This window comes from Populus trichocarpa, chromosome 14 (genome assembly GCF_000002775.5).
Source record: "Populus trichocarpa isolate Nisqually-1 chromosome 14, P.trichocarpa_v4.1, whole genome shotgun sequence".
Lineage (NCBI taxonomy): Eukaryota > Viridiplantae > Streptophyta > Magnoliopsida > Malpighiales > Salicaceae > Populus > Populus trichocarpa.
This window is the reverse complement of record NC_037298.2, coordinates 8844544-9078987: the sequence shown is the minus strand read 5'-3', so window position 1 is coordinate 9078987 and position 234444 is coordinate 8844544. Positions and strand designations below refer to the sequence as shown.

General features: G+C 33.2%; 26 protein-coding genes, 2 long non-coding RNA genes, 2 other non-coding genes and 1 pseudogene across 45 annotated transcripts; 15 read left to right on the top strand and 16 right to left on the bottom strand.

Moving 5' to 3' along the window:
* Positions 1-3705: 3705 nt before the first annotated feature.
* On the top strand, positions 3706-11384 carry LOC7457968 (protease Do-like 2, chloroplastic). The gene is made up of 21 exons (XM_024585744.2): positions 3706-4020; positions 4299-4487; positions 4576-4626; positions 5389-5462; positions 5662-5725; positions 6151-6195; positions 6706-6813; positions 7168-7245; positions 7361-7427; positions 7649-7707; positions 7912-8011; positions 8608-8687; positions 8837-8893; positions 9378-9481; positions 9647-9734; positions 9842-9927; positions 10037-10061; positions 10155-10226; positions 10443-10493; positions 10580-10640; positions 10721-11384. Exons 1-21 carry the CDS (start codon positions 3859-3861, stop codon positions 10963-10965), a joined length of 1866 nt encoding a protein of 621 aa, XP_024441512.1. The 5' UTR covers positions 3706-3858; the 3' UTR covers positions 10966-11384.
* Positions 11385-14465: 3081 nt separating this feature from the next.
* Positions 14466-18655, bottom strand: LOC7491326 (protein NETWORKED 3C). Of its 3 annotated transcripts, none has more exons than XM_024584549.2 (3): positions 18349-18655; positions 17642-17753; positions 14466-15724 (listed from the first exon to the last, which is right to left on the bottom strand). In XM_024584549.2, the coding sequence occupies exons 2-3, from the start codon at positions 17730-17732 to the stop codon at positions 14676-14678; spliced, it is 1140 nt and encodes a 379-aa protein (XP_024440317.2). In that variant the 5' UTR covers positions 17733-17753; positions 18349-18655; the 3' UTR covers positions 14466-14675. The 3 variants fall into 3 exon arrangements, with proteins under 3 accessions (XP_024440317.2, XP_002320367.4, XP_024440316.2); XM_002320331.4 differs by having other exon boundaries at positions 17642-17750; XM_024584548.2 differs by having other exon boundaries at positions 17642-17772; positions 18349-18651.
* Positions 18656-26095: 7440 nt separating this feature from the next.
* On the bottom strand, positions 26096-32098 carry LOC7457967 (sodium/hydrogen exchanger 1). Of its 4 annotated transcripts, none has more exons than XM_024585773.2 (15): positions 31797-32098; positions 31432-31612; positions 31201-31319; positions 31022-31119; positions 30439-30498; positions 30075-30121; positions 29798-29992; positions 29275-29321; positions 28959-29025; positions 28738-28838; positions 28503-28604; positions 28153-28291; positions 28012-28074; positions 27449-27532; positions 26096-26720 (listed from the first exon to the last, which is right to left on the bottom strand). In XM_024585773.2, the coding sequence occupies exons 2-15, from the start codon at positions 31582-31584 to the stop codon at positions 26409-26411; spliced, it is 1587 nt and encodes a 528-aa protein (XP_024441541.1). In that variant the 5' UTR covers positions 31585-31612; positions 31797-32098; the 3' UTR covers positions 26096-26408. The 4 variants fall into 4 exon arrangements, with proteins under 4 accessions (XP_024441541.1, XP_024441543.1, XP_024441542.1 ...); XM_024585775.2 differs by having other exon boundaries at positions 31432-31606; XM_024585774.2 differs by lacking the exon at positions 31797-32098 and adding an exon at positions 31760-31776.
* A 6361-nt stretch (positions 32099-38459) lies between these two features.
* LOC7491325 (protein TRANSPORT INHIBITOR RESPONSE 1) lies at positions 38460-41301 on the top strand. Of its 2 annotated transcripts, XR_002977591.2 has the most exons (4): positions 38460-39034; positions 39359-39851; positions 40169-41041; positions 41110-41301. XR_002977591.2 is itself a non-coding variant. In XM_002320999.4 (3 exons), the coding sequence occupies exons 1-3, from the start codon at positions 38571-38573 to the stop codon at positions 40964-40966; spliced, it is 1755 nt and encodes a 584-aa protein (XP_002321035.2). In that variant the 5' UTR covers positions 38460-38570; the 3' UTR covers positions 40967-41301. The 2 variants fall into 2 exon arrangements, 1 of the variants encoding a protein (XP_002321035.2); XM_002320999.4 differs by having other exon boundaries at positions 40169-41301.
* Positions 41302-44505: 3204 nt separating this feature from the next.
* LOC7491324 (stress response protein NST1) lies at positions 44506-46013 on the bottom strand. 2 transcript variants are annotated; one of them, XM_002320329.4, is made up of 3 exons: positions 45710-46013; positions 45365-45459; positions 44506-44987 (listed from the first exon to the last, which is right to left on the bottom strand). In XM_002320329.4, the coding sequence occupies exons 1-3, from the start codon at positions 45891-45893 to the stop codon at positions 44688-44690; spliced, it is 579 nt and encodes a 192-aa protein (XP_002320365.1). In that variant the 5' UTR covers positions 45894-46013; the 3' UTR covers positions 44506-44687. The 2 variants fall into 2 exon arrangements, with proteins under 2 accessions (XP_002320365.1, XP_006375465.1); XM_006375403.3 differs by having other exon boundaries at positions 45350-45459; positions 45710-46011.
* Positions 46014-50615: 4602 nt separating this feature from the next.
* On the bottom strand, positions 50616-58222 carry LOC7491323 (zinc finger protein CONSTANS-LIKE 13-like). 3 transcript variants are annotated; one of them, XM_024584951.2, is made up of 4 exons: positions 57556-58222; positions 51572-51831; positions 51104-51199; positions 50616-50862 (listed from the first exon to the last, which is right to left on the bottom strand). In XM_024584951.2, exons 1-3 carry the CDS (start codon positions 58150-58152, stop codon positions 51109-51111), a joined length of 948 nt encoding a protein of 315 aa, XP_024440719.1. In that variant the 5' UTR covers positions 58153-58222; the 3' UTR covers positions 50616-50862; positions 51104-51108. The 3 variants fall into 3 exon arrangements, with proteins under 3 accessions (XP_024440719.1, XP_024440718.1, XP_024440717.1); XM_024584950.2 differs by having other exon boundaries at positions 50616-50859; XM_024584949.2 differs by having other exon boundaries at positions 50616-51199.
* Positions 58223-62026: 3804 nt separating this feature from the next.
* Positions 62027-67003, bottom strand: LOC7491321 (E3 ubiquitin-protein ligase MIEL1). 2 transcript variants are annotated; one of them, XR_002977501.2, is made up of 13 exons: positions 66716-67003; positions 66534-66621; positions 66387-66443; positions 66268-66300; positions 65629-65706; positions 65483-65526; positions 65307-65347; positions 64247-64329; positions 64078-64169; positions 63910-63979; positions 63647-63821; positions 63175-63213; positions 62273-62382 (listed from the first exon to the last, which is right to left on the bottom strand). XR_002977501.2 is itself a non-coding variant. In XM_024584269.2 (12 exons), the coding sequence occupies exons 1-12, from the start codon at positions 66796-66798 to the stop codon at positions 62263-62265; spliced, it is 828 nt and encodes a 275-aa protein (XP_024440037.2). In that variant the 5' UTR covers positions 66799-66991; the 3' UTR covers positions 62027-62262. The 2 variants fall into 2 exon arrangements, 1 of the variants encoding a protein (XP_024440037.2); XM_024584269.2 differs by lacking the exon at positions 63647-63821 and having other exon boundaries at positions 62027-62382; positions 66716-66991.
* A 3972-nt stretch (positions 67004-70975) lies between these two features.
* LOC7491320 (monothiol glutaredoxin-S9) lies at positions 70976-71689 on the bottom strand. Its single transcript, XM_002320325.4, has one exon. The coding sequence runs from the start codon at positions 71457-71459 to the stop codon at positions 71154-71156; it is 306 nt and encodes a 101-aa protein (XP_002320361.1). The 5' UTR covers positions 71460-71689; the 3' UTR covers positions 70976-71153.
* Positions 71690-77624: 5935 nt separating this feature from the next.
* On the top strand, positions 77625-78197 carry LOC112324012 (uncharacterized). Its single transcript, XR_002977553.2, has 2 exons — positions 77625-77710; positions 77841-78197. It is a non-coding gene; the product is annotated as an uncharacterized LOC112324012 (long non-coding RNA).
* Positions 78198-79376: 1179 nt separating this feature from the next.
* On the bottom strand, positions 79377-80147 carry LOC7457966 (glutaredoxin-C11). The gene has a single exon (XM_002320324.3). The coding sequence runs from the start codon at positions 79886-79888 to the stop codon at positions 79580-79582; it is 309 nt and encodes a 102-aa protein (XP_002320360.1). The 5' UTR covers positions 79889-80147; the 3' UTR covers positions 79377-79579.
* Positions 80148-83984: 3837 nt separating this feature from the next.
* LOC7457965 (OVARIAN TUMOR DOMAIN-containing deubiquitinating enzyme 5) lies at positions 83985-86118 on the top strand. Its single transcript, XM_002320998.4, has 3 exons — positions 83985-84174; positions 84489-84602; positions 85049-86118. The coding sequence occupies exons 2-3, from the start codon at positions 84499-84501 to the stop codon at positions 85923-85925; spliced, it is 981 nt and encodes a 326-aa protein (XP_002321034.1). The 5' UTR covers positions 83985-84174; positions 84489-84498; the 3' UTR covers positions 85926-86118.
* A 5510-nt stretch (positions 86119-91628) lies between these two features.
* Positions 91629-92185, top strand: LOC7457964 (monothiol glutaredoxin-S6). The gene has a single exon (XM_002320997.2). The coding sequence runs from the start codon at positions 91709-91711 to the stop codon at positions 92018-92020; it is 312 nt and encodes a 103-aa protein (XP_002321033.1). The 5' UTR covers positions 91629-91708; the 3' UTR covers positions 92021-92185.
* A 5684-nt stretch (positions 92186-97869) lies between these two features.
* On the top strand, positions 97870-98558 carry LOC7457963 (monothiol glutaredoxin-S6). Its single transcript, XM_002320996.3, has one exon. It carries the CDS (start codon positions 97999-98001, stop codon positions 98305-98307), a length of 309 nt encoding a protein of 102 aa, XP_002321032.1. The 5' UTR covers positions 97870-97998; the 3' UTR covers positions 98308-98558.
* A 7166-nt stretch (positions 98559-105724) lies between these two features.
* Positions 105725-107682, top strand: LOC127904283 (uncharacterized). Its single transcript, XM_052447027.1, has 3 exons — positions 105725-105970; positions 106080-106503; positions 107624-107682. Exons 1-3 carry the CDS (start codon positions 105725-105727, stop codon positions 107680-107682), a joined length of 729 nt encoding a protein of 242 aa, XP_052302987.1.
* Positions 107683-110467: 2785 nt separating this feature from the next.
* LOC7457962 (monothiol glutaredoxin-S6) lies at positions 110468-111025 on the top strand. Its single transcript, XM_002320995.4, has one exon. It carries the CDS (start codon positions 110537-110539, stop codon positions 110843-110845), a length of 309 nt encoding a protein of 102 aa, XP_002321031.1. The 5' UTR covers positions 110468-110536; the 3' UTR covers positions 110846-111025.
* A 5703-nt stretch (positions 111026-116728) lies between these two features.
* LOC7491319 (monothiol glutaredoxin-S6) lies at positions 116729-117550 on the top strand. Its single transcript, XM_002320994.3, has one exon. The coding sequence runs from the start codon at positions 117013-117015 to the stop codon at positions 117319-117321; it is 309 nt and encodes a 102-aa protein (XP_002321030.1). The 5' UTR covers positions 116729-117012; the 3' UTR covers positions 117322-117550.
* A 2812-nt stretch (positions 117551-120362) lies between these two features.
* Positions 120363-121302, bottom strand: LOC7491318 (uncharacterized). Its single transcript, XM_002320323.4, has 2 exons — positions 121093-121302; positions 120363-120950 (listed from the first exon to the last, which is right to left on the bottom strand). Exons 1-2 carry the CDS (start codon positions 121146-121148, stop codon positions 120758-120760), a joined length of 249 nt encoding a protein of 82 aa, XP_002320359.4. The 5' UTR covers positions 121149-121302; the 3' UTR covers positions 120363-120757.
* A 3297-nt stretch (positions 121303-124599) lies between these two features.
* LOC7457961 (BTB/POZ domain-containing protein At1g03010) lies at positions 124600-129545 on the bottom strand. Of its 4 annotated transcripts, XM_024584327.2 has the most exons (5): positions 128603-129542; positions 127119-127895; positions 126968-127034; positions 125505-126704; positions 124600-125362 (listed from the first exon to the last, which is right to left on the bottom strand). In XM_024584327.2, the coding sequence occupies exons 2-5, from the start codon at positions 127181-127183 to the stop codon at positions 124823-124825; spliced, it is 1872 nt and encodes a 623-aa protein (XP_024440095.1). In that variant the 5' UTR covers positions 127184-127895; positions 128603-129542; the 3' UTR covers positions 124600-124822. The 4 variants fall into 4 exon arrangements, with proteins under 4 accessions (XP_024440095.1, XP_024440094.1, XP_002320358.1 ...); XM_024584326.2 differs by lacking the exon at positions 127119-127895 and having other exon boundaries at positions 126968-127064; positions 128603-129545; XM_002320322.4 differs by lacking the exon at positions 127119-127895 and having other exon boundaries at positions 128603-129544.
* Positions 129546-135615: 6070 nt separating this feature from the next.
* On the bottom strand, positions 135616-136784 carry LOC112324009 (uncharacterized). Of its 2 annotated transcripts, XR_008057325.1 has the most exons (3): positions 136710-136784; positions 136404-136605; positions 135616-136325 (listed from the first exon to the last, which is right to left on the bottom strand). It is a non-coding gene; the product is annotated as an uncharacterized LOC112324009 (long non-coding RNA). The 2 variants fall into 2 exon arrangements; XR_008057324.1 differs by having other exon boundaries at positions 136404-136756.
* A 1776-nt stretch (positions 136785-138560) lies between these two features.
* Positions 138561-143415, top strand: LOC7457960 (peptide chain release factor APG3, chloroplastic). The gene is made up of 15 exons (XM_002320993.4): positions 138561-138975; positions 139058-139114; positions 139205-139285; positions 139389-139446; positions 139544-139647; positions 139989-140040; positions 140499-140548; positions 140962-141027; positions 141120-141284; positions 141566-141638; positions 141773-141905; positions 142246-142303; positions 142464-142511; positions 142861-142944; positions 143089-143415. Exons 1-15 carry the CDS (start codon positions 138826-138828, stop codon positions 143158-143160), a joined length of 1251 nt encoding a protein of 416 aa, XP_002321029.2. The 5' UTR covers positions 138561-138825; the 3' UTR covers positions 143161-143415.
* A 2518-nt stretch (positions 143416-145933) lies between these two features.
* On the top strand, positions 145934-147522 carry LOC7491317 (transcription termination factor MTERF8, chloroplastic). Its single transcript, XM_002320991.4, has one exon. The coding sequence runs from the start codon at positions 146087-146089 to the stop codon at positions 147287-147289; it is 1203 nt and encodes a 400-aa protein (XP_002321027.4). The 5' UTR covers positions 145934-146086; the 3' UTR covers positions 147290-147522.
* Positions 147523-148008: 486 nt separating this feature from the next.
* Positions 148009-148638, bottom strand: LOC7457958 (probable arabinosyltransferase ARAD2; the record flags this gene model as incomplete). The annotated part of the gene is made up of 1 exon (XM_052446746.1): positions 148009-148638. A coding segment is annotated over one exon (495 nt), but the record flags the coding sequence as incomplete, so codon positions are not given.
* A 5226-nt stretch (positions 148639-153864) lies between these two features.
* On the top strand, positions 153865-161703 carry LOC7457957 (peroxisome biogenesis protein 6). The gene is made up of 16 exons (XM_024585277.2): positions 153865-154272; positions 154404-155051; positions 155155-155398; positions 155550-155691; positions 156082-156265; positions 156525-156713; positions 157123-157407; positions 157953-158024; positions 158837-158923; positions 159020-159142; positions 159275-159385; positions 159471-159509; positions 159620-159741; positions 159824-159968; positions 160149-160229; positions 161014-161703. Exons 1-16 carry the CDS (start codon positions 154000-154002, stop codon positions 161101-161103), a joined length of 2835 nt encoding a protein of 944 aa, XP_024441045.2. The 5' UTR covers positions 153865-153999; the 3' UTR covers positions 161104-161703.
* A 10067-nt stretch (positions 161704-171770) lies between these two features.
* LOC7457955 (cysteine-tryptophan domain-containing zinc finger protein 7) lies at positions 171771-181532 on the top strand. The gene is made up of 12 exons (XM_002320988.4): positions 171771-172380; positions 173244-173316; positions 173423-173553; positions 173685-174068; positions 174174-175504; positions 175640-176058; positions 176144-177957; positions 178035-178186; positions 178876-179036; positions 179802-179962; positions 180344-181204; positions 181329-181532. The coding sequence occupies exons 1-11, from the start codon at positions 172204-172206 to the stop codon at positions 180536-180538; spliced, it is 4998 nt and encodes a 1665-aa protein (XP_002321024.4). The 5' UTR covers positions 171771-172203; the 3' UTR covers positions 180539-181204; positions 181329-181532.
* Positions 181533-186393: 4861 nt separating this feature from the next.
* On the top strand, positions 186394-195563 carry LOC7491316 (homeobox protein LUMINIDEPENDENS). Of its 2 annotated transcripts, none has more exons than XM_052446909.1 (13): positions 186394-186723; positions 186815-186838; positions 186995-187125; positions 187452-188101; positions 188184-188277; positions 188361-188454; positions 189000-189126; positions 189205-189256; positions 189340-189383; positions 189479-189567; positions 191441-191860; positions 193276-193817; positions 194430-195563. In XM_052446909.1, exons 1-13 carry the CDS (start codon positions 186558-186560, stop codon positions 195351-195353), a joined length of 3357 nt encoding a protein of 1118 aa, XP_052302869.1. In that variant the 5' UTR covers positions 186394-186557; the 3' UTR covers positions 195354-195563. The 2 variants fall into 2 exon arrangements, with proteins under 2 accessions (XP_052302869.1, XP_024440704.2); XM_024584936.2 differs by having other exon boundaries at positions 186395-186719; positions 186811-186838.
* A 2132-nt stretch (positions 195564-197695) lies between these two features.
* On the bottom strand, positions 197696-197771 carry LOC112324207 (small nucleolar RNA Z155). Its single transcript, XR_002977955.1, has one exon. It is a non-coding gene; the product is annotated as a small nucleolar RNA Z155 (small nucleolar RNA).
* Positions 197772-197856: 85 nt separating this feature from the next.
* Positions 197857-197939, bottom strand: LOC112324203 (small nucleolar RNA R41). Its single transcript, XR_002977951.1, has one exon. It is a non-coding gene; the product is annotated as a small nucleolar RNA R41 (small nucleolar RNA).
* Positions 197940-198277: 338 nt separating this feature from the next.
* LOC7457954 (zinc finger protein BALDIBIS-like) lies at positions 198278-201837 on the bottom strand (annotated as a pseudogene).
* A 9005-nt stretch (positions 201838-210842) lies between these two features.
* LOC7491315 (nuclear transcription factor Y subunit B-5) lies at positions 210843-211723 on the top strand. Its single transcript, XM_002320986.4, has one exon. It carries the CDS (start codon positions 210922-210924, stop codon positions 211450-211452), a length of 531 nt encoding a protein of 176 aa, XP_002321022.2. The 5' UTR covers positions 210843-210921; the 3' UTR covers positions 211453-211723.
* Positions 211724-214640: 2917 nt separating this feature from the next.
* LOC7491314 (potassium transporter 5) lies at positions 214641-219812 on the bottom strand. The gene is made up of 8 exons (XM_002320319.4): positions 219651-219812; positions 219227-219452; positions 218168-218416; positions 217930-217980; positions 216568-216828; positions 216295-216462; positions 215960-216214; positions 214641-215847 (listed from the first exon to the last, which is right to left on the bottom strand). The coding sequence occupies exons 1-8, from the start codon at positions 219810-219812 to the stop codon at positions 214895-214897; spliced, it is 2325 nt and encodes a 774-aa protein (XP_002320355.1). The 3' UTR covers positions 214641-214894.
* Positions 219813-227470: 7658 nt separating this feature from the next.
* On the bottom strand, positions 227471-231403 carry LOC7457953 (wee1-like protein kinase). The gene is made up of 10 exons (XM_024584858.2): positions 231027-231403; positions 230763-230823; positions 230600-230666; positions 230166-230420; positions 229955-230022; positions 229753-229862; positions 229633-229673; positions 229389-229537; positions 228871-229224; positions 227471-228015 (listed from the first exon to the last, which is right to left on the bottom strand). Exons 1-10 carry the CDS (start codon positions 231290-231292, stop codon positions 227929-227931), a joined length of 1458 nt encoding a protein of 485 aa, XP_024440626.1. The 5' UTR covers positions 231293-231403; the 3' UTR covers positions 227471-227928.
* Positions 231404-234444: the final 3041 nt, after the last annotated feature.

Below are 234444 nucleotides of genomic sequence, written 5' to 3'. Positions count from 1 at the left end.
TACCCTTGTAGAGAGTTTTTTTAGTATACATTCATTTATTTCGTTGATTTTTAAAATAAATATATATTTTAAAAGTATAGTTGTTAGAATCCTGAGAGGCTTATTGATATCATTATTTTACACTAAAAATAACTAACAATAAAGTTTTAGGGATAGAGGATCTATCATTGACAACAACAACTTGTTATTTTTTATGCTTCCGAGTTTCATTAACAATCAAGTACCACAAATTTTTTTTGTTTTAGTTTATATGTATAGGATAATATGAGATCATTTCTTGTTTTTTTTAGAAGCTAAATTTTTCTTTATAAATTTTTGGTTATTTTTTATAAAAAGATCTAAATGTCTTCGACTCAGGAAATGGTTGTTCCAACCAATATTGCTGTGACAACTACTACTTTGATAGGGAGGATTCTACTATCATCTACTTTGATGCATGATAAAAAAAACCTGAAAAGTTTGTTGATTTGAACTTTAAAAGTTGACAACAAAAAATATTGTTCTATTTAACCACCTTGAACTTTACAAAGTTCTTGAACAACTTTGCAGAGCTTGGGATCTTGTCCTTATAGAGAGCTTTTAAGTATACATTCAATTTGTTTGTTGACTTTTTAAAGTAAATGAATATTTTAAATATATAATTTTTGAAATCATGAGAGTCTTGGTGACATCATTTATTTACATAAAAAGAAAAAAAATAAAATTTTAAATACAAATAATCTATCATTTATAGTAACTTATTATTTTTTGTGCTTTCAAGTTTCACCAACAAGCACCACAACTTTTGTGGTTTTATATATATATATATATATATATATATATATATATATATATATATATGCACGATAGTATGTATGCTATGTTTCTAATTTAAATATAATATCTATTTACATGACTAGAATGCATGCTAAGTTTTATGTATATAAGTTTGCAAGTTTCACTTATTTCCAAACTTCTGCATAATATATATAGAGCCCGTTTGAAAACATGGGTCAACCCGTGTTTCTAAAAAATTCAATTTTTTTAGCTAAAAATTAATTTTTTTATATGTTTTGAATAGTTTTAATGTGCTGATTTTAAAAATAATTTTTAAAAAATAAAAAAATATATCATCTTAATATATTTTGGCATGAAAAGCATTTTGAAAAGCAACCGCAACCACACTCCAAACAGACCCAATCCTTTGTTTAAATTTAGCTTAGAAACAACAATTTCAACTTTAACAATCTATAACATTTCTTATGTCCATCAAGAAAAATCCAGAGCAAGAAAGTTAGACAGACACCTCCTCTGTCTTAAGTTTTGTGTTGACTCACTCTCATGTTCATGTAGTAGTTTCAAGAGAAAAATTGAATACCATGTGTAACATAAAGAGATATTTGAGTCGTGCCTACGAGCATCTCCAAGGCAAGATTCTATTTTGAAATGTCAAAATGTTAATATAGCATTTTGAATAATATAAACATGTCTTTTTTTTCCAATTAAAAAAAAATCGTCTAAAGAGTCATTTGAATTCGAGAGGGAGAAGAAAGTGCTTTACTTTTCTTTGAAGAGTTTTTTTTTTTTTTTTTTTTACATGGCTGTATTTAATTCATATTTTTTTTTTAATGGCCTTGCTTTGCTGGTCTTGGCTTTCTCGAGGAACATGGAGGAGTTGCTTTCATGGAAGAAAGGAGATATTTTAACTATTCTCTTACCGTTCCCGTTGGAGCTACTAATTGAGATGAAGGATAGTTTTTTTTTTTTTTTTTTGGCTTTGACTTCTGTTTACCTGCTTCATAAAAAGGACAGTTTCTATAAAATATCTGTATTTTTTTTAATAAAAAAATCATTTAAACTACCCTTACCCTAATTAAATTTTTTATAATGTTTTTTATTTTTTCTATAAAAAAACATTAAAATTATCTTGAAGTATTCTAAATAATTTTTTTATTTTTTTAAAAAAAATTAAACTATTCTAATTATTTTTTTTATTTTTTATAAAAAATATTTAAACTACCCTTTAAGTATCATAAATAATATTTTTTTTATAAATGTTTTCTATTTTTTATATAAAAAAATTAAACTATCCTTGAGGTATCCTAAACAGAAATTCTAATTAATTTTTTTTATAACTTTTTTTCATAAAAAAAAACATTTAAACTATTCTTGAAGTAACTTAAATAAAAATCTTAGTTAATTTTTTATAAGCTTTTAGGTCTAGCGGTCAAGCCAGATCCAAGAGAATTGGGTATGGGGGTAATGCCAAACCAAACAGCTTTTCAAATAAAAAATAAAACAGACAATGCCTCCATAGTCCTCCAAACATCTACAATGTAGTTCACAGTGCAAACACTCTATGTATATAGTATCAAAAGACAACGCTTTATAGTCATCTGAACATCTATAGTGTGATTTACAATGCAAACACTCTAGTACACAATACTAGCACAATGATTTTCCAATATTTTTAGGTATTATAAATTATTTTTTAAAGTATAGTATAATACATTTTTAGGTATTATAAATTATTTTTTAATTGATTAGAAAAATATTGTTACTTAGCAAACAAAAATAAAAAAAATACGAATATTTTATAGAGACTGTCCTTTTTATTTTATACATTTTTTATTTATTTTATCTTAGAGATTAGTTATAATCACTGACAACATAATTTTTATTTTTATAAATGCATCATGCAAACACAATTTATTTATATAAAATATAAGAGGAAAAAAATTATTTACAGATTATAATAATTTATTTGAAGCATTATAAAATTAAAATGAAATAATTTTAAAAATAATTATTGTTTTAAAAAGAAGTTAAACTATACAGTTTAATAAATAAAGAGAGAATGTATTAATCAATATTTAAATCAAAAAATTAAATGAAAAAAAAAAGAGGCCAAGCCACTACTAACAGTTCAGGTTCACGTGTCTGGCCACCCATCAAAAAGCCCAAGTCCGTACGGTAGGGTTTTTTTTTTTGGAAGGAGTCCAATTTTTTCTAAACACGCCACGATTTCTTACCGGAAACTTTTTCAAATTTTTGTCTGAGTTTTTGGTTTTCAACAACTTATTTTTAAATTATTTTCATCTAAAACCACGTAACCATAAAAAAATTAATAAATTTATTTTTAATCACAACACATTTTATAATTACTCCAAAAAAATTAATAAATATTTTTTTAATTATTTTTTATCAGAACTTGTTTTTTCAAATTGATAGACAAAATTAAATTTTTTTTTTATATAAATTATGTTTGAAAATAGATAATGATTGCTTTTTAAAGTGTTTTTTATTTTTAAAAATATTAAAATAATATTTTTTATTTTTGATATTAGTACATCAAAACTATCAAAAAATATTAAAAAATTTAATTTAAAATAAAATAAATTTAAATTTTAATAAAAAGTAAATTAAAACTCACTCCAATGTTTTGGGAGTAAAACATAAAACACAATAATCGATGATAGATACAATGTTCTTATGAAATATGTTCATCTCTTATATCTCAGGAATGGCAAGTTGTTTCTCCTTATTTTTAGCTTCTTTAAATAAACCCTTATTTTATGTTATTTCACATTTTCAGGCTAATCTTTAGGAAATGGAAAATATTTTAATTTTTAACCTGCGCGAACTAGCCTCACAAAACGACAGCGCTTAACCCATGTAGACGTAGATAGTTCACTTCGACTATTAAAAAAAAAGGAGCAACCCGATTGGTTAAAAATGAAGGCGCCAAAACCAGTGACCTAATCCAATCCAGGTTTCCTTAGCGAAGCAGACATAAAGGACTGAGATAAGAAAACTTACTCGCTGAGTGTGGACTGAGCTGAGAGAGACTCACTCACTCAGCTGCTACATCATTCAAGCATGGCCATGGCAGTCGCCAACTGCTGCTTCTCTGTTGTTACCTCCACCGTTAAATTCCGTTGCTGTGTTCCTTCCCAACCATATCTCGCCACGTCGCAACATTCCGTTGCTTCCGTCAATTGTAAAGCCGTCGTCAATCGCAGCAGACGCCCTGGAGAACATGTAAAACCCTAATCTCTCTCTCTCTCTCCTCTCTTTTCTTATTTTTCGTTAGACAAATAAATGCACATTCAGTGCTGGATTAGAGTTATAATCGACTGTCATTTTGGTAAAAAAAACTCTAGGGATTCTAATTAGCTGAACAAATTCAGCTTTCTAGGTCATAATTAAGAACTAATCTCTGCTTTAACGCAGTGGAATTGCATTTTTGAAAAAAAAAAAGTTCAAAACTATCTGTTTAACTAATTACTTGGTGGGAATCTTGGTTCGGTTGTGTTTAGAAAGAAGGTGTATCGCAGAAGAAGTCTCCGGGGAAATCGAAGGACAAGAGGTCCTCTTTACATGATGAGGATGATGATGGAATCAGTGGTAAAAGGAATGCAGGGAAATCCCAATCAATGGCTTTTAAGTCATTTGGGGCTCAAAGAAAAGATAAGAAAGAATTTAAGTTTGATATGAAGGAACAACAGGTGTGATCCCGGGCACTCATTTTTCTTATGTGTTGCTTTTGTTGTTTTAGTAATTTAGACAAGTTTTATAATTTGCCTCTTAATTCAGTTTGAGCCACAGAATCTTAAAGATGCAGCATTTTTAGATGCAGTTGTCAAGGTAATAATTCTTTTACATCTTCTCTACTGCCTTGCAATTTTAGGTTCTGTCAATCTGATTGATGATGATGGAATGGTAGGAACTGTTCTTTCCTGTCATTTCAGCATTCAATTTATGGTTTAGGTCCCGTGATTGCTAATCTAGTCTTTGAACATGTTACGTTCTTCTAGACATGGTTATATTATAGACACTTACAGGTCATCTAATTGTTAAGCTCTATGTTAATCATTATTAGCGACCCTCAGGATCTTACCTTATATACATTACTAGGTGACTAACTAGACATGGGACAATCCAATTAACACAACTATCTTTCAGTCCATGGATGTCCTACATATATAGAGTCTATCCGAGTCTTGTTCAAAGAGCTAGATGATGCTCCAAGGATGTAAGAGATATTTCTCTCAGCTACTCTGAGAACTACTTGAAGGAGAAATTCCTTCTACCTTTATAGATGTCGATGTATTCATAACCAAGTAACCATGCATCAAGGGTGCATGTGATTTTCTTTCATCTTTCTATGCTTTGGGAGCCAGTGGTCTGGGAGCAGCAATTATAGCTGTCCAAATTGATATGTGAAGCTAAGTTTTATGTCACCATTAAACAGTATTCTCAGCTGTTGTCACTCAATAATATGCCTGTCTTTTTTTATTCCCTGAGGATGAATCCTAACTTTAAAGGATTTTCAGAATTGACCCATTTTCTCGTGCAAGTGCTTGCACTTTGCTAGTAAAATGTCTTTTTTTTGTTTTTTTTGTCTAGGTTTACTGCACCCATACAGAGCCTGATTATTCCCTTCCTTGGCAAAAACAAAGGCAATACACAAGCACAGGAAGGTGAGTTCTCTGAAGTATTTACCTTCTAGGTCTTCCATAAATTTCTTTCAGGGTAATAAGAAATCCTTGGCTGCAGCTGGCTCTGTTAAGATATATATCTGATTGTTATTTCATTTCTGGTTTACTGTACATGCTCTTTATCCAATCGAATTTGTCTCGCAAACTGATTTCTTCATTACTTTGCATGTTTCTTATGCAGTGCTTTTATGATTGGCAATGGAAAACTTTTGACAAATGCTCATTGTGTTGAATACTATACACAGGTTTTGTCAGCCTATGCTTTCAATCTTAGTTTGGATTTTATCAATTTCCTTTTACCATAAGTGATTAAACCACAAGAAAAGACCACAAAAGACCAGAACATCTAAGTAGCAATGTTTAGGGTCAGAATACTAGCAACTCAAAAATACTGAGTCACCAATCAACAGCCTTTGAGAACTCTGCAGTCCATCTATTGAGGACCTTGGTTTGCCATTTGATGGACATGCTAGAAAGTGCATGATGCATAGGGCCTGGACATGGTGATAAATCTGGAATACCAGCTTGGAATTCCCATAAGAGCACCCTGCCATTGGTAGAGACTTGCTCAGTACACCCAAAGAATCATTTGCATATTCTTCGGTTTGAGACATGATATGTAGGTAAAGATTGTCCAATTAACTTTTTAAAATGCCTTTTCTTATTGCAGGTCAAAGTGAAGAGAAGGGGAGATGATACCAAATACGTAGCTAAGGTACTTCTGTACCCTTTGGAACTTGCAAGATATTTAATGATCTTAATAGCTCAATATCTATATTTTTTCTTTTTCTCCATATCATTTGAAGTTCCAAACCATAAATGAAAGAGAAAGGATGTTTTAGATGCACTTTGGGAGTAAATATATGTCTTGAGAAAATTGGATGAAAATACCAATATTAATGAGTTTAGTGGATTTGTTTGAAGTTATTCTTTTTGGAAAAACAAAAAAGCCTCTTTTATAAAAAGCAGGGTGCAGAGATATTGGTGTCTCTATGAGTCCCAGTACTTTCTCATTAGCAGTTCCACCTGCCATCCTTGGAAACAAATAATATGACTGTTTCAACTTGTCATTACTTTCTGGATATTCTCATGCTTCAGTTGACATGGTATTCGCCACTAAACAAAGGAAATGAACCAATGCAATTGCAGACTGCACTGGTTAATCTCGCTTGTGAACACGCTAGGATTTTGCAACTTACTGTTCTCTTAGTGATTTTATACACAGGTACTGGCCAGAGGAGTTGATTGCGACATTGCTTTGCTTTCAGTAGAAAGTGAGGAATTTTGGGAAGGAGCAGAACCACTCAAGTTTGGACACTTACCACGTCTTCAGGTTAAATTACCCTTTCACTTAGGGTCATAGTGCCCTCGCCCCTTGTGTTTTTTTAGGTCTATGAACCTTTTGTTCTAGCATTTGCAACAGCCCTGAATTATCACACACTTGTTTAAACCTGCATCAAATGTTTCTGGGCTCATGAGAATAAACCTTTGGGGTTTACCATGGCAATGTTTTTGTAGTGATATTTATAGTTTATTTAATTTACAGTGTACACCGAGGTCATGTAGTTTTCCTATCAAAGTGCAGACTGATGCCCTAATCCTAATTTACAAGTTTCAGATCCTTTTGTACAGTGCTATGTACTTCTTTCTGAGAAAATCATTTTTCTGCTGCATTTTAAATGGGCAGGACGCAGTAACAGTTGTAGGATATCCCCTTGGAGGAGACACCATTTCAGTGACAAAGGGGGTTGTGTCTCGTATCGAGGTTTGAATTGTTAATCTATTTCTGGCATGCCAATGATTGTCTGTTTGATGTTCTTCCTTGACCACCATGTATAAACAAATTTTCTGTATCGTGTTATCAAACATATTATCATCAGGTTACATCGTATGCTCATGGATCATCTGATTTGTTGGGTATTCAAATTGACGCAGCAATAAATCCTGGTTAGTGTGTATATGCATATGCTTGTTTATTTGTTTATCCATTCTGTATGTTAAAACTTCTTCAGGTTATGTATTTGCATTTTGGAGATTGCATATATTTGGGTTCATCACTTTTACAATCCCCTCTGTATCGATGCATGTGTGTTTGCCCCTGTCTTTTATTTATTTCAAGGTTTTATCCCATCTCTGTGATAGCTACTGCTTATACTAGCTAATTATAGGTAACAGCGGTGGTCCTGCATTCAATGACCAGGGGGAGTGCATTGGAGTAGCATTTCAGGTAGGTTCTTTGGCATGATGCTATGCACCAGTTTTCAATTTGTCTACAATTACTTGTCCATATGACTAGATAAAAGAATGAGTGTTCCCCAAGCAGTTTCTTCTTGATGTTATTAACATATTTTGCTGTTGATTTAGCAAAACAACTCACTCCTATTTGCAGCATCTCTTTCCCTGTGACATTTTCATGAGACATTTCTTTTAGGTATACAGGTCTGAAGAGGTTGAGAATATTGGATATGTGATTCCAACAACAGTAGTATCTCATTTTCTAAAGGACTTTGAGAGGAATGAGAAATACACTGGTGAGATACTTTTGTACATTGTTTATATGGTGTATTCTGTGCACTCTTTATGTCGTGCTCTGGCATTGAAAGTCAATTTGTAGAATTTGATGTTGACAAGCAGTGCATGCTTGCCAATTTTAAGGACCAAGCTTCCTCTAAAAACTTCATGTTCTTATTTTGACCAATATCATATAAAACTACTTGTTATCTAGTTTCTGCAAAAGTCATAATGATTTCTTGCTCTCTTGGCTCTTCAATACCCCCTTTAACCAGCTAGTTTTGCATGACTATAATCGTACTTTTGTTCTTTAATAGGTCCCTTCAGGCTATTCTCTAGTATAGACATTCTTATTTCTCATCTGTTATTGTTATGAAGGTTGCTGAAAGTTTATATACATATATATCGATGCCTTAGAATGTTTGAATGCCTTTTGAATCTATTCGGTGTCATATATCACATCACTTCTTGCTTCTTTCTAGATTAACAATTGTTTTACTTTCCTTTTCTCTTACTGGCACCTGATTGAATTTTGCAATGCAAACCTAGCATGTATCTTGATCATGCAGTTGATTTGGGATTGTCCCAATAAAACTCCTTTTACATTGACTTCTAGGCTTTCCTTCACTTGGTGTGATGCTGCAAAAGTTGGAGAATCCGGCATTACGTGCATGCTTAAAAGTACAGTCTAATGAGGTATGCCTCTTTGTCAAATACATATTTTACAAATTTCGTTTTGCTTCTAAGTGGTATATGCAATAAAAGTTATCTTTATCATTCCTCAACATCATTGCAACTTCGTGCAATCTGCTAAGCAGTTCCCTTATAAGGTCTGGTTTGTGCAGGGTGTGTTGGTACGGAGAGTTGAACCAACCGCTGATGCAAATAGAGTCTTAAAGGAGGTACAGTGGCCATTTATAGCTTCAAAAGCGTGCTCTACTTGAATTGCACAGTCTATTCTTGCTAAAATGTTACCGGGAAGGAAACCTTGGATTTTATTGTTATTGTGCTTCTCAATATGTACATCCAAACAAATCTATAAATAAATATCCATCCTGCATTTTTTAGTGTGCTAACTGCAATAGGATAAAGGAATACTGAATCAAAGAAAATGTAATAGCAATACATTGTTTTTCATAAAAAAGGTTCCTAATTATACCACACAAAAAAGCTACTCTAAACAGGGAAATTTTATTTTTTCACAAGATTTGGTCCTTGTGTGTGAATTGGTAATCCTTCTCATTTTCTTGCATGGGTTAGTGGCATGATTTGATCTATGAATAAGACTAAAAGCTTGAACAAGCGATCTCTTCTTGAAATGGATTTTTCTTACTACCTCTAATTGTTCTTTCTGTTGAGAATTTTGATTGTAGTTGTTCTTTTCAGGGGGACGTGATTGTGAGCTTTGACGATGTTCATGTGGGGTGTGAAGGAACAGTGCCATTTCGATCAAATGAGCGCATTGCATTCCGTTATCTTATTAGTCAAAAGTAAAGGGCGTAATTCTAGTTATTGTTTCTTTATTTCAGGCTTGGAATTTTCTTTCAGTCTCTTCATAACCTTGTTCCCGCCTTTTCTTCTTTGAACATCCATATAATCAATGTTCTTTGGGCTTCATACTTTTCCATTATATAATGAATAATGTTTTTATACAGATTCGCAGGCGATGAAGCAGAGCTTGGCATAATTAGAGCTGGGTCATTCATGAAAGTTCAAGTAGTTCTTAATCCTAGAGTGCATTTGGTATGCCATTAGAATCCTGGCTCTGTACATTATATTCGAGTTATTGTATCAGATTAATTTCAGATTTAGATGTCAACAAATTTGGATTCATATCTTCTTGCTTCAAGGTTCCATATCATGTTGATGGGGGTCAGCCTTCGTATTTAATAATTGCTGGTTTGGTGTTTACTCCCCTTTCAGAACCACTGATAGAGTATGTTATACTTCCAGGCACTCAGTAATGTAATAACCTGTTCGTTTATAATAGTATTCTTTCTGTAAGTAATATGCTAATGCGTGAGATTTTGCTCCCTTGTTGGCAGGGAGGAATGCGAGGGCTCTATAGGGGTTAGTCCTGTGACAGACTGCTTCAACACTTTTTAACATTGTGTCCAATACACTTTTTTGGATTTTAATTTTATTGGTTTTATCTTCTCCTAGCTGAAACTACTAGCCAAGTCACGTTATTCTCTGGCAAGGTTCAAAGGGGAGCAGATTGTTATCCTATCACAGGTAAGTTTTATACTTCTCATCAATTGAAATCCTTTCAGCAACTTTATGTGATGTTACTATCTTGTGTGCTTTAATTACAGTGACAAGTTTTCTGCACGTGTTAAATCTTTGTTTTTCTGATGGAGGATCATATCTCATTGCCTAGATTCTTTGTTATATTGAACAATTTAACATCCTGGTATGTCGCTGCCTTGAACATTTTCTTTCTACTGACAGGTCTTAGCAAATGAAGTCAACTTTGGATACGAGGATATGAGCAATCAGCAGGCAAGTTATCTATAACCACTAACAACTTTTAGTCGCATCTGCTTGCCAATTTATTTGCATATACTAAGAACAATAAACACTTGCAGGTTTTGAAGTTCAATGGAACTCAAATAAAAAACATTCATCACCTAGCACACCTTGTCGATTGTAAGTGGCACTGCCCCTTATCTGTTTTCTGTTTCCCGTTCCTTTTCACCTCTGTTCTCATGGTTTTGTGGTTTGATCAGCATGCAAGAACAGATATTTAGTTTTTGAGTTTGAAGACAATTACCTTGTTGTGCTGGAGAGGGAAGCAGCGAGTGCTTGTTCATCCCACATTCTCAAAGATTATGGAATTCCATCTGAACGATCTTCTGATCTATCAGAGCCATATGTGGATTCATTAGAAGACAACCAGGCAGTAGATCAGGATTTTGGCAACAGCACGGTTACAAATCTGGAAGTTGGCTTTGATGGACTCCTCTGGACATAATACCAAGTGTCGGGAGATCATTCTGAGCTTTATCATGACAATCAACAGTTGGAGAGTATGGTTATAACCTCAACTCAATGCCACCAAATTGATAAATGCCATGCTTCTGCCCATTTTCAAGGCCATTACACGAGCTCCCTTTTTTTCTGGTACGGAATTACCCGATCATGGTCTCTCTCTCTTTCTTTTCAATTTTTGCATCATTTTTGTTTGGTTGCCTGGGCTTTTACGGATAGATTTTAACCATTCTGCATGTTAATTATAACAATTAGGCAGAGCGTAATTTTTTACTGTGGGGCTCACCGTCTCTCGTCAGCCTTGAAATTATTTGTTGTAATGATTTGAAATAATAATGTACAACTAAATTATTTATGAATCCATTTGATTCGGAATAAAACATATCTAGGTTGCTTTTCGCATCACTCAAAATTTCAACATATTTTGTGGCACTGCCTATTTAGGAAGAGAAGGTTTGGGAAATTGTCTGTTCTGGGCATGGTTTGATAGGCCTTGGATTGACAAAACCAGTATGTCTCCAATCTCCATTGCTCTGAAAATAGTAAATTTATAGAGAATAGCTTATTTAAAAAATGAAAAGGACGAGTAATATGTTCATGGCTACTCAAGCAGCTAAACCTTCCACGCACCTTCAAAACCACCCTTTTCGAACAAAGTTAATTATGCAATTGCAAACGATACACCTCCCGTCTATACAATCTCACAGGAGGGACTGGATCATATTTCATGATTTGACATTATATTATAATTATAGTTATAACAAGATTTGGGGAAAAGGAACAAGAATGAACAGTTGGTGTTTTTTTTTCCAAATTTTTCTACTCGATTGGATCCTTGCTAAATTAACAAATGATTTCTTATTATTTGTTATAGGAAAACACAATTTAAAGATATATAATCAAAGTGTAAAAGAAGGTAAATTGACATGTCCAACCTAAAATTAGCACAACAAAATTCTTTTTGATCTCCCTATTTTCACTTTCCTTCTATTACCCTCTTAGTTTTTGGAAGTTGCATTTTGATCCAAAACTTTGTTTTCATTTTTCTTAGTTTTTGGTTTGAAAAGGGAGAGAAAAACTCACTGGATTTGAGTGTTTTCTGGTCTTCATCTTGCCTAAATGAGTAGATGTTTGATTTTTGTCATTCTTCAGGGAGGGGGGGTTACCTACAATAATGGAGGAAGATCCGTGTGTGTGTGTGTGTAGGAGGTGAGATTGAGCCCTGATCTCCCTGGTTTTTATCTTGCCCCTTGATCAAGTAACCAAGAAATCACAATACATCTTAAACAGTATTTTCATGACACCTAGGCTCTCCCTGGTTTTTATCTTGCCCCTTGATCAAGTAACCAAGAAATCACAATACATCTTAAACAGTATTTTCATGACACCTAGGCTCTCCCGGAACCAATGGTGTAAGAAAAAGATAGAATTTTATTTCTTGTCGCCAAATGGTCCGTGGTCCAGGTCCCAGCAGACGCCGTAGCTTGAAAATGTGATGATCCAAATTATAACCCACTCTGAAATTACGGTTGCTGCAAATTGAGAGCATAAACTTTAAAATAGTCCAAAAATCATTATGGTGCGGTGATCTGTCAATTTTAATATTGGCCTGTGGCATCATCTGCCACTTTCCTCGGCCTGGCCACCATCGCCTTCCCATATTTTGCTATGCTATTGCTGGCCCTTAAATAAACCACAGCTATTTTTTCTTTCAAATTTACTAAAACTAAACTTGATGTCCGTGATTCGTTTGCTGGAGGTTGAATTATTTTATTTATTTTAATATAAAATGATATTTAGATCTCAAATGAGATTAAAACAAATATAAAATATCAGTTATGATAAACTTGTAACTATACTAATTAGAGTTAAACCAACTCAAGATATCTCACTAAATCCAAGACATAAATCATATGATTAGAATAACCTGATAAAAAAATAAAAAGAATTATGAAATTTTTTTATTATTTCTAATGATATTTTGATCATTTCGTTATACAATTAAAATAAAAAAAAACATATTTATCTCTAATCAATTTAAAAATAATAAATCAACAATGTAAAAATTGAAAGTTAGGTTTAAATTTTTCGCATGGTAAAACAAAGTGATTATTACATTGATACAATAAAGAAAGTCAATATAGATCTAGAGCCAAGGTAATTTTTCAAGAACAATTAGGTTTCGTTATTTTACAACGAATTATTATTTTACGTGTAATATATTTCTTCATTTTCATTGAAGTTAATGGTGTGGGAAATGGATGTTAAAGGAGAATAATTAATTTTGAGTTTGGGATTAGAAAGACACGCAACACAAGTAAATAATCTAAGAGGACTCTTCAATAAAATAAAATGCCTGCCTGTAAACGATTTGCATTTAGTTCCTTTTTGTGGAAGGTCGTTCTAGTCATTGGATATGGACATACAGTGTTGATTACGGCAAGCCCAGTTCAAGGGAAAACAAATCTCTTAGAACTGAGTAGCAGAATTTCAGGAATTCCTCACGAGTTGACTCTAAAAATCTCTTGTGAGTTGAAAAGAATTTCTCAGACCAGAAAGGGATAAAAGACACCCACCTTTCATGTGATCCAGTTAATTCTTGCACATGAACCTTTGTCCCTTAGCAAAAATGCAGAGCTGTAATGTCAAATGGGGTCCCAATAGCCTTTTGACACCTAGCACACAGTCCCCACCTCACCAGATAGCTTTTGAGCCTTAACCATGGGTGACCCTCCTCACATTCTCCTATAACAACACCTTTTCTCCCTTTGCCCTCCATTCTCTTCTTTAGACACATTTATTGAAGCTAATAATAGGTGTATTCATTTCACAATCATTCAATGGCTTCCTTTTGCTCAACATTCCTGGCAATGTCCACTGTCTTTATGGCCTTTTTTTCATCACCAGCTTTGGCATCTCAAATACACGCACGAATCTCTACTATATCAGCAGCACCTGCGTTTTTGCCCGTTGCTCCCTTATCCTCTCCCCCAACTTTATCGCCAGATATCGAACCTTTGCTCCCAACTCCTGGAGCTGGAGCACCTTCTCCAACTGAGTCATCCCTACCAACCATTCCTTCGAGCCGAAGCCCTCCAAATCCAGGTGACATACTAGCTCCTGGGCCTGCAAGATTTTCAATTTCACCATCCGGGTCTTTGCCAGCCTCTTCTTCAGTCTCTACAACTTCATCAGGACCTTTAAATTTAGCTTTTTTTCTTGGTTTGCTGGTGTTATGCTCAATGCAGCTTTCTGGTGTGTGAGGTTCTCTTGGTGGCAGCTCAATTATTGTTGGTAGTGGTTCCACTTTCTGTTTTTATGTTTGGACGTTTCTTCTTTTTTATATGCTAGTGTGTATATTATATGCTTTGTCGAGGTGAGTGAAAGTGTATGGCAATGGCATTAATGTTGTTAGGCTGCATGTTCTATTTTTCCATTTACTTAATATCCTTTTCACCTTATAAAGCTAAAGATTAAGGATGATTTGATTGAATAACATTACGATGACTTTCCTAAAAATTGTGAAACAGTATACAATAAAATAAGATTAGAGCAATGCCATAATGAACATAACACTACAGTAATTTTCCTAGGTTGACTTCGAGGGTAATTATGCACCTGATATTACAACCTATTCTAGATAGATATAAACTGTGTTTACAAACTACGCTAGTTACCGTCGAAAATCCACATCTAGAGAGCTAGGACACTACTCTGAGACTTTGAAGATCCATTAAAAAGCTTCCCACGAAATACATCCTTCAGCTTCTCGAAGGTGAAATGGCTTCTGTTTTGGTTAGCTACGCACTTCCTCAGCTTCACATTCTCTAGCTTCAACACTTCAACTGCGAAACTGAGCTGTCTTATTACTTCCCTCTTCTCTTCATCTTTCTGCAAAAGATGCTCCTTGTAAATCCTGTTCTCTTCTCCGAGAACTTCTATTTCTTCCCTCATCCTCACCACTTCAACATCGTAGAAAACACTAGAAAATTCAACTTCTTTGATTCCTTCATTGACTTGAGTTTCTTTCTTTTCTTCCCTCTTCTCTTCAAGTTTCTGCAAAGGATGATCCTTATTAACTGTCCTCTCTCGCCTAAGCCTTTCTATTTCTTCCCTCAACTTCATCATTTCAGCATCGTACACAACCCTTGAAATTTCAGCTTCTCTTATTCCTTCTTGGACTTGAATTTCTTTCCTTTGTTCTCTCCCCTCTGCGTCTTTCTGCAAAAGATAGTCCCTGTAAATCCTCTTCTCTTCCTCGAGCCTTTCTATTTCTTCCTTCAACTTCGTCACTTCAGCATTGTACCTGATGCAAACTTCAACATGTTTCATTCCATCATCAACAAGGGTTTCTTCCTTTCCTTCAGGAGTCTCAATTTCTTCCAATTCTTCAACAACTTGAATTTCATCTTGTTCAGGGTCATCTACTTCAGACCCAGCAGAGTCCTCAGAGTCACAGGTCTCGGAGTGGCTATCATAGGTTTGATCTGTCTTCACGCTCATTAACTTCTCCGGTCGGTGCTTGGTTGAAAATGGTGACCCAAATGTTGCCAGGAGGCGGTTTCCAGAGTCAGACTTAAGTTGATCATATCGCTCGGCTAACAAGCGATGTGCCCTATAAAAATCTTCAACCATGCTAATTAGCTCTGGCCGTTTCTTGTAATACATCCCTGCACGTTGAGCAAAAGAATCTGCATCTGCTTCTATCAGTTTCAGCATTGACTTTGTCTTCCTGTCTAGCTCTGCCAAAGCAGATAAGAGATCTTTAATACCATAAATTTACCATCTCATCAGAAGTACAAATTAAGACACTATTAATTAAGGCAATATCTAGTAAATTAATAAATCTCAAACACTGGAAAATTGTAAAAGATCTAATCCCGGGATACTCAAAGGCAAAATGCCTAATCCTAGGTATTTATTAACACAAAATGTTGCGTTGCAAGAGATCTAGAACTTGGAAAGAGTAGGGCCCTGAGCAGTCACCAACCAACTTATCACAGAGAATTGCAACTAGCAATTACTTTAACTAGCTAGTTAAGCTCAACTCGATGTAGTGCCATTAAAATCTCAGGTGGGTTTATAAGTAAAGAAAAAGAAAAGGGGGCATTGATGAGTTTATGACGGGGGCCTATGCAGGAAAAGGAAAAGAGAGTCTATGGCCCTACCTACTTTCCAAAAAAATTTAAGAATCTGCGATTTGTGCTTCATAAAGGTCGCTTTACTTCAACTAATAATCAACTGATAATCATTTTTTGAACCTTAAAAATGATGAGCATACTTCTCAAAGCCATTCCCTCAAAATAAACAAAGATAATGACTGTAGTTGGTGGACTTTCAGGCTACGTCCTCTGTATTGAGGGCCATATACCATAATTGATACACCCAAGCAGTCTCACTCGGAGACAATTACAAACCCTTAAAACCATCACATCCTGGTTCCTGGACTGTAGACCATTTCTCAAAATCAGTGCCATGAAGATAACACATGATCCATATTAACTCAAAGTTACTCCATATCTATCATAATTCGTTCCCAATACCCATTTTATCCCATCTATCCTCTCAGTTTTTTAATGGCCGAGGACCCCTCCAATGTCTACCCCTTTTTTTGCTTTGAATTGTGTTGAATAGTCATAACATTATCGATCAATACTCAGCTAGCAAGTGCAATCTTGGAGATATGAAAATAAAATCTAAAAATTCCCGCTTCCACTATGTTCACGGGTGAGGAAAAGGGTCCAAAGCAAATGAACTATCAAGCAAATCAGTAATTCTAAAACTTATAGTATCTCTGATAACTTTTTTTTTCGGTAGTCCACTCTTTCATACTATCTTAAACCTACAACTAAATACAAACTTTGGCTACCAAAACATGGACCTGATAAATTAGAACTAACCCTTTAATATATGGGTTCAGTTGTCTCGGTGCTCCTTTCAAATAACACAAAAGAAGAGAGAAGAAATTCCGAGGGTTAAGTAATTGGACCCACCCTCCCTCTAACCCCACATGGCGGTCCACACAGAGCAACCTTTATTGTCAATATAAATTGCCCCTACAACCCTAACTCTAACTAGTATTATGACAATTAATTTATTTTTTTTTTGATTTACGTGGGGTGTCCGGGTCAGCTTACGCGCACCACGACTATTCCCCACGGCCCACTGGACATCCTGCAAGCTCAGGAGCAGGTAAGGCACCGCGGGGGTGACAGGCGTGCACATAGAGGGTCGAACCCGGAACGGGGACAGAACAAGTCACACGATTGACCACAGCAGCTAGACCCTCAAGTGCTATGACAATTAATTCTTGATTCTTTCACCATGAAGTTCTAGAATCCATAGTTTGACCCGCTCAAATGCAACACTTTCATTGTACTGATCCTTTTATTATTTTTTTCAACCTAGGAATTGTCATATCAGAAAAATGCGTAATTTCATCCATTGAAGTAATCTACCTCGATAAGGTATCAAAATTTGTATACTAATCCATTCACCTTGTAGTCAATACTATTAAGAGAATAAAAAAGCAATTACTGTAACTTTGACATCACACACACATACAAGAAAACAGTTACTACTATATAATCTAGAAAAAAAAAAAGGAAAGAAAACGCAAAAATAAATGAACAGATGGGAGGCTAACAGGGGGGTTTTACCAGCAAGAGTAGATTGTAGCCATGGAGAGCCACTTGAGGTATGGTGAATGTCAAACCACCACCAGTGTGATGTTTCCTTGTTCATCATCATCTCTACCTTCTTCTTCACCTACTATTAAATTAATACCCCACTATAAAAATAAAAATCAGTAATTTTGATCCCAGCAGGAAAATTGAACCTAAACAATACTTACATTAGTTAATTGGATGGTGAGGGAGGGGGCTACTTTAGTCATTTCAAACGGTGAAAACAAAGAAGGATGTTTCAAAATTTAAACGCCAAATAAAAGTTGCCAAAAATTCAAAACCATTACACAGATACGATACACGCACAGCACAGCACAGCACACCGCAAATCTGCGCCAGCACATCAGACTAGGCTATATGTTAAGGCCAAACAAAATAACACATGTCCCTTCCTGCCTTCCCAGGTGAGGTCAGGTGGGGGCGTAAATAGAAGATCAAACAGAAGCCGAACAATTATTTTCTTTGTTCTTTCTTGAAATCGGAGCAACATACTACTCATGCTAAATCAATCTATAACAATAAAAAGAAAATAGAGTATGATAAGTTAAGCACTGAAGAAGCACAAACTTCCCATGGTGAAGAATGGTGGAGATCATGTGGTGATAGTGTCCAGCCAATGCTCACAGAAACAAGCAAAGTTATGTGATATAGATACAGTCAGAGGATGATAAGAAAAATACCGAGATGAGAGAATCCGTACGCGAACTCGATCGTCTCTCTCTCGTCGTCTATGCTGCACCCCCAAACCTTCCCTCTCTGCAGTAGTAGTAGCAGTGTCTAACACTAGATGAGACAGAGTTGTTGTTTAAATTAAATGCTTTTCTCCTCCAGTTATTTATTTATTTTTTAATAAATCTTATTTGTCTCCTTGTAGTATTCTCCGGGTATATATAATAATAATAATATATCAGGTTTTGAGGCAATGGCAACTGGCACCCGTAGAGGGAGGGAATTCAGGAGTGAAAGTACGAAACTAGGCAAGCCAACCACACGCAATCTCTCCTTGCTGGCTCATAAATCAAGGCCTAAACGGGGATTTCAATGCTTTGAATTTGGACCTTATTTGTACATAGTTACATACATGACCGTGGACCGGTGCGGACTGTAGAGTGCATAAACACCCCTAGTGGGGGCCGCATGTGTGAGTAACGGTCGAAATCTTTCTTTCTTTTTTCGCAAGATGGAAAGCCCAACTTGGTAGCTTCATAAATTAGTCCTAATCTGAGTTCACCTTTTATATATTAGTACTAATTTATGAGATTGCCTATGTGTTTTGTTTAAAATGTAGATACAACTTGTTTGATAAAGAAAAAAAATATATTTTACTATATATGGATCCCACATGTTTCTGCATATGAGATGCAAGAAAAAGAAAAGCAGCAAAATGCTGCTTCTTACACACTGTTCACGCTAATTAATTAGCATGAACAGTGTAGCATACACTGTTCACATGGTGTTTCGGCCGGACCGGTTCCAATTCAAAACTCAAAATGCATTGAACCAGGTCTGACCCAGTAAAATAAAAAATAAAAATTATTTTTTATTATTTAATTGTGTTTTATTCGAAAAACTAGTGTTTAACATTATTCAATGACACTACATAAATTAGACAGAAATCGTTTGATGATGTAGCATTTGCAGAATTTGATCGCAATCCCAATTTTGTTCCTGATTATATTTTACCTGATGTTGTTGCACGCTTAAAAAACCAAAAAAACTGAAGTCCTTGTCGGAAGTATTTCATACGTGATGGAATTATAAATAGTTTAATGGAACAATAAAAATTATTTTATATAAAGTATTATTTATTTCATGATGTAATAACAATAGTTAAATCTACAATATTTAAATTAAAAACCATCAATATTAATATATATTTTTTAAAATTATTTTATAACCTCAATTTCAAAAGCATTATTAACCAAACATATTAAACTACTTTTTATTCAACCTCAATTTCAACCACAGTTTTAACCAAACATACATAAATACCAAATCAACCTCAACTAAAAGTATTTTTTATAAAATATTTTTTTCAAATCACAACCACAACAGCTACCTTTGTTATCTCGCCTTCACTCTGCATCTGGTCGGATAATTTTTTTTTAAAAAAAAATATTATTCCAACACAAGAGTACCTATCTCTTAAAAAATATTTTCAAATGGTAAAAAGAAAAAATAATAAATAAGTAAAAAAAATTATCAAACTGTATTAACCCATTAAACTCGTGACCCAGGTCATTTGACCAAAAGTAACAATTTTTTAAAAACAAATCTCGAAACTCAATCCTTAACAAACCAAATATTGAAAGGTAAAATTAAAAAAATAAAATCTAACATATGAAATGATAAAAAAAAAATAGCAATTGTAAGGAAAAAAAGTAAGACCTAAGCCTACTCGGATAAACCCGTCAAATCTACGGGTTAAGTTATGAGACCAGGATAACTCGATAAAAAAAAATAGAGAAAATCACGAAACCAAATTTTTAAAAAAACTAATGTTGAATTATGAGATGACAGAAAAAAATAAACCCAAAAAAAAAAAGATGACGACCCCTGTTGGCTTATAAAACACATGCCCCAAGCCATTTGATTAGAAAAACCAAATATAAAAAAACCACGAAGGTCAAATCTCAACAAATCAAGTATTGAATGATGAAATTTAAAAAAAAATCAATAACACAAAATAATCCTAAAGAAAAAAAAAAGCAACTAAAAGGAAAAGTGGGGGGAGGGGGGGAGCTTAACTGAGTTAACCCACCAAATCCATGAGTCATGTCATGAGATATGGATAACCCTATAAAAAAGAAAATGAAGAAAACCATGAAGCTTTTTTTAAAAAAAAATCAATGTTGAGTAATGAAATTGAAAAAGAAAATAAATCCATAAAAAAAAAAAACCCCGTGTATGCTCATAAAACTTATGACCCAAACCATTTGATTAGAAACATCAAACCTGTAAAAACCATGAAGCTCAAATCTCAAAAAAATCAAATGTCAAATGATGAAATTAAAAAAACATTAAATCACAAAAAAAAATTATAAACATAAAATAATTATCAAATTTGAAGAAAAAAATTGAGAAAGTGGAGTTTTATCGATTGAAGCGCTAAATTGAAAAGAAAAATAAACTTTACAAAAGAATTAAAAAAAGAAACCACCCAAAAAGTGAGGACCAGATTTAAAAAAAAATAACAAACTAATTATTTTGATTAAATAATAGAATTGAAAACAATTGAAAGTTTATAAAAGAGATAAGATATAAAGAATGAGGATTGATACTCAAATATTTTCAATAAAGCGGATCACTTTAAAGTTTTAATTGTCAGACATGAATTTTAAAGGAGGAAAGAGATAAAAAAAAAAGAGAAAACAAAAGAAAATAGCTTCGGTTGGAATCCGTCCAAAAACACCAAACATGCGTCACTGATAGAAAAAGAGGACACTGTGGGGAATCTAATGACACAGAAGAACATAATTTTTCACAACTGAAGGATGTCATACGAATCATCAAAGTGTGGCGGAACCCTTCAACACGCAATAATGTGCATGGCACATACTTGATAGTTTTGAAAAATTAATAATTTCTAATTGATGCAAGAATACCAATTTAACTTTCTACTAATTTGGTTATAACGTAAAAGCCAACATGAAAATCTAGAGATGCTCCCAAAGCAGGCTTAAGTTAAATTTCATTTCAAGGGTGAGTTAGTAATTTTATTGTGCTAAAAAAATAAAATCTCAAAAAAAAACCCTAGCAACCAATTATCTGATTTTTGCTTTAAAAGGAAAAGGTATTTTAGTGTTATAGAAAAGTAAAAATACCTTTGTAACCCCATTGAAAATGAAAATGATAAATGAATCACATGGAAAAAATCACTTTACCCCTGAGCTTAGTCTTTTAGGATGATTTGGTGAAGGAAAACCATCAATTTATTATTACAATCCAGAGCTATAATATTTTTCTCACACCTTATATATTTTGTTAATATATATATATTGGTAAAATAGCATGCATCAAGAAAATCTTGGCAAAATAATATACATTTTAAAGTTATGTTTGGGAACCATGACTTTGATTTATAAAACATTATACTTTAACCCCAAACAACACCCTCACATCGAACCATAACATTAAACATTTATTTTAAATCCTCGAACCCCTAACCTCTAATCCTTAACCATAAACATTAATCCTAAAACATCAAACCTCTAATCCCTAACCCTAATCACCAATTTTAAATCCAAATCATCAACTCTTAACCCTAAATCCAAATCCCTGACCCTAAATCATAAACCAATTATACAAATTGTTATTAATCCATTAAACTTTTATCAATCTAGCAAATAAAAATAATAAACTCCCAAACCATAAGAACACAAAAATAACAATTACTCACACTAACAATAATCTTATATATAGTGGTGCAAATGTCAACATACAAATACATAAATGTGGAAGTATATATTAAAAAAGAAGAGACCTCAAGTTGTGTCATATATCTTTTCGACGCAAAGGATGTAAAAGAGAATTAAACAAGTAGTTTGGGCAAGTTAGTTTTTTTTTTTTAAATCACAAAAATAACATTAATGTTTTTTTATAGTGATGTAATGTTTTAATGTTCTTTTTGTTCATTTATTATAACAAAAACTATTTTCTAGAAAAATATTAAAAAAGCATCATTGACTATTTGATTGAAAGAGTAAAGTCGAAGGATAACTTATTTTATTTTGATTTGATCGAATTGATATTGAAATTACTTAATGACCCTAGTAGTTTAATTAGTTGTCCCTTTGAGATTTTTAGTTTAGTTTGTTAATTACTTCATTGTGATTTAATTTGATGATGTTTTTCGTCATTTACTACATCAAACTAGATTTGTTGCTTCACGGGACAATGAAAATATGTAAAAGTCCAAATATTTTTTTCCTTTAATTTGATTATCATAACAACAAAAATTAACTTGCATAACAGTAATTGGTATTGGTAATAACGTAACATAACAATGTTCCATTTGAAGACCTGTAAATGCATGATTTGAAAATCTAACCAACTTATTGTCTTCATTCACATGTTCACCTATAATTTTTTTTATTTTAAATTCTACTAATCCAAAATAAATTTAAGCATTCATAATATGATCAACAATATTAAAAACTCAACTTGACAAATCCAAAATAATTATAAAATTTTAATAAAATACAAGAAATAAAAAATACAAATTCATCATTAAAAAATAACATAATATATTTATATTATTTATGTATATCCTACCTTATCTATGTTTTCTACCACAAGTGGATGGGTTGGCTTCATCAATAGCACAACTTTCATGTGTTTAAGTGACCTCATCCTTTTAGATGGTATTCTATAGACGTAATATCTCTCCAAACATGTCAAGTGCATTGCAGCAAATGTCGAACCACTGAGATGAATGATAATGAGCACAATCATCATCTTCGAGACTACAAAGATCAGTGTTGGCTTCTCAACTCTATTGCTCTTTAAAATAAGGTGTCTATATAACCTATTACAATATCAACAATGCAATTTTATTAACCATATTTTAACATAAAAAACAATTAAACCTCAAATTTAATTACAAAAAAACTTTGGTGACACATACTTGACTAGTTTGTTGTCTATCCAACTTGCTGCAATAAAATGACAAAACTTGAGTTGGATTATTTCTAAATAACGTGTTTCTACGCCACCTAACATTAAAAACTCATAAACTTATTAACAAGTTTGATAAAATTATTTTTAGTTTGGTGTGATTATTAATAACTACATGTTATTTTATTAAGATTAATAAGAGTTGTAGTTCCACCCTATAAATCTGAATATACATGTCACATTTGCACTCAAATCAAAGACACTATAAGTGAAGATGCTTCCAATACCATAGTTGTATAAAAAACATGCAAATGATTAGTAACCTTTTTAAACATTTTTATTATACAAAAATTATTGTTTAATTGATTAACATGTAAAAGCAGCAAACATCCTTCGATTTATTTTACTTTTTTCATGCTTGTATTACATAGATTCATGTTTAAACATGCAAGAACGTGTTGGACCCCTAATTATACAAGGGAATGGCGTCAAAGTCTTCTACTAGTGGTAGATAAAACAATGGCACACAAGTTTTACTAAAATTCATAAAAAGCATGTTGCCAAACATATACAGGATGTATGCTTGAGCATATTTGTGCAACATCTCATTATTAAATGAAATTCATAAATATATAATTGCATCAATTCTTTTGCTCTAACATTCTTGCGCAGGTTCTTGTCATCAACCCTTTTCCAATAGGACAAAGACAGCTTGCTCAAGCCAATTCAACTACAAGAAGTCCCCCTTAAACATGTTAAGAGCGTGTTTGGTATTGTGGTAGCTTTTGTGGTTGCGGTTTGAAAAAAGTAGTTTAATAAAAAGTACTTTTTGTGAGGTTGTTTCAAAAAAAATTGGTGTTTGGTTAAAACTGTGGTTGAAGTTGTGGTTTTAAAAAAAACAGTTTCTTGTGTTTGGTTAAAAAACTGTGGTTGAAATTGTGGTAGAAAAAAAAACAGTTTTGTGTTTGGTAAAACTGTGGTTCCAAAAACACTTTTCAAAAAAATTGATTTTTTTTAATAAGCGCCAATTTTGTAAATGCATTTTACTGTATTGTGAATTTTTTTAATTGAAAAATGTAAAGATTTTATTTAAATTTAATAAAATAAATATAAAAATCTAAGAAGTGATAAGTTGAGAAAAATTTGTTAATGGTAATTAAATATTAAAATAAAAAAATTAATATCTTTCATAAAAACAAAATACAATAAGCATCAAAAAATATTTGACCTGACTTTTTTTTTAATTCATATGTTTTTTGTTGTTTTTTTTATCTTAGAGGTTATTTTTTAATCAAATATAAAAGAAAAAAAATAAAGATAAATTACAATAACTTCTTTGGTACATTATAAAACAAAAAACAAATATAAGAATAATTGCTATTTAAAAAAAATAGACAATCGTAGAATAAAATAAAAATTAAACCCCATATTAATAACAAGGCGACAAAAAATTATAAGTTATAGGGGTAGAATAAACCTTACAAAAAAAAAACAGATTGGGAGCTTTTCTCTTTCCTAAGCTGCTGAGGTTTGGAAATGGATAGGCTGTGAGAGTTGAAACATAAAAACCAAGGACAGGAGGTGGGACCGTTGGGAAAGCAAGGGAAAGCAAGGGGAAAGTGTTGGTGATGAGAGAGAGGGCAAAACGCATAAAAAGCAATTAGTAATTGCTTTTCAAAAACTGAAGTCCAACCTTAGTTTTGTACTGGGACACACATAAATAAAAAACGTGGTTGGTGTTAACCAAACACTATATTGCATATTTTCATTTCAACCGCGACCGCTGCAGCATATCCAAACAGCCACTAAGAGGGATTGTCCTAATATGTGTTCGTATAACTCAAACTTATTCGGAAACCCCCCTAATAATTGTTCATCCTTCAATTAGCAAGCTAAGAAGAACAATTACATTTTGCAATGTATGATTTATTTTACCAATTCAAAGATGGAACGTGTAAACTTCACACCTCTATCGCTTAATTAGTGCATAAAAAAAATCATGATCCAACTTGATATGTTACAGGCAAGTAATATAATAGAAACTCGCCTACATGACGAACAACTTTATATGGTTGTCTAAATTCATGAACTCATGTATTTTATAATACATCTTACTGTTTTCTTGTAAAACAAGTAAACATATTCAATATATTATTTATAAGGTGATATTGTGAATATAATTATCATGTTATTGGCAATTTCATGTAATATAAAAACAAGCTTACAATTTGCCTCCATATGCCCTTTGATCTAAGCATATACTTCCATTGTAGAATAGAAAATATTCAAAATCATACATAATTGCATGAATCCAAACCTAAATTATAGTAATTCAAACAAAATATTCAATTATAACAAATAATTCTAAAATTCAATGCAAACCGTAAATTATTTAATTTCAACCTAAATGATGTTATTTGTATTATCAATTGCATGCGGTCATACCTAATTGCATCAATTCAAACATAAATTAATAAGATTCTTAATTATGACAATTAATTCTAAAATTCAATGCAAACCATAATTTATATAATCACATCATGAGTTGCATGAAATCATACCTAATTCATATCAATTTAAATAAAGTTGAATTTACACAAGGTTGAATTAAAATTGATTCGATGGTTCACTTGTATGGTATAAATCTTAACAAGTGGACTTGAATTTGTGAAAGTTCTTTTCATTTTTGTTTTTTGTTATTATTTATAATGCCCAATGTAAAGGTAAAATAATCAAATTAAAAAATCACACTCTTGGTACTGTGATCCGCTCTTATCCAGAATTCGTCCATTTCAATGGCTATAGAATTAATTCCAGAGCAAATCTTGCAAACATACATATATATGGAATTGAATCCAATTGTTTTGAAATCCAAGGATTACAAAGAGCAGTGGATGATAGCTACTCTCATTATATACACGCTTATGATATCGTACATGCATATTTTACAATCACGCCCACTCATCATTGTGAAGTAAAGCCTTGTGTGCAAACTGCAAAGTAAAGAGTCAACTGTTTTCTCTTCTTCATCTACATAAAGATGAACCAACCGCAATTTATACATTTCTATATCCAAGATCTATGATTTATATACCCTTCTTCATCTACAAGTAAGTAGTTTCCATCAATGAATAATCCTTTCGGGCGGTGAGTCATGGACATGTGCTGTAAATCCCCTTCCACCAAATACAGGACGCATAAAGGAATCATCAAATTTCCGCCACAAGTGATGGACAGTATGACTTGGTGTGGTCAGGAGCATGCGTAGACTCACTGGACGGGGAATATGATCACCATTCATGTCAGATTCTGAATCTTGTCCATTGGCAAGAAGAGGAAGATTGAGAAGCTTTAGATTTGTCAAATCTGAAGGCAACATTGTGTGTTTCCTTGGCAACAAGAAGCTTATAAGAGGCTTGGTCAATAATCCAAATACCTGAAATGGCCAATTAACTTCAAATTACAAAATGAATCACAGGGAAGAATTGTTTCGCATGAATCAAATCTGTGCAGCACAATGTTGACTGGATCTATGGTATAACTGCAGTTTTTTAATGAGGGAAACTGACAACTTGATCTGGCTTTGTGTGTTAGACAGGGACCTGGCTTCCGTTAAGCTTTAAGCCTTTAACTAGAAGTGTATTAGGAGTGTCCTGCCTAGGCAGCAGTAACTGAACAGTTTGATATCTACTAGGGAGTGGCATCATGCATGTGCAGAAAATCTGATACCCAAAAATGATTGAGTGAGTAATTTATCTATGGAACACAAAGTAGAAGTTCTCAATGATGGAGATATTCCAATTTAAGAGTGGAGTGGGTGGATTCTATGGCATTACCCTCTCATGTGTTCAAATCTCTTACTAAAGACAAAGAAAGGTAAACCATGTATATGCAATCAATTGAAAACATGCAAACAGCCAGGTAAAAAGTGATTCCATATCTCCACAGGTAAATTCCCAGCATGTAAAGGATCATTTCTTATCTTAGCAATCAAATGCTACAGGGAGCTATAAATAATGGACGAAGGGCCCAGTAAATTGTATTGCCAAAGACCAGCCGGGCATTGTTGAAAATCCATATAAATAGGATGAATATAGCTAGAGAGGATAAAGTTCAAAAAAAGATATATGAACTTTTTTAACATAGAGGTATGAGGTCTCTTACCACAGTACTAAAGAGAACGACAGTTATGGTGCTGGTGATCATGATAGCATTTTCTTGTAGTTGTGTATGCCCTGACCTAGTGAACTGCAAACACACAATAATACCAAATAGATTATAGGGAAACACCATCCAAACTAATAATGTCCCTCTCTGCATAACTTAACTATGTTATTACAGTAATGGAATGCAAAAGCATCCCCGCATAAGGAAGAGCAGGCAATCACTGCAGCATGCCAGTTAGATTATCTTACCACGTGATTAAGAAATTCAGTTAGCAAACAAATTAGTGGAGCAAGAGAAAACTCTCAGCTGCTTTTGTTTTTCCCATTTAGTGACCATTTGTGTACGCAGTAATGCTGCGTATCAAACTGCATTTGGCTTGAAAAGGCATCAAGCCAAACACTTTGAACAGCGTAGACAAACGTAGCCTAAAAATATCAGCATTTCACTCACTCTAGAAGGAAAAAATCAGTTTGTTTGTGCATCTTCTGGACAAGTCATCTTATAACTACCTTTCTGGAATTATGAACATTCTAAACTCATAAATCTCGCCTTAAATTTACCTGATTATAAGCAAGTGCCATAGATACAGCTCCTCGCATAAGCCCAGCCCACCATATTACAATCTGTTTTGAGTAAAATCAACAACTCAGTAAACTGCAGGGATTAAGAAACTGGCAATAACAAGATGAAAAATTACCTACCTGCTGCTTGAACCCAATTTTATCACTCTGGGACTTCTTTGTCAAATTGGATATGAAGGATAGCGGAAATATGGAAGCTGCTCTTCCAACCAGAACTAGCCCAAGAAGAATTGAACTCACACCAATTGACTTCCCAGGACTGAAAAATCAGTGCAAAATCAGAAACAAACAAAGCACATGCTATTTGCATGAGCAAATTGAAATCTCAAATGATGAACATAAGACAAATCTTATCCAAATAATAATAATAATAATTGAAGTTTTTTAAAACAAAGGGAGGCAAAATGGGTAAAGCATGAAGATAAGAAAGAGACTCAAGGAACTATCCATAAGTAGACTTTTGAAATTACCTCTTGCTCACAATTTTCCACTTCTCAATGTCCAAGGCATCCATACCAACATATAGGAAGATGAAAATTTCTGAGATAAACGACATTGTTGCAAAAGCATGTCTGCAGTAACAAGTAGCAATAAGAATTTGATAGAGTAACAGGACAACTATGAGTGGCGTCCAAGAAGAATATAATGAAACGAATCAGGATGGATTTCAATGTCCAGGGGAATTCTTTACAAAATTAAACATACTTGGTAGTGACTCTTGAACTTTCAGACACATTATGCCAGGTGTAGTGTGACATCAAGATACCGCAAAAGAAGACGGTGAGAATACCACTTAAATTGAACAACTGGACAACAAATAAGTTGCCAACACCTTCATTAGAACTTAAAATTGTATACAATTAATGTTAAGAATGATGTTTTCAACAAACTAGAAAAGGATTTCCATAGCTTAATAGGAATCTTACTTCAGCCATAATATATGAAAGATACGCCATAAGAATCATCAGAGCAACTTCACGATCAGTAGAGTGCCTGAAATGTCAGATAATTAGGTAATTTATTTTCATAGGACAAAATGGAATATCCTTCTTTGATAATAGTCCTATCACATGTTCCATACGGGAAGACATGAGATTCAACAGTTAAGGGAGGACAAAAGAATGAGATTCCCTGTTAGATTCTGGAGAGAATCCAGTAGGGCCAAGGCCTTGTGATAAAATTGTGGAAGACTGCAATTAAACAGCAAATCAAGAAAAAGTATAATCACTAGCCTCTAAATACCTGCCAAAGTACAACTTCTTTATGATATAAGCACTTATTAATCCAACCTGAGAGTTTAAGAAACACAAGTGTTGGAAGATATTAGAGTTTTACAAGCATGCCAGCATATGCTTCCCATGTGATTCAAGATGTATAAAAAAACAGTAAAAATGTTGTGAGGATAGCTTCAAATGAGACATTATTATTTATTGGAAAAAAAAATATATATGCTCTCTGAAGATACTCCATCCTAGGGATTAAGCAAGCGGGCTTTATCAACTGCTTAGCAGATTTTCAAATTATGAACCCCTACCTTCTTATAGTGCTGATATGATTATCCTCAGGTAAGCTAATGGTGACCAGAAACATACGAGAAAAAGTAAAACCTGAAGTGGCATGCTTCATCAGTAGAGAATTTTTGCCAGCAAATTTGATGAAATAAAGCAAATTATCATCCCCAAAATAAACAGAAATGAGGAAATACAGATAAAACGACATTAAAAATCCATTCAAACATAAGCATGTGTGAGGGAGAGAGGCTCACTGCTATCCCTAGCGCCGTGCTTGCGCCAAACAAATAGAAGAAATTGCCAAGCAAGTGTATGGCACTGCTCGAGGTGATGTGTGAGAGGTCAAACCGCAGGATTGCATTGAAAAGCACAATGGACGTGGCATCATTTACCACTCCTTCCCCAAAGACTAGACTGTACAGTAAAGGTGTCTCTTCTTGATCGAGCACCTACCGCGTCAGATACAAAACTCAGCAAAGAATGTTCATCGAATTTTGATAAAATTTCGAGAAAAAAAGGGGGTATTTATACCTGCAAGGTGCAAACAGAATCCGTGGCTGAAAAGATTGCTCCCAAGCCTAAAAAGAGGGGGGTGAAAGTAATCTTAAGAAAAGTATAGCAGAAGATATTAATCTATACTCTACTAAGCAACATAGGATGGAAGTGCATTAAGTTTTCATGCTTAAGAGAACCTTTCACATAGGGATAGTAGTGAATCAAGACAACAAATTATGATCTAGAAAACACTCTTGAGACATAAATGCTGCATGTAAATGTAATTCTACAACTTAAAATAGGATGAAGTTTTTTGTTTGCTCCTCCTTCAGTGAATTCATCATAAAAGAACATCTATGTCAGGAGAAAAAATAAACAATCAAGTTAAGAGAGCTAATACCTAGATAATCCACCGTGTCCAAGAAACCAATATCCAATTTCTTGAATAACTGCGCTGTACCTGAATCAACAGTCCAGAAGTTATAACCAAAATAAACCACAAACATCCTCTGAATTAGTAGCAAACAGCCTAAGGATGAAGTGATTAACAACCACCACTACTTGATTTCAGGCAAAGAAATATCTAAATTTTTTGTTAAAGTTTGATCACACAATGAAAATTAATGAATTGATCAACTACATATCCTTCACCTACACATAATGCCTCCTATTGCAATACAAGCAGCAATGATTCCAATTAAGCAAGTAACTCATAATTACACTCCAACGAACTAACATTCGGCCCAAAATTACTTGGAAACAATTTTAAAAAATAAAAGATTGTTGAATAATACAGCCGCTGGATACTGATAGAATAAAGCAGCTGAGCAACCATTGTACTTGCTCATGTGAAGCTAAGCAAGTTAGTTAACCAAGCTATTTCAAAGTTGAAACAATGTAACATGGATATTCTCAGATGCTATAAACTTTAATTTATCAAGAATTTCGTAAAAAAATAATAGGATGTTTGAAAAATAAAATACCTAGTGATATGATGATAAAGGAAATTAAAGTTCCGACAGCGCCAAACAGCATAATTGTCATAAAGTTTCGGAAAAACTGCTTCTTTTTCACCTGAAAACTGGTACATGCATCAAACCATCCACTTGTCAGCTCACCAAAAAAGAGAGAGAGATAAATTGAATGAATATCAAGCACTTACCCAGCATTGAAAATGATGGGTGGGAGAAGATATATAAAGAAAAGTTGTTCATCAAACAACAAAATGTGTGAGCTTCTTCCTTGAGTAGTTAGCAAGATCAAAGTGCCAGTACAGAGACCCTGTAAACCCCAGATAACAAAATAGATCAGTCAAATTACGACCAGCTAACTAACTATGTGATAGAGAGAGAGAGAGAGCACGAAAGAGATGTGGGGGGGGGGGGGGACTGACTATGGCAAGGGCAGTAATGGACTCGTTAATCCATCGATGCTTCTCGAGAAGATGACCAATCAGAATGCAAGCACAAAGGAGTGCCACAAACAAGGTAATTGAATGGATTGGGGCTTGATCAGGTTCCGATACCATCCTCAAACCGAAATTCATCGTATCAGAATTGGACCCAACCCTATAACTATACAAGGAAAACAAAAACAAAAACCGTCAAACAAACTGAAATCAATCAAATTCAAGGTGATCGATCACGCAATTAATACACAGAGTAATTAGGGTTCCAAATTACTTCTACAAAAGAAATTAATAAAAAAAATGAAGTGAGAACCTAGAAAGACTCCTTCTCTAATCTTTTTAGTTTTTACCTTGCAGTTGCAGCCTTGAGATTCTCTTCAGATAAAAAGGAAAAGGAAAGCGTTTGGAATATATATATTTGGTTCGAAGAAAGAGGGAGAGAAAACTTAAAAGCCAAGCTAGAGAATATGTTGTCCTTTCAGAAAGAAAGCCAGGTGTGAGGAGTAGAATGGAGACGACGTCAACGTGTGTGGGCGTGTGTTCGCCTGGGGAGAACGATTTTAAGTATATATTCCCCCACTTCTGCTGCTGCTGCATCTGACTAAACGAGAGATAACCCGGATTTATTTGATTTTGACTTGGAGAGACAGTTTGGCCGTTTGGGGGATGGAGGGAATCTTAATGCAAGCAAAAACCGCGAAACTGCTTCCCTTCCTTTATTTATTTATTTATTTATTCCTTTATTCATATCACGTGATTTCGAGGGTTCCACACAGGATATCACGTGATTTCAAGGGTGCCGGAATGTCTTGTTTTTTAAAAGTATTTTTTAAAAATAATATATTAAAAAAAATTATTTTCAACATTAATAAATTAAAATGATAAAAAAATATTAAAAAATAATTTTAAATAAAAAAATAAACTTTTGTGAAACTTTTTTTTGTAACTTGCCCCTAAACAGCGTCCTCATGTTTGGCAGTGTGGTAGCGGTTACTTTTTAAATAACTTTTCGTGTCGAAATGCATGCAAATGATATTTTTTTATTTTTTAAAAATTATTTTTGACATCAGCACATCAAAACGATCTAAAACATACAAATCATATTAAATTTTAGCAAAAAAAAAATTAAATTCCATAAGGTTTAATTATGGAGTCATATTGATCCCTTTTCTCTCATATAATGTAATATTAAAGTTAACAAACTTCAAATTGAAACCTCAAATTTCATTGCCAATTTTCATTAAAGTTAACAAACTTTGATGGAAATTCAACCAAGCTTCCATGTGTTCTTTTGAAACTGATAATTTTGAATTTAATAGAGATTTCTAACAAGTGGAAAGGAGAGAGATTGACAGAAGCCAGGATATCAAGGACTTAATTGCTCTTATTAGAACCACAGGGTTCAATTTAATTGAATCATTGAACATCGGAGACCTCGACCGGCTCCACTGCAGAAAAACCTGCGCCCGACCTTACTGGATTGTTCTTTTGGGTCGGGTGCCTGTTAATATCCAAAGGGCAGTGCAAGGAAGTTGGATAGGCTGCAGTCCGGGAGGCCAGCCTGTTAAGAAACTAAACGAAGGACATGTTAAGCCCGGTAAACTAAAAAATAAGGGAGTTTTACTGTATATCTTCTTACAAATTATTATTTATTTAAATAATACCTTTCTTTTCTTTTTTATTTTCTTCTTTAATTTTTGTTATCAATGTTTTTTTTCAATAGTGTTTTTTTTTCTTTGTTTTCCCGCAGCAACGTGGATAATAATCTAGTTAGAAAACTATAAGGCTAAGAAATTCTCAAAATAATATTCAAGTGAATTTAATGAATGTTTATAGACACAAAATATTTTGAAGGATCGTTTTCTTTTATTTATTTTATTTTCTTACTTAACCTATATATCATTGCACAGATATTTGGATTTTTTTACAATGTATTTGGTTTTGTTATTTTTCTTTTTATTGTTTATTTGGTTTTGTTGTTCGTCGGATTGGGAGTGCCCATAGATGGATCATGAATGGTTAGTTTGAGAGGAATGCATAGCGCGTATAGCGATAAACTAGTTGTGGACCCGTGTTATATTGTTAATTTATTTTTTTTATATAAAAAATAATATTTAGATGCCGTAAATATATTTCAAAGCATGAAGAAAAATCATCAACTTGGGTTGTAAACTCGATTCGGTAAATAAATTGGTTTCTGTTTTAAGTAGATGATAGAAAAAATATACAATGATAATAGATGGATTAATTTTAATATATATATAATCATGATAACCTGAGAAAAAAAATAGTTTTTTTCAAAATGAAAAAAACAATGTAGTTTAATTCACATTCTATTAAATACTAAAAAAAAAATGAGGTGGAAAAAAAAAACAACCCTATTAAACTCGGGTTAGCATGACAAACATGTAATTCGTGTAATAAAAATCAAGCTAAACTGTGTTAACCCATCAAATCCGCATTTCAGGTCATGAAATTAGGACAACCCGGAAAAAAAATCTCAAAGCCCTTTTTTTTAAAAAAAAAAAATACATTGTCAAGTGATGAAAACTTGAGAAAATACATAAAAAAATCAAAAAATAATATTAACCCGAGTAAACTTTTCAATCTCATGACTCAAGTCATTAGACTGAAAGTACCCTCCATCTATAAAAAAACAAAATGCCTAATTTTCTACTAATCAAATATTGAATGAAAATTTTTTTAAAAAAATCAATCATACAAAAAAATTCAAAACAAAATGATAGTAATTAAAGTAATGAGAATCAAAATAAAAATAAAAAATAATTTTGATTTTTCATGGAAGGCTAAGATTGAAAAGAAAGATTAAATTAACAAAACGACCTAGGAAAAAAAAGCAATAAAAAAACAAGGATAAAAATTGAAATAAAAATAAATTTTTGAATGAATGGTAAAATTGAAAAGAATAATCAATTAAAAAAACACAATCAAAAGAATGAATGTCATATTGAAAACAATAATATATAAAAAATTAGGATCGAATGATGTAATTAAAAATAAATATAAATTTTATAAAATGATCAATGATAAAAAATCAAAATTTTATGAAATTAAAAACTCAAAACATCATTGACAACTCCAAAATTATGCAAGGGTTAGCGTGATTTTCAACAGGATGAGAGAGAAAAGTGGAGGGAGAATAAAAAAAATCATTTATGGTGAACCATGTCACCTTAATTACACATGTCACCTCGCAAAAAATAGGATATCGTGGAGCATCTAGTGAGACGATGAAATATAGTTTTTGACAGGCAAAAACCATCATACGTGGCACCATAAAAGCGAAGGTGCCTCTGACATATGTGTTAATTATTTTTTATTTTTTTAATAGTTTTTTATATTTATTAAAATATCAAAGTTTCCTATATCCCACTTGATCATAATGAAAAAATCAAAGTGAAATGAAAAATGTGTCCCAAGCTAGATAATAATGTATGTTGATCATTTTACCGTGCTTTTAAAATGAGAAAAGACCTTTTTACTCCCAAGCTAGATAATAATGACTAATTGACCATGTGTAAAGACTAAACTACCCCCAGCTGCTAGTTTAGAGATTTTTTGCGGGAAAAGCACAACTATCATTACATTTTCCAATGAACAATAATCTTGGGTGAATGGTGTTTTTTTAAGGAGTTTTAGCTTCTTTTAAACATTAATGAAACACGGTTCTCTTGTATAATTTGTTAATTACTCAGTAGGTGTTTGTTTATGCGTTATAATCTACTATTCAAGGTGTTTTTTAAATTATTTTTCATCTAAAAAACATTAAATGATAGTTTTTTAGGTGGTTTTGGATTGTTTGATGTGTTGGTGTAAAAAATAAAATACATGAGAAAAATTATTTTGATATATTTTTAATTGAAAAACATCATGTATTAAAAATAACAAACACACACTTGACTAACCTTCTAAACCTATTTACATGGTTTTTTTTTTATCGTTCTTTCTTTTTTTGTTTCCTTTTTTATAAAAATATTGGAAAGGGGGGTGTTAGAGTAAAAACGAATAATATAAGGGTTAGTTGGGACAATAATAAAAAAATACGAGAACTAACTGAAACAAATAGAATTTTAGATGAAATTTATATTTTTTTTCTAAACTAACACAATAAAAAAATAATATTTTTCAAGCTAGCACAGTATGGAAATTTTTACTATGCAATGCCAACATCTCATTATTTCCCTTCTCTTTTTTTTTTCACGCTCTGATTATTGTGTCAGCCTATTTTTTTTCCTTATTCTCTCACCTGGCCCCTCAAATTTTATATTAAGTTAAACTTAGTTCTATTATTATGATTATTTCATCAATTAAACTTGATTTTATTTAAGTTGGGCAAACAAATAATTTTTTTTAAAATTTAGTTATTTTATTTAAAAAAGAAAACAAATAAAATGATCATAATAATAAAACTAAGGTTAACTAAATATAAAATTGATGGACGAAATGAAACAATGGGCTAGGAAAAAAAGAGAGAGATAAATCTTTGTGCCCATGTGAGTTGTGCATGTAAAACTCGAGCATCTCAAGTTGCATTCAAATTATGTTAATCTGTAAATAATTTTTTTAAAATAAATGTGTTAATTCAGAGAAAAAAAACCGTTGTGTTATGGAAAAACACTCAATTTTTACCACGTGTAAACTTCTCAGGAGAGTAACAAGAAGTCAACGTGACGACAACGCTTTCACGGTAGGCCATGGGTAAACCGTTCAGTTTTTTTACCACAGCAGCTTGGCCTCGAAGCTGATTCAGAGAGCACTGCCACCACATAGTACCATCTGTCATCATATGCATTGAAAGTGAAAGATTCATTAATAATGCATCTGAGATAACGTGTTCGAAATGATTTCTCCTTTTATATATATATATATATTTTTTTTTTCATTCTTCAGTTAATTGCAAGGAAAAAATTATTACACCACACGAATTTTTTCTTCTTTCTTTTTACATTTTCTCCGGTGAAAGTGACAGCCAGAAACCGAGGAAAAAAAAAAAAAGAGGCACCACTGGTACATGGTTATCTTGTAAGCTGTTTATTTTGTGTTTGTAAATGTGATTGATTATATTTTTAAAGTGTATTTGATTTGAAAAATTATTAAATTGATATTTTTAATGATTTTTTTTATAGTTTTAATATGTTAATATCATAAATAAATAAATAAATTATTTTCATAGATTTTTAAACAAAAAATATTTCTGAAAAGATATACTGTAAGAGTAGTTAAATTTGTGCTTTTTTTTTTCATACACCATTCCAAATATTTATTTAAATAAAACAAAATTAGGGTCTTCATGGGTCGTTAGTAACTATAATTGAATTGAATTGAATTTATGATATTTTATAAATTTAATTTATTAAAAAAAAATTAAACTTTAGTGGATTGAATATATTGAATTGAGTTAAATTTTTTATGGATATTATAGATATTCATGGTTAAAGCATATAAATTCTTTTATTTATCGAACAATTAAAATAAAAAAACTTTCAAAAGCATATAATTATATGTTTTTAATTATAATTGATATTGCAATGTGTTTCACCGTATCTCAAACATATAGTTAGCAATAATCATAAAAATATGATATATTCAAATATGAGATAAAAAAAAATGATATATATAAAAAAAATGAAGAGAGAAGAAATATTTACATGAATATTAGAATTACTCATTATCTAAATAAATTATATGGGTTAAATAATTTTTAAAAATCTCAACTCATATCCAACCTATAATATTTATTTATTTAACTTTTTATTCACTATTATTTATAATATTTATCTTAATCAAGTTTAACGAATCAAACAAATCATGCAATATCAAATAATGCAAATATTAATCTTGAGAGGTAGCTCAACTGGTTAGATATTGAGTTTGCTTCCTAATAATCATGAGTTTGAATTTTTTGATAGCTATTGAAAACTTACATAGTTATTAATTTTAAAATTCATAAAATTAATCGAAATATATATAAGTGATGGAATTCTTATATTAATAATAATAAAAAAAACAAATATTACATCGTTATCGTTATGCAAACGAGCCCAGTACTCTTTTTTACTAGAAGCAGTCCGTACACTCTGGAAAGGGGGTTGCATTTGGTAGTGTTGGATTGACAGTTGACTATTGTAATCTCAACTCATGTGCCCATGGAAACAAGGTTGTCGGTTTCACGCGGGCTTACTTAAATTTTTATTTTTTTAGTTTGATTATTTATTATTAAGTTGTTTTATCTCAACTCATGTGCCCATGGAAACAAGGTTGTCGGTTTCACGCGGGCTTACTTAAATTTTTATTTTTTTAGTTTGATTATTTATTATTAAGTTGTTTTATAGTTTTATTTATTTCACTTTTATTTGAGATTCTTTTTATATTCTATTCATATAAATAATCATTCAATTAAATAAATAATATAATTTAAAAAACATAGTTATTGAATACAACTTAATATATAATCTATATTGTGAAATTAAATATCTTAATCTTAGTTATTTTTTAATTAAATATCAATTTAAGTAACTAGATTTATGGTGAATCATGATTAATATTTTTATATATTAAAAAATTTATATATTTTTTTTAATTAAAAGAAATAACTCAATATAAAACAAGTGTACAAAACTAATTATTCATGTTTCTCCACATCATTCTCTTCTCACAGTAAATTAAAAGAGTTGAGGTAACCGTTTTCGTCGTGCCCAACCTTACATACGAGGGACTGTTTAAAATTATAATAAAAATTATTTTTTTATTTAAAAATATATTAAATAATATATGTATTTTTTAAAATAATTTTTAATATCAATATATCAAAAAATTTAAAAACACATGAAAAAAATTAAACTAAAGAATTTAAAAAAATATTAAAAACATAGTTAGACTGGATGCCAAGTGGGACATTAAGATCGCCGCCCTTTTCTTTCTACCACCGCTCATCCAACGGCCAACCTTAACTACTCTTCACGTGTCTTAATCTCACTCGACATCCTCCTTGTTTTACCATAGTTAGTTAAAATCTAATATCATCATCCAGTCACTCTTAAAAAAAATCCAAAACTCACTCACTCTGCAAATCTCACTCGGCAGCGTTTGCTTAGGCTTTGATAATGTTGAGAAAGGCGAATTCGTTCCCGGAGGAAGTGCTACAGCATGTGTTGTCTTTTATCACAAACGACAAAGACAGGAACGCCGTATCGCTGGTGTGTAAGTCGTGGTACGAGATAGAGAGGTGGTGTAGGAAGAGGATATTTGTAGGTAACTGTTATGCGGTGAGGCCGGAGATGGTTATAAGGAGGTTTCCGGAGCTCAGATCGGTGGAGCTCAAAGGAAAGCCGCACTTTGCGGACTTTAGTTTGGTGCCTGACGGTTGGGGAGGTTGTGTTTACCCTTGGATCGCGGCGTTGGCTACTGCGTATCCGTGGTTGGAAGAGATTAGTTTGGAGAGGATGGTGGTTTCAGATGAGAGTTTGAAGGTGATTGCTAAGAGTTTTAAGAATTTTAAGGTTTTGGTGCTTTCGTCTTGTGAGGGTTTCTCTACTGATGGACTTGCTGCCGTTGCGGCCAATTGCAGGTTTCTTACTTGCTGCATTCTCTCTATTTATTTCATTTGCCCCTCTTTGAGCTGTCTGAACTCAAACCCAGTTTTAATTTGTTAAAGTGATTTTGATGATTTTTTTTTAATTTATGATTATTGGCACAAAACATAATTACATGATTAAGAAAGCAACTTTATTAAGGATGCCATCATTTTCAATGATAAGGACAGTGATGAAGTTCTAATTTTGTACCAAATTATGGTTTTATCAGTTTTCTTTCTCTCACACCGTGGTTGAACTTGTTTAAACTTCTATTATCGTAGTTTTTATTATTAGTAATTTAGTAAACTTGTTTGCAGGAATCTGAGGGGGCTGGATTTGCGAGAGAGTGAGGTGGATGATCCAAGTGGGCAGTGGTTGAGCCGCTTTCCTGACTCGTTTACATCACTCGCGTCTCTTAATATTTCCTGCTTGGGGGCTGAGGTTAGTTTCTCAGCTCTGGAGCGCCTGGTAGGCCGGTGTCCTGATCTGAAGACTCTTCGGCTCAACCATGCTGTGCCCCTTGACAAGCTTGCCAATCTTCTTCGCGGTGCACCACAACTGGTTGAATTGGGCACAGGTGCTTACTCAGCCGAGTTGCAGCCTGATGTATTCTCAAACCTGGCAGGAGCTTTTTCTGGGTGTAAAGAACTGAGGAGCCTATCTGGGTTTTGGAATGTTTTTCCAGGTTACCTTCCAGCAGTTTATCCTGTTTGTTCTGGCTTAACATCACTCAACTTGAGGTATGCTAATATACAAGGCGCTGATCTCATTAAGCTTGTCAGTCAATGCCCAAGTTTGCAGCGCTTATGGGTTAGTTTTACCTTGGAATTTTAAGTTCTATCATAATTTTTATTTCTGAATACCTCTTCCCTTGTACACTTGGCAGGAGGCACAATTTCTAGAAAAGCTAGAGTTTATTGTGAGAGCTAGATGTTTGCTAGCTCATTTGTCAATTTTTGCTTTCAATTTTTTATATGGGTGCCACTTTAATTGCTGTTGCAGAACCATGTATGGATGTTGCTTTGCATCTATGTGACTCAAGTTTCGGTTTCCTCTTTTTATTCCAAAAAAATAGAAACAAAATCCTGCTGTTTTTGTTCTTAAGCTAATAATGGGCATGAATGCAGGTGCTGGATTACATTGAAGACATTGGACTCGAAGCTCTTGCAGCATGTTGCAAGGACCTGACAGAGTTGAGGGTGTTTCCATCTGACCCATATGGTGCGGAACCAAATGTATCCTTGACAGAAAGGGGCCTTGTCTCTGTCTCTGAAGGCTGTCCCAAGCTTCATTCAGTTCTGTACTTTTGCCGTCAAATGACTAATGCTGCCCTAGTTACAATAGCAAAGAACCGTCCAAGTATGACTTGCTTTCGTCTTTGTATTATTGAACCACGGGCTCCTGATTATCAAACACTCCAGCCTCTGGATTTGGGTTTTGGAGCCATTGTTGAAAACTACAAGGATCTCCGGCGTCTTTCCCTCTCAGGTCTATTGACTGATCGCGTGTTTGAGTACATTGGAACTTATGCCAAGAAGTTAGAGATGCTATCTGTGGCATTTGCTGGGGATAGTGATCTGGGACTCCACCATGTGTTGTCTGGGTGCGAAAAGCTTTGCAAACTAGAGATAAGGGATTGTCCCTTTGGTGACAAAGCTCTTTTGGCCAATGCTGCAAAGCTGGAGACAATGCGATCCCTTTGGATGTCTTCTTGCTCTGTGAGTTTCAGAGCATGTAAGCTGCTGGGTCAGAAGATGCCTAGACTCAATGTTGAAGTTATTGATGAGAGGGGACCTCCAGATTTGAGGCCGGAAAGCTGCCCTGTTGAGAAGCTTTATATATACAGAACCATTGCGGGGCCTAGGTTTGACATGCCTGGATTTGTTTGGACAATGGATGAAGATTCTGTGTCAAGGTTTTCTTGAAATGTCTCTTATTTGATCGAGCTGCCTCTTCTTTCAAGGATCGATACCCTTGCCTGTAGTGAATGAACACAGCAGGTACATGCACTATATGCTATACTAATTGTTTCGCATTCTTCATTTTATCTAGCTTCATAAAATTGCAGGCCCTGATTGGATGGGATCAAGGTTTGAAGGTATACTGAGGCTCAAGAGCTCTTTTGCCATCCATTTATAATTGGCTGAGCTATTGGATGCTGCTTAAAGATTAATAAAGAGATGTTGTTGTAGTATGACGTGTCAATCAAACTTGTTAAACTTGGATAGTGAATCGTGTATCCTATTTGCAGACTTTTGCATCTGGCAGCGGATAAAAAAACTGGAAATAAAAAATTCAATCTAAAAAAGACGGGGAAAATATCTTGGGTTAACTAGCGATCGGGTCCTATTGGATATAATATATATTTTTTATAAAAAATATATTTTTCATTTTCATCTAAACACGCCAATGAGGTTTTTTTTTTTTTGTAAATGACACCTGGAGTTTCTTTTAATATTCTCACATGCAATGTTGATGCATTCAACTTTTCTTACACCTAGAGTTTTTAAGCCAACCTTGTCCTCAACTGTTAAATTGACAAAGCCAGTTTTTGCTTTAAATTCTATCAAATCTACTCCCGCGCCTTATTATGGTTGCCTCAGGAGTATGTTTGGGAATAGATATATATATATATATATATATATATATATATATATATATATATATATATATATATATATATATATATTTTTAATGTGTTGATTTTAAAAATATTTTTTATAAAATAAAAAAATTATTTTAATGTATTTTTAAATAAAAAACACTTTAGATCCTCCCTTAACAAATATAAAGTTTGAACATATCAAGTGATTTAAAATTATTTAATATTATTATTAAATCTTATGTCAACTTTGAAACATCTTAATTCTATTCCCATCTTAATTATACTCCTTGTGTGGTCTATGTTTTAAACTTGTGTAACTCATGTTTTAAATTAAATAATTTGAGAGTTGTTTTAATATGATTTACTAGATTTGACAAAAAATAATTTATATTTTTGGTGCAAAAAGTCTCGAGTATGAATGAGAAAAAAAGATGAAGTTGACATAAATAAAACATCGCGATCCAATGTTTTGTTTAGTCTAAGTTTAAAATTAAACTATGTGAGAGTTATTTTGATATGAATCAATCAACTTGGTCAATTTAAGAACAACTCGACTGACTGGTAATTAAAAAACTTGAGGACAAAACTTAGGATGGTCCCGTGTAAGAATAATAAGGCTAAAAAATATTGGTGAAATAATATAATTTTTTTAAAATAAAATAATATATTTTATATGTTTTGATTGAAAAATATGATATTTATAACTTTTCTTGTTATTTAGAACAATAACATTTAAAAAAATTATCAAATAAGTTGTAAACTAGAAAAGAGAAGAGAGAGAGAAAAAAAATAATAGAAATACATTGAATTTTAATTACGACACCACCGGTATTATCGAAAAGATCTCGATAAAATAAATCCAACAAAATCAATAAAATATCACACAACGATAACCCGAGTAGGTCACACAACGGTTATCTAAGTGGGTCATACTTGTTGTCAAAAGTAAGTGAGTTACTTTGCCATCTTTAAACGACAAACGTGACATACTCAGGTTATTGTTAATAGCTTTCCTTGTTGTCCTTGAATTATTCATATCAAGATTTTTTTGATTGTAGTGTTGATGTCATAATTGAAGTTTTGATATGTCCCAAGTTCTTTTTTTTTTTTATTTCTCTTTTCTTTTCTAATATGTAATCCATTTCATAATTTTTTTAATTGTCAATGTTATAAATAACAAGTTATGAAAGGCGTATTTTTTAACCATGACATATAAATTGTATTATTTCATTAGTTTTTTTTTTTAAACGTGTTATTCTTCTAATATTTTTTTAAAATTCATGTTAATTTTAAAAAATCAAATAACAAGGCAAGTGAAAGGAAAGAAATCATCTATATCTGTGCAACCAGCGCAATTAAAAAAATAAGCCCCCCATCCAACACTTTTATTGGTTGCTGATGGCCACACGTTCAATATATTTATGATTATCATCTTGTATTATATCCTCTGTTGCTATGATTATGGCTGATTTTGACTATTTCACCTCATGAAATACACTATCTAGTATGCTGTTTGTAAACCCCCGATTTTAAAAAAATAAAAATAAATTACAAGGAAAATTATTTTGATTGAAGATGAACATTTCCGACATATTAACTTAAATGAGATAAAATAATAAATTGGTATGTGTGTAAATTTTTAATTGGGTAAAATAATTATTTAAAAATATTTTTTTTATAAATCGAGATAATAATAATAATAATAGAGTGATATTTTAAATAAAATAATTTATGATTTTATACTAAAAAACATTAATCACTGAAGAGAGCTTGTTTTTAATAAATTACTTTGAAAATTTTGATAATTTAAGTAAAACAAATAGTATGCATGTTCAGATTTTATCGTAAAATTATCTATTATCTAGTTTTATAACACGGACATAACTCTCAATTTATCTGTTAAATTTTGTTGAAAGTTTGCAAGAAATATTTTGATATATTATTTTATTTTGGTTGAAGTTTCAGATTAATTGAAGTTTAAGAAATCCTTTCAAGAATGTCAATAATAAAATAAAAATATAAAATACATAAAATTTATTTTTAATATTAATATATTAAAATTATTTTAAAACAAAAAAAAAATCAAAGTAAAGAAAATAATTTTTTTTTTCAAAAACAGTTTTTTAAAGTGAAAAAAACGTGTTTATGTTTAGCTTGAAACCGACGCTGGGGGTCGTTACGGTTTGAATTACTGGACCCCAAAGTCCAATGGCCATCGAGCTTCGAATTTTCTAGAGATATCTATCCTTCAAAAAAGCCAGCCTCTGTGAACATTTTCCACGACGACTTGACTTTGATTGGAAATTAAACGAACCCCGATCCATACTTCTCAATTCTATGCTATAAAAATCAAAGAAAAGGAAAAGCCAATATATCCTTCTTGCATCTGCGTTTCTTTTCTATCTGGGAAGAGAAGAGAGGATTCAGGACCGTGTCCCAACTGTCGAACATGGGGAAAGTTGTTTGCTCTGAATTTCATGCAGATCATGGCGTTGGTCTCGATTTCATGGGACTTGTCATGGCACTGGTCATAGCTCTTGCCCTCATGGCCATTTGTACTCCACCTCCTCGGCGAGCTTTGGTGCTGTATCGCGTTGCTTGAAACGGTTCTCCTCTTTGCAACTCCGGCCAGGTTCCTCGTAGTCTGAACATGTGTGCGAGTTTGTCATCTGCTTTCGCGGGTAGGGCTGAAGAATTTGGTTCTATGTACCTGGTTAATCATGTAGTACTGTTTTTCTTTGCTCAAAAGACTTCGTAATTGTTTATTTCTAGTGCCAGTAAATGCCTAAATATACTTCCATATTGTAGTTCATGCTATTGCTATGAAGGTTGTGATAATACCACGATGAATCATTGGAATTTTGAGTAAACAGAGTACTTTGCCTTGTGATTCGATTAGAATAAAGTTAATTTCCTGCTATCATCTCATCTCAAGCAATATCACTAAATACTCCGAAACTTCACCAGTTGTTTAGTCAAGGGAGCAAGCATGGTGCAAGTGGCCAAGGCAAAACTAGAAGACATGTCAGCTCATCTCTACACTAGAGATTTTTGTCAGTTGAATTTCCATTGGAACCTTGAACTAACTGCAAGAGATGCTCAATCCTGTACTTCATAACAGGCTGACCATGACGGGTCTTCTTGAACATCTTCTCCCTCGCAGCTTTTCTACGGGACTCAGACCTTTCTCTTTCTTCCTTCTTTGCTTTTAGAATTGCCTCTCTTTCGATCCTTGCCTTCTCTTCCTCTTCACGCCGTTTCTCATACAATTCTTTCAAGCTATTCTTGCTCCTCTTATTCTTATTCATCATCTTGCTACCTTCCCGATTTTCATTCTCAGCCTGTAAAAGCAATTGAAACTGTAAATGACTCGTTCGAATTTGACTTTCATGTCAATCTTGAAAGCAATTATACACCAAAAACTTCACTGAAAATTTTCAATTTCTAGAACCCATTCGCGCTGCATTTCTAATCAACAAGACATAAATTCTCACTAAATCACACTAAAACAAATGGAACTTACAGTGAAAATCTCAATTTCCAATCTAGGACACGAGCCCAGATTGAAGCTCTATAATCATCTAATAATAAGAAGAACACGATGAAATACTTTGCAATGATGGTATTTATTAAAACAAACAAGATATTTTCCGCGAAGCAAGAAAAAAAGAAAAGATTCAGGTCCAAAGAAACGATCTCACACCTCTGATGGTCTTACATCTGAATGGAGCTCATTCGGCTGATGTTGTTGCTTCAACTTTTTCTTAAACTTGCTCACGTACTTGGCATTCTTATAAAACTCCCTTTGCTTCTCTGATGCGAAACAGAGAAAAAGAGGTCAAAAAAGAAAAAAAAAGCAGATCGTCTCACATTTCATAACAAAATTGAAAATATCGAACTACCCCAAGTATACGTTCAACATCTTCTAAACGTCTTATTTAAGAACAAAAAATGTCAGAAAAAAAGCACACCCACTAAAGTTGGGAGCCTGATCAACCATTTTCAACAAGCATTAAACAAAACCCAACCATTTAATTTAGAAAAAAACGATAACTATACATACTTATAAGGGCAGGATTGGAGAAGGAGGAGGAAGTGTTGGACTTGGCATTAACGAACGCTTCAAGAGAAAGACCGGCGGCTCCTCCTAATCTCTTCATGTTTTTCTTCCTTTTGTTCACCATTGATTTTGGGCCATTGGTTTTCTCCCTATCGTCTTCTCTATTGCTGGGATTTTTCTTCTTCATTCTTCAATGATTTTTCAGAAACCCTAATTTTGCTCTTCCGCTTTTGTCACCTCGTCGTTCTAAATTGACTTTCTGACTCTGGCTCAACGCTTTCGGCAGAAGCGTTGCCGTTTAATAGGATTCGGTTTCGGTCGATGCTGTTTAAATTAGGGTAAATTTCAAATTTCTCCATAAAGTTTATGAGGTATTGCAATAAGACCTCAATACTTTGTCCTTTCTTAATACCCCCTCCAAGTTTGAATTATTTTCTATTTTCCCTTTACAAACTATTCTTGTCTCAATTAACCCCTAGATATTTTTAAAAAGGTCTCTATCAAACACTCTCACACACGCACAATCATGTTCCAATTTAAAAAAAATGGCCTCAAGATATATCTAAGAGCTATCCATATACCACATAAAATCCAAGAATTAGTATAACCACCGTCCTAAAGATAAAAAAAAAAAACGTTTTTTTTCTTCTACAAATTTATTGCACCAGCAACCAATGATTCTGTTAGAATTACAATTACAATTTGGACAAAAATATAATTTAATGTTTTTATTATTTTTTATATTAATCTTCACTTCGATGATTCAATAAGAGCAATCATGAGGTGCGGAAACTTGGAATGAACTGTTTAGAATCTCCCCAAACTAATTTTCTTAGAGTGTGTTGGGTATTGCGGTAGCTGTTGTGGTTGTGGTTTAAAAAAAGTTGTTTTATAAAAAGTACTTTTAGTTGTGGTTGATTTGAAAAAATAGGTGTTTGGTTAAAACTGTGGTTGAAATTGAGGTTGAAGAAAAAGTAGTGTAATGTGTTTGGTTAAAAATGCTTTTGAAATTGAGATTATAAAATAATTTTAAAAAATATATATTAATATTGATGGTTTTAAATTTAAATATTGTAAAATTAATTACTCCTATTATATCATGAAATAAATAATACTTTATATAAAATATTTTTTATTATTCCATTAAACTATTTATAATTCCATTACATACAAAATTCATCCGATAAAAACTACAGTTTGCATAATTATTTGAGCGTGTAATAAAATTAGATAAAATATTATCAGGTATAAAATTGATATTACAGTGCGAGTGAATTTAATTCACTCTATACTAGTTTTTCAAGAAAAAAATATTGTTCACATCACAGTACGAGTGTAACTAGTTTTTTGTTTTAAAAAAAAAACTGTTAAAAAATTTAACACACTAAAAAAAAAAAAAAAAAATTGTTCATGTAATTGCACTGTTCACTGAACAGTGCAATTGCATGAACAGTAACGAAAAAGCATGAATTCTCTGCTTCTTAACAATTGAGTTACAGCCGCAAATAAAATGGTGGGACCCATGTTTTTTCACAGTTTACAATTCGTAACCAAACGGATAATTACTGTGTTTTTTAAGAAACGCGAACGTGAACGCGTAGACAAACGACGTTATGTTGAAAACTTGTGGTTTGATTTTAGCTTCAATTTAAAAGCATTATTTAATTAGTTTTTATTTTGAAAATACAATTGGAAAGAGAGAATATTATTTATGATGTTCTAAAAACTCAACTAGTATATAAATAAGGCTCCCAAATTGGATAATCGATTAATCAATTGATTCTAGCAATCTCATTCATTTTTTCCAGTCAAGGTAATTGATAGTCTATACTTGGTGCTTGGTAGACCAAAGTGGTTTGTGCTAGTATCTGCAAAAAATTCCTTTTAGTAGAGGTGATGACTATCCGATGCTTAAATAAATATTTTTTTAGAGAGAGAAAATATAAGAATATTCTAGAGAGAGATGCTCTAAAATTATATATGCAGTAGGGAATGAAGATTGTGATCCTTTGTTTTTAAGATCATATGGTGTATTTATAAACCATAAGTCTTGTCTTTTTGTGAAGAGAATGATATGAAATGTAATCCTACCATGATAAAATTTAATAAGAGATAAATATACCTTACATCTATATTAATGTTTGATGAGAATATCGTGTTATCCCGATCATATTTCTATGATTACGAGATTGACAAGTTAACGTGGGCTGACTCATTTTTTTTTTAGCTTTTTTAATTATATTTCTTTTTTCATTCCTTCAATATTGAATTATTTGATGATTGAGTTTCATGATTTTATTAAGTTTGCTTTCAAACACGGTTATCCCGGTATCATGACTGGATTAGAGATTTTGCGTCTTGACTTGGGTGGGCTCGAATCGACTTTTTTCAACATTTTTCTAATTATATTTTTTTTCTTAATTTTTGTCCTTTAACATTTTATTTGATAAAGATTAAGCTTCATACTCGTTTTCTTTTTCTTTTTATGAAGTTATCACACTTCATTTGATTTATTAGGAATTGGTCATTAGAATATTTTTTTTGTTTTCTTTTCTATGCGATTATCCTAGTCTTATACCCATGGTCGTAGAGTTTGTGATCTAACCCGGTTTAACCATGGGTCCTTTCTTTGTTGCTTTTAAATTTTTTTCTCTAGTTTTCCCTTCAATATTAGGTTATTTAGTAATCTATATAGGATCAGATCACGTTATTTTTAGTTATTTTTTGTTAATTTATTTATTATTGTTGTATTTTTTATTTATGTTATTTATATCAAATCAATAGTCATTTAACCTGCGCAATCCAACTTGAACCAATCAGACTGCTTGGAAAGTTGAAAGAAATTTTGGAAATAAAAATTTTGTTCAAAATTTTGTCCATTTTGCTAATGTTGCTTCTTTGTAAGAACACAAATGACTTTTTAAGAACATTTTCTTTTCCAAGTCCAAAACAACTACTAAATGGCCCATCAAAGAGTTTAACAAAAAAAACCTAAAAGCCATGAGAGCGTACCGTAAACCTTAAATATATTGCACTGTTCATTCGAATATTGTAATGATACTTTTGTTTTTGTAAAAAAAAACTAATAAAGCTTGTATTTAGGGAGTTAAATTGTTGTTTCCAGAAGATCCATCAGAGATCACAAGATTGACTTGGAACAAATTAGTACACAACACTTTTTTTTAGCCTGGTGAAATGAATTTGGTGCTCTTAAAAGCAAAATAAATATATCTTTCATCCAGAAGGGTTTTTTGTCTTTTTAATATTTTTTCACAATTAAATTACGTTTATACACTTAAAAAAAAAAACACTGAACTTGCACAAAGAGGCTTATTCATATTTTTATTTTTTTGAACAATTAAGTGACTGAATTGCCTTAAAATATAAAAATCTAAGGCTTGTTTCAAGGACGTTTTAGTCTTTTCATCATTTTAGAAATAATTTTAAGATTCACTTAGGGGCTTTTTTGTATTTTTTTAAAGTTCAATATTATTTTTTTAAAAAAAAATTGTTGGGGGCACGCATCGACGTATGACAACCCCCGTGCCCTTCAGGCAGCCCGTGAGGGGTCGTTTGATTACCAAAATCCACCATCTGCGATGGTGTTTGGAGCAACGCGTCATCTTCTTTGTGGTGGTGGGGTTTGCGTATATGATGGAGGTGCAGTTGGGTTTCGATGATCTTTATTGATTGTTTTTTCAATATCACACCTCGTCATTTTATTTTTTTAATCTAATTTTAGTTCTTATTCTTTTAATTGCTATTTTCTTATCATTTTCTTGATTGATTTATTTATTTTTCAAATTTTATCCCTCAATATTTTATTTCATTTAATTTTTTTTATCCAATTTTGATCCTCATTATTTTAATTACTATTTTTTTATCATTATTTTATTTTAATTTATTTTTCAATTTATTCCCAAATTATTTTCTTTCATTTAGTTTTTATATCATTTCTGGTTTGATTGCTATTTTTCTTTATGATTGAAAATTTTACTTCTTGATTTTTTGCGTGTCTGCCTATCTATAGGGTAATTTCAGTCTGATAACCTTGCTCCAATTTAAGTTTGGTTTTTTAGGTCCCTTATTAAAAATTATTTTGTTTTGAATTAATCATTTAATATTGGTTTATTGGGGCTTGAGGTTCGTTATTTGTTTCACTTTTTTTTTTTACAGGGTTATCTCGATCTCATATCTCAGATAGTGAATTAGTCAAATTAACCCAGATAGACTCAGATTTTTTTTTTCTCGATGTTTTTTTTTTTATGAAATTAATTTTTGTTTATTTCATCTTTTCGCATCAAATTATTGGCACTTGAGCTTTGTGATTTTTTTTTGCTTTTCTTTCTGTGGGGTTATCCCGAGTGCGGGTTAGTCCAATGAACTAGTGTTAACTCAATATTTTTTTCAGCGTTTTTTTTATTTAACTTCAGTCTTTTTTGCCAGGTTATTTTTTTTTAAATCTAGTTTTTTTTTTATCCCTATCTCATATCATGAGTGACAAGTTAATAGAGTTAACTCGGGTTGACACGAGTTTTTTTTTATCCCTATCTCATATCATGGGTGACAAGTTAATAGAGTTAATCCGGGTTGACACGAGTTTTTTTCTTTGTTACTTTAAAATAAAAGGATTTTATTTTTAGTTTCATTCTTTGATATTAGATTATTGGGCCTTGAAAATTATGATTTCTTTTTAATTTTTTTTGTGAATTATCTCGATCTTATATCTCAAGTCTTGTGTTAATCAAATTAACATAGGTTAATTAGGGTTATTATTATCTAGATATCCCTTTTATATTAAAAAAAATCTAACCTGACCTATCTAGTAAAACCTAAAAGTGAAGTTAAGCCGATCAAAAAAAGAGCAAAGAACAGCTTGATGAGCCTCAAGGCTGACCGAAAAATAAAGAGAAAAAAACCTATTTTATATTACATTTTGCTGAATATATACAAGAGTCATTTTAAGTTTGAGGCAGCAATAAACAGAGTGAAACATTACACTAGATAGAGAACTGATATTTTGTATAATATACCCTAACATAAGAAACAATGACACACATTGCGGTATATGCTATAACTCAGCAATCTATCCTAGAAAAATATCCAGTAATTCTTGTGATGTTCCGTCTCCTGAGCTACACCTGATACCTGACCTGCTGGTTCACAATAAAGAAGTCATGGCGGGTAAATGTATAGCCACCATCAAAACATCAGTCGTGCTAATTTGCTCTGCTTTAACCAGATGTTGCAAGTAGCATGCTCTGAGACAGACATGTGAACTTGATATTTTCTGAGTGATATTGTGTAGCCAGCCGATGCGTACAGAGATTACTTTGACAAACAATTTCAAAACTTTTCCAGAAATTGTCAACAGTAACAGCCAAAACAACTGCTTACCACTTTCAATGATCCAGCTTAGCGAAACGCCCCTTGATTCTTGTTCTGCTATCTGCCCGAACCTTGCGGGATTCGTACCTGATACGTTTATCGTACCTGTTGTTTTTTCACAAGAAGAATGCTGGTTTAAGATTCCCAGAAGAACGACGTCTAAGACCACAACTCGTGCTAATGAATCATCCTTGCTAAGATTATGCAACTTACATAAGTTTATTCAGACCAGAAAAAAGGAGTTCATTTTGAATCTTAATTTCTCAGTCATGTCAATGCTCTGAGAACATGCTAATGTCAATTTATTTTCTTGGCGTCACATAGATTTTAGAAAATTTCACACAAAAACCAAAGCTGAATAGTGTGCAAATTAACTAGAAATGTCGACCTTGGAATGCGCATGTTCAAGTCCTTTTCTATTTGAAAACAGGGATTTGAAAACTCATGCTACTGAAGGCAAACAGGGGGTGCAAATACCTCCTTGTTTGCTTCTTCTCCTTGTATCGTGAAATAGCAGAATCTCTCTCCTGGCTGCTTAATTCATGTGTCCCATCATTTGGGAGAACTGGTAATGTTCCAATTGTAGAAGGTTGTGGCTCTGCTTCATGGCCATCATTTATGTGACTTGCACTGTCACTGATGTTGAACTCTTTTTCAGGAACTGCGCGACTTTCCTCAAAGTTGCTTCCTGGTAATGTCGAAGGAAAAGAAACTTGATTTGCAGCTTCACCATTTTCCTGAATGAAGGAAAGATAAATTAGTCTGCTTTTATTACACTAAAAGAACATGTGAAAGAACATGTGACATTGATAATTACAGGAGCTAAATTTGTGCGGAAAACCAAAGCATAAAAAAAAAAAAAAAACACTAAAAATAAGGTGAGGAAGAGTGTAAAATATAAAAAATTCAAGTTAAAAACTCTTCATTCATACTTCTTTTTATAGTAAATTCTGAAAGTTATAAGATTGAAGAATTAATTAGAACTAATTTCCACCATTATTAATTTTTAATTAGCCAATATAAATCAAGAATTAAATCTAGAAAAACTAAGAATTTTTTGAGTAGAAAAACCATGGGTTTTTTTAAACTAATTTCTCATTCACCTGTAATTTGTTTAATTATAGCAAATTTCCAACAATCCCTCACATGAATGGAAATTAACTCACCAGTTTAAAAACAACTTAAAGATTTGTTGAAAAATATTGATTTAGTAGATTACTACATCAGAATAGGTACTTTTTTACTTTGAACATTTCTTAGTAAAATATTATCAGATTTATTCGGCTAAATAATAAATGTGATGTCTTAAGCTATTTAGTCTTTTATGTAAACTAAAACAATATTACTCACATAATTATCTACCTAGAGATTTTCTTTGGTTTTTATTGTTATGTTCATTTTAGCCCTAAACAACTCTTAGATTCATGAGTGTTTTAGAGAATTCAGTTTTTATTGAAATTCACAAATAAACAATCACATTTTTCACTTATATGCATGATCTTTTATTAAGAGTATTTTGCTATACTTGACCCAGTGTACAAAAATATAAAAATCATTAAAAGCTCAGCTCACCGTTTATCACACTATAACTAACACTTATTTCATTATAAAAATAAGCATGAAATAATAATTTTCTAGTGCTATTGAGAATGTTATATGGCTTAGTTTTTCATTTGAACCTAAATCTTGAAATCTTCAATCAACTAGGTATGGTTAACATCATTACACTCTTTCATCTTTTATAGACTTTAAGTCCATTTCTCTTGATGAAATTATACATAAGCTCTCTCGAAAAATCTTTGGTTAGAGGATCCACAATATTTTTCTTTGATAGTCAATTGAAATAATTTCTTTTGAAAGCATGTGTTTAACGATATTATGTCTACGACATCTATGTCTAAACTTTCAATTATATATACTATTTTGTGCCTTTTTAATTATAGATTGATTATTGTAATGGATACAAATAGTTGGCACTGATTTTGGCCAACATAGAATATCCTTTAAAGAATTTTGAATCCATTCAACCTTCATTTTAGCTTTATCAATAACAATAAACTCTGATTCCATCATGGACCTAGCGATACACGTTTGTTTGGGGAATTTCCACAACACAGTTGCTCCACCAAGTGTGAAGACATTGACTTGTAGATTTTGAATCCTTAGGGTCAAATATTCAATTGACATCACTATACCCTTCTAGTATTACTGAGTAACCTGTATGGTATATCCCATAATCCAAGATGTACCTCAAATACTTAAGTACCCTTTTTATTTTATTTAAATGATTTATACTTGTATTACTTGTAAATCTACTCATTTTACTAATTGAATAAGCAATATTACGTCATGTGTAATTCATAACATACATTAAACTTCTATTTTTTCAAGAATATTTTAATTGGTTTATTCTCTTACCTCTATTCCTGGACAAATGTACACTTATATCAATTGATGAACAAAAAATTTTATTTGACTTGTATACAAGAAATTTACATGCACTACTATTGTATGCATATTCGATAAATACACAATCCACAATCTTAGATCATAAATTAACATTTTTAGGATAAAATATTACTAGATTTGTAAGACACCCTCACAGTTTGATGTATTTGTTGGAAAGCCTTATACCTTTTCACAATTTATATAGTGCCTTTTCTAACATTTGATGGGGATACCTTGTTAAGTATATAATTAACTGTTAGAATTGCCTCCCCCCACAAGCTTTAAGGTGCTCTTAAACTTGTCAACATGTTATTCATTATTTATTTTAATGTTCAGTTCTTACGTTTCATAATGTCATTTTGTTGTGGTGAATAAAAAGTGGTAGTTTAATGGAAAAAAACTATTTTGGAAACAGAATTCACCAAATAGTACTTCATATTCTCCACCTCTATAACATCTTATTACCTTTATTTTTTTGTTAGATTAATTTTCAACTTCATTCTTGTAATGTTTAGCATTTCAAGAGTTTTATTTATACTACTACTTTTTATCTATAAGTATAACAATACCTTATTGAATTATCTATAAAAATAAAATAATATTTTTCTCTACCTCTGGTTTCCAAAAAATTTAATTTATAAATATCTTAGTGGATCAAGTATAGAGGTTCACTACTTCTTTTAAGTGTTTGAAAATAAATTTTTTAAAATTTTGATTCTACATAAATTTCACACTTATGATTTTTTTTAAATCATACTTTGTAATGATTCCTCGATTATTGATATTTGTATAAAATTATAATTCACATGACCTAACATGTTATGCCATACATCAAAAGACTCAAACAAATAAGAAGAAAACATATTTTTATTTTTGTTATGATAATTAGTTATAATGATTATTACATTTATTTTAAAAATATCATCTCACAAATACGTATTTCATATAAACATATTACTTAAATTTATCACTCTAAAATACCATTTTAAAATTATTTTTTCTCAACAATGATCTAAACACTAAGTTCTTTCTAATGTTAGCATCATACAATACATTGTTGAAGATAAGAAGCTTTTCGAAGGTTATCAACCTTTTCAATACTTAGTATCTTAGAGGTTGATGAGTTCATCATGTATAGGTTTTCTATATCCACTTCATTGTAACTGGAAAACATCTTCTCAATGCATGTATAACTTGTAGCATCAGTGTCAACCCACTACTACTCAGGATTGTTGATAATGTTGACTTCGAAAACAACACAAGACAAGTTCATTATAAAACTTTATTAGTGAAATGATGAACCTCGGTGACATTGACTTGAATAATTTTTTTCATAAGGTTTTCTTGCTTACCTTTATTTCTGCAATATTTGGCTAGATGCCCAGTCTTATTGCAGATAAAACACTTGTCATTGAACTTCTTGAAAACTCTTTTACCATTCACAACCAACTTTTTTTTTTTTTGCGAGACTTTACCTCTTGTTCCATAAAATTTTCTTTTGCGACACCAAAATAGTTGATTCTCCTTTCAGATAATTTATTGTCATTTTTCTATTCTCAACCTCAAAATGAGATCTTCAATTATTATCTCATTACAATTATGATTAAGATAATTCTTAAAGTCTTTTCAAGATGATGATAATTTTTCAATGATTACAGTCACATGAAAGGACTCACTTAGAAATAAACTTTCAGCGTATATATCATGCAAGTTGAGTTGAAACTCTTGAACTTGACTCATTACGATCCTTAAATCAATCATCTTTAAATCTAAAAAATTATTGGTTATGAATTTCTTCATATCAACATCTTTAACTTTGTATTTTTTTTTATCTAAAATTTCTCACAATGCTTTTGCTCTCTTGATTGAACTATACACATAATATAATGTATTGTCCAACCTATTCAAGATGTAGTTCTAGTACATAAAATCAATATGATTCCATGCCCAATTGCCATATAATGGAGTTAGATTCATTTTCTGATGATTTTATCACTTTCTCAGTTAAGAACTTAATCAAGTTCAAAATGGTAAGATAGAATATTATCTTTTGTTGTCACTTATTAAAGTTCAATCCATTAACTTTTCAGGTTTTTTACTATGCACCACAAAAGATGATGACAAAATCCTCACTAAACACTTGCCGAAGCAACAATGGTTGGAATAACTAAAATTTAAGTAGAAGACATAATATAATATAAGAAAACACAATAGCCAATCATATTTATAAGTAAATATTTCAGCTTCACAATAAACAAGAAATAAAATAAAAACTTGTAATAAAACAACTTTTTAAATAAAAATATTTAAATCATACAAGATAAAACCAACAACCATTTCACTTATGAAATGTATCGTATATAAAAATAATATTATGTGAATAATACTTTAACTAAAAAAGTTCTAAAAAAAATTAAAGAGGTCACAAATTGTTATGCTGAAAACTTAATATTCTTAGACGAAATTTTTTAGACCATATCTATTCACCACACTAACTTTTTGTATATATGAATAATGATATTTACATGAACAAAACCGATCAGATAATTTTGATGTCAATCTTATATAGTAAAAGCAAGATAACATAAACTATTATAAATAAAATAATAATTCACTTAATGAAAAATATAAATCAATAAGATTTATGATATGCATAATATCATCCAAATAACATGAAAAACAATTTTAGAAGATAAGCTATAACTTCAAAATAGAGATATATATAACAATCTTCTAAAATAAAACAAAAAAAATCATAACATACCAAAATGTTATAGATTAGAATATATGGAAATAAAATTAAATCTATATATGAGAATATAACCACTTAAAAGCAAATTAAATAATAAATTAAATTTTAAAGATGTTAAAAACCTCTTTTATAATTAATCTATATTATTATTTTCATTATTAATTTTTTTTTTCATAAGACAAACTAAACAAAGTCTAATATAAAAGATTTAAACCTTGAGATTATAAATCAAAGTTATATATATATATAGAGAGAGAGAGAGAGAAAGAGAGAGAGAGAGAGAGATAACCTGCTGTGGATTTGAAAAGAAAACCAAAACATAAAAAGAAAAAAAAACACACTAAAAATATAAGGAAAACTGTAAAATCTAAAAAAATTCAAATTACAAATTCTTTAAGATTCAAAGTTAAAAGTTTAAAAAATTAATAAGAATTAGTTTTTATAATTATAAATATGTAATTAATCACAATAAATAAAAAAATAGATATAAAATAATCAAAAATATATTTAGTAGAAAAATAAAATAAAATAAAATAAATTTCTCTTTCATTTATAATTTATTTAATTAAAATAAATTTTTATAAGATAAATGACTGCATTTCCATACGAGTCAGGCTTCAATGTCACTGGTTCAAGAAGCTGACAAAGTATCTCGTTCTTGTGCTGCCTACAAGCAGCTTTACGATTCTGATTCAAGAATAACATCCTGAACCAAGTCAAAACCACAGGAGTCCATCCACAAAAATTGACTAGTATTTAGCACCTAAGGCCTTTGATTTTCAAAACAGAAAATTTTTACATAAAAGATTTAATTTTTAGAAAACTAAAATCTATCGGCAATGGCTAATCGAGCTTGTAGTTTAATTTTTCCCACAACCATTCTGACTAATTTTCAGCCAGAGAAAAAAAGTATACAGTGATGAGGAAATCAAACAAAGGTTCAAGAAATCCCAATCAAATTCATGCAAATATCAACAAAGGAAACTAAAGAGGAACCACAATCAGTCAACTAATTGAAAAACAAAAACATACAGCTAGGTTTGGTTGGTAATCCGGAATTTTTTTCGTTTTGTTTTTCGAAGTAATTTTTTGTAACTAAATGGCTTTGTTAAATACTTCGATCGAGACTTTTCACTACAGCAATGAGCAGAATTGGAACCTTCATAGTACTGACTATAAAAATCATCTGAACCTAACAACAAACCGCTGGAACTAATTTAAGCTTTACAGTCATTATTAAGAAGCAAAAATGGATACTTGCCTTAGGCAAAGGAGGTACTCCTAAAGCCTGGAGATTTGGGCCCGAATCACTGGACATAATGAAATCATCAATGCTAACAGCAGTGCTATCCCAAACGAACAAATCCGAATAGCCATCATCAAGTCCAGACCCCATAAACCCATCCGTTTCTTCACTAAAAAGCATAGACTGCTTAAGACCCATATCTTCAAACCCCAAAATTTCCATCAATTCATTCCCTGAAGGACACCCAGTAAAACCCTCAATCGGCCTACGATTGTGTGTTGAAGGAAACGAAGAAAGATTGTGTCTTTCCAAGTCACAGTTTTGGCAAAAAACAGAGTGCTCTGTTTCACAGAAGATTGAGACAGGGGATGTGTGACAAACATCACAGAGGAGTGAGCGAGTGTGCTTGGAGAAGAGCTGGTTTGTTGAGTGAACTTCATGGTCACAAGAGAGACAAAGCTTAGCTGAGTCAGCTCTGCAATACAGGAGAGCTGTGGTGTCATTACAGTAATCACAAAGTCTTTTTTGCTGTGGTTTGGGGTTCATGATGGTTGTTGTTTGCTGTTTTGGTTCTTGCTGCTGATGATGTTGGGGTTCAAGAGATTCTGTCATTTTATATATATATATATTCTTAAACCACTTACTGTGTACTATAATATTTATTGAGTGGTGATCAATAAGACAATATGTGTTCGTTGGAGGGATATATATAGAATGAGCCAGAAAAGGATGAGAAAGCTGATCTTTCTTGCTGTTCAAGAACAACTATCTTGAATATTGATTGTCCTTTTTGTTTGATTTTTCTAACAATCAATTTCAATGATTTGACATGATCCATCTTTTCATCTTTTGTTTCTCCATTGCCAAGTTCTTGTTTGAATATAGTTTTATTTTTCAAATTTAGCAGTTCAAATGTAAATAAACAATAATTACTGTTACCAAATTAACTTTTATTGAAGATTATCTCTTTCTTATTACACTAGATTTGTGTTCAGTGATTCGCAGCGGGTTGGTAAAAATTTGAAGTAAAAAAATGTTAAAATAAATTTTTGATCTGATTTACATGAGTTACCTGATCAATTAATAGTTTAAATTAAAAATATAGCATTAATATAAAAAACTAATAACAAAAAAGAAATAAAAGACCCAACATGAACCAATTTAAAATATAAAAAACTTATTGTTGAAGGTGAAACATAAAAAAAAAAAAGTTAAAAAAACTCAATTAAACTAAATTAAATCATAAACTTCATAACAATAAATATAAGATTAGGATAATTCCAAAGAAAAAAGTGGATAACATGAAAATCTAAATGGAAAGAAATAAAAGTTGGGGGAATAAATAGTCATCGATATCAAACCATCATGAATCTTGAAATAAGCGTTGCTTCTTCAGATTAAAGGTGCCGAGACATTTTAAGCATTGCCTTGTAACGTAATATTTGGTTACTAGAAAGCCTCACATGTGCTAACCAAACGACGCAGGGGCCGCCCACACGTTGACGCGTGCCTTGAATTTGCCAACATATTTTTTATAAATATATTTAATGTATGTTAATTACAAAAAAAAATCCCATGAACAACCTTTAAATCTAGAATAAAACTAATGTAAAATGATAAAAAAAAATGCCAATTCAATTGAAAGTTTTTTTTAGTAAGAGATAATATCGTCGAATCACTATTTTAGTGAATAGTAATATATGTCTTGTATCAGAATAGTTTCTCTTTCAATTTTTTTTATTTATTATTTTTTCCCTAATCTAGAGTTATTAAATTTAAGTATACTTCACCCAAAAATCCCACGACATCAAACAAAAAAGAAAAAGAGAAAAGATCTGGGAGTTAAAATCTAATCTTTATGACTTTCATGGTTTAATGGTTGCAGTGGAAATATCAAGACATAAATATTATAAGATTTCTTAATTTGTATAAAGGGTATTTCAGCAGCGTAAAAAACGAGGACAATGTAGAATGAAGTGTGTATTCTAGTCATGTACTAGTAGTCAGCAGTCGATATCTGATTTATCTCGGCTCTTCAGGGCTTCATGATTTTAAATTCACAAGAAGAAGAAGAAGAAGAAGAAGAAGAGTTGATACATGAATTGTACTTATAATAAAAAACATTGTCCAGCTAACAAGGGCTTCATTGACTTTTTACTTTTTCAAAACAGTTAAAAGACCAACATACCCTTGAAAGAAAGAGAAAACACTAAAACACTAAAACATGCTACCAGGGTTTTTTCGTTTTTTTCTAATGGTTTTTTCATGATTCTCAGTTTGCATGAGAGTTAAATCAGTCTTTTAATAAATAATATAAAAAAAGAAAAAAAAATAAGCTTGTGTGTGCTATGCACGTAATAGTGAGTGGACGTTGCAACACCTTTCATGCGACGCGTGCGATTATGTCCGGCAATCAAATTTGAACAACCATCATGTATCCTAAAAAAGCTTTCTATATATATATATATATATATATATATATATATATATATATATATATATATATATATATATTTTTTTTTATCATTGTGGAATTTGCTTTATTATTTTTTTGAGTTTTTTTTATAATCACGGTTTTATGAATCGAATTACTAATTTTAAATATTAACTCCGTTTAAGTTTGATTTTTTTTTAAGATTTTTTTTAACATATTGATTTTTTTTCAATTTTTTCATTCGACATCGAGTTATTGGGCTTTAAGCTTATTAACTTGTTTTGTCTTTTTTTTGGGTTATCCTGATCTTATATTTTAAGTAGTAGGTTAGTCAGGTTAATTCATATTTTTTTCTCAAATTTTTTTTTACATTGATTTTTTTCTCTTTAATCTTTTGACATTAAATCATTAGTCTTGAGTTTTATGATTTTTTTATGAGGTTATCCTGTAATTAGGTTATTTAAGTGTTTTTTTATTAATTTAATTTTTTTTCTATGTTGTTTTTAATTTTTTTATGATTTTATTTTGCGTGTAGTAGATTAGTCAAATTAACTCAAATTATTTTTTTTATTTAATATTTTTTTAATTTTTTTTTTTAAAATTTCATACATTAAAATTAGATTACGAAACCAAGATTCAAATTATCTTGAATTGGTTTCCGTTATCAAGCACAGCTGGCGGTGTAAAGCGTACGACCTCGCTAGTCATATAAAAAAAAACTTGCAAGATCACTTTTAAGAAAAAAAAAAAATCTAAAAGGCGAGGACTCCCACGATTACTGAAGAGCACAAAAATCTAAAAGGCGAGGCCCCACACTTCCTGACGACCACAAAAAAATCTGAAGTTCAAATAGTTGAAAAACACACCTGGCTTTGACCCGTCCCTTGCCTTCGCTTCATCATGCTAAATTGCTAATATTCCACGGGGATCAATACGAGCCACCCTTAAGTTTTTTAAATAAAATTAAAGTTAATTGATTTCTCTTTTAAAATCCCGTTTATTTACTGAAAAATAATTTTTTTTAAAAATAAATTCTAGAAAAACAAATTATTTTTTGATATTTAGTAGGATAATAAAAAATAAATTAGAATACACTTTCCAGTGTTTGGTTATGTCATAGAAAATGAGTTGAATAATAACTTATTAATGTTTTATTTTTTTTAAGTTTATTAAAATAATAAAGAACAAATCTTACAAATTAAAAATTTGAATAATAATAAAATTGAAAAAAAATATAATTTCATAAATTATTTTAAATAAAATAAATAATAATCAAAATAATAGAGATCAAATTTAACAAATAAAAAAATTAAAAGATGAAGAAATTAAAATAATAATAATTACTATTTCATAAATTATTTCAAATAACAATGATAAAAATAATAAGAGAAAAGCAAATAACAATTATAAAAATGAGGATCAAAGTTAATATAAAAATCAAATTCTAAAGGATGAAATTGAAAAAAAATATTCAAAACAAAATATATATAGCAATCAAAAGTTTGAGAACCAAATTTGATATAATCAACAAATAATATGACATTTCTAAATTTTTCATAACTTCCAGAAAGTGTTTTCCACCCAAAATAAAAGAAAAATATTTTCCTGAAAACCAAGCTAAATTTTCCTTTGACTGAAAAGTATTTTCCGTTGATCAACTTTCCTAACAATAAACAAACACATAAAAATAATTTTCAAAAAACTACTTTCTGTCAAACAGACAAAATATAAATACATCCTTTTATACACTCTGCTCTCATACTTGTTCTTATTTTCTTTTATATGCCCTTTTATCACTTTTTGGATAAAAATGCCTTCCAAACCATAAAAAAAAGTTTAAAAACTGATAAAATATTTTAAAGATATGAGGAAAATTATAAAAAAAATAGAAACTAACTTGTAAAATCTAAATAAAAAAAAACCATGTCCACAAAGTCTTGTAATGAAAATGTCTATACAATAAAGTAAATTCTGCAAGACACATTTTTAAAAGTTTACCTATATCTAAAGGATAGATGAATCGAATAACTCAAAAGATTATCCATGGATGAATTGGCTGAAACGAAGGAAAATCTATCGATTAAAAGATTAAGGAAACACAGATTTTTTACAGGCAATTCATGTTCTTCCACCAAATCACCTGGACTGAAATTAATTGGATCAAAGGAACAATCCATGCCATTAAAATTTGCTGATGGAAAGAACATTAGCTAGAATGAGAAAAATAAACAAGGTCGGCGTCACAAGTTTGTTGCCGATATCTTTTGCTGATTGACAAACACTTCATTTTAGCAACCGGTTCCTGCAATCCTTCGGGTATTATACGAGGCGCACTGTTTGCACTTGTGCCCAACAACGTGAAATGCGACTTTGCTAGTGCTGTTGCAGTCATTGCAGAGGATGGAGACCTGTATAAACACCCAAGCGAATGAGAGAAAATCCCGCATCAAGGAATTTTCTTTCTGCACCAAGAACGGGACATGCATCCATGTTTATTTGTGGGCATCTGGGTGTGTGGACGGACAGTCAGATGTAAATGTAATTATGATGAATGTTTACATGTCCTACCCAAATTCCCAAACCCAGGAAAATTAGATGGGTTGCGCAGCCTACCAGCATTGTCCATGAATGAGCAAGCGTTCCAGCTTTCTCAGATATGCATATGACGAGGCTCCCTAAAATGCATTGATTAAAACACCCATTATTGACACAGTATTTACCATGAATTTTCACTGAATTTCAAAAACCTAGTCCAAGTCATATGAGTTTCAAAGCACCAATATGATGGACCAAATGAAGCTTCAAGAAACAGCTTTAGGGAAACATCAGTGAAGTGGGTAACCCATCCTCCAACATGAAGAATGCTACTTTTCGAAAGGCCTTATAATGCACATATCCTTTTCTTTTGTCAGTTAATATCAATAAAGAAGGAATTGTTCAAAATAAAGCATGTACACAGAGTTAAAAACAGACAACCAGCTCTTCAGAACGAAACTGAAGGTGGCCCCAAACCACCCCTCTATTATTCACTCTTTTTTTTATCTTTTAGACATCAAAGGACAGTCTACTTTAAAGAACTTTTGGTGACAGTTAGTATCAAGTCCGTTTAGTAGCTCTGGATACTTTGAATAATTGAAGGGTGGTCATTGCAGATTTGAAATAATCAAATTGAAACTGGAAAAAAAGGACAAAGAGACTACCTCATACTGGTATTGCTCGGGCATTTGAACAGCCTCAATCTATCAAAAGAAACTTCCCCAATTATTGCAGAATACTACTTTATAGAAATTACGCAGAAAAAGTTATAACTTATAGTTACTATAATTATCATCGAAGTTAAAGGCTTAAAGCGACCATTCAATAATCAAGCAAAGATCTACATAAAAAAAAAACCTCTACACAACAGACACAGCTACATGCTAGAAAAAAAAAAAAAATTACTGCTCCCATGTAGCAATATATATGTACACAAGGCAACAGCCAAGCTTTGTGATTCCAATCCAAACTACACCCAATAGAAATAGAAGCATCACTCCAAACCAGGCAAAGAGAGGGAGTAAATGGGAGGAGACGGAAGCTAGGTTTATTTGAAACAGTGGTGGGCAAAAGGTATCATAAAGTCTACGGTGAGGGCCAGAATCAAGTCAATCAATCTAATCTTGTCTATTCTACCTTTGACATTACAAGAGCTTGCTATGCTGTCCATTATCCATTCAATATCATTACTTGGCTGCATGAGATCAACTCATATACAAGTTCATATGACCTATGGTGCAGTCAATTAGCCATTGCTGTGTAGCAACCTTCTTTCCACCACACTAATATATCCAGGGTGCTGGAAAACAACCTTTTCTTCCAAGGCATGGCATGAAAGCATGAACTATAGCTCAAATTTTTGCAGCAATTCTGACAATTAAAGGGGGGAAATGTCATACCTCCTCATCTAGCATTTTCCAATAATGTGAGGTGTCGATCACTGTCTTGGAGCAGATTGGACAACGATACCTGGTAATCAAATTAAAAATGTTGTATACAAAACGTAATCATTTGACTTGTTAAAATCAATTGAAAACAAATACGTAGATAACATCTATGAAGTTTACTGCTGTTGTTTAGCCATTTCACGAAAGCAGTCCATGTGCATGGTATGTCCACACTTCATAACCGTTGCTTGTTTAACTGAGTCAAAAAGATACTGTTGGCACATTACAACACTGTCAGAACATAAAAATTCCTTTTCATTCCTGTACATTTGTGTGAGTCAACACAAACCTCGTAACAGACAGGACAGTAATTTTTCATGGAGTTCTCAACACATGAGTGATTATCACGCATATCAATTGCATAGCAAGATCCTGCACACTTCAAATCATTAGGGAAGATAAAGCAATGTCCAATTGGTCTGCAAACTAATAGCATCCACAAGATAATCAACAGGCAGCTAGAAAATTGCATGCAGAACCCAAGGGCAGAATAATGGATAAACTATTTCCCTTAAGATTGGCCACTGGCTCTGTAACTTTTAGAGCTAGTGTTAATACACTAAAGAGACAAAACGCGTATTCAGGTTGCTCCATCTAGACTTTTTCTATGTTATGACAAATCTTGAGTTTATAACTTCATACATTATCTAATGCTAGCTGCTCACCCAAGTGCCCTTTTATTTTCTCAACAGGTGATTTCAAGAATCTCCCAACAGACAAATCCGTAGCTTTTTAACTTAATTTATAATTTCTTCCTTTTCAGCTCCCAATTGCCTACCTAGAGAGCTTCAGTTTATATATTGCATTCTGGTTTTAAGTCCCATTGAGAGCTTGAGAGTTTTACTCAAATCTGCCAACATGGCTAACTTATGAAAGTGCAATGTGATTTTCTTTCTTGTATGGTATATTTAACCAGAATCTTATGCCCGGAATAAATAACCAAATTATCATAAGTAGTAGTGCCTAATAAAATTATCTCAGGGTTCACCGTTGACTTACTATCAAATCTAATTAATAAATGATAATATTCAAAATTAAAGTCATAGGCAGTTTGGGAACGCGGTGCAAACCTCGTTCAATCAAAATTTTAATTTTTTTTTTGCTAAAAATAATTTTTTTTGTATGGTTTGGATCGTTTTGATATGCTGATCTCAAAAATAATTTTTAAAAAATAAAAAAAATCAGTTTGATGCATTTCGGTACAAAAAACACTTTGAAAAACAACCACAACTATACTTTCAAACGGGAAAAACCCATCACAACCTGCAGCAAGCTACATGCATCAAAAAAACAAAGTGAAAAGACAAGTGACTGAATCACAAGAGTCAGAAAAGCAGTGAGTTACAAACCACATTTCTCACAGTGAAAAAAATTTTCACGGCCACCGAGTCTGAAAACAACAATTCAGGTAACAGTAAGCATAAACACAAATTATGACAGCAGGAACAACAAGAAGGAAAGATATCGCCCCTAAGAAACGAAGCTAGCTATGGATTAAATGTTTAATGAAAGTCTCTTAACTAACCTACAAATCCCACAACTATCACAATGGAACTGCTGTTTGCTTGTCTGCAAAAAATTAACACCACCACAATTAAACCAGAGCAATCCTAATATTAACTCGTCATACTGTCAGTCATCTCAATAAATTATAACTCAATATTCACTTACATCATCGTCATAGAATTTGCAAATATCACAAAAATATTCACCCATCTTGACACCACACTTATTGCAAACCTGAGCAACCTGAAAAAGAAAAAAAAAAATTTAAGATTAAGGTTATGAATATTTTTCGTTTTAAAAATATTTTTAAAAATTTTAATTTTTTTTAATTTAATTTAATATTTTTTTTAGTGTTTTCATATTATTTTAATACGTTAATATAAAAAATGATTTTTAAAAAATAAAAATGTATTATTTTGATACTTTTTCAATGAAAAATACTTTAAAAAACAAACACAACCATATTTCTAAACCAATCTTATAAAAAACTTATAAAAGACATTTAAAAAGCATTTAAAAATTAAAATCACTTTAAAAAAACATTTGATAGGGTGTGTTTGGCTTGAAAGAATCTTATAAAAAACTTATAAAAGACATTTAAAAAGCATTTAAAAATTAAAATCACTTTAAAAAAACATTTGATCGGGTGTGTTTGGCTTGAAAATATAGTGGCTTTTTGTCAAAGATACAATACCTTTTAACACAAACCACACCTCTAAAAATTATAAAAACATTCTTTTTACTCGAAAAAATCACAAGCTACCTCCCATTCAAACCCCCTCAAACCCACTGGGTTATCCATACCTCTTGCTCTGTGTTGCAAACTGAACAAATAACCTGTAACACCAATTGTTCAATGAAATCAAAATAAATCCATAAGAAGGAAAAAAAAAAAAGAAGATAAATTAAGAAATTGAGCATACTTGTTTAATATCGGTCCTGACTATTTCATGACGATCCTTGGGATTGCTCAGCGAGCTCTAAGACACACACAGAAAGAAAGAAAAAATCCCTAAACTGAAAAAATAAAAAGAAATAATAGAAGCAGATAAAGGGAGAGAGTTGGTTACGGTAGCTTCATTATGGCAGTGGCGGCAAGAAAAGATATGGTTGCAACATGGAGCTCGGATTTTGCATCTTCTCCGGTAGTGCTCGCATCTATTATTATCACAGCACCAAAAGAGAATAAGAAAAGAAGAAAAAGAGAAATATAACGATGGGGTGCGAGAGAAGAGAGCGAAAGGTTACAGACCCATATAGGTGTTCCAATTTTGCGGTGTCTTGTAGCTGCTCTGTGCTTCTATGAGACTGAGAAGCAGGGTTTTGCTCTTCCATAGCGGTTGCGGTTGTTTTCTCCAGAAGAAGCACCTGATTTTCTTTTATTGTTTATAAATATACAGTGTCAATCCCTCGTTTCTCCGTTTGTTTTTCCTTTAAAACTGCGTTTAAGACTTTAAGTGCATTTAGTTTAAAAAATATTAAATTAATATTTTTTTAATAGTTTTGAATGGATATAATTTCATTGCGACGAACAAGAAATAAAACAAGCTCTATTTTCTAACAGCTTTTCAAGGAATTCTCATCATCGAAAACACTAAATAGAATGGGCAAATCACTATAGTGCATACATACACGTGGCTCTGTTTATTGCCTCCGTTTTCCTTCTTTTTTTTTGTTGCTATTTTACGACTAAATTGATAGCTGATATAAATATATTTATTAAGAAATGAAAAGATTAAAAGTGAAAGGATGAAAGTAAAAAAAGACAGATAATGGATGGTGCTTCAAAAACCAGGGTTAAAAGTTAATTTTGATCCTTCTACTTTTTAAATGATCAATGCCTAGTCCCTTAATATTTCAAAAATTCAATTTGGATACACAATTTTATCTTTCTTATATTTTTAGTTTCTAATTTATAAGAAGAGTGAGAATGACTGAATTCTAGTTATAAAAAGAAACAAATATCAATTGATATCAATTCCAACAATGAAAAAGGTTGGTTCTAGTATTAACGAGTTTTTTTCAATTAGGGAAATTTCTCCTATGTATTCTTTGTTCTTTCCGTCTCATGAGATGATAGATATGAGTTTGAATTTTTTTTTATTTTTAGCTTATTTGAGGTTATATATAAGTTTATCAAGGTATATATATTGTTTCTAAATGTTTTGGATTAAAAATAATGAATTGAAAATCAAGATTTTTGACAACAACAATCTATGGTTTGACTTTCTAGGGACACTCTTGTTATTAAAAAGACAATGCATCGCTTGTGATAGTTTTTTTTTTATATATATAAAAAGTCACCTTCCCTTTAATATATAAAAAATAAATAAATTAAAGAGGCATGGTGTGAGAGTTAGATCTTTTTTTAAAAGGGTCAAGCGCATAGGCCCGTGCACACTCCCGACATTTTTTTTCTTTTTCCTTTATGTTTTCCCTACGTTTTACACTTTATTTCATTGACTAAAAAGTAATTTGAGATTCTTTTTATTGGGCATCATTGAAATTCCATTTTTTTTAATGACATCATAACTTCTTTATATATATATATATATATATATATATATATATATATATATATATTTATTTATTTATTTATTAGCAAGCATTTTTTTTACACCTCTTCATGATTACTTTTTTTTTATGTAAAAAAAAGCTCGCTAATCCATGATTATCTTTTATCTTTTCTTAGACTTTATTAAGTTGCTATATATTTTTTATATTATTTGATTATATATCGTTTGAACTTTTTTTTTCCAAGAAATGTTATGCCATTATTTTTTTTTATAACATTAGCATGTGTTTTGCTTTTTATATTATTTTTTTTAGTTTAACGTGGATGTCTGGGTCAGCTTGCGCGCACCTCGACTAATCCCACGAGCCCTGAAATTAACAACCATGTAAGCCTCCAGTGGCCATCATATAAGCAACTACATGACTCGAACCTGAGACCATAGAGGAAGTAAACATCTTGATCTCAAATTCTTACCACTGAACCACCACCTAGATGATTTGCTTTTTATATTATTAGTTGTAATATTGATATATTTTTTATTTTTAAATAAAAAGCAATTTGCTCACACTGAAAAAAGTTCCCGATGCTTTAAAAATACACCTTTTTTTCTCCAAAATAAAATCCAACCCGCATTGTAGTGTAGGCCAACTAGCAGACATGCACTAGACAATAAGCTTGAAATGTTCCTTATAAAACAAAATCCAAGCCTGAAAGGCTTATAAACATAGACAGGGGGCATTACATATCAACTCCGCAACCTCAATTCAGGTAGAAAACTCACATGCCACCGGAAACCGCCATCAATTTGCTCTCTGGTGGCCACACATTGCCTTTTCTCAAGGGCTTTTAAACCTCTTAATGGACTAAAAAAGGAAACAATTAGAGATCAAATTACGTGGGTTATTATCTTAAGGTAAGATTGATGATTAAAAAATATTAGATGAAAGTACTTCTAAGAAATATGAGTATAAAAAAAGGAAGGAAGAAAACACGAACAAAAAAATTAAATTAGTCATCAAAATAAACAAGACGACGGTAATAATATTTTGGTGGAATCAAATACCTTGAACAAAAATCCATGGTTTTATATATGGATTCGATAGATAGAATATTTTATTGTTATTTACTCTAATATGTTAACAGTGAATATTTTACTGATGGATTCATGAACAAAAGCTGATCGTCGGAAAAAACCTCGTAGAATTACAAGATCGATGCATGAAAAGAGAAGCGCTCTCTTTGCAGTTTGCAAGATTCTGTATCTCCACTTTTGAGATTGAGATCCTTCTATCTGGTGGCCCTTCAATACTTTCAAACTTTGAGTGTGGCCAATTGGCACATGAACTATCATCTACCTCCTCTGATACTGAGACTTTCTTGGGCGACTGATCATGAGCTAACAATTAGCTGGTTATTATGAAGAGAAATTGACACATCATGACCGAAAGTAAGTGACTGTCTAATCAATAATTCAAGCTGTCCAAATCTCTCATCTTGTTTAATTTCTCATGGCTGCGTATGCTTATTATACACTGCTTGATGCCTTCTTGTCACGTGCATATCAATGAAGTACCCTCTTTTTATGATGACCATTGACTTCATCATGAGCTGAGATGAATACAAGCTTGTTCTCTAGTAAAATATATACACTCAGCAAAGAAGATTATCTAGAAATAATTTTCTTCCTCTATATAAAGAGAGAGACATAACATATTCCTTTAGATACATGCAACAGTTCTTGACGTTTTTCTTCCCATGCAACAGTTCTAACAGGAATTCTTCTCAGTTTTTTCTGTCACCTGTGATTGAGAAAATAAGAGATGCATCCACATACTAATACTATTGTGGAAACTTGGATAAGAAAAATCGGTTCAAATTCCATGTAAATCGCGACATAAAAGCGAAACTGTGTTTATTAATCTTGCTGCAAAAAATCCATTAAAATGGCGAAAATTGTGTTTAATCCTTCTGCAAAAATTCCTGTTAATGATAGAATTTAATCTCTACTGTTTTGGCTGATGTAGCAGCACATAATTAGTGGTCAGAAAAGCGAGGTTCTACCGAAACTCAGATTGTTTCATACTCTTTTGGAAATGTAATTTCATTTGCAATTAATCTGTGGCAGCATTTAAATAAAGGAAGAGAAAATGACTTCTTCGAAAAACTGTAGTAAAATCTGACCGGAATAAAGATGAAGACATGGTTCTCGGCATAATATTTTCCATCTACGACCAAATTAGTTGGGGAGAAGGATTTTTGGCAATGAGAAAAGTAAATAAGAATGATGCGATGTGTAGCGCGCTTGTGTCATGGAATAAACTCTAATCTTGCTTCCATTTTTCTGCAAGACAAAGGGATATATACCATCACCGCCGGAAAAAGATCTAAAGGCAAGGAATGCAATACCTTTCTTTATCTAAGATAAAGCAGAAGAATCGATGGCAGCACAAACAAGAAAGAATTTTCCTTCTTAGACTTTTTGCGTGTGGAGGAAAGCAATAGGCAGTTTAAAAGTTAGAGATGTCTAACTTGACTAGCTTCAACTTTCTCCCTCACCTCCATTCCATTGATGCCCTACCCACAACCAAAAATCATAGAAAAGAAATTAAAAAAGTTATTTATGCGCAGTTATATATTTCTGCTGTTTTTCCTCCTCAGTTGGTGTCTCCGATTCTGATATTTGAATGGATGCCCTTGGAACATATACATGACAGACATATGCAAATGTAAATATGGTTGATCAAAATGTTAATGGTGCTCAAGATTGCAGGATTGTAGATTTGAGGAGGCACTTAATTTTAATTTAATTTGTTTTCCTCTGAGAATTTATAATATGAAAGGCATATATGATGATCTGAATGATTTTATGGAATATGCTTTTCTGGAACTGATTTAAAGTTATTTTTCTTATCTTCAAATGTGAGAGAAAAGGGATATGGTCAAATATTCAGAGATTGTGCGATGCTGGAATTCTGCATTGATCAAATAGAGCAACGATTATACAAAGCTAACTCCATTGACATAAGGGAACATATTGCACACAAGCTAATCAAAGCTACGAAGCACTTAACACAAACAACGTCTACATAGACTACTAAGCATACAGCGCACTAGCTATACTACTAAATCGAGCCAATTTTTATTCTTCCAACTTGATACTGAAGCAGTAATTAAATTAAGTTTGAGACTGGTAGGGTTTGAGCATTTGATTGAGTGAGCCACTGAGGTGGAGGGACATGACTTCATTGGTGGATCCCAGCAGCTTTCCACCAACGAATACAGCCGGTACAGGCGCGCTACACCCCATCCTTGTGAGAGCCTTTTCCATTTCCCTGCCTTCAGGGTCTTGGTCAATCTCATGAACCAGAGGGTCCACCCCAATTTCTTGGAACAGGATTTTGACTGCATAACACAAGCAACATGTGCTCTTGATGAATATCACTACCCCCTGCTCAGAGGCCAATCTCAACACCTTATCCATGTTGTCACTCCTGATCGATTAAGCCTTCTTACTATGTGAAGAAGTCCTTGGCCTTCTCTAGAGTCTATTCAGATCCTAAAGACCACCAGATCAAATTCAACTAGAATTGGATCCAATGGTAATGTTAGGGCTGGAGCAGGCAAGAGAGAAAAGGGGTTTTAAAGCAGAAAGTTGTTTGAACTTGTGCTCTCACGCTAGACTATATATAGGGACAGATTAGGAGAGTCCTTTTGTTTGAAGAAGAACATTCAAAGTGGAGCAGCTTTACTTAGATGCCCAAATGGGTGAAAGTTGCTTTTAGAGATGGGACTTCTGTGCTTCCACGGGCTGAGCAAGTTGACAGCAAAAATTTGCTGCACCGCTATTGTTCAAGTACTGACGAGATTGACTGTTTATACAATTATCATAACCATCTGATAAATTACTACTTCATCTTTACAAAGATGGAAGGATCAAAGCAATGATCATACTGTGGGATTCATACAGTCGAATATTCATAACAGACGTGCTCATGCTATTGACCATTTGTTCAACTTTTGCAGATTTTATGGACACAAAACACTATGAAGCTAGTCAATTTACCAGATTCCTCACAATCACCTTCTTTGAATCCTTTTGCTGAAAGATTGGGAATGAGATGGCTTTCGGTGGCTGCGATTCTTTGTGCTGCGCCCACCAACTTGCATGATTCTTTCGAGCCCACGACCATACGAGGCCCATTTCTTACTGCTACAATCCAACCTGTGCTAGCTCTCGCATGTGTGGATGAGCATGTCAATTAAGTCGGCACGTGCACACCAGAAATGCAGCTCTTTTGATCAAAACAGGAGAATATTTGTTGTTCTCCCTTGAATAAGATTTCTGTAAAGCATAAGTCATCAGTCTTGAGAAAAACTGTGATTTCCATCGTAATGACAACTATAATTATCTTACTTGGTGTATGAATTTTAATGTGACTTGTAGCGAATTAATTAGTTATATGTGAAATTATTAATTTATGTAAATATATATTTATTATTAATAAAAGTTTAACTTATCTTTGATATTTATATAACATTAAATTAATGAATCTAGAATAAAGAAAAAATTCATGAGACAAAAAAATATTTCGCAAACGAAATTATAAATTTGTTATAATTATGAGATTCTTATCGCATCAAAGTATTGTTCCTAAAATGTTCGTGGTTGATCCTTTCTAAAATACCGAACATTCATTAGAGTAGTAAAGATTGATACATATTATGTTTTTTTCTTTATAAAAAGAAGCAGATGCTCTCATAAGCTGAGGTATAAGGGATATTCAAAACTAATATGTAAGTGTTTATCATAAGACATGTACACTGAACTGACCCGCATGAGAATACCATATGGAGAGATCACTTATGTCTATGGAAAGTCTCACGTGACAGTTGTATAAGTGATTCTTAAACTTGAGATCACTAAGTTATCTTATAGAGAAAATATTATACTTTGATCATATTACATGCTATCTTAATCGAGGTAATAAAAGAACAAACATTGGGTGTATCATGAACTATATGAAAGTACTTCAGTGATTAAGAGAGGATTTATCACCCTAAGTGAATTAGAAAAAATATTTTATTTGTTCTCAAATAGCATTGACTGAGAAATCATTGGCCAAAGTGACATAAGATTTGAAATTGAAAAGAGTTTCAAATCTTATTTAAGCGATCAATGACTATTATGTAGAGAACAAACATGATTTAACATGATAGACATACTCCATGATTTAATACTAAATCAGAATATTATTGATGAAATGATATTAATTACACTGAGAAACCAGTCATTGAAAGGTTAAGTCAAATCACTAATGACTTTTATAATATATAGAGGATCATAACACGTTGTTAGATGATGCACCTGATTTTCAAATATAAATTAATCAATTATTTAATTGATAATAAATTAAATTGTTTAATTGATAATAAATTAAATTGTTTAATTTATTTAATTCTATTTAATTAGAATTAGAATTTATATTTGAGTCAACATATTAGGAATCTAATGGGTCACACACATTAAAAACCACTAGTCAGAAATTAAGTTGAGATGATTTAATTAAGTATGACTTTATTAAAATATATTTTAGAAATTAAGGACTAGAATATAATTAATACATAAATTATATTTCTAGACCTAGAAAAATCAAGTAAGGACTTGATTGAGTTAATTCTAAAATTATCTTGAATTAATATATGAATATTATTCAGGGGACAAATTGATTTTTTACCAATTTATAAGATTTTTCAAATTTTCCTATAAATAGTAAGATATGCCTCTTATTTTATAGAGGTTGTTTATCTGTTAGATAAAAAAACTACGTAAACACAAAATTAAAGCTAGCATTCTAGGCATAGCAATCTTCTTTCCTAAATAGGAATTTAAGAGATTTCTCACAGGCGGTTCGTGTGAATTACTATTGGATGCTAGACAATTGAACGACTTGTGATTTACGATAACCTAGTCTTTAAAGAATTATTCAAAACAAAAAAAGATCAAATCTTCAGGTAATAAATCCTTAAACAACTCTAGATCTGTCTAATGGGATTCTATGGACTCCAATATAATTTTTTTTATAGTTTCCACTACGTGTATGATATTCGGGAAAGCTAACATCATATTGTACCCACACAACACACATGCATGTATTCAAATTTTCAAGTACAATTATACATAGTTCCTAAAGTATATTTGTTCATCATCACGTTCAATATTAGTATATAAACATATGAATATGTATGCATAACATTTATGGATATATTGATAAACCCAAAAATAAAAAGAAAAAGAGGCCTCGTTCAATGTACTTGGGGACACCGACTTCATAGGCTCCTTTTAGGGGGAGCTCGACTCCATGGTCTCTCCCTAAAGAAGGAGCCTTACTCTATAGTCTTGTCTTAAAGGAGGAGCCCAACTCTATGGGATTGTTCTAGGGAAGGAGCCCAACTTTATAGGCTCGCCCTATGAAGTGTGTTTAGATCTATTTTTTTTTACCTTTAATGGGCTCAAGCAACTTGCCCAAGCCTAACACTACTTTGAAAATTTTACCAAGACCCTATTCATGTACCTCATTATTTTATATTGATTCAATACATATTATTTTGAGTATAATACAACTCAAAATATAATAACAGTGAAATTACTCTTCAGCCTCTCCTCTCTGCAAAAGGATAAAACTCATCAGCTATAAATACACTATGAATCCTTCAAACTCAAGGTTCACAATCTTTTCATTCTTAACACTTTCAACATATATATTTTCAGAGCCTATCTTTATAAAATATATTTTTACTTTCTCTCTTCACAAAGTTATTGACTTAAGCATCAAAAAGTTCCCACATCCATCAAATAAGATATTTTATAGGTACCAGTTACCAGCCACCTTGACTTACCTAACACCACTAGCTACCAGCTGCCAACCATCTAGGCTTTTTATATTAAGCCGTCAGACACATTGGTTAGGGAGAATAAATTAAATTACTTGAACTAAGAGATTAACCAATTATCTAATACATTAGCCTTTTTCATAAGCATCTTGAATTTTAAGATTTATCAATTGATGTCGTTTATGAGAAACTGATAAAAAAACCATTAGTTTCTAAAACTTGTATGTGATATTTCTAGGCCATTCCATGACACACAAACAAGATACACTTGTGTCAGGACGCTTGACAACTTTACCCATCATCATGAACACTTCTACCCAACCAGACAGTTAAAAAATCACTTGTCAGGTGTAACTCTTCACTCAGTCCGTGTTGGCAACTAAAAGGCAAAATCAGACCTTGTCACCCCAACAAATCTTGACACCTTTAGTAACACATAAAACCCAAGCGCCACGACCACTAGCTGTACGAGTCGCCCGAAATTGATTACACTACCCCAAGGAGACTAAATAAAATGACAATTATTACAGTCCATCAAGGGGTTACTTCCCTTATTGTGATACCCATGTACAGAGCTGGTACTTTGAATGTCCTTTCTCTAGTTACTATGAGATGGAAACTAATTGTCGTAATAGTCATTCCATGCCAAACTCCCCAGGCTCCTAATATCCTAACAGACAAAGGATTAAAAAAAGGTCTATACATAAGCATACCCAGGAAAATAACTACAGCCCTAAAAAAAGTGACCTCTGCACTAAGCTTGTCACACACTTCAACACCAACATTCCTTCCATGAAAAGCTATATGGAGCTATTTAGCATTACCCAACAAGAGATCAAGTCTACTCGGATATATTTGAAAAGGTTCAATAAGGAGATGTTCAAGGTAGAAGAATTGCTTGAGTTAGTAACCTTAAAGGCCTTGATAAGAGAGGTAAGAGAACATGCCATCCGGAGAAAACTTTATGCCTTATTAGATAAAAGCTTGCTCAAGCTGAAACAAGTAATGGAAAACCATATATGGGTAGAAGAGGTCGATTTGCTATGACATGAGCCTCAATATTTTTTTTTTACAAAGACAACTAGCATAAGGGACCTTCCAAACAAAATCATTCTTGTAGTAGAAATGGAAACTCAAGAAAGAACTATGAAGGATCAACCTATGGGTATTTAATGTATTATGAGGATTTATAACTCCTTTGAATCAAAATAGGATCACCCATTCAAAGTTACCAGTGTTGTTAAAGTAAACACCTTGGCTTCACCTCCAAGACATGTCTCTCTTAATAACCTCCCCCCATACTTTTCACTCAAATCGCATCAAGATGCATAATCCTTAATAGAAATAAAAATAATGTATTTTTGACATACATTTCCTAACTATAAATCTCCAGTGGGGTTTCTAGCCACTTTCCTAGAAGGGGATTGACTTGGTCTCCTTAAAACAATAACCCCACAATCTTCAAGAGATGGGTATAAAGTCTTTCTATTGTAATCACACATTCTCCAAGTTATTTCTAAGGGCCTCTCACTAATTCATCAGGGGTTGATCTAGGATCCCTCATTCTCTAGTGTAGTCTTAGACTGACACATTCTCTAAGTGATGCTTAAGGGCCTCTAACTAATTCGTCAGGGGTTGATATCGGATCCCCTATTCTCTAGTGTAGTCTTAGACTAACACATTCTCTAAGTGATGTAAAGTTCATAATCTCTTAATTTATAAGACTTTCAACATACATATTTTCAGAGTCTATCACTCTAACATATCTTTGTACTTTCTCTCTCCTTAAAGTTACTGACTTAAGCATCAGAGAGTCCACGCATCCATTAAAATAGACCTTTTACATGTATCCATTATCAACCACCTTGGCTTACCTGGAACCACCAGCTACCAACGACCTGTACTTTTCATTTCAAGCTGTTAGACACCTTAACTAGAAAGAATGGATCATATTATTTGAACTAAAATATTTGTCACATCCGACATCGCGATGACTTTAAAAATTTTCATGGAAAATAATAGATTTTTGGCATCTTGTTCTTTGATGGGGAATGATATTGTTTAATGAGTCGCCACCTAGTATTATGGTCACTAGGAACCCTAACTAAACAACATAGATTCTATGGTTCAGAATTGATTACGTAAAAAGGAAGATATTATCACCCCTTAAACGTTCTGCCAGAGGCAAACTGCATTGCTGGTTTTGTCTTAAATTGCTAAATGTTTATTCATTTTTTCTATGATGATTTGCTTATAATATTCTTGACTCTAGCGCCAGTGCATATTCAACTACGGATACTTCCAACTCTAGCGTTGGTAAATATTACATAGTTATAAAACAAAATAAATTTTAATCCATATTTTTATTCCTGACTCTAGCGTCAGTGAATAAAAACAAAAACAAAATTTATTTTTATGCATACACATATTTTTTTTATTTTTTATGTAGCTAAATAAAATAAAATAAATTTAAATTAATATTTTTATTTATGACTCTGGCGTCAGTGAATAAACTAATAAATCTATATTATTTTTTATTTATGCATACACATATTTTTAATTTTTTTATTTTATTTTATTTTATTGGGGTTTGGGCCCAGATCAGCCCATATGGCCCGGCCCGGTCACTGGCTCAAGCCAGTGACCCGGCTGGGCAAAATCAAAGAAAGCACGCGTGAAGTGACTTCACGCGTGCATGAACAGTGCGAAGGTAATTAAATTACCTTCGCACAATGTTCTTGCAACACTAAATTCAAAGAATGCAAAACGGGATGAAGAATGGGCGTTCCTGCTTCTGGAGACGGCGAAGATGCTTGCAGCGCGGTGGTGCCTCTCGTCTGCGTATGACTTTTCCTTCTGCTTTCTTTTGCTTCTGTGCCACCGTATGCTTTAGTCTTCCAGCAGCTCCTGAGATGATGAAGGTGCCGGCTTTCTGTGGAAACTGATGTTTTGGGTTCTTCTTTTTCTGCAGGGATGTCTGCAGGGATGAAGGCAATGGCAGGGCCAATACTCGTTTCGGTGTTTTTTTTTTTTGCTCTGTGTTTCTGAGTTTTTCTCCTCTGTTTTCTCCCCCCTTGCCACTGTTATGCTCTCCCTTTTATAGAGATGGAGTCGCTTGCCCAAAAACCAGTCCTGCCTTTGCAGGACCGTCGGATTTGCTGCAGATTTTCAGCTCCCCTGTTGAATCGGGATGAAGAAGACAAGCACGACTGTTCCACCCAGCAACGGTGCCGTTTCGGCAGAAATGGATATTTTCATTTTGACCCCTGATCTTTGGAAATTTAACAAATGGATCTCAAGTAATTAAAAATTTCTTTTAATTTTGCCATTGGATTAATTTCAACTGAATCCCTAAATTATAACACTATTTACAAAACAGTTCTTAATTTCCGGATTATTCAATTTGGTCCTTAATTAAATCTTCAACTTTTAATTCTTTCAAAATTATCCCTGGAAAAATCAGTTAGAATCCCTAAAGTAAACCTGCAATTTCACTATGGTCCTTAGTCTTTAATCTCCTGAAATTTAGCCTTTAATCAGCCCACAACTTTGATATTTCTTTAATCAAACTCCTGATTTCTTTAATTAATTAAATCAAAACTTAACTATGTCCTCAAACTTATCAATTTTTTAATTAAGCACCTGATTTTATTAATTAAACTAATCTAAATTTTAATTAAAGTCTCCAACTTATTAATTCTTTAGTTATTAACCAATTGACTCTCAAATTTAATAATTCCATCCTCAAATTTTAAATTTTGTGTTGTCTTAACCCCAATCTCAAATATATTCTTATCCATTTATTTTTTTTATTATTTATTAAAAAACTTAGGTTATGAGAATATTAACCAATAATACATCAAGCATTATACCTAAGCATCTTAGATTTTTGTACTCATCACATATGTAGATATGCACATCTAGGAAATCATATGCATGGATGTTATATTCTTAGTTTATGCATAAAAGTCACATCGGACAAAGTTTTTGCTTTCTGGATATGGAGGAATACATTATGGGAAGCATAAAAGTTCCAGCATCACCTTTTTGTCATTCCCTTAGCAGAGGTGTCCATGTAGAAGTGATTAAAAGGTCTCAATTCCAAAATTTAGGGGTAAAAAAAACCATGTTTAAGGTTTAAGGTTAAAATATATCTTAAAATGATTTCAAGGAAAAGGCACCATATGTTATCCACAAATATTTCCTACCAGTTTGACAGTTGTGCAGAGGAAGCTCTGCCAAGAATTGCAATTTTACCAAGCGGATAAATTTCTGTCCGAAAATTTCTTCTATGGAGATGAACTTTATCCTATATTTTAATTTAGCTTGCACGTCGCAGTTCTGCCAGATATTCTGAAGTGAGAATTCTAATTGTTCAGGATAGGTGACTTTAGTAAATGCTTGCCTGATCTCCATTTTTTATAAGATAGGCATCAAGCCAACAGAGTAAAAATATGCTCAAAGTTCTCAGGTAGGTTTCTGGTTATGGACAGAAATGAAAGCATCATTGAAATCTTAAACACCCCCTGAAAACTGATCTTCAGGATTTTTTATCATAATATTACGTTTTTTCATACAATGTAGTCAGGGAACTCGAGAAAAAGCAAAGCCCTTAAATACAACATTGTTTTCAACATAGCATAAGAGCTATTTCCATATCATACAGCGTTAAACTAAAGTACTGTGTGGCTTATTTGAGAGGTACTATAGCTAGAACCAGATTGCCTTGGCTTCCATGAGCATTTGTTTCAAAGACCCATCCAGGTGCAGGGATAGCACATCTTTGGCTGATCCTACCCATTTTCCACCTATGAAGACAGCTGGGACGGTGGGGTTGCACCCTAGCCCACGTAAAGCCCACTCCATTTCCTTACCATTGGCTTCACGGTCTAGCTCATGAATTGCGGGGCTTGCACCTAGTTCATAAAAAAGTGTCTTGATGCTGTGGCACATGCAGCATGAGCTCTTGGTGAAGATCACTGCAGCGTTCCTAGATGCCAAATCTCTAACCTTATCCATTTCTAAAACCTTTTCCTGGTGTTGATAAGAAAAGAAACAATTCTCTTGCTATTCACAGCTAGCTGAGTGCTACTAGAATTAGCTTGGAAGAAACACAAAGTCAATCAAGAAAGGAAAAAAACCTGCAGGGAAGCAAGCTGAGTGCAGAAGCTTGTAGCTGCTAGTTACTGAGGAATTGCTTTGGTGGACTTTGAGATTCATCAGGCCTTATTTATAAGGGCAGTTGAGGGGTGGTGGATAGCATTGTTTAATCCATAAAGGAAAAACAAACTATAGGATAAAAAGAGAAAGATCCTTCTGATATTTGTTTGGATAAGAAAAATATTTTAAATTATGCATGATTTATTTGATAGTGACCCCTTTGTGCTATAAACGACTTGTACCTGTCATCTATAACTGTAATTCAAATCTCCAGGATAGATTTTCCGTACAGCTAAACAGTGTAGGAATAAAAACAATACATTTAACAATTAGCAGAACATACTTTCGGCCCCCTTTGGTAGCATCTGAAATATAGAATTCGAAGTTAATTACTGATCATATTGATAAGTATTCTTTGTTGAAGGATGGACAAGAATACCTTTTTTCATATCTCACCACCATGAAGAATCTCAATGCCGTTTCAATAGTGGCTGGTATATATATGTGGAATGTCAAAGGCATGGAAGGTCTGGGTCACTTGTTCATCCTCTCTGCAAATATTCCATTAACTTAATCTCTACACAGATGTCTTGCCTCGCCTATGAATTAAGATTATCGAAAAATTCCTGATGAATGTATACGAATGCATAGACAGCACACGACGTAGCTCTTAAAGCTGGATCAAGTTAAACTTGTTTCTTGTGATTGCCTGACACATTTGGGTCACTTGTCATTGTAGCATAGCATCTGCTGGGCGCTGGCTGATGTGGAGGAAGATAGAGTTTATCCAATCCATTCTCACTTTCTTGAATTGGTCCCCTCACCGTATTAATGGTATGCAAAATTCTAGAAACAGGAGGAAAGAAAAGAAAAACCAAATTCTACTTGCAAAAGAAAAGGAACACAGGAAAATAGAGCTACATACATTTACACTTGTTTGAAGAGGAGAATGCCACTAAGTTGAGCCTCTACATTCAAAACTCGAATAGATCTTGTTAGCTTATTATTATGATGAAAAAAAATAAAATTGGCAATGGATATATACGTTCTTGCTTTGCTCTTTTGATCTCTGTGTGCATATCCTCTTCAAAAAAAAACTTTCCTTTTCTTTTCATTAACTAAAAAAGTTTACAGAGATGGAGAAATCTTTTCTTTTCATTAACTGAAAATTTAGATTCGGTACTTCCCTGTCGAACTAACAGGTGGACAAAATCTGCCCTTACAAAGATGGAAAAGGCCGTGTGAAGATAATTGAAAAAATAGTTGACAACAGTACTAGCTATAGCTACTTGGCCTTTGCTAGCTATCACAAATCAAATCTTGTGTATAAGTGCATCTTCTTGCTTATTCTTCTTGATCATAAACATGCAAGACGAATCTTTCTATATATCAAATTCTTAAGAATATGCAAAATTCCTTGTCCTGCATGCATGCCTATGCCGGCCAATTTCAGTAGCTTTTTATGCGTATGGTGAACATGTACATGCGTCATACGCGACCGTATCCAATATGCTGTGTCCCATCCACCCACTTGTGATCTCTTCTTTTCCAGTCCTAATTTGTGGTATATATCAATGTTGATGTGATGCGGGACAAAAATCAATTGAGGAAGAAGAAGAAGAAGCAAAATAAAAGAGAGGAGAAATTAAGGTCTGTCTACAATTTCTTTAATAAACCATCAAAAGATGTCAATCTCATAGAAATATACACTTAAACAATCTAAAGCAAACCATAATCAAAACATACCTAACAATCTACTAAAATAAGATTAAATCTAAAATAAAATAAAACTAAATCAAATAATAAAACCAAATAAAAATCCTATAAAATAGACTTGAATGTGCTCAATCTCCTAATTAAAAAGTGATGGCTTAAGCTATTTATTGTTGTTTCAGACTATACATGTGTGTGATCTATGACAAGAGTCTATTATCTTTATCAACTCTCTTGGGATTGAAAAAACTCATCCCTATCAAGTGTAGTTCTTGGTGGCTCTAATTCAAACCATAATCAAAATATTACCAACAATTGGGCTAACAACCCACTAAAATAAGATGAAGTCTAAAATAAAATAAAACTAAATCCAATAATAAAACCAAATAAAAGTCCAATAAAATAGACTCGAATGTGCTTATTCTTCTAATCAAAGAGTGACGGGTTGCGCTATTCCTTGTTGTTTCAAGCTACACACATGTGTGATTTATGACATAGGTCTATTATCCTTATTAATTCTCTTGAGATTGAAAAAATTTGACCTTATCGAGTTTAGCTCTTGGCGGCTCTAATTCAAACCATAATCAAAATATTACTAACAATTGGGCTAATTGTAATTGTATATGCAATGTAGCCAATCAGTTGGTTACACGTGTCATTGACTTTGTTCATGTGTGTGTGTGTATATTAATAAAGGCTTTATTTATTTTTAATATTCATCAAATACTTGATTAATGAATCTAATATCTGATTAATAAATCTACAGTAAAGATAAAGTTCTCAGGACAAAAATGATTTGCAAAGAAAATTATAAAGTCATTATAATTATAGGATTCCTATATATTACATCAAAACATTATTTCTAAATGTTCTCGATCAATGTTCTAGTAAGATTGGACATTAATTAGAGTTGTTGAGACTGATACATATCATGTTCTTTTCTTTATGAAAAGAAGCAGTTATTCTTATAAGTTGGGGTATAAGAAATGCTTAGAACTAATATGTAGATGCTTGTCAGATGACATGCACATTGAACTGACCCGTATGAGAACTCCATATGAAAAAATCACTTATATTTATGGAAAGGCTCACGTGACGATTGTGTAAGTGATTCTTAGACTTGAGATCACTCAGTTATATCTTATATAGAAAATCTTATGCTTTAATCCTGACTCTGTGTGTGTCCAATGCCTGGTGCACTGGGACGTGTACCCAATATGGGTGTTAGGCGTACGCCCAATACCCAAAATTAATTAGGTTCACACGCTACACCTGGACCCAATTATGTACGAGCCTAGGCAGCACCTAGGTCCATTCTTTGTTATTGCCTGAACCTAAGGGTAATTGGACCCAAACAACAACCTGGGCCCATTCCTGTTGGGCTAAGGTAATATAGTCATGACCCATTCCGCTATGGGAGAGTATTTTTGGATTTTTAAATGATGTTTTGGCCTGTTAAATTTGATTCTGTTGCTACTTTTAGAAAAAAAAACTGCTAAATTGAGAATGGTAAATGGTAGTTAACTGATTAAGTTATAATTAAATCCTATGAAGGATAATCACTCTTTTTTTTTTCCTGGTCACATTTTCTCTTAAATTCCTTCGTGTTCTCTTGCAAATCAGAATGAAAAGAAGCGTTTTAAGGCTAACTCGTGAGTGAATGGACATGAAGGGCATGTTTCACAAAGCCCAGTTCAAAAGAGCCCAAAACAAATCTTTGTTGCTTGAGGACCAAGCCTTGAGCAAACTTCACATCCCAATATGAAGGAGATGGCAACGGTCTTTTTGTTCATAACTCTGGCCCAGCAACATCCTTGCTCACCTTTATGAGGAGTTCAGCTTCCAAATTGCCACGTTTTAGCGATCAAATTGTGCTAAGAAAGGAAAGAAAATCAGCCGAAATCATTGTCAATATTATCCAGAATCGATCTATATATATATATTGAAAGATGTTTGTGTTACTCGTAGCCTCCTCTGCATCAAGAATAATAGTTTTTCTCCTTTAAAGCTTAAATCAGTCATCGTGCAAAGAGAAGAAGATCGAGCCGAACCTCTCAAAGATTCAAGACAGCCATATCTCCAGCCACCAGTTTGTCACAATAAGAGAGTATAAGAAATATATAAGAAAACGTACAGGGACTGAATTGAAAATAAAACAAGTACAGATACCAGATGCACCCTATTATGTTTAAAACTCTAAAACCCTAGTGTAAAAGAAGGGCCTTCCTTCCCTTTTTGTTTTGGGCCGCCACTCTCCCTCTGCCCTTTCTATTTATATCACACACAAAAGAAGAGAAATTTTTTTTTTTTTATCGACCCCGAGGGATCCCAAGACCCCCGAAGCTGTAACAGCCGCCTTTCCTAGTATCGCTGTCAGCGAGTTCTGCCGCCGGAAACCAACTTCCTTTACTTTTTCTTCGATTTTCTTAAAGGTTAGACTTCTTCTTCTCTGTCTAAGCTAAACTTGAAGAAGTTTTCATTCATGGTTCTGTGAATTTTATCTGTTGAATAGTTGCTATTTCGAAAAATATGGTTTTGAGTATGGGATTTATGTAATTAGCTTAATCGACCAGTTGGGTTTCTATGGAGAATCCATATTTCAGTCTTGCAGACGTTATATTATGATTGGGGTTCGGAAATTAGGTTCTGGTTTTAATCTTTGTAGAATTTGTAGTTATTTGTTTCGGACGGTCTGGTTCAACTACATCCCAGGTTCTGAATTATCAAATTTTTTTTTTTATCACAGTGTACTCCAAATGTCGGATGCTCAAGAAATACAGGATCAACCAACTGAGGCAATTCCGGCCAATGTGTCTCAAAAGGAAGAGGAATCCCGTGATGAAATGCTTTCTCGGCACAGGTATATTGTTCTATAATCTGCATCATCGATTTATTACTGATCCATTTATTTATGATTTGGGTTCAGTGTTTTCTTTACTATTTTAGGTGTAGCGGAGATTTTTGGTGTTGTGTGAAAACTCAGTTATCACATAGCTTTCTGATGTACCAGTTTTTGTGGGCAGGGTATGAGGAAATAACCATTATTGCTATGATGGTGGTGACCTTATGTTTCATTTGTTACGAGGAGTAGCTATTGTCACTGCTATGGAACTGAGATGCATAGATTACAAAAATTAAGACAAAAAAGAACTGTAGTTTGTAAATGACTTGCACTGAAAGTCTACCTGTTGCTTACCTTAGTTTTACATTTAACATTATATTTGATTATAATATAATATTGGTAACCCTAAACACTTGGGCGAATTGTTAATTGGTGTTCGTGTCTAAAATTTTTTATGTGAGCAGAAAGGAGATAAGACAGCTGCAGAACAAAGAAATTGAAATGAAAAAGGCAGCTGCAAAAGGTAGCAAGGCGGAACAGAAAGCTAAGAAAAAGTTGGTCGAGGAAGAGGTCTCTCAACTATCTGCAAAGCTAAAAGAAAAACATGCTGAAGAACTTGCTTCTTTAGGTTACAACAGTACTAATGGAAATGAGAGTAGCAATCTTGACAACTTGGTGAAGGCTGTAGCGGGGGTTTCTGTTACCAACCAGCCTGAGCATTCAAAGCCCAGCAAGAGCGCAAAGAGACGGGGGAAAAGAGCTCAGCAAGAAGCAGAAAGAGAACAAAGAATACAAGAAGAGCAGAGCAACCTTGAAAGTGATCGAATGATTGAAGATGAAAAATTGGAAAGAAAGCTTGAACCCCTCGGGTTGACTATAAATGAAATAAAGCCAGATGGGCACTGCCTCTACCGAGCTGTTGAAGATCAGCTGGCACTCCTTTCTGGAGGTTCAGCACCATATGATTACCAAGAGCTTCGAAAATTGGTGGCTGCCTATATGAGGGAAAACTCACCAGATTTCCTCCCTTTTTTCCTGTCAGATACTATTACCGAAGAACACTCTGATCATTCACTCTCAGATAGATTCGAGAATTACTGTAAAGAAGTTGAGTCTACAACAGCATGGGGAGGGCAGCTGGAGCTTGGGGCTCTAACTCACTGCCTCCGGAGGCATATCAAGATATTTTCAGGATCATTCCCTGATGTGGAGATGGGAAAGGAGTACAAATCTGACGGTGGTGCTGGTTCATCAAATGCAAGCATTATGTTGTCGTACCATAAGCATGCGTTTGGTCTTGGGGAGCACTATAATTCTGTTGTTCCAAATTTGATCCAATAGGCATGTAATACTACACCTTTGCATCTTCACTTCATGAGGAACAAGATATTTGTCCGCTCTAAGTTGAATCTTTGGGTTGTGTAGAATTCATTATTGTTAGCATCATCATCATCATCAAGGTTGACAATCGTGTGAATTTTGGAATGGTGGGAAATTTCATCAATATATGTGCACTGTTTAACATTGTCTCCAATTATTTTATTTTAGTAGCTGGATCTGATTGAGGAAATGTATACAGACAGGGCACTAAATTTCATCGACATCTGGTTGATAAATGTAAAGAGAGAAGGATCTTTGGAAGGAATAACTAAGAGCCGGAACGTTGGAGTGTGAAAAATAGAGGAAAACATACTTGAATAGAAAACAGACGAACTTCCATCAAAATGAAAAAGGAAAACTTTGGATAAGAAAAAAGACGGGCTAGGCCTCCGTCCGGGGGTCAGGCTTGATCGTGTTTCAGTCTGTAGATATATAAACTTGTAGATGACTTGTTGACGGCGCGTATCCGCCCAACTCTTCTGGTCTGCAGGTTTGGTCCCAGACATCATCAGAGAATCTCTGAACTCAAATGTTTTTCACCTTGTTCATCCATAGACAAGTTAAAGCCATCCTCGCTCCATTAAAATAAAAATAAAAAATCATTTCAAGCAAAAATTAAATTAAGCTCCAAAACTCTTAGATTTGGTTAAAATTTTGCTAATAACTCTAGACACCACCTACACTATTCATTCCACTCCACTCATGTCTTAACATTTCGCACCAGTGGTGATGTATATTGCATTTCTACCCGAGTTTGGGTATGTTTGTCTTAAAAAAAAAACATTAAAATATTTTTTTATATATTTTTGAATGATTTTGATTTGAATAAATTTTTGTATATATATATTTCCAATAAAAAACATTTTACAGCCTGAATTTTTTACCATAACTTTCTATTTGAGTCTCGTTTTCATTTATTTTTTTATCAAAGCGAAAAAGGGGTCATTTTGTCACACGGCTGGGTGGGCTGATGATGGGCGGCACCCACATGGTATATGGACCGTGCTTGGCACAATACAATTGTTAAATAAATGTCTGGTGGGTTAGAGTCTTATAGCACATTGGTTCCATCATTGGGTTTAGGCCTGGTGGCTGCTCACATGGACTCACACTCTGATTTGGGCCTAAGTACGTCGTGCTTTGGGACACCTCTGGTGATTAATTTACAAATTTTGATCACGTATATTTTAAAGAAGAAAGAATATATGTTTAAAAAAATGCACAAGAATTTTCAATAAGAATAAAAATATATATTTTATTATTATATTTTCTTATGTAGTTTTCATAAATTAATTACTCTTTTATTCTTTTATACAAGCACATAGTTTATGTACGAAGACATGATTTTTTAGTTTTTTTAACTTGTTTTTTAGATTATAATAAATTTTTATTTGAAAAAACATTCTCCTAATAGAAAAAACATATTTCATAAAAAAAAACAAATTTTAACTAAATAAATGCATTTTTTTCTCATGAATTAAATTTTTATGATTCTTACGAATAATTATTTTAATTACCTTAAGTTTTTATTTAAAAAAAACATGTTTTTAATAAAGAAAAAAAACATGTTTCATCAAAACAAGAAAAAAAAACATAAATAAAAAAACGAGGATCTTTACTAAATAAATATAGCAGGTACGATAACTAGTTGCCAATTAAAACTAATTTAGCTACAGATAGAATGCACCCACGTATGCTTTAATTCCTCGTGCCGACAAGTATATCTTGGGCCAAATTGGAATAAACCTCACTCAACTTTAGCAAAAGAACAAATACTCATTTGAATAAAAAAAAATCAGGGATTTTTTTGTTCTTATCATAAACAATATGATTTTTTGAAAGTATTTCTTCTGTTAGGGTTTAATCGAGAAATTGATGAAAAAACTCTTAAAAATCATTCTAACTCCCTTTTTTTTTTCCTTTCTAAGGGGAAAAGGAGTAAATTATGGAAAGAAATATTGAAATATCCTCACAAGATGTTTGTTTTTTTGAACAAAAATTCAGGGGAGGGCTTTCACAATTTGGCCTCCAACTTCTGCAAAATGTGCAGCCTGCCAAATCCCGTGAACATTCACATCATGCATAAAGACAACAAAACATGGAATAATATATATGGAGAACCCACAGAAAACGGCTATCCAAGGCTCGGAGATGCCCATTTATATCACCGTACCATAGCTAGCCAGGGAATTTTATGACACGAACGACATTCAGCTTGCCATAAAGATCAGAGATCGTTTAAATTTTAGATTTAGAGAATCGTTTTGAGCAAAGATGAGTGATCTTGTCATGTGTTGTGAATTCTATTCCATATATACCTGCACTTTTATCTCTAGAAAGATTGTTGAGCATATATTATCGATGAAGTTTCTAAGAACTTTCAGTAGATCTTGAAAAAAGATAAGCATCAAGCTGTCTTGAACCACTTCTATCTGAAATTTCTCAACTTGGCTTTCTAGCTATCTAGCTAGCTTGGTCCATGAGAAAGAGATGGAATCCTAAGTGCTGTACTTTGTACGAACATTAACCTAGGTAACTTAAGCCAATGCAATTCACATGTCTCTGTCATGCGAGGAACTGACCTCGCATTTTGCTTTAGGTTCTACCTGTAGATATGTATCCATCCACCAAAACAAAATTTTATTCCTCCATATTGAAACTCGTGATCATATATTCTCATGATCGATCCTCTATGTCCTACTTGCAAGGTAATTACAAACTAATATATATCTGTCGCATTGCAAGTGAGAGATTGACTGAACCCACTACAACATTTAATAATTTTTCCGAGGGAATGCATAAGCTGGTAATTCTATATTTGTCGCTAATTTGACCGGTAAAAAAAAAATTAAAAACCGATTGTTTTATAGATGAAAAATATGTGTCAAAAAAAAATTATCCGCTAGAATTATACAGACAACATTATTCTGCTGACATAATTTCTTATGTGATAGTGTCATATGTAGTAAAAATTTTTTTAACTCTTTGGAATATACAGACGGATTGTGTCTGTCTGTATTTCCATCAGTAAATCACCGATGGACTAATTTTGTCGGTGATAGTGGTATATGCAATAAATTTTTTTCAATTCTTTGAAAAATACCGACAGATTGAGTCCTTCGGTAACTCCGTCCGTGATAATTAAAAATTAAATTGTATAGAATAATTAAAAAAAATAAAATTGTATAAAATTGAAATATGTAAAAATAAACTTGAATAATATAAAACCCTAATATTTCATTACAATTTTATTTGTACAAATAAAAATTAAACTAGAACAATGGCGGCGGCGGAGGAGGAGGAGGAGGTTGGTCATTTCCGGGACCATACTGCAAAAAACAAGATGCACACATACCACCCATTTGTGATCTCATGTCCATGACCATTTGGCGGAGTTGTTTATAATTCGTCGAGAGTTGCTCATATTTTTTGGTGCGATGAGCCGTGTGTTGTTGCAAGACCACGAACTCCTGAGACTAGGTGCTCGATACCGATTGAGAGCTCCCAATGGTTGAGACACTACGGGTTGCCTGCAAGTTCTCGGTCGTAGTGTTGGAGAGTTCGTACACTCGATTTTTATTGGGTCCACCAGACGATCCTACCTCCATCCATAAATCCGGATCAAAATCCGGGTGGGTCGAAAGATCGTCCCCATATCTCTCCTATTTGATAAACCTTGTACATCAAGTACAACAATAAACAGTAAACGAGAATTCTGTAATGAAATTAAGTACCATGATAGTACTTATATGTGTTTTGAACCACGTGGTAAATTGTTCATCTTGTAATTGAAAGATTTAGGATTCGGTTAGCTGTGAGTTATTAGACAGTAAATATTATCGATGTTGCCTAAAAGGTTTTTAAAAATGTTTGAGTTTGTGATATTACAATAGATAATAAAAATCACAATTCATATAAGTTTAGAGAGAAATACACAAGATAAAAAAACTTAATAAGATTGTATTGTATTCCTCTCAAATCTTTTTGTTTTTTAGTTTTGCTTATTGCATTATTCCCCGTTAACTCTCACCACACTAATTTTCTTCCTACAAATTTTGTGTGTATTTATATATAAAGTGAAGGTGACCATCATAAAACCGGAATACTCGCCATAAAATCATGCACGTATTGATAAAGTCTAATTAATTTCATTAATAAAAAATGTATTGAAAAGGTGAAGATACCATAAACCAGAAAACTCTACATCAGTGACCCTTCGTTTTATCATGAGCCGGTTGAGCTATTATATTCCTGCCCAGGGGAGCTTTCCAGACAGCAGAACGTGGCCATTAATTTCTTATAGCTAGTTTTTGCATGGTACCTTTCATCAAATATACAGAATTTCAACATTCTACGCAGATAAAGAAGAAAGGGCACGTGTCAGAACTGTGATTCTAATTAATTGCTTTCAGGAAAGGGTGGACAAGTGATAGAATTCTTCCACAATGAGAGATCTTAATCTCGAATTCTCAGGAATATCACCCTAGTAAATATGCTTTAAGAGTCCTAGTGCTGTAATCAGCACAATATTGAGTCCATGCTTAATTTAAGGTGAAGTAAACCAAGATACTATAAAGATCGCTAGCCCCATATTTTCTTGTGCTTTTAAGTCAAAGCTCAGCAATTGTTGAAACTTTGAAGTGCTGACCGACCACATATATGCTGCCTAAATATAATATAGAAACTTTCTTTTCTTTTATGATAAAAGACAGGGTTATTAATAAAGAAAAAGGAAATAAATTAACTTGATGATGCTAGCTGATCATAATATAATATTTTTAGTAGGCCTCTTCCATTGTTTATAAGCACTAATCAGGTGATTCATGCAGAGAATATCTGTGTTATTTGTCAAAGTAGATGATAAGGTCATGTAGTGGATCTTCAAAAAACCATCTTCTTGTACGGCCCTTACGTACGTAGTTTTGTGATCTTTCCATGCGATCTTCAATTAAAGGGTGAATCGCTTTTTGACAAGCATCTTCTATATGCAAATTTCTTCTTTTCGTTGCCCTTCTGTCAGCTTTCGGTTGTCTTGCATTAAAATTGTGCGAATCTTTACATGGAAAAGGATAGGAGCTAACAGTTGGATGAACCCAAGTTCCTTCTCCACCTCAGCTTATGCTCACAAAGAAAACAAGGTAGGAGAAATTCAAAGGTATTGGGGTTAATTAAGCCTTTAACGGAATGAAATGGCAAAATGCAACTATGTTCAAAAGTGCCGTTTATGGCATAAGGCATCGGGCCTTTGATTTTTAATACAAGACACTCAAGAAACCACCGAGAAATGACGGTACATCGTCAGGGCCAAATCACTTGGTCAATTAAGTCAGTTAACCATCAGGCCGGGGAAGGTTAGAACACCCTTGTGTCACATTGTGTGATATGATAGGTTAAGGATACTGTAGTTAAATTGACTTGGGAATCTATCATTTTCTTGTTATTGTCACATTGTGCATGTTAATTAATTTTCAGGATAGAAAGTATGATTCTACAGGTCAACCTCAAGTAATCATCAGAGTACATAAGGAATCAAATTGAATACATATTCTTAACATTTTATTCCCTTTCAGCTGATATTCTATCAGGGAAAGAAGAAAAGAATGCAAGCTACCCCCTCCGAATGGCTAGTATAAATAGACCATCCAAGGATGACAAGTTCTTCAAAGCAAAGCCCTCTAATTATCTCTCACAACAAACTTCACAAGTCATAACATTCACTTTGCCAACTTCTATTCTTCGTAGACATGGATATGGTGAACAGGTTGGTTGCTGACAGGCCAGTGGTGGTCTTTAGCAGGAGCACTTGTTGCATGAGCCACTCCATTAAGACACTTATATCTAGCTTTGGGGCAAATCCTACAGTTTATGAGCTGGATCAAATACCAAATGGGAAGCAAATTGAAAAGGCATTAGTGCAGCAGCTAGGATGTCAGCCAAGTGTACCAGCTGTTTTCATAGGCCAAGAGTTTGTTGGTGGTGATAAGCAAGTCATGAGCTTACAAGTCAGGAATGAGCTAGCCCCATTGCTCAGGAAGGCGGGAGCTATATGGATTTGATCAAATGGCAGTCATTAGTCAAATTTGCACTTGCTTTAATTCAGTACTGTTTGCTAGTGCTCGAATTTTGATGGGCTTGAATATAGATTATCGAACAAGGCTTTAGATATATATTTTATAGAGTCTCTTGAATACCTGATCGTTTTTCAGCGGTCAGGATTAACTTTTTTTTTTTTTTTTTTTTTAATTTCTGTTAACCATGTCCTACTATTAATTATCTTCGGTCTGTACTAAATGCTAGTGGATGCTAAATAAAGGAGACTTGTAGCTTAATTACATGATCCATTTGCAACATTGGTTGTGTATAACATGTTATTTAGTTTGTGGGTAATAATTAATCAAGATATTCAAATAAATAGTTTTCTTCTTCTTAGTTGAAGAAGTATCAAATTAATTATAAATCTTAATTACCTGCAAAAATAGTTTAATTAGGGGACTTAAAAATTCTTCGATGATAAAATCAGTAACTTTATAAGAAAGATAATAAATGATTTAAAAAAAACCTTAAATTCCAAGAACAAATAATGTTAGTTCTTGTATTTTAGGGTGATTAATGCTCTAAAATATATGAAAACTATTGAAAAATAAAAAGGTTTTGAGCCATTTACCCAAATGATTCAGGGGGCATTTATACCCCTAAACTTTATCGTTTTTAGAGAAGAGAATGGCTGAAAAGTCCCTTGCTTTCGATGGCATTAATAGAGGTCAAATATCCCTTACATATTATTAATGAGATGGTAAGTGGGGTAGATCCTTTAAGAGACCTTTTATACATTTACAAGTGTAGGAAGATCATTATCTCTTACATGAATAATTCATGTAATTGTTCTAGAAGTAGGATTCCTTAGTCTTAGATACTCGAGACATGAGATATAACCCAAGTTAGGTTAAAAGGCGTTATATAGATCTAGAATTGGCTAATTTTGTTAGGAGATTTGCCTATTGATTGAAAATTTTTTGTTTTCATTTTTCAAGTGAAGTAAAACTTTCTAAAGATATAATTGCATTGTAGGTTGTTTGCTTTCATATATTCCTTGAAAATGACCCACCACCAGCTTAGAATCATTATGAACTTTCAAAGGATATGCATTCAGGGTTTTTACTAGACACAACCCAGCTAGAAAAACTTTATATTTTGACACATTTTTTGTAGCTAGGAATTCAAAGTGAACCTTATATTTAAAGACTTGCTCTTTTAGACTAATCAACAATATTCCAACTCCACTTCCATTGATATTGGAAGATCCGTAAACATAAAAGTTCCAAGTGAAGGCTTGTTGTGGTTGTCTAATTGGCGCATCCTGTGTAGTAGAAGCTATAATTGAAGATTGCAGTTCAAATATATCCCTTGAATTCTTAAAAATACACCTATCAATAAAATCTGATAAGGTTTTGTTAATAAAATCTATTAAGGTTTTACCATTTATGGTTGGTCGAATTTTGTATTGAAATCCAAATTCTCTCCGTTCAATTAATGGCCCATTTCCCTAGTCATCCACACATTTCTAACCTGTGGAGGATCTGTCTCAAGGGTTGGTCTGAGAGTACAATGATTTGGTGGGCATTTTTTAATGGCTATTTATTTTGTTTTTAAGAATTTTATATTGAAAATTTCTTTTTTGATTTCATATCTCAACATTTTAATAATTGAGATTTTGTTAATCTAGAATTTGACTTCATAATTTTTTTGGGTTTGCCTTCTATGGAATGCTTTTGACCTCATAACCCGGGTCACGAGTTTGAAAGATCAATTTAAGTTGTCTTAGGTCTTTTTTTAAGTTCTTTTTTGCAATTGATTTTTTTTTTATTTTATCCTTATATAAGATTATCCCAATTTCATTTGCCATGTCACGGGTTTCGCGGGTTAACCCAACTTGACCTAGGCCTTTTTTTTTTTTTTTTAATTTATCTCTTATTCTTGCCTCTCTTTTTTTATCATATTAACCAAAGTTATTTTTTTTTAATCATATTATTATATTAACCAAAGTCAATAATCTAATAAAGTCAATAACCTAACTTTCATATATATATTTCTCTTATACTTCTTTAAAAAATTTCATAACCTAAACATTTTTTTTCTTGTTAAAAAAAAGTTTAATCTAGCTCGCAGTAAGATGCAAGCTACCAATCTAGTAATAACTAAGACTTCTTTATTACCCAGGCCTCTATCTGTGTTATAGTGTTCTATCAATAATATTTTTCTTCAGTGATAGAAAAAGGATGTTATGTTCATCAATATTAGCGATCAAAATCAAAATATATGTAAATAGTGATGTGCAGCTGCATAGTTCGCAAATATATATAGTCGAGGTGCGCGCAATCTGGTCCGGACACCCATGTTAAACTAAAAAAAAAGATATATATAGATAAATGACAACTTGGAAAAGGAAACAAGCTCTTGGATATATACTCTCCTGACCATAAAACAACTTGGAAAAGTAAATTATTATGTTTCACTTATTTTTTTTTATTTCACACTTGATATTAGTGTTTTTTTAATGGATTTAGTGATTTTTTTTGTTTTTTTTATTGGTTTATTTTAATTTTATGATCTGGACCGCGGGATTAATAGGTTAATTTGGGTTAATTTGATTCTTATTACTTGGATTGCAGGTTTATCATGCTATCTCGAATTGACTTGGACTGAATTTCTTTTGTTTTTTTTTTTACTTAATTTTGCTTTTCTGTATTTAATTGGCTTGGAATTAAGTTACATCGCTTTTCTCCTCTTGAAAAAAATATTTTTTTTCTATGTTATTATGATCAATATTTTTATTTAGTTCATTTGTTATTGTTGTTTATTTTTTTATCATTTAATTAAAATAAAATTATCTTATTTATTTTGCCTAGTAGGATATATTATTCAAATTGCATATTTTTCTTTCTTTCTTTCTTTAAAAGTTGAACATCAATTTCTATATCAAAGAAATAATAATACAGTCGCAGCGTAGAGAGCGAGCCCTAGTAACCAAGACTTCTCAATTACCTAGATTTGCCCCTGTCTGTGTTATAGTGTTCTATCAATAATATTGTTCTTATCGATAGAAAAAGGATGTTATGCTCATCAAGATTAGCGATCAAAATCAAAATGTATGTATACAGTGATGTGCAGCTGCGTCGCTCATTCGCAAAGGTAAATATAGATAAATGACAACTTGGAAAACGATAAAAGCTCTTGGATATATATTCTATGTGAAAGAATTATTTTAACTCAAAATATTAAACTATTAGATAACATCTCAATATATGATTTATATTATTTTCTAACATATCCTCTCAAATAAAAACCCTTTAGACTTCAAACTTGCACATGACTACATTACATTGTATTTAATTTTTATTAAATAAATGAGAATGATGAGATTCAAACTCGTGACTGTTTGGTTATCAAGGCTCTGATACTATATCAAAAAATCATCTCAATCAAATAACTTAAATTAATAAATAAAATCTCAAAATATAATTTATATTATATTTTTATATTCTTCTAACCTTCTATCCATAAAACAATTAGGAACGTGGAACAATAAACCATGTGATAAAATAAATAAAAAAGTAAGATGCCTGTATCCAACTGAAGAATATCATGAGATTGAAATTCATCGTGCTGTCATGAGTAGTCTTGTTAACTGGAGATTTAGGGCATAATTAATTTATATATCGATAAGAAACTGATCCTGTCATATAATTTGATGTGACTTCATACGGAAATCTTGATGTGACTTTCATATATTTTGTTGTACTTGCATGATTGCATATATATATATATATATATACATTAATGAAACGTGAAAGTATGGTTTTAAATTTTTCGTCATTATCGTCTAGAAATTAAAGCATTAAATGGAGGTAGCTCACAAAAAAGAAATGAGGAAACGAAATTGCCGACAAGTTGGATATTTTGCTGATATGATATCTCAAGAATCTTAATCTATATCTGTGATGCCAGGAACCGTCCTCGCTCGCGTTCAGCCTTTTCTCATATTCCATTTCTAGATAATCCTACTTGACTCACCAAAGTTGACATTCTTGGGTGGCTTCTTAAGCAGCTGTACTTATCCTCTCTGTCATTTTCCTGTTAATAGCATGGCATCAAAGCGTGATTAATGATGACTGCTAAGAGCTCTAATAATTCAATCTATAATTCTCCATTTTCTTAGACTTGTTAATAACGAAGAGTACTGCAGGTTCTGTAATTACATTTACAAAGCATACGTCGCATATATGTTAAGAGAATAAGACGGAGCATCATGATCATGCTTAATTTGTACATTGAACAGATGGAAAAGAGTTATGAACATGAATATATTAGTAGCTGGGTTGAAGGCAAAACATATTCAAGTGGCCCTGCAAGCTAATCTAAGCCTTTGGCTTTATCTCATGATCAAGCCAGTTATGCAAGCGGATGATCCTCCGTACTTTCTGTCTATTTTTCTATTTCCAGGAAGCAGATATAGCTTGTGTGACCTAGATAAATAGATATTTTGGATGTTAACACTAGGAAAATTGGAAGAGGGGCTGCATCACACTAATGATTCAAAGTTGTGTAAGCCCAAAAGAAAAGGTGACGATGATGGAACTGTATTTGCAAATAGAGTTGTTCATGCTTGAATTCTCAAGGTATTTTCACATGGGGAATATCTTTCCATCATCAGTTTGTCCATGAATTTTAAAATTTTAAACACAATATTAACTGACATCAGAACATCTAAAAGAAAGTAATTCTATTTGACCCCATGTTTTTAGAAGTTCTATTGATGAAATAAAATAAGAATCAATCTATGTGTAGACTTAAATCGCAGCGCATGTAAGGAATTAGAAACGTTGACAAGAGAGTGAATTGATAATAAGTGAGAGCAGAGTGCTTTATTCTTATTTGCTCAAGCTGTTGCTTTGAAGGAAATATTCTTGTTTTTGTAGCCTATCTACCAGGATTCCGAATTTTAAACAAAGTAAGGCAAAGCTACCGCTCAATATACTGGGGGAAACCCCCCATTAGCATTTCTTAACTAAGCAAGTGGCAGATGAGAACATGGACTGGAAAAGAAAAGGTCATTTCCCACTCAGAAGAACATGAGGGCAATGATATAGTAATTTGTTAGCATTAACCTTTTGTTTTCTGATTGCTGATCAGAATGTCTTAGCAGGTAGGTAGTATATCATTCCAGGTTCTGCAATGTGTAGAGATTGATAGTGTGGTGGCTCCACTGGGTGCCTTGTTCTCCTTCTAGTATATATGAACAAATACGTGGTTTTTGTTACATAACCCTGCTGCTAAGGGAAGAGTACAGAGTTAAGTCTTTCTAAAAGCATCATTTTTTTCAAGCTTTCGGTTTTCTTCAAATTGCACTTGTGCGAATCTTGCTATAGAGGAAAGTGTCTTATTCAAGTGGATAAACCCAACCCATCCTCCACCTCAGCATGCAGATGCTCAAAATTAGATAGAAATGAAGCTCTACGATTTTTTAAGGGGAAAACTAAGAAGAAAAAAATCTTGATTATCAAAATTACTGCCTTGACTACCCAACCCAAAAACTTTTATATCTTGAACGTTTAATTACTAATATTGTAATGCAAGCAATTTATGTTTGTACAGTGTATTAATTGGACAGGTTGAATCAAGAAGCGGGTCATGTAAGTCCTGTTATTAGAGCAGGAAACCACATTTTTCTCGTATGCAAATTGCTATTAAGAAGGAAGCTAGGGAGGTCTTAATCAAGTAAATCCTAAATTAGGCAACTGGGGAATCTAATGGCACATCTTCTTAACAGTTTTTCGTCAAACCCTCATTTTCTATCCCTCTGTGGAGTTCAACCATTTAAATGGACAGTATAAATAGCCTCCATCTCCAGAGGTATTCAAGCTCCTCATAACAAAGCCTTTTAGAGTCTCAACTATCTACATCAACATACACCCGTCTCAAGCCTTTAAAGTCTCTCAACAACCACTTCAAACTCTTTGAAACCTTTGTTGTGACAATGGATGTAGTGAATGTAATGATTCAAGAAAAGCCAGTGGTGATTTTCAGCAAGAGTTCTTGCTGCATGAGCCACTCCATCGAGTCGCTTATGCGTGGATTTGGAGCAAATCCAACGATTTATCAGCTAGACCAAATTCCAAATGGACAACAAATTGAAAGGGCATTAATGCAGCTTGGGTTTCGACAGAGTGTACCTGCTGTGTTCATAGGCCAACAGCTGATTGGTAACGAAAGGCAGGTGATGAGCCTCCACATCCAGAACCAACTAGTCCCATTGCTTATTCAAGCAGGTGCAATATGGATTTAGAATAAGTAGTTTCTCTCTACGCAATAGGACATGGATCCATGTCACGCCGCAGAATATTTAGATAAGCTACTAGTACTGTTTCTTTTTTGTTTGCTGTTTTCCCCATTAAGACAAAATGATAGTTGGCACTGCTCAGAACCTCTTTATGTTTTAAATTTTTCCCGACGAAGTTTCAGAACTTCCACGCATCTACGCTGTACCTAATAAGGATGCACTGCTTTTGTTTCTTTCTACGGGCTCAAAATCAAGCACAAACATTTTGTATCGAGGATATATATTAACCAATGCTATGTATTGAACTTCATTTACTGGTACATACTGCTATGAATGGGACAAGAACTTTATTTACTGGTAGAACTTTATTTCTACCACATTATGTTGGAAATATGGAGTTATGGTGTTTGTGGTCCCTTACTCTCCATATGAAGTAGATGTCAGAGACATGAGCCTACGTCAAATTACTGGAAAGTTCCTCTTTTGCAGATGTTGCTTAACCTAATGAAATTTAGTCACCTAGAACCTTAATCCATCCCGTACACCCACATATATGTGGGATTGAAGTAGGATGTTTAACAGATGAATACATGGACCTGTTTGACAGATTGAAGTTCAAGTGAAAGGATAAATGGGTATTGTAGACTATTTAAATTAATTTTGTTGGCTAGTGACCGTCAATGATCTTTGAATAAAATTTTCAGAACTTAATTTTCTCCCTACAACTTTGATGTTTCGCTTGGAGGTATTTTTTTAGAATTAACTTTGTTTATATAAAAATATATTTATTATATTAATAAAGATATTTTTTTTTATCTTTAATATTTATTGATATTTGATTTATTTAGTCTAGAATAAAGATGTACTTGAGACAAATATTTTACGAATAAATTTATAAAGTTGTTATAATTATAAGATTCGTATGCATATTAATTTATATTAATTAAGTTGTCCCTAAATATTAATTAAGTTGTAGAAAGAGGTAAAATAGAAGAAAAAAAATATAAGTCGCCACCTAGTTTTATAATAATTATGAACCCTAATTAGTCATCAAAGGTTCTAGGTAATGAGCTGGTTATATATATAATAAAAAGATAGACATCAATCTACATATCTTACCTAAGACAAACTGTATTTTTATTTGTTTTCAATGATAAATATATTTTAATATGATTTGCATAAATTGATAAGTATGTTATTCAAAGTATTGTCATTACTCATGTAAGAAAGTCCAAAGAATAGGGCCCGATCGATATTGAGCCTTATCATCCTAGGTCATTTGGTGGACCGTATTAATTGGCTCTATTATCTATTAATTAACATCTAAAAAATAGGATATGTTGTAAGATCATTCCATCTTGGGTCTTTTAACAGATAAAAGAATCATTTAATATAAAGTTGAGATATTCATGATCATGGTCAACTGACTAAATAATGTTCAAATAACAGGGTAGATCATTCCATCCTAGATTATTTAGAATAGGCACACCTATATATGAGACTTATTATGGTTTGAAAAAAATCATATTATCTATTCAGTAGCATCCAAAGAACAAGGTCTGATATTGGACCATTCCATTAATAAATGATAAGATTATCGAATTGAATTTGTGAAATTGTGTAATGGAATGATTATGTAGAGACTGAATTAATTAATATCCTAGAGATCATGTATTAATTGATACTATTATTCAGTTATTGACATCCAAATAACAAGGCTCGATATTGGATCATATCATCCTAGGTCGATTAATAATTAATATAAAAAATTAATTCATCGATGTAATATTAATTGATCCTATTACCCGATAATCGACATCTCGAAAACAGGGCTTAGTATAAGATCATTCCATCTTGGATCAATTAACAATTAATAAGAACAATTAATACAATGACAATTTTATTATTATTATTATTATTATTATTATTATTATTATATTTTTCCTTATTAATAAACATCAAGAAGAAAAGGCCTAAAGTTGGACCATACCATCTTGGATTGATTAATTATTTTTGTATTTTTTTTATATATGCATATTTCTTCTTCATCATCATTTTGTCAACAATATATCCATAATATTCTTACTTCACCATTTTTTTTAAATCACATAACCACCTCATATTACAAATTTTCAAAAATTTATCTCATCCACCCAACCAACAAACAAAATCAAAATTAATAAAACCATATTCATTAACATTAAAAACAAGATCAAATCAAATATTCAATAAATTTAATAAGCCCCTAACAAAATAATTTCAATCATTCAAAATAAGTTCTCATAATATTCATGTCCAATTCAATATTCATAAAAATTATCTCAAATCACAACACACATCAATTCAGGTCAATAATGTCCAAACAATCCAAAAATTATACACAATAATAAACATTTTATCTCAAATTTCACAATATTTTAGCAATATATAAAAAAATAATTTGATTTTATGGATTGACCTTTTGAGATGTTTGGCATGTCCGAGATCTATTGAAGTCAAGGTCAAATGATTGCTGGAACAGTCACGGCACGTGTACCCACGCACCTCCACCATTGTTGGTGTATGACTTCATACGCCACCACTGCTGGAGGAGAGTGAGTTGGTGGATCCAAGTCTCCTCTATCTTTTCTTCACTCCTGGACTAATAGTGCTTCTTCATGCTCTCAAAGGAAAGAGACCGAGACACATCAAGCTTTGGCTTTCTCTCTCTTCCTCTTTCTCTATTTCAGCTCTCTCTACTGTAATTCTTCTTCCTATATAATTCTTCTCTCTATAGGTTACATATGTTGTTGTCATCGTGAGAGGGAGATTCTATCATAATGTTGGTGCTAGTGTTGGTTGTGGAAGGAGTTCTTAGTGGTGGTGGAGAAATCAATGATTATCGTTAATAAGGAGAGTAAACGATGTTATGTCCATGGTAGAGGAAAGAAAAACACAATGGAGGCAGGGTGATTTGGTTTGGTTTGAAATGAATGAGTTATGGTCGTTAGTGAGCATAGAGGAGATGTTGATGTAGTTGGTGTTTGGAAGTCACAGTGGTAGTGGTTATGTTGTTGTCGTCATCCATGGCTGATATTGGGAACAAAGTTGGAGATGGGCGGACGACGTGGTGTTATTGTCTCTCTTCCACCACTGGTGGCTGGTGGCCTGCTTTTTTGTTTGGCTTTTTTAAAGAGAGAGGGTTGTGAAGGCCACAACTTTATTTATTTATTTATTTATTTTTGCTTGGTGTTTTGAATTTTTTTTTTAATTAGTGTTTGTGTGTGTGGTGTTAGTGTGTGTAGGAAAGGATGAGAGAAATTGTTTTTTATGTAGGGTCTCTTTTTTTTTGGAATATTATATTATGTGAAGGGTGTAGGTGTGTATGTCTATTTACACTACGATGAATCTTTTCAACCCTTCCACCTTTTCTATCATTTTTCCTGATTTTTGTAGAGAGTTCTTCCACATTCCTGATTATTCTAAAGAGTTCTTCTACCTTCCAAAATTTTAAAATTCCCTTTTATAAGATAACTTTAATCTCCCCCAATCTTTTCAACCCTTCCACCTTTTCTATCATTTTTCCTGATTTTTGTAGAGAGTTCTTCCACGTTCCTTATTCTTCTAAAGAGTTCTTCTACCTTTCAAATTTTTAAAATTCCTTTTTATAAAATAACTTTGATCCCCCCCCCCCACCCCTCCTCTTTTCACTTTGCACTTATTATTTATAAACTAAACTAGTGCTTATTACTTTTGCAATTATATTTTACTCACTAAAAAAACTCTTTTTGTTAGATTTATTTTCTCCTTTTTTTTTCTTTTTTTCTACTGAGTTTTTTATTTAAAAAAAATTATCAATACAAAAACAATATGTGAAATGGTAAAAATTTATGAAATGACCAGAAATTGGCCAAATCGCATTGAAAACATCATTTTCGAGAATTTTGGTATTTTTTGTATTATTTCCAGTTTTTTTAAAAATATGTTGAAAACAGGGGTCGAAATGAGTGATGACATATAACATGAAATATATGAAGATATTTGAGTGATCAAGAGATAATTCATCACCCTAGGTAAATTAGAGAAAATATTTTATTTGTTCTTAAATAGTATTGATTGTGTAATCCTTGAGTAATGTGGAATGAGATTTGGAAAGAGTTTCAAATCTTATTCAAATAATCAATGACTATGGTGTGGAGAACAAACATAACTTGACATAGCAGATACATTTCATGATATAATGTCAAACCACGTATGATTTTCCTAATATTTAAGAATTATGACATATTGTTAGGTGGTATATTTTATCTTCAAATATAAATCAATCAATTATTGAATTGTTAATAAATTAAATTATTTAATTTATTTAATCATATTTTATTTAAGATTATAATTTTTATTTGAACCAACTTATTAGGAACCTAATGGGTTACACACAATGTTGTTAAAATCGCGATTCAACTCGTAAAATCGTACGTTTTTACGAGTTGATATAGGCTTTACGTGCTAAATCGTTTACGAAACTCGAAATCGGGTAAAATCGGGTCAAAATCGGGTGAAATCGCGATTTCACTGCCGATTCAACGAGTTTGCCCGCAGGAAATTAAAATACAATTCAGCTGCCAGGTGTTGACCGCCTATTGGCTTTACTAGATCAAATGCAATTCATTATTCACTGAATCAATCAGTCTTCTCTCTTCTCTTCACATTCATTGTTCACGTTCAAAAATACCTAAATTGAAAACCCAAAATTAGAAATCATCACTGAGGATTCCTCAGTGACTCAGTCTCTTAATCTTTTTCTCTCAGCCAACAATCAACCACCGTCCACCTCCACAACAGCCCTCGCCCCTCATCTTTTTTATTTTTCCATCATCGACGACCGACGTCGTCCTTTTCAGCAGCCACCGTGAGAACCAGAGTCCACACAACAACAACGGCGTCTCTCCAGTCTTCACCAGGTAAGTTACTCTGTTTATCTTGTTTCACCTCCTGCAAAAATTCACTGGTTCTTTTTCCCTGTCCGTGGGTGCTTCTTTTTCCAGTGCCAGGGGTGCTTCTTTTTCCCTGTCCATTTCTTACTGTGATGTTAATATTAGTTTGATTGGATTCGCAGGCTCCAACTTTGACTGCAACATTGATCTGCATTTGCTCAGCCTCGGTGCTCACTACTCAGAACAGAGGTAAGCTTCTTAGTTTCTTACCATATCCGTTTCTTTACAGTTTAATGATGTTAAAGATTAATATTTTGATTCAAAGTTTATGTGACTCTATCAGTCTGTCTATTGTTGAGAGTTTGCTTGTGAATTTTAGATTCAAATTTAATCGTGAGTGTGTGTGACTCTGTTTTTTCTTACACTGAATTTGGATGCTGAGTTGTGAATTGTGATGAATGGACTCTGTCGGTCTATCTATTGAATGTTGCTGCTGCTGAGTTGTGAATTGTGATGGATGGATTTTATTGTAATTTAGAATGCTGCTGCTGCTGAGTTGTGAATTGTGAATTTGTGATAAATGGATTTATTGTAATTTAACCGTGATTTGGGTTGTAACTTGTGATGAATGGATTTGGGTTGTAAGTTGTAATTTTGAGTGTTGCGTGACTGTTTTTATGCTGTCTTTTCTGAGTAGTAAAGGGTTGTAACTTGTAAGTTTGTAACCTGTCATGGATAATAATATAGAAGATGGGTTGTTGGCTGTTATTTTTTTGTAGTGTGTACTAAAATCAAGTTTGTAACCTGTTATAAAATGTTTGGATTGATTACAGGGCTGATTTGAATTGATTCTTGAATTGTTGAACTTATGGCATCTAGAAACAATTCTTCTGGTAATAGGCTTGATGTGGGATGGCAACATGGGATAGATATTGATAAGAATTCTAGAAAAGTTCAGTGCAAGTATTGTCGAAAAATTATTAGTTGAGGTATTTTTCGTTTTAAACAGCATTTGGCTTGCACTCGTAAGGATGTTGAGTCATGTCAGCAAGTACCAGAAAATGTTAAGCATATGATTTTAGGTGTTTTGGTGAAAAATCTAGAAGCAACTGAAAAGAAAAGAAAGGCCCTTCAATATAGTGTAAATGATGATGATGATGATGATGATGAAATAAAAGAAATTAGCTCTAAGGACAAAGGAAAGAGAGTAGCTAGTGGGAGTGGAAGTACATAAACAACCCTAAATCAATTGCTAAAAAAGGATATTAGAGAAGAAGCATGTCGACAAATTACAAGGTTTTTTTACACTAGTGCAATTCCATTTAATTGTGTAAAAAACCCTGAGTTTCTTAAGGCACTTGAATTGGTTGCAAAGCATAGGCCAGGTTTCAAGCCTCCATCCTACTATGATATTAGATAGAAGTATTTTAAGCAAGAAGTGGATCAAACAATGAATTTGCTTGAGGAGTACAAGCTAGAATGGAAAAAAACTGGTCGTTCAATAATGTCTGATGGATGGACAGATAAAAAAAGACGTTGTATTTGTAACTTTTTGGTTAATAGTCCTAAAGGGACAGTTTTTTTGTCATCGGTGGATACTTCTAATATGTCCAAGACTGCTGATAAGGTATTTGAGATGTTAGATGCCATTGTGGAGAGGATTGGGGAGGAAAATGTTGTCCAAGTAGTCACCGATAATGCTGCAAATTATAAGACAGCGGGATAATTATTGATGGAAAAAAGAAAGAGTTTGTTTTGGACACCATGTGCTGCCCATTGTATTGACTTGATATTAGAGGATTTTGAGAAGAAGTTAGAGGTTCATCAAGTAACTATTGCTAAGGGGAGGAGAATCACCTCATATATTTATTCAAGAACTATTATTATTTCCATGCTAAGGCATTTTACTAAAGGAAGGGATTTGATTAGGTCTACTGCCACTCAGTTTGCTACTGTATATTTGACTATGGGATGTTTGAATGATCATAAAATACAGTTGATGACCATGTTTACTTCCAAACAGTGGAGTTCATGTAGGTTTGCAAGAATAGAAGAATGGAAACGAATTCAAAATTGTGTTTTGGACAACAGGTTTTGGCATGATGTTATTATATGTATTAAGGCAGCGTTTCCTCTAATTAAAGTTCTTCGATTAGTTGATTCTAATGAGAAACCAGCTATGGGTTTTATATATAAAGCAATGGATGAAGCAAAAGAGAAGATACAAGTGAATTTTGGTTCTGTGAAAAAAAGGTATATATCTTGCTAATTTTTATTTCAAATGTTGTCATTTATTAATATGAATGTCATATATAAAGTAATGATATTTTTATTGTTTTTTTTTATATAGTTATATACCTATATGGAATATTGTTGATGCAAGATAGGAACTTCAACTCCACAGACCCTTACATGCAGCAGCTTATTATTTGAATCCTCATTATCATTATAATCCTAATTTTAAGGTTAATGCCAACATTAAAATTGGATTATATCAATGCTTAGAAAGGATGGTGCCTAATGCAAGTGAAAGGTGCAAAATTGACTTGCAACTTGAATCATTCAAGGATGCAAAAGGGTTGTTTGGCATTGAGGCTGCCAAGACAGCTAGAGATAAAAAAAAAAAAAAAACTCCAGCTCAATGGTGGGATTCTTATGGGGATGAATGTCCAGAATTACAAAGGCTTGCAATCCGAGTTCTAAGCTTGACTTGTACTTCATCTGGATGTGAGCGTAACTGGAGTGCATTTGAAATGGTAAGTTTTTTTATTTTTTTATTTTAAATGTTGAAATATTTGATAAAAATCTTATCAATTTGAATTGTTTATTTAGGTTCATACAAAATGAAGAAATCGTTTGCACCAGAGAAAAATGAATGACTTGGTATTTGTAATGTGCAATCTGAAATTGAATAATAATCAAGTCAAAAAGCATGCTGATGATTTTAGTGTAGAAGATGATCTTTCATCTGATGATGATTGGATAACCGAGAGAGAAAAACATTCAAACATTGATTTGTTTGGTGCTATTGATAGTGCAACACGAAGACAAAATGGTAATGAAGATGAAAGTGATGAAGAAGAAATTCCTAATGCTGCTGAAATGGAGAGTCATGGTACTGAAGATGATTTGGAGATTCAAATTGATGATATTGGTGTTGGTACTAGTAGCAGCACTAATGCTTATAATATTGGTGTTGGTATTAGTAGTGACACTAATAATCCTCTTAATGCTAATGATATTGATGAATGCCTGAGGAATAATGAGGAAGATGAAGGCAATGAAGCTGGTTTTAGTTTACATGACACACCAGCAGATTATTTGTTTTAAATTTGTTAATTATTAGCTAATGAAAAGTTATTTAAATTATGTATGAATTTTTATTTGAATCATGTATTTTAAGGTGCTTGAACTATGTATGGATTTTTATTTGAACCATGTATTTTAAGGTGCTATGAATTTTTATTTGAAGCATGAATTTTTTTATATATATTTTAAAATTCTTTATGATTTTACGATTTTACGATCCAAGTTTATTTAGTACTTTCCGTGCCGTGTCAAAATCGTAATTTTAACAACCTTGGTTACACATATTAAAAATCATTGGTTAGAAATTAAAATGTGATGATTGATCAAGTGTAACTTGATTGTAAATAAGTTTTTGGAGATTGAGAACTAGAATATAATTAATACAAGGAATTATAATTCTAGACTATAAAAATCAATTAGAGACTTGAATGAATAAATTTATAAAATTATCCTGAAATAATATATGTGATATTTTTCAAGGGGCTCAGTAATATAAATAAAATGTTTTTCCTTATTTTTATTTTTATTTTTATTTTTTTGTAGAAGCTTTGTAACATACAAACGATATAGAAACACCTGGAAAAAAAACTAGCAATCAAAAGTATAGTGATCTCTCTATCCTAAAGGGGTTGAAAAGCGTAGTGATCCCTCTATCCTAAAAGCATTTTTGTAATATGCTGAAAACATTGGATTGAAAAAGAAATTTATACCCTTTGATAAGTAGTTAAGGATATAAATAATTTAGGGACATTTTGAGTCTTTTCATATATTTTTTATAAATATAAATAGAAAGTCAATAAAAAAACAAAGAGGATCAATTTTCTAGAGAGAACCCTAAGAGAAGAAGAGAGGAAGAAGGAAAAATGAGGAAAGAGGAGGAAGAAGAGGAAACGAGAAGTGAAAGTTAGAGATAAGGGTTTATAAGGTAAGATATTGATGTTTTTATGCTTGATTATGTTGGTTAAGTTTGATTTTAAGATTTGGATGATTTAAGATGTTTAATTAATGTTTTATGGTGTTATTTCGGCTTATATCATTTGATATGAGGACCAGAGTTAAGAGTGAATTTTCTGTAAGAATTCATACTTTTTTCTTTTTAGTTGGTATGTCTCGCTTGTTTCTACGAGACTTTCCATTTAGTCTTGATTTGATGTCTTAAAGTATTCTACTATTAAATTATTTTATTTCAAGTTTGAGTTTTTACTTTGTAGCAAGTATTATGAATTATTATTTGATATAATTGGTTTTGAAGAGTGTTTTTGAAAGTTTATGAAATGCTATAAGATTTTATATGATATGTTTTGTGAGAAGTATGTTTAAGGCTTAGCGTAGGTGAAGTGTTATTTTGGTACCACTCTTGGGTTGTCGGTCAGGTCTAAAATTCAAGTTGTGATAGTTTTAGTAGGCGAGTACTTGGACGGCTTATGTGGTTTGTGATAACTTAACTTTAAAGAGGTTGATCAAATCTTTAAAATATATTTAATTTTCAAATAATTTTCACTCAAACCATAAACGACTTTAAACTGTCCAACCAGATTTTGAAATTCCAAAAAAATATTTAAATTATTGTTTTCACAGCATTTACGGATTTCAAAAAAAAAAACCCAACAAAACATATTATGCCACTGTACGGTACACGCGATCAATGTCTGGAATCAACCTCAAAGTGCGTTTTTTTCTTTTTCTCATATTCCACCTCCAGAAGATCCTAGATGACTGATCACCAAAGTTGGCATTAAACGCATCCTCTGTGTAATCCTGCCCTAGGTAGCATAAGCACCATTAAACTGACATCACACATGATGATGTGATGAGCCATACATAATCAGCACACCTAGTTCCTGGAATTTATCTACATGTATTGTGAATTCAAAGCAGAAGAAGAAACAGTAGAAAGGAAATCTAAGTATATATGCGGCGTTTAAAACAATAGTGACATCTGGGATAGGACTTGGAAGTAAAAGTTGCTTTAACATGTCTCTGTGACAAGTGCTGCTAATGGAGCAAGGACCATAGCAATTCTTGCAATCACGAAATAGCTAAAAAAAAAACATTAGAGGGTCCATTTGACTCGGTAGTCAGGATTTTTTTTTGTGTGGTATCTTCAGTGTGTAGAAATTGATATTGCGGTGGCTCCACTGGGTATCGTCTTAATTCTCCTTCTAGTAGATAGGAATTCTTACGTTGTTTTTTGTCACGTGACCGTGCTTTTAAGAGCAGATTGTCTTCACGAAAGTATCATTTCTCTTTCACTTGCGATATATATATACTGTTGCTATAGAGGAAAGTGTCCTGTATATCCAAGAGATAAACCCAATTATTCTCTACCCACCTCAGTATATGCTCAAAATTGAGGGAACAGAACTCTAGGATTTCGAAACATGTGAAACTAAAAACTTATTTTGGTTTTCTTCCTGATCTCCAAGAAAAAAATAAAAATACTATCACAATTCTTGAAAGAATAATGTTAAGTATTCAAGAAAAACTTCTGAAATACACGCATAAGCAGCAGCAACTAGATTAATAAGAGCCATCACTGGACAATCCAAAGGCTTAAAGTTTTTTCCTTTCAGCTTTTTAAATTCTTGAAAACAAAAGCTTACCACTAGGTTAAATTAAGAGGGTTTGAACTTTTGTTGGGTTTGCTTTCTTGTGAGTGTCCATTTCGTCCTTCCCCTTTTTAGTGTTGGCCAATTCACATCAAAAAAATCATGTTATTAGATTATCAGTTCAATCTGTAAACTACTGGTCGAACGCAAGGTGATTGTGTGTGTGTGTGTGTGTTTGACATAAAACGAAAAATGGTGAAGTGGTAAAAGTAAAATTTTAAAAGATAGAATTGGAAGGTATATATCAAAGTACTCTAACCCGAAAGCTACCATTTTTTTCCTTTTATTTTGCTTGAACACGAGTTAATACTTGACCTTAATAGTCGAATCAATTGAATTTAACCTCCATTGTTTAACTAAGTTTTATTAAGTTTATAGATCTTGTTTTTAATATTAATCCAGATCGATTAGATAGTCAATCATTGAATTTTCAATTTAATTTAATTTTATTATCTAATTTAAATTTAATAACATTATCAAAATAGTAATTAACCACACAAGCATTGTCATCATTCACTTATAATTTATTCGGAAAATTTTATAATGTTCAAGTTATAAATTGTAATACTTACTCAATTTGAGATAAATAAATACAAGGCAAAAAAAAGAAAAACACATGATCTCATAAAAAAAAATTACTTATACAAAAATAGTATTAAACCGCTTAGATATTAATTATGACCATTTGCTTATATTTTATTAAAACAATATTTATAGTAATCAAAGTTATAACTAGCAATATTTAATATGAGAAAGATATATATATAAGAAGAGAGAAAATTACATCTAGTCCCACCAAAACTAATAAAAATATTTTCACTTACTCAAAAAAAAAAATTCTCTCTTATTTTCTTAATTCTCTATTTTTATTATATCTATATATCTTTTAATATTAAGTAAGTATTGATAGTTACAACTTGAGTTTCGTGTCATAAAATTTCTATTCTTGTTCTTACCACCTCTTCCTTTTCTACAAGGGGCATTTTTAAACTCCAACAAATTTTCGCTGTTATGCCCAAAACTTTTATATCTTGAAAAAGTACTGAGGAGTTTGTTTAGCATAGTTAATGAAAGCAATAGATGTTTGTACAGCATATTAGACAGGTTGGATCAAGAAATGCGTCGTGCAAGTCCTCGTCATTAGCACAGAAAAACACATTTTTCTCGTCTGCAAATTGCAAAAATGCAGTCGATGTGGGGAATCTAATAACACAGATTCTTAACAGTTTTCCGTCAGCCACTATATTCTATCCTGCAGGAACCAAAAACTCTAAATCTACATTATAAATAACCTCCAAAGGTATTCAAACTCCTTATAGCAAAGCCTTTCAGACTCAACAATCTTCATTAATACACTCACGTCTCACGCCCACTTCAAACTAGCTCTTTGAACCCTTTGTGACAATGGATGTGGTGAATGCAATGATTCAAGAAAAGCCAGTGGTGATTTTTAGCAAGAGTTCTTGCTGCATGAGCCACTCCATCGAATCATTAATACGTGGTTTTGGAGCAAATCCAACAATTTATCAGCTAGACCAACTTCCAAATGGACATCAAATTGAAAGGGCACTCGTGCAGCTGGGATTTCGACAGAGCGTACCTGTTGTGTTCATAGGCCAAAAGCTGGTTGGTAATGAAAGGCAGGTGATGAGCCTCCACGTCAAGAACCAGCTAGTCCCATTGCTTATACAAGCAGGTGCTATTTGGATTTAGAGTAATTAAGTTGTTTCTCCCTGGCATAGGACATGGATCAATGTCATGCGGCTGATACGCTACTAGTATTTTTATTTTGTTTTCCTTTTCTTTGTTCCAAGCAGCAGAAAATGATAAGAGCAATCGCTCAGAACCTCTTAATGCTACTAGTTATCCTGATAGGATAACTCTTTTTGCAAATTACTAAGTTCATCCACGCATCTATGCTGTCCTTGATAAAGATGTTCTGCTTTTATTTCTTTCTAAGGTGTCAAAATCAAGCATTTTGGTGCACCCACCTGTGTGATATGTATGTGAGATAGAGAGCATGAGCAGTGTGTATTGAGGGGCTGATCGAGAAGACTTGCAAAAACATTTCCCAACCTTGTTTTTAGTAAATGAGAAATTTCGATATCAAAAAAGCAACTTACGCTAACCTAGCTAGAAAACAGCTAAAAAGCATAAGCAAGGTCAGTACAAAACAAACATTCAAAACTGTTTCATTAAAAAAAATCCCGGATGCATTTGACACAAGTTTTGTGTACAGAGTACTTAGCTATGCCTCTTAAACAAGCTTAATTCTATACAATTTGTATTGAAGAGATTGCAGCAGAGACCACCATGCTCTTAGTGAGAGAGCAAGTAAAAAGCATGTGGCCATGGCTCAAGATCATGATGTCTACTTTTGGTTGTTAATGGCTAGCTGGAACCATGTCTTGTAAAATGCATTGATCCTCAAAGTAGCTTTCACTAATCCACCATTTAATTACCATCAAGGCTAAAATCCCAGCTTATATATTTTGCTGATATAGCCAGAACCATATATATCTGCGATGTCAGGAACCGTCCTCAAGTTTTGCTTTTACTAATATTCCATTTCTAGAGGATGCTAGATGAATTTTTAAGGAGAAATATTCACAATATTATCCCTAATATATTATATTATTATTAATTGAGTTCCAAACTACTTCATCATGTCAATTTCGTCCCAATGTAATCAATATGATCAAATAATATAACTCCTCTATTCCATTTGATGTTAGTAACAATAATTTGTATGTGCACTTCAAGCGCTTTCATCCACTGCGTGAAATAAGCTCTAACTTGTTAACACAAAATCTTAATAAATTTCCTCCATTTCTCCTGTTATACAAGCAGAACAAAATTTATTAAGAATGGATGCTAGGATTGTTCTTTAGGACATAATTTAGCACCTTTGATGGAAGTACTAATTAACAGGGGATAGGTGAAGGGGTGACATTGTTTAACATCCAAGGTTTAAAGTAAAATGGATAAAATCAAAAGGTTTGGGATTCAATTGATAATAAGGTAATACTTTAGGGGTTATATTGAGGTTCTCCAATGCTTAACCAGCTATACTTGATCAGCTGTCGTCATTTTCCAGTCTATGTAGTCATTTATTTCAAATACAATGTACGTTTTAAAATGGTTACACCTAAAATACAAATATTTATATAGTTGGCTGTCCAAATTCGAATTTGTACAGATGATTTTCTTTTCAAATACGGGTTGATTCTAGCAAAGCAATTCATACATCTATTTTGTGCAGTAGAGCTAGATATTCCGGATTATTTGTTGTTCTATTGTTCTAGTACTCGATAATTATGAGCAAAATTCTTATAATGATGGAGAGTGTGGTGCATCCCTTAGACTCTAGATTTTTTTTATTTTTAAGTTGTTTTTTTTAATGAAAGGTACATTTCATATTCGGGTTTGGAATCTCCTTTCATTTGACATATCATAGAGTATTTAGCTCATAAAAAATAATTTGATTTTTTAATAAGGTGTAGTCAGATTGGGATTTCAATTTCTTTGTTATCTTGAATAAACTATTGATTTGGCTAAACTGTCGTGAATCTAATTTCAGCTATACTAATAATATTCTTTTTTTTTTTAATTAACGTGGGTGTCCGGGCCAACTTGTGCGTACCTCGACTAATCTCACGAGCCCTGAAATTAACGACCATCTAAACCTCCAGTGGCCATCATAAACTACTAATAACATTCTTTTTTTTAGTTTAACGTGGGTGTCCGGGCCAGCCTGCGCGCACCTCGACTAATCCCACGGGCTCTGAAGTTAACGACCATGTAATCCTCCAGTGGCCATCATATGAGCAACCACAGGGCTCGAACCTGAGACCACAGAAGAAGCAAACCTCTTGGTCGCAAGCTCTTACCACTAGGCCACCACCTAGATGGTTTACTAATAACATTCTTATTCGTAGTGTAGATGGTATTCGAATGTGAACATTTACAAATCACTAGTTTGGTTGTTCTTTTCTTTTATGTTTTGTTATTTTTATTTTTATTTTTTTGTAATATGCTCATTTTATTTTCCTATAAACTATCTCTGCACCATATATCAAGAAACATTAGTCTGTATTCCTTAAGGAATGGTTTCCCTTTTAAGTTGAATGAATGATGACTGGGAGGAGTTTTATTAATTTAACCTAAAATTCTCCAGTTTTTAAAATCTTAGACGAATATATTAATAATGATGACTGCAGGGTTCTATAGTTATATTTACACATGCATATAGCTCACATAATACATATGTAGTTAAGTAAAATGCAGCAGAACTTGCTGTGCTTGCTTGCATGATCAAGTAAATAAGACAAAGTATATATCATGATCATGACTTGAAAATTCAACAGAACTTACTGTCTATATATATATATATATGCAAGCATATAATCCGTGCTTAATTACTGTCAGGTTTTCTTTCCAGGACAATGGTAGCCAGTATATATCAGATTCCCAGAAATTATCTTTTGACATGGTGAAATCATAACAGCTAAAGAAAGCTATACTTAACCCCACTTCTTGGAAGTTTTATTTTCATGATGGAAATGAAATGAGCAGGGAGACGAGTTTTTTCTTGTTTGCTGCTATTGCTTTGAACCAGATTTTCATGTTCTTCGTGCCATGTCTCTGTAGGCTATCAGCTTTTAAAACAAAGGAAAGGAAAGCTAATACCCAAGAGTGCGTAAAGGTATTCCCGCTTTTTTCCTTCTGCTCATCACAAATAATAATAATAATTAAGAAAGAAATTAGTGCGCAATGGTACCCCCAACGGAATCTCTTAATTAATTATCGTGTGGCACTAAGACTGGACTGGAAAGTGAAAATCACTTCCTATAAAAAATAACATGAGGGAAATGAATCAATGATATAATATAGTAATTAATCAGCACTAGCCTAAGTTTTTCTGATTCCTTGTAAGAATGTCTTTGTGGTATATCTTTCCAGGCTCTGCAATGTGTAGAAATTGATAATGTGGTGGCAACACAGGTTATCTTCTTCTCCTTCTAGTGCATACTAGACCGATCCGTATTATTTTTTCAATAAAATATTTAGACATTGTAAACGTATTTTAAAAACAAGAAAGAAATCCAATAACTCAGGTTATAATCTTGATCAACTAAATAAACTAGTTTTATTTGAATCTTATGGGGAAAAAAATCATGATAACATGAAAAAAAAAAAAAAAACCTTTATCCAATAGCAAAAAGACAATGTTTTTTAATTTTTAGCAAATTAAATATGGAATGATGAAATATGATAAAAAAGAAGAGGATAAAAAATGGTGTGAGCCAATCCAAGCCAGCAATGGTAGACATGTAATTTGAACATTAACGGGTGAACTTGTTCGGATTACCCTGACAAACTCGCATCTTACGTCATGAGGTCGGTATAATTTGATAGAAAAGGAAATGGAAAAAAACCACAAAGCCATTTTTTAATAAAAAAAATTGTCAAATGACAAAATTGAAAAAGAAAATAAGACAAAAAAAAGATTTCAACCCCTATTACTTTTCAAACTCGTGACCCAGGTCATCAGACCGAAAGCATTATATATGAAAAAATCATGAAGCTCAGTTCCTAGGAAACAAAACGTTGAAGGATGAAATTGATAAAAAAAAATACACAAAAAAAATCCAAAATAAAAAATAGCAATTAAAAAAATAATGATTAAAATTGAAATAAAAAATAAATTAAAGGGAAACAACCAAAAATATCCTCGAGCTCAAATCTATTTTTTTAGATGAGGGTAAAAAAAAACATAATTTTAACACCCCTCATTATATTGAATAATTTGATACAAAAATCGACCGTGATGATGGCTGCAATCATCGCCAATACCAACGTTCTCTCTATTTCGAAATCTAGGGACCCCCTCTCTCCTCCACCAAAAATAGATTGAAAAAGAAGAAGAAAATAGAGTTTAGTATCAAAATTAAATTTTTAAAAATTAAAGGGACCAGTCACCTAATAGCTAAAATGACCCTCTCTCCTCCACCAAAAATAGATTGAAAAAGAAGAAGAAAATAGAGTTTAGTATCAAAATTAAATTTTTAAAAATTAAAGGGACCAGTCACCTAATAGCTAAAATGATGAAGGACTAAAATGAACTTTACAAACAAATTTCAATGCCACCATCTATTTTACTTGCTATTTTCATGTCAATATTTGACTTTCAATTCAACTCTTCTTTTAAAAAAAAAAACATACAATTGGGTTATAATTTTCACTCAAAAATGCTCAAATGTAAAAATAGAAATTTAAAATTTTTTTAAAAAAATTACTATTAAAATCCATGGAGACAATTAGTGTGGATAAACAATAATGTATAGGAAAACTCCTTTATCTTTTAGATTATATTATAATATAATATAATGAATACTTACATAGTTTTTGTTACGTAACCATGATATTAAGGTCAGATTAACTTTCTAAAAACATTATTTCTTTCACGCTTTCGATTTTCTTCATGAAAATACAACTTGCTCCACAGAGGAAAGTGGAGGTGGATAAACTCAATTGTTTATCCACCTCAATAGATGCTCATCGCCCTATGATTTTGAAATAAGTTAGTGATGAGGTATAAAAATTCAAATAATTTAGAAGCATGATTTATATATTAAATAATTAGTTAATTTATTACCTCTTACAACTTGATATATTCTTTCTAGTTATGGTGATTAGTAGCTTATACATAATATCTGGTAGGCTAATATAGCTAATAACTGCAAAAAAAAAAAATTATAGATTTGATGAGGATTCTTGGATGCTTGAGTGAGTATATTTTTAGAGAGAAAAGGTATACTGATATTTTAGAAAAATAGACTCTGAAATTAAATATGTATGCTAAAAATATTGAGAATGAAGGGATTGTAAACTTGAAACTTGAAAGATTCATTGGATATTTATAGCCAATGAATCTTGTTTTTTTATGAGGGGAGGAGCTAAAGAGTCATTTCATCCCTATGATATTTTGAGTTGTATTCCACTCAAAAAAATATATATTGAATCAATATAAATATTAAAGGATTCGTGTGGAGATCTTAAAAAATTACTGAGTGAGTATTGGGCTCATGCGAGTTTCCTGAGTCCGTTAAAAGCAGAAAATGAGTTATTCGTGGTTTTGAACCTGTTAAATCTGATTTCCTTACCGGAAAAAGCTCTGTCAAAGAAGTTTCAAAGCCATATCAAATGCCCACCCAACCAAAATTTAAGAAAACTAGAATTCATGGATGTGATTAGATGTGGTTGAAATTACATTTTGCTTTGATCACAGTTTTGAAAGTATCTGGTTAGTCAATATATTTTACACGAGTTTCTCTAAAAATTCTCTTATAAAATCTTGGTTATGAAAAAAATTGTAATTTTTTTTTAACTTATTTTTTCAAAATGCAATGCCAAACATGAATTAGATTCTAAAAAACATTTGTCATGAAAATAGTGATGGGTAGATTAACATGTATAGTAATAACAACGAATTTATGTTTGTGCGGCATCCTGGACAAGACAAAAAACTTTTGCAAGTCCTCGTCATTAGCACAGAAAACTACATTTTTCACGTATGCAAATTGCTATTGAAAACGCAGATAGGCAGGTCTCTATCAAGTAATCATCAAATAGGCAACAGGAGTTTCTAATGGCAAATCTTTTGATCAGCTTATCGTGTCGTCCCTGATATTCTATCCAGCAGGAAACGATGTGCAATACAACCGCTCTAAATAGACAGTATAAATAAACCACCATATGTGTTCAAGCTCCTCATAGGAAAGCCTTCTACTCTCAACAATCTTCAGAAATATACTCACTTCGCACGCCTTCTAAAAATCTCTCAACAGCCACGTCAAACTCTTGAGCCCACTGTGACAATGGATGTGGTGAATGTATTGATTCAAGACAAGCCAGTGGTGATTTTCAGCAAGAGTTCTTGCTGCATGAGCCACTCTGTCGAGACACTTATACGAGGATTTGGAGCTAATCCAACAGTTTATGACCTCGACAGAATTCCAAATGGACAACAAATTGAAAGGGCATTAATGCAACTTGGGTTTCGACAGAGTGTACCTGCTGTGTTCATAGGCCAACAGCTGGTTGGTAATGAAAGGAATGTGATGAGCCTACATATTCAGAACCAGCTAGTCCCATTGCTTATACAAGCAGGTGCTATTTGGATTTAGAATAAATTGTTTCTCCCTGACACAGGACATGGATCATGTCATCCTGCTCAACATTTAGATAAGCTACTAGTTTTTTCTTTTTTTTCTTTTTTTTCCTTTTCTTTTTTTCCGAGAAGCAGAAAATAATAAGAGGCATGGTTCAGAACTGTTTTAGTTTTTAATTTATCCTGACAGGATCACTCTTGTTTGCTAATAAGAACTTCCACACATCTATGCTGTCTTTGGTAAAGATGTTGAGCTTTTGTTTCTTTCTATGGGTTCAAAATCAAGCATTTTGGTGCACACACCGATATCTGGTGTGAGATACAGAGCATGAGCACTTTGTGTTGAGGATAACAAGGGCTTGGAAGACTTGTGAACATTTGTCAACCTTCTTTATAATAAATAAGAAATTTCATTACAGCTGAAAACCTTACGCAAAGTAACTACAAAACAAAAAATCAAAACTGTTCCTTGCAAAAACACAGAATGTGACAAAAGTTAGAGTACATTGCATTTAGCATTGCCTCCTAAAGATGCTTATAGCACCATAAAATCTGTGCTGGGCAGATTGCAAAATTTTCCTTTTGTTGGACAATCTGAACCATGGAGCTTGTTGTTCCTTCCTTTATGAAGTAGATGTACGAGCGCCAAATGAGAGCAAAGAACAGTTGGTCGAGACTCATGATCTTGATCTTCTTGATTGAGCATAACGCGCATAGAAGTGATATTCCTGCCATCTTGATTTGCCTACTCCTGGTAGTTAACAGGCTAGCTAGACAATAAGCCATGTCTTCGGGCATGCATTCTCCCCAAAAGTAGCTTTACACCAACTCACCCTTTATAGTATCATTAACTTCAGAACAAGGCTGAAAATGGTCGTCAATTGCAGCCTGGATATCCATTTGATCTTGATCTTGTTGAAGATCAAACCCAATTTTCATCTTTATGTTGCCTTGGATTACCTTTTTTAGTTTCTTATAAGTTGTCTCCTATAAAGCACCCATTCTTCAGTCAAGTACTTCCTCAGTAATCCTATAGCTCGATGGAACTTGCAATGCCTGCAGCTTTTAATTTTAATTCCTTTCTCGTTGTCGAGCCTAATCCTTATGTTCTTAATCTGTTCTGGTTCCATTGAGCTATAGGATTGCTGAATGACAAAGGAGTTGATAAAAATTAATGAGAAATCTTGTGGGGATGTGTCTCCTTGTTGTCTGCATGAAACACTGATGTTTTCTTTTTTTTTATTTTTTTTATTAATGTCACGTCAACTTGCGCGTATCTCGACTAATCCCACAAACTCTGAAGTTAACGACCATGTAAATCTCCAGTGGCTATCATATTAACAACCACATGGCTTGAATATAAAATTACAAGGAAGTAAATTTCTTGATCCCAAGTTCCATTTATGTTTTCTTAGACATCCTGGTTTTTTTTTTTTTTTCCGTTGTTGTTTTCAGGGCTCAGGATTAAGCATTCTGCTAATTAGTTGCTTTCAGATGAATAAAATTTGATAACTCATTAAAAAAAATAAAAAGTGGGGAAAATGGAACACGGGATCACATTAGGATTAACGGTAGAAAAATGACACGTGATCTACCAAATTATCTGCATCGATTCAGAGAATGTGCTGGAGTTGTCGCATCACATAATCATGTTTAAAGATTTTGAAGAAAAAAATAAAATTGAGTGGTTTGGAAATAATATTCACATTCTGAGTCACGTTGCGATGGGTTATTTCCTGTTCTATGCTTGAAAGGTTGGATTAGACAATTTTGGGAGTAATTTATTTGTTTTGGGCCTAGAAGTACAGATAACTTACTGCTATGGAAACCAAATTAGCAAAAGATTGTCCAAGTTAGGACTTGAACTTGAGGTTCTGCTTTGCCTCAGTACATCTGAGCTCCATGCTCCCTGATTGCTCACATCAATTTTCAAACGCTTTTTTAAGCATCAACATTGCTGTTGGAATTTCGTCTAATGGATTGCATCTGGAAAAGCTATAAAAGTGAGAATACAGCAGTCAGCCATATCTTTCTGGATAAAATAGCGTATCACCACAAACAGAACCATCATGCATGAACAACTTGATAAATCAATGTCAGAGTGTGTAATCCAGATAATGATGCCATAAGTCAATATCACAATCTATTCGATATTCAAGTTTTGAAAATACTGAGCAGTAAGATGATGACATAAAGACTTGCAAATAACTTTCTGATAAGGAACTCATTTGATTCTATTGCTTCGAATATATTCTCGAATAAGAATTAACTTCTAGATTCTACTTCGAGATCACTGATGTTCTACCTCAAGAAAAATGTACACATGAACCTAGCCAATGAACATGCTCAATATACATAAACAAAAAGGAATAAAAGGGGAGCAATAAACTTCAGTAATTATAAAACACAAAAAAATCTGCCGGCATGTAAGTTGTAACTTGCACATAAGACATGGCAAGGACTTGGTAAAGAGAGACTAGCAAAAAGCATTCGTTCTACCTAAAGAAAAATATACACAAGAACCTAGCCAATGAACATGTCCAATATACATAGACAAGGGGAACAAAAAGGAAGCAGTAAACTTCAGTGTTTCTAAACGTACTTGAAAAAAAATGCTGTCGGCAGACATATCAGTAGGAACTTGCACAGAAGACATGGCAAGGACTTCGAAAAGAGAGGCTAGCAAAAAGCATTTGGGCAACATCTGCATAGCTAACTGGGCTGTTACAGACAGCATTGTAACATACAAAGATTAGCCTCTAAAGAAAGTTTTCTTTAGGACAAGGTCCAAACAAATGTTGGGACTTTTGGCTGACTACCATGAACTACCACACAAGACAGAGCAAGGACTTAGAAGAAAGCAATCGGTATGCAGGTCATTGCACCACTAAAACAAAGAAGGTTGACAGCAAGGTAACATCCCAGAGTTCATAGACTCTAAAGAAAATCTCTTTTTAGGATATAGTCCAAAGAAATGATGACATTTTCTTTGGACCACCATTGCAGAAAACATATAGCAAGCATTTGGGGAAAAGAAACTGATAGCCAAAAAACCAATTGAGCATGCAGATCACTGTATCACTAGAACAAATGAAGCTGACAGGGAGCTAACATCCCAGGGTTCGCAGCCATATAAGCGGCCAGGCTTGCAAATCATACAAGTTTCAAAAGGATATCCCGCTGTTTCAGTCATCAAAAGCACCTTGGGGATCCTCAATAAGAACCGAACAAAGGCAAAAGAAACAGACCCTAAAGGAATTCGTCTCTAAAAATAAGTAACAAAAGAAACAGAAACGGAAAATAAAATCCTTCAAAAAAGTGCTTCTTCTGAGAAAAATTGACAAAAAAAAAAAAGACAACGGTGTAATAACATCACGATGAAGTATTTGACTAGGGCTTAGAAATCTAGAAAATATAAATGATTTGATAGTCAAGGAAAAATGATGCAGCGATTATTTCTGAATAAAATCTCTTAACACGCTGCTTCTCTTCTCTAGATTTGCATTCCTCCGCCAATTGTCTACTGCAGTGCGGACAATGGCATTTGCCTGACGCATCTCCATAGCAGAGAAATTGTGCTCCACTATTCCCAAAGGTCCAGGCTGCAGTACCTTAACCACCGTTTCCATCTCTTGTTCAAGCTGCCTGTATCATCAGATACGATTAAAAACAGTAACTACAATTTTCAGTCGGATTGATAAGAATTTAAAACAAGCAATCCGTATGATTTTACTCTAAATTGAAAACCTAATTATTACTATTATTAAATAAATAAACTGTTTTGGACCTTACGAGTCTTGAAAAGGGGAAAGCACTTCGCATTCCAGAAAGAGATATGCGCATATTTCCTTCTCGAAGACAATCAGTCCCTCTCTTTTTGCGATTGAATTCAATTGAATTGCGTTTCGTGCTCAAAGAAGGAAGCTGGAAGAGAGAGACGGTTGGTTTGTTTTGCTTTTTGTTTATAAAGTGATGCCGTTTTGTTTCCTGAAGTTTATGAAAGGAAAGATATTATGGGAAAAAAAAAACTACGGCTCCACCGGGGAACGAACTCAAAAGTCAAAATCACTAATTCCGTAGACCAACGCCTTATTCGTTGGGCCAGAGTAGAGTCCTTCTTTGTTAAGGGAGCTTGGGCCAGATATTTTTTTATAAATAAAATATATATACAGTTTTTTTTATGTATTTTGATACATTAAAAAATTTTAAGAGTAAATTAAAAAATATATATAAAAAAGCATCATTTAAAAAATAAATTTATAAAAAAAACCTTGTGTTCTTGTGTTGATGGGCCTAACAAGTTAAGCCAATGCATCTGGCCTATTTAGTAAAGCTCACGCACCTGGGCTCTTAAATTTTTTAATCGCAAATAGAATGGATGAATTTTTTGAAAAAAATAAAATCAGACAACATTTCATCTGATTTTTTCTGGATTCTGGACAATATGTTGGCTGGAAAATTAGAACTCAAGTTTTTTTATTAAAAAAAACTCATTTTCATCCTATTCTTAACCCAAAAATACTTATAAAACACTCTGGGTACCTTGATAAACCTATACATAACTTCAAAAAAAACCCTAAAAATCATTCTAAAAACTAAAATCAACTTAAAATACAAAAACTTTTCGAGCTCATATTTGTTTTTTAAGTACTTTCAATGTAAAAATAATAATAATATCTAAATTGAACTCCTCTCATCAAATAGAATCATTTGAGATAAAAATCGACTATTTTGGTTGTCAAAATCGGTGTCAACAATATTTTTCTCTCTCGGTCATTGAAATTCAGCAATTTTCTCTCTTCTCTCTCTAACTAGGAACTAAAAAAAAAAAATTTGGATCAAATTAAATTATTTTTTGTTGAAACATGAAAAATTGAAGGGATCTTATTGTTATAATTAGTAAAGAATCAAGACTAAGTTGAACATTTCACAAAAAATTTCAAAAATTATCTTTCAATTTCACCATCCCTTAACAATTTTAGCTAAATTAGCCACCAATTAGAACCTTGAAGGAAAAAAATTAAAAAATAAATAAAGGAAAAAAAGGGACTTAAAAAAACACTTATGGGCATAGTGAATCCATAGTGCCCATGAGTGTGAGGCTAAAGTACATGGGAGAATAATATTTCTCCCATGCATTTTAGAGTTTTCTATAACTTTTTTTTTTGCATGGATAAAAAAAATGAACTAAAAAAAATGTTTAGACTCCAATGAACTATTTGATATCGTTATTAAATATGATTTAATAGATGAACTGTGAATTATCTCGAGTTAATTTTTTTTACTTAGCTCTAGTTTAAAATTAATCCTTTGAGAGTTGCTCTAATATGATAGTCGAGTTGATATGTCGGAAGATAACCCAAACAATTGGTAAAAAATATAGTTGAGCTTTTTTTAAAAAAAAATACATGATTGCATTTTTTTTAAATATGGAGATTGTGACATATTAGATCGACCAAGTTTCATGACTTAATTCACTAAACCTATGAACGAGTTTATGGATTCCACTAAGTTTAACAATTTTGTTTTTTAAATTATTTTTTTACTTAATTATATAATATAAAAAATAAACACTCATATAATTGAGCATCAATCAAATATCAAGATGTGTTTTTTAAGACTGCAATAATTTCATAGAAAGCAAATCGAAACAAATTATGAAGAACACTTAAAAATCGATCAAATGTTGAAAGATAAAATTGATTAAAAAAATCCCAATTGAAAGAAGAAAAAAAGATAAAAGATGGGAGTTTTTAAAAAAGAAATTATTTTGTATTGTTATTAAATTGAACCCAACGGGTCAACCTTGAAACTTTTTGGCCCGACTCCTTGCCTAACCCGAGTTTATAATTAACTTGCACGAGAGTTTACTCTGTGTAACTCAGTTGACCTGGCAAATCTAAAGGAAATCCCGACAACCGATAAAAACATGGTTTGGTTTTTAAAAAAAATTCAACATATTTTTTTTTTAATATTAAAACAATGATATATTAGATCGACTCGAGTTTTGCGGCTTAACTCGTAAAACTTGTGACCCGAATCATGGAGTTCACTAGGTTTAAAAACTTTGTTTTTTAAAACATAGTTTATTTAATGATATGATAATAAAAATAAATGTTTATAAAAATTAATCAGCTATCAAATGACATTACCTTTATTTGAGACTTGAAATGTAATTAAATAATTTTATTATACTTAAAAATTGAAAAAGATATTTATATTCCTGATTAATTTTTTAATCACTAATAAACTATATAAAAAAATAAAAATACTCCCAACACAAAAACATTTGAACATTTGAATTTGTGTTCGGTTTTTAGTTTTTTGTTATCAACCTTCCACGCTGCTTTTCTGGATTGGGTTGGTTTCTGAATTATCTGTGACACGACCACCAGTATAACTAATTTCTTTCGTTCTGTCTATTAGGTCTATACGGCCTACTTTTTCTTTTTTTGGATTTTTTATTTTCTATAAATGTATTATCAAGAGAGGCATAACTTAAAAGGAATTGATTGCAATCGAGGATCACATCGTGATCATTTTTGTGACCGAATGATTGCGCATGCAGTTTCTTATTTTATACATTTTGCTGTTTATTGCTACTTTGGAGCATAGTTTTACGATGGCATTTTGGATATAAAGTAAAAAAATAAAAATCAATCATTACGGAAATAATTATTACAACAACCATTTTTTAAAATATAAAAATTAATTTTAAAAAAATATTTAATATATAAAAAATTAAAGGGTGATTTGTAAATAGAAAGAAAGAAAAACTATTAAACTATTAATAATAATTGAAGAAAAAGAGATGAAAAAAATTATTTTGGGGTGTATTTGGAGACAAAAAAAGAAAGAAAATGAAAAGAAATTTTAAGAAATTAAGGGGTTAAATTATATCCTCCAAGGATGAGGGTATAATTTAACCCCACTTTTGGTTCCTTTGAGGGTAAATTTTAACCCCTTTTTTATTCATATTTTCATCATCATCACACAGCACTCAAATTAGATGTGGAATACATTTTGTCTCAATTATATATTTAAAAGTATTTAATTGATTAATACACGTTATATATTTATATGAATGCCACTAAAAACTATCTCTAAGAACTTTGATAAAAATAAAAAATAAAAAAAAACTATAATTTATAAATGAAAATTTAATTTATTTTTGTAAATCCGCAAACATCCCATGTGCCAAACACAGACTAAAGAAGAGTCCCACCAATTTATTTTTGTCATGTTCGTGCAGAAGACAGAGTAGATGATATCAGGAGTTGCTTGAAAATTGAAATGCGTGTCCTAAAAACCCCATGCATTACATATTTTCCAGACATCATGGCCTTTTACAGAACAAGTTTGATTGAGCTCCTGCTGCCTTCAACGGCCCATCAAACAAAAACTTAAGGCAGCAATATTCTCGAACAAACCTGGCAACTCAGTATCAACACTCCAAAATCACAATATATTTACTATACACTTTTTTTTAACTTGAAATTTTTCCCACACATTTACAGTCATGAAACCGAGTGACGCCTTCTCTTCTGGAATAAGAACCTTGTTTCTGAATTAGCCTTGCCCCCTAGGGGCTTAAGACCATTGATTCGAAATAGGGTGTTAAGCTTGCTTAATTTTTTGGTGAATGATTTGAACAACTTGTTTGCAGGGTGAGTCCTTACCAGCTCCTGTTTCATGGACACATGGTCCTTCTCGAGATCAGTCAGCCTCATTCTCATTCTTGCTACTTCAAGCTTCAGCTCTCGGTTCTCTCTTCTAACCGATGCATAATTATCTCTTGGAGAGATGGCTCCACTTCCTGCACCACTGCCTGAACGTTGAGGGAATTGACCATTTAATGCACCAAAGAATAACTGGTTGTGTCCCCCGTTCATTGCATTTCGGAGCCTGATCTGTTCAAAGTATAGCACTTGGACTGCCATCTGTACAGGTAACCTCTCATTTTGTGCAGCATGGCTGCAGGCTTCTTGAGATAATTTCTGGCAATCGATGGTCTTGCAGAGTCTGTAGCGTTCAGAATCTTTAATGTTTGGATGAACCTGTAAGTAGATCATGAACAAAACACAAAATGGTGTTCAAATATTATACATGAAAAATCTAGAGGCATGCAGATGAAGTGGACTGTTGAAATAACACTGCTTCTGTGAATACAAAGAGAGAAAAGTAGGAAGAGCTACAAACCTTGAGGAAGATATCCACAGCTCTGTACAATCCATCACCAACAATACGAGCATGGTCTGGAAGTAGTTCCGCTAATGCTATAAACTTTGATGGCAGCAAGTTCGAGTCTAGAGCAACTTCTGCAAGAAAATTATCCAGTAGCTTTGATACCTTTAGAATTGAGCTCTGTTTAGGAGAACCAGGGCTGTCAAAATCATAAACCATCTCACTTTCATCCCGTAAGTTGTTGTCTTCATCATCATCCTCATCATCCAAGTTTAGAAAGATAGAGAAGATCCTCAAGATCGAATCAGTATCGTACATGGTGCAGTGGTTGTTTCCATGTGAATTTGCTGGTATTAGGATGTCCTCAAGAATTGCCTGATCTAGTTGAAGACCAATCCTCCTCTCCAAATCAGATCTGCAAGAAGTAGTTGCTGATGACGCTATAGCAGTTTTTAATAAACTTGAAAGAAAAGCCATTGGAACTGGACACTTTCTTGATTGGGTTGGTAGTAAGCTAACTATTGCTTCAACAATGACTCTTTGTTTCTTCTGCAACTCCAAATCCAAGAGACTTCCCTTAACCAATTGAGGGTCCCTGCCAACAAGGCCTTGAAGAGAATTATGGGCGTAGTTTATCAAAATTTTGCTAATCATATCCTGTTTTAGACCCTTTGATTTTACTGCGGATAATACTCTTTGGAAGAAATCAAGACTCAGCACTGCTAGTGATTTTCCCCACCAGTCTGATGGTGTTTCTGGTTCCATATGTGGCATACTTTTTGCAGGGAAGTTGTGATCAAGCTTTAACAAGCCAGAGGTCAGCTGCTCTTTGCATGCATTGCTTGCAATTGCATTGATAAGTCTACTGACCAGGTTGATCTCTTCCGAAATGGGCAATAGAGTTTCACAACGGTGAATAACCGAAATTGAACTTGATATGTTTGGAAGCACCATCTCCTTCAGATATGCTTCAGCTCGGGCTTCCAAGTTCTTCTCTGCGAAATCTTCTGTCATTTCCAGAAAATGGGCAGCACAACATAACATAGCAACATTTGATTGTGTAATCTCAACATTCACTCCATAGCAGAACTTTGCAGCAAGCTCGAAGGCCTCTGGTCCACCAGGTACAGCAGGGATATTTATGCGCGAGATCTTTGAGTCTTTCGCTTCTAGCAACAGTTTACGGATTCTTCCACTTCGAGAAACCAGAGGAAACTGCATAGAGTTTGAATAATAAAATCAATGCTTCTAGTGAAGTATAAAGTTTCCTCTTTGTTTTTTCTTTTCTTCTCACCATAGGACAATCCATTTATTTAACATTAACGTACGACAACATTAAACAAGTAGAAATTATTTTCGGTAATAAATACCACAAATGATGGCAAGGTGTCAGAGGTAAGAAGATCAGGAAGCTGTTTTAGATCCTAAATTCCTATTGTAAAATGCATGCCCATATGAGCGTACTAGATTTTCCTTACCTTGTGAAGTGCAAAGTTTGCAGCTCCTACTTCGACTGTAAGATCACTAGAAACATCCGAAATTGGCCTGCAAGACGGTAGAATGATTGAAGCGGGACTGCATAGAAAACAAACAAAAAAATCCAAAAAAAAGGAAATAAATGATTCCTACACGTTTGTCGGTGCCAATAATTTAGAGACCATGTAAGAGCTTCTACCATAGGGCTGAACTCCCATTTTTTAAACCATAAATCCCAAACAGATGCACTGGACCGTAAGTGCTCAAGTTCTATCCATACACAAAATAGCTTAAGGACTCTATATGTAAGTGTTTCTGGACTAGATTAATCATGAAGTAACAACCTCATATCTCTGGACTGAATTATCCATCTTCATTGTCTGAATCGACAAAGATGGCCCAGATGGAAAACCAAGAGCTCAATTATTAAACGATGAGTGGGACTGCCCAAGCAGATTTGCAGCAGGCAGTACGGTTATATTTTTGTTTTAAATGTAAAAAAAACTGAACTGCATAGTGCAGAACTGGTTGTTCTTGTGCAATGGAAACAATTTCGAAATTTTGCCAGCCTACATAGATATGACAGGATGCATACGGGTCGCTTTTGAGTTATGAGATAGCTGTGTTTGTCTCAAGCAATTATGTCATACTCATTGAACCACTGTACGGCCTATGGGTACATGTTTTAGATCTTATCCATGGTTAAAATAAACGGGCGAATCATTGAGTGGTAACAGGTAAAAAACTAATTGCAATACATAAAATTGAAGATGCGGGATGGGAATGTATCTGCAGCCTCATGCCTTTGTCGTTCAATTCAGGCAGAACAGATGGAAAGTCAAGGTCATATGTTTGATCTGTCAAAACTGCTGTTTTCTTCTCTTAATGGCCGAGCATAATCAGCTATTGAAGCTCATAAAATTACTGGACCTACAAAAGGCATGCTGTTGGGGATTGTAAGGGAAGTCTAAGAAAGAAAGTTATTTTTCTTCTTTAAATATATATATATATATATATTTCAGCCTATAATCAATCTACCAGATTCTGTTTTTGACTGATTAAAATCCAAAACTCTGAGTTTACAAGAATTGCAGGACTGACAGAAGACCAACTACTGAATTGTGCAAGGTTTTCAAGTTATAGAATATTTTTTTCATCAAAAAGAAAACAACAAGGTTGGAAAACTAAATACTCAACACAGTTAGTAAATTTAAAAGAATCTTTCCAAAACAAAAAATAAAATTTCCAGACCTCTTTTTCTGGGAATACACTTTACAGTTTCCAGCATCCTGCCTTAATTTTTTTATTTCCATATTAATCAAGAAAAATCTGAACTTGATGAAGAAAAATCACGTCTTCCTCTGAGACTAAAATCACATTCTTAGAATTCTGAACCCAATCTACATATCGAACTTCCAGTGATCTCTCTAATAACAAAAACCCTCTCAAGCATTATACTCTAGCTAGGTTGTGCAGCTGAAAACTCGGAGCAAGCATCGGAAGATTTTATGCTAGAACTATGAAATGTACATAGAAACAAGCGTCACTAAACAGCTAATTGGAGTTGATAGCTAGTGACATGAAGACAAGCATGGGACAAAGCTGGTTAGAAAGTAGTTTAGGGAAGAAAAGATTACCATTCAGTAGCATGCCTTATACTTGAGCTTGGACGAAATGCTCTCTTCCCTGATATACTTGGCTTCAGTTCACCTACTGTAACCACACCCATCTCCTTGTTAGAAAAAGAAACCTGGCAATTCAGTCTTAGATTCCCGTCTGAAAGTTCTGCACCACCAACCCCACTACCTAACAAGTGAGTGTCTCTCTTTCAAAAATCTAACTGTTTTTAACAACCCATCTCTTGTTAGTACAAACCAAAACAGGAGTTATTATTCTTCTTCTGACAGGTTGTTCAAGGGACAACTCTCTTTCTTTATTTCTATTTAAAAAGAGAGGTGGAATTATGAGGTTGAAGTTAGGGTAAAATTCAAAACCATTTTATACACACACACACAAAAAAAAAAACCTGGATATGGTATAAAAACTCATTTTAATTAAAAAATTAACCTTATAAACAGTTCTATAGCATAACCCATGCTGGCTCAATCTAAAGTCAAGAGTGAGGGTTTTTTTTTTTTTTTTTTTGTGGGAGGAGACTTATGATATATATACTTTAATCAGTGCTTACAAGGTGAAAGTCAAGAGCTTTGGAGGTGTGCAACAGCACTTTTCGGTGAAAGGCAGTGAGATGTAGCCTTTTTTGTTACATGGTTTTTGCTTTGAGAAATTTGCAGGAATCCTGAAGGGCTGCGGTGCTTTTAGGGGATGTAATCATGGCTAGTGAAAGCTACGCCCATAAAGATTAGCTTAATTTAATTCTATATTAAGTGTAAAGCTCGCAAAAGTGGAAATGAAGAGAGGATGAGTTGGATAACATGTTGTAATGAGAACCACAGCACCCCAACCTGAACTGCTTTTCATGGGTGATTAATGTATCCTATTTTAGTCTAAGATGCAAACCTGTAAGCTTTTGAGAGAAAGTAGTCTGCTTTTTGAGCGCTCACACGCCATAGTTACAGTTTGGACATTACAGTTCGGTAAGAACATTGCATTAACTAACCAGTACAAAGAAGAGCTAAGCTATCTACAGGAAAATTAAAAAGAGGATGAGTTGTCAAATCGGATGATGATCCCATATCCCACGTTTACTAGGAGTCTAGGACCGACACGCGTACAGAACTCTCTTTCCATCTGTAAGTTTTGGATTACTTGGGTCGTGTTTCAACAGTTGTTTTTTAAAATATTTTTTATTTATAAAAATATTTAAATAATATTTTTATATTAATACGTTAAAATGATCTAAAAAACATTAAAAAAAATTATTTTTAAACATAAAAGAAAAATAAAAAATTTTAGATTTTTGAAACACGTAACGAGCCGCGTTTCTAAACATTATCTTCGTATGATCACAATAAATTAACGAAAATGTTGAGCGTTAAAAATACATAATTAAAAAATAAGGGCATCATATCATGAACTTAGACTCTATTTGTTTCATGGAAAGTAGTTTTCTAGAAATTAATTTCTAAACTTTCTTATGTTTATTTATTACGAAAAACACTTTTCAATCAAAGAAAAATTTAACTTAATTTCTAAAAAAGTTTTTTCCTTTTATTTTGGGCAGAAAACACTTTTTAGAACTTATAGAAAATTCATAATTGTCTTGTTATTTGTTGATTATATCAAATTTGATCATCAATCTTTTCATTACTATATATTTTGTTTTAAATCCTTTTTTAGTCCTTATTTTTATTTTTATTTACTTTTCTCTTATCATGTTGTTTGTTGATCATATCAAATTTAATCATCAATCTTTTCATTACTATATATTTTGTTTTAAATCCTTTTTTAGTCCTCATTATTATTATTATTATTATTATTTATTTTTCTCTTATTATTTTTTTAATTGAAATTTTTTATCTATTATATTTGATCCCTATTCTTTTATTGCTATTTATATTTATTTAAAATAATTTATAAAATTATATTAACACATGCTCTCACAAACAAATACTGGGAGTTAATTTAGAAAGGAAGTTCCCACCCTCCGAGTCATGTTTGATTTAGAACTTTGCCTCAAACAAAGCTTGGTGTGTGTACGTATATATGTGGGTCAGTAGACATCTAGTGTTGGGGCATGTATGAATTATGATGACTGTTGGCTTAATCATAACTTGAGATTGCACGATCAGTGGTAATAATGATTCCATCAATTCCAGCCTTTCTGCGGCTGGTGATGTTATCAAGAACACCTAATTAATTGGTAGCTATATATAAAAAGTTCATTAATCCTGTGCTATTTGCCTTTAAGCTCTTCTTTCTTTAAGATACTGGGGTCTCTGCTAATTCCTCCATCCTTGCAGATTTTGCAGGCGTAGAGAGAGGGCTTGGCTGCTTTCTTCTTCTTCTTTTTTACTCTCTTGCCTTCAGTCTTGATTTTGCCCCTCCGTTGAAACAGTCAGCATCTTATTTTAATGTCTAGAATCGAATGCCGTCCATGGCTTTTGCCAGATGACTAAGCCCTGTAGATCAGGAGTGTGTTATCAGGCCTAAGATCTGGGATTGATTTGTCTGAATTGGACCAAGAAAGGCCAAGCAGAAGGCTGGCATATTTTCTGGCTGTGTAATGCTGTGACATGATGTTTATTCTATTCACTTTCAGTGCAAGTTCCACTACATGACACTACTTGGCGCCAATCAGAAGACTTAAATAATGAGACTGCTGCCTGAAGAATCAATAATGGGACTTGCTGTCTCGAGTCAAGAAAGGTGACAAAATATTTGAGTAGCTATTTCAGCTCTCTATTCACTACACATGCAAACAGGAAGCAAGGAGACGACGGCCTTGTGGGTTTAAGATTTTCACTTATACGGCAGTGCTTACCACTAAAGTATTTGTGCGTTTCAACTTTTGTGTCTTTATTGTATGTTAAAACCAACACAATAGGCCCCGCCATACTTTACGGTGCCCTCTTTGCTAATGTAACGTTACCATTCCGTTACATGTAAATATTAATTTCTTAAATCAAATAATGGTTTAACTGGTTATTCAAATTTTTTTGAACTCATCAGGTTAATTAGATTATATTAAAATAATTTTTATATAATATAATTTTAAACTCAAGTTAGTAAATAAATATAGTCATGAAATTTCTAGATCGACTTGTTAAGTTGGGTTTAATAATGCTGTCAATAAATTTTCCTTGTCCTGGACATTATTTTTTCACGTGTAAAACAAACTAAGTTTTTTTTTGCAGCAGCATAGCAATCATCTAATTCATCCACTAAAAAATATTTTTTATTTTGGTAATTTTCAAATAGTAATTTATTAAAAATTCAGTTTTGATAAACTTATTTTATTTTATGTCTTGCAATCTTATTTTAATGTTTTAACTAATTCATCCATGCTTATTTTAGCATTTCATGGTTTGATGTTTTATCCTCTATATATATATATATATATATATATACTGAGAGAAGATATATTTCTTTTTCAACGCCAAATAGGTAATTAAAAAAGAAGACAAAAAAACACCCTTTTTTGTTTTTTTATCTCTATGTGAGCCATGGTACGTGGAGGGAGCAAAAGGTTGAGTGAAAGCCGAAGGGGGAATTGCACATGAAGGGAAAAGGACCTTGGAATCATTAGACAGATGAGCAAACTCTGTGGTTTCAATTATGGTTTGCAGAAAACATGTGAGCCCACCATTTTTAATCCTATGAAGGGCATGATTCTACATATATTGCATGCCATCAGGCTCACTGATATGATCTTGCTTGTCCAAGCCTACGAATTATTGCCCAATAAACAGCATGAATAGACCTGAAACTGCCCCTTTACCACAAAACCCTAAGCTTTATTATTATTAGACGCAGAAAAGAGGAATCCCACAATATCTTTGATATCTTAGACTTGAACTCTGTGTTCTACAAGGGTTAAGAGACAACATCGTGGGATTTCTAGGATCAGGACTACACGTGGGCCTCTTACTATTGCAAACAGCATTCATTTGCCAGGCCTCCTTTTAATGGGCTGCACGATGTCGCATCAAACTTGTCAACATGGTAGAATGAATGTTGCTTGTATTTGCAAAATATTAATACTACTTTTTTTTTTTTTTTTTGGAACAATGGCAGATCCAATAGTCATGAAAGATGCTTGTGATTTTTTAGGTTTAGGAGTTTTGTAATAATTTAATCTAACTTTAAGGTTGTTCCAACGTACAATACATTAAAATGGATTTTGCAAAGGCACATGCCTAGGCATATGATACATAGGAGAATAGCAAATCATTCCTCAGGTTATCTGTTAAAAAGCCATCCACTCTGAAAAAAAGAAGATAATTGAGGGCTTAATGATTACTCATTACAATAACATACAAGAAACCCGTGACGCCCTGGAAATTTCAATGCAAATTGCACATTTTCAGATAATTATGTGCGTGAAAAATGGGGGATTCATATATATAATATATCTTCTCTTCCAATAATTTTATCCACAAGTGTTCAACTTATACTTACATATAATACCTTATAAATTACATGCATAAACTTATTTACAATATAATTATTAGATAATACTAGTACCTATCCGATAAAACAAGTCAAGCAACTCGATGATCCTTTTTATTTGAACCAGGACCTTAAAAAGAAGATGCTTGTAACACACAAGATCACAAAAATTACCGTGAATATTTATATCATCATGATTACTATATTTTACAATTATATGAACAAAAATAATATCATTAATCTTTCTATAAGCACATCAATCTATATCTTTTTTAATTTAATGCTTCATCGTCAACCATCGATAAACTCTTTCTTTTCATTAAACATATGAAATTATTGCCATCACACATGTAACTATTCCTTTATTTTTATTTATTCTATGGCTCATCTTAATACAATTTTTCACTCACTTCTTTTATGTTTATCAAATTCGTTGTAACACATTTTTCATATTATGTTCCCTTCCACATCATATTTTATCTATTCCCCAATTCATCTTATGCGCGTAATTAATTCATGGCATTATTTCTCAACGCTTTTAATGCATCCCACATTTCAACTCTTAATTACAATTTTAGGCCTTTTTGGCTTCCCTGAGCATTTATTTTATTTCAACTAATTAACTAATTTTGATAGTTCATCAACCATCATATTATTATTGGCTCATCAATATCACTTTCAATTTCAATGCCAATTACGTCCATTATAGCTACATCCATGTAAATTTTCAAACTCAATATACTTCTAATCTATTTATAGTTTATACATACATTTCTTTCATTCTTATATATTTAATACTCATCTGGTTCTTTAAATATATTTTTTCATCTTAAATGTTCCTTGTATTTTTTTTTGTTCTTTTATTGAATTTTTTTTTTCATATAGTAAAATAAAATAAAATTAATGAGACTTTTTTTAAATTGTATAAAAGTTTAGTGATGATAATTTTTTTCATTTGAAGTTGGGTTATGTTGAATTGCTTTTCTCTTAGCATTGAGTTATGCTACCACCAGGACCCAATAGAGTTGGGTCCTCCTGTCAAATATTTCTAATTTTATTTTTTTATCTCTTTAGATTTTTTTTGTTTTTTATTTTTATTTTTTTTTCATACGGTAAATAGAAAATAAATTGATGAGACTTTTTTATATTATATAAAAATTGGATGATGATATTTTTATTTTCATTTGAGGTTAGGTTGGGTTGGGTTGAATTGCTTTTCTTTTAGCCTTAGGTCCCGCTGCAACCAGGACTCAATAGTGTTGGATCCTGCTACTAAATGTTTTCAATTTTATTTTTTGCCTCTTTAGATTTTTTTTCTATTCTCTTATTTAATTTTTTTTTTCATACAGTAAAGAGAAAATAAATTGATGGGACTTATTTTATATTGTACAAAAGTTGGGTGATGATAAAAAAAATTTCATTTGAGGTTGGGTTGAGTTGAATTTATATTCTCTTAGCGTTGGGTCCTGCTGCCAGCAGAACCTACTAGCATTGAATCCGGTTACCCAGCTAAACCCAACATCTTTTGAACTTCTTGGCCGCCAGACCCAAGGCTATTTTAGGTTTGGCTTGGCCGCTAAACCCAAGGCTATTTTGGGTCTGGCTTGGTCACCAGACTCAATAGCATTGGGTCTGGCATTGTCATCAAACCCAAGATACTTAATATATTTTTTATACTCTTCATATTTTTTTATATTTAAAAAAATTGTTATTTACTCGTTGTGAAGCGCGGGTCAATATGCTAGCATATTCTTTTATTTTTAGTAAAAACAGAAAAATCACCATATAATTTTGAAGCTCATAACATAAAGCAATTTTTTTACGAAGTAAAGCAAAAATAGAGATCACAGAGATGCAACCACAATACATACTGGTACGTATTGTGTTTAGTGCCCGTTTGGCACTGCGGCAGCGGCTGCGGCAGAAAACAAAAGCTGAATTAAAGTGTTTGGTTAATCCAAACTACACATTTTTTCACATGGGTCCCGCCTAATAATTGAGGTCGAACCTCAGCTCATGAGAAGCAGGTTTTATCTGCTTCTCCTGTGTTCTTCTCCTGCGGTCCTGCCTGCGTCTTCTCATGTGGAGAATGAACTCTCTACTGTCCACTTAAGTGGACAGTGGAGAGTTCCTCCACTGTTCACGTGAACAGTGGAGAATGTCTCCACTGTTCACGTGAACAGTGGAGAATGTCTCCACTGTTCACGTGAACAGTGGAGATCAGACCGGTCCAAAACTATAAAAATATATTGAACCGGGTTCGACCTAGTAAAAAAAATATTTTTATTTTTAATTGTGTTTTATTTGAAAAAACTAGTGTTTCACATTATTCAATAACACTATATAAATTAGAATAAGATAACTTGATGACGTAATATTTGTAGAATTTGATTACAGTCCTAATTTTATTTCTAATGATATTTTACCTGATATTGTTGCGCGCTTACGAAACCAATGAAACTGTAGTCCTTGTCGGATGTATTTCATACGTGATGGAATTGTAAATAGTTCAATGGAACAATATAAAATATTTTATATAAAGTATTATTTATTTCATAATGTAATAACAATAGTAAAATAAATTAAAAACATTCAATATATATATTAATTATTTTATAACCTTAATTTGAAAAGCATTTTTTTAACCAAACACATTAAACTACTTTTTACTCAACCTCAGTTTTAACCACAGTTTTAACCAAACATATATTTTTTCAAACCAACCTCAACTAAAAGTACTTTTTATAAAACAACTTTTTTCAAACCACAACCACAACAGCAACCACAATACCAAACACACTCTTAGTTTGGGTTGCAATGTATCCTTGAGGACATGCTTTTTGGTTGATCCACCCAGGGGCGAATTAAGAACACAAACACCAAACACACGAAACATAGACCTAGACGTCATTATAAGCTACTTTCACCATACTTGCTCAAAAGCTAACAGTTCAGCCTGTTCATCCAACTGGACAGTCGATGAAAACTTAACAAGAAAAAGATACCAAAAATAAAAATGTCATTATTGAGTTGGCCTGAAAGACATTACCATGTCCTAAAACCCCAATTATCATCAATAATAAAGTTTTGAATTTTTTATCAAAGAAATAAACTTTATAGCAAGAACACTTCAATGAGGACTTGGAGATTAGAATACATACCCTAGATAAGCTGCCAAGATTTCTGAAGAAAACTAGAACCCAAAATTATGCAGTAGAATGCATCCAATTTCTCCAATTATCACGCATGCATATCCAATGCTTTCCTGACTTATTAAGCCTAAAATCCCTAATTTACACATTTTGAGGTTTTTAGTTTCAACAATTCGTGAAACAAATGGATACAACAAGAGGAAGGAAAACATACCGAGCAAGAAAGTCAAAGTTCGTAAGAAGAACCTTTAAAAAGCTTCCAGCCCCAGATCTCATGTACAAAGTTGTTTGCTTTCTGTCTCTATTATTCTTCAATTCTTTTACAAGAAGTAGCTCTCTAGCTTGTCTCAGACTGATTGTGTTTGTGAGTGTTGTTTGCTTTCTCTGTCTCCACTGTTCTTTCATTTCAATAAATCCTGCATAAAACCCAAAACAAATCAAAACCCAGATCAAGAAACACAAAAGCAAACATAAGCTGTACTAAAACGGTTGAGCTGTAAAAGAAATATTGTGACTGTACTTGCAGAGAGAAGAAAAAAGGAGTGAGGCTTCAATTGAAATATAGAAAAGATCAAGTTGCAAAAGATGAAGTCCTAACAAAAATTGATCCTAAAAGAACTAAAAAACTCCATCAATCAAAATTAACTTTTATGAAATCAAGGTAAAATAAATATAAAGAAAATTATAAAAATTATAAAGCTTCATATAAAAAAAACTTGACCTTGAAAAATTAAATTAAAAATAAAAATAATTCTCATCAAATGTTAAAAGATGACATGAATAAAAAAAATATCAATTCAAAAGATTTGTCAAAGTAAATTCAACAAAAAAACAATAATTAAAAAAATCAAGATAATCTAAATTATTTTTAAATTAGTGAAAAAATTATATAGAAAGTAAATAAATAAAAATAACATAGCCTAATTTCTAATTGAATAAATGCTAAAGTCTGAAATTGAAAAGACACAAACTTAAAAAAAAAAATATAAGAAAAAAAATAAGCAAACCTTAAAGAATCTCGTGAACCTGTGTTAATTTCTAAATTTCACATCCTGTGAAATCTGGTTCAATAAAAAAGCTCAATTCCCAACAAATTTAATGTTGAATTATGAAATAAAAAAATTAATTTAAAAAATTATGAAAGTAAAAAAAATAACAATCCAAAGAATAAAAATCAAATTTGATATGAAAAAAACTTAAAGAATGATGAAATTGTAAAAACAATCAATTTAAAAAATTATTTCAAATAAAAAAAATAGCAAAAAAAAATCAAAATCAAAATTGAAAGATGAAAAAAATTAAAGGGAGATGCAATTAGAAAAGAATTTTAAATTTATAAATTATTTCAAATAAAACAAATAGTAATCAAAAGTACATTGATCAAATATGAATAAATAACAAAATTGAAGAGTTGCTCTGGAATTTTAAAGGGGTATGCATGGAAATCAAGGATAAGAGAGAGAAAGAAAATAAATAAAGATTACGAACGCCAAACCAGACCGCCATTGACCATACGCCTTGCCTCATCATGGGAGAATACCAAGATGATTTAAAGGCTGCCGCACAAGGTTATGTTTGGCACTCAATGACTCTGATCACATCCCCATGCGTGCACGTAAGCGTCAACAATTTTTTTTATATAAATAATATATATACACTTCTTAAATTATAAAATTGTCCATAAACTAGAGTTTTTAAACCCGGTCCGGTTCAAGGTCCGGGTTCCAGGTTTTGACAGGATCATTTTTGTTTTTTTAAATCAAAACGATGTTGATTTAGTAAAAAAAACAAAAATCAACGGGTTGCAACCGCATCTTGCCGGGTCGCCGATCACCCTGGATTTTGACTTTTCCTATTTTTTTTAAACCCTATCCGGTTCCAGCCTTGGATTAGCCAGGTCCAGGATCGACCCACCAAACCAGGCCGAATTTATCCCATACATGAACGTTATAATAATAAAAAAAATTTGTGCAGAGATACAAAAATACCCTTGAAAATAAAACAAAGAAAATTAATGTCTTAAAGATATTTGAGTCACTTAACTATTTAAAAAAAAATACAAAAAAGTTCTGGATTAAAATCATTAATTTGTTGAGTTTAATGATAATTAAGTAATTATAATGAGCCTAGATGTTTCTAATAAAATATAAAATAATTAATGGACCGTATAAAAACATTCAATTATCCATAATAAACTATTTAAAAAAAAGATAAAATAGTAATCTTGTTATTTGAATCCACGATAAATCAAGGTATTTCCATGGTACTTTTTCAACATGTTTTAGGTTTTCTCTTTAGTTAATTTCGAGAGAAAAAACAGTTAAATTACTTTTTAAATACAAAAATCAAAGAGTAAGCATTAACTCAGATGTTAAATATCCATTTTAAGAGAGAGGATAAACTAACCAGGCCGTGGGAAAACGCAGGAAGATCTGTGGTGATAACCTAATCCACATCACTCGAACAGAGACCCGCCCTTATCAGTTCCTCCATAGCTCTTTCTCCCTGTCAAGTTCAGGTCTTATAAAGATAAGAAAAAGGTAAAAAAAACAAAAAAAAACCTCTTAATTTTTCGTGGCTTCTTTATTTATCAGAAACTTAGCAAACAGCAAGCGAGAAGAAGAAGAAGAAGAAGCATGAATAATAGCTTAGCAACGACGAGCTTAACCGCTCGAATGTCCCCAACAATACCACACCCCCACCATTTTCGCCAAACCCCTAGTCGTATCTTCTTCCTCCGACCCACTCTTTCTCGCAGCACTACTCCAAGAATCGTTTGCATGGCGGTGCGTTAAAAATGAATGAGCAATTGATTAAGGCTCTGTAATTAAAAGTAGATATACTTATTTCTGTTTGGTTATGATACAGGAGCCATATTTGATAACCAAGCTGGAATCTGCTGAGAAGACTTGGAAAGAATTGTCCGTAAGTAAATTTGCCTTAAAAAAAAAATTAATTTGATTTTTAACAGGAGGGAGGTTTTTGTTTTCAGATTTTTTTTTTCTGATTGTGTAGGTGAAGCTGGGTGACCCAGATGTTGTTTCAAATCCCAGTGAATATCAAAAGCTGGCTCAGTCTGTGGCTGAGCTTGACGAGGTATATCCCATTTCTCTTCTCTCTCTTTTTTTTTTAAAAAAATTATCACTCCATATTTTTTACTCAATTATGATACGCTATTGTATTTTGTTTGGATAATTAGGTGGTTTCAATTTTTAAGAGATTCAAGGATTGTGAAAAGATGCTAGAAGATACTAGAGGTTTCGACTTCTTTTCTCTTAATTTATTTTTATTTTTTTTGTTAAAAAAAGAAGGAATATAAGATTGAAGGAGGTTTGGACTAATAATCCATGACAGCTTTAGCGAAAGAGGATGGAAATGATGAAGACATGGCAGAGATGATAGCATATGAAATTGAGTCATTATCCAGTGAACTCAAACAGCTTGAAGAGAAACTTACGGTTTTTTCCTTTCTATGCTGTCATTATCATGTTCAGTTTCTAGTCTCTTGGATAAATTCTTTTAATAGTTTGCTTGTCCAATTATTTTGATGAAATGTTCTGCTTATCTTATTTCAATCTTGATAGCTTGGACAAAAATTACCACTGTCATTTCAATTTGAGACCTTTTGTAGAAGTGTCCTTTTAGTTTCATCATTGATGTTGAGTCTTGCAGTTTCAAGGGAGATGCCGTGCTCATCTCATTCTTGCCATCACATTCCTGTTGTTGTTTTCGGTTATTTTATCTTGCTTTTATTTTACTTTGGAGTTTAGGGTCTTATTTTCGCATCTCGTGTTGATAGGTATTACTGCTTCCCAGCGATCCCCTTGATGCAAGGAATATATTACTTGAAGGTATATATGCATATTATCTTTTTCAGTCAAATACAATGCACTATCTAATTGTTTGTGAATCATGAATGTAGGTGATGATGTATGTGTATGTCATAAAGCTATTTTAGTTCATTTACATGGAAATTGTTAACTACCTAATTTTTTTGAAATTATGGACAAAACAAGAGGTGGGAAGTGCTTGTCTTTAATTTATGATTACCGTAATCTTGGATGATTATTTTTCTTCTGGAATGTATTTGTGGATGTGGATTAAAATTGTGTCCTTTGTATGATCAACTTTTATTTTATTTAATATCCTGGAGTTATTCTGGTTATGCTACAGCTTACATGCTTTGCTTATTGTGTACTTGATATAGAAAGAGTTGATGCAGTTCCTTGTGCTCAATTTCTGGTGCATATCCTCTGAATTATCTTCGTTTCACTCACTTTATAGATCTACTTGTTTTCTTCATGTGCAGTTAGGGCAGGTACTGGTGGTGACGAGGCTGGACTATGGGCTGGTGATCTTGTAGGTACATGCTTCTCTCAACCTTCCAAATTTGTTATGTAAAAGTTTCTAAACCAGAAACTAGTGGAAAGTAGACTAGAATAAAAATTTTGGGTGTAAATATGGGACAAAGATTGCGAGGACTTTCTGGAAAAGTATGAAGAAATAAAATTATTGTGCCTGTTGTCTTTCTAGATGGAGTAACAATATTGTTTATTGAGTATTTAGGTGTTGTTTTCTTTCTAACAATAGCTGAACAAAATTTTTGGGTTACCCTGCTAATAATGTGGATGTGGGTGTTGCTGTAGAATCAATTTTATTATTAAGGGATTGCTGTTCTATCTATATACTTGCACTCTGTTATCTTCTTTCCCCTTAGTTTTGCTAAAACATTCGAGCACGCCCTTATACTACACATCTTTTTCAATGCTAAGGTCCGTATGTATCAGAGATACAGTGAGCAGAACTCTTGGAAGGTCTCTGTCATTTCAAGTTCTGAGGTAGGTAATAGTGTTGCTGCTGTATCAGCTAAAAACATGCAAACCTTTTTTTTTTTTTTTTTTCATTTTGACTGGCCATAATCCTTTTTAAGGCTGAGAAAGGCGGATACAAAACCTATGTGATGGAGGTCAAAGGAAAAAGTGTCTACAGTAAATTGAAATACGAGTCTGGTGTCCATCGAGTTCAACGTGTTCCTCAAACAGAAGCACAGGGGCGTGTGCACACTTCTACTGCAACTGTAGCCATCATGCCTGAGGTACATTACTTCATGCCTGAGCAATTTTTTTTCTGTACATGTGACAGTGGCAAAGCTTGGAGGAATTGCAAATTGCTCACTTAAATCCTGAAATTTGTTTTAACAAAGTTTTCACGTGTAAGGAAAATATCAAAGTGGTTCCATAATTTCTGAACATGGTTTATTTTTTGCTTAATTATGTGTTCAATATGTCACTGTGCTTGTAAACTTCATGTTAGCATTTATGTCCTCTTCATAATCAGCATGTCTTATTCTTTGTGCTTATGCTTCATGTAAACTAGGTTGATGAAGTTGAGGTGGTGATTGATCCAAAAGAATATGAACTCACAACAGCAAGATCTGGAGGTGCTGGAGGTACGCAACAGGAAAGCTTGAGCTAACATTTCAGCATCAGACTATTAGTTCTCCATGACTTTCGTTCTCTCTCCAGAAAGAAAAAGGAAAGAGATATCTCTGTAAACATCTTCCTTTTCATGATTGTCCCACAGGGCAAAATGTCAACAAGGTGGAGACAGCTGTTGATCTTATTCACAAACCAACGGGAATCCGCATCTTTTGTACTGAAGAAAGGACACAACTTCAGAATAGGAATCGCGCTCTCCAACTTCTGCGAGCAAAACTGTGAGTAATAAGTACCCAAAACATGACTTTATTCTGCAAGTTCAAGTTGTTTTTGTTTCACACATTAAACTTTCTTAGTATAATTTTCATCTATGCTTCATTTCTTCAACCCTTTCCCTGGAGGAGGTAAATGATTAAACTTCCATGAGGGATTTACACTTATGAGCATAGCTGCATTAAATGAATGATTCTATCATTTTGATTTATGCTCATACTTTTCTTGTACACTTCTTATACTTATAGTTATTTATTGGTAGACTGAGAGATGGACTTAACACCTGAGCTGCATTTGTTGCTTTTTTTCTGGTAAATTTATAATAATCCATCAACCTTGTGACAGGTATGAGATAAAGGTCAGGGAACAGCAAGAATCAATAAGAAATCAGCGAAAAATGCAGGTATATCTTGCTTCCAGGTCATTTAATATGCTCGCAAAAGTATCTATTATGGGAAGAAAGAACACTACTGATGACTGAGCTTTTAGTTATTCATAATGAAATCATCTATGCATGAAGGTCATTAAAGCAAGCGTCCTCAGTTATATTTTCCAAAATGCAGGTTGGTACAGGTGCTCGTGCAGAAAAGATTCGAACATACAACTACAAGGTATGCTTATTGTTTTTGCTTTTGCTTTTCTACTTTGAGCTTAATGTGGTACCAATCGTGCTTTTCAGAAAGACGAGATTTCTTCATGATTATTAAGAGCCAAGTGAAATTGTATCAATGATGGATTGTAAATGGCCAAGATGTGATAAATGCTTCAAAGCTTTGTGAGAAGAAAATTGAGAAGACTTTGTAATTGATTGGTAATGTAAAATAAAGAGGAGGGAATTGCAGGTTTAAGAGTCACTTGGTGCTGTTAACTAGAACCTGATTGATTAATTGAAAGCTGCCAATGTCTAGTTGGCTTCATTGATGTTGTTTGGTATTGAGACAAGTTTGATTATTTCATCAGGATAATAGGGTCACTGACCACCGGTTGAAGGTGAACTTTGAGCTTACATCTTTTCTTGCTGGCGGTATAGAGAACGCAGTTCAGGTATTTAAACTTGCAGTATTCTTCTTGTTTTTTTTTTTTTTGTTCCTTTTTTAATATGGTTTAATAATTAAATAGTTTACGTTTTCAAATGTAAGAAGAATATAACATTAAATCCACGGCCTCGGAAATGTTTGTTTCTTGCAGGCTTGTTCTGCTCTGGAGCAGAAGGAGCTCCTGGAAGAACTTGCAGAGTCTGTAGGTGCACCAGCTGGCTGATTTGCAGCTTTTTGCCAGAATATGATTGTGAAACTTGATTTGTTAAGTAGTGGAAACCCTTGAAAAGAAATGCTGTTGAGCATGTGGAGGATCAACATTCTAAACATGGTTGTTTTTATTTACGTACGGAGCAAATTTATTTGTATCCAGGATGTGAACTTCGGCCTAGTTTACAGGTTACGTAGACCATTATTTGATTTGTAAAAAATGTATTCCTCCTATTTTTTCCATTTAGCTAAAGGTGATTGTAGGAAATTACGTTGTCCGTCAATGCCATGCTTGTTGAAGCGTCTGTTGCATGTTTTTTTTTTTTAATGTTTTTCAATTAAATATATATTAAAATATATATTTTTCAATTCTTTTTATATCAGCATATTAAAGCCATAAATATTAATTTGATATTTTTTTTCAGATACAAAAAATTCAAATTTAAAAAGCAGAAGCTATGGGAAGTGTTTATTAATAACAATAAATTTTCTTATAAAAAAAAAAACATTCTCTGCACTTCTTTATTAATAACAAGAAATTTTCTCCATTTCCATCCTCTCCCTCCTCCTATGCTTGAACTGTTTGGACCCTTGTTCTCTTCTAATCCATCACTCTTTTATTACAACTTGTAAATTATCATCATCACTAAGAAGAGCAACAAATTACCTAAACTCCCGTCGTCGTTCCTCTGTATTTGCTGGTCGTTTTCACATGCACAAGGTGTTAGCCATGGATGAAACTACGTCTTCATCTTCGTCTACTCACAAGCATTCTAATCGTCTCGCAGCTGAGCACTGTCCACATCTCCTTCAACACGCCCGTAACCCCTCCAAGTATATAAAAGAAAATATTTGTTGATTTCTCTTTGCTCATTCATTGATTTTTTTTTTTTTGTAATGAATTGAAGGTCAATTGGTACCCATGGGGCGAGGAAGCACGTAGAAGAGACGTCCCCATTTTCTTGTCAAGTATTTACCTTTTGCTTCCATCCACGTCCATCGGTTTATGTAAGGTGTCCTGTTATGGAGGTGAAGTCTTTTGAGGATGAAGAGGTTGCTAAATTGTTGACTGATTCATTTTCTCCTGGAATTGTCAGCTACCTTTAATGGTCTCTTGGTGTTATTATTATGAGGGCTAATTGATATGTAAATGGGACTTCTGGTTCTTGAGCTTGTTTAATTTCTCTTTTTTTCCCTCTGCCCTTGTCTGCTGTATGGCTGTTCCTGTACCAGTTATGAACACATTAGATTTTTCACAAATTGATTATTGCATTGAATTATGATTCAAATCAGTACCAAATATTAATTTGTTTCTTTCAAAAATTAATTCTTGCATTGACTTATGATTCAAATGGTACCCAAGATTAATTGCTTTTGCTCAGTCTATTGTTTCATAAAGGTACGTAATAGGTTTTTTTCCCTTCTAATTGCCCAAGGAAGGAGATCAAACCACGAGAATCATTTTGGCTTTGAATTAATTTTGATTATTTGAGGGTTTTTTTTTTGGATTTTGATAGTCGTGAATACATTTATCAAGGTGTTTATAGTATTTTTTTAAAAAGTTTTGGGTAAAAAATAATTTTTAAATTGAAAAAAAATTAAATCCCTACTTTCTAGAAAACTGTAGAAAATAGATGATGCATTGTTTATTATTTTATATATATATAAAAAAAATGATCCATCCCTTTAAGAAATTAGAAAAAAAAATAAAATAGATCCAGGTGTACTGGTTGGGCTGAAAAGCCCACACACCTAGGCTATTTTTTTAATGCCCAGGCCTACGCAACTAGGCTCTATTTTTTTATTCTATTTTATATTTGGCTTAAGAAAATTATAAAACAAATCATTTAACCCAATTGAGTCTAAGTTTGATGGGTTGATTCGCGACATCCAAGATATTATTTTGTTCTTTTGTTTTTGTTTAATGTTTTTTTTGTCCCTCAATTAAAAAAAAATAATTTCATCATTTATTATCAATCATTTGTTTTTTTATTTAACTCTAAATTTATAAGAATGCAATTTCACTTTTTGTTGTTAATGATCTACCTCTGTTATCTTGCCTCCACGTGTTTGTCATGGTTTTTTTTATTTTAAAAAAATATTGTTTTACATAAAAAAATCATGTGCTTTATTCTCATGTAATTAAATGAAAAATAATTTTTGGGATAAATTTTTTATTGAATCCAGTTACTAGCATAACTTTCATCGCTGGTTTGCTTGGTTGACTAAGTTCACTCCGATTTTTAATCAAATTTTGTTTTTCATCGATTTTATCTCTTAAAATTGAGTTAATTCGGGATTGAGCTTTCCAATTATTTTTTTTCAAGATTATCCCCTTAAGTTTCGCAGTTTAAACCAGGTTAACCAAGATGAATCAAATGTTTTTTCATCTTAGAATCAGATTGAAATATCATTTAATTCATGATTAAATTTTTTTTTTTTTGAGTAAACACATTACTAATACCTAAACCACTTTTTTCTCTTAAAAGAAATTTTATTACAACCCGTGGTTTAGCGCGGGACAATAGGCTAGTAGATATCTATTACCATTTCTGGAAAAAATCATGAGTGGAGAGGGTTGATTGTTTTGTAGTATAATAACAATTGCTTTTTAAAATGCTTTTCACTAAAAAAAATACATCAAAATAATATTTTTTTATTTTAAAAAATTTATTTTTAATATCAAAACAATAAAAATATATAATTTTTTTTTAATAAAATTAACCCACCTCTATTTTTACCGCAATATCAAACTGTGGCTAATAGACGCTCCGCTCATTCACTACAAGCATTCTTTAGCCTCCAAAAAGTGGAGAGCCAGGCCAATACCGATAAGGGCGAATAAACCCTGGCGAGTGGCGGGGGTTTAAACCGACGGTACGCTCATTCACTACAAGCAGCGAGTCGCAAGCATTCTTTAGCCTCCAAAAAGTTCTAACATGGAGCTCATCCAAAATATCCGTTGTGTAAGATTGGACAATCCATCATCAATCTTCTCCTTTTCCCCTTCCAAAAGACACTTCTCCTTCTCACGAGAATTCAACAAAAACCCACATGTCTCTTTTCCAAATCAACCGCTTCCAAAACCAATCAGCTGCAAAATTTCAACAGAACAAGACTCTTTCACAATCAACTACCTCGTACATTCATGTGGGTTGCCCTTGGAATCTGCAATCTTAACATCCCAAAAGGTACAGTTTCAATCCCCTGAAAGACCAGACTCCGTTTTGGCCCTTTTAAGAAACCATGGATTCTCCAGAACCCAGATCTCAAGTCTTGTTAAAAAGCGCCCATTTCTTCTTTTATCCAATCCTACGAATACACTTTTGCCTAAACTTGACTTCTTTCTCTCTTTAGGTATGTCAAGGCCTCACCTTGCCAGAACTCTTTCTTCAGACCCAACCCTATTGACTAGAAGCTTGGAAAACCAAATTGTACCCTCTTATAACTTTCTCAAAACCATCTTGCGTTCTGATGAAAAGATTGTTTCTGCTTTTAAGCGTACCACTTGGATATTTCTAGAGGATCTTTCAAAGAATCTTATACCAAATCTTGAGCTTTTGAGAAAAGTAGGCGTGCCACAGTCTTGCATTTCGTTATTGCTTACACATTTCCCTGAAGCTATGATGGAAAATCATGACGAGTTTAGTGAAAATGTAGAGGAAGTGAGAAAAATGGGATTTGATCCAAATAAATCAACTTTTGTGCTGGCTGTGCATGCCCTTTGTGGAAAGTGCAATAAGTCAATTTGGGAACGCTGTTTTGAGGTTTATGAGAGGTGGGGTTGGACTAAAGATGACATTCTTTCAGCATTTAGAAAGCATCCCCATTGTATGATGCTATCGGAGAAGAAAATCATGAAAGGAATGGATTTTTTTGTGAACAAGATGGGGTGGCCTTCAAAGGAGATTGTGCATTGCCCTGTTATCTTGTTTTTAAGCTTAGAGAAGAGAATTATCCCCAGGTGTAAGGTTATTCAGGTTTTGTGGTCAAAGGGTTTGATAAAGAAAGATATCAGCTTGAATACTGTGTTGCTTCCTGTGGAGAAGCGCTTTCTGGAGAGGTTTGTGACCAAATTTGAAGAGGAAGTACCTCAATTATTGAGTGTCTATGAAGGGAAGGTGGATCCTGAGGGAGTATGATTTGGACATGAAGAAATTGCTGAGATCCAACAGTTTTTAGTCTTAAATCAGAGCAGTTGTTCACTATATTTACTGTTCACTTTGCTTGGTTTCTGACATTATTTATGTTTGCAAGAGCACTAATAGTCCAGTCTTGTTCTTTGAGAAATAGAATGTTTTTAGCTACTAAAAATCTATTTGTCCTGTGTACTCTATATTTGCAAATGAATTTACTTAAACCTTAAAATTTACTACTTTATTACTATCAGCTTGGCCTTCCTAGGAAGGTTTTACACGTTGAAACTTAATATTCTCTAAACTTGCGGTTTCCTAATTTGTGAGGTTTCTGGTGTCAGGAGCTCAGAAATTCCTAATTTATGATTGCTTCTTATAAATACCATTCAATCTGAGATTTAACACAGTTGCTGAGTGCCTTCTTCATCTTCTTCCTCTTCCTCTTATAAATACCATACAGCTCAGGTAGTTGGCTCGAAGGTGGTTTCATAATGAATTCTTCTCTTGATTTGTGCTGTTCCATCTCTTCGGTATTCAGTTTAGTAATATATGATGCAATTTCGAAAAATCAATTTATAACTGGAAACGAAGTCTTTTTTAGATGTTTTATACTTTTGTTTAGTCAACACAAGCGAAGGGAAGAGGGAACCGTGGTTCGGCTCAAAGGCCATCTTACCTGAGCACTCTAAACAGATCCCTATATGGAATTGTGGACAGGAAAACAACCGTCCCTACAGATATTCAGAAAAAAACAAGCTTGAAATCTGATCCCAAAACTGGCAATCAGCTGAGCACCATATGTATCTACTATGATGCAAGGCCAAGAAATTTCTTTAGCTTTGAAGTAGCATTTTCTAATGTCAAATTCTCTTCAGCAAAGCCTCAGATCTCGTATATCTGTTCTTCCTGTGATGTCTAAATTGTACTGAAGATTTTTTGCGTAACACAGCCTCCCAAACCATATCCACAGCATCACCAGGCTGGGATGGATACCGATATTCAAATTGTGGAGCAATTTCCTTTAATCGTTCCCACAATATGGTCCACTGGTCTTTCTTAATTCCACGAAGAAGATACAGTAGGTACCCCTTTTTAACAGCATCAGATGCTCGAACAAATACACCGAATTCTGAGTAGTCTAGGACATCTTCAAATGGCAGCTCAATGCCATCACTTATTATCACAGGAACACATTGACTCGCAATGGCATCAAACAGGCGATTGGAGGAAGGGGTATCCCCCGCAATATTTAGACAGAATTTGGAAGAAGCCATCCCTTGGCCTGCTTTATCGATCCCATCCCCTCGATAGGTTCCAAATGTAAAGTGTACATCTTTCTCATCTTTTAGAAGGTGGTAAAGTTATCAGGGAATAGCTCCTCCCTAAACCAAAAAATATTCAAAATGCAAACCAATTTGATTGATAAGATGAACATAAAAATCACCAAACATATGTTATTATATAAATATCTCATAAATATCTAAGTTATAAAATATTTAATATAAATATCTTATAAAAATCTAGGTTATTTATGGAGGTGTGTACATTGTATAAAATATTTGTGTGGTTTTTTCAAGTATCATCAGAGCTCTCCAAGTCTTGCAAACAGATATGTTTAGGAGACTTGACCTAGCAAGAATAAGAGAGAAAATACTTATAGTGGGTAGTGCTACCTTTTATGTATCATCAGAGCCCTCAAGTCTCGGTGACACCTTTTGTGTGTACAATTCTTTGTAAAAGTAGTTTGTAGGCGTAATCTTGGGGCATAACTGTGGTGGTAGCTTTGTATAACCACTGGTGTAGCCACGTGAAGCGTAGCCTAGGCATAGCTACCGACATGTCGTTGGCATAGCAACTGTTGTATCAGGGTTGTTCAGCCATTGAAAGAGCTTTTGAGAAACATGAATGAACTGATTTTTTGCTCATTTCCCACAGAACATGCCAATGATAATGTCCCAATATCCAAAATATGTAAATAATAGGTTATTTAGTATTTGGGATAGTAGTTAATCAATATGTTCAGATACTTGGATATCTTCTCTTTAGACTAAGAAATTCCAGGTTTATGGTAAAAGCTTGAGTATTTGCAAAAAAATAGTCTCAATCAAGGGAGCGACTTAAGGACCCTCTGATGATAAAGTCAATATATTTATAAGAAAGGAAATAAATGACTTAAAATAACTTTAAATTCAGGGAACAAAGATGTTTGTTCTTGAGTTTTAAGTTGGTTAAAGCTTTAAAATTTATTTGAGTTTATCTTAAGAGATAAAAAGTTCTGAACTCTTACCTGGATGGTTCAGGGAGTATTTATACCTCATAAATCTTGTTGTTTTTAGAGAGAAAAAAGGACTACAAAGTTCTTTGCTTTCGACGACATTAATGGGAGACAATTATTTCTTACATATCATTAATGAGATAGTAAGTATGGTAGATCTCTTAAGAGACCTTGTCTACACTTATAAATATAGGGAAAACATTTAATCAATTTGAATAATTCACATAATTATTCTAGATGGAGAGACATAACGATAACGATTTATCATGTCTTCAGTACTTTTATTTTAGGGGATCATCTAGAATCAAATATATAGTTTTAAAACTTCTGAATCCAAATGCTTTGGGTCTAGCATGTTTGTCATACCTACGCTACATGAGCTTGACTAACTTCCAAGCCCAAATGCTTTGGCTCTGACATGATTTTCAAACCCACGCCACCTTGGCTGACTTCCAAGCCCGAGTTCTTTGGGTTTGACATGTTTGAGAGACCCACGTCACCTTGAGCTTGGTTGGCTGTCAAGTTCAAGTTCTTTGGTTTTGGCGTGTTTGCCAAACTCACGCTACCTTGGGCTTGACTGACTACCAAGCCTAAGTTCTTTAGGTCTGACATGTTTGTCATACCCATTTTGTTTTTAAGAATGTTTTTATTAATAAAAATCTATAACAAAAAAAAAATATTGACTTATCAGTTGCCCCAAGCCTTTAATGTGTAATCTTGCATTAAAGGCTTAAGAGATTTTTAGGGAGACAATTGGTCAATACACATCTTATCTTCCTTTAGAAAAAGGCGTTTAGGCGTTGTTAATCTAAAGGATTTTCTAGGGAAAAGGAAGCAAATTTTTTTTTGGAAAGACCATCCGACAACGCGCAATAAATATTATTGGCTTTTAGACCTCCTATGGTTATAATGAGGTGTCATATGTCTTTTGTTCTTATCTTCCCCTCTTCTTTTAATTTTGCTAAACCTTTTTTTCTAGTATTCCCTGATTTAGGAATTTTCAATTTTTCACAATATGAGAGCGATTTGACAGCAGAGAGGATTTCTTTGACTAGGTAAACCAGATCTTCTTTCCTTGTGCTTATGTAAAACCTCTTTCAATCTTTTCTTTCCTCTACCATTATGACTTCTAGAAAAGGGAAGAGAAATGTATTTTTTGAAGGTGGTTTCAGGTTTAAACCTGAAAATGAAATCACTCGTTGAAGATCTTCGGCTAGGGGTGTTCAAAAAAATCGATCAACCGAGAAATTCGAAAAAACCAATGAAAAATTAACCGAAAAAACCGAACTAAAATGAAAAACTGATTAAACTGATTTTCAAAACCATAAATTCTAATAGGTCCTGTTCGGTTTCGGTTTTAAAACTAAAACCAACAAACCAAACCAGACCAACCAAAAAACCTAAAAGCTATACAAATTAAGAGGGGTATAAATAGTTAAATACTGAAGTTAACCTACCCCTAACATAACCTCCCTTGCCCTTACAAAAAGTCGTCGCCCTAACCCTTGAGAATATTTATCTCATCAATCTTCCTTTCCCTTTCAAGTTTTAATTGCTCTGCTTTTGTCTCCATCTCAAAAGTCCCATATTATCTAGATTCTAGCCAAACACAAACCCACCTCTCCATCTTCCTGGCTTCTCTTCTCTCTTTACTTATGCACAAGTCGTCGCGATCCTCCTTTATTCTTGCAAGTTGCAGCAGAAGGAGATGACTCCTTTATTAGAGAAAAGACGGCAAGGTAAATTTTGACCCAGTACTTGGGTTTGACCAGGGATCCAAATCATATCAACAGGAAACAATGATTAATGATCGAAGATGAATTTATAGCTTTTGTTTTTTACTGTAACAAAGATGGATCTATTACAAAATCCTCTTAATGGTTAGCTAAACTGTATTGTTCCTCGCTTATCGGCTCAAGTTTGTAATAGCAGGAAATATAAAATTCCAAACAAGGAAAACTTAGTGTTTGATCTATGATGGGATTAGGTTTCCCAGTTTTATGACAAAAAAACCAAATTTAACTGAACTGAACAAGTTCGGTTTGAACCTGATTTCGGTCTAGTCTGGTTAATATTTTACAAAACTAATGTAACTCGGTTCGGTTGGTTTTTTAAGTCTAAACCAAACCGAACCGTGTACACCCTTATCTCCGGCCATAAGGATTGACCTTAAATCTGAGAAGGATGGTGTTTAACCTTCTTTTGCTGAAAGAAAGGATGGGGACGTTCCCTATGAGGTTTTAAACCTGAAAGGACAACTGAGGTTTCCTAAGACTCCTGTGGATGACACATGAAGTTTAGTGACTTGGGACCTAGTAACCCTGGCCAATGCTAACCAGCTAGAAGATTATACAGTGGTCATCCATGAAGTTAGGGATTGTATTTCTCAGGTCACTAGCAAATATGATGGAGGTAATATTATCATCATTACCCTCATATGTCTATATAAGTTTGGATACTAGTTTCCCTTATAGGGATTTGTAAATGATGTTCAGAGGTACTATAACCTCAGTCCTACTCAGATCCATCCCAATTAGTGGGACCATTCTATCCTCGTTTGATAAGTCATTAAGGATTATGAATGAGGAGCCTACGGTCAGGGTATTGAGGCAATGTTATACCTTGATTAGTAGCACTAAAAGGGGAACTTTCAATCCCTTAGGTTTTGGCCTTCGTCAATAGACGAAATGGGCATATAAAGAACACCTTGAGAGGAAAGTCCTCTCACTTAAAAAAAATAGAGGGAGCAATGGGTGATAGTGATGTTCGATGGCACTACAAGACCTTAGGATGGGTATAGTCCAATATGGAGTTGTACCTATTGATCAAGGTATAATATTGCTCCTTATTAATAATCCTCAATAACTTATCAAACGAGGATAGAATAGTCCGCCCATTGAGATGAATCTGAGCAGGATTAAAGTTATAGTACCTCGGAAAATCCTTTACAAATCCCTATAAGGGAAACAAGTATTCAAAATCATATAGACATATAGGGGCAGTAATAATAATATTACCCCCACCATATTTTTGATGACCTGAGAAATACGGTCACTAGCTTCAGGGACAACCACTATATAATCTCTTAGCTTACTAGCATTGGCTAGTATTGATCTCAAGTCACTGAACTCCGTGTGTCATCTACATAAGTTCTGGGCAACCTCAATTGTCCTCTCGGGTTTGAAACCTCCTAGGGAATGTCCTCATCTCTTCTTCCAGCAAAAGAAGTTTGAACATCATCGTTCTCAAATCTAGGGTCAATCCTTATAATTGGAGATCTTCGACGAGTGATTTCATTTTCGAATCTGAAATTGAAATCACTTTCAAAAGATACATTTCTCTTTCCTTTTCTAGAAATCATAATGGTATAGGAAAGAAAAGATTGAAAGAGGTTTTATGTAAACATAAAAAAAAAGAAAATCTGGTTTACCTAACTAAAGAAATCCTCTCTATTGTCAAATTGGTCTTTTCTTGTGAAAAATTGAAAATTCTTAAATCATGGAATACTGGAAAGAACAAAAGTTTAGCAAAAGTAAAAGAAAGGGGGAAGAAAATAATGAAAGACATGGCACCTTATTATAACTCCAGGGGGCAATAAAAACAATATTTATTGTGCGTTGTCGAGTTAATTATCTCTCTAAAAATCTCTTAAGCCCCTAATGCAAGATTATATATTAAAAGCTTGGCAGGCAACTAATGAATCAATATTTTTTTTGTTATAGATTTTTTTAAATATAAATAATTATAAAAACAAAATGAGTCTAGTAACCACAACAAACTTAAAGAATTTAGATTTGACATTCAGTCGAACTCAAGATAACATAAATTTGACAAACACTGCAACCTCAAAAAACTTAAACTTAACAGTAAATCAAATTCAAGTTTTGATGGGACACCCACACGAACACCTCCCTTGGCCCCGCGCATTAAGCAAAAGCCAGCGATGGCCGCCTAGCCTTGCTAATGGCAGCCTCGTACGAAAAAAAACCCTTCCGAAGCATCTTAAATGTCTCACGCCACTTTGAGCTTGGCAATCAGCAATGGTCGTGGGACACCCGCACGAACGCCTCGCTTTATCCCGCGCATTGAGCAAAAGCCAGCAATGGCCGACTAGCCTCACTGATGGCAACCTCATACGAAAAAACCTTTCGAGGCATCTTAAATGTCTCCATATTAGGTCATAGGCCCGCATGACTGAGCCCGGCTATTACTTGTCTGGCTTCGTATAGATATTTCCAAGTTAACTCCGGCCCGGCCCGGCCCAAGAGGTTTGCTAACGTTGAAACGGTTAGATTATGACGTCAACGATGCTAGACCAGCTGCTGGAAATTCCAAACTCATCGATTTGCTCTCTTTGCAGGCTCATCCAATCCAATCCTTCGAGCTCTTCTCTAAAAATCATAGTTTGGTAAATTGTTAGGGTCTTACTATCTAATTAGAAATGGTGGAGAGGAGGAGGAAGCCTCTGATCCTCTCCTCCACAAAAATCCTCATCGGTTCCGTCCTGCGTTCCTCTCCACTCAGTAGCACTAGCAGTGAACAAAACCAACTCCCACTCGCAACAGACAACATTTCCCCGTCTCCCAGCTTACAGCTATTGGCAGGAATTCTCCGATTATCCGAGGACAAACTAGCTTCTTCTTTCGATGATTCTGCTCTCCTCGCCATTTCCACTTCCATTCTCAAGAGACTCTCAGTTACTTCTTCTTCACTGGTAATTACTATACACAACTTTCTTTGGTGATGATGTTGATAACAATAATAATAACAAGAAGAAGAATTCGCTCTGATTAATTGAATTTTTTTTCTTTTTTTCAAAAAATATGATGATGATAATGATAATAGGTGCTTATCAAGAATGTTGAGGCAAACATAGAGAGAATTGCTCAGGTTGTTGCTCTAGATCCTCCCAGAAATAATGAGAATGAGCTGAAATCCAATGCCAATTTACGAATTTCTTGTACCACAATGCGTTTATTTCCTACTTGTATTTTTCCTCCCGATGACCCCTCTTTACTATTAGACCGCGAAATTGCCTACCTTTCTCCTCTCTTGGCTTTTAATCTTGGGTTGCATGTATCGTGTCTTAAATCACTTGTACGCCGAGGAGATGAGAGTTTGGCTTCGCTTTTTGAAGTGGATGGTGAAACATGTTGTGATGAGGATGTTAGTGCTAATTGTGAGGATTCTGCTATCAGTGTGGGATTGGAACCGTTGGCTCGATTACCGAGATATGCATCACACTTGAGGGTTTCTTTTGTTAAGATACCAGAATGTGGTACTCTTGAATCTCTGAAGGGATTTTCATCGATTGAAGCTGAAGAACGTCAGGAGATGATTGATTTGGCATTGCAGAAATACTTTGAAGTTGACAGATGTCTTGCCAGAGGTGATATATTTAGTGTTCGTATAGATTGGAATTGCAATTCTACTGTTTGTATTCCTTGTGGCCAGAGGTCACAAGATAGAAGCGATAACATCATCTACTTCAAGGTAATTATTTTTTATATATATAAATCTATTGATTGGTGGCAGTGAATGCCTGGTAGTGGGAGAATGAGTCGAGGGTGTAATTGAAGGTGAATAATATCCTCAGGTTGTGGCCATGGAGCCATCAGATGAAGCTGTTCTTAGAGTCAACCATACTCAAACAGCCCTTGTGCTTGGAGGGACTGTTCCTTCTTCTGTTCCTCCGGATCTTCTGATTGATGGACCTAAAGGTTTTGCACCTCTGCAAGGGGACACAGTGAAGACTTTGGCCTCCATACTCACACCACCATTGTGTCCTTCGGCACTTTCTTCCAAATTCAGAGTTGCTGTCCTATTATATGGCCTGGCAGGTTTGTTTCATGCGTCATCATTCTTTCTTTGCATTACAAAGTTTGCTCACTATTTTATCAAACTATGTCCTCTTGATTAGATCTTTTATTGCCATGTAGTAATTGCCAAGACATGCTATTTGGTTATGATTTTACGGTGCTACTTTTGCAGGGTGTGGGAAGAGGACTGTTGTTAGACATGTTGCTCGTCGCTTGGGCATCCATGTTGTGGAATTCAGCTGTCATAATCTTACAGCATCTTCTGATAGAAAGACATCAGTTGCACTAGCTCAAGCTTTCCGCACAGCTCAAAGGTGAAGCAATTCTCTGTTGGGTTAATGTGTATTGTCCTGCAACTAATGAACAATGACATACTTGAGTCCTGCTTCATTGTTGTGGTACCTTTTAGTGATAGATTTTAAACTCCATTTTTCTGTCCTTTACCTGGTATCCCTCATTAAAATAATTCTGAATAGGTGATGTTTTGGTTTTACTCCATGGTAGTTCCAAATTCCACATTTTCCAATACCAGACATCCTAATCACCCATTTAACTGAAGTGTTACTGAACCATTAAACTGGAGGCTTTTCACCAGAATCTATGAGATTGCATCAACAGTTTTGTTGTCATTTTTTACTTATCTAAGTTCAGTGGTGACATCTCTTTATCTAGCATGCTCTTCAACATTGTTCTGCCTGTGACAGATACTCACCTACAATTCTTCTTCTCCGCCATTTTGATTTCTTTCGAAATTTGATGTCACATGAGGGTTCACCAAATGATCAAGTTGGCCTCTCTTCTGAAGTTGCATCAGTTATTAGGGAGTTTACTGAACCAGTCTCTGAAGATGAAGACAATTACTCTGGAGAAAAATCAAATGATTATTTTGTAAGTTGCAACTTTTTGGTGTAGCTTTGTTCTTGTTGTTTGATTTGACTGGCTATAAACAAATCATCTATGGTGACCCAGCCAGTTTAATAGAACAATAATTGGGACACGCAAAGTGTATGTGACTAAAGTACTCTATGGACCACTCGAATGATCAGTTTCATAATTTAAGATTCTAAAGTAATTTCAAGTCAGAAATTAAAACCTGTACTTCATTATGGTTGTCAAGGATGTTTATTCTTGTGCCTTTCTGATGCAGCTTGTCAAGGATACTGGAAAAATTAGGCATCAGGTTCTGTTAGTTGCCGCTGCTGAAAGTTCTGAGGGTCTGCCACCAACTGTTAGGCGTTGCTTCAGCCATGAGATAAGTATGGGCCCCTTGACAGAAGAACATAGGGCTGAAATGTTGTCCCAGTCACTGCAAAGTGGTTCTAATCTCCTCTCTAATGTATGTGGAAAATATAAATTTTCTGTGATTTCTCCATATTTTCTGGTAGATAATTGTTGCAAGTAAATGATAGAAACCATTGTTCCCCTCACTAATCCTAAGCATACTCATCAAAGTCAGTCTCTTGTCTGTACATGGCACCAATACATTGTGGCTTGACGGTGTGTTTCTGGGAATTTTGAGATTACCTGAAAGCTTCCATTTCTAGTATGCTTTTCATTACACATTTATTTATTTGTCATAAAAAAATATTATGGACTGTTTTACTGTCCATTTAAGTTTCTCTGAGCTAAAGTATTCACTTGTTTTTCACTGGTTAAGGCCATTAAGGATTAATACGTGTTGATATTGATACTTCTTTCTGTTTTGTGTGTTGATTTTGATGGATTTAGATGGTTGCTTCTTGCAGACTGGGATAGAAGATGCAATAAAGGACATGGTTGGACAGACATCTGGCTTCATGCCTAGAGATTTGCATGCTCTCATTGCTGATGCTGGCGCAAGCTTAGTCTCCAAGGTAAATGTTCAAGTCGACAAAGATGAGCCCAAAGACTTGAACAGTTCTCTAGGAGGCCAATCACTGCAGAAGAATGAATCATCCAATTATATGCCTCAGGCTGTGGAAAAAGAATATTTAGCTAAAGCTTTGGATCGGTCTAAGAAGAGGAATGCCACAGCACTGGGTACTCCAAAGGTAAATTACCTCAACAATTGTGACTGAAACCTTGATGTTACATCATCAATTTTATCAAACAAAGAGGTTTTCTTACATGGTGTTTAGGAGGGAGGGATGAGGGTTATAGAAAAATAAGAATGGAAAGTTACTTTGCCTTGTTTTGGAAACGGAGAGAAATTTGAGGAAAGAAATTGGAGGGAAAATTTTCCCTTGTGCCCACTAAAAATCATCTCTCCAAACCAAATGGAGAGAATGAGAGGAAAATGAGTGAAATTACCCATTTGCTCTTAAGCTTCTCTTTTCAAAAAAATTGAAAGATAGGATTGTAGATTTGTAAACTTTCTCTTGATTTTCATTCCTTTCAAATCGCTTCCATCCAAATATCAAAGGAGAAAATCACATTCTCATTAACTTTCTTTCCTCTTATTTCCAGTTCTAGCTTATTTTGTTCCCAAACATAATGTTAGAGGTTTCAAACTTTGGAATGAATGTCATATTTTCATTTTTTAGGGTGATTTTGTTTTATATGGGAAGGATGTTTGACTATTGATTATTTGTCACAGGTTCCTAATGTGAAATGGGAAGATGTCGGTGGGCTTGAAGATGTGAAGAAATCAATTCTAGATACTGTGCAGGTGAACCTCTTACTTATCTGTATGGCCTCCACGATTGCTTTGTGCTCAAGATTCTTTCAATTATTGGCTTCTAAAAGCACATAGATTGAAACATTCCTTTATTAACTCAACCTCCCATCTTTCTTCTAAAGTTTAAGCCGTGCACCAGATGATTCAAGCATATTTTTTATAACATGTTTAACTGTCATATTGTTCAATTTTCTACCCATGTCAATTTAGCATGGTCTACAATTTCAACCTTATATTAGAAGTAGGCCACTTTATCTACAACATAAACAATGTCGTCAGAACAGGTTTAAGATCTGAATTATTTTGCTTAGTAGTACATTTGGCAAATTGATGATAATGGTTAGGATGTATCTACGTTTCTTTAGCTCGATGGCTGAGATACACATTGAAAAATGGTCCTCCCATCCATGTCACCACCATCACCCTTTAATCCTCGGAGAACTAGAGATTCTACCCCAGGTTCTGTCATGTTTCTTAAATTTATAGGTTTGAAAGGAAGTTAGCTATATCTTCACTGAGTATGTAGTGGGAAAGGGTTAAGAAGTTTGAAGAATGAACAAACATATTGATGACATTAAGGAAGTCAGCTATTAAGATGTCTTAGGCCTTTCTTTCAAATTGTAAACTTGGGGAATGCATTATGGTTTGCAAATTATATTGTCCGCCACTTGGTTTTTTATTCAGCTGCCAATGGTTGTAAATTGCTTAACTGTCTTAAATAATTTTATAACTGGAGCTCCAACTAGTAGTGTGTGCTTTCTTTTGTATCTTTATCTTATTGTTTATCTATGCTGTATATGCAGTTACCTCTCTTGCATAAAGAGTTGTTTTCATCTGGGTTGCGTAAGCGGTCTGGAGTTCTTCTATATGGTCCTCCTGGAACAGGGAAAGTGAGTTCCGACATCATAAATTGCAATATTGTTATTATCTGAAAAGAAGAGATTGCTTCATAATTTCTTTCCCGTTATCTTTATTTTGAAGTTCAGACTTTATTGGCAAAAGCTGTTGCAACAGAGTGTTCCTTAAATTTTCTAAGCGTGAAAGGGCCTGAACTGATCAACATGTACATAGGTGAGTCAGAGAAAAATGTCCGAGAGATTTTCCAGAAGGTAAGAATATATTTCCTCTTTGAACCAATACCCCCATCAGAGTATTAGTTTTATATTTATTCTCTGTACGACTTTCAATTTGGTTGTGATTTTGCTTCTATGTGCAATTTGTTCATGGCACATTCTTTGCAGGCCAGATCAGCACGCCCATGTGTTATATTCTTTGATGAACTTGATTCTCTCGCTCCTGCTCGGGGTGCCTCAGGAGATTCTGGGGGTGTTATGGACAGAGTGGTTTCTCAGGTGAAGATGTTTTTCTGGTTTAGGAAGATTGTTTTCAATGATTTTTTTATGGCTACTTAACGTTGTAAAATTTCTTCCTCTTTAGATGCTTGCAGAGATTGATGGCCTAAATGATTCTACACAGGTATTGAACTCGTGGTCTTTTTACCTTAATCAGGATTTTATTTATTTATTGTTTGCTTGTTTCCTTTAGTTTAAAAGATAAAATTCCATGTTTCTTTGTGATTGTTTAAGGACCTATTTATCATAGGGGCAAGCAACCGACCAGATCTTATTGACCCAGCACTTCTTCGGCCTGGCCGATTCGATAAGCTGCTATATGTTGGAGTTAACTCTGATGCATCTTATAGGGAGCGGTTAGTGATCTTCCAATTTTGAGAATTTGCAATTGATGTGATGCACTCATTCTTGGGCTTTACCGATTTCTTTTCTTTCCAGGGTCCTTGAAGCACTTACCCGTAAGTTTACATTGCACCAAGATGTCTCTCTTTACTCGATAGCTAGGAAATGCCCCCCAAACTTCACTGGAGCAGACATGTACGCCTTGTGTGCAGATGCTTGGTTTCATGCTGCAAAGCGAAAGGTAGGTAGTTGAAGAACTGCAGGGCAGAAGTGCATTGCTGATGATTTTGTTTGATTCACCATCTTAAAACTAAATGGCATATATCGTGATCCCCCCCCCCCCCAGGTTTAATCCGTATTTTCTCCTTCACTCAGCTGCCCTTGTGAAGAGGTGCTTATATTATTTATTTCCATCACTCAGGTTCTGAGTTCAGATCCAGAATCTCCGTCCACTGTTGATCAAGCTGACTCTGTCGTTGTGGAGTACAATGATTTCATTAAGGTATATGGCATTTGAGATTACAAGGGAAGTTGCAATTATTCACCATCTAATGCTAATAGGATAAACTATAAGATTTGTATAATTTGTTCAGCTGAACATCTTGTGAACAGAAAGACTAATCAATTGTGGAAGAAAAGTTGCATTGAGTTGCCTAAGTACTTGATTTTTATCAGGGTAAAACTGAAATCCCCTGCTAAATTTTGAGTATTCTTAAAGTGGTTCCTTAACTTTAAAATCTTTGATTTTGTCCCCTCTTTTTCTTTTCGAACAAACTCCTTTTTTAAGTTATTCCAATTTGATATCCACAAAGTCATAAACTGACGGGCAAAAGCTAATGTGGCTGATACAGTCACATCAGTTTTTTTTTTTTTTGTTAGTTTGTGGATGGCAGTAAACTCATGATGCAAGTTAATTCAGAAAAAATAAATAGTTGAGGGTAGTAAAAATAAAATATTTTAAAGTTGAACACCATTTTCTGAAAAAAAATTAATTTTAGTGCATATTTTAAATATTTGAGCCTTTTCATTTAGCCTTCACATTCATACAATATAAATTTGCATGGCATTATTTTCATGCACTAGTGCGTTTCAAAAGTTTTTGGACATTGGAAGCAGATCATCTCAATTGCTTGCAATGTGTTCTGATTAGTGGATGGTCGCATCTACAAGTTAGCCCTACCGTTCCATACAATTAAATATTTAGTATTTAGTTCTTATGCACAACACTGCTGCTTCTTTTCCCCCCCTATCTTTTTTACTAAATGCTAAATGTCACCTCCTTTCAGGTGTTGGTGGAACTGTCTCCCTCCCTCTCCATGGCAGAACTTAAGAAGTACGAGTTGCTGCGAGATAAATTCGAAGGACCATCAAACTAATTAATGCCTGGTGAGGTGTTGCAAAATTCTGTAGCGCCGTACAGTGATGTTGTGCAAGTAGACTGTCACAGTGCCAAGTTCCAAATACCTATCCTCGCTTTATAATGAAGAAGAATGTCGATCGATTGCTTATGCAACAAGAAAGTAGATATCGGTCAAGCGATGAGCTAAAAAGGGCAGATCGTTGTGTGTTTCCCTTTCCTGTTGTGTTGTACATTGTTTGGAATCTGAAAAGTGGACCCCAATAATGCTGTTGTGACGTGGTTGCCATTATCTCCCGCGAATCCTCATCCATGCAGTTTTTGAACAGCCATGGTGTTTGAAGCAAATCTGTACACTTTTGGGTGGGTGGGTGAGCTGTGGACCCAGTGCCGTGTCATAGGAACATAGTCGAAGCCCATCCCTGGTTTTCTCTTATTTTGGGTGATTATCTTTGTTGAATAAGAACACTCATGATGTTGAGAGTTTCTTTCAGTCATGTAATATGATCGCAGGACAGTGGCACAAGCTCTCTGTAAGGTCCAGAAATTGTTCATCTTTTCATGGGAAGCCTCGTTTAAATCCAAGAAAAAGAAAATATGCAAGAAGGTTTCTTCTTTTTGTCTTGGATAGTTCGAGGCGGTGTGATTCCAATTCTGACGAATATCCCAGCCTTTTCAAGCCCTTTACCACCCACGTCAATATCTAATTATTTGGTGGTCAAATCGAATCGAGTGAGCAATGTGGTTAATCGAGTGGAGTATATTCTACCTTTTGGAAATTCTGTATTATATTCATTCCAAAAAAAATTCTTTGTAATATAGGCATGTCTTAACTGGAAATTGACTTGGTACAAAAATGTCTGTTAACATGAAAGTTTCAGGTTATTTTGTAATATAGGCCCTGCCTCTAGACAAGGGCACAAGATGATGGGACCCCCAAAGCTCAATCCTGAGCCCAAACCAAGATCTTTAGTCGGTGATGAGACCCTAGAGCCTTAAGCTCGAGCCTAAACGGGGACCTCGAGATAGGCTCGAGATGCCTTATCCCGAACCCATCACCCATGTTGGTGATGGGGGCTCGGGACTGTTAACCCCTGCCCATGAAGAAGCAAACGCGTATATCTGCAAATCGAATAAAATGTGTGAGAGAGAATATTGGGATTAGGAATCTTGTAATCAAGATATTCCGTCAAACTAAGATATGTACATCTGATATGCACTGCTTTTGGCTTCCTTTTAATCGTTCAGAGAAGACAATAGGACGGGCACCACCATGAGAAAGTAACGTCCAAAAAACCTTCACGTTACTTATAGCGGGACCCTCTCGCCTTCCAATCCCTCAATGTGTTTAATTGCTCGGGTCCCTCCTCGTCCTCCTTTTTATTATGAGCACATTGGGATGCAATGTGCAAGTGTTATCAAACACTAGGCCTGTTCTCTCTCTCTCTCTCTCTCTCTCTCTCTCTCTCTCTCTCTATATATATATATATATATATATATATATATATATATATATATATATAAACTAACTCCAAATTAAACAAGAAGATAAGAGATGGGATTTTCTCAAATACAGATTTGATTTTATTAACGAAAGTATATATATTGATAGATAACGATAAAATTCGTATATGCAACGTGGCAGTCCAAATACACATTAATCATGAACAAAAAAAATTACAAAAAAAATTAAGTGTTGTGCTAATTGAATATTATTAACTCCGAGAATCAAAGGGTGTAATGAATGGAATTTTCGACATGTAAATTATTAATGTACATGCCAGCCGAAATTCTGATCGTGAAAGTCATAGATCCAACCACTAATTTAAAAAGTTATTACATGTAATAATAATGTCGATATAACCTTAGAGCAGGAAACTCGAGAGTTCATATATAGACCACATGGATATAAAGAAGTTCGAAAGGTAATTAAGCACCTAAGATAAACAAATACCTTAGTTTCAAATTGACATAAATGTTTTGGTCACATGTCTATTCGGAGTCCTTGCATATATATTGGTCGAAAGCTGATCAAGTATTCTATGTTTATGCCTCCTTACGAAGATGACACATGCCGTTTTTAAGCCAAAATTCGTTTTCAAGAGGCGTTTTTCAGGTCTTTTTATGATTTTCTACATCATATTACGTTTTGTGCTTGTTTTGGATTTTCAAGTTATGTTTTACTTGGATCTTTACTTATTCTAAAATAATAATAATAATAACTTGTGTTTAAATGAATTTTCTCTCTATTTTCACTGTTCTTAAGAAACCTTAACTAGTCCAAACTAGCAACTTGCCCGCGTGATTGCATTTTAAAAAGTGTAAAACGGATAACTAAACCAGATATTGTTCGGTATAGACATATTTAGCTGGACATCGATGCAAACCTGAATTAGAAAGTGGGAACATTGTTCAGCAAACAGTTGAATTATCAAAAGCATGGTGCATTATGATAAAACTGTGTATATTTATTGGGTAAGATGTAAGCTCAACTTGACAAAAGGCTTTGCATGCGTAGGCAATTTGTAACAAATTAATGTGTTCCACGATGAAATAAATATAAAAAGTTAGAAATCTACTTTCCAGAAAGTTCAATGCAATTACCTCAGTGATGATGATGGCGCTTGCAAGTCAGTTGTTGAATGATCAACAGAGTATATATATAACACTAGCAATGGTGGGGAACTTACCTTTCTATGGAAAAGATGGTGGGGGATGCTTCTGCTTTTTCATTGAGCTTATTTTCTCCGTGACAGCAAATGAAAGCATTCCCTTGTAATGTTGCTGCTGAGCAAAGTAGCAATGTTGACATGTGGGAGAAGCGGCCTAAAACTAAAATTGATCATCAGAAGGAGCATTTAGATAACATTTATAGTTTATAAAGGTCGAAGCTTTGTTTATTTTGATTACGTATCGACATTATCTAACATTTATTTTGAAAACACAATTGAAGAGATTCATGGAGTTGTCCAAAGTCCAAACTCGGCATGCATGAACGCAGATTGTCCCTCCATAGTTTGTCGTCTTCATGTATAAAATATGAAGGAAAAAGTTTCACAGTTGGATATAAAGTGCAGACTTAAAGCCACTTCAGTACTGATCATGAATTTATAATATAAATAAAAAAATCTCTGTTGATCAAAAGAAGCATCGATGAATTTGTAAGCACAGTACAGTCACAAATCTGTACTGTGACCAGTAAACACAACTCAGAATAGTATGAGTTTAGCGCACTGTGAATAGAGAGCATTCAAGCTTCCATGTTGTATAAGATACCTTGGTAAGAATTATGAAGTTCTGCAGAACATGTTAACATGCCATGAACTTAAGCAATGATCTATAATTTGAAAAGAATATTTATTATTCATGCTTCTGGTGATTGTGATCTGGCAAATTAACGAAACAACCAAGAATCTGCTACCGAGGGAACTGCTTCATTGCAAGAAGAAGAAAAAATAAGTATTCATCTCGTGTGCCTAAGACCACTAACAAGCTTATCTATTCACATAAGCAGAGTCGCATCTCAATTCAAGAATAAGAAAGTTCTGGCTGCACAATTCTAACACTTGTTTCTTTATTCCATTCAACTTGCAAAAAATAACAAAGAATGAGAGAGCATTGGAACCCCATCAGCCACCTAAATTAGCTGAGAAATACAAAAAGAAATATTGAAGAAAACACGTGTAAGAACAATAAATATTTTTGATAAATCCAAGAAATATTATATTAGAGTCTATAAAGTAGTTCCAAAATGAGTGGAGAAATTGAGACAGGACAAACAAAAAGGAAAACTTGATGAATCGTCTTTCTTTTCAACTGCAGTTTTTGTCTCCAAGAAATCCTGCAAAAAAAAAAAAAAAACTATATAAACCAAATTATTTTACATTGTTGCTTTTTTTCCATTTTATTAGCATCCAACAAATTATAGAAATTACTCAATGCAGAGAAAACTAAAAAAATAAAGAAATTGACTGGCCATTTAAGAAATTAATAGCCATTTTAGAAAGAATGGTATGGACGGTTATTAGAGCTAGTGGTAGTTTAATTGCACATATAAAAAGGGGATAAAGGAGGATAAATTCTTTGTTGATGAAATCCAAAAACTCCAAGTAATTTACTAATAGGGTTCTGGGTTGAATAATCGATTAATTAATTAATTCTAGTAATTTCATTTATTGTTTCTAACCAAGGTAGTTAGTAGCTTGTACTTGGTACCTGATAGGTCAATGTGACTTATGGCTGATACCCGTAAAAAATCTTATTTAATGGATATGAAAACTCTTAAATGAAATGTCAATTCTCTTCTAGTAAAATGTTTCTCGCTCTTTTGATGATTTTATCGTAACCGGCTTCACTCAGCCCATGATCTAACTTGGTAGTCAACACTAATGCAACGACCAATAATTTATTGTGATTTGTGCACCTATCTTATGATGGTTCGTTAAAGTCTTTCAAAACATCAAAAAAACTAACAACATCTACATTTGATTCTTCATCTACGATTGGATTTTCACCTGCATAACCCTGATTCATTCTCATCGCATCTATAATCATACTCTTATAAGGATTACTATTATCATCTACAACCTCATGCATATTGCTACAACTAGAGATTGACCCAACCATCCTTTCTACAATTATCTCGTAAAGAACATATGGTTCTCTGTGTGCAAACCAACATAAATATTTCTTCATGAACTCTTTTGTAGAAAAGTATCGTAACAACATCTAGATCGAGAAATTTTTTATTTTTACACCTCTTATATAAACATCTAATACCGCCTCCACTAATATTTCTCGGTTTGGATAGTGTGTAATTAATTAAACTCACAACTTCATTACAATAATCCATCATGCGCAACCCCTCGAGTGAAACTCGATACATTCAATAATGATTATCCATTACTTATATCAAACCTATATAGCATATTGATAACAACATTTATTAATTAATTATGTGAACTAAATAAATTTGTTAACATTGATTTAACTCAAATTTATTCAATCTATTTTAATAGTACCCTTAAATCATTATCAATTTTCTAGAAAAATTCAAATTCCTTCACATTTACTAAAATTTTCAACTTAACAATGAAATTGACAAAATATGAAACATACTCATTAAATAAGTCATTAATTATTCCATTACAAAATACATAAGTCACAAAATCAAAATCAGTTTCATCAAATTACAAACAAATATAATTTTTTAAAATCTCAAACAAACTTTAACATGTACGAATCGTATATTCATATAACAAATTTCCTTGAAAAAAAACTATAAAACAAGTAAATATAAAAACAAACTAACAAATAAAATTTACCCATATATACCAGTAATATTGTTTCCATCAGTATTTTTATTTACATTTATCAATTTTCTTGTAGTTGTCGGCGATAGGTGTGATTGGGCTAGAATTCCAGCCATTTGAGTTGGTGCAAAAAGAGAATTTATTATTATTATTATTATTATTATTTTGCGTATTATCAGTATCGATGTCGCTTTAAAGAGAAAACAGGTGTTATGGCCGGGGCAAGCAAATTTATGCTCCCATTAAAGAGCATGTATATCCGGCATCCTTCTCAAAGAATTAACTCTTAGCGTAAATGTGCCTGCGTGCGATTAGCCTGCATTTGATTTCTATAATTGCAATGGCAGACTTGCAGTCATGCTCAAAATCGAACACCTGAAAATCCCCATTTTTTTACAGCGTTAGTTTATCGAGCTTTCTTACAAATCTGATAAAGGACTGATCTAGGCACTATAAATGCTTTATGGTCTAAGGGAAACACTGGATAAAGTGACCATGAATGCCGAGTAATAAATTGACATTAACGACTGTTAGGAAATAATAGAAGGACAAAAAAATTGTAAGGAAGGAGAAAAAAAAAAGAGGAAAACTATACTAATACCTTGATGCAACCCCCTTGATTTTTTAAATGAAGAGAAAGATTAATGTTATTTTTTTATGAATAAATTCTAAAATATGATTTATATTATTGTCTAATATATTTTCTCAAATGAAAGCTTTTTAAACTTGAAACTTGCACAAACTCACATTATCTTGTGCTTAATTTTTATCAAATAAATGAGGATGATAAGATTCGAACTCATAACTATTTGATCATCAAAACTCTGATACAATGTCAAAGAAAGCTTTTAGGTGAGATTCCAATATATAATGTATATTATTTTTTAACAAAAACAACATCTACCACATTTCTAAATAAGCTCTTAGTATTTCTTATTATATGCAGTCCCTCATAAAAATGTCAAAAAACTAATTCAACTTAAAAGTTTATGTTGTTAGGTAATGTTCTAAGATATAATTTATATTATTCTCTAACACACTTCCTCAAGTGAAAACCCTTCAAACTTAAAACTTGTATAGACTCATATTATTTTGTGCTTAATTTTTATCAAATAAATAGAAATAGTAAGATTCGAACTTGTGACTGTTTGGTTGTTAAGGCTTTGATATCATATCAAAGAAATAATTCAACCTAAACATTTAAACTGTTAGATAAAATCTCAAAATATAATTTATATTATTTTTTAAAAATTACCTCTCTTTTTAAGTCTTGTTCACTTGTGTTGCTCCTCCTAGATATCTCATGTGGTTTATTATTGTTTTTGGGCTCTAACCCTCCTCCATTCTGTGTGGAGGGGGGGAACAAACGTGAGAATTTCATGTACTCAATGCAATTGTCTAATTGTTCATATATAGCATGCTCAATTCTCTTTGATTTTAGCATAATCTTTCGTTGATGAAGCTTGTAAGAAAGAGTAACATTGATCTTACACTCTCGTCTCGCAGAGTAGCTTTATTGAATTCACTTTCAAAAAACCTGGAAATACGATGCATGTGAATCTCATAAATCCTGTGATTTGAGGTTTTTCTTTTCTTGAGAATGAATCGGGTACTCCTCCAATAATGCAAAACTGGCATGACACAGCAGGCTTGCATAGGAGGGCACAAAAATTGCAACTTAAAGCATGTTAAAAACCAACCAATACTGTCCCCACATGACAGGAACTGTTTGCCTCCCAGGTTTGAGGTCGGCGACGAGCACACCAAGATTTGCACAATAAAATTAAACCACAAGGGCAAATTAGTCCAAACCCCCAAATATTCTCATCTTGGTCAACCAGGGTAACTCACTTCTACTTGTCAAATTTCCAAAATTATACACTCGTCGCAGTTAAAGGTGGGGAAAAAGAAAAAGAAAAAGGAAAAAGGAAAATCCAAATTCATGTAATGAAATAGACGGCGAGGAAAACTCATGTCGGGTAAGATTTTAACATGATGGGTTCCGCCACCTGACAAGCACTCTTTCCTCAGGAGGCAGAGGCTCACGCGCCCTTTAAAAACTCTATTGCAAGTCCCATCAAGCCTTGAGATACATCATCAGAGGTAAATTTATCTCTTCTTAAAATATACTCGCCCTGATATACTTAGAACAGGATAATTTCCCCTGGAAATTCAACGCCTTCAAAAAAGAAAAAAGTGAATTAATTTGAAATAAAAAAAATTAAAAATTTCACAAATTCAACCGCAAAAACTATCCGTTTTAATATATATATATATATATATATATAAAAGACAAAATATTAGTCTAAAACATAGTTTATTTATGAATAATTGCACATATAGAGTTTTTATTATTAACATTTATGCAGATCCTCTTGAGAACATATTTGAGCGTCACCTTCAACTTGAATATTTTATTAACAAAGATTTAAAAATCTTAATTGACAAGGCAAAATGGAATGATTTACGGAAATAAATTCCTTATTTTATATTTTTTTATATGGTATATTATTTAAAATAGTCGTTTGAGAGTCAAGCTTTTGTACTTTCATCCCAGACTCAACAATCCATGCAGACAAAGTTCTATAGCATACGATTTTCTTTTATTTAAAGCATTTTACGGGTTGCATGCATCAAATTAGTTCCATATATTTATTAAAATAAATGCGAATATCTTCCTTGTAAGTTTTCTATATTGATTTATTTTATCATAAATTACATTGGAATATTTTCTTAGCAAGTTTTGTATTATATTATATACAAGTTGGATTTACTTAATTTGAGGTTTCAAAGACTCGTCTCAATGCTTAATAATTGATATTTCACTTGAAATTTTCAAATTTACATTTTAAAATAGATTCGGAGGGAATTTAGAAACTAGAGGACTCTACTTCTCATTATGTAGCCTAAAGACAATTACATCTATCCTCCAGTAACTAGAATAAAATCTAATAACATTAAATCATGGTTTTTAGCTATATTCCTCTAAATAAATTGTATTATGGTAAATATATATATATATATATATATATAAACAACCAAATAATTTTTTTCTTGCATTTAGTTGCACATGCAATGAGAAAATCTATTAGGTATAAAAAAATATAGTCCAAGATTATAAACGAAAACCTAATAACATATGTAAATTTGCTTTAGCTTTATTTTAACAAAACAAATCATAAAAATTCCAATATATATATATATATATATGTTGATATTTTTTATTAATTTGGAAATTATCTGATATATATATTTTAATAAAATGCAATCAAAAGCATCTAAAGTATTATTGTAAATTTTAAAAAAAATATTAAATTATAATATTTCATTCTATAGTTATAACTAGTTTACATGTTTGTGCCGCACTGCTAATTAATTTTTTTTCAACATAACAAAAAACATTGAGACCATAAGAAATTATTTAATATTGCTATTAAAACCGTCCCAGCGGATCAACCTTAAAACCGTCCGACTCGACTTCTTGTGTAACCTGAATTTAAAATTAAATCACGTGAAAGTTGTTTCACTGTGACCATTTGACGTGGTCGTTCCAAAAGCAACTTGGCTAATTTGTATAAAAAAATCCAAAGATAAAATTAAGAAAAAAATGATAAAAATAACATAAAAACCTCATACTCAACTTCTTACCTAACTCAAGTTTAAAATTAAATCATGTAAGAGTTGTTTCGACGTGACTTGATAGACTTGGTCGATTCAAAAACAACTTGACCAACTGATAAAAAAAATTCTAAAGATGAAATTAAGAAAAAAATAAAATTAATATAAAAAACTTCTCAATTCAATTTCTTATTTAGCTTGAATTTAAAATTAAACTGTGTGAGAATTACTCTAATATGATCCAAATAACTTTGTCAATCTAAAAATAACTCATATTATTATTAAAAAAAAATGCAAGGATGAAATTTTAAAAAAATAAAATTGAAATAAAAAATAAAGAAAATAGAAAAAAAAGGACTGGATTAAAAAAAAATAAACAGTAAAACTCCTAAAAGCAGACCAGTTCTTTTTAGGAGATTTTATTCGAGAAAGGTAAGACAACAACACAATCGAATTTCTCAAATCTGGATTTAAGTTAAAGGTAGTTGAGAACTTGAGATGGATAGGGCTTGGCTAAAAATTGTCTGGAGATGAATCTAAACGCATGTATGCACGCGCTAGTAGTGCAAGTGGGTTAACACTGAGTCAAAGACCACATAAAATTTCAGACAAGGAAGCTCGGTGTAGGAAAACAAACTACAGGGATCAAAATATAAACATAAAATGGAAAAAATTAAATTTAGTCCTGGACTTATATACTCGTTCTCAATTACATCCCCAATCTATAAACTTTATCAACTCATACCAAGATTTTTCCTAATCTCTCAATCGCATCCTCTTATCTATTTCTTTTAACGGTATAGACTATAATGTTTTGACGTTGTGTTTCAGGGTCAATTGTAACTACATATGTATTTGCAGGTTTCTAGTTACATAGTTTTAAATATAAACACAATAAATATTTTTTTATTTACTAATATATATGAATAAATACAAAGGTATTATTTATGAAAATATTTCGAATAAAAAATTGTCATTTTATTAACTTCAATCAATGAATAATGAATAAATGACTGGAAATATAGTTATTTAGATTTATGTAAAGTAATGTCTTGCAAACTATTAAATATGAGAACGAATGGAAAAAAACTTTTAAGAAATAAAATACCCAACTCAAAGTAAGTTACCATCAATTTTGATTACCAATAGATAAAATATTAATATAAAAATCATAGAATGCTATGCCAAAAACTAAAAATTATTATTACAAGTATTTGATGAAATTCATGTAAGATGAAATGAAGATGGTGTTTGAGTGTGTGTTAGGGATTGTTTTTTAAAGTGTTTTTTTCTTAGAAAAATATCAAAATAATTTTTTTATTTTTGAAAATTTATTTTTGACATTAGCATATTAAAACAATCTATAAACACTAAAAAAATAATTTAAAATAAAAAAACATTAAATTTTTTTAAAAAATAAATTGAAACTATTTCTCACACACTCCAAAATATATTTTGCCCGTTTCAGAGAAAATGGACTGAAATACAACTTTGATAGAGAGACCTCATTTGAGAATATCTTGAAACGTTTGGAACCAATCTAATTAAATTTAAAGAGCTAGTACCTTCTTGGAAATGAAAACATGGGTTCAAGGACTAAATTGAGATTCTGTGTAAAAACGATATTGTCAAGTAAATACTAGTAAACTCTATTTTTCTCTTCCCGTGGTTAGATCGCCCTGTTTCTTCCTCTTTTTCCAAATAAATAAATAACATAAACAAACAATTTCCTTCTAATGCGAAAACAAAATAAAAAAAACGAATTAAAACAAAATAAGAAACAAAAAAACAAAGAAAAGACGCGGCTGCTGTAGACACCAAAAACCAGAGAGGGGGAGAGAGAAAGTGCTGGGTAATTGATTCTAGCTACAGAGATCGCACCCAAGCGAGAACCCACACCCATTAAATCAATCCAATTTCTTTGTTTTTTTTGTTTTTATTGAGATCATTTGTTTAAAACTTTAATAAATAATTAGTTCTCAAGGCAATAAAATTCAAACATCGGTTGGTACCGATTTGAATTTATTGATCGGGTCCAATTCACTGGAAATCCGTGGTGGGTTTTCGGTTTTGTGAAATGGGTTGGCTTTGTTTTTTTGTTTGGGATTGTAGAGAGATAATTATGAATTCATGGGCTTAAATTATTATTTTATTTTAGTTTTACATTTTGTTGTTGTTGTTGCTGTTTGATGATTTCTCTGGGGAGGAGAGATGGGAGAGAGGACCTAGGGATAGGGTTTGGCAGCGAGAGAGAGATGGAAGATACCGAGCTTGAAGAAGGGGAGGCCTGCTCTTACCATAATATTAACAACAACGAAGATGATTATGATGCGAGCATGGACCCTGATATTGCTCTGTCTTACATAGTAAGTTTTTCTCTTCCATATATATATGTGAGAATAATTCAAGTTTGATTTATTTTATTTTTTTTTAATTTTGTGAAGGTTTGGTTTTGTTAGTGATATATATCATCTGTTGACTTTATTTTGTTGCTGTTCTCCGATGCTTCAGATCCAAAACTTGATGTTAAGTCTTAATTCTGGCTGTTTACAGTGTTAAGTATGGTAATTTTTATCTGATTAATATGTCCTTTCTGGTCTTTGAAAAAACAGTTGCTCTGGGTTTTGATTGTGTTTAGTTAGAGAACTATAGATGAAATTAGTAGGTTTTCATTTAGTGCTAAGGTTTTGTTGGCTTTAGATGTATAGACATGGTGTTTTGGCTTATTTTGATCTACCAAGTGAATGGAGAAATTTTTGTGTTTTGGCCTCTTCATTTTTATGGAGACATGAAACATATGTTGAGCTTGTTCAGTTATTGTAATGCAGTACTCAGTTATGATTCTGCGACGTGGGATTGTATGGACCCTGCAAATACATGCAAGTGTAAAAAATGAAGCTTTTGGAAACTTTAGCCTGACATTTGAGTGGCATGAAACCGATCATCTAAATTTTGAATGCTTGAATTTTAGGTTTCCATATCTGGATTAGAACCACAAGTCAACATTCTTAATTCACTTGTGTTAGGTTCCTGTTACATAATTGCCTCACAAAATTAGTTGAAATTCGTGGCACCTAGGTATACAATGCGAGATGTATGGACTGTTTTTTATTCCAAAGGTTGCACATCTTTCAATTGTTGGCATTTCCATTAGTACAAAACCTGTTTATATCTGTACTTTCCTTCTTCCCTGATCTGCAACTGCTTTCTTCTATTTATCTCTTTCAAGGATGAAAAACTGCAAGATGTCTTGGGACACTTTCAAAAAGATTTTGAAGGTGGAGTTTCGGCTGAGAACTTGGGTAAGTCAACATACTGCAGAAGTGTGGTTAATATAAGCTAAAACAACTGCATTAATAGAGTCCATATTTTGATATTTATTGTATCTGGATTTTTACTTTTCTACAGGGGCCAAGTTCGGTGGTTATGGTTCATTTTTACCTACCTATCAGCGGTCTCCTGGTTGGTCCCACCCAAGGACCTCACCAAAAATTCAACATCGCAATGCATCTAGATCTCCAAACAATTTGCAACTGGAGGTAGACATATATATTTTCATTATCGAGCATATCACTTGTTAATAATTGATTTAAAGAAGGAACTTTTAACTAAATCTTGGTCTACCTTGGAGTTACCATCTTGAACATTTTAATATTTGTTCTTAAAACAGGGTGGCCGCCGGAGCTCTGTATCTTCGTCAACTGCATCTCAATCACTAAGACTTGAACCTTCTTCTACAGTATTGAAAACAACATCCTCCTTGAATGAGTCGGTTAAACAAGAAGCATGTGTGCCATCCACTCATTTTGCTGAGGAACTTGTTCCTAGAGATGAATGTGTAAACAGGAAATCTGCTAGTTTACAGAAGATGCTGAAAGTTCGAATCAAAGTCGGTTCTGATAACTTGTCGACACAGAAAAATGCTGCAATCTACAGTGGTCTTGGGCTTGATGTCTCACCATCTTCCTCAATGGATGACAGCCCCTCTGAAAGTGAAGGGATGTCTCATGATCCTCAAGATGCTCATCTGGAATCTCCTAATTATATTCTTCAGGTAAGTCATCTCCCTGCAAGTTTTAACCTGTCGCGTATAACTCCACTTTGTGTTGGGACTTGGCAGTGATGAGAATGTGTTTCTTTTTATGCTGTGATTGAGCAGATAATGACATCTTTTCCGGTGCATGGAGCTCTGCTGCTATCACCTCTTCCTGATGATCTTCTCCATCTGAAAGAGATGGAAAAATTTATTAAAGACAGTGGATGCTTGTCTGTTCCAAGGTTTGGTCCTGAAAATTGTTGCATTGTAGTGAATGGGTCTAGCTCTGTAAAGGGTGATGGGACAATGTTTGGAGAGAAGAAAATAAAGTCAATGGCAAGAAATGAACTTTCAGCGGAATCAAAGAGTGATATTAATAAGGATTCTGGGATTGGTGTTGGTGTTATATCGAAGGAGATAGAACTTGACACCTTTGCTTGTGAGGAGCTTGTTTCTAATACCTTAAAGCTTCCACTTTTGTCAAATTCATATTCTGCTGTTGTTGGCACTTCAAAGGGAATGGGTAGGGCATCTAACGTGTCCAAGGGAGTGATGAGTGACAAAGGTTTTTCTGGTCTAACAAAAGAGGAATTACCAGTGCCAGTATTCACTCAAGAAAATGGGTCGATCAAGAATTCCAAATCCAAGTCCTCTGGAAAGGTTTGGGAAGATAGAAAAGCTATTAGTCTTGGCAGTGATTCAGTCTCCCCAAGGAAAGACGGCCATCGCAAAGGAGAAAAGCCTCATGAATCAGTCAAAATTGACTCGAATGTTTCAAAGGGGAGGAAGGCTCAAAATCAGGCTCCAACAGAACCTGCCAAGCAGAATGCTGATGAGAAAGCTATGTTGTATGAACAGGAAGGTATGAAGTTACCTCATGCTAAGGAGTCCTCTTCTGAGGGGAAAAAAAAACTAAAGGGAAGTCAAAGTCACGGCACTGTAGTTGCTGAGGCGCCAAAAGAGAGTTTTAGGCTTAACTCGTCTTTGGCACCGAAAAATAAGAAGAGCAGTTATGCTGACAATTATACAACTAAAGTAGAGTCGGAAGACTTGAAATTACAAAAGAATTCTGGAAAAGCTGGGGATAGATATAGAGAATTTTTTGGGGACATGGAACCAGAACAAGAAGAATTCGGAATGAGTACGTTGGTAAAGAGTTATGAGGATAGGCTGGAGGACTTTGAAATGGTTGAATTGGGCACACATGGAACTAACAGCACATCCAAGGAAAGATCAAGCAGTAAGAAAGTGGATAACCTGTTAACATCTGAAGCATTTCCTAAAGCTGCTTCAACTGGTGCTTTGCACAATGGAGACGGGCCCATAACTGATACTGCTCCTGCTGAAGATAATTGGGTCTGTTGTGACAAGTGTCAAACATGGCGGCTTCTTCCACCTCGTACAAATCCTGATGACCTGCCTGAAAAGTGGCTGTGTAGCATGCTTGACTGGCTGTAAGTACCCTTTTATATTTTACACTTGTTACAATGAAATAACCTCTCACGTCAAGTAGTTAGAGATAAAATGTGTTGGTTTAATGCCTCTTCCTTTTCCTCTGATGTTTGATTTTTAAATTATAAATGCCTTAGGCCTGGTATGAACCGGTGTAATTTTAGTGAGGATGAAACAACCCTTGCAACTCGGTCTCTTAAACAAAACACTTCTGGTGGAGATATATCCAAAGAAACTGTGGCTGGTGTTTGGCATCCTGATCAGAGCCACCAAAATTTTGGTTCACATGCTGCGCTTCCTGGTGGAAGAAAAAAGCATGGTTCAAAAGAGTTATCAAATATGATGTATAAAGAAGACGGACCTATTCAGTTGTCAAACCATACAAAGAAAAGCTTACATGCGCCAGTGACAAATAGAGGCTTAAATGATGTGAAACCAGCTCTTGTGGTAAGTGAACCTGATTCTTTGAAACCGAGCAAGTCTAATTTAGCTGCGGAGAAACACAAACATAAGCCGAAAGATAAGCATAGAGGACTGGACAACTTTTCTGACCGAGGTATTGGATTTAAAATAGCTTTTTCTGCCGTAAACTTCCTTTCCTTGAAGCATAAAACTTACTTATTTTCTAAAACAAACACTAGGTGGTGGTTCAAAGCGATCAAAGGGGAAAGGCAAAAGGGACCCTGATCAAGATTGTTTTAGAGCTTCTAAGAAAATCAGAACTGAAGGTTTTCCAGAAGATTGGACGTCTGATCATGGTGGGGCAATTGAAAAGGTGGGTCCTCCTTCAAGCAATGGTTTGGCTATGGCATCATCAGGGAAGAATCCACCCAAATACAATGATTGCACTTCTAAGAACATGAAGCATGATCAGAAGGACTGGGCTCAACTTTCTTCTAAAAATCCAAAGGAGGATGTCCGCGCTTCCTTGGATAATGGGTCTGTGGATATGGCGAACTGTGATGATAGAGATACAAAAAAGAGGAAAGTGAAGGAAAGTCATGATGCTCAACTCTATCGGGATTCCCTTCCAAACACAGGGCATCATCTCCAGGATAGTAATATCATGGCCAAGGAGGAGTTCAGTGAGAATGACTACAGGAAGGTTAAGAAGCCCAGAGTATCCAGGTCCGAAGGGAAGGAGGCTAGTGGAAGTAAAAGCAACGGTAGAACAGACAAAAAAGGTAGTCATAGAAAGAACCAGCAACTACGACATGACCTAGGGAGCACCCTATCTCAGCGGAGCTTGGATGGTGTGGATTCTTTGAAGAGGGATTCTGGATCTTTACATGTGGCAGCTAATTCTAGCTCTTCCAAAGTTTCTGGTTCCCATAAAACCAAATCCAATTTTCCTGATGCAAAAGGCTCGCCTGTAGAATCAGTTTCATCATCACCTATGAGAGTTTCAAAACCAGAAAAACTTGCATCGGCAAGAAAGAATGTCACCAAAAAAGATGCTTCTGTCGATGCTGGTTTCTTTGCCCCAGGTGGCCCAAGAAGATTTTCAGATGGGGAAGATGATGGTGGGAATGATCAATCTGGGACAGCAAGGAAGGCAAAAACTCTAGTGCATATTGTTCCTTCTCCAGATATTGCAGATGGCCACCTCTCAAATGATGTAGATTTTCTAAGCCAAAACACTCCTCATCGTAGTAAACCGGCAGCTTTGGATCCATGCCATGACAATGAAAGACGAAATGAAAATCACCATCTTGTGAATGGGTCGCGTCCAAGGAAGTCTGGAAAGGGTTCCTCCTCACGGTCTAAGGACAAGACTAGGAAATTTAATTCTGAGTTCGAAAATGAAGTTAAGGTTTCCAATTCCTTTAATGCAGAAGCACCTTCCTATGAAGTAAGACCAACAAATTGCAAAAACAAGACTGAAGTGAAGTTAGGGATCAAACCTGAGGAAAATGAGGACAGATATGTTGACAAGAAGGACTATCAAGGACAAGTGTTGAGTGATAACAGTAAAAGAGTGAATCAGTTAAATGTCAGGGGACCCAATGGTTCGGATGTTGAAGTAGGTGCTACTCGCAACCATGATGCAGTCTCTACTCCAAAGCAGAGTGTGCTGATAGATAATGAAAAGGTCTCTGATAGAGGGACGACACAATCATTGCCTTCTTCTGGAGGAGCTCAAAATGAGACACTTGCTGGCAGCCCTCATCCAAATTCTTTATCTCACCAAGGAAACAGCGCCAATATGTTGGTTGTTAATGCCTCTGCTGGGGAAAATACTGAAATGAAGGAGTTGAAACAGAGTAGAAAGGTCAATGATCCAAATGGGATTGATCATCATCATCATAGCAGTTCCAGAAATGCCTCATCAAATGGGCACAGGGTCAGGGATCTTGATGGTCCAAGTTCAGTTAAAAGGGATTCCTCCAGTCAGGCTGCTAACAATGCTTTGAAAGAAGCTAAAAATATGAAACACATGGCTGATCGTGTCAAGGTTTTTACTGTTTATCTTTTAAGAATTTGTCTTCTTTTTGATATGCAACCTTTTCCAATGTTGACTACCTTCTGCAGAATGCCGGGTCAAATCTTGAGAGTACAAGGCTTTACTTCGAGGCAGCTCTGAAGTTTCTTCATGGAGCATCTCTGTTGGAAATCTGTAGTGGTGAGAGTGCCAAAAATGGAGAGCCAATGCAAGTTTACAGCAGCACTGCGAAACTGTGCGAGTAAGTCAGAGTATAGGACTTGACGAAGGGACTTCTTTTGTTTCTTTTGGTGGGTGGGGTGGGGTGGGGGCTTAAGTGTTTTCAGAACCATGGAATCATGCCTTTTCTGTTTGTTTGTTTAACTGTTTAAACTTGCAACACGGAAACTCTTGTTGTTTAAGTAGTTAGAACTGGCCACATAGATGCTGGAAATGCAGGTGCCATGAATGTGTGTCTTGCTTACTTTCATTATGTTGGGTTTTGATATTCCAGCTTGGATTCAACTATAAACAGCTCTCTGCTTAGGTTAACTTGGCCTTTTGCGTGACATTTTTCTTTCCTTTCTAACTACAGAATTCTCTTTCCACTTAATAATTGGAATGGGAATTGTTTTTATTTGTTGCATTAGTGTTTTGTATTTGTTCCTTATAGGGTATTGTATGGAAATACTTTCATCACTTGACTACATAGCATATGTGTCATACTATGCGAACCACATCTCTTAGCTGTCCCATTTTGGTTGTTAGTCTGTTCTGACTTCTCAAACATATTTTCCAACTTGAATTCAGTTTCCTGGATATATCTCTTCCAGGAGTTTTTGTGACTTTTGTTATTGCATTTTCCGTTGATGATTTCATTTCTGATGGGAAAAAATGAGTTCCTGCTGCTACCCTGCTACCTTCCTTTGCTAAACCTCTTGATGTTTTTAGGTTTTGTGCTCACGAATATGAGAAATCCAAAGACATGGCTGCTGCTGCTCTGGCCTACAAATGCATGGAGGTTGCATACATGAGGGCAATTTATTCCTCACATACCACTGCAAACAGAGATCGTCATGAGTTGCAGATGGCTTTACAAATTATTCCTCCAGGTAATTAGAAACAAGCCATGATCTCTACTTTAATCTTACATTAATTTAGAGTTCTTTCTCCTGATATTTATATGTGTGTGTGTGTGTGTGTACATATATATAAATCCTGCTGCTACTTTAATCTTGTGACTATCACACAACAATTAGTCACTGTTTTCCTTGGACTTGTGTTTGGCTTTTCAAAATTTATTAGGTGACCAAACCACCTGGCACTTCATACGAGCTTTTAGTTTATCAACTCATAGGCTGGGAAACTGTTCATCTTAAGTATGACACTGATTGGAACCAGACCTCTTGGATTTCTTACACAAGAATAGCATACACTTCTGATAATTTTCGAACATGGTTCCAGTGTTGCCAAAACAATCCAAGTAAAATCATTTTCATTTCTCTAGTGTTCCTGTTGAGTGGGGGTGGGCTGTTAAATATGTTGCCAGAGACACACGGATGGCATTTCTGTGTCACTAGTTCGATGCATCAATATATTCAGTTCTCAGTTTCCACACTAAATCTCAAAGGAATCATTTGATTCTTAAGAAAGGGTGTCCAAGTTTCATGTCTGCTTAATTTATGCTTTTGCATTGATATACGTTGTCATGTATAAATATTGTATCCTCGGGTGCTTCACCTAAATTTCTCTTATTTCATTTGTCATATAAACATTTTGTCACTCTTTGGGCTTTTAGCTTTTCCTAATGCTTAATGTGGCCATTGGATGGGTGCTTATGAATTGCTTTGATGCCACACTTGTTTCATAATTTATAGGTGAATCACCTTCTTCTTCTGCCTCTGATATTGATAACCTGAACCACACGACAATAGCAGACAAGGTTCCCTTAACCAAAGGCGTAAGCTCTCCTCAAGTAACTGGAAGTCACATTATTGCTGCACGGAATCGTCCCAGCTTCGTGCGATTGCTCAGATTTGTAAGTATATTCAGATTTTTGTGTTAGAAAAAGCTCAACTTGTCGTTTGATTTTCTCATAGAACTTTAGAACATAACTTTGAGCATTGGAATATAAAGATATCGGCCAAGGAATATGTTTTGATGACAACCTGCAGAAAGTTTGGTTGGGAAAAATGTATATTGATTAGTGTTTCCTTTCCGATACAAGAGCATCCCTTTTATTCTTCTATGCACCATAGGCCATGAAATTGTAACTCGTTGGTGTCAGTGTTTGAGTTAATCAACCCATGAAACTCTGCTTTCATATATTACAGCAGCTGGTGCTCCATTATTTGATTCACAACTTTACATCCATATGAGATGTTTAGGAATGGCAGCGTCATTAAATGTAATTTTGCAGGCACAGGATGTAAATTCTGCAATGGAAGCCTCTAGAAAGTCACGCCTTGCTTTCGCGGCAGCTAATGTCAGCTTGGGAGAAGCCCGATGTGGAGAGGGCATTTCTTCCATTAAAACAGCTCTTGATTTTAACTTCCAAGATGTGGAGGGACTACTACGTTTGGTGCGGCTTGCAATTGAAGCTATTAGCCGCTAATGTGTCCGGTTGTGGTGGAGATGATAACAACCTTGGACAAATTTTTGATTGGTTGCTGTATTCTTGGGGTTTGGCCTTTTAGGAAACGAAAGAAGGCACCCTGATCTCTCTGTTGCGGTGCTTGATATGTCTTTTGAGGGATCAGTTATCAGCAAGATGCCATCTCGGTGCTCTTTGTACATGTGTATACTACAGGATAATTTTGGACTTTTGAGTATATTCATTTTAATCATACTTCAGCTGCCCTCTGATGCAGACAGTGACCTCACTTGAGCCATTTCAAGAGTGGAACCGAGGACTATCGATTCACGAGAGTTCTGCAGAAGAGAGAATTTGGAGACTGTAGAAATAAGGAAGTTTTATGGTCCAAAATGGTTGTGCTTTGAGAAATAATGGATAAGGGTAGAGATCCCCGACTATAATTTACGTGGGATTGTAGAATTCTGAAAACCAGAGGATCCCATTTTTATGGAGATTGTTTTTTATTTTTCCTGGATGGAGTTCTCGTTTTGCCATCGTGTTAATTTGCTATTTACAACTCATTGGAAGACATTTTGAGGAAAAATTGTAATATATGCGCCGCTAACATCATGGTCTCAATTTGACCGTCAGAGACCACTCTTTCTTCGGTCCAAGCACTATGTAAAGATGACAGGGCATTCTCAGGTTGGCTACCCTACTCTTTTCCTTCATCTTTTTTTTTTTTATTTCTCCCATTCAATGAGCAGGATTTTGTTTTCCGTTCTTCTCAATCATCAATTTTTTTTCTATTTTTTCTTCGTTTTTGCAGGTTACCCTCTTGAGCTTCTGTAATTGCAGTTTGAACCATTTTTTTCCCTTTTGTTAATAGAGAGATATTAGGTAGAAGTTGGAGAGTTAATGGTGGAAAAATAACATAACTGTTGCATGAGACGAGGTTATGCCCTGGAAGGTTTGTGGGTTGACAATAGCTGTAAACATTAGTTGGATTGTTCATTGTTCTAGTGTGTGATCACCTCTGACTCTCTCTCTCCCTCCCCCTCTCCTTTGTAGCTGCTGTTATGCGTAGATGCATGCATGTTTATGCTGATCTTTAAAATATTGGTTATACTCCCTTACTTTTGTAGAACAGAGTCGAGGCCACGCAGGAAGCAAATGTAGATACATGAATATTTATCATTTAAAAAAAAAAAAAAAAACACCTTGGATATTTGAATTAGGCATATACCATAAATTTATCCATCATCTGTGTTAATTGCTCATTTTTATCCTCTTGTTTTTAATTTTTTTAAATAATTTTTTATGTTCTCTGTAAAATTGTTCAATTAATGACTAATTTTTTTGTCAAGTTTCAATGTATGCTAATAATATGTAGCGTTATTAGATATTTTCATTTATTATATGACTTATTATTCAGATTTATTTAGTTTTAAAAATGTAGAAGTCATCATCTATCTATTTTTAATATATTTTATAAGACAATTTTACTGGGTGATAAAAAACCTATATGAATATAAAAAGGAAGGTCATGTGAAAAATATTTAATAATCTATATGTATAGTTAATATTGAGATTTAAAAGAAGTTAGCTTATTGAAAGAAAAAAAAATCGAAAAGAAGATTTAATTTAACAAATTCAAAGAACATGAGCGTTGATTGATTAAAAATACAAGGATAAAAATAAATAATTTACACAGGAATTTTGCGTTCCAAAGAACCAGTGAATAAATTTGTGGCGAGATATTGAATTGGTTTATTGGTTTGGTGGAGCCTGAGTTGTTGCAGTTGCTTTTTAAAGTGATTTTTACTTAGAAATATATCAAAATAATATATTTTTTATTTTTTAAAAAATTATTTTTTTATATCAGCGTATCAAAATAATTTAAAATCACAAAAAAAAATTAATTTGAATCAAAGAAAAAAATAAAAGAAATTTAAATTTTTTTAAAACGTAAAAACAAACAGGGCAGGTGCTATCCTTTTGCTTTGCTTCAATGTTTTTTAAAAAAATTAAAAATTAAAAAATATTTTTTAATATATATTTTTTTAAAAAAAATCTACCTCAAAACTAAATAATACCGTGACTTCAAACTCAATCATATGTCATGATCACATATATGATTTTTCTAATCCTTCACCGAAGACATCCTATCATTAGTCAAAATTTTAACACTTTATAGTTAGAGAAATAGTTATATGACCCCCCCGCTTCATCTATCAAATAATTAATATTTTTTTAAAAAGCTTCTAAATAAAATAAAAGATTGGAGGTTTTGTTTATTTTTGGTTTGGTTTTTTAACTCGTCACGTCACTTTAGGGTAGGAAAAAAAACACATTTGAAAAAAAAATATTCCTTCCAGATTTTTTCTGGATCACCCGAGTTATGAATTGACCCTGCGGGTCGACTGGTTTACTCCGGGTCAACTACAGGCCCAAATTTTGAATGTAACAGACCCCAACGCTGCTGGGTCTAGCCTCCTAGCAAGACCTAAAGCGTTGAGTCCTGCTGCTGGGCATGGCCCAAGCTGTTGGGTCCTGGTTGAAAATGGCTCAAAGATGTTGGGTCCTAGTGGAGGGAGGGTCCAATTGGCGTTGGGTCGTGGTGGAAGGCAAGGTCCAAAGTTGTTGGGTCCTGGTGGTGCAGGGCCCAATTAAGCGTTGAGTCATGGTGGAAGGTAGGGTCTAATTGGGCGTTGGGTCATGGTGAAAAGCAGGGTCAAAAGCTGTTGGGTCCTGGTGTGGTGGGAGGCAGGGCCGAATTGGGCGTTAGGTCATGGTGAAAGGCAGGGCCCAAAGCTGTTGATCCTGATTCCAATGTTGTTAGGTCTTGGTGTGGTGGAAGGCAGGGCCTGCTGTGAGCAAGGCCCAACACTGTTGGGTCTTACTTGTAGGTAGGGCCCAACGTAGCCACGGGTCTGGCTACACAGCCAGACCGAATCTCAATATAATTTTTTTAAAAAAAATATTTTAAAAAATAATATCAAAATATCAAAAGAATATTAATTTGAAGTCAAAGAAAAATTTAATTATTTTTTTAATTTTGGATCCTGCTGGACAAGAGGACCCAACACTATTGAAATGACTATTGGAGTGCCACTTCCAAGTATTCCTGGTTTCCTGTAAGCTAACTGATTCTAAGAGAAATAAAGCACTAGGTCTGCAAGGGGCAATACCTAATGTTGATGGGTCCTGCAATGGACATAACCCACACTAATAGGTCTTGCTTGCAGCAGGAGCCAAGGCTGATGGGTCCAGCCGCAGCACGACTCAAAGCTATTTTGGGTCTTTCTGGAGCAGGACCCAATTTAATATATTCTTCTTAAATCTGGCAGCCCAGTCAGAGCCAATCTAAATATTTAAAAAAAGATCAAAAATATTAATTTGAAGTAAAGAAAACAATAAAAAAATTTAAATTTTTTCAAAGCATTTTTGAAACGTAAAAATAAACATGCTTTAATAAAGAAATTCAAGAAGATAAATATCAAAAATATAAAAAAAGGTATTCATATAAAAAATAAGAAAAAGAAAAAATATTATTATTTCCTCTTTACATAATGAAAAAAAATTAATAAGAGAAAAGAAAAAAAGTTTCAAGAGTTATTTATGTTATATATATTATTATTTTTCTTATAATTCAAAATATTCATATCAAAAATATTATTATTTATGTTATAAATATTATTATTTATATTATAATTCAAAGTATTAATATAGAAAAATATTATTATTTGTGTTATAAATATTTTTGGGTTTCTAAATATAATTATTTGTGTTCTAAATATTATTATTTTTATTATAATTCAAAGTATTAATAGAAACAATATTATTATTTGTGTTATAAATATTTTTATTTTTATTCTAATTGAAAGTATTAATATTAAAAATAGTATTATTGGTGTTGTAATTATTATTATTTTTTCTATAATTAATAATATCATAATTAAAAATATTATTATTTGTATAATACATATTATTATTTTTATTATAATTAATATTATTAATAAAATAATTAAAAATTTTGGAAAAATTATTATTATTATTATTATCATTAATAAATTTAAAAAATACTATAATTACTATTGAAGAAAAACCATCATTTTTTAAAAGATTTAAAAATATAATTCGAAGTATTCATATAAAAAATATAATTATTTGTGTTATAAATATAATTATTTTTATTATAATTCAAAGTACTAATATAAAAAATATTATTATTTGGGATATAAATATTATTATTTTGTCAAGACTTATTATCCATTTTAAAAATAGTACTATTTCTATTATAAATACTATTATTTTTATTCTAATTGAAATTATTAATATTAAAAATAGTATTAGTGGTGTTATAAATATTATTATTTTTACTATAATTAATAATATTATTATTTGTGTCATACATGTTATTATTTTTATTATAATTAATATTATTAATAAAATAATTAATAAATTTGAAAAAATTATTATTATTATTATTATTATTATTATTATTATTATTATTATTATCATTAATAAATTTAAAAAATATTATTATTGCTATTGAAGAAAAACCATCATTTTATTTGTGTCAATAAAGATTTAAAAATATAATTCAAAGTATTCATGTAAAAAATATAATTATTTGTGTTATAAATATAATTATTTTTTTTATAATTCAAAGTATTCATATCAAAAAAATTATTATTTGTGTTATAAATATATTATTTTAATTATAATTCTAAGTATTATTATAAAAATATTATAATTTGTGTTATAAATATTCTTTGGTTTTTTTATTTGTGTTATAAATATTTTTATTTTTCTTATAATTCAAAGTATTCATATAAAAAATATTTTTATTTGTGTTATAAATATTCTTATTTTTATTATAATTCTAAGTAATAAACTAATTATATTTATAAATTAAATAATAATATTTTTATAAACTAAGACCTAATTTTCTTGGGTCCTAACGCAAGACTCATTAGTCTTGGGTCCTTCCGCGGGACCCAAGAGAATTGAATCCTGACACCATAACCAATTCTTCTAGGTCCTGAACTAAGAGCCATTAGCCTTGAGTCCTGCTGTCAGACCTAAGAGAATTGAGTCTTGACGCCAGACTTAATTCTCTTGCGTCCTAACACAGGACCCAATACTCTTAAAATTATAAAAAGTAAGTTTAAACTAGGAAAAAATAAAATAAAAAATAATGCCATAATAATTTGGACACAGTAGTATAAAAGAGAAAAAATAATTAGATTGATAAAATTACGTAAAAAGCTAATATAAAAATTTAAAATACATATTTTTTATTGAATATTTATGAGCAATTTTTTAAACAAATACTGCATATTGGATATATATAATTTTTTATAAATTAATTTATAAAATTATTATAAAAAATATTTTTTTATTATAATTCTAAATCATTTTGATGTGCTGATGTCAAAAATAATTTTTTTTAAAAATAAATTTCAATAAAATTTTAAATGAAAAGTATTTTGAAAACAACTGCTGCTATAATACCAAATAATCTCTTAAAAATCATCATTGTATTTGTTTTTAAGATATCACGGATCTTATTTGTTTTTGTATTTGAAAAGTATTTTTAAAAAAAATTAATTTTTTTATATTTTTTTTACTTCAAATTTTTTTATATTTTAAAATTATTTTAATGTGTTGATATTAAAAATAATTTTTAAACAAAATAAAACACTTTAAAAAATAACTTATATAAACACCCCGAAATATCATTAGCCCACCGAATCTCTTTGATCAATGATGCGCGGTAAGAAGCACGCGCGCGCGCCAGCAGAATTGTGCGTGTGGTTTGTAAGTTTAATTAATTTTTTTCTCACGTGTTAATTTGGGTCCCTTGCTCCTTTGTTCGCAGCTACCTATTCCCAGACCCACGCCTCCCCCCCCCCCCCAATCTAGCAACCCTAACGCAAGCCTTTCTGTTATTTTTTTTAGAAATCACACAAATCTCCACACTGTAACCGTAGTGTAATGCGTAGTTGTGCAGGTACTTCGAAAATCAAGACTCCAGCTTTCCAATTTGACAATGGAGGATTTGACAGAGACAGAGATTGGGAGCTCTGTCGAGTCCTTTCAAAAGTTTTTGGATTCGCAGAGAGAGGTTTTCCACAACCAAATCGATCATCTTCGAAGAATTGTCGTCACTCAATGCAAGCTCACTGGTGTCAATCCTCTTTCTCAAGAAATGGCGCGTCTTTTTCCCATTTTTTTAGTAATATGTAACTTTTTTCCGGCTTTCTTTCCCTAGCCATAACTAACTTTTATGAAATCATTCGCAGGCAGCTGGTGCTCTTTCGATAAAAATCGGTGAGTTTTTAGGGCTTTTGCCTTGCCTTTTTTATGATACACCATATGTATATGATTCCGTTGTTCCATTATTATGTTCGTCTCTTGATAATAATCAAAATTCTTGTAAATTTGGTTGTTTTCGGTCACTGCTAACATTACTAGTCGATTTGGCAGGGAAAAGACCTCGAGATTTGATAAACCCTAAGGCGGTCAAGTATATGCAAGAAGTTTTCACTATTAAAGATGCATTCAGTAAGAAGGAATCACGAGATATTAGTGTTCAATTTGGTGCTACAGTCACGCAGGTGATTTTCCCTTCCTTCATGTTTAAGTTTGGTTTTGTACGAAATTCACACATTAACTTTTTACCAACATTGTTTTTCATTACTCTTGCATGTATGTACATGAATTTAGAGACACACATGCAGTTATATTGATTGCTTTTATGCAATCTGTTCATGTTTGATCCTAACTTACTTTAAGTTATATAGTCTGCATCTAAACAAAAGATTGATTCTCTATGAATCAAGTACCATTCAAAGAGTGCATTGCCTGAGAAGATAAGGGCTTTGTATAGACTTGATGGATGTGTATCTGTTATGGATCATGACATGTGCTGCATCATCTATAGGTTCGGGATTTTTTTGCCAGCCAACGTACGAGAGTGAGGAAACTGATTCGGTTGTCAATGGAGAAGGCTATTAGAGTTAATGCACACAAGGAACCTCAAAATGGGGTCCTAACGACATCGGATGCTTTGATGCCTATTGATTTGGTTCCTTTGAACTCTGTTGACCCCAATCAAGTTCCCCTAAATTATGTTTGCTCCAATCCAGCTATGTTAAACTCTGTTAGCCCCAATCCAATTCACTTGAACTCTGCTGGCTCCATTTCAGCTCCCTTAAACTCTGTTAGCTCCATTTCAGCTCCCTTAAACTCTGTTAGCCCCAATCCATTTCACTTGGAATCTGTCAGCTCCAATCCAGTTCCCTTAATTTCTGTTAGTCCAAATCCAGTTCCCTTAAACCATGCAAGTCTGTATCCAGTTCCCTTAGACTCAGTTGCCCGCAATCCTGTTCCCTTAAACTCTGCTGGTCCTTCCAGAGTTGATGAAGCCCCCTCTTGCTCAACACAGGACGACATGCTACCTGGTTTAGATGAATTAGACAAACATTTTGTTGAGAATATTTTTGGTTTGTTGCGGAAAGAAGAAACATTTACTGGGCAGGTGAAGCTCATGGAATGGATCTTGCAAATACATACTCTCTCTGTTCTAAATTGGTACTTTTCAACTCACTATTATATTTAACAAGATGTGTTTTTTTCTCTGTTTGCATTTAATATTTTCCATGCACGTTCCCAGGTTTCTATTTAATGGTGGTGTCATGATTTTGGTAACATGGTTAAGTCAAGCTGCTGCTGAAGAACAAACGAGCGTTCTTATTGTCACCTTGAATGTAGTTATAAAATTTTATTGTCTTCCTTGCAACATTATTGCTTCATAAACATGCTTAGTATTTTGCATCTATGGTGTATTCAGGTCTTCTGTCATTTGCCCTTACATAAAGCTCCTCCTGAACACATGTCAGCCATACTTCGCGGTGTTAATAGACTGCGGTTTTACAGGACTTCAGGTGTGCTTTTGTTAACTCTTGCCTTTTGACCTCCCTATATCCTGCTTCTTGCATCTCACACAGATGTCATTTCCTAATTGTTAATTGATAAATGAACTCCATGGGCTATTGGTAATGTTTCTAATTGTTCTCATTGCATCAGGAGGATAGTTTCTGGAATTTTTGTTTCCTTGTTATGAATAATGAAGTTCATATCAGTTTGTTTTGATTTCATATAAAAATATTGAAACTAATATGGTGTTCTCTTATTTTTGTTTTTTATTTGTATTTTTTGTAAACCAATTCGATGGCTCTTCTGCCTGGTCATCATTGACCACAGATTGCTTCTGTCATTGTCAGACAAATAAGCAAAATGGAGGAATTAGCTGCTGTATGTACATGGAAATATTAAAATTTTTCTTGTAGTTCATTATAGCTATTAGTTCTCTGTTTTGATGATATCCTTTCAAGTTTTGCATTATATGATATGAGACACATTAATGTGCTTCTTTTCATTATGTGCCTTGTGATAATTTTGAATCTCATATATCTGATTTGAAGATCAGACATATCAAACAGGGCCAGGGTTTTGTTATCAAGATGGAGCAAAGTGTTTGCAAGAAGTCAAGCAATGAAAAAACCCTATGGCGTAAACTTCTCTACAGATGCACAGGACATGATTTTGAAGCAGAGGCAAGTTCATGAGATTACCTCCTATAATCTTAAGATTTGTTCAATCAAGTCTCATCTTTTGGCACTAATTTCGTGCAGCATTGATGAAATTATGGGCAATGAATTATGGCAGTCTGATATCAGTAATCCTGTAAGTTCTATGCACAGTCCGTTACATGGTCAAAAGTGGATTGATGTTATAGGACGTTTCTAACAGCTTTTATTTCTGCACAGGATGGTGTTCCTGCTCTCTCATTGGAAAGTTCAGAAAATATCAGGTATTGATATGTTTTTTGGTTTGACTTACAATCAGCCTGTTGGGAATGTTATTGGTGTTTGTTTGGATATTCAGTATAAATTTCTTTGTTTTTAGGAAAATCGAGTCTTCACAAGCATTGAAGCTGTTGCCAGCATCAACAGATGATCCGAGCAGAAAGCACATCCTAGGTGCACCTTCATCCCGTATCCTCAATTTTTTTTTAAGTGGTGCCTTGCAACTTAGCTGGCATTTGAAGGAAAATTGATAGAATTAACATTTCCTTGGTTAAGGGATGAAGCTTTTATTTACTTAATATAGTTACACCCATCTCTTGGTGCATGCTTATTTTATACAGTGAACTTGTAGCTGTATTTTTAACTGAAAAGTCCAAAGCCACTTGATATGTTTACCGTTTTATTTATGATATGCAATGGTCTGGGAAATGCCTAGTCAAAGTGTTCGCCATTAGGTCAAATATATTTTCCTGACAGTCTTATGGTTTAAAGGCTTAGCCTAAGGAACTTGGATGGCAAGAACTGACAGATGCTACTCTTTTCCCCTATGCTAGCTGTTACAGTGACTATAATAGTGAGGGCAGTTCTAAACCATTGACTTGTAGTATTTTTTTACTATGTTTTAATAATGGCTCTCCTCAGAGTTGGCGCATGAAGTATTGGAGGATTTTGTGTATGCAATCGCTTGTACTGGGTTGGTTGTTCTGGATTTTGTCCTTTTCTTTACCAGGAAAGGAGTCCAAATCAACTAAAGTGATTGATGAGCTTTATGCTTTTTGATAATATGTTTCTATTGTAGTAGTTAAATGACATGATGTGCAGCAAGAAATCATTTAATATTACACCAGAAGGTGAGTTTAGTTACTAGGATAAGCTTATCTGGTTGCCTTTGGTAGAATTTTAATTGGCAAAACCACCTTTTTTCCCCACTGCTTGTAGCAAATGACTGGCTTACCCGTGTTTCAAAGTTAGTTGGTTGACACCAAATTGACTAAATGTTGGTCGCTTTTTCTCAAATCAATAGCTGAAATGAACTTATTTTGAAAAATTACAGCAGCCTCAACACCAGCCTTCTGGCTAATGTCAGGGTGATTTGGTGGTGAACTGGCAAACAAAACCAACACATGCAGGGGGGAATTTTTTCAAAACATTTGATTACATACTTGTATTCTTAAAAAGTGCAATTTAGTTCTTTTCTAATAGCCTTTTTAATTGCAATAATTGACTTCACCCGCATTTTTGGTGTCAATCAATCAAATTTCAACTCATGGGGCAAAATATGCTATAATCTAGCTGAGTATAAAAATGAAATTAATGTGTTCCTTGGTGATGGTGATGTTTGTGGCTATTTCAGGTTTGATTACCTTGCAATTTGTTTTGTTAAACCTCACTTAAAAGTTATACTGCAACTTCTCTCACCACCTCCGTACATGTATGTAATGAATGAACAACATTAACCTGACTGACAATCTCAAAATGTTTCAATTTGTGATGGCTATTAATTGACGGCTTGTGCTTATTATCAAATTATAAGGTATAAATATGGCAGTAGATGGTCAGTAGTTTCAATTTGAACCTTTTTGTTTATATATCTGTGGCCCATGGTTTTGTTGGTGGCTTCTGGCAGTTTAATGAGGAGAAACCCCATTCAGTAATCCATTTGGGTGCATAACCTTAGAAATATTGTTGGTTGCATTGGTTACAGTTTTTTTTTGGAATTCTGGTTGAATGGTTAATAAAGTTGTGATCTGTGCTCGGTCATTTTTACTGATTAAATTTACCTCATCGCAAATATAATGCTTGAAGTGCAAGAGCACTTTTGATTGTAGTTCTATTTGTTTTCAAAATTGGTCTCAGACTTGTTAATTATCAAGTGTATCTTTTTGCATTTTCAGTCTGGCATTAAAAAATTAAAGTTCCTAATTAAGATTTTTTTTTCTTGGAATTGGAAATAATTCATCCTCTTGAACTACTGAAGTACCTCAATGATGAATGTGCATTTGTAGTTTTCTTGTTTCTCAGTCGGGAAAAACGCATAAGTACCTTCCTTAGCTAATAACAGATACAAGAGAACGTAGAAAAGTTCAGCTTGTGGAACAGCCTGGCCAGAAAACAGCTGGCAGAAGCCCTCAGGCCACCAAAGCTGCTCCTGTTAGTACAGGTCGCCCAATGTCTGCTGATGATATCCAAAAAGCAAAAATGCGTGCTTTATTCATGCAGAACAAGCATGGGAAAACAGGTCTTTCATCTAATGGAAATACTGGTATGAAAAATGGACCTTCAAGTATGTCTGCAAGTTTGTCTCTAGTTTCCAAAATTCATATTCGGCCAAAGATTGAGGAATACAAGAAACCTGTGATGCCTCCCCTGGAAGTTTCTTGTAAGGTTGAGGGGTCCCTCAATCCAAAGAAAGAAATTGATTCAAAGGAAGCCATGTGGGGAGTTTGTATTGAAGTCAAGATCCCATGGAAGACTCCTCCAGGTACACGTGCTATTGGTGTTTCTTTGTTGGTTACTTTGATCAGTTATTATATTAGTGCAGATGAGTAGATGCTTTGTGGATAAAGTGAGGCACCTTTTTACACTGTATAACAATGTGTAGAATAGATAAGATACAGGTGTTTAAAAATTTGCAGTTTAATGCTTTTGGATCTATGTTGATATTCAATTTATCGCGTGACTCTTTCCATTCAATTGCCCATAACTTGTTTCCCTGCCATTATATCGCAATGATTTTAGCATTTGGATTAGCCGTCTAATACAGCAAGTGGATAGCCTTTACAAATACAACATTTGCTGATGTGCATTGAAGATGCTAACTGGTCTGTTGATAAAGACTATTATTGTAGTTGTGGGGGCTTGAATTAAAAACTTTTTTCAAGCTATTAGTTTGTTAATACTAACTTATCAACAGGAAAGAATGTAGTATTGCAACTGTTAATGTTGTGAAAATTTGGCATAATGTCATAATAATGCAAATTACTTTATATGGTGAAGTTTATGCTTCCAACCAGATTTTATAGCATTGGTGGGTAGCAAGTGACAATAGCCTCATAACTTGATGCAGTAAATACCTGAAGATTGCTCATATGCACTGTGAACATGGATTATCTATCTTAGCACTTGTACACATTGATTTTTAATTCTTTCCCAATTATGGCATCCACTTACCATATGGTATCAAATCACGTCAGTTATTTCAAACCTGGAAACTCCTGAATATGGTTTGTTGGATTACATCGTGAGGACCATCTTTATACAATTATGTTGAACGGATGAAATGTAAAGGTGAAATTTTCTGCCATATGGTGTTTTTGATTTGCCAATGAGTTTGCTATACAACCTGAAACCTTTTCATTTCCCATCTTGGAATTGAGCACATATCAAGCACAAAATTATGAGTGAAAAGAGTTTCACAGTGCTTTATCAATTCTGGATTGGGGATTGTATATTATCAGCATGAGGCCCAAACACCTGGATGCTGTACTCAATGCAGAGAAAATCTTGATACAAATTTGTAAATCTATGAAACTATAAATAGAGAATCAGTTTCATATTAGTGGATAATCAGCTTCTGCACTACTGGACTTTGGCCAGATTTAGTAGTTAGCTAAGCTGAGAGAGGCCGACAGTATTCTCTTTGCAGATTGATGGTGACTGAGCTCCTTCACTTCCATTTGTCTTTCCTATTCCTCTCAAAACCAAACTGCTGTCTTCCAACTTTTCATGGGTTGTCACCCAGCGGAGTTGAAAGCTGCTTGCTGGTTGTAAATGTGCATAATTATTTGATTTTGTTTAGGCTTTTCTCTTCCACTCCTGTTTTCCTTTGGTTTTTCTTATTAACTCAATGCGCATTCTTTGGTTTTTCATCCTTTTATGCACTTATCTTTTCTGCAGAAATAAAACTCAACGTTCTCTGGAGAGTGGGCACTGGTGAAAATGGAAAAGAAGTTGATGTTCAGAAAAACAGAAACCGTAGGGAGGTAGAAACCATCTATCAGACAGTCCAGGAGTTACCATCTAACCCCAAGGAACCATGGGACCTCGAGATGGACTATGATGACACGTTGACCCCAGAAATTCCAATTGAACAGCCACCTGATGCTGATGGTGCAGAAATACAGTTTTCCCTGACCGAACATGTAAACACTGTAGTTGCACCATCACCAGCACCTTCCCTGCCTCAGGTTGGTGGAGGGAGTGCAACTGAACCAGATCTTGAGTTGCTTGCTGTATTGCTAAAAAATCCAGAATTGGTTTTTGCATTGACTTCTGGCCAAGCTGGCAATTTATCAAGTGAGGAAACCGTGAAACTGCTTGATATGATAAAGGCTGGAGGGGCTGGTTTGGCAGGTAGTTTAAATGGGCTTGTTGGGAAAGTAGGGGAGAAGGTTGAAGTTTCTCTTCCATCACCAACTCCGTCAAGCAATCCTGGAACGGTGCGTGATTTAGGCCAATATTGCAAATTTTGCTACAAATCATTAAACTGTTGTCAACTTCCTATGGGTAGAGCAATTTGCTCCTACAATTTAGTAAATATATAAATCTCACGGGGAAGCACACATTAAAATCTGGGTTGCACAAAGCCCAACATTGTTTATGTAAGCCAAACTAAAATGAAAGGTAAATATGAACTTTTGAGCAATTAGAGATGTAATGTAACCTGTTGTGGGACTTGGGATTTGACCATGGGAGTTGCTTGGATGATTTAAGCAGTCTAGAAATGGGTCATATAGTTCTTTCAGCCTCGTCTATTAAAATTGCCATCAAAGTTCGGAAGATATATGGTTGAAGCATTTTTGCCTTTGTCCATCCACTGATTGATCGTATCTTCCATAAGCTGGGAATGGTGGATTGATGTGTCCCATGCAGGCTTCTGTGAAAATTGTGCTCTTGACTAAAAAAGTAGTGGGCGCCCTAATAGGTGTTGTCACTTGAACTAAAAATAACATTACAGAAAAATAAAATGGTATGTGTTTGTTACAGAATTCTTCCTTGGTTACAATGAGCATATACTAATATTCTATTGGGTAACATTGTAAAATATGCAGAGTGGATGGAGATCAGAAGGTGACAAGAATCCATTTTCCCAGCAGGCTTCATCGGGGAACAGAGTTGCATACACTGACCCCGGAGTCCCCACCGTTGCTCCTCTAGCCGAGAACACAAGCTCGGTGCAACGTCAAAATCAAGCCACTAACATCAGAACACCACAGCAGCAAGCAAGCAGGCCAATACTATCCCAACATCATCCTTTCTCATTGTCTCAAACAAGCATCATAGTACCTGAAAACCGACAACCTCCGATGGTTCTCCAATCCCAACAGAGTTATCCCACCAATTCTTCAATGTTGCATACGCCATCCTCAGAAATTGTTTTTACCATGAAAAATTTACCCGTCAATACCCCTTCCCTGCCGAACCCTTCAGCTGCAATTGGGCCTTCAATGTGGGTTGAAACCATGAACAACGTAAAACCAGCTCCATCCATTTCTCTCACATCAAATCCACCAGAGAGATGGCCAGTTCCATTTCCACGATCAACATCCGCAGTACCAGCTCCAACACAGTTACAGTCACATATAAACGAACCTCCCACTGTACACTCGTCGTGGCCACATACTGGTGATGTAGGTCCAATGCGTGATTCCTGGAGAGTTAGGCAGAGTTTAGTATCAAATTCCCCATCTCATGTTAATCAAAATAACTATGTGCCACCATATGGAGGGCCTGTGCAGCCACAGTTGCGGTCAGGTCCTCCTCGGGAAAGAAATGAATATTTGGGTGATGAGGGTATTGAGTCTTGGAGTCCGGAGAACAGCCGTTTTGAATCACAAGAGTACATGTCAGGGAGAAACTATTCAGGAGCCAGGACGAATTCCGGATGGGACTACCTGCCTGATAATAGGTCCAGGCAACGGAATTCTTCTGGGTACAGGGACCGTAACCGGAATGGAAACAGAAGACGGCACTGAGTGAATGAATGCTCCTTTCATGATTTTGCCGATCATGGACCCGTTGTCTAGAGTGAATGCAACGACGGAGATTTACACGCTAATATAGGGTGTGAAGTTGTGATGAGCCGAGGTAAGAAGCGGTGCAAATTCTAACAGCAAATGCAATTGTCTAGGTACTTGGTAACTCGATACTAAATCTTGACTGAAAGCGTGTGGTACTTTGACGAAGTTGCAGTTCTTCCTTCCTTTAATATGATAATATAAACAAGGACGATTTTTTAATAATAATAATAATAATAATAATAATAATAAAAGCCATGAAAGAATCGTTGAATTGGAATTTAGCTTGGCGTGCCTTCATAAACCATCAGAGACAAACAGGAAAGGGAACTATAGATATCGAAATATGATATGTGATTGAAATGAAGTTTATAAAAAGAGAGGAAAATCTCAATTCAGTCCCTGACATGTTACTCTTAACATCAATTTAGTTCCAACCAGTTGATTTTATCAATTTGCCTTTACATTTGCTTGCAATCCAGCTTTTAACCTTACAAAAAATAAAATATAAAGGAACATTGAAATAAAACTAACAATTACGAACCCGTGCTTATTAATATTATTATTTCTCCATTAAATTTTCTATTCCAAATCCTTGTTCCTTCTTTGCACTTATTATTAGCCAAGTATTCACATTGCGAATTATTTTTAAAAAGATGATGCACATGTTTAATAAAATAAATTGAAAAATATTATTTTTTTAATTTAATTATATGACAATAAAAATGAATTATTGTAAGAAAATTAATGATTTAGATTATGTAGAAAATATGACTTTTTACTCTAAATTCTCCTTTCTTATTAATGCATTTTTTCTTAACCAAAAACATCTTTTTTTTAGGTATTTGGTTTATTGCAAAAAAACTAAAGACAATTAAAATAACTATTAAAAAAAATTAATGTATCAAGAAGGAGAAAAATATATCTATTTAATCAAAACCCCATTCCCTTATTCATACATTAGTTTTTTTTTTTTTTTGTCAAGAGTATGGATTAAAATTTATTCCTGGTCTTGATTGAGTCTTTTATGAGGCTAAACTAGTGGCCAATTGCCTCAAATTTGTTAAAAAAAGACATTGAAAAACAAACTATTAAAGTGAAAAAAATGAAGAAATTAGGTGTCAATTTCTTACTTGGCTAGAAAAGTTTAAAGTATTTTCGATTAAAAACTTCTTCATTCCTCTAGTTTTGAAAAATTCAAATTCAGTTCAAAACTTTATTTATTTTTAGTCTTATGTTTGAGAAATAAGAGAAAAAATCATCAAATTACGATGTAAAGAGAGAAAGTTGTTGGTTAATACTGATTTTAATTATATAAAAAAATTATTATTGGTATAAATAAATTTCATTTGATGATAAAAGTTTTAATAAGGTGTTATCTTATCTTAAAATTGCTTGAAAAAGTAAATATGATATTGGAAAGTTTTGGAGTTTCGGGTAGAATTTTTGTTTTTGAACTATTTTTGAGTTCTTTGTGTCTCTAAGGTTTTTTTCAGGTTTTTTAAATCAAAATATGGTGTAAAAATAGGATTTTGGATGTAAAACACTGTTAGCCCAACATTCCGACAATCTCTGGTCTTAAGAATTTGGACAAAACAAGCTATACTTCACCTGTTTATAACAAAAATCAGGGTCATCCATCATTTTTTGTAAAATACCACGTGCAAGCCTAAGCTGGAGAACTTGTGCACCTAGGCCTTTTTTTGTTGAGGCTCACGCACGCTAGGCCACTCTGGCTCACATGTTTGGACTCTTTTTTTAATTTTATTCATTTGTTTTTTTTTTTTTAATTTTTAGTGGACTTGTTTTCAATTTTATTCTAAAAGATTTAATTTAATTTAATTTTTATTGATTTTCAAGTATTTTTTTAACTCATCAAATCAACATGCCGCCGGAAGAAAATTCCCCTTCTCAAGGCTCGGAATAATCGCACTTCCCCTAGCTTCCGTATTTTTCAAGACTATTTTTTTTAGATTTAAATTAATTTATATTTGTTTTTAGCTTTACATTATTTTAATATTATTTTAAAATATTTTCAATTAACTTAAGATTAACTAATGATTCCATTAAAAATAACGAGATCAAATAATAAATGATATTCAAAATTTCTTGGGTCGTCAAGGCATCCAGCAGTTGAATTCCTGGGTTTAGGTTAAGCATCATTTTTAATGAACTTTTATCTCTTGTAATCAGAAGATTAAGCCCTTCAATTGCCATCACATTATTGATCCTGGTCTGGAATCCAATGGATATTATATATAAAATAAAATAAACAAAATGAGATGAATAGATTAGAGAGCCAGCGATCAGATAATTGTAGTCTGAAATTTTTATTCGACATTTTATAATTCCGTCAAGGATATCATCACATCAATGGCTCTCCAACATTTTTTGTTTTATAACAGAAAAAAAGAGGAATTATAACCAAGAAATTGTAACGAATGAGAAAAAAGAAGAAGAGTAGAGGTCTCAGAAGGATCCATTGGTGTTTTATAATCACAAGAAGATCATAAAATAGGTAGTTCTCATCATCACTGACCCATACGTGCTCTTCCTCATCCAAATACTAAACAAAAAACACAAATAAATTGCATGCGAAGAAAAATTCAGAGAGAGAGAGAGAGAGAGAGAGAGAGGGAGGGAGGCTTGCGATATTACTCTTACCTGCCATGCTGCTCTTCTATATATATATATAGAGAGAGAGAGAGAGGGAGCCTCTCTCAGAAGCGGCGCTCGAGCTTCATGTTAGGGTTAGGGTTTACGCTTGAGTTAATGGGCTTCCAGAACCATAAATAATTTAGGGAGCAGCCCGTTATCGGACCAATTAGCCCAGTTTCAGTTTTGGTTTTGGGTCAAGTTGAGATTTCAACCTTTGCTGTTTTTTTTTTTTTTTTCCCTAACAAAGTTGATAAGAGAGAAAAAAAAAGACACATAAGACTTAATGATAACTTAGCATATTTGTAATTAATTACGCACCAGTGGCCTATGAATTCTAAACAGAGGCCCGAGATACCACGTCCACTAAAATGAATGCGGAGCCTTTCAAAGCCCATTTATACTCTTCCTACCTCAACGTTTCATGGCCACAGACCCTTCTACTAGCCATGGGCGAATAGCTCCAAGATGGATGCCGGAAGAAGCTGATATATTGTAAGTGTCAAACATCCCATATAGAAGGTTTTTCCATCGCTGATTCCCTAAGTGAGGGCTGTTGTTGAAAGGGATTCATCATCGGCATTCTTTGCTGCTGGCTCATCCCTTCCATTTCCAATCTCTGTTGGTGCTGCTGTCGTTGATCATGCAAATTTGTTGGCCTTGCTCCTCCAACCCCCCTGAAATCACGAGTCATCATATCACCACCTTCAATAGACGTACCAGCAAACCTTGAAGGTCCTGTTGGATTCCGCTCCATCAATGGATTTCTTCCGTGTATCAAACTAGAACCGCCACTATCCTCCTGTTCCATATTTCTTATGAACCCTGGATTTTGGTCGTTACTCATGAACACACCTGTAAACATTTCCATGTCATTCATTGCTGAGTTAACTGTACCACTAGTGTCAGGTATCTGTGAGGTTTCTTGTGGCCCTCTTTGCAAGGGCTGGTTACTAAATCCTCCAACGCCATTGATTCCAGCCATGCTAGTTTGACCCGACGCATGTAGTGGGAGGTGGTCATAGGAGGTGTTATGCTGCTGAATCCTACCATAAGTTGGTGGTTTTATAGAAGAAAGCTGATCATGAGGACCTGCCATGCTACTGGCAAAGCTCTTTTGCATCACGGGAGAGTTAATACTATTGCTAGCGGTGGCACCCATTTGTGCTGCCTCTTTCAACATGGCTGTCGCTGACATGTGAGCAGAGGCCGAAATTTGGCAACCGTTTTTATTATCTTGAAGATAATGTAACCCAGATGAGCCCTTGGAACTGAGTTGGAGGCTAGAAGTTGAGGAAATGCTTCTTGGACTGCCGAAGAGAGTGCCCGAGCTGCTCGAAAACATGCCCCCTGCCATGTTCATGGACTTGGATGGAATTGGCACGAGTTCTTGAGGGAGATATTTGAGGGAGTTCTTGGGGTCGAAGCTATTGAAATATGGCATCCCAATTGATGTGCTAGTGTCGGTGCTCAAGGGCATTGAATGCTGGAAATAAATAGCAGCAACAGAATAAAATGAATAAAGAGTTTGTGTTCTATAAAATAATTGGTAGAGCTGCTGCATACCATGGACTTCTGTTATTATTTTTGTTCTGATTACATGACAGAATGTGAAAGACATTATATAGTATTGATAGACAATCTCGACTGAGGAAAACAAGGAACTCCATAACTTCCAAGATCTAGAGAAAACAAAGAGCTCTTTGACTCATAAAAACAATCACTCAAGACATTGAAAATTACAAATTACATCTTAACACTGAAGACATGGGCTCTGACATTTGGTTTTGCAAGTTTGAACCCATGTTGGCCATTACTCCTTGGTTTACTTTGCTGTTTTCTTCTGCTAACGCATCGCAGAAAGCTCTGTGGGTGATGAAGCAATCTCTTCTGCATGATTGGTAGCAGTGGGGTCACGTTAGGCTGCTATCTAGGAGATTAAATACTGATATGAGACTGAAGATTAGTGATTTGTAACTTGAATGTTCAAAATTTATCAATTTTCTGGCCATTCCAACCATATTTTCCATCTGGAAAGTGGAAAGTGACCATAATTCACATCTTTACCATAACTTCTGCAAAAAAATCTACGTACAATATCAGACAGAGTCTGAACTGGTTTTGGCAGCATGAATATGTGGCTCTGCAACTTCAGAAATTACCATGTGACAACTTAAAAATTTACTTACATCCCAAATATAATTAATTACTTATAATTTATATCATGCATATAAAAAGACCATAATCATTAAAAAAATAAATTAGATCCATGTTTTTCTTCCATGATAATTTTTATTTTTTTTGCTAACCTGGAAAAGATGGTTCCACAATCACATTTGTATTCCCTCGTACCGCATGTCCTTTGATGAGCTTTCCAATCAGATTGTACTGCATATTTCTTCGAGCACTTGTCACATTTCCATTTCTTCTCGCCATTGTTTCGGCTAAAATGCTTCTTAATGCCAGTTAGATCTCCTATTGATCGAGCCGGGTTGTGGTGAACACATGTTAGCTCAGGGCATATACGTACAGACCCTTTTCCTCACCTCAGTGGCAGTTCTTTGCCAGAGCTTCCATGGAGGATTATGGCCTCTCCTATGAAATTGCAGGTTTTGGTCCCTTTGAAACCCTTTGTTGCATATCTCACACACAAAACGGTTTGTTTCCATATGGGTCGTTGGTGGTAAAGCAACGACTTCAGCAGTAGGATCTGATTCATAAAAGCTAGACTAGTTAATTAGTAATCACTGTTTTCATTCAGATTTATTTCTCTGAAAAAGAATTTGATTGTTATACCATACGAACTACGAAGGAAGAAAAAGCTTAACTTATTATCCAGGCGAGGGTGATCGTACGTGATGTTATTAATTTCTATGCATGGTAAAATCCATGGCTCTATTCTTTGAAGTACAGTTGGAAACAAAGATTGAAGTCGGTAGTACAGTTCTCACCAGTTATTGTAATCTTAAAGCAATAATCGAACCTTTCAATTCATCTAACATCTCTTTTCAAAACATAAAAATAAAAATAAAAAAATGAAAGGAAAAAAGAAGCCTTGGTTCAAGGTGAGAAAGTTAAAGCGAAAATTTAAAATCCAATTTAATTTTCTGTTTTTTTTTATAAAGTTGATAGAAAAAAAAAAAAAAAAACCCTCCTTGATTTGCATGCTTGCATTGAACATGACAAATTCAATGATAGACAGTAATCAACCAACTGTGCCAAACAACCCAAGACTCATTCATCGAATTTATTATAATGCCGATATATCAGAATTAAATATGTACTCAATTTGCATCTACGAGCAATACCAATATATAAGGTTGACTTTGTCTGGAGGTCCTGGTAGATTTCTTTTCTTCTTAACCGGCTGGTGTGGCTGTTTGGAGATACACCCATTGCTGCTAGTAGCAGCTGAAGGTCCTGATGAGTTTGAGCCATGGAAATGATTTTGTGCCTGTTGTTGCTGCTTTTCTTGAAGCTGTTGGACTTTTTCTCCAGTATTTCCTGAAGAGAAGCTCCCTTCATCACCTGTGATATTTGACATTTGAAACTCAAAAGATTGAAATAATCAACAAAGTTAGATTGTCTTAATTTCTGTCCCTTTTCCTCCCCTTCCAAGCTCTTCGTTTCTTTCCAAGATTTTTCTTGTTGGTTTTCTCACTACAAGGAAGGGCTTGTATTTTGGCTTGCTACACTAGAGGAAGACAAAAAACCATGGAATTCTCCTCCATTAAAGGTCAGGATTGGCACTGTTGCTGCTACAAGACTAGCATTGGAATCCGGTCTTCATTGGCCTTTTATATATATATATATATATATATATATATATATATATATATATATATATATATATATAGTATTCATAAGTGACAATTGTTTGGCAAACAACAAGAGATTTTAAGCATGTAAGTATGCTATAATTAAAAGATGATTTATTCTGAATAAATTACATTAAAGATCTAGTAAATATATTTATAGACTAGTGGAATAGGTTTACACTCATAAGAATATTTAGTCTTATCAGACTAGAATGATAACTTAAAAGGATCATAACTTTCGATTTAATTATTGGATTGTGTTTAATTTTTTACAGGAGTTTCTAGAGGTTATTTTTCTAAAAATAACTGTGGAATTGCTACTTCGACCTTCGGATCATTAGATTTAAAAAATTTAGCTCTAGGCCCTGAATTTGCAAGTTTTTGTAAATTTTCTTGTTATTTTTGGATTTTCGCTTCTTTTCTTTATAATTTTAGATTTTTTTTGTTTTTTAATTGAGGTAGAGTTTTTGATATATTTAAAAGATAGACTTTAATATTATTATTTTAGAGAGAATAAACTTATGAATTTAAAGTTATTATCTACAAACCCTTTCACTCATTAAAAAAAATATATATGTTCTTTGTTTGTAGCTATTTTTAGCTTCTGCTTACATTACAAATACCCCTAGCTTTTTGGAAATTAAAATTGTTCATATTCTATTCCCAAATTTTAGAATACTTAATTTTCATATGCCTAATAATTTCTTAATCATGTACTACAAGAATGATCTGAAGATATGGAATCCATTTTCTATAAATGAATCAATCAAGAAAATTTTTCATAATCCTTAATGTGATTACTACAAAATTAATTAGTGCTTTTTTTTATATTTAACTGCGAGTATACATCTTTTTTCCAATCATAATTAAATTCAATGAATGTTTATTTTGGAATTTTTTAAATTTAATTTGTATGTTATAGTATTTATATCATGCAAATGTTATATATTTATATTTAAATATATTGTACTAATATGTTTGATTTTAAAAAAATCAATTAATTATTTATTAAAAAAAGGATTAAAAAAGCCATGACCTCGCCTCTAAGCACAGAAGAAAAAAGTCCACCTGCTCCGAGCCCAAGAACAGTGCCCCAGGGGTAGCTTTTTGTGCCATTTTGCCCAAAGGTCCAACTCTACGAGGATTTGCCTTGCTCTAGAGGAGTTCAAGTTGTCCCTGCACCAACATTATCAGAACTAGGAGATACATGATAATGGCAGTCACACCCAACTCACTCGACAACAATGGTGGAGGTGACGATGTCACTCTGAACAACGCATCACCAACCCCAAATACTCTTCTTCAACCTTTTTCATAAGAAAACATTATGAACTAAAAGCTGATGGACTTCCTTTACTATAATAACTTCGATTACCTATAATAAACTAGAATTAAATTTTATGACTTTTGAGCTAAAGTCATTAACAGCTTTAATTGCTTATAATAAACTATAATTAAATCATGTGACTTTTAAGTTGAAGTTGAAAGAATTGTGGAAAAATTGATCAAATATTTCCTTCAATGGATTGGACAAATCAATAAATTAAAAAAATAATTTTTTATGGACCATTGCTAAGCACAAGCCGATGTGTGTACATGTGGGTTTTGGAGTCCAAAATTTTCTTTGCTTAGGACTCATCCCCTCTAAAAACTTGCTGTTATTCAAGCACAATTTTAATTTTGTAACTTTTCACTTTATAAATATCAAGATTTTTTTTTATATATGGATATAATTTTTTAAAAAAGTTTTAAGTTTTACCTAAACATATCAACTAAATACTATTTAATATGTTAATTTGATTTCAAATGCGTTTATTAACCATGTTCTTAAACATAGTTTTTCCAACATTAATTTCATTGAAATACATTTGTAGATCATCTGTTTCAATGTTTTAAACGTGTAAAAGACTATCTATTGTTTTCATATTCCTCACTTCATGCAACGAATTTAGAATTAAATTTTCCGCTTCCAGATTTTCTAATTATATCTTCCGCAGAGTTCAGTCATGCACTCACAAAAGGTTTTCTAATTAAAATCTCTATTTCCACCGGATTTTCTAATTACACCTTTGTGTGAAATTTTTTATTTATTTTTTTGTCTTAACGGTAAAGCCCTCGAGATAGTTTTAGCCCATCGAGATTAAATCCTTAATGTTATTAAGTAAGATATTCACAATAAATTATTTTTATTACACCTTCTCTAAATTCCAACCCGGATCGATAATAATACGAGGAACAAACCTATTTACCAAACTACACTAAGCCTTCAAAGGTTACTGAATCTAATTTTACCGAATTCTTCCCAAGATCTTCTGGGAAAAGAATTCAACCATTGAATTCATGGGACCTGCTCATTAAATGAAGTATATTTTTCTGGAAGTGATTTTCAAAAGATACACTGTTGAATCCAATCTACCGGATCAGACTGCTGCATGTCTGTGATTTACAAAAACAGAAAAAATAAAAGAGCTCTCTCGTTCAGAGCAAAGATTTCTCAGTCAAGTGGTATAATAGCACATAATTAAAAAAAATACCACTGGAAAAGGAGTATTCCAAATGCAGAAATTAAAATCTATTATATATGGGTTAACGAAACCCTAAACAAACTGCAAAAAGATACAATGGAGGCAGTTTTTTATTTCCTAATACATAGTAGACTTTCTCGGATTGGTCCATAACCCACTATAACAAAGCTCTCGATTCAGAAAATCTAGATCAGATCAGCTGAGATGCCCACTAGAGATGAGGAGTGGGATAGAGGAGGAATCTTAAGATGGAAAAAGTTGAAAAACAGGAAGTACTGTATAACTTTCCCAAGGTCCTCCAAGAACTTAATTAATGTTTTGTATACATTATCCTTAATTAATTTTAATAATTTAGGGTTCCTCCAAGTCCCTTTCAGAGATTAAGTTCCTTCCCCCACTTACTGATCATTAAGTTAAATTCTCTTAATACTTTATAATTAGTTGTGAACTGTTTTGAAGTCCAACCCTGAAGCCCCAAATGGTTTAGTTGGGCTTGTTACATCTCTCTCCAGCTGTTTGTCACAGAAACACACAGCAAAAGTCTTACACCACCACCAACAACGCACATCTGGGGTTTTATTGCTCATGTCAGTAATTACATTCGATAGAAAATTAAACAGACAAGCTCAAAATTTTGGGATGCGGTTTCTTTACATAAATGTAATTAGAGCTCATGAAGATAAGAAGAAACACACACACACATATATTTATGGAAAAATACAGCAGCTTTCATTAAGGAAAAAAAAAGTTTAAAGCTGAGGGTATGAGACCCATAAGTATGTCTTCTGCTTTTCTAGACCTGTACTTAATGATCTTGAGAAAACTTTGCAATTGTTTATTCTGCGAGGACCACAATCATGTTCTGTGAACAGTGGATACACGCAGGAAAAGGCAGTTTGATGCTGAGTTTTGGGTAATTAGACAACCTGTTTCGCGAGAAGCAATAAACTTTTAACACACATCAAGCTGACACATGTTCATATAAAAATTGTAATGGGATATATTCTTTAAGAGCGTTAAATTTTTTTCCAAGGAATATGCACTAAATTAAGGTATGTACGTCCATTTCCGCAGAATATCACAGTTCACATTGTTTTGAAATTCTTTCATCACCATGACACCATCCAAAGTTTTCTAAATATCCTGATTCCTTGGTTCTATTTCGTTTCAAATGATGACATATGCGAGCTCGTTTGATTTTACTTTGTTGAGGTTGAGGAAAAGGTGCCATATCGAGCTAGAATTTTTCTCTCTACGCTTATAAATGTGTGGAAAATGAAGAGTTATTATGTGAAAGGGTTGAGAAGAAAAGGGAAAAGGAAGTAAATCAAAATTAAAATATTTCTCCTATTTGGTAGTTACATGAGTGGAGAACAAAGGATATAAAATTGTAAGTTATGATTCTAAATATTACATCCATATATATTCGAATAATTATTATATATTTTTTTATCAAGCGATGGAATTTTTTCATTTATCTCTAGATGCTGTTTATTTGTAGTTGTTTTGCTGCATTTCTTTTGTTGAATGTTAAATTAGTTTTGTATCTTTCCTTGATCATCCTCTCTATGACTTGTAACTTAATTTTTATTATCAATTATACACACACACTGTTTTGTAGTTGTTTTGCTTTTAGACATTTCATCACAATAAAATATTAAATAATAAATAAATTAGGGTATCATGGTAACAATTATAATAACAAGCTTTAAAAATGAAGTAAAATGAGCAAACTAGCAGCTGGGAATGTCTAATTCTTTTTCGTAATAAAAAATAATAGGTTGTGGTTGAAATATTTATTGATATTTTTATAAATAATATTTTTTTGTTGAACTCTGTGAAATCATTTTATACAACTTTTTTCGTTATTGAAAAAGTAACAGCTAGTTCAAAATTTGAACTGCAAAAGTTTTAACTTGAATCAAATTTATGAAACATCTTATTTAGAACCTGGCCACACCTTGTTACTAAAATTTTGAATATATGGGTTCGAGAAGAAGTTATCAATTTTATATTTTAATGAACATATCAAAAACCCACTACTAGAAAATTGTTAAATACAAATAAAAATATCAATTGAAATAATATCATTGATAAATTACAGTGATATTTACTAACAAAAAATAATATCGTTGTTTCCCTCTCTATTCACCGACGATAGGAGCACTGCTAGTTTTTATGGTAACACTTTTGATGACCATAAATCGCTAGCTAGGTGCTGACCATGACCTCAGGCACATGCACCTTCTCTTAACACGTGCTTATTGAGAGCAAGGGCAATCCGCTGAGGGGGTGCCCCGTCTGAGTAGCAGGTATACATTGGGAAATATATTGCTCAGTGGAAGCCTAACGACAACATATAAGTTTTTTTTTTCTTGCTCGATAAAAAAATAAACAAGAATGGATAATTTTTTAATAATGAATTTCAATGATCAAATGGAACTTAAGGTTTACAAATGTGGAGGTTGCTCGTACGATAACATCAACGATGAAATCATCGATAAAAGTGCTTTTGTTTCAGTGGAGTCGCGTTTCCAAAAATCTTGAATGGAAGCCTAAGATTGATGCTTGATTCAGAAAGTTCACAATTAGTATATACATAAATAGTTTTTTTATTATTTAATTCATTCAGTTTTTTAATTTTAATAAATTAATTATTTTATGAAATTGACGTACAATGAAATTTTTAAATGAGAGGATGGTGCCAGCGCTATTTCCAGGGGAGAGTAGGGGAATCACAACGTCATTAAGTAAGATTGAATACAAAATGTGATTTAAAAAAAAATCCAATTTTTTTTTCTACAAACTAGGTTGCATGATTCTTGGTACGAGGCGCGAGAAAAATCAATGAAATATACAAAAGAAAAAGGTCTTCCAGTCTGGGAAGATATTACCGTGTGGAGGGATTTTAGACCTCCTCCCATCTTGAAAGTTATCTAGGACACTTATATTTAGCACATGATGTCTGAGCTTTTGAGTAACGATCACAGTTCGATATGAAGAATCAAACCAAGAAGATTCATGGTTTCTTTACCACGCACACCAGCATATCCATTTCGTTCATTTTGTATGCAAAACGGATGATAAGATTTTGTTTTATAAGATAATTCTTTTTAAAAAAATTGTTGTATTATATGAAAATGTTTAACCAACAATAGCTTCCTTTTGCAAGCTATGATGTTTGGACGCGATCTAAGACTGATGAAGCTTTTTGTTGAAACCTATATGCAAAATGAGGACCATCAAGGGTGCAGTAGTTCATAGATAGCTGAGCTCAGAAGTTCATGGAAAGTTGGATTTCAACAACTTTTTTAATTTGCTGACTTGTTTTTTTTCCCATAAAATATATAACGCCTGGTTGCACGAGAGATACATGGATGATCCTTCAACCCATCTAGAACTTGATTCGAATTTGGTTTGAGGCTGGAACTATTAGTGGACCTGATAGAAATTGAGTTTACGATATCTCCAACACTACAGCCGAGGATAAGTGGACGTGTTGTAGTGTATCGACCATTAGTTCCTCACAATAAGGATTGAGCCATCAATGTTCGACAGTCTAGGCGATGGTACGAGAACAAGTTCAAGCTCAGATGACCCAACTTAGTGATGAATTGGTCCAACTTAGGTCTGAGACAACCGACCTGAGGGGTAAATTTAATCTCCTCGAGCAATTATTGGCAACCCTCATTGGTACATGTTATCAACCTCCTCGCCCCCTGGTTCCTACAAAGATCCGCCTCCACCTCATCCTTTAGTTTCTATCTACTAGATAAATTGTATTGAATAATATTTTATTAAATTAATAATAAAAATTTGGTTTTTTTATATTTTAATTCTTTTTGTATTGTTTATTTTAATTTTTATTAAATACAATATTGCCAGAATTTACATCACCGATGTAATGACTGAAGGACTAAGTCCCTTGAAAAGTTCTAGAGAGTTGGAAAAAAATTACAGGACATTGCCTCTGACAATTACAAACGAGATTACCGACAGACTAAGTCTATCAGAAAGTTCTAGAGAGTTGGAAAAAAATTACAGGACTTGTCACTTTTATATATAATTCTCTTATGATTTAATTCTGTAGTAATATGCATATGATCACCAATGGAATTATCAATAATTTATATTGTCGATCATTCCATCGGCAATATAATTAATCACCGATCGATTTATTAATAAAATAAATGCTAGTAAATCTTTTTGCCTGACGCTCTATTTCTTTTTATAAATTTATCGGTGATTATATTACTAAAAAAAAATAAACAATAACATATAAATCACCGATAATATATTTCGTACCACAATCTTTCGTCTATGATTTCTGCTAAATTTTATTCCAACATAATTAGTGTTTAAAAATTGACGAAATATTTTGTCGTGTTATGCAATATTCTGGCAGTGACCGCACTAGAAAATTCTGCACAATCTACACATATTATATCAATGATTGCCACATGTCAACATGTCTCATAAATTCAAATTTTCTGCTTACTCAACTGTTTTATTTATTTATTTATTGCAATGATGCAAAGTTTCTAGACTCAAACACCACCTCATGAATTTCGGTCAACAAGTAAAATGATTTTCCAGATTGTATATAGTTAGGTAATAAACATAGGGTTTCTAATTTATAATTGATTGATTCTTTTTAGGTGTTAGTTTGGTTGTATGTACAAATTAAGAAGCACACCTGCACATATGCGGTCCACAAACTTAAATTTAAAAGATTAATATAACATTCATATACGGTTCAAATTTATTGAGAGCATTAGAGGTTCAATATCAGATCAAGGGGAAGGAGGGGGGACCATGTTGTCGAAGTTGATAAGTTTTTGATTTCTTGACCCCCTTTTTTACACAAGTTTTAGGATTATTAGAGATGTTTGAAAATATGATAACGGTTGGTTTTTAAAATATTTTTTATTTTAAAATAATATTTTTTATTTTTAAAAAATTAATTTTGACATTAACATATTAAAATAATTTAAATACATAAAAAAATATAATTTAAAATAAAAAATTCAATCTTTTTCCATGAAAAAACGAGTCTTACAATATTGTTCCCGTAACCCGAAATGGTTAGGTGTTGAAAGGAAGACCTAACTCATACCAGCCATAGCATTTACCCGTCAATGTGTTCCCGTAGGCCCCTAGCTTCAAATAACTGACCAAGTCCATGTCGCGATCTGCCACGTCATGTGGAGAATCTTATCCTACTGACCATACATAACCAACCATGTTGTCTCTTTATCTTGTCATTATGATTTTATTGTATTTTTAATTTTTAATTTATTTTTTATTTTTAAATTAATTTTTATATATTTTTTTAAATTTTTTTGATGTGATGATATTAAAAATAAATTTAAAAACTAAAAAATTATTTTAATATATTTTTAAATAAAAAAACATTTTAAAAACTAACATTTATCATATTTTAAAGCAAAACCTAAATGATGTATCGTTATCTCTGGAAGTAACATTAGAATAGTTACTTTCAATTGCTAGAAACAAATAATTAGTTAATTACTTAAAAAGGAAATGTGATTTTTACCAATTAATTTAAACTGATTTTTTAACTTTTAACTTAATAGAAAAGATTGTATGTTCATTAAATTAAAACAACTTTTAACTTATGCTAAAAGTTTGTTATATAATTGAATTAAAAAAAATATAAACATAAAAAATATATATGATGACAAATTTACTGCTTAAAGTAGAAGGAATTCTTCCTATAACAATTTATTCAAGTGTTAAGAAATATTTATTAATTGTTGTACATATATTTTAGAAATAGAAATCAATCGCGTGTAACAGAAGAGAAGTCTTTTTTAGGAACTAATGCGGTGGAAATAATTATTAATGATACAATTAGAGAATTTTATTGGTAATTAAAAAGGTATGAAACAATATTAATACATATAATACTAAATGTAATAGTTTAAAAGCCTGTCATGTGTTGAGTATTACTAATTCTTCTATGAAATTTTATTTGATAATATCATGTGTGGGGAAATTATTACTATATATTAAAAAAATGATATAGTTATTCTACAGGTTGGCTACCGCCCTATCCCGGGCTCTATAACTGCTCTTAAATTAAAAACTATTTATAAAATCTTATTTATTAATTTAAATTTATTAATTAAAACATTTATTTAACATGATATTAAAATTTTAATGGCTAGATAATTATGCATGGACTTAAAACTCTACATCTATTATATCTAATTAAATTAAGAAAAATAGGCATAATAATATATAATGATGAAACCGCACAAATCTTAGGCTTAACATCTTAAATTAAGTCGCCAAATGAAATAACTCCCATCATTAGATGAATTTTCGTTCACAAAACATAACGTCATGTCAAGATTCCCCATGACGATGGTGCACATACACATAGACATGCATATATGATAGGCATGTCACACATGCACACTTCTATAAATGATCAGCGAGAGAGCAAGCAAGGGATAGCAACGTGTCTTTGTTTAACAGGACATCGATTTTCTCTTTATTCAGATGGTTGATAGCATAGGCAATAATAATTCAGATAAGGAATGGCTAAAGTACGACTTTGCTGGAGGCAGTACCAGTGATGATGGAATCATCAAGGAGCAAGACAGGTTGCTTCCCATAGCTAATGTGGGACGGATCATGAAGCAGATTCTGCCTCCCAACGCAAAAATCTCGAAAGAAGCCAAGGAAACCATGCAAGAATGTGTATCTGAGTTCATCAGCTTTGTCACTGGAGAGGCATCCGACAAGTGTCACAAGGAGAAGCGCAAGACAGTTAATGGGGACGACATATGCTGGGCTCTTGCATCTCTAGGGTTTGATGATTATTCCGAGCCCCTAAAGAGGTATTTATACAAATATAGGGAGGTGGAAGGAGAGAGAGCTAGCCATAACAAGGCAAGCAACAACGAAGAAAAGGATGATTCGTCGAAGTATAGAGGTGAATCTATCTTGAAGGCTACTGTTTATCCTCATACTCCATTGAAGCTCCCTGGGAATATTGATAGAAGTAATAGTCTCTCAAGGCGATTTTGAATTCTTCGAACAAAGTATGTTAACAGTCCTTAATTAGTCCTAAATATTGCTGGTATTGATATAGCTAGTTGTTATGATATTTGGTAATGGTTTTTTTTTCTTTTTTTGTGGTGGTGATCGTCGTGGGGCATTGCTGATGAGGGGCTGGGGAGGCTGATTTAGCTGTGTTCGATCAATTTCTGTGGGCGTTAAACATTCTTGGGTTTGTTTTTGATTGATTGTTATTAATTACAGTAAGAGTTATGTGAGATTAAGGTTAAGAATTTGATAATTAAGTCCAATCAAGCTACATCCTGCTAATTTTAATATCTTTGATAAGGATTCTCTCCGTTTCCTTTTGTTTTTAACCCTAATTCACATGAGATAATTTATCCTTTAGGGTTGCAATTGCAAAAAAAAAACAAAAAAGGAAATAAATTCATGCTATGAACTTTCAAAATATCAATTAGATTTACAGCAGCTGCCTATGGTACTCAAAACGAATCTTAAGTCATATGATTTGTAATTCTGAGCTTGTTTATTTTGATTTAAAGTATAATTAGGATGGATGGAAAATAAAGTAAATTGATTGAAACATAAAAAAAAAAAATGCTTAATTAATTTGTCACTTAATTTATTTATGTATTGTCGTTTAGCGTTGAGAGTGGGATCTGGTTGTGTCTGTAGCTTTAGGTGTAGCTATAGTGGGATTGTGATGGTAATTGCTTTTCAAAATATTTTTTATTTTAAAATACATCAAAATAATTTTTTTATTTTTTAAAATTTATTTTTAGTATTAGAATATCAAAACAATCCAAAAATATTGTGATAATCTAATTATAAAACCTTAATTTTATTCCATTCAAATTAAAAATGATAATAAAAAGCTATATTGTTAACTAAAAAAATATCTATATTATATCTATAATAAAAATTAATTTACGACACTAACCAAATATGAAAATATACAAAAATAATTTTAATTTTTTATATTGCTAAAATTAATATACTTGTATATAAAGAAACAAAATTGTTTTTTTTATTTTATTTTGAAAAATGAAGGAAAACTTGCATTGAAAAGCCATCATCATGAACCTTTAAAATGTGTTCTATAAGCTGAGTATAAATTTAAAAAATCTAAAAACTAGTTTTTCAGTTTTTGAAATATTGAGTTTAAATAGTAAGTTTCAGGTTTTTTTTTCTTAAATTTATTTTTCTTGTAAATTAAAATACTGTACTGTTTCTAACCGTCACAAAACTTCAATTTTTTTTTTTCTTAGCTCACTCCTACGAAAAAGTGGAGTTAACCAAAATGGTGGTGTGGCGTTTTAGGGTCAAAAACCCCATAAACCACAAGTACCCGTTCTCCTAAACGGATTCTATATATTATATTGGGCTGTTTTGGTTTAATTGTAAATAAGGATGGATTTTATATATATATTTAAACTTAATTAACACAAAAGTAAAGGCCTTCGACATTGTGGTGATCATAAGAGGATATTGAAAAGTGTTGAACATGAAATCTCTTGAACATGAGATCTCAAGTTCTTGCATTTATTTTGTACTACAAAATGTAATAAAATATATAAAATCTCAAGATTGAAAATATTATGTCTTTCATATGCACAATCCGGAAAAATATTCCTGCCGTCGTGTTTAAAGCATCCAATAATATATATATTAACCCATAAATCGTACAATTATGATACTGATTGCTGTGTCATGAAGAATTCATAGTACTGGAATTAATCCCCCTGTTGCCGTCTCTATGTGTTTTTCATTAATTTTCATTACAAGTCCGTATCCTGGGTTCATGTTTCGCCATTCATGCATATAGCCATGTGATATTCCTGGTAGACCATATATTGTCTATGGTTTTTTTGTTTTGTTTTTGAAAGCCCTAGATCCGGGACCACGATTTTAAATGTCTCGAACTATCCTAGTTTGTCGTGATCTCTTTCACACACACACACACACACATCAAGTCTCGATCATGCTGCGATTTTTTATATAAATGATTTGGATCATCTTCCCAAAAGCGAGGATTAGTCAATATTGTCTAGATTCTTAGAAGATAGGGACGAGATCATGGAGAAGCTATTAGAGTAAACATTACTAGGAAGGCTTTCTGGGGTTTGTAAGGCATCAAATTCTACTTTGGCCATTTAATTTATTACATATGCTAGCTAGCTGATATTTCCTTGATAACCACTAAAGATCAAGAGAGATGAACAAGATTTACGCTTTTCTTTCAATGTTGGGAGCTATTCCGTTCTTCTTTTACAAAAGCTAGGAAGTTTTCATACTCGTGTACTGGCCTTCTCGAGCTAACAGATTAGTTTTTCTTCTGAACTACCTTAAAATTTCTCTAAAATGAAATACACAAATGCCCATCTAATACACGAATAGAAAACCAGCAGAAACCACTGTTTTTTTGGGTATTGACGAATTTTATCACTCGTTACAGTACCCGTACGTATAGTGTACGGACCACAGTCACACCCATGAACGGGACAAAATGGAAGTGGGTATGAGCACTTCTCCATGCGACATCTAGCAGTCGGGCATGTATTGCCGATGTGCCTCAGGACACGTGGTGGAGTTGTAAATGGTGCAATTTAGCTAGCTAGTCTAAGCAGAAATATTTTTGCCGGCCACCATTTTGTACAGGCAGATTATCTTAGTGATGCGATCATTGGAGTGCCATCAATAATTGGTTCTTGTCTAAAGCATTTCGATAAAGGAGAGAGTATTAGAATCTTGAGACGAATTGCTCCTCCATGTAAAACTGTGGTAAATTCTGTGTGTATTCATTTCAAAAGTAATCAGAAAACAGAATTATTTCAGCTAAGACTTTATTCTTTTACAAAACTCTTTAAATTTTTAGTGCCGTTGGCTTGCTAAAACTTTTCTTAACCAAGCAAATAGGAATTTGTGCTATTCAAGGATTCCCTTTGTTCTCGTAATATTAATAAATAATCGCAGAACACATCTTTGCGAGCCAAGCGTAAAAAACGTTAAGAAAAAATCACCATCTAATTTTATGATAGATAAGAACCCTAACTGGTTTTTATATCTACTGGAAATAACTGAAGTTACTGCAACGTTTTGTGGAAGTCCCTCCTGCAGAATCTGCAGAAAACACAGCTACTACATCGCTGCCCTGCACACAGGTGGTTAGATATCGTATGTATACAACAGTGCAACACTTGCATGAAAATGTATGGTAAATTAGGGAAATCCTTGCTCACCGCCTAATTCGTCTCAACAAGTGCTCGATTTAACATTCTATATATGGTATTCTAGGATTCATAATTTCATATCTCTGTTTATTCTTTACAAAATCAATATGATCTTCACGAAGCACATTTATCTTTATCTGCTATCAGCGGTCTTGTAGTGTAGTAATTACATCTAAGCTTCTAGAGTTGGGCTTGTCTTACCATCAGCACTTGATTTTATCTTACAGCTCGTAAGTCATACCAACCTTAAGCATGCGCTTGTGAGGAATGTCAAACACCTTCTCACTTTGTCTCAAGTTTTTCTTCAAGAAATTGTAAGCGTAATTGATTAAAATCCTATCCCCCAAACTCGCTCCTTTGCTTGCAATCACTTCATTCTCACCAATCAAGTGAACAACACCAGCACGGCATGCTTTGTCGATGATCTCGATCTCTCTCTCTGCATCCTCTTGTTGCTTCTCTTTTTCAGCAGCTTGCTCCATCCTCATATCTTCAACTTGTCCATCATCTGGTTCTCCTTCTTTCTCGGTCACCTCCCCATTAGTGAGAAATGCTTGGGAGAACCAGTGCTCGTTTCTGATGAACTCCTTCAATTTTTCAACTAACATTCCCTCGAAAGGCTCTTGTTCATTGCGCACGTCCGTGTATCCATATCTGGCCACACAACGAAACACATTGAGCTCCTTTGGTTCCACTCTACGAAAAAGGAAACGTTCTTCAGCTGGAACCTTGCCAATTGGCAGAGTCTTGATGGATACGAAAACAAGGACTGAGTGTAGTGCAGGCACATTTTCCACATAGTGCTTGAAGATGGGTGGGATGCCGTGAACAAGTTCGGAGTAGAACATGGCAAGTCCAGGAAGCCTGCTAAAGTTCCCTGCAGAAACCTCCATCAGCTTGTCTGGAGAAATCTTGTGATCAAGCTCGTAATAGTACTTTCTTCGATACACATTGTTCCAGCTATACATTATAGCCATTAGAACCCCAGCAAATGCTAATGGTAGATATCCTCCTTGGTCAAATTTGTAGAGGACAGAGCTTAAATACAGAAGCTCCACAGTTCCAATTGTAAGCACAAAGACAATTACATGAAATATGTTGGTTTTCCATATCATTAGCATGATGAGTACCAGGAAGGATGATGTGAGAGTCATTACAAACACCACGGCAATTCCTGTAGTTAGCAAGTAATTTATCAGCCTCGAAGAATTTATTAAAAACAATTATGGGTGCATCATCTGAGATTTGAAAGAGGCTAAAATAATCTGTGAAGAGCTGCGGATTACCATATGCATTGCCAATCTTTGTAGTAGTCTTAAAGCCAAGCGTGACACAGACACATGCCACCATAAGAAGGTAATTGACTTCAGGGATGTAGACTTGCCCTTCATACTTAGCCGATGTGTGCACGATTTTCACCCGAGGGAAACATCCAAGTGCTAGTGATTGTTGAATTATGGAGAATGTCCCCGAAATCATGGCTTGACTTGCAATGATTGATGCCATTACGGCCACCACAAACATTGGCCAGTACAGTGGGTCTGTATATAATGCAGTTGCCTTGAATGGTTAAAAAACTATGGTTATAATGAAAAATTAACAGACAAGGAAATTCATCAACCTGGAATAGACTTGAAGAAGGTCGCTGAGACAAGATCGTTGTGCTTTCTAAGAAAGGCGGCTTGTCCAGCGTATGCCGATATGAGAGCAGGGTATGTCACAACGCACATGCTTATTTGAATGGACCGAACTGTGAAATGACCAACATCAGCAAATAGTGCTTCAGTTCCTGCATGCAAGTTTTTAGTTAGTGGCTGTCTAATGAGCAAAAATTTAAGAGCTAATTCATATATAATCAAGCAGTATTTGTTGTTTCAATTGAAAGGAATAGAACCTGTTATGGCAAGGACAACGCCACCAAGGGAAATCCATGCATCTTTTTTGTTCCTCCTGAAATAATCAACTATGTACATTGGATTCAAAGCTTTGACCACTGCTGGATCATACTTGAAGAGATTGTAGATGCCAATACCGCCAATCAATGAGAACCAGACACAAATCACAGGTGCAAAACTGTAGCCCACTTTATCTGTTCCAAATCTCTGAACCATGAATAGGCAGATCAAGATCGCTACCGATATCCAAACGATGCTATCTGCATGCGCAAGATTGAACAGTATGAGTAGCTTTTTCTTCTCTTTTTTTTTTTAGTTTATTTGAATTATTACTTAAATCTGAGTTAATGATGCAGATTCAGGGATTCCTCTGCTCTAAATTTACTGGCAAGCTAACTCCATTATTTAACAGTCCTCAATTTGTGGCTATGTACTTTATTACTAGAGAAATTCAACACACATATATATATCCAAAAATCCAAATGAAGTTTATATATATATATATATATATATATATATATATATATATATATATATATATATATATATATATATATATGCGTTTGTGTTAATTTAGAAATTCATTAGGCCTCTGATGATCAATCGAACTAGATCTTATTGACTAAGCATTTGGGTTGTAGCCATGAAAAATGATTGGAATTGACCAGCCAATTATCTATCAGGAAAACAAAAAATCACAGTAAAATCAGCAGCAGCAGCTTGCAGCCGCCGCCTTTGAAACCCAAACGTGAAGGATTGTACTACTTACTCTGTTGGATAAGTTTAATACGCTAGTGTATCGGTTTATGACTTTGTTATTTTATGTTATGACGAGATTATAATTGAAAAGGTTTATTTAACTAAAATCCCAATAAATAAATACTGAAATTATACAGTAAAAACTTATCTTTCATTAGCTGATTACTTAAAATCCATCAATAATTAAAGGATAACTTGGGCCAGCATGTCTTCTCACCTCAACAGTAGAACGAAAAGACTAATGAACAACCTAAATTAAAATATCTTTTGTAGCTAAACATAATAAACTATTAGAACAAATTCTGTCCAGGACCGGTGGGTTTTGAGTTTTCCAAGATTCAGATCTCAATCGCCACAAATTATAATATCCTAAAAGATGGGAAAGATTCCATTCAACGTGCTGGTTACTTTGGATGTCTAGATTCTATGGTGCAGTTCAGAGACATGAGTTTCAATGCTAGCTTGGGTCATTGTTTAAAATATATATACGCATGCTGATAATCTGTAGCTTGGGTCATTGTTTTCAATGCTAGCTTTTGTCTTCAGCTCTATTGTCAAAGTAAGCGGTATGATTAAAATATACACATGCTGATAATCTGTACCTTGGGTCATTGATGATGCAGCTTCCTTGATTCCACCCACAGCAGATAAAACTGTGATCAATAAGCAGGAGATTAGGAGTGTGTTTAAAAGTTTTAAAGTTTTTTTTAATATTATTAAGTTTTTTTTAATTTTAAATTAATTTTTTTATGTGTTTTCGTATTGTTTTGATATGATTATGAATTAGTAAATTAATGGTAAATAAAAAAAATCTCAAATTGAAAAATGATGGATTGAAACCTGAGATGCAAGGAGTGAGGACACCATCCCCAATAACCATGGAAGTACCGAGCATTGTTGCAAACAGGAGGAAGAGCTTAGCAAATTTGCTTTTTTCTAGCTTAGATTTGAGCTTTGATGCCCTACGTAAACGCTTGCTTGGCAACTCCAGCTGGAAATTGGAAACATCGCGGTCTTCAACTTGTTGACTAGGGAGCAGACCCACTTTGGCATATCGGCATATAAGCGAGTACAAGGCGAAAGTCCCTCCTGGAATATTCAAGTTAATTACCACGATGTGATCAGTGTTTTATTTTTATTTTTTTTTCATATAAACACGTAAGATTTAATCAAGCCTAAAATATAAATGAACATATAATTACTGCACGCATCTGTTGATGTATATTCAAGATTTGCAGCTCCATAGTTCCAAAAGATCATTCAAACTCAACTAGTGTCTGCTAACGTAGCTGCTCATGCTTTTCAAATATTGACTAAAACCTCTTGGCATAGGTTGCATGATTTGATTTTTTTTTTCCCTTTCTCCTGGTAATTAACGACATGGTATTCTATGACTGACGTATCCTGGGTAGATTCAATGCTATTTGGCCCACTTCTACTGGACAAAAAAAATCAAAAAGAAAGAAAGAAAGAACGAACACCACCACTGTGGTAATAATAGTGCTCATAAGTCGTTATTTTGGCCACATCTGTATATATTATATTGCTCATAGTTTTACTCCAAATGCCGCACGGCACCCTCCGATCAACATTTTCCCATTACTGACGTGTTTCGTGTGCTAAACGAAAAGTATCTAAACGGTATAAAAAGTTGGAAACACAAATCCCTAGCTTTGAAGGGGTATTTTACACTTCATACTCTTTAAAAGTATTTTTTAGCTTGAGAAATAAAAAATAAAAAATAAAAAAATTTAGGCTAATCCCAAATCTTATGAACATAGACTATATATAAAGTCAACAGAGAAGGATAAACAGTTGCATATCTCTTTAATAATAATAAAAAAAAAAAAAAACAGTGGCATATATACATATCTCTATCTATCAGATCAGCGAGCTTACCGTCGCCGTTATCATTGGCCTGTAAGACGATTAAGACGTACTTGATAAGAGGGATCAAGGTGAGAGTATAGAAAATCAAAGAAAGTACACCCAGGATGTCATCGTTGTGGTTGATCCCCTTGGTGAAGGTGCTGGCGTATACGTACAGAGGTGATGTACCAATATCTCCATACACTATTCCTATACTTTGGAATGCTAGTTGCAAGATCACAGACCAACTTGCACCCTTTAGGAAAACCAAAAAAAAATGAAGTTAGACGATGATCATTTTGTACAAAGAAGAAATGAAACAATCAGCATATATACTTGAAGATTTAGGGCAATGATGATGATATGGGATTAATGAATCAGTGAGTGTTTTTGTCTAGTTATAAATATCCTGTGTTTTTATTTTGTCAGATGGTAAGCAGAAATGGAGGCCGACCTTGGAGCCGTGGACTTGACGACCAGAAAACTTGCCGGATTCCATTTCCAAGGAGTCATTCCGGCGCAACTTTTGCCAAGAAAGTTTCTTCCCGTTGAGTTGTGGGGAAAACTCTTCTTCTCGGCTTTCTTCATTGGTAGCTTTTATTGCTTCATCAGACATTTTCTCTAATCTATATAGGCGCAATAGAATTTGATCAACAAATTCACAGCTAAAATATACAAGAGGAGGATTTGAAGCCTGGGGATGGAGTTCCTAGAAGTGAGGATCAAGAGTGGTATTTATATGAAGAGAAAAGAGAGCCACCATACGTGTGATCATAGCATGGCCCACACCACACGAGTGATGCATGAAGTAAGGGGGCATCGAACTTCATTACAATCTTCATCAACTCCCAACGTGATGTCCGAGGGAAACATGTTGAGATGGTAAATGGTCCCCCATTCGATCTCTTTAATGTAATTTCTTGTTTTATTTCTACGTTTCTTTTTTAATTATACAATCCATCCTTCTATTTTTATTTTCTTGTGGTCAAAATCTATGGCTCAAATTATATATTATTATTTTTACCACTAAATAATCTTCATATATATATCAGTTTTATATACTTAATTTTGGTCAAGATTTTTATTTTTCTTTCCAAATCATCTATATTTAAATTGATATAATTATGAAAAAAAAAATCCTCACTCCTTTACAATTCAACCGCATGTGCCTCCTTTACAAGTCCATTATTATATATACATAACTTTCTCTACAACATTAATGCGGCTTGGTTTATACGAATAAAAATCATTTGAGGTAGAATTAATTTTTCTTAGATTTAGTGATTTTTAATTTGATATGGTTTCCAAACATTTTACATTATAAGAACAAATTGAATTTTAGTGGTATATAGTTTTCGAAAATTTTGATGACATTCTTAAGAAAAACCACTGTACTCAGAGAAGACACTTGTAGCGTTTCTCATTATTAAAATAATTGTTTAGTGACATTTACACCAGTTTTTTCGGCATGAAGTTTTTTTTTTTTTTTTGGGGGGGGGGGGGGGGGGCGGCGCGGGGGTACAAATTCTTGGCTTGAAGTACGATGCAAATTCTTGGCTGTGATTAAAGCGCAACAAGCCTGTGATTAAAGTTCATGTGAAAGTGCAAACTTCAAATAGACTGATTTATTATCAGGTCAAAAGGAAGGATTAAATGAAACTCTATGTTTTTTTTTTAGTGAAAATTCAATTTTAAAAAAAAATTATCGCAGCAATTTAGGATTTTGAAGAAGGAATTCCAGTCAACTAACGGATCTAAACTTTAAAAGGTCTAAAAAATCTTTAAAAAAATTTAAAAACATTTCTATAGACTCGGGCTACCATGCCCAAGCCCAACTTCTACCAAGATACATGAGCTAGAGTATGATAGCCCGAGTCCATACTAGATGTACACCTAGGCTCGGGCATAAAAGCCAGAACCCACCATCTAAACACACGTCTAGCATGCTGGGCATGACATGCCCTATTGGTTGGGCATGCACCCCAGCACCCCCTGAGCTGGGGCTATTATGCCTAAACTTAACATGTTTGAATTCAGGCAATGCATCTAGATCTATCTTTCAGACTTAGACACCTTGTCTAAACCCAACATTTTTTTTTAGAATTTTTTTCATGACCTCACACGGGTCCCTTGATATTTTATATTGATCTAATACGTATGATTTTAAGTTGAATACTACTCAAAATATCACAATACTGAAATTACACTTTAGCCCTCATCTCCATAAAATAACAAAACTCATGAGCTATAAATACATCATAAACCCTTTAAATTTAAGGTTCACAATCTCTTTATTCTTAACACTTTAAGCATGCATATTTTCTAAAAGCTATTGATTTAAATATCGGAGAGTCCTCATTTCCATTAAATAAAACCTTTTGCAAGTATTAGCTACTAGCTAGTAACTTTGATTTACCAGGCATCTACCGCTAACAGCTACTAATCACCTAATTTTTCATATCAAATCATTAGACATGTTAACTAAAATAACTAAATTAAATTTTTAAAATTAAAAAATTAACTAATTGTTCAATATATCAATTTAATTTATTTATATACATCTAGTCATCATCAAGTTAACGTCTTATAAACTAAGACAGCCTTGGAATAATCAACGCGGGTTGTGGGCAAATGCTAGCATTATTTTCTGGCTTACAATTATCAAAACTTTTCTAGTTGCTTCCGTGTGTTTTAGCCTTCATCACGTGAAGCAATTGGACAACTTGGAGCAGCACCACAGGAAAGTCCCTCAAATGCCAAAGTTGACTTTGCGACAAACGAAGATTAATCAATAATAAGATGCCACTGAATGATTTTCTGTCGACTCTGTTTAAAAGTGTAGTATTCAATGAACTTTTACCAATTGAACTTGAATTTTTGAATTGATCTGATTTTTTTATAAGATAATAAGATATTAATAATTAAATTATTATGAGGATAATGTATAGGTGGCTCAGTGGTAAGAACTTTAGATTAAGAGATTTGTGTCTCAAGATCGAGTCTTATGGTTGCTAATATGATGATCATTGAAGGCTTACATAGTCGTTAACTTCAGGGTCCGTAAGATTAGTCGAGGTGTGCGCAAACTGACCCGGACACTCATATTAATAAAAAAAAAATTAAAATGGATTTTACTTATTATCATGTGTTTAGTTTAGATTTTTAACTAATGCATTTGCGTAATCTAAATTGTATTACTAAGATTTACTTTTCACTCATCAGTTAATGGAAGAAGGTGACAACTACTGGATGGTTAAACTTTTTACAGTGAAATGCTTCTTTTTGTAATTCTAGAAGGTTAACGTGTTTGACTTGAAAGCTCATGAGTACCAAGTCTAAGTGTTGATTCGAAGAGAATTCATGCATGTTTTGCATTGAAATTATTTCGGTTTTTAAAGTGTTTTTTATAATTTTTTTGTGGTTTTGAAATATTAATGTCAAAAATTAAAAAAAAAACTGAAAAAGTATGATTTTAATATATTTTTAATTAAAAATTAATTTAAAAAAAATACAGATTTATTAGTGTATCACTCGACAACCTTCAAAAATATTGACCAGTGACCACAGTCTACATATCTCCTTAATGTGCCTTGAATGTTTTACCCATTTTGCACTAGAGGTTAGATTAGACTTTTGAAGCAGATGGCCGCATGCTTTTATTTTCGTTCGTTCGTTCGTTGAGAGGTCATGTATAGGCAGGCTGTGTTCACTATTCAGAGCATCAGGGTGTTCACAGGAAGACTTCTAGCATTCTATTATTGCACTACAAGTCGTTCTTCCTTGTGTACTTATAGAGCACGTTTGGGAACGCGGCTGCGGCTGCGTTCCTAAAAAATTTAAAATTTTTTTTTTTACTAAAATTTTGTATGGTTTGGATCGTTTTGATGTGCTGATATCAAAAATGATTTTTAAAAAATGAAAAAACATCATTGACATGCATTTTGGCACGAAAAGTTATTTGAAAAGCACCCGCAACTACACTGCAAAACATGCTCATATGGCCGCCAGCTTTCGCATACGTAGCGTTACTAGTTTAAATTTTCTTATTAACCCCCTCTTAAATATTTAGTATATTAGAGATGAGTAAAAAATTTTAAAAATTGATTTAACTGATAAAATTAAAAAATTAAATAAAAATAAATTAACTAATTAGAAAATCTCAAAAAAATTCTGGTTGAGTTCGGTTTTAGTTTTAAAAATTTACAATCAATTGAACTGAACCAAACTGAACCGGTTCAACTAACACTTAAAAAACATATAAATACTAGGTTTTCTTCCAAACCCTAAGGTAGCTGCCCCCAACTCTTTTAAGGGGTGTTCGAGAGTATGATAGATATTGTTTTTCGCTTATAAATGCATTGAAATAATTTTTTTTATTTTTTATAATTCATTTTTGATCAAATGAATAGAGTAGTGTTTTAAAAAATCATTTTTTATTAAAACCCTAAATTCAACCTAAACAATTATTTGATTTCAACCAAACCAAATACAAATTAATAGAGTATTATGTTTATCTTACTTATAGGACTATAAGAAAAGATGAGGTGGTGGCTGCGAAAGTGGTGGAAATGACAAAGGAAACAATGAGTTTTCAACGCAAAAACATCTAAAGATACTTGGAAACTAAGATGAGTTAGATTTTTTGTTGTTTTAAGAGATTAATGGGGTTTTTTAACATAGAAATACTTACAACTATATTTTAAGTTGTCACACTTAAAAAATGCGACATGTAGTTTTCATGTTTTATAAGCTTGACATGTAGTGGATGTCTATTTTTGAAGCGCAAGAAGATTAAACTTATGTTATTTTATCGAATCTTTTCAAACGAAATCATTCCCCTAAATTTTTTAAGTTTATTGTGCTATTAAAAGCCATCTTACTGCGCCAACCATCAAGCAAGCCATCTCGCATAATTAATTAGTAAATGTGTTGGATTGTTTCACGTTTCTCTGTGTCCGCTGGTAAATGATTAATTAGTAGGTTGGATTGTTTCACGTTTCTCTGTGTCCGCTGGTAAATGATTAATTAGTAGCCATTCCTTTCTCTTCTCTTCCGCTCCTTTTTTTTATTTTTTATTTTTCTTTCGGGTGAGTTTTCCACTCCTTCCCTTTTTTTATAAACATTTCTTAATTTATTTACATCAATATCAGTTTGCTTCCTTGCCTTGTTAGATCAAGATTTTTTTTTTTTAATATCCTATAATTTTGAATCATATTGAATTTGCTCTTGATAATTATTATTGCACTTTGGATCAACATTTTTCTGCCTATCGATCAATCACTTTTGGCTTCATCTGATCTAATCTGTTGCTTTCTGATTGCTTTATTTTGTTTCTAATCATTCCCTCATCTATTCTGTATTTTATTTTTTGATATTTTCATTTGAGTTTTATCCTATGTTTGTTGTCGTATAAATTGCATGCTTGAAGACATGGATTCAATCCCGTGAGATAAAGGATAAGAAGGAAGATTTTTTCCCCCCAGTTTTCTTACAAAAATAAATCGAACCAAAACCGGTTAATTTAAACCGGTTTCCAGTTTGGTTTGATTTTTAATATAAAAAAACTGATCTAATCTGTTGATTTGATTAATTTTTTTAATAAAAAATCAAACTGAACTGAAAATATTCAACCCTGTAATATATCTTGTGTTCTCTTTTTTCTATTATTGATAGTGAAATTTTATGCCAGCGGTTGCTTTTTATACCACTATAGTGGAAACGATGCCTTAGACGTTAGTCTATTGTTGCTCTTTTTCTTCGCATAAATGGTCCCTCCAAGAATATTTAATAACTTTATCGTTGATTTCTGATTATTCAGTTTTATTTTGCTTGCTGTGAGTAATCTGATGATCTGTATAGTTTTACCTTGCATAATTCTTGTTGGATATTTAATATAAAATTATACTTTATTTTTGCCGAAATGTTTATTATTTTTTTAATTTTTTTTTTTAAAGAAGAGTGAATACAAGCTAGAGGAGGCGGCAGAGGAACTAAACACCAAATGGATCCTGGCACCATATAATATATAAAGTCGATCAAACCTAGTGGAATGTTGAGGCGAACAAAGAAGCCACCCATAAAAACTTCGAGAAATCAAGAAAAACTATGGAAATATAATTGAAAGGATATAAAACAAAATCAATTGGCTAACTGTTACTACTTATTTCTCCATGAGACTCTGAAAATGCAGCCCAGGTCACAAGAAGTAAAGGAATTGGAGGCATTCGGAGTTGTATTTGGACAACCTTATATATATCATGTCTTCTTCTGGCTTACTTCTGTTCATCATCTTAGGAGTCTCTTTATTTTTATGTTATGAAAATATTTACAAATTTTTTTTGATTTTTTTGATTTTTTATTTTAAATTAATATTTTTTTTGTGTTTTTAGATCGTTTTAAAGTGCTGATATCAAATATAAATTTTAAAAAATAAAAAAAATATTACTTTTATATATTTTCAAATAAAAAATATTTTGAAAAACAACTACTAATATAATATAAAACAATTCTTTATTCAAGATGCTAATCTAACGAGAATCCGAGTGGCATATTCTAATTGTAGAAACCCTAGTTGAAACCTGCTGTCTTCAGCATTGGAACGAATCGGGCATATGCATGATGGATGAACAGATATTCCTGGTGGAAACAAGAAACACATGCGTGTATTTTGTTTGACGTTCGAAACTTGCTGCTCATGTGTTACAAGGAAACATCCGTGGATTGCACAAGTAGAAAAATCAAAGCTGATTTTGGGTTCCGAGGCTGGCTGGCTAGCTAGGTCTTTGTCTTTCTTCTCTATACAATCGCCTTTAAGAGGTTTACTTCCATCCATGTAGGGATGAAAAACACACGTGGATTTATTACAACAAGCCGACACGACATTTTTGTTTGTCTCTAGCTTTCAGTTGAAGTAAACGACGAGTACTCCAAACAAATATTAATCCCGTCTATTTCATTTGGTTTTTGTAAATTATTTTTTAAAATTTTATGTGTTTTTTTTTTGTTATTGAAAAAATTAATCAACAAAAAATTCTTTCTAATTAAAAAAATTGATTCCTATTTTTTTATTGTTATTTATTTTATTTGAAATAATTTATAAAATTATTTTTTTTTAATTTCATCACCTTTCAACTTTTTTATCTGTTAAATTTAATTTTTATTATTTTGATTGCTATGTATTTTTTTAGATAATTTATGAAATTAGATTTTTTTTCAATTTCATTCACATTCAACTTTTTAATTTATAAAATTTGTTTCTCATTATTTTTAATAAAATTTAAAAAAATATTAATAAATTATTTTTCAGCTCATTTTCTATGACATAGCTAAATACTAAAAAGTATTTTTGAATTTATTTTTCATAATATTACCAAACATATAAAAAAAAAATCCCTTTTAAAAATTTATTTTCTAAAAAGATCATTTTCCAAAAGAAAACCTCATCTTCACCAAACAAATGAGCCTAATAGTAATTAGAATGTCGACTCTTATCACAAAGAAACTAGATGAACTGAATGGACAGCCCGCAAAGGCAAGGGCATTTTGATGAGATGTAAGAAAGATTTAGATGATCATCTAGCTGCAACCAGGTCAATAATGTCACCTGAAAGCATCCAAAACTGCCGGTGGCAGTTGCTCTCAGCATCTTGATTCCTTGACCAGATGAGTGACGACATGTACATTGGTGAAGAAAATGCTCAAATTTGCAAGTAATGACCACACCAAAACCATCAAGAGCAGTTTATGATTGGCGGCTTCATGGCATGTAAGAGATTCAGTGGAGGAAATAACAAGCAGCTAGCAATCAATTTGAAAAGCTTTTGAAATTTTTTTTCTTTAAATTAATTTATTTTTGATGTTTTTTTTCTTTAAATTAATTTATTTTTTATTTTAATTTTTGCTAATATTAAAAATTACGAGTAGCTGTGCACCTGAAAACATTAGATCAGGTCTCTTACTATTAGTAAATTGCCTTTCACCATAAGAAAAAAAAAATAAAAAAAAAAAAGCTTTTCCACTACGCATGGCAGAGACCAGCTCAGACTCCAATCACCATTTTCTTTTTTCAAATTACAAGGTAATTTGTTTGCCTAAAATTTCATTTAAAGCAACCTCGAGTACCAAAAGATGCAGCTTTTTGCAAGTTTATTGCTTTTAATTTGACTCGTTTTATTTTCAATGTTCCAGAATGCTGTGAAATGGAAAACACAACAAGTGACTTGCAGACTGTCACTTCATATGTAAAGAACAGTAGAAGAAATCTGTATTGGTAGATTACGCAGAAATGAGGTTTTATGAACCGGGTTGGAAAGAGATTATCATTTGATCTATTGTTTAAATCAACCATCAACTTTGACACAGTATACTACAGCCAAGCCTTGATCCCAGACTAGTTGGGATCGGCTACATGAGTCCTTTGCACCATTCCACAAGATCATAAACCAAATCCATCTCGGCATCAGATTATCATCAGTATCCTAGTCCTGATGGCATTTTCATTGCAATTGCATACCTTGAGCTCATAAAGCAACATTTGATGAGCATGACACATTCATAATGCATCCTACCAGGTAGGAAAATTTGGTGCCTGTACTCCCAAAGGGACTGCTTCTCACAAAATTGGCCATTCATAATCTTGCAATTGGGCCTCCTTGGTAGGGTAGCTGATCGTATGCAGCCACGTACAAAACTCGTGTTCCTGTCAAAATCCAGTTAAGCTTTTGCTTGGGATATTAGATTTCTTTGAACTTACCAAACATTGGATTTTCGATTAATTCCTTAGCAGAAGGCCGCCGAATCGGATCAGGACAAACCATGGCCTGATAAAATTACGAAACCGTCAGATAAATCAGCCATGCAATTGAAAGTTTTGTTTTTTAATTTTTTTTACAAGGAGAAAGCTTGTTGATATTTCATAACAATACAAGACTAGACTTGATACACAGTGAAAGAACAAGTTTCATCTACAACAAAAAAACTTTTCACCTAACCAATTAAGTATATAAATTGCTTCAAGCAGGTTTGGGTTATTACAGGGAACCTGCAACTTAAATGGACAACGAAATATGTTTGCCACCTTAAGAAATTCAGAAAGGCTACCAACATGTTATTTTGTTCTCCCTTCATATACAGTTCCTGCAAACTATACTACACAGGGACAATTCTAACCAATGAAATAAGATACAGCAGCAAGTAAATGTAAGTGAACCATTCTGAACTACGTACTTGAACAAAACTGTAAAAGAGAACATGGTCATTAAATACCATTTTTTTTCTTTTAAGATGCCGCCTTCAAGACAGTTTAGACCCATTTCCATAAAAGTCTGCAAGCACGATGACAATTTGGCCAGATTCGGTGAATACCCCACCCAACCTGCCTGAAAAAACCAAACTTTTACGGCAGCGGCAGGTTGATGCACCCCCAACCCCAAACTTGCACACTTAACTAATTTAATTGCAATATATATATATTTTTTTTTACAGATAAATTACCGATTTATTACGATAAATTCTTCACATAAATTCTAAAAAGATTCTTTTTAAGATTTCCATGATGAGCCAAATAAATCCTGATCTGCTCGTAAACAGGGCACATGACTGGGAGGAAAAAACCTTAACCATTTGCCATTCCTATGGACCGCAAGTAGAGCAGACAAGAAATTAACTTGTAATACCTTTAGTAAGTTCTGAAGTTGCAATGAATGACCAGGAAGGAGAGGCAGTTTGCCCTCCCTGAGGTTAAACAAATGGGATCCTGATTGTGGCAAAGTTGACCCCCTAATAAGCTCATAAATAGCTGCTCCCAAGGAAAAGATGTCAACTTTGTCAAGATAATTGTAATTCTCATTCAGGATTTCTTGAGGCATATAGCGTGCATCACCCTCTTCAACTGGTAGACTCTGGTCAAGAAGTGTTGCACATCCAAAATCACCGAGCTTATAAACTCCATTCTTGAAATAAATATTGTCAGGTTTCACATCTAGGTGAGCTATTCCTCTCTCATGAATAAACTTTAATGCCTTCGCAATCTGTAAGACTTCTGATGTTAGAAATAGCTTTTATTATTTCAATAAGAAATTTCTTGACATCATCATAAAAAAACCCTTTGTGGCAATGCATATGTGCCACCATTGAGAATTATCAAGTTCATATGAAGTTTTCAAGTATTATGTGGTCCATGGAAAATGTTCACCTGAAGTAAGACTTGCAGTGCTTCTCCCTCTGTTATGGATTCAGAAGATCTATTAATGGATAAGCTGCCATCACAGAGTTCCATCTGAATGTAGAGTTGCTCATTTTCAAACCAAGACGAGTAGTATCCAACAATGTTCTCATGATATCCTAAGGATGTAAGACAATGAAATCAACTAGAAAACAATTCTTCATGCCACAGCTAGCTGAATTACAAAAAGCTCAGAAATTAGTGCTCCACTAACCTAAAGCTGCTAGAGCTTGAACCTCCATTAATGCTTTCCTCCTGTAAAATGTAAACAGTACAGCCTAAATGTGTTGGTTGAACAAATGATTTTTGTATCTTAAAAGCATGAAGAAACTACCTTTCTGCATCTTGATGCAACTGCCTTGTGCTATGTTTCACAGCATACAAGCAACCATCGATTCTTTTCAGAACTTTGAAAACACAACTGAAGTTCCCAGTTCCAATTTGCTAGAAAGGGAGGCAAAGTACTAAACATAAGTACAAGAAATGAAATGTAGTGATCTGAATAAGTCTAGAGCTTTTGGAATCTGGATAGATACCTGGATTTCATGAAAATCTGTGTGATAGCGTGACAGGCCATCACCGCCGGCAAATGCTGCAAAAAATCCTGTTGATTGCAGCATTAAGTAACAAGAATTTCTCTGCAGAAAAGTTTTGCCTTCTAAAGTTTATGGAAAAATAATGAATAAGAAATTGTAATTGTAATCATCCCATAATCATGATGTTCACTGATAACAAACGAGAATGTACCTGCGCATTTTGATCTTTGATTGCCAAATGGATCTATACCCACTTCTGAAGCATCTGTTAAATACGGGTTCTTGATGCAAGGAGGGGGCATAACCCGACAGCGTAAAAAAACAGCAGATTGCGATACATAATTTTGAGGCTTTTTGGTTTCCAGAGTTGATGGTTTCTCAATTAACATTTCTTCTTCACTGATGTTATCTTTCCCGATATCCACGATTGGTTGCTGGTCAGACAATGTAGGACTGAGAGGATGAACTGGGAATACCACACGAGAGGAGAATACATGTAATTAGCATCTAATACCATGCTATGAGAATTCGGTAAAGCTTGAGATGATATGAACAGATTTAATGCAAGTATTCTCAATTTTGCAATGCGAAGCCAGTTGAAACTTCAATCAAGAATCGAGCATGATACAGATGAACTTAGCTTACCCTGTCGAAGCTTTTTTGATATGACAGTGTTTACTTTCTCCGGTGATTTGGGGCATGGAATGTTTTCCTGTGGCAAACCAATATTCAAACCATCGAAAAATTCATTTTTAATTCGCAAGCATGTGTCAATCTGTATATAATATAAGACTGGTTAAGGCATCACCTTGTTGCAATCAAAACTATAGAGCAAGTTCTGATTGTCTGGTGTGATATAATCTGGAGTGCTGCATTTACAACAAGGTATTAAAGAAAAAATTAATTCAAATGCTTGCAGATTGCATATACAGATTCAGTGACATCAAAAAGAGGATTGCGTCTCGATTAAAACTATTGATAATTCGATTAACCATTATCAAAAACACCAAACAATAACGAGAAAGACATTATTATTAAACTCATATTTCTAAAAAAGAGAAACAAAAATTACCAAAAGAAATCTTGACTGAGGATGAAATCTTTTTCATCAACATCCTCAGCAAGCAGCTGAGGATCGATGAGGTCGGAGTCCAGAACGTTCTGGAAGCGAGATGATGACGCTGCTGCTGCTGAGGTGGCAGAAGATGATTGGATTTGGTGGTGCTGAACCTGTTGCGAGTGGGTTATTAATGTGCCCTTCTTCATTTTGGCGGTGGTGCTGCTCGACCTCCTGTTTTTCTTCGTATAGCTTCTCTTTGTAAGGGTTTTCCTCTTCATCAACTCTCTCTCTCTCTCACTGCCTGGGAGCTTCTCTGGCTTCTCTCTCGTGTGCTTATTTTATGGGGAAAAAAAAAGATTTCTGTTTCTTTTTTAGAGAATCAAAATTGCGCGGGACGTCTTCTACTTTGACAGAGATCGGATGAGGGAGGGACTACTGTATGGTACATGGACTCTACTTTATTATTGACTTGACGGAAAAAGTGACTGATTTAACTGCTTGGATAATTGAAATGATTTGATCTAGACTTTTTGAATCAGATCTACAATGTCATGATTGGTTAGAGAATGACAGTAATTTACGTTGCGTCAGCGTACCGGGGAAGTTTTCAAATACTGTTTGTTTCTGTGTTTTTTTTTTTTGAATTTTTTTATTTTTTTTTAAAATTATTTTTTATATATTGTTAGATTGTATTTATATTAAGAATAATTAAAAAAAAATAATATATTTTTTAATAAAAAATATATTTTAAAAAACTATCACAATATTAAATAGTTTTTTACCCGCGGCAGAAAAAGCAAGCGCGCTTTTTCAGAATTCTGTAGTTTCTTTTTTGGACAAAACTCAACTATTTTGTTTCAAGATTGGTCGGGTTGGAGTCGTTTCTTTTTATGTACCCAACTCCGATTTAAAATACCCACGACTATCGAGTCACGACAGGTAAAAGACTCTCCATCAAATTGACATGGGATCCTTTTCGAAGGTTTTTTTTTTTTTTTTTTTTTTTCATAGAAGTAGCATAATTGAAAACCAATTTATTCATATAGATAACTCGGTTTAAAAAGTAACAGTGTCATTTGTAATTTCTTAAAAAATATATATATAATAGAGATAATTTTATTATAAAAAATAGTTTTGATAATATTTATTTATTTTTAAGATTTAATACAGCTTTTATAAAATTGAATAAAATTGTCTCAACCGTATTTTTAAAAGAAAAAAATTACCTCTAGCATCTTACAATTTATTAAAAGTATACTTGTTCATCATGTTTTAAAAATTACAATTCATTAAAAAAAATTAAATATTAAAATATAATTAAAGTATCCTCATATATATTATAACCCATATAAACACAAATGATATATTATTTCGATTAAAATAATCAAAATTAAATATACTTACTAAACTCACATTCATTCATGCAACACATATATATCAACACAAAACTCTTTTTCTAAAACATAATTATTTAAGCCAATATATTAATAAATATATAATATTATACCATTCAACTAATTTCTAAAATCAAGCTCAATTTCATTACATTTTAAAATTAAAAAAAACCCCTTACAAATTTAATTCTACTTCCTTTCTTACCATACCAAAATAACATAACACGCAAATTCATAATTGCTTATACAAATTCAATACTTTTACCTCACTTCTATAAGGAACTTCTATAAGGAGGGGTTTATCTGGTCAAACCTTAGGTTTGCTCTCCGCTCCCTAGAGATCATCAGTTCGAGTCTCACAAATCTCATGGCCACTAGAGACTTACATGGTCGTTAATTTCAGGGCCCGTGAGATTAGTCGAGGCACACGCAAGCTAATCCGAACACCCACATTAATAATAATAATAAAAATACTCATGTTCCCAAATAAAATTATAGATACATACATATACTCAACTAACCATTTATTCTAAAGTCTAATTTCCACACAATACACATCAAACTAACCTATAATTACATCAATTCCCATTCAATTCTTCCATTCCTCTTACTTTATTCATGGTCGTCCTTAAGCCTAGTAACTATTTTCTTAAGAAATTGAGTTACTATAATACTTTACCCATTGACTTGGACTTGGAATAGAATAAGGATTTTCTTGCAACTTTCTTCTCCTTTCCTCTTCAAATTAATTTTTTTATCTATTTCTAGAAATTTGATCTCTTGATTTCTTCCCAAACAAGTTTATGTATAGTTTTCCCTCGCTAATATTCACCCAAAGCACTCCCAAGTCAAATCTCAACCTTGGTTTTAAAGAAAATAAGAAAAAAATAAAGAAAAAAAGATGATCTTCTCTCCTTTTTCCTTCATTCCACCAGCCAACCCTAAATAAGAGGAGCGGGGGTATTTTTTTTCTTCAAAATTTACAAAAAAACAACTCCTACAAGCTTTAGTGTAATTTTTAAGTAGTTTCCCGTCCATTGTTATTATTTTACACTATTTAACAAAGCTCCCTCTGTAAAATTCATTTTCCTTTTTGGTGACTTCTTATATTATTCATGGTTTTATAGTTTTGTTAACGTGTAATGATGAGATTTGGAAATTGTATTTGCAATTTGAAAGTGTACGAATATACTAGTTTAATCCAATGTTTTTACTTTTTATTGATTTTTTTCATGGATGACTGCAATTAAAAGTACAAAAAGAATGTAATATTTTCACATCAATGCCAAGATTATTATATAGATTTGGATTTTGTAATGAGAAAATTGTTGTTCTTGGTAAAATAAAGCAATCAAGGGAAATAATTAGAGGAAGATCTGCGACCTCCATAAAACTATATCAAGTGGGGGAGAATGAAGTGTAGCGAGAAGGTGGGCTAGTGGAGGTGAAAGAAAATTGAGGATTTTGATGGCATGGGAAATTGGAGGAAATTCGATACCAATGTGTTGGCTGAGAGGTTTGAATTAAAGAGGATGGATGGATTCAGCCTGTTTGTTTTTGAATTTTAAAATTGTTTTTGAAAAAAATTAAGTTTTTTTTTTAAATTAATATTTTTTTGATATTTTTGAATTATTTTGATGTGTTAATATTAAAAATATTTTTTTAAAATATAAAAAAATATTTTAATATATTTTTAAAATAAAAAATAATTTAAAAAACAATAACAATCATATTTTTATTAAATATAATGCTGGCCTTCGTGGCCTTCGATTTAAGAGCAAATGAGAATGATAAATGAAAACAAAAACATACCAGATGCTTGTTCTTGCTTGTCTCTTCTTTAACTATTCTAATTCATGTATTACTCTGTTTTATATTATAAATTAAATACATATGAGTTTAATTAATTCGAGCAATTTTCTTGAATGAATAAATTATATTCTTTTTTTATTATTATAAATCCCAGAAAAAAAACATCCAATGTGCCTAGAAATTATTGGACGATTTTTTTATAATTATAAATTATGGATAACAAT

Excerpts from the sequence above, each read along its gene's own strand:
- LOC7457968 (XM_024585744.2), top strand. The coding sequence starts at position 3,859 with ATGGCCATGGCAGTCGCCAACTGCTGCTTCTCTGTTGTTACCTCCACC. Across the intron at positions 8,012-8,607 it reads GAGGAATGAGAAATACACTG|GCTTTCCTTCACTTGGTGTG; the intron begins GTGAGATACTTT and ends ATTGACTTCTAG. Across the intron at positions 10,227-10,442 it reads AGATTGTTATCCTATCACAG|GTCTTAGCAAATGAAGTCAA; the intron begins GTAAGTTTTATA and ends TTCTACTGACAG.
- LOC7491326 (XM_024584549.2), bottom strand. The coding sequence starts at position 17,732 with ATGATGATGAACAAGGAAACATCACACTGGTGGTGGTTTGACATTCAC. Across the intron at positions 15,725-17,641 it reads GCTACAATCTACTCTTGCTG|AGCTAGACAGGAAGACAAAG; the intron begins GTAAAACCCCCC and ends CTGCTTTGGCAG.
- LOC7457967 (XM_024585773.2), bottom strand. The coding sequence starts at position 31,584 with ATGAATTTCGGTTTGAGGATGGTATCGGAACCTGATCAAGCCCCAATC. Across the intron at positions 30,122-30,438 it reads GGACACGGTGGATTATCTAG|GCTTGGGAGCAATCTTTTCA; the intron begins GTATTAGCTCTC and ends CCCTCTTTTTAG. Across the intron at positions 28,605-28,737 it reads AGTTCAAGAGTCACTACCAA|ACATGCTTTTGCAACAATGT; the intron begins GTATGTTTAATT and ends TTGTTACTGCAG.
- LOC7491325 (XM_002320999.4), top strand. The coding sequence starts at position 38,571 with ATGTTGAGAAAGGCGAATTCGTTCCCGGAGGAAGTGCTACAGCATGTG. Across the intron at positions 39,035-39,358 it reads GCCGTTGCGGCCAATTGCAG|GAATCTGAGGGGGCTGGATT; the intron begins GTTTCTTACTTG and ends ACTTGTTTGCAG. Across the intron at positions 39,852-40,168 it reads CAAGTTTGCAGCGCTTATGG|GTGCTGGATTACATTGAAGA; the intron begins GTTAGTTTTACC and ends GCATGAATGCAG.
- LOC7491324 (XM_006375403.3), bottom strand. The coding sequence starts at position 45,893 with ATGAAGAAGAAAAATCCCAGCAATAGAGAAGACGATAGGGAGAAAACC. Across the intron at positions 45,460-45,709 it reads CTCCAATCCTGCCCTTATAA|AGAAGCAAAGGGAGTTTTAT; the intron begins GTATGTATAGTT and ends GTTTCGCATCAG. Across the intron at positions 44,988-45,349 it reads CAGATGTAAGACCATCAGAG|GCTGAGAATGAAAATCGGGA; the intron begins GTGTGAGATCGT and ends TTGCTTTTACAG.
- LOC7491323 (XM_024584949.2), bottom strand. The coding sequence starts at position 58,152 with ATGACAGAATCTCTTGAACCCCAACATCATCAGCAGCAAGAACCAAAA. Across the intron at positions 51,832-57,555 it reads GAGTACCTCCTTTGCCTAAG|GAAAATGGTGAAGCTGCAAA; the intron begins GCAAGTATCCAT and ends TCCTTCATTCAG. Across the intron at positions 51,200-51,571 it reads GAGAAGAAGCAAACAAGGAG|GTACGATAAACGTATCAGGT; the intron begins GTATTTGCACCC and ends AAAAAACAACAG.
- LOC7491321 (XM_024584269.2), bottom strand. The coding sequence starts at position 66,798 with ATGGAAGAGCAAAACCCTGCTTCTCAGTCTCATAGAAGCACAGAGCAG. Across the intron at positions 64,330-65,306 it reads TTTTCACTGTGAGAAATGTG|GATCTTGCTATGCAATTGAT; the intron begins GTTTGTAACTCA and ends TGAAGTGTGCAG. Across the intron at positions 64,170-64,246 it reads ACTGTCCTGTCTGTTACGAG|TATCTTTTTGACTCAGTTAA; the intron begins GTTTGTGTTGAC and ends ATGTGCCAACAG.
- LOC7491320 (XM_002320325.4), bottom strand. The coding sequence starts at position 71,459 with ATGGATAAGGTGTTGAGATTGGCCTCTGAGCAGGGGGTAGTGATATTC.
- LOC7457966 (XM_002320324.3), bottom strand. The coding sequence starts at position 79,888 with ATGGATAAGGTTAGAGATTTGGCATCTAGGAACGCTGCAGTGATCTTC.
- LOC7457965 (XM_002320998.4), top strand. The coding sequence starts at position 84,499 with ATGTCGGATGCTCAAGAAATACAGGATCAACCAACTGAGGCAATTCCG. Across the intron at positions 84,603-85,048 it reads GAAATGCTTTCTCGGCACAG|AAAGGAGATAAGACAGCTGC; the intron begins GTATATTGTTCT and ends TTATGTGAGCAG.
- LOC7457964 (XM_002320997.2), top strand. The coding sequence starts at position 91,709 with ATGGATATGGTGAACAGGTTGGTTGCTGACAGGCCAGTGGTGGTCTTT.
- LOC7457963 (XM_002320996.3), top strand. The coding sequence starts at position 97,999 with ATGGATGTAGTGAATGTAATGATTCAAGAAAAGCCAGTGGTGATTTTC.
- LOC127904283 (XM_052447027.1), top strand. The coding sequence starts at position 105,725 with ATGGTGCCTAATGCAAGTGAAAGGTGCAAAATTGACTTGCAACTTGAA. Across the intron at positions 105,971-106,079 it reads ACTGGAGTGCATTTGAAATG|AGAAAAATGAATGACTTGGT; the intron begins GTAAGTTTTTTT and ends CGTTTGCACCAG. Across the intron at positions 106,504-107,623 it reads AGATGAAGGCAATGAAGCTG|TTGGTATGTCTCGCTTGTTT; the intron begins GTTTTAGTTTAC and ends TTTTCTTTTTAG.
- LOC7457962 (XM_002320995.4), top strand. The coding sequence starts at position 110,537 with ATGGATGTGGTGAATGCAATGATTCAAGAAAAGCCAGTGGTGATTTTT.
- LOC7491319 (XM_002320994.3), top strand. The coding sequence starts at position 117,013 with ATGGATGTGGTGAATGTATTGATTCAAGACAAGCCAGTGGTGATTTTC.
- LOC7491318 (XM_002320323.4), bottom strand. The coding sequence starts at position 121,148 with ATGCGCATATCTCTTTCTGGAATGCGAAGTGCTTTCCCCTTTTCAAGA. Across the intron at positions 120,951-121,092 it reads CCCTTTTCAAGACTCGTAAG|GCAGCTTGAACAAGAGATGG; the intron begins GTCCAAAACAGT and ends CTGATGATACAG.
- LOC7457961 (XM_024584326.2), bottom strand. The coding sequence starts at position 128,694 with ATGGGTGTGGTTACAGTAGGTGAACTGAAGCCAAGTATATCAGGGAAG. Across the intron at positions 127,065-128,602 it reads ATAAGGCATGCTACTGAATG|TCCCGCTTCAATCATTCTAC; the intron begins GTAATCTTTTCT and ends TTTTCTATGCAG. Across the intron at positions 125,363-125,504 it reads CTGTGGATATCTTCCTCAAG|GTTCATCCAAACATTAAAGA; the intron begins GTTTGTAGCTCT and ends ATCTACTTACAG.
- LOC7457960 (XM_002320993.4), top strand. The coding sequence starts at position 138,826 with ATGAATAATAGCTTAGCAACGACGAGCTTAACCGCTCGAATGTCCCCA. Across the intron at positions 138,976-139,057 it reads CAAGAATCGTTTGCATGGCG|GAGCCATATTTGATAACCAA; the intron begins GTGCGTTAAAAA and ends GTTATGATACAG. Across the intron at positions 142,945-143,088 it reads GTATAGAGAACGCAGTTCAG|GCTTGTTCTGCTCTGGAGCA; the intron begins GTATTTAAACTT and ends TGTTTCTTGCAG.
- LOC7491317 (XM_002320991.4), top strand. The coding sequence starts at position 146,087 with ATGGAGCTCATCCAAAATATCCGTTGTGTAAGATTGGACAATCCATCA.
- LOC7457957 (XM_024585277.2), top strand. The coding sequence starts at position 154,000 with ATGGTGGAGAGGAGGAGGAAGCCTCTGATCCTCTCCTCCACAAAAATC. Across the intron at positions 155,052-155,154 it reads ATAACATCATCTACTTCAAG|GTTGTGGCCATGGAGCCATC; the intron begins GTAATTATTTTT and ends TAATATCCTCAG. Across the intron at positions 158,924-159,019 it reads GTCCTCCTGGAACAGGGAAA|ACTTTATTGGCAAAAGCTGT; the intron begins GTGAGTTCCGAC and ends TTTGAAGTTCAG.
- LOC7457955 (XM_002320988.4), top strand. The coding sequence starts at position 172,204 with ATGATTTCTCTGGGGAGGAGAGATGGGAGAGAGGACCTAGGGATAGGG. Across the intron at positions 174,069-174,173 it reads CTCCTAATTATATTCTTCAG|ATAATGACATCTTTTCCGGT; the intron begins GTAAGTCATCTC and ends GTGATTGAGCAG. Across the intron at positions 177,958-178,034 it reads ACATGGCTGATCGTGTCAAG|AATGCCGGGTCAAATCTTGA; the intron begins GTTTTTACTGTT and ends TACCTTCTGCAG.
- LOC7491316 (XM_052446909.1), top strand. The coding sequence starts at position 186,558 with ATGGAGGATTTGACAGAGACAGAGATTGGGAGCTCTGTCGAGTCCTTT. Across the intron at positions 187,126-187,451 it reads TTGGTGCTACAGTCACGCAG|GTTCGGGATTTTTTTGCCAG; the intron begins GTGATTTTCCCT and ends CATCATCTATAG. Across the intron at positions 189,257-189,339 it reads AGTCTGATATCAGTAATCCT|GATGGTGTTCCTGCTCTCTC; the intron begins GTAAGTTCTATG and ends ATTTCTGCACAG.
- LOC7491315 (XM_002320986.4), top strand. The coding sequence starts at position 210,922 with ATGGTTGATAGCATAGGCAATAATAATTCAGATAAGGAATGGCTAAAG.
- LOC7491314 (XM_002320319.4), bottom strand. The coding sequence starts at position 219,812 with ATGTCTGATGAAGCAATAAAAGCTACCAATGAAGAAAGCCGAGAAGAA. Across the intron at positions 219,453-219,650 it reads GTCAAGTCCACGGCTCCAAG|GGTGCAAGTTGGTCTGTGAT; the intron begins GTCGGCCTCCAT and ends GTTTTCCTAAAG. Across the intron at positions 216,829-217,929 it reads TGCATCATCAATGACCCAAG|ATAGCATCGTTTGGATATCG; the intron begins GTACAGATTATC and ends TTGCGCATGCAG.
- LOC7457953 (XM_024584858.2), bottom strand. The coding sequence starts at position 231,292 with ATGAAGAGGAAAACCCTTACAAAGAGAAGCTATACGAAGAAAAACAGG. Across the intron at positions 230,023-230,165 it reads TCAAAGATCAAAATGCGCAG|GATTTTTTGCAGCATTTGCC; the intron begins GTACATTCTCGT and ends TGCAATCAACAG. Across the intron at positions 229,538-229,632 it reads TCAAGCTCTAGCAGCTTTAG|GATATCATGAGAACATTGTT; the intron begins GTTAGTGGAGCA and ends TTACATCCTTAG.